The sequence below is a fragment of the Pipistrellus hanaki genome (genome assembly GCF_964339955.1).
Source record: "Pipistrellus hanaki genome assembly, chromosome: 13".
In the NCBI taxonomy this organism is placed as follows: domain Eukaryota; kingdom Metazoa; phylum Chordata; class Mammalia; order Chiroptera; family Vespertilionidae; genus Pipistrellus; species Pipistrellus hanaki.
Window position 1 is genome coordinate 23,864,556 of NC_140515.1, and position 288,358 is coordinate 24,152,913.

The 288,358-nt window shown below is 40.1% G+C and overlaps 1 long non-coding RNA gene across 1 annotated transcript; it reads left to right on the top strand.

The window, feature by feature from the left end:
• The first annotated feature begins 61,057 nt into the window (after positions 1-61,057).
• LOC311631614 lies at positions 61,058-205,077 on the top strand. Its single transcript, XR_014796610.1, has 5 exons — positions 61,058-61,145; positions 187,438-187,634; positions 195,305-195,425; positions 198,712-198,855; positions 204,555-205,077. It is a non-coding gene; the product is annotated as an uncharacterized lncRNA (long non-coding RNA).
• The last annotated feature ends 83,281 nt before the right edge of the window (positions 205,078-288,358 follow it).

Genomic DNA, 288,358 nt, shown 5'->3' on the forward strand with positions numbered 1-288,358 from the left:
TGGACTTTCCTATTTAATGACATAGAAAAAATTCAAATGATTATCCAATGTTGTGATAAGCCCTATAGCAGAGACTGAATGGGACAAAGTGTGCTGTCAGCTCTGGGGATGGAAAAGCTATATTTGATATGGAAGGGGTAAAAGAGAGTTGTGGGAGTTATATTTTATTTTAATTATTATTTTTTCATGGTTTGTTATTTTTATTTTTTATTGTTTGAAGCATTACAAATAGTAGTACATATGTCTCCTTCACCCCCCACCTCCCTCCAGCCTCCCCTACCCCCCCCCCCCCCCCCCGCATATGCCTTCACCTGCCCCCATGTCTTGTATCCATTGGTTATGTTTGCATACAAGTCCTTCTGTTGATCTCTTAAAGGCCGCGCCCCCCCCCCCCCCCCACCTCCCTTGCCTTCCAGCTATAGTTTGACAGTCTGTTCGGTGGTTCTTTATTTCTATAACTATTTCCCCCCATTTCTTTTCTTTAAAAAATCTTGCAACTACAGACTAGAAATAAACATATAATAACAAAAAACATTTGAGTTCCAATTTCAATGTCCAACAGTTCTGAGACCCAGTTTCAGTGTCAAATAGTTCCTTATGTGTACATGTCAGCAATGATATCTGGATGATGGACAGATGGTGGCAATGCAGGTCCGACCCTCTCTGGTTTGGTCCTGGGCAACCTGCAGCAACGCACAGCTGCTGACTGCTAGTGTGGCCAGGCGTCGTCAGCGTCTTCCATCTCTGGACTGTTTCTCCTCTTGTCTTCGTGGTTGGAGCAGATCTGACAGGGCATTATGTTTTAGACAAAAGAATTGCTCATGAAGATTTATAGCTCTGGAGTTGTCAGGGAAATTGGATGTGGTTGGCTCAGAGGAGTATAGGTGATGGGACTGAGCTGATAGGTGTGGAACTTCAAAAACTCCCACAGGTCATGGAGGGCCTTGCATTTGTGTGTTGACACTGGTTGCTCTGTATGCATCTTACAGAGCTAGTCAATCAGCATTTGTTCCTGAATGTATCTTGGGGTGTGTTAGACTCATTGTTTACAAGGTCTTACCTTGAACTTTGAGTTTGAAAGGGGCATTTCATTTATTTATTTATTTATTTATTTATTTATTTATTTATTTATTTTTTATGAGAACTGAGATATATTTGAGATCTAGCTAAATTCTACCATTGCTTTTGTTATAAGTTGACTGGTCCAACTCCATCATAACCTTTGGCATCATCTGAGACCATCTTTCATGCTCTCAAAAAGCATTTTTCTGTCCTCACAATAAGAACTGTTTAAAAGTACTTGCTATGGCCTTGGCTGATGTTGCTCAGTGGTCTGCATACCAAAGGTCATGGGTTTGATTCCTGGTCAAGGACACATACCTGGGTTGCAGGTTCAATCCCTGGCCCCTGTTGGAGTGTGTACAGGAGGCAACTAATCGATGTATCTCTCTCACATTGATGTTTTTCTTCTCCTCTCTGTCTCCCTCACCTCCTCCTTTCCTCCCTTTTACTCTCTCTTAAAAGTCAATGAAAAAAAAAATATACTTGCTACATGCAAGGAGGTGAGAGCATTGACATTAAAAACATCATTGTCTTTTTTTTTTTTAAGTCTGTTCTCTCTCTCATCTTTACTGTTTTCTCTTCCACTTAAATTTTGTTTTTATTTTAAGTGCTCTTTTCATATTTTATTTCTTCCTCTGCCACTATCTCTACCCCAAACTCATCCCTTCTCTAGCTTCTATGACATAGTGGTTTCAAATTGTGTTTCTCACTTTTGGGGTTCTGTGGAATTAACTCAGGGGCACTGTGGTTAACTTCAAAATTAGCACTCTGACTTCCACCTGACTTGCTTTGCGTGTTGAGTTTCTAAGTAAGATTTTGTTTGGAGAAATGGTTTTGAGGTTATAGAAAGTTTAATGTTATTTACGGTTTTAGGATACTGAGTTATAATTAATTTTCCATTTCCTTTAACGACTTTATAAATGGAAAACCAGATTTGAGTAGAACCTCTGTCAGATATGTTTGTGTCTGTGTATTTTTTTTTTCCGTAGGTGCTCTCTTGAACTATTTATTTTCTTTATTATTGATATTTTGCTTATAAATGGTGGTATTTGATGTGGTTTATGTGGGGAAATGTGCATTTTTATGTTTGGTTTGAGTTATAAAGTCTGTATGACATTCTTGAGTCTTGCTTTGATTTTTTATAGAGAGCAAAAGATAGGGAGAGTGTTAGAAACACTGATGAGAGAGAAACTTCGATCAGCTGCCTCCTGCAAACCTCCTACTGGGGATGTGCCCGCAGCCAAGGTACATGCCCTTGACCGAAATTGAACCTGAGATCTTTGAGTCCACAGGCCGAAGCTCTATCCACTGAGCCAAACTGGTTAGGGCTTGATTCTTGCTTTTAAAAAGTTGTCATTGACTAGCATTATGAAACACTATATACCAATGGCATGTAAAGTTCAAATGGGAGAATAAAATGTATATTTGATATGTTGTATGAAAAGCACATTCCACGAGGCAGGCACATTCATGTGCCCACCTTCTGCTGAGAATGAGGCCACCACCTGTCCCATAGTCCACATCACAGGAAGTAAGGAGAGTCAGAAAGAAGAGGATGAAGCAGTAATTTGGTATTTACTAGGTTGTAAAACTCTGTAGCCTAATGATAACTCTGTCTTACAGTTTCAGTAGTTTGGCAGGGAAGGAAGGAATCATTGGAAAGAGTAAGTGTGATCCATTCATTCATGACCGAGAAGGTGACTGCTCTTCCTCTTCTTTCTTTTGCCTAATAATTACGCCTAATATTAATGGAACAAGATGGGGGTGAATAGGAGAAATGTATTATAGGACCTTAAGTTGTTTCCTTGTTGTCTGAGGTTTACTTCTCTCAAGCTTAGAGGCTGCCTGAGTTAATCCATTGACTTATAACTATACATATGTATTACCTTGAGATCTTTCCCTGGAAATCCAATTCTCAGACATTTTGTTCCTTTTCTGAGCCATATTGCATTTGTCTGTATTATTCTCACTCTTAATGTGAAGTTATCAAATTCCATATAAACCCTATTTTTTCCTTGTGCTCTAATATACCTATAAAAATAGTTTTGATCTAAATGTATTCTATCATTGTTCCCAAGAGGTTTGTATTTTATTTCTTAGTGTGTGTGTATTTGGAGAAATAATTCTGAATCTGATAAACCCATCTGTATGTATATATGTATATGTGACTTTGTGGTGACTTAGATATATTATTGTTGAAAGTATTACATATGTCCCTTTTTTTCTTCCATGGACCCTTTATATTTATTATTTTTTTGATTTTAATAAATTTTATTGATATTTTACAGAGAGGAAGGGAGAGAGATAGAGAGCTAGAAATGCCGATGAGAGAGAAACATCGACCAGCTGCCTCTTGCACACCCCCTACCGGGGATGTGCCCGCAACCAATGTACATGCCCGTGACCGGAATCGAACCTGGGACCTTTCAGTCTGCAGACCGACGCTCTACCACTGAGCCAAACCGGTTTCAGCTCACGGACCCTTTGTAGCTGCCCCTGTCCCTTGCTCCAGGCCTCTACTACCATATTGTTTGTGGTAAATATTTCTTATATTGAAATATAATTTCAGAGAGTTTTAAAATATTAATTATCTCTTTTGTTTTGTGAATTTAGCTTGAGGAACTCACTCAAAATGTGGGTAAAACCAAGTACATAAAGAACTTTGTTGCAGTGAAATTTCTAAGAGCAAAATGGGAAACAATCTAACAACAGACTAAGGGTGCTTTCAATTAGGGTACATGTGTCAAACACAAGGCCCGGGGGCCAAATCCAGCCCGCCAGGCCTTGCAATGTGGCCTGCACCGCGCTGTCATCACTGCACTCCGCTGTCAGTTTATGACATTGTCAGTTTATGACTGTTCAGTAAACCATTCGGCCCGCGATTTAGGCTGGATTTTAGATTTTGGCCCCTTCTCTGATTGAGTTCGACACCCCTAAATTAGGGTGTAATCCACTCAGTGAAATATATTGAATCCTTTTAAATGAGGACTATGAAGATTGTACAGCACCAGGAATAAAACAGTGCCAGTAAATTGTGATTATGTGAGTAAAGTTGTACCAGGGAAAAAATACTGCAGGGAATATGCCAAGATAGTACTATCTTATGTGGCAGGAAAGGAAAGTAATAATAAAACTTTCTGCCCGTTTGCTGATGGCCTTTTATATAACAGGAATTACCCAAAGTGGTTCCCTGTACTAACTCTCACACTGCTTTAATAAAGCTGTAATGATCCCTATTTGCCAGGGAGGAGATCTGAGACTCAAATAGGTTAGGCCAGTGTTGGCAAATGGTGGCTCGAGAGCCACAGATTGCTGACCACTGGGTTAGGTGACTTACTAAAGTCATAGTTTTTGTGAGTGGCAGAGCTGGGCTTCAGAGACAATTCCGTTTCTATTTGGGTCAGAGAATACTGGAAAAGGAACTAAAGTAGTGATTATGCATCCTGGATTTGAATGTTAGTCTTTCTTCCACTAGATGGCTTGACCTGAATCCACCAGTTCTCATTTTATAAAATGATGGGGGATTGAAATAGAGCATCCATAGGGGGCCTTCTAGTGTGGGGATTCTATAGACCTAGGTTTCCAGTTTGTTGGTGTGCCTCTCTTACTCAAAGAACAGGGTTGTTCCTTGAGATTGGGTTGATTGTTTTTACTATAATTTCTCATTTCAGACACTGCCTGCATCAACTAGGAAGTGCATATCTTATAGAGAGAGAAGCAGTATTATCAGGACATATTATGGTTGGTATGAAAATTGGAGGGGAAAGGACTCAGTGAAGTTCAGACCCTTTTGCTTTTGTTTGTCTAAATCAAGGAAAAGAAATATGTGAGGGGTGACATGATTGACATGGAGCTTCAGGACTCTGGCTGTTGCCTGAGTATGGCTCACCATTCAAGAAAAGATTTCCCAGTTATCTGGGTGAATAGCCTCCTGGTAGACAGCTGCCTGCACAGCTGGGACACCAACCCTCACTCATCATGTGGGAGGCAGTAGGCATGGCTCTTAGATGGTAATATTCATGCCCATCTGTTTAGATAGCACGTGCCCTCGTGAACACTGGTCAGCTCCATCCTCCTGTACCTCCCTCCAACCTCTTCCCCTGACCTCCCATCCATGCTTGTTTCCATCTACTTTGCAGGTGTCCTTTGCATCTGGATATACCATGATAGTCTCTTCACAGTCTAAGGTAGGGGTGTCGAACTCAATCAGAGAAGGGGCCAAAAATCTAAAATCCAGCCTAAATCGTGGGCCGAATGGTTTACTGAACAGTCATAAACTGACAATGTCATAAACTGACAGCGGAGTGCAGTGATGACAACACGGTGCGGGCCACATTGCAAGGCCTGGCGGGCTGGATTTGGCCCGCGGGCCTTGTGTTTGACACATGTGGAAGGAAATTGCCAGGTGTGCATCACAGTTAAAATCACAAAATCCTGAAGCCAGAAAAGATCTGAAGACAATTTATGGCCCAGTCTGCTCATCTCATAGACTAAGAGGCTAAGATTAAGAGAGGTCAACACAGTTAGTCTGCAATAGAGAAACTGATTGGTGTTTCTCCTAATATATTTCTGGAATTTCCTCCCAGGTGGCCTAAAACTAGTGTTAGTGAGAGTTATTCTCCCAGACATTTTCTAGAGTGTTCTCATGAACGGACAATACTGAAGTCATTCTTGAACAGAACTGATAAGGACAATATCGCTGCTGCAAATCTGTATGAGTAGACAAATTACTTGCAAGAGAGAGATGCTGTCAAGAGAGTCACTAGATCATCTAAATACCTAGATAAAAGTAGTTTATTTATGGAGCCAAAGTCACTGCTGGAGTGAGTGAGTGAGTGAGTACATTCTGGAACCTAGAGGGGCCAGGATCTATTGATTCCTTCATCCCTCCTCTTCTTTCTCACTCTTCTCATCTTTTACATTCTCCTCTCCTTTATTATCATAGCCTTGTTCTTCCACATCTCATTTATCTTCTTTTTCATGTTAGAGTCTCTTTTGGAGAAGGGGTCACTTCTTGTTTGGAGGTTGAAAGTGGATCCCACATTGCAGAGTCAGGACACTTCCTGGGTAACACCATTAAACACCCTCCAAAGCCTCTGAGACCCAGAGCATCATCCTGTGTCATCACTTCATGCCCTTTACCCTATAGGCTCCACTTTCATTCTGACATCTCATTTAATTTCTATTGATATAACAAGATGGGGATAAGCACCCACATTTGGCAGGTAAGCAGAATGAGTCACACAGAGGTAAAGTTGTGGTTTATGATTGTGAGATTTGTAAATGCCTGAGATGGCTTTTAGACTCTAAGCCTGGGGCTCTGTATCTAACTTGAATGTACACATCACTTGTAATCTTGTTTCTCACGATTTACTAGATCTGGAGCAGGGCTGAAGACTCCACACTTCTTCTTTTAAAAAAAATATATATTTTATTGATTTTTTACAGAGAGGAAGAGAGAGGGATAGAGAGTTAGAAACATCGATGAGAGAGAATCATCGATCAGCTGCCTCTTGCACACCCCTTACTGGGGATGTGCCCGCAACTAAGGTACATGCCCTTGACCGGAATCGAACCTGGGACCTTTCAGTCCGCAGGCTGATGCTCTATCCACTGAGCCAAACTGGTTTCAGCGACTCTGTACTTCTTTACAAGCTCTGAGATGATGCTGGGTTGCAGACTCTCCTTTGCATATATAATTTTATACCACACTATATAGTCTTTTATCTTGGAACCTTAGATCCTGTGTGTGTGTGTGTGTGTGTGTGTGTGTGTGTGTGTAATTGGATTTCCCATGTAGTTCTGGATGTTGAATCTTAACTTTCTCTTGAGTAACTTGGTCAATATATGTACTTTCACTAAAGAGCATGTGGTAAAATCATAGGGCATAGCCAGAACACAATTGGACTTGCTGACTCATGATCATTGAAGGAGGCAGCTGATTCTTGGACCTGAGGACTCCTCTCAAGGGTAAAGGACATAGGAGGTGTTACGATGAGTAAGAATGGGCCTGCTATTTCTCATCTAGTAAGACAGCTGTTCTCAAATAAGAAGCACCCCAAACTCATTATCTTATTCAGTCCCATCCACAGAGGAAGAGGTATAGAGGCAGCTGCATGACAAATAGCAAGGCTCTCAGACTATCATTCCTGCCTGTAAGAAAAAGTACAGAGTGAAAACTCTGGAGGAAATGGCAGTGACTCAGCATGTGGTGCTCATGTTTACAAAAGAAGAGAAGGGAGAAAAGGTCATGTCCTACCAAGTCCCAAGAAGCAGCTCAGTCCTCCTGCCTGAGTCAACACGTTCTAAAGAAAGCTCGATGGAAGCAAGGAATGAGAAGAGAAACTAGCATATATCAACATGAACTCAGCCTGCCAAACACCTTGAGGACTGGTACTGCACTTGCCTCTATAAGGCCTTTTGATTTTCCAGAGATTGAGCATGCACGTGCCTGTGTGTGTAAACACACACACGCACGCATGCACATGCACACGCGTGCCAAGGAGGCCTGAGAAATACTTTTAGAGGAAGAAAAAGGACTTCGAATTTTCTTTGATTTTAAAACCACAGTCACAGAGGCAAGGTAGATATGTAAGAACAGGGAGCAATTCTGAACTTTCTATTTTATTTTTAATAAACAGATGAGTCATGATGGGTTCTTGCATCCTTCTGGCTGGACCTTTGAGACTGGAGCCCTTCAAGGTCCCATTATAAACACTTTTCATTCCCGTGTTCCATAATTCTAGCTGAGCAACAAGATTAGAGTTGGCATATAGGCAGACTCCTTCCTCCACTCTTGGAGAATTGGTGTTTTCCCAGTTAACTTAGGTGATGGAATGAAAATTGCAAGATGAAAATAACCTGACGATCTTTGAATCCACAAACCTGATCACTCTAAACTTCCAAGCAAACTCACAAAAATGAGGAGTGGAAGTCAGTGCAGAAATCCTCACCCAGTGTGCTTCCCCATCATCATCTCAACTTTTATCCCTACTGAAATGTTTCTCATTCCTTGAACCATTCATGCTTTTCCACATTTCATTATCTTTGTTTATCTGCTGAACTACTTGTCATTTAAAAAGCCTAGTCATCAACTGCAAACCTCATACAGTCACTTCGGAAAAGGCTCTGCCAATTCCTTAGGAAGTTAAACATATACTTACAGATGACCCCAAAATTCCATTCCTAGGTATGTACCTAAGATAAAGGAAAACCAGGGCCACACAAAGACGTGTATACGAATGTTCATAGCAGCTTTATTCATTATAGCTTAAACCAGAAACATTCCAAATGCTCATCTGTTGAATGGCTCAACAAACTGTGATTCATCCACACAATTGAATACTACTTAGCAATAGGAAGAAACAAACCATTGATACAACAAAATGGTGAATCTCAAAAGCATTATGCCAAGTAACAGAAGCTAGACAACAAAAGTTTGTATACCAAATAGTCCCATGTATGTGGCATTCAGAAAGAGGCAAAACTATAAGGACAGAAAGCAGATCAGTGATTGCCAGGGACTGGGGTGAGGGGAGTGTATAGACAGCATTTGGGGGTGACCACTTTTATATTTTGATTGTGGTGGTGGTTATATGATGATACATATTTGCCAAAATCATCAACCCAAACATTTAAAAAGGATGACTTTTACTAAATAAAAATGGTTGTTCAGTAATCCCAACTTAAAAAAAAAAAGGCTGGCTCACAGATCAGTCTCTTTTAGATACTTTCAGTTGCAACCATAAATCTCCAGTATAGTTCTCCAGTATAGCATTCACCACCTTAAACTATACTATAAACACATCGCATGAGGACTTTGTTAAAATGTGGATTGCAGTTCACAGGATCTGGAGTAGGTTTAGAGATTCTTCTTGTAGCAAACTCCAGGATGATGCTTGTGCTGCTGGGCTGCAGACCATGCTTTGAGGAGATGGCCTTGTACCACACCTTGCAGTTTCCTGTCTTGGGACCTTAAATACTTGCTAGATGATTGGTCCTGGATGTTGAATATTGCTTTTCTCTTTGAGGAGCCTGGTCATGTCCCACACGTCTATTTGTGGGTACATATGAAAATCACAGGGTATGCTGACATTTTCTGTACCTATTTCCCCCAGTCCACGGTGAGCCTTTCAAAAGCAAAGTCTGTTGTGCTATTCATTTGCTTTTTAACAGAAGACCATTGGCTCCTGATAGGCACTCTGAAAAGCTCTGAGGAGTGGAGAAATGAGTGCAGTAACAACACAAATTAAAAAGTGAGGTCCTTTTCTTAACCAGTAGTAACTGGAAGAATGTCAGGCTTTCAAACAGAATGAGTCCATTGAATGTAGTAACCAAGTCAGGAGCCAGTCAGACAGTATAATCAGTACACATCCAAAGTTAGCTGGCACTTGTCTATCAGTAGGCCCACATGTTCCCTAAAGCCCTCTCCTTTCTTTAACAAAAGCTGCCCCATAGTCTTCTCTTCCACCCCCTGACCCATTGCCTGGCATTCTGTCACTAATCTCATAGGCCTGTCAATTACTGAGATTGATGTTCTAATGATCCATATTTAAGCTGGATCTCCAGGGTCTTAGGGATAGTTGAACTTACTATGACTGGAGCTCTTAGCTGGACAAGTCTAACGTAAGCTGACTAGGTGTGGACAGCTAAGGGACAGTCCATAATCAACAAACCTAAGTTCTAGAACTTGTTTCATTAGTAACTATATTTGTGATTTGCCCAAGTCATGTACCCTCTCTAAGCTTCCATTTTCTCCTCTGAAAAATAGGGACTGGGGTGTACCAAGTGATGGCAAAACTAGTCTTCATCCTTAAAAATCTGAGATTTATGAGTCATGAAACCTTACCCATCCTGCTGAAAGTAGTATGAAGGTTTAAAGATAGATTAAATTCTCCTCATTTAACTGGATAAGATCCCAGTCCAGATGGTTGGTGTCTCCAGAATGACATACTCTTTACACATGAGGACTCAATTTGCCAAGTTACCCCACTATTTGCATCTCACATTCTATCCCAACAGATTTACTCAAGAGGGAAAGGCTTGTATGAAAATAATCTTGAAATAAGACTTCTTGGGGGAACTTTCCTGGCCATGCTAATTATCGACTTCAGCCTTGTGTGGTTTCAGATGGACAGCTGTGTATGAATATTAATTTTTCTTTGAGGGCTCTTAAAAAGATTTCTTTGTTTTCATAACACAATCAAGAGAATTGGTGATTCTGACAAAACAGCAATTAAATGTGTGCCACATCTCAACTTGTAAAATGACATGAAGTTTCTGGAAACAGGTCATCTTAAATGGAATTTATTTCCTTTATCATGTTATTGATTGAAACAGTTATAATCTTAGCTCTTCACTCTTTTCAAACAATTTTACCTTAGAATCTTTCTCATCTTCTTTTGAGGTTACCTTTCTAAGTGCCAACATGTTATTTTTTTTTTTTGCCTATTGCTCTGCCTTATTTAATTTAACAGATCCTAATTTTTCCATCGTTTATTCTGATTTTTGCTCTTCTCTCTCACATGGTGGATTGTTTATAGATCTTCCCGCTATAATTTTCCATACCATCTGGTTCAATTGTGTGGCCAACATATCATCTGATCTCCAAAGATTCATGCTCCTTTTCAGCTGGTAAGTGGTTTCCTAGCCAGCACTGCATTTCCCAGTGCCCTTTGCGTTAGGCAGGGCTATAAGACTAATTCTGGCCAATGACATGAGTGGAAGTGGTGTGTCACTTATTGAAGAGATTAAGAAGCAGGCTCACCTTCTTTATGGTCTTTCCTCATTTGTCATCTCAATGAGGAACCCTTAAAGGACTAGAGGAGGGTTAGGCCACCAGTAAAAATGAGGCAGTCTTGCCTTAGCTGGTTTGGTTCAGTGGTTAGAACATCAGCCCACAGACTAAAGGTTTGACTCTGGTCAAGGGGGCATACGTGGGTTGTGGGACATGTGTGGGAAGCCACCAGTTGATGTGTCTCTCTGACATTTATTTTTTTTCCTCTCACTGTGTCTCCTCTTCCTTATACTCTCTAAAAACCAATGGGAAAAATATCCCGGGGAGAGGATTAACAAAAAATAAAACTAAGAAAATGAGGCAGTCTTAATGCATAGTTGGCCATGTGGAAGGCCATCAGACACACCATTGGGCTATCCATAAGAGGGAAATATCACTTCTTTTATGTTCTGTCACTGAAGTTTTAGGATGTATTGGCTCTGGCAGCTAATACTGCCTTAACTAACATGAGATATTATCAGATCTGCATCTTTAATCCAAAGTTTTGTCTCCTGTTTTCAGCATGATATCTTTGAGGACTTAATGATTTTTCTGAAGGTCGTGAAAATCTGATCCTTACTATACTAGTGAGTCTTGGATCACTGGGGCTTTGGGGCCTTTGTTTGGGGAAAGTGGTGGGCACAAGAGAAGCACAGCAAGAGAACTCTGAGGAAGTGCCACTGAGGTGATTTGTTAGTTTAATTTACTGAAGAAAGATATAGAGCAGTGGTTCTTAATATGGGGCACATGCTCCACAGGGAGGCAATTTGATTTTAAGGGGGGAAATTCTAGAATGAATTAACAGTGACTTTTTTTTTTTTTTTTTTTTGCATTTCTTATGGTCCTAGCGGCTTCATATACAGTATATATATTGTGACACTTATGCATTTCAGTTCTCTATGATATGTTTTCAAACATTATTTGCTATTTTTTCATATAACTTCATATTATTTTTAAAAACAATTTCTTAGTGATTTCTTCCTCAGTACTTCAACTGTCCTTTCATTCTTTTATTTTTCTCTTTCATGGATGCCATGTTCTTGGAAGCTTGTTTAGACTACGTTAATGGCCTTTTAGGGTGCAGGATGGGCTGAGGGATGCACCTCCCCACCCCCCCTCAACCCCCCGTGTACATGAATTTCATGCACCGGGCCACTAGTTATGAATAAAGCTGCTATGAACATTCATGTACATGTCTTTGCATAGACTTGGTTTTCCTTAATCTTAGGTACATACCTAGGAATGGAATTTGGGGGTCATTGTAAGCATATGTTTAACTTCCTAAGGAATTTGCAAAACCTTTTCCAAAGTGACAGTATGAGGTTTGCAGTTGATGAACTAGGTTTTTTTAATGACAAGTAGTTCAGCAGAGGAACAAAGAAAATGAAATGTGGAAGCACATTTCACAAGTTAATGGCCTTTTAGGAGTTCACTTTTTGAATAATAAGAATTATATGTCATGCGAGGGTGCGGGCATTAGGATTTTAGAGATGCTTAGTAGGGCATGGGCCAAAAAATGGTTTGGAACCACTGGTCTAGAGGATTCAACACTGATATAAATTTTAGGAGACAGGTTAGGATCTTGCTGTGTTCAGATGTCCCCTTTTGCTCAGGTGTAATAGGCTGCTGGATTATTTTGAATTTGTGAGGAGTGGGAGTAGGAGATTAGAGTTGATTGAAGGGAACAGTGTATCAATGTGAAGAATAGAGTCAAGTAAGAGGGAAAAGACCTAGATTTCAGGTCAGACTGTGCTCCTCTGCCTCTATTACATTGGTCTGGTTACTTAATTGATCTGTGCTTCAATTTCTTGTCAGTAGCATTGGTATAATAGCACTTCCTTTATAGTCCTGTAATAGACCAAATGATAAATTGCTTAACAGAACCTGGAATATTTAGCCAAATATCAGTTATTCATCAACCTTTCTTTGTTTTTAAGCAAAATTAATAAATTACTATAAACTTGTTCATTGAATCTTCAGCATATAGAACAATGCCTGGCACATAGAGGTTCAATAAATAATGCTTTTCTGAGAGAACAAAGATCCAGTTTTTACCCTGTTTTTCTTTTCATGTACTACTGGATGCATTTTCCTATAAGTTATTTGTAAAAACCTGATTTTAGAATGGTTGCTCTGGTCATCTTCTATAATAATAAAGGGTAATATGCTAGTCATTCCAGATGTCCTTCCTGACGAAGCTGGGGCCAGAGGGAAGCCAGCCTAGGCCTCGGGTGCCTGCCTAGTAGTAGTGGGGAAGAGGGGGGAGAGAGAAGGAATGCCTATTTTTGCACAAATTTCCATGCATTGGGTCTCTAGTATTTAATAAACACATTTAGAGCTCATATATCTAGTAGTGAATTCCCTTCAGTGTTGTCAGCAGGAAGTCACTTTCTCTAAAGATGCTGAGGTTGAGCAATATATATTTTGCAGTTTTCCAGAAGCTGTTCTAATTGGGCATTTTTTTCCATCTTGTCTTCTAGCTCACTAATGTGGTCCTCTGCTTCTTCTAGTCTACTCTTGATGCTTTCTATTGAGTTCTTTACAGTAGCGATGTCATTTTTCATTTCTTCTTGGTTCTTCTTCATTTCCTCTTGGTTCTTATTCATATTGTCAAATTTGTCTTCCATTCTTTTTAGCCATCTTATGATCATTACCCTGAATTCTTGCTCTGGTAGGTTGCTTGCCTCTAACTCGTTTATTTCCTTTTCTGGTGATGCCTGCTTTTCTTTCATATGCGGGCTGTTTCTTTGTCTCCCCATGATCTCTCTTTTTAGGATGTCTGGTTGTGTAGTTCTCTCCCTCTCCCTGCGAAGTCTGACCTTTTCTCCTTGCGGTGGGACACTCCTGTGAGTCCAAGTGTTCGAGCCACCTGGGATCAGTGTTCTGGGGGTCACAGCTGCTTGGTGGTCACTGCGGCTATGGATATTCAGGCCTCTGACACGATCCAATTTCCCTTCAAGATGGCGAGATTTCCCCGTCCAATCCTGTAGGTAGCTCCAGGAAGGGACCTAGCCCCGCCGTGGGTGCTTCCCTGTCAGGGGTACCCTGGTCAGCAGCCCCCCAGTTTCTTCTGGTGTTCGGCTGTCTCTTGGCTTGCTAATAAACACTCACAGCACGACCCTCAGCTGCTCTCTCTTTCTGCTTCGGGACAAGGCCAGAATCCGCCTATCTATTCTTCTGCCATTTTGTCTCTCTATTTTGAAGTTTTCCTTAGTGTAATATATCTAGAGTCCACAGCATATTTTTTGAACACTGGCTGGGGTAGCAAATTGTCAGTTATTGCAGGTGAATTAGATTATTGGAAATAGTCACCAGTCTCTTCTGACCAAGATGTTGAATGTGAGGGATGACTTGGCTTAAAGAAAGGAGCCTAATGCATAAATTAGAAAAAAAAAAAAAAGGCTCTGATTTCATAAAGAAAAACTCCAAAGTTACACCGAGCAAAAGAATTTATGTTGGAATAAATGGATAGGCATACAAGGTGGCTGCTTTGGGGGGGGGAAAAAAAAAAGACTAACTCAAATCTGTATCTTCCACAGTTTTAAATCATACATCAGGTCAGTGGAAAACACTCCATTTCCAAGGGATACTCTTGATTAAACTTTCACAAAGTTTTCCTCTAAAAATAAAAATTCTTGGTTTGACATTTTGATTAAAGAGCCTAAAGGGAATTCTGTTGAGAGTTGAATATAGAAAGTCTTTAATTTCTGGTTTTCAGAAGACTAGATGATTGAAAAATTCAAATACTGCCAAGTGGTAATATATCTTGGATAGATTTTTGGGTTCCTACTAAATAATTGGGTTCCCTCTAAATATTTGATCCTGCAGTGATATCAAAGAGATGGTAAGACCTTTACTTTCTGGGAAATAAGAACTTAAAGAGAGAAAGGCAATATCATTATCAGTATGTAATGCCCTATAATACATTTTAAGAGTTTGGTGAGAGAGCCAGGCAGGGTTCTCTCATTGCCTGATACTCATTGCCACCTTCAGAGAGTAATAAAGTTATTTACATACCTATAACATCTTTACAGTTTACAAAGAAATTTCATATACTGCATCTCATTTGATTTCCCAACAGGCCAAGTAAATGTGATTACCTCTAATCACGTGATTATTTCAGATGGAATTAAAAACCAGAGGCTGAAAGGGTATGTGATTTGCCTCAGGTCACTCATTAGTTAGTGCTTGATCTGAGACACTACATACACACCGACCTGGGACACTGAAAAGTTCACAGTGTACTTTCCTTTCATCTCTTTGAAATGGTGCAACATTTTGATTCATTGGTTTTATTAACTGGCTACAAAACATACAACATGATATCGTCTCTCAGCTCTGTAGTCCTCTCAAGCTGAGCCACATGTGAGAAAAAAGGCACATTCTTACAAGCCATTCTCTATGGAGAAGCTCAAGCCACACTTAAAAAATGTGTCAGATCATGTCCCTCCCCTGATTAGCCCCCCAGTGGTTTTCCATCTCACCTGAAACAGCACCCATGTCCTCACTAGTTTCTAGAAGCTGATGTTCTGTTCTCATTCTCATCTCTGACCTTCTTTTCTCTGCATCAGCCCACAAGCCTTGCTTCTGTTTCTTGAACCAAAAACTCATCACTGCCTTATAGTTCTTGTATCTTCTGTTATTTTACATGCCACCAGGATGCCACTGGAATGTTTTAAGCAAGAGAACATGATTTGTTTCATGAATGGAGGGAGGAATTGACAGTGATCTGTGGTGCCTGGGAGTAGGGGAGAGGCTTTGCCCTTCCAGCCCTTTTGCAGCCTTTTCACTTGAAACAGTGGTCGGCAAACTCATTAGTCAACAGAGCCAAATATCAACAGCACAATGATTGAAATTTCTTTTGAGAGCCAAATTTTTTAAACTTCTTCTAACGCCACTTCTTCAAAATAGACTTGCCTAGGTTGTGGTATTTTGTGGAAGACCCACACTCAAGGGGCCAAAGAGCCGCACGTGGCTCGAGAGCCATAGTTTGCTGACCATGGAACTAAACCAATCCAAAGTCATCTTTTGTTTAACCGATTTCTTCAAAGCCACTTGCATTGTATGCCCAAATTGTCCCAGGAACATTGTACTCACATAGGTTGAGATCACAGGCTTTTTGATGGAGGCTGGACTCATTGTCATTAGATGGGATTTCTGAGGCATGCTTTCTCAGTGCGGAAGCAGGTCTCTTCGGGGACTGTTCTCTTACCACCTGTGTTGTATCAAGATGCTCCTTCAGGTAGAGGCACCAACATTTAAAGGCTTGAGAGGGGAGAAATTTGAGGGATGTCGAGGAGCTCAGTGCCAAGGGAATCACACCACTGAAATGCATTCAGTGTATTGCCACCCAGCAGCTACATCAGTGTTAAACGCAGGAGTAGTCCAGACAAGCTATGCCTCAGGAAAAAGTGAAAGATTTTGCCATTTACCTGGGGGGGGGGAGGGATTGAATTGCTATAACTCTGACTGTGGATCAGAAATAGCTGTTCATAATACAGCAGGCTTTGTATTGAACTGGTCATTCCTCAGCTGTCAGAGGTAGCTGCATATGGAGCCAGATCCGGTGTTCCACACTAACTGAACCACGGTTTCAGGTATTGGAAAGGGCCTTCTCTTGCTGACCCAGTGAAATACTTTGCCTGTCTGCTCAGTGGTTCAGAAAATTATTTTAAGGGCAGACAGATTCATGATAGACTCGTACAATGAAATTCTGTAGATTGAGAATAATTTAGACTTATGTGTAGTGGCATGAAAATCTATCCAAGATATATTATCAAATGAAAATCAATACTACAAGTTCATATCGTTTTATAAAAATTGCAAATAAACATCCATTTTTTTTTACAGCTTTATGAAATACAATGGGCATATAACATCGTGTACGATTAAGGTGTGATGGTTGATAGGGGTATATATTGCAGAATGGTTACCACAATGATGTTACTTAGCACATCCTTCACCTTACACAATTGCCATTTCATTGTTACGATGAGCACATTAAAACTCCGCTCTCATTGCGTATACATTTCACATATGTAGTAGAGCAGCGGACCTTGTGGACCACCAGCTGGCGACAGCTATAATCGAGGATCAGTAGTTAATTATTATCACTGGGCTATCCCTTTGGTCCCCAGAACTTGTTTATCTTACAACTGCAAGTTCGTAGCCCTTTGGCCAGCATCTCCTCATTTCCCTCCCTCCTAGCGACTGGCAACCACTCTGTCTCTGAGTTTGAGGTTTTTAGACTCCACACATAAGTGGTTTCATTCAGTACTTATGTTTCTGTGTCTGACTTTTTTCACTTAGCACAATCCTTTCAAGGCCTATTTATATATGTTTTAAAGGAGACAAAGGAGATAAGGGTGACTATTATACACCTGAGTGTCATCAGGAGTCATTTACGGGTCGTAGGATTTCCTATGCTTCCTGCAGGGGCAAGTCCTGGTGGACAGGAATGCGTAGAGATGGACACCTTGTAAGGTAGTCATTTTCAAATCCAAGGTTTATCGTTCGGAACTGCTTGCTAATAAGTAAGACAGGTAAGAGTGGAATTCTCTCACTCAAATGCAAGAGAGGAAGCAGATCTTTTTGTATCCCTGCTCCCCTGTCCCTCCAGCCCCCTGCATTTGTTCCCAGGCATCTCCTGGGAACAAGGAAAACAGGGAAATGCAGTTTGGATAATGGTCCTGGGGTGTGGAGAGCAAGCCCTGGAGTTGGGTTTTACAACAAAGACCTTAAAACCAGCCATCTGTCTAATGAAAAACCCAACGAGCCAGGACTGCATTCCTTCAAGCATGCTGTGGTCACAGCAGCCAAGGTATTACGTTAAATATTAAACAAATGCTAAGGAATCCTTTATGGTCTAAGACTTAGTATCTTTATGTCCTTTGATGCCATGACACTTGACTGGTAGAGTGGACAGATCTGAGGAGGCTATGATTGCAAACCCAACAGGATATTGTGCCGCCGTTATGCATGAGAGCAGATCCCGTCACTCAGGGAGAGCCGGAGTACGAATGACTGTTTATTGCTTGTGGGCTGGAGAGGGCCTTAGTCGGAGCTTTGAGAAATGCTGTGCAATGGTTTTTATTTGCAGAGCTTCCAGTATGAAGGCTGCTGAGTTGTTTCCCAAGACCTCAGAACCCAAGAATGCATTTTGCATGAGTTATATTGTAAATCAGAAGACGCCTTAATCAATAAGCCAAATTAATTTGGAGACTTTTATTATTATGCTAGCACTAGCGGGCTCGGAGTAGAATGTCTCTGTCAAATTCTGGGCCCCAACATGGTGGAAGTCTTCCCTATTTATACTTTTTTTCAACTCTTTGTTTTCCGAACTTGGAACTAGACTTCCGGACCTGCTGAGGAAAAGTCCTGTGTGCTGGGACAGGGCTGTGAGACCATGTCTCAAGGCCTGGCTTGGTGCCAATACTGACAACTTTGGCTGGGGAATAGTTTATGGCCTCTCTGGAATGGGAGTAGTCTTGTTCCCTATTATTTAAGCAAGCAAGCATTTACAGAAGTAAAAATAGCAGGGTTAAAATTTCAAACAGCATTTTTTTTACACAAGATGGAGGTTACTATGCTTCACATGGACAGAGAAGATGGGTGGCCTCCACACACTGGGTGCCACCCCAACTTACAATGATGAGTTATGTTTCTCTTTTAGGCATTGCTATACCAGTTAAGGCTTTATTTGGAAAAAAAAAATCTGCTGTAGCATAGCACAAGTTTGAGCCCTGCTGCCTGACCTGTCTACCGGTGTGCTGGAAGTGGAAGTGCATTTGAATCGGGTCAAGTGCTGATTTCTGTAAGCTCAGAGTTCATATTCAAAAACAGAAATATTTTTGTCCATGAGAAGGGATGGGAAAGCTTTATGCATTAACCTTTTGCCTTAGCTTTGATCATTTATTTGCTGCAGTGAACTAAGATAAAACTTTAAGTCTAATTAAAAAATGAATTACTGTTAATTGCAGAAAGAAAAATGCTACTCTGCATAAACACAAAAACAACGCATCACATCCCCACAGCCAGGAAAAACTACCAGGAATATTTCCTGTAAGCTTGTTTTCCGTGCACCCACCTGTGCGCTGTGTATCGGACGTGGTACCTGTGCGCTGTGTATCGGACGTGGTAGCGCAGGTAAAGCTTTATTTCCTGTTCCTGCTGTTTTACGTTACATTGTGAGCCTTTCGCCCACTGAGAAAAGTTCCATTGTGTGGAAGTATAATTTACTTTGCTACTATGTTCTTTTTGGATATTTAGGTGGTTTTAAATATTTTACTTGTATGAATAATGCAGGGTACTGCTTTGTAAATGAATATTTAATAGTATCTTATATTTTTTATCAGATAGAGGTCTAGAATTATGATTACCGAGTAAAGAATAGAGAGGATTATCTTTAAAGCTAACTGTATAGGTATGCGTGCACACACACACAGGCGCTCAGCTACAGGACGGTGTATCCACCTTGCAGGGTGTGTGGTCGCTGCTTCTGCTCCCTGCTCAGCAGTTTGCATTAGCATTACTATTGCTTTTTTCTTCTTGGGTGGGATAGGAGGGAGAATTTGACCCATACATTTAAGAAATATTAAGCACCTATTGTGTTATAGGCCCTATTCTATAAAAGGGGGGAGTATAGTAGAAATAAAACAAAAGTCCTTGCTCTCATTAAACTTAAATCTAGCAAGGAAACTGGTAATAAGCAAGTGCATAAGTGTACAATGTACATCATTATACGGTTGCAATGAGCTGTTACTACAAAAAGCATCGGCGAGTGGGGGGTGGCGGTGGTGAAATCTGCCACCAATGGTCTCCGAGGCCCCCTTCGGATTCCTGGGCAAGATGTACTCTTCATTTGGGCCCCTTTATTTTGTAGTTAATTATATTCATTTATTAGTTCATTACTCTGTTCTACATAATCCCTCCAGGATTTGCAGTCCTTTATTACATGGCCATCCCCAAATTAGTGCGGTGTTTTTATTCTTTTAATAGATTTATTGTAATAATTTGTATACCACACAATTTACTTGAACAAAAGATTCAGTATGGAGAGCCGTGATTACTTGAGATTTTTGCATGTTTTCCTTCTGGTTTTTTTTTTTTTTTTTTTTTTTTTGGTTGGTGTTTTCTCTCAATGGGGTTAAGGAATAGTAAAGGAGCAATAGTACCTTCTTGCCATCTTTAGTGTTTGTCATGGTGTGGTTAGAGGAGAAAAAGGAGGTTTCTGAAAATCCTAACTGCTTCACATATTCAGAGTACATGTTGAACATGACAGATATAATTATGAGGATTGTGCAAAGTTCTCAGAACTGTGCCTGGCCCATAAAAAAGGCTCGGTAAGTTTTAGACGTCATTGTTGCGATTATTTTATGGTGATGTATCACTTGTATCTCTGAGAATTGCTCACAGACTCTTGGGCCAGATGAACTACATCCTAGGGTCACTTTCTTACTCAACTTTGCATCAGCACATTCATCAAACAGTTCTGTTCTCAAACATCCTAGCAGACCTGATTTTTGTCTCCTCTCTCCTTTCTTAAAACCTCAGGTAAAGCCTTTTGATTTCTGGCTACAACCGTTCCCCCTCCCTTTTCCAAGACAGAGACTTGTTATACTCAGACACGACTTCTACTCTGCCCAGCTCTCCTGGTTCAGGGCCTTTCTGGTGACCTCTGTTGTGTGAGACCTGCTGAGATGATCGATCTTCTTTTATGACAGTCCATCCCCCAGGATTGTCATATTTTGTGCACCCCACCAGCAGTAGCACCCTTCACTAGCTCTCCAATTACTGGGAGACTGGAAACATTTTAAAAAAATACATATTTTATTGATTTTTTTACAGAGAGGAAGGGAGAGTGATAGAAAGTCAGAAACATCAACGAAAGAGAATCATCGATCAGCTGCCTCCTGCACACTCCCTACCGGGGATGTGCCCGCAACCAAGGTACATGCCCTTGATTGGAATCGAACTCAGGACCCCTGAGTCCGCAGGATGATGCTCTATCCACTGAGCCAAACTGGTTTTGGCTGGAAATATTTTGAAACATGGATTCTTACTTTGGTTTGTGAACTTTGGCCTTTCTTGGGAGTATCTTTTCCATCTCATGCTCACAAATAAGTTCCCTTGGCGTTTCTTCTTCTTTCCCTTCCTTTTTTCTCCCACATTCCATGCTGGAAGATTCTCCGTGGGCATGTGGGCAGGTTGATTTCTACTTTGGCTTCACACTGGGATTTTCTTTCACAGTTTAGAAAATAACTGTTTTGGGTTCCCAGTCCTAAAGATTCTTTCTTAATCCCTCTGGGGCAGTGGTTATTAAGTGAGCTTTTGTGTGTCCTCACAAGCCTTCTGGTTGATTCTGATGCATGCCCAAATGTAAGAACCACTGGTCTTGGGCCTTTAATGAGAGAACTGTCAGGGGCAGCTGCTGTGGAGAATCCTCTAGATCAGGTCATCTTAAGAAGTATTGGCATTTCAAAAGTAATCAAACTTTTAATGACAAGGGTTCTGTACACACAGAAGTAAGATGTTTATTCATTTGTCAGCTCCCACTTGCGGGCACATGGCAGGCTGAATTACCACACTGTCTCTGAATGAAGCTCAGCTTTCAGCTTTCTAGTGCGAGACAGCTTTATTATTGATCCCTTGTGCCTTCTTCTGGAAAATTGTATATCATCGATAAAGCTTTGGCATGGGATATTGAGTTAGGCTGATTCTTGCATTTCGCTGCGTCCCTAATTAAGCCAGTTTGTATGAAAGACTTGACAGACGAGACTTGGAATCAAATGTATTGATTTGCATATTGATTTTCTTTGAAACTTGTGGTTGCCACTGTATATCACACCCGAACAGTGTCTGCTTTGTTTTGATAAGAAAGATAGTTCAGGTGGTTGGGCTTATTGCTTAGGCTGTTAAATTGCAAAATAAAATAAAATTCACCATTTTCTTTTACAGCAGGTGGAGGAAAGGTTCAGATTCAAGTTCAAGTGACTAGACTGAGGGTTGACAGGATGCATTTATTTCCCCTGGATTTCACAGTTCTGTTTATCTCTAAAACATCCTCAGGCAATTCTGTGGTGGTGCTTCTCTACTTTAACATGCTTAGAATCCTCTGGAAGGCCGTGGAATGCAGGTCCCTGCGCTCCATCTAGAGTCTCTGATTAAATAGGGCTAGGGTCGGACAGCTGACTAGTTCCTAGGTGACTTGGCTTCTCCTGCTCCTGGTGGTGGTGGGGCACACACATTTTTTGAATCACTGTTCTGAAGCATTTTAGATTATGTCTCATAGTATAATAGTACATTATTACATGGGGTATATCTGAAAGTGCTAAAAATGATCTTCAAAGGTTACTCAAGAATGTGTTTTAGCACAGGGTGTAGAAATGTGCTAGAATGATTCCAAAACGTTTGCTCTAAATACAAATTTCATACTCTCCTTATTCCATTTGTAGCGAAGGGGCCCCATAATAATATACAACAGCTATCCAGCTCAGAGATTTGACCTTACCACGTCCCCTCACATCATGGGAATATTGTCTGCAGTGCTGAACTAACATCATTTTCCAGTTCATATCCCACAAGGATTTGTATCAACTAGCAGTGACTAGCCACATCTGTTTTCTGGGCCCGTGGCATCTACAGCGAAAGCACCCAAAATTAGATTGTGAAAATTTCCGTTGCTACAGAATGCTCTCCACTTTAGCATGTCCAGATCTATCATGATAAGCCCACACACCACCGAAAAGGCAGCCTTTGTACATAAAAACTGTTAAGTTACACAAATCCTTTAAGAGGAAAAAGGAGATTCCTACATCCTACCTCCTAACTGCGAGGAATTTACCATGGAAGCTGGCGAATGCTATGAACCAGGGCTCCTCCTCAACCAGAACTGGTGGTTGATCATTTCCTAAGCCCCCTCTGCCTGGCACAAGGTGGCGGTCAATCAATGTAGGCTGAACTTAGGAGGAAAGGGATTTTGGAAAAGTTCATTAACGTGGGTCTGAGAATGGGCAGCTGTGGAAGCCCCCATGAAGGTGTGAGGAAGCCTGGGTGGGTGGATCTGGGGCAGTTAACGCATGGCTCCTAGGATGAGAGGGCTTCCTTGGTCATTATGGTTACTGTCCCCATCCTACCTACAATCTCGCCTTGCAGTAAGCAATGTGTGGGACCAGGCTTGTTTTAAAAACACAGTCTTCAGGGGTTGTCCCTTGATAGCCAGTTCCTTACTTCAAGAAGCTGGTAATACCGGGTGATACCAGTGGAATGTTACTGAGGGGAAGAGAGATTGAATTTTCTTATATTTATTTTTAGCTGAGACCTCAAGACATGGGCCCTGAGAGACTGCCTATTTCAATTGCAAATATAATTATATAGATTGTCATGTGGCTATATCATGATATACACTTACTTCTTCTGAACTGCTTGGTGTGACTCTTCTAAGGTGACAGGTGAGTGGTGCTGCTGTGTAGGTCACTGGTAGGGCATGTGTTCCTAGCTCTGCAGAGCCACATAGACTGGGGAATTGCAGCAATTATTTGTGATTCTGCCCCAAATGTTGGCCTGAGGAGGAGGGGCTGGTGCGTGAGGCTGAAGTGGTGGCTGAGTCTCTGTTTCATTTAAAGATGGGTTCCTCCATCCTCCCTACATTGGGCCAAAGGAGACATTATTTTTAAAATTTTATTTTCTTACTGTAACATAAATTCATACTCCTTGTAAAATAAGATAAAAAAGATGCCTGGCCTGTGTGACTCAGTGGCTGAATGTTGACTTATGAACCAGGAGGTTATGATTCATTTCCTGGTCAGGGCACATGGCCAGGTTTCAGGTTCGATCCCCAGGATGGGCATGCAGGAGGCACTAGGGGAATATGTCAGTAGATCCCTGTCTCTCTCCCTCCCTTGCTTTTTCTATAATCAATAAAACATATTTAAAAAAAAGACAATACAGAAAGGAATAAAGAAGAAAGTAAAAAATAAATCACCTGACACCCAATCACTTTGAGATGACTCTTTAAAAATGTTGGTTTTGCCGAAACCGGTTTGGCCCAGTGGATAGAGTCTTGGTCTGCGGACTGAAAGGTCCCAGGTTCGATTCCGGTCAAGGGCATGTACATTGGTTGCAGGCGCGTCCCCGGTGTGGGGTGAGCAGGAGGCAGCTGGTCGATGATGTCTCTCTTTCATCGATGTTTCTAGCTCTCTATCTCTCTCCTCTCCTTTCCCCTCTGTAAAAAATCAATAAAATATTTAAAAAAAATGTTGGTTTTTAGCTTTCTAGATTTTAAATATATCCTTGGCCCTACTAGTCAAAGATTAGATTGAGCTTCGCCCCCATTTATATTTAAAAACAATAAATTTCCTTGTAGTTCCTACATATTAAATTCATATTTTAATAATATGTTTCTTAACCTAAAGCCCCATGGAGATGCTGAAGTGGTGCCTAACTCTGCTGAAACATACAGTTCATGATTTGAAAGACTTAAAAACTAGCAGGGAACTATCACTTCCTTTGGCTTCATTGGAAATGATGAGAGCAGATTGATTGAAAAAGTTAGGAAAATGTGAGCCCATTGGCCCTTGAACGTCCCAGAGTTCTGAGAAATTCACAAAAACCAAAATCCTGCCCCTTCGAAAATTTAGCAATTCAAATGGTGTCATTAAACTATGCCTCTTGTTTTCCTTGTCTTGACTATTTCTTCCTCTGTAAAGGCTCTATTTTTTTGAAAGCTCTTTCCATGTGATGGAGGAATATGGTCTGCTATTTCCCCTATCCTATAGCCGCAGGATGACTTTATCAGATTATTTTGTCCAGGCCTCTTTCCTAGCAGTGGGGAGGAGTTCTAGGGAGAAGGTGTTCTGGACCAGCTGGTATCACCTGTCCATCTTTGAACCAGTCCCCGTGCCCAGCATTTTCATTGGCTAGGTTTAGGTCACATGACCTTTCCTAATGCCTCCTTTGAAAGCTATGTGCTGAAAATGGGGAAGGGTTGTGTCCTAAGCCTGCAGAAATGGATGCTAGTAGCTGTCCACTATTGGAAGGGCTTCCCTGGAGGTGACACTTGGCTTGCACTTTGCAGGATGAGTGGCCCTTCTTACCACGGAAAGGCTTTAAGTGTCAGGGGAATGATTTAGGTGGCTGAATTAGAGTATGCGAAAGAGAAGGCAGATGGGGTGAGGCCACAAACAGAGGAGACATGAATCCAAACTGTGAAAGGCCTTTGAGACTACACCAAGGAATTGGTATGAAGGGGCCAATGGAAGCTTTTAATGGCTAAAGGATGTGTTAGTTTTGACTCTTAGGAAGGCAGCTCTGGTGAACAGGATGAAGATGGTTTTGAATAGGAAGAATCTGGTTTTGTCAGAAAGGGATATAATTCTATTGAGTGTGGCATACTCCATTTGCCAGCTCCAGAATGGAGGCCTGAGGCACCTGGCTGAGGCGTGGAGGAACAAATGCCAATGGGTTAGCAATGTCTGTCATCTGAATGGGACAGAGGATGGTGAGGTACAGCCTATGCATTCAGTGACTCTGATCAAACTATTGCAAATGAGGGATTATTACAGTTTTAACCTCCTACCTTTTTTTTCCCCAAAAAGAAAAAGAAATTTTTAATAACTTGCACGTCTCTTATGTACTTGTTTACTTAGTACCATCATCATTTTATTATTTGTTGACAGTAGACTAGGATAGTCATATTTCAATATGGCTCCCCTTATATATCAGTGAAACAACAAAACATTGCCATTTGATCCAATATAAGTGGAACATACACATATTTTTTAAAGTAAGAAATTCCTGCTTAAAAGTGTCTTCCTGAGAGTGTTCTGGGAACTGAACAGTGACTGGTATTTCCTGTGGTAGCGGCTGTCACATGGCCCCTATGCTTTGGTCTTGAGATATAAATTTTCATCTAATTTCTCTTGGCTCGAGTCTTAAGGCATAATAAGAAATGTATTTGATTGAACTAATTTTTTTAGGTTTTGTACTCTTGGTATATGGATGACTAGATTAATTTATAGTGCTATTAATCTGTTGCCCTTCATCAGCCATAAATTCAATTTCCTGCATTAAGGTATAATTCTAGAGGGGATAGGATAAGGACAGATTTCAGGCCATGAATATCAAGTTGGTAAAGTTAAAGATGAATGTGCGAATGACTGTGAGGAACAAAATGAACTAATGGACTTTTCAAAAGTAAATATTTTAAGATGGACAGCCACTTAGTACCCTCTTTAAATGTATGAATATAAGTGGTGAAACCAGACTCTTCGAGATCTGATTCCTCCCTACCTTTTTCAGCTGTTTCTGTCTACATTGGCCTGCTTCTATTTTATTTCTCTACCTGGCACTTTTTTTTTTTTGCCCACTTACCATTTTCCAAAGGCCAATTCATTGGCCATTGCTAGGAGGCATTTATTGATGGCCCCTCCCTTCAGCGTATGCAAATTAACTGACATCTTTGTTGGGTTAATTTGCATACTCACTCTGATTGGCTGTGGGCATAGCGAAGGTATGGTCAATTAGGTCAATTAGCATTTTTCTCTTATATTAGTGTAGATTCTTAACCAACCAGTGCAAGTTTCCTGTATGCAAACACTTGTTAACTTCAGTTCAGTGTCTGTTAATGTAAGATTTTGGTGTATGACAAACCAAATTGATTTATGTGGGTGAAGAAGTAGGCTGGGATTTTTTAAAAATTGAGAGCATCCTAATTGCCCATTTTATTCCCTTCTTTTACATAAGGACTTGTACCTAATACATTGTGGTGAATTAATCAGAATTAAGGTAAATTATTTGCAATGTTGTTATTTTCTCAAAATCCCAAAGTCCCTGTTTTCTTAGTATTATTTATGGATTGTTTACTTAGATGTTCTCCTTGAAGTATATTTGAATACAATATTTGAAAATATTACCGAGTGCTGTTTAAAAGAGGCTATACTGTTGCTAATTATTTCCAATAATGAAATTATTATAGGAGCATGTCTGTTTAAAAGAAGATTAAATTACCCATTATCTGATAATCAGTTGGAAGGGAGAAAGTGTATCAGACAAATGGTAATAGTAAGTTAGTTTTCTGGGGAAATTTCAGAATATATTTCTTTTCCTACTCCGTGGGTACCCAATGTAGAAAATTTAAAAATGTTTAGCTGGAACTGTGGTTTGTAATGACAAATTCATATCAGGCAAGATTTGCACTAGATAAGTTACCTATCTGTGAATCCAGATGATTTAAAAGTGAATTAATTGCCGTTAGGATTGCAATGCCAAAGGAGAAAGTCTTGGTGATATGGATCAGCACTGGCCCCAGGCAAGCCATTGGCTCTCTAGTAAACAACTCCTGTCCCCTGTACAGGTAGTTCATTCCAGCAAGAGACTTCCGAGTCCAATGTGAGTTAATGACCTGTATAGACCTGTCCCCAGGCACTTCTTTAAATTTAGCTCTATCTGAGAGTAACTGGGTCCTGTTATCTAAGTGCCATTGAGTAGCCTACGTGAAATGGCGTGCGACGTGAGAGCATTAGCCCATGACAAACTGTATATATCAACCAACCTTCTATTTTTACCTCCTTTTCCACCTAAGGTTTAGCGACTGGGACTGAGAGGTGAAATTAAACTGACCTTTCACCCCAAGACTTCTCTTTGCAGTAAAGTTAAGGCATATTGATGGGCAAGATGATCTATCATTAGGATAATAATCAAGGGACATGAAGGAGTTATGCAATTTTTCTTCTTTAAAAATATTTTTATTGACTTTAGAGAGAGTGGAAGGGAGAGAGAGAGATAGAGAAACATTGCTGTGAGAGAGAAAAATCCATTAGTTGCTTCCTGTACATGTACCGAACCCACAGCCTGCACATGTGCCCTGACTGAAATTGAACCAGTGACCTTTTGGTTCACAGGATGAAGCTCAACTGAGCCACACTGGCAGAGAAATGTATGTTTCAATAAGCTAGTCCCTCATGCAGAGTGCTGTCTAATGAGGCACACTTTTCTGAGCCCTGGCTTCACTGCCAGTCCTTCACCATCTGCATTAGAATCAGCCTGGGAGCATGTAGACTGTGTAGACTCTGGAGTCCTGGGTCAGACCCACTGGGTGAGAATCACCAGGGGGAGGGCTCAGGGGTCTGCATGGTAACAGATATGCATATGGGGAACAAGCTAGTCTTCCTCCACTAAATTCTCATTTATCTCCTTAATTTGTGCATGACTCACGTGGGCGAAGGTTTTATTCCTCTTTTTAAAAAAATATATTTTATTGATTTTTCACAGAGAGGAAGAGAGAGGGATAGAGAGTCAGATACATCAATGAGAGAGAAACATCCATCAACTGCCTCTTACACACCCCCCACTGGGGATGTGCCCACAACCAAGGTACATGCCCTTGACCGGAATCGAACCTGGGACCTTTCAGTCCACAGGCTGATGCTCTATCCACTGAGCCACACATGTTTCGACAAGTTTTTTATTCCGTTTCCATTTCCAGTGAGTCCTACAGAGCTGGGCCTAAGGATGCTGTTGACTGAATGAATGCATGAGTGCATTGCCACTTCATTTGCTTCTTTCACTGACCAGGGATGTGATATAATGAGATTATGCTTTTTGGTTTTAAACAGCAACGTAACATAGGGAAAAAGAGTAAAACTAGCCCATTTTAGGAAAGACACTTCAATTTTGAAAATATGACATGTTAAATAGGCTGGCCTTTTTATTTTTTATTTATTTATTTATTTTTTAAGTGCAGTTAGGTGAAATAGCACAGTCTGGCACAAAATACATCTTCGATAAATAGTTGAATAAACAAGTGAATTAGCACATTATGCCTGTTACTAAGTGGTAGTTTTCTGGGGTTTTGAGCACTTTTATAGGGGGCATGGTACTTAGGTTGAATGTCTGTGTTCTCTTAAGATTCATATGTTGAACCCCCGAAACCCAGTGCAATAGAATTTAGAGGCGGGTCTTTGGGAGGTGATTAGGTTTAGACCAGGTCATGGGGGCGGGGAGCCATGATGGGATTGGTGACTTTATAGGAAGAGAGATGATCTCTCTCTGCCACGTGAGAAGAGAACAAGCAAACCAGGAAGAGAGCCCTCACAAGCAACCCAATCAGCCAGCACCTGATCAGACCGTGCCTCCAGAATCAAAGCATTAGCCTCCAGAAGCATAAACAATAGATACCTGTTCCTTAAGCCACCCAGTCGATGGTGTTTTGTTATAGCAGCCTGGCTGACACGTGGCCATGGGTAAGAAAGGGCTTTCTGGAAAGATAACATCACCACATGGGTCAAGGTATGGGTCTGCTTTCTTCCTTAATCTTCAGAGCCCTGTCCTATAGCAGGGCTAAATAGATGGCTATTGAGAGAATGACTGCATTAAGGCTTCCGCCCCAAGGAGCAACTGCACTCAGCAGCTTTCTACATCCGATGACAGGGCACACTATGCAGAGCAGGTCAACTCTGAGCCCTCAGAACTGACCTGCTTGCTCAGAGCTCTGACCCAGCCCTGCTTCCAGGGGTGAGTCTTGGGACAGACTCTGTCCAGGTTCCCTTGAAGGTGAGAGAGGACTTGGAAGAGAGAGGGATGTGGTGTGAAGGATGCCACAGTCCAGGTGGACTTCATAGCCACTCTCCTGTGTGTGAGCCTCGGGGGCGTGTGGCTCCAGCAGTCACAGAGCTCTTTGTAGCCTTTCTCCTGGGACTTGTGTGTGTGGGGAAGCTATTGTCTCTGACGATACGGGGCCAGCCTCCTCAAGAAGCAGGTTCATTGAGGTGGGTGGACAGACAAGGAGCATAGACAAGGAAATAGTTTGGAGAAAAACGTAAGCAGATCTGTTTTGGAGATATACCACCTTCGGCAAATTCTCAAGTCATCCCAGCGAGTCAGTGTTGGTCTGTCCGTCTACAAAATGGGGCTGATCATGGGGTGACATCTGTCACCTGCGATTGTGGAATACTTGGGATAATGCACAGGGAAACACTGTATATTGATGTCCTCTATCAGTGCTAACTTATTCTGTTTACTTTCTGGCTGTGTTCCATTCAGTGCAACAACGGCCTACTGTATGGTAGACACTGTATGTAGGGAAAAGTTGGATGTGCTATTATTTAATTACTTAATATGAAGTAGATAAATGAGTGTTTTAAGAAAAGAATCAGCAGATAATGATGGGTGTTCAAAGGTAGGGAAAAAACAGTCTTTCTGTTTTTGAGAGGAGTTGAAATGCTTCATCGAAGAAAAGACTGGATGGGATTCTTATGGGCCGAGATATGGAAGAAGAAATTTCAGGGGAAGCGACCACCAACAGATAAGACCAGGCAATCAAGAGATGATGCAGTAAAACGTGAGAGTGGCAAGAATCCATGTAGGATATTGATGTGGGGGCAGCAGGGGATGAGATGGGAAAGATAGCCAGAGTCATAGGCTGTGCAGGTGGAGACCTGATCTGGCAGGTAAAGGGACCATTACAGGAAGTTGGGGAAGGATGTTGGGATATGTAAGAACAGGGTATTGGGGAGGTGGGAGGTAATGGGGGAATAAGTGCATATATGTAATATCTTAATCAATAAAGAAATAAATAAAAAATTTATCAATTTAAAATAAATAAAAAATAAAAAAAGAAGAGTCAAAAGAACAAGTATAACTATCATTGTGACTAACATTATTACTAGACACGGAAAGACCATCAAACAGTTTTTCTTTTAAGTTTAACATCCATTTGTGGGAGAGCTGTCCGCCTTTGATGCTGCAGGCATCTCATCCTTGCAGAGTCTTTGTGAAGTGCAGTAGGAGGGGGCAAGCATCAAAGGCAGGAGTAGATGCCCATGTGCACTTAAGTGCCTGAGTTCTTTCTTTTTCTCCAGCAAACACAATTGTATTTGAGACTCTAATAAAGATAACAGAAGAAACTTCACTCAAGGAAGGACTATGCACAGTTGTTACCTCCCTTCTGGGAGGGCTCATTTCTTCCCTCCAGAGGTAAAGGAGCATTTGACTCTGAGAGTATCTATACCATTTTTGTTAGGATTTTTGCCAAAACTGAAAGCTATATTGTTTATAGGTTTTGCATGGCAGAGGATCAAACTCTTTTGGGGGCATTTTATTTTTCCTGACTTAAGATTTTGCTCCAACTCCTGGGTGTGTTGCTGACACTCCTGGTGAAAATTCCAAAGTGGAGGCAGCTTCACTGCCTCGTTAATCAGGGCGTTTAACGCAAGGGCTAAGGATGTGATATGTGACCACACTGCAACTGTTAAGCCATATGGCACCTGCTTGCTGTTATTTACGGTGAAGGTGTTTATGCTTTTAGGTTCCTGCAGCACCGAGCTGCCTCTGGAATGATGCCCCAAAGCACTTTCAGAGGCAAGGGGTGGTATTCATGCCCTAAGCCAACATCCTTGGGCCCAGTCTGTGCCTGGGGAAAATCGCCACCCGGGACATGTGTGAAGTGGGATGCAATGGCACAGAGCATGAGAGAAATGTAAGGACTCACCTAGAGGCAAAGTGAGACCGTGAGGCTGTCACTCAGAGCTCTTACGTGGAAAAGAGATTGAAAATGATATTTTCTTGGCTTCTCTTTATATGGATGGATTTGGCTTAAACAAACAAACTTGAGAATTGAGAGCGCCAGGTTAAAAAATATATATGGGGTACATTTTTGTGTTAGTAATAAAAACGAAAGGTGTTATGCATCCAACTTTTTATGTGCCAGACACAGCAACTTTACCGGCAGGCAAATATGTGCCCATGTGCCCTTCCATGAGAGACATGGAAACATCCCTGTAAGTGAGATATGAGAAGAGACGTCTTTACCAGACTCCCCCTCCCCCACAGTGAGTGTCATATATGCTGCATCCTTTGGATCATTTATATACATCTGTCCTGCCATATGCATCGCTTCCCCAGGATGGGAGGTGGTGCCCAGAGTGGCTTGTTCGTCTCCCTAGGCTGAAAGCAGAGCTATTGGACAGCTGATAGGCATGGATGCAGAACGAAGGGTTCAGCTGTCAGTGGACACCAGGATGATCTTGTTAGTGCTTATCAGATGGTAAAAACCTTCCTGGTTCTCGGGAGCAGTGATTCTCAACTAGAGGAGCTATTAAACTTCACCCCAGGGGACTGGTGGCATGTCTGGGAGCATTTTGGATTGTTCCAGCTGGTGAGGGATGCTACTGGTCTCCAGTGGGTAGAGGCCAGGGACAACACTGTACATTCTACAGTGGACGAGACAGCCCCTTCTCTCCCCCACAATCCTTCCCCAAATGTCAACGGTGCTGCTGTTGACTAGCCCAGCTCTAGAGAGAGCCTGATGCTGGATTCCTTGCAAGAGGAAGGATTGGCCAGCAGGGTCCTCTTTCCCATCCTTCTCCAATGCAGCATTTAGCATCTCCTCTAAATAAACGTCACACAATAGTTAAAGAAATTATTTGAAGAAATATCAATTAACTAGCCTATACAGGATGCCATTGTATCTTGGGCCAGTACTGGCCAGGCACTGTGTATGTGGCAATTGCTCAGAACATTTTTTTAAACTGAATTTATTGTGGTGACATTGGTTAATAGAAGTATATAGTTTCCAAATGTACAATTCTGTAATACATCATCTGTGTATTGTATTGTGTGTTTACCAGCCCAAATCAAGTCTCCTTCTATCACCAGTTATCCTCCCTTTGCCTTCTTCTAGTCCCCTCCCCCCACCACCTCCCTTCCTCTCTGATAATCTGTTTCTGTGAACTTTTTTGCTTTGTTTTGTTTAATCTTTTCACCTTTTTCATCAAGTCTCCCAACCCCCCTCCCCTCTGACAGCTGTAAGTCTGTTTCTATTTTATTAGTTTATGTTGTTCATTAGATTCCACACATAAGTAAAATCACATGGTACTTGTCTTTTTATGCCTGGCTAATTCCACTTAGCATAATACTGAGCAGGTCCATGTATGCTGTTGCAAAAAGTAAGATTTCCTTATTTTTTTTTTAATAGCCTAGTATTAGTCTACTGTGTATATGTACTGCAGCTTTTTTTTTTTAAAAAAAATATATTTGTATTGATTTCAGAGAGGAAGAGGGAGAGAAAGAAACATCAATGATGAGAGAGAATCATTGATCAGCTGCTTTCTGCATGCCCCCCACGGAGGATGGAGCTCACAACCCGAGCATATGCCCTTGACAGGAATCAAACCCGGGACCCTTCAGTCTGCAGGCCGATGCTCTATCCACTGATTGTCCAGGGCACCACAGCTTTTTAATCCACTCATCTACCGGTTTTACCTGCTTTCTTTATTTCAGGGTGTGAGTAGATTGCCAAGAGGCGGAATGCATTGGATATGGGGGTAGTATATGGTAGAATGAGAGAAGATGGGAAGGCTAAATTCATCCTCCACCTCTCCCTGCATCAAAGGGGTCCATTGTCTTAGCTATTGCTCCTCGAAGTCTGATCTCCAAATCAGCATGCAGTGTCAACATTACCTAGGAACTTGTTAGAAATGAAAATTGTCTTCCCCGTTCCCCAGAATCAGAAACTCTGTGGATGGGTTCAAAGTCTGCTGGGACCCCTGCAGCAAGCTGAGGCTGAGAACGCAGCTCTGATTAAACCCGTTCTCAAGTTACTGAAGTTTGATCACTGAGGGCTTCTCAGACTGCCAACCCCTGTGAGGCAAGCCGGTACTTTTTTGTGATGGTTACAACTGGCAGGAGTTTTTCTGGGATTGTCTGGGGACCTAATCCTTTTGTTAAAAAACAACATCAGCCCCCTGTTTGGTTTATGATAATTCCTGAAACTTCTTTATTAGGGCTCAGCTTCTTACTTAATGACTGATGGCAGTGCTTCTTTCTCATTGTGAATTTATTTTTATGCAAATGCCTCCAGCCTCCAGAAAGATACAGCCCAAGAATGGATTTGTCTTCAGAGTTCTAAGGCAAAGGGATTGACAAGGTTTTTTGTTTTTTTTCTTTTTTTCTTTTTTTTCTTTTTTCCATTTGCAGAAAGTTTAGCCATTTCATGTTTCTTTCCCCCCCACCTGTCCTCTAACAGGCATTATTCCATAACCAGGCTTTTCAGGTTAATGATATTGTGACTATTTTGAAAATCATCACTTTTGTCAAGTTATTCATTTATTCATTTATTTCACAAATATTTATGAAACCGAACTCTATGTGGGGCACTCAGCTGGATGCCGGGATCCACTGCTGAGTGTAACGGAGATGGTGCTTGCCCTCATGGAGCACGCCAGCTGGTGGGGACAGATGCTCGAGACTCAGACAAGTAATTGGGACTTTGGGAAATGCTATGAAAGAAGCACAGGAAGCTTCTGTGCTTTGAGAGAGGACACAATATAAATAAAACCTGGTCAGGAGATGTGTCCGTGTGCTTGACATTTGAATAGACATTTTAGCAGCTGAGTACGAATTAGCAAGGCAAAGGTGGTGGGACAGGGGAGGTATGAATGTGTGCTCAGGTCTTCAAGAGTAATTCTGATATTTTGGCTTGAAGGTACCAATGGAGTATTCAAAACTATATACCCTATAGGCAACTGGAACCCTATCTGATGTTCCGGGATAGAGCTGGTCTGGTAATATTGATTGGGAAGATTTCAGCATATGGATAATATAGAAAGTTTAGAGAGGTGATGAGAACATTGAGAAAGAATGAGTCAATTGAGATAAAAAACAATGGTATGAATGAAGGCATGCATAAGGCTGGCATTTAAAGGAGGGGAAAAAGAAGAGACGTGGGAAGGTGACTGAGAAGCAGCAGCTAGAGAGGCAGAAGGGGAACAGGAGAGGGTGTGGGTGCCTTAACCAGTGCTCTGCTGCTTCCTCCTACCTCTGACTGGTCCTGGGTCATGTATTTTGATCAAGGAAACAGCTGTCAAGGAAAATGGCGACAGAGTTGTATTCATTATGTTAGCAACAAGGACCTACCTCATTGATAATCTTGGCAAGAATATTCCCAGTAGAATAGTTTTATTTAATACTTTCTATTATGGGAGTTTTTATATGTACATAAAACTGATAGGATAGCATAATAAACTAGAGGCACGAGATACATGCAAGAGTGGGCCTTCCTTCCCCCTGGCTGCAGGCACTGGCTTTCCTTTGGCACCCAGGACCTGGGCTGGCTCCCCCCCACCCCCTGCTGCCGGCTGGCACCTGGGACCCAGGTTTCCCTCTGGCCCTGGCTTTGTCTGGAATGACATCTGGAAGGATGTCCAACCTAATTAGCATATTACCCTTTTATTATCATAGATGCCCACAAACCTATAATCTAGCCACAACAATGATCATCGTTTTTGCATTCTTTTGAGTCCTATTATTGTATCTTTAAAATACGTTTTTATTAATTTTAGAGAGAAAGGGAGAAAGATAGAGAGATAGAAACATTGATGAGAGAGAAACATCACCGATCTGCTACCTCCTACATGCCCCCTACCGTGGATCAAGTTCACAACCCGGGCATGTGCCTTGACAGGAATTGAACTAGTGACCTCTTGGTTCACAGGTCAACACTCAATCCCTGAGCCACATGGGTTATTTTATCTTTTTCACATTAGTGTCTAGCATAGGGCCTGGCATACTGGAAGCAGTCAGTAAATATTTGTGGAATAAGTAAATGAATAAATATGAGTCAAAAGATTTAGTGTACTGTGTAGAGATTCATTGCTCTCCTCAAAGAGGTTATAGTCTGGTGGATTGGAGCAGACATTAAGGCCATGGAGTTAGGTCCAAACAAGCAAAAGATGTGGATTTCTGTGCTGTTGTAACAGATCCAAGGAACCTTTGTATGTCCAATTCACTTTTCACTCCTGTAAGTGAGGGACAATGGGACCAGCACAGTTTGAGTTGGATTTCAGTTCTGACTCCACTGTTACCTTGCTGTGAGATTTTGGGTTAACCGTTTAACTTCTCTGAGTCTCATTATCATCTTAAAATTTCCATGGAAAAATGAAAAATAATCCTTTAGAATTCATTTAATCAACTTTTAAAGGAAAACCTTTTCAGTCAGTTTGGGATATAATGAAATATTTGAAATATTGTTCAGGTTTATATATTGTTTTGCCATCTTGGATGAGTAGTTTGAGGCAATGTCTTTAGCTCCATTCATCTTTTCATTGCTTATTAAATAGAGGAGATGGATGGGTAATTAGAAGTGGAGTTACAGCACCCAGCACAGAGTCTGAAATATGGAAGTGCTTATTGACTGGTAGCTCTCATCGTCATGTATCAGTCTATCCTCCAGGAAGAATTCTGTTTTTCTAGTCCAGGCTTATTGCTCCCTCCTTTTACCAAACACACTTTCTTTCATGTACATTCACATCACGCACTCATTTTCCCTTCTCACCGTTCCATGTTTATTCTTCTTGCTTTGGAATGCTGCTGGAATAAGCAGGTAAACTTAGCTTCAGTTTGCTTAAGGACTTTCCCACGCAGATCTACCAAATCAAACCTGGCTTTCTGTCCTGGCATTCAGGGCTTTCAAAAGCAACAGCCAACATCCCCTCCCCCAGTCTTCCCAGTCTGATCTCTCACTACTTCTGAACATGCCTGTGAATGCACTTTTGTGGGTCCTTTGTAATAATCATCTTCCCACTCAAAATCATCTTTCTGCTCACTAACAGTCTTTACCATGGAAACCCTACCTCCTCCATGAATATTTGCCATCTTCCCCACAACTGAATATAGTACTTCCCACCGCTAATCAACCTGTGGCACTCTTGTCAGCTCTTCTTGAATTTGTCGTATTTCCCCTTAAATGTATTTATCATCCTATCTTATGTAAATGTTCTCAGCATTAAATACTGAGATGGAAATGATGTGCCTGGAAGTACTTAATAAAGAGTAAAGACACACAAATAAAAGGTATAACAACATATATTCAGCAGTAATCATGTGTCTCATCAATAAATGCTAGGCATGCACTTTTCTCATTAAATCTTTATAACATATGAGATGTGTACAAATAGCGCTTGTATTTTTTTTATAGGCAAGGAGACAGAAATTGGGAGATATTAGGCATTTTGTCTGAGCTCACACAATTAGTAAAAAGCAAAACTAGGATTCAAATTTGGGCTTTGACTCCAAGGTCTCAGTACTTAAAACCATTATATTGGTTTTAGAAATCATAGTATGTACAATTTTGCCTCAGATGAGCTAAATGACCTTTCTGTTAAAAGAAATATATATACCCTCCTATAATTATAGTGAGATTAGGCTCCTTTTTATCTTAAATACCTTTTCATCTGCTGTAATTATCTACTTTTCATTGCTAGTGAAGACCTGGCTAAATGAAGACATTTGTTGCTACTGAAATGGAAATGAACCTGTGTTAAAATTATGGCCAAGCACCTAGCCCCGGTCTGGGGACGACTCCTTTAATATAAACATCTTAGATTACTTCTCTTCAGAGAATTTTCAGCTTGAATTTCACTATTGAAGTTTATAAAACAGCTGATCAGTGCTCCAGCCATTAAAAGCAAAACACTGTATCTGCATGTGGGCTTTCTTTCTTTTTTTGTTCACAGCCTATTTATGACTTTTTGGGGGTTGGGGAAAAGGGATGGTAATTGGGGACATATATAGTTACCTCAGGAGTGGTTCTCTCAGTCTTGGTTAGTGTTATCTCCTTGGGTGAAAATGTCTACCCATTTATTAACAGAGATATTTCCTTAGACTAGGTTCCCAGCAATGGAATTACCAGGTCAAAATCTATGGACCTTTGAAATGGCATTTATTTTTCAAGCACTTTGTAAAGTTGTTCTCCAAATGGTCATGAGTTGCTGACCACCAATGGATGGTCCTACACCCTCTTTGAAGCCCCCTCTTGCTTTGTGTGGGGCCATGTGATGAGTTCTAGTCAATGGGTTGTGAGCCGAAGTGAGATGTATCATTTCTGCGAAGAAACATTTAATGGCCAGTGAGAGATCTTCCAAGACACGTTTTTCTCTGCCTGGGACTGGCCATGTTGCTCTATCAAACTAGATGCTGGAGGAAGAATTATGTAGAAAAGAGACCCCAAGTAGCTGACTCATAATGGTCATGGAATATGAGGGAAGGAATGAACTTGTTAGGAGAAGCCACTGAAATACAGGTTAGGTACTATGACATACCTAGTTTATCTTGATCATTATCATGGTTGTATAATTTATAATACTGCTACTTACATTCAAAAATATAATTTTAAAAAACTAGATATTAAGTTGGTATAATTCAAGTACAATCTGCATAGACTCTTCTCCAACCTTAACCCCTGCTCAGCTGCCTTCCCTCTACGAATCTGTTGGTTTGTTTTATTTTTAAAGAACAACCTTTTGGAATGGTTTGGAATGCATTTATTGATTTTGTTGTTTTCTGTTTATATAATTAATTTGGCTTTTAATGTTATTTCCTTCTTTATATATTAAATTTTTTAGTCATTTGTTTGATGTATAATTTTGCATTCTCTATTTCTTAATGATAAATATACTTAAGGCTTTGAACTTTCCTCTGTGTACTCCTTTAGCTGTATTCTTTTATTTTTTTTTTGGAGAAATTGAGTAGCCTTAGTTTACATCTCCACTTTGACAAAGAGTTGTTTAAGAGCAATATATTTAATTTTTAAGTGAATGAAAAGTATTATTTCCTGTTATTAATTTTTAATTTTACTATATAGTGAGTTAAAATATTGCTTGCTTTATTGTCATTTAGAATTTAATAAGGTATCTTCTATGACAAATATAGTCAGTTTTAATGTTTATTATATTAGTATTTGAATATAAAGGCAATTTTCTATTTTTAGGATTTAGCACTAAATATTTATCAAGTATATCTACTTTATTAGTTTTTGATTAAAGTGTTCTATCCTCATATTTTGACTACTTGATATCATCCATTGACTATAAAGGGTAATTAAATTCTATTTCTGGTATGTGTTTTATTTATTATGTTTGATATTATACAATATCTACCTTAGGAATGTTGCTGCTAGGTAGTCCATATTTGTGTGTTTATGTGTTATATTTCCCCTTTTTGGTATTACGTCCAGAAACTTTGCTTTCTACTTGTTTGCATTCTTCTGGTATATTTCTCCCCCCCCTTTTATTTTTTAACCAGGATCACTTTTTTTGGGGGGGGGTGATTATGTCTCTTGTATAGATACTATTTCCTGTAGATTATATCTAATTCCCACCATCCAACTCTATACTTTTTTGGGAAAAAGATCTTAGGGAAAGTCTCTAAGGAATATTACTACTACTGCTGCTGCTACCACCACCACCACCACCACCACCACTATTGTTATTTTGTTAATAGTATTATTGAGACCCTTGCTCTATAAAAGCATCTCTAACTTTTCTCTTAATTCCCTATTTATCCCTCTGAAATCTCCTATATTTGTTGTTGTGTGTGTGTATGTTGCCGAGTTCTTCTCAATGGGCCATCCAACAACAAGCTAGAAAATGTTAGAGTTATTTTATAGCAATTAGTTGGAACAAGTAGAAAATCCAACTAAAACCCTTTATGTCAGTGTTGGACTGGTCAAGATGCTTCCTTTGTAGAGGATAATTTCAGAACTTTGATTTGTAAGCGGACGGTGCAAAAAATTTTCTGTCTCCTTGGTTCATTCCACTTCTGCTTGAATTTCATGTCACTTCATGATTGATGCTTGGTCTCTGTGCTATTAGGCCTCTATAAATTTAACTCATTAGCACTCCTCAGCAGTTGGCAGCATAAACTTGCTTTGGTGATGATTGGCAAAATTGTCCTCTGTAGACATTTATTCATCTAGTGTGAGAAACTGGGATTTTATTGTGCTAAAATTGTAGTTGAGAATATAGAACCTGTCGTTCAAGAGCATGAGATCTCAAAAATGCAAAAAAGATGGAACTTTTATGGGAAAAATATAAACCAAGAATATCTTCCTTGGTTCATATTATAGATATTTTCTTGATTTGTCTTGTAAAATGTTTAACAAAAACTATGGGGAACACATCATTTTCCCATTTCGGCTACTTAAAAAAGATTTTCTGACTCTTCCATAGCTAGAGTGCTTGCAGCAGCACATTTTTATTCTTTGTGAGAATTCCATCAATTTAAATATTTGCATCTATAATCACATTATTCTTTTGACATGTTAATGTCAACAGCATGTTAATTTCTGCTGTTTTTATCTTTTTGTCATTTAATTGTTCCTCCCTAATTTAATTAAATGCATATTATCATAAGACTAATTATATCATGTCTCTGAGTGATTTGATCTGTAGGATGACTTTAAAATGTGTTGTACTTGCTTCATTTTGCCTGGGGGAAAATCATGATAGAAAAAGATGCATTACTCTCTCAGCACATATAAGTTATACTAAGAATTCTACTGTCAGCTGAATGGTTTTGGTGGAGATTTATTTGTAAACTAATACATTAATATACTGAGTGTTTGGGAGCTAATAAATATTGCTAACTAGGCTGTTTTGGATCCCTGACATTTTGACCCTTCCTCAGAAAATGCTGGCAAGCTGTGCTTTGTTTCATTCTTCCCATTTTCAGCTGGCTGTCAATGGAAATTAGATCTACTTTGCATTTGACTTTGAACCTTTTCACTCACGTTGTTAAACACATACACACATGTGCTCATGCACACACACGCACACACATACACAGTATTAGAGCACAGTTTTGGGAAGTAATGAGCAGCTGTGAAATCATCTAGACTTAGAATCTAATAATGGTTCTATGGTTTTGAAGTTGCATCATTCTGGCAATTTGTTTGAGTTGCCCAAATCTTGAGTTCTCAACTGTAAATGGCAATTTTAATACTAATCTTACAGAATTGCTAAGGATTATATTAACTCATTTATGTAGAACACACAGTATAGTACCTGGTTCAAAGGGGTTGTTATAACTTTTACTGATATTAATAAAATTTTGTAACAAACAGAAACATTATCCTTTAATTCCATTCTCTTAACAAAACAATGTCTATTTTATATTATAATAGAAATATTTTATATTTATATATTTTATGAATTCATATTTTATTTTTAAAAATTACAAAGCATTTTATTTTCAAAAGTATATGAAGTGGCTTATATGGTTGGTCGTTGTTAACTGAAAACAAAAGTGAGACACAAAATTATGCTTTTTACCAAAAGCATTGTCTTTGTCTTGATTATGGTCATTTAAAAAATATTTTATTGATTTTTTACAGAGAGGAAGGGAGAGGGATAAAGAGCTAGAAATATCGATGAGAGAGAGACGTCTCGATCAGCTGCCTTCTGCACACCTCCCACTGGGGATGTGCCCCCAACCAAGGTACTTGCCCTTGACCAGAATCGAACCTGGGACCTTACAGTCCATAGGGCAAAGCTCTATCCACTGAGCCAAACCCGTTAGGGCTTGATTATGGTAAATTTTAATGACTGTATAGTATTCCATTTAAAATCAACATTTCATAATTTAATGATTCTCTATGGTTTGAGATTTACTAAGCCTCATTTGTTTTCAGTAAGGAAACATTAGAGAAGCATCTGCCTATTTGTTTTCCTCTCAATGAATTATTTCCTTATACTAAATTTTCTTGACAAAAATTACTGATTCAAATGATATAATACTACAATATTATGACTTACTATTACATTGTTACATACTAGCTCTGATTTTAAAATAGTTATTTATAGGCCTTAGCCAGTTTGGCTCAGTGGATAGGGTGTTGGCCTGTGGACGCAAGGATCCCAGGTTCAATTTTTGGTCAGGTCATGTGCCAGGTTGCAGGGGACATGCAGGAGGCAGCCAGTCCATGATTCTCTCTCATCATTGATGTTTCTATCTCTCTCTCCCTCTCCCTTTCTCTCTCAAATCAATAACAATATATTTTTAAAAGTTAAAAAATATATAGTTACTTATAGAAACCTGACTATGGCAAAGGCAACAAGAACTCTTGAACAATAAGATACCTATGTTGGTGATTTTGAGACTGCCTAAATTATAGTAGAAACCTGCACTCTCCTAACAGCACTTTACCCCACAGTGTGGGTTGTCTTGCAGCCATTGGCACACAATCTCTTCCTATTGCATGCAATTAATTCAACCCATTGGGGCCAACACTCAAGCTGAGTTAATCAGAATCCTTCCCTGGAAATTTGGATTTGAAACAAGGGGAAAGGTTGAGTTTCTCTGAGTGATTGAACCAATAAAGTGTATACCAAGTCTGGAGAAAAAGAAGTTTGACTTCTGAGAAAGAGAGAGAGAAAAGGAAGCAGGTGTGCAGAGATCAGGTTTTGAGAGAGTGTGTGAATGTCTTCCTGGCCATGGGTGCAGCTCCTTCTTGAGGCCCTCATCATTCTTTTCATAAACTCCTTTGTTTTGTTTTAGTTAACTTGGGTTCTTCCCTACTATTTGGGACCAGGAGCCCTAATTCCTACAGTGGAGCATCTGGTGCTTCTCAGATGTAGCTAGAATGAGCAACTTCCCACATGGTGTGTGGGTGTCTAGTTAATACTATATTCTCCTCTGATTAAAATCCTACTGTTACAAAAGAGAGAGGAGACATTTATTATTCACATGTAACGTAGCAGATATTTTCAAGAAAATAGTATTTTACCCATGCAGTAATCCCCTTGTGGTGTTAGCCCATCTTTACGGATGAAAGTATTGATGTCTAGAGAGGTTATGAACTTTTCCAAGGTTGTACAGCATTTGAGGGGAACAGCATGTAAGATCTTCGGAAGTTGTCACAATACTAGAACTTTATAGCGTTTTGCATTTAATCTTTGGAGGCTTCAGGAATAGTTATTATCTGGAGCTCCTGGTTACCTGCATTTCAGAACTCCAGCCTCCATGTAAACTTGGCTTTCTCCTTTGCTGAATTCTGAGGCATTAGCATCACCAAACCTGATGATTAAACCTCTTTTCTTTATTCCAAATGGAGTTTTATTTTTTGAAAGATAATTATTGTAAGTATTTGTGCCTTTCACCCCTGCTTCCAAACTTCAGTCTCTTTACCACATCTCCTCATCCTTGCTTTAGTACTTACATTTTCTTCAATACATATCCCAATTCTTAAAAACCAAACATATTTTCAAAATGCTTTGCATCATGATATACATAGAAATTCATGGTCACTTGCCCATCTTGTGCAAATTCATGTTGGGGTTCCCTCATAGTACTTGAGTAAGGTTTGGGAAAACTTGGCCCATCCACATAGTTTAATTTTTTTCCCTTCTGATACTATATATTTTTATTGATATCTGAGAGGAAGAGAGAGGAAGAGAGAGAGAGAGAGAAACATCAATGATGAAAGAGAATAATTGAACCGGCTGCCTCTTGCACGGCCCCTACCAGGGATCAATCCCAAAACCCAAGCACATGCCTTCACTGGGAATCAAAGCATGGCCTCCTGGTTCATAGGTCGACACTCAAGCACTGAGTGACACTGGCCGGGCTTTTATCTCTTTCTTGCAGGCAGGAATCTTAGGGGAAGTCTCAGGGGAGGGTTTCAGCAGAATATTCATCAGTTTTCTAGGTGTTCTCCTTGGTCTTCACTGATTGGTCAGTGTCAGGGCAGGGGGTCATCTGTCATCGCAGCTGGTCCTGGTGTTGCCCACGTGGTTTTGCTGCTTTCCTGGGCCTGAGCCTAGATGTTATTTCTAGGGGCGTGACCTTCTGTATCTGCTGAAAATTGTTCTGCCAGTTTGTTGTCTGTCTCAGTTTCCCTGTTCCACTTGTCCTGGCTTACTGGCTTGTCTCAATCCTTCCTTCACCTTGTGTGATTGCCCTGTCTCCACCAGTCTTCCTGTTGGTCCTCAAATGTCCGTTTCGCCATCTTGAATGCCCTGGGCTTCACAAAACCTCTTAGATCTTAACCTTTTAGATCTTAAAGTGACCCCTCCCTCCTCTTGACCATGCGTGTCTTTGCTCTTCCTTCATGGCAGCTGTTGGAGTTGCATGGAAACTTTTCTTTGACCAGATTGGGGAGGTTGGGAAGGGAGGAATGGTGGCAGGAGGAAACAGATGGCAGGCTCAGATAGGGATAGTTTGATGAGTTTATCTACAGAGAAACCTAATTGCAAAGTTTTGGGGAGAGTGTAAGGAAACCACAAGAGATCCCAAGGGAACTTGGGGCTCAACAGTGAAGCTGTCACAGTCGCTGGGATGGAGAATGGAGGGACTAGAGAGATGCCCGGAACCAGAGAGAAGAGAGCTGTGCTAGCAGCAGCCTCAAGAGGGCCAGCGACCCTAACGCAACCTCCAGGCCAGGCAGCACTGAGCCAGAGCTGAGTGATGAAATGCAGACATGTCAGCCTCTCTGGATGGGGAGCGGCTAAGGACAGCAAGTGTTTTGGGAGGAGAGAGCAGAGCGAACAGGAGACAGCTGGCCCAGTGTGGTGCTCATCTTTCAAACTTCTCCATGCCTCGCTGGAGCCTGGCATATTGTTGGCACCAGTAAATAAAAGTTTTTGGTGCTGCATAGTGTCAGGGTGAGTTAAACCACTTTGGAAGTTTTCTTTCTTTTAAAAAAAACAATTATGTATAGTCACATCGTTCTTCCTAACGTGGTTGATTCAAAGACTGGTGTGATGCATCAATGACCAATCCAGCTGTTTGTTTTGATTTTGAATGTATGAAATATGTACATGTCTACATCTACATGTTTATATATTTGAACATTTCCATCCATCTCTCTCTCTCTCTACATAGTGATTTAATCCAGGGAGAAATGGATGATATTAATGTTGCGGGTGGATCACGAGAATTCTTGCCTCATATAACACAGTGTTTTACAAAGTATCATACTCTAAAACGATATTAGCTTGTAAGGACACGTAATAAATAACTTCAAAATGCAATGAGTATTTAATTTTAAAGTGCGCCTTTAACATTTATGTAAAACGTTTTTTGTACTCGTTCAGTAGAAACTTATCTGGCCACTGGGTAAAGCTAGCAATAAAACCACTGGTCCACAATATGTTAAAGAAAAAGAGAGGGGGGATATAAGTCATATCTATCAAGAGGAGACTTAATAGATCTTGAGTTAAAGAGCAGTGCTAGCAGAGGGCCCATTTGAAAGATTTTTGCATTTATACCAGAATACATGCACGTCATGCATTTTGTAGACTAGAAGAATTGTGATGGTGCCCACGCAAGGAGGGGGCAAACCAATTTGGATAATTAATAATTTAAGAAAATATGTTGTCAGAGTGCATCCCATTCTGCCATTTGCCTTGAATGCATAAGCAGCCTCGCCACCATGGCCTGTAGGTTAACCGTGAGGAGGAAAAGGAATAGCAGAAACGTTTTTATGGGTGCTGCATGGGAGTCGACCCCAAACATCTTCAAGCAGTCGCTGTGGTGCGGAGGGGGATGAGAGGGCCGCGCAGAGACTCATGGTTCTGGCTCCATGTCCTAACCACGTTCCCAGGCTCCCATGAGCGTGGGAGAGGTTTGATGTCACCCCCCTCAGTCCTGAGCTGAGAACTGAACCCTTCACGCCACAAGTGAAAGCAGGCAAGGAGCCTCACAGCCCCCAAATCTCTAGGGCTTTCATTTCGAATCCTAATTAGTTTTACTTGGAAAATTCATTCCAAGCACAGCTTTTGGCACTTACAATTGTGAGCTGACATTGAACTTGCTTTATTTCAGATTTAAAAAAAAAGATTTAACTTGTGTTAAATTGTTTTTTTTCTTCTTCTTCTTCTCTCCTGTTGCTGTTTGAACACAGATCTTTAACCAGTCTGTCTGTCTTTCTGTCAGTCCGTCCGTCAGCACTGCCTCTCAGGCTTCTGGGAGGAGAGTCCATTCTCTCACGCCAGTGACCAACGACTGGTTTTCGTGAGCCTCCCAGTTTTCCACTGATGAAAACTAAGGCAGCTCCAGTCTTTCCTACAAATTACCAGGTCATTTAAAAATTAATTGGGCTCATTTTAATCTAATTTCTAATGCACAACTGCCTGGGGAGCTATTTTCAGCTTCGTTTGTTGCAGTTTGCAATTATCATGCTTCTTTTAAAGAAAAGAAAAATAACAAGACTATATTTTATGTGAATTACCAGTGATCTCCCAGAACAACTCATATTTAAGCAGAGCAGCAGAGGGAGTGAAAGACGGCGTGAGTAACGATGCAGGCCTGACAAGATCCGGCCGTCAGGGGAAGCGGGGAGGGGATACGGCCCGGGTGCTAATATTTTACTTTGAGTCATGGACATCCAAGGCCTGCCAATGATGACAATGCAGATCGTTGAGAAGACGGTGATGTTTCTAAGCCCGCCGAGCCGCTGGTTCCACGCCTCTGATGCTGCCAGCAACATTTGACTTGGACTGTGTCTGACTTTGGAGCAGACGGGGCGTGTGTACGTGGTTTCTGAAATGAGCAGTGTAATTCGACCATTGATTCAACCAGAGGGAATTGCTCAGATGCCCAGCCCCAGATGACCAACTGAGAATCGATTTTGGGTGCTTCCCCGCTCTGTACGTCACCGCAGGAACCACTTCCCAGCTCACAGGGAGATGTCTGTCTCCAATGTCCTGGGCAGTGGCATTAGGTTCCCTGGTTTGGAGGCACCTTCGAGGTGTGAACCAAAGATGAAGGGATTCAGAGGAGGAGAAGATGCTGTTGGAGATGCTGAAGGAGGAGAAGAGGGCTCTGAGTCTCCTTCAGGGCATCGGGGGCATTTGCCAGGGAGGCCGGTCAAACTTAAGGTGGGGAGAGGGGTGCCTTGGGCCTGTGGGCCAACAATGGTGGCAGAGAGAGGGTCAGCGGGCTGGTCAGGGTTGGCAGGAAGCTGTGCTGCAGGTCGGCTGGGCCAGATGACGGCACGTTTGGCGAAGGTGTCTGGATGTTCTGTCGCTGCAAGGAGCGATGAAAACAGACTGAAGAATTCACTCCTGAGTCAGTTAAGACAAGCTTGGGAGACCCTTTTAGTTCCCCCAACCTTTCTGAACAAACACCATTGTGTTGTGTTGCCACTTTGGCATTTTAATGGAAACTTTTAATTTCCGTCTCCCCCTAATTTAGAGTGAACAGCGGGAGCAGTGCTTCTAAAATAATATTGACATATGAGCTCGCTCTCTGCAAACACAAGAGAGGATAATGAGCAAACATATGTTGGATTCAAATTTAAAAACACATGTACTTAAAAGTGGGTATCTTGCAGTTTGGATGGCACATAGCTAATAAAAAAGCTTATTCTATCTTAGGCAAGTTCTAAATCTCACATTCTTCTTACATACAGGAGATGATGATGATGGTGACAGCCAATGGTCCCAGCACAATGTAAGCACTTTACGTGTAATATTTCTTTAATTCTCAGAGCTCCGTGAAGTAGGGGACATTATTCCCGTTTCACAGATGGAGAGACCGAGGCCCAGAGAAGCTGAACAAAGCAATAGAGGGCACACAGTTAGCGAGTGGCAGACGTGGCGTTTGAGCCATCATTCTGGCTCCTGAGTCCAGGCTCCCTACCTCTTTTCCAGGCAAACTCTCCTAGTGTGGTAGAGATTATGACTCAAGCGATGGAAATGGAAACTGAGGCATGAGGAAGTACAATGACTTATACAAGGTCTCCCAGAGCTGGGAAAATGTAGGGTTGCTACATGTGCTTTTGCTTGAACATGATATTTTTTGGAAAGGAGAGACCTTTCTTGTGAGTTGCAGCAAGTGGAAACTTTTTGGCCATCACTCCCTTTGGTAGTTTGGCTAAAACTGGATTAGGTAGGGGTTTGGCAGGATGAGCGAATGGTTAGAGCTCGGCGTATGGAAGTCGGTGGCACATGCCACGCTGGAGAGCCTCCAAGGACGGCAGTCACCGGAGATGAGTTTGTAAGAGCCCACCCAGGCCTGGCGTCAGTGCTCCCTTCGGTGGCCTCACCACACTCCAGGGAGAGTCCAGCGTGACTTTCAGCACCCACTGCTGGGCACCTGTTTTGCTGCCTTTCTCTTTCCTTCCTGTATGATGGGGCTTGTCAGCCTGAGCACGGTTGTTATTTTGTGGCTGACAGTTCCTTATCCTTGGGGCCTCTCCTTGTAACGGTGGATTTTCGTTGCATCCCTGATCTCTCCCACTAGGTGGCAGTAGCATCACCCAAGTCCTGACAATCTGGCACATCTCAAAGATGGCCAAATGTGACCCAAGATGTAACTACCTCTGGCTGAGATGACCCCTATCCCCGCTTTCTTCCTCTGTCTTTAAGCAGAGGCAGGGACTGGTTCTGCCCTGTCATGACTCTTAGCTCCTTAGGGCACTTGCTCCTGGGCTGGAACACAGGTTTTAACCTGGTCCAGGATCCCTGGGTTCGGTTCCACAAACACCTGGAAATGACGTAAAACTGTTTTGTGTTTGTGGCTTCTCAGAAGAGTCCTTAGCTTTCAAAACATCTCAAAGAGCCTGGCTGGTGTGGCTCAGTGGTTGAGTGTCGACCTATGAACCAGGAGGTCACAATTTAATTTCTGGTCAGAACACATGCCTGGGTTATGGGCTCAATCCCCAGTGTGGGGCCTGCAGGAGGCAGCCAATCAATGATTCTCCCTCATCATTGATGTTTCCATCTCTCTCTCCATCTTTCTTCTTCTCTGAAATCAATAAAAATATATATATTAATAAAACAAAAACTTCTCTAAGAAGTTTGTGGCATATTAAATAATTGAGAATATTTCCCCTGAAGCAGTGCTGTGGGCTACACATCAGGTAATTTTATCTTTCGAGTAGCCTAAACTCACTCTCTCTCTCTCTCTCTCTCTCACTCACTCTCTCTCTCTCTCTCTCTCTCTCTCTCACACACACACACACACACACACACACACACCCTTATACTGGATAGGATACTAATATTAGGCAGGGACAGATTCCTAAGGATTGAATCTTGTCCCCAAGGTGAGCCAGGCCTGCTTAAATGAGGACACTGTTGGTGAAAGAACAATTTGTATGAGGGCATGTTCTCTGTGCCAGGAGAGGGTGCAGGCAGGTGAGCAGGCTGTTGCCACACATCATGGCGTGAGCATCAGGGACCTTATCTTGGGTGTTCTTCTCTTGTAGTCTTGGAGATTATCATAGGGGCTAGCATTCGTTCCAGGGCAGAATTCTGAGCAGTGTGAAGAAGTGGCTATTGCAAATATTTTACTCTCTCCTTCCCATCACTTGTCTCAAGTCTAGACCAAACCCTAGAATTTGCAAAATTAGAGGTGGTGGATTTTATATAAATGGGCGCTAGAACAGGTGGTATGGGTACAATAAAATGAGATAAAACTCCAGTAATTGAAAAATGGCAGGAGGTTATAGAAACCTGTAGCTACCTACTCAGTCTCAGAAGGGTCCTTTCCCTCAGAACTTAAGAATGTCTGTGCTCTCATACATCAGCTCCATGTTGCATTATTTTTCTTCTGGAAAGGGCAAAGGAAGGGTGTTCCCATGTATTTGAAACCCTCTGGAGGAAGAGCTCAAAGGGAAAGGTTATTCCATATAAAGATTCTGTTGATATTAAGTGGGGAGAAAGAACAAGAGAACTCCGTCATTTTTCCTTCCCTTGAGAAGGACTGCTTTTAATTCTATTTGTGTGAGGAGATGCGTGAAAGCCCCAGGTGGGATGCAGGCTCTGTGGCGTCCAGCTCACAGTCTATCAGGGTCTGTGGGTTACCAGCAGCTCATGCTGTTTGTGTTTTCTTTCTCCCTCCCTCCCATTCCACAGATGTCAGCTACTCTGTAGGTTTCTGGAAAAACGCCCGGCAGGTAGATGCAATGTTCTGTATGGGTTGTAAAGATCCCATTTTTTCTGTAGGACTTTGCCACTATCAAATTTTCGAGGATAGACTTCCAGCTCTGTTGTGTAATGCGAGAAAAGACATACAGACAGAATTGTCTGTTACAGCAGAGATAGACATCCTGGGATGCTAGGTGGGCAGTTTCCCTGGCAACATTATTCACCTGGAAGTCTAGTCCTCCAGTCATGTCAGCAGTCATGCACGATGCCATTAGGAGACCTAGACATGCAGAGTAGTCAAGTCCAGAATAAAACGGGAAGCACTATTTCCAGGACTCTAAAATAGAGACTGAGAAATCCAAGCAAATCCACAACACTCTACTCACTCATATTGGCACCTTCTCCTTCATTTCTTATTCTTTTTTTCAGAAAACCATGATGTCACATTGGAGAGTGTGAATCCATAAATAGCAAAGATTCCAAGGGCAGACACACACTTTACAATATTTTAAAAATCAATGTGCTTTACTCACACACATTGAGCATTCTCATTTTTCCTAGCAAAATCTCTGCAGCTCGGGCTGAGGGAGGCAAATTGCCAACGATTTCTGCAGCAAACTATCACCTCAGCTTGATATTCAAGTTAGCAGGAGATCAGTTCCATCTTGCGGGGCTGATCATCTCAAGGATTTGAAAGTCTGAAAACAGGAGTCCCCCACCTCTCCTTTTTCTTCCAGTTCGGTGACTTTGACATTCTATTTCTTGTTGTCGTACACTGAGGGCTGTTTTTTAATTCTGATCCGAATTTGTATTTGAGGAATACCTTATAAATTTGCAGGCAACTTTACTGGCCATGTAATTACCAGGTCATGGTGGTATGTTTTGATTTGTATGACTTAATATTTACTACTTTGCAAATAGAGGCTAATCATGGGTTCCAAGGCCTTACATGGACCTATTTTATTCAGCTTATAGAAGCTTGTCAAGTTTAAGAAAAATACTCTGTATCCTTGATGGCTAACTTTTTGGAAGGGGAAGTTGGCATTCATGTGTTTTCTGGAAAGGCTGTGCTGAAAGTCATTTTGGGAAGACCATGGACCACACAGCCTAGACATCAAGGATCTAAGCATGTTGTTTCCTTGGTAACTGACAAATCCAGGGCCAGAAAGAACCAGAGTTTTTATAGACAGTTTTCCTCTGCTGGCTTGTGTCTGACTCTGAGATGTGATGTGGGCACCAGTCCTGGGATCTGCCTATAGCATGTCTACATTCCATTTAGTTGAGTGAAAAAGTTAGAACACCAGATAGGAGGCAGACTCAGCAGCTTCCAGATCACAGAATTTGGGGGTTTCTTTGAAGTTGCCAGACTTTGCTGTTCATGTTACTTTTTCCCTCCCTCCTACTCCACAAATACAAACTACTCCACAGGATTCTGAAAGGTTGGATATACTATTTTGTGTGGATTGTAAAGAGCCTCTTTTCTCTACAGGACTTTGCAAGCATAAAATTTCTGAGGGCAGCATTTGTCTGAATAATGATGGCATTGTCAGATTTGATCCAAAACTCCTGTGGAGGGAATTGATGTATATGTCATTGTGCAGGACTTGGTTTTTGACATCATAAAGTATTATAAAACACTATCCTTATGTTTAGTGCATACTGGCCATCAGGTGCTGGCAGTCGGGACTGCCAGAGCTGGGGTCAGTGCTAGCCACTGGTGAGTTCGATGACGGTGAGTTGTATGGGACAAAAGGACATGGAGGGAATATGGCTGGTGAGTTAGGTTGGGGCCGAGTTTCAGAAGGCCTTGAATGAAGGATATGAGGTTAGGTGCTCATTTCTGTAGGGAATGGGCAGCTGTGAGTGGTTTGATATAAGACAAAATTTCCAATTGGTATTTAAGGAAGCTACATGAAGGCAAGGGGACTATCTCCTTTTGTGCTCACCTTGCATAGCGCCTGGCATATAGTAGAAATATGAAAATTAGGCGAACACATGAATAAATGAATGAAACTATTGTGCTCTTCTAACTGTCCAGGATGAGATGGAGGCTGGGGTTGGTGTGGAGGAAACTGGAATGGAATTTCCTGGGACACATATAAGAAGCAGGGATTGGTGATTGGAAGTGGCAGGGAAAGGAAGGGAGGGACAAGGGGATGAATGAATGGAGTCTGAGGTCGAGAACCAGATTAGGAGATTGTATTGTTCCATGTGACAGAAATGAGGACGTTTGGGAGGAGAGCATATTTGGGCTTAGGTCTGTGACCTTTAGTTGATGACTCAGTTGGAGGCTGGCTAGACAGGACTGGTAGTTAGGCAATGGCCTTACCTGACTGTGGAGTTCTCTGAGGGGTGGTATTGGTTGAAGAAAGGAAGTTGCATCTACACAGTTACCTTCAATTGATGGTCTTGTGGCAACACTCAGCCCTTAATAGGAACGAGCTAAAAGTGTAAAAGCAATAAGGCCAATGTGGGTTTAAGAGGTGTCCATATATGCATAGACCATGGAGACGAACATGTATCAAAGCCCCTTCCTCCCCACGGACCTTATAGGCACTGGTTTTTCAAGGCAAAATGAGGGGCAGAAAGTCCAATCCAGTACATCTGACTTTTAACCCCAATGCTCCCATTTTCTGTGCTTTCTGAGAAGCAGTGTAGCCTGGTTGTTAAAGGCTTGGACTCCAGAACTGGAAACATCTGATGCACACCCCAGCTCTATCACTTACTAGCTGTGGGACTTTGGGCAAATTCTGTGCCTCCATTTTCTAATTTGTTAAGTTGAGGTAATAGTCTTCACATGGGGTAGTTTCAAAGATCAACTGAGTTACTATAAATAAAAGAGAATTGTACATACTGGTTAGTAGTAGTGTTTCTCTCTATTTGGGAGAGTCAACGATGGAATGATGTTTAAAACCTAGAGACTCAGTATTGGGATCAGTAAAGATGGAGTTGGTAAACCGAAAACAAATCCACTTCCCTCCCTTTCGAGAGTGATAGATGCTTTCTAAGTAGGCTCTGTGTTTACTGTGACTCTTCAGGTCTCATCAGACTCTACCAGTTGATAATCCCTCTCTTTTCCCCAGACTCACTGCTGAAAGCCAGTATCCAGATGAGATAGATCTTTTGACACCTGCAATATGAACGCAGTCCGTAGTGTGTTAGATTGTTCAGTTTGTAACCAACTGAAAAAAAAAAATTCAAGCATACATTAAAAAGTGAATTTGGGAATATGCAGCTGAGAAGGTGGTGTGTGTGAGTGTGTGTGTGTGTGTGTTTATTTTTGCCCCTGGCATAGTAGATCTGGAGCTCAGATGCTGCTATGGGGCTCCATCTCCCTTGCTCTCTATTTCCTGCCTCTTTCCCCTCTATGTGGGCATCAGATAAAATATACCTCCTAGACTGTAGGTTCATCAGTCTGAACTGGCTCTGCTTTAGTGATAAGTTCACTCCTTGCTCATTCATTTTATCCAAAGTAATGGTATGCTGTGATTGGCCAGACCTGAGTCATGTGCCCCTTTTGTGTCCAGGGGCGGGGTCCCTAAGCAGAAACAGTCAAAGGAGGGTTTCTGGGCAGCCAGGGAGGATATCTCCTCTAATACCTCACACCACCCAGGCATCTGCGATAAAGGCTGGGAATGTCCAGCTCCCCATAACTGGCTGCAGAAACCATAGCAACATTGTCCTTTTTGCTCTTCCTGGTTTGGTTTCTTGTCAGTTAAAAAAAAAAAAAAAGGTGCAATATCTTCTAAAATTCAGTGCACCAACAATAGTGAAAGGAACATCAGGCTGTGGTTTGAGCTGGGCCTTGGGGCGGGAGTGTCCTGGCACATTTGAAGAATCGGGCTGGTTGCATGTGGTGGAGGCCATTTTAACTGCCCTCTGCCCTTTTCCCGTAAGCTGGCTGTAGATTGCTGTCCCTAACTCCTGAGGGCACCGTGAGGATCAACCAATTAATAGTCTCAACTATATATCCTTATGTCTAAGGGATTAAACACTTCCCAGCAATACATTATTCCTTTGCATCCTTTCATGCATAATTCCCAAACAGAGATAGTTCCTGTTTTAATTTTAAGAAATCAAAGCTGTTCTCTCCATACCATTTTTCATTTCCTTCTACTTTTTAAAATGCACCACGCATTTAGGCAGTGTGAATGTTAGTAATATTGCATAACTTTGAGCACATGGTTCGGGTCACTCAAAATTCTCTCCAGTTCCATTCTTTGTTCTAGATTTCAGATCTCCTGAGTCTGATGTATTATTCACTATATGATTCACAAGATGCATTATTTACCAGGTTGTGGGATAGCTAAAATTGCAAGCTTTCTTGTAAATTGTAAATAGCACGCTGGCCTAGACTGGGTTGCTGTGTCAGGCTTGCACTGACATCATGGTACATGCACTTTATTCTCTGGATGATATTTTGTTTCCAGTCCTTGCATATTCTGGCAAGATAAATTTTGATGCTTTGTATATTCATATGGCCCATAGATTCTCTCTCTCTGCAATTTAAAGAATATATAGAATCAATGGGGTTCAGCAACAGGTAATGTAAACTAAACCAAGGACTATGTGTGTGGTGCCTGGAATTTGTTGGGTTGAACCCAATTTCTGGAAGAGCATGCAAGAGTTTATGTACCACTAGAGGGCAGTAGAGTGATGCATCCCGGAGCTGAGAGTGTTGGCGCTTTTGTATTTCTTATCTTGTGGGAAGATTGGTTATAGAACTTTTTTTTTTTTAAGCTTGCATTTTATTTTTATTTATTTATTTTTTGTCCCTGGGCTGTGATGGGACTAAGATATGCAGAGATGTTGGTGCTCATGCTAATTCCAGTAATACTTTAGGCTCTGAAGCTAATAGTGTGCTGGTGTTTATCAAGAAACTTGCTGGAGGAAAGCCCTGATTTGTAGCATTTCTGTGATGTAAATATCCTCATCATGGCTGATTGCAAGCTACTGACCTGACTGTGCGGAGTTAGGAAGACATGTGCATGATCAGGACATAAAAACCCCGTTGAGCTTTGGTCATTTGTTATTCACAGTCTAGACTGTTGGTTTTATTTTCAGATGTGCATAGCCTAGGTCTTCTCTAACAGTCTAAAAGCCAGAGAGGACCTGCCTGATACTTTTTGTCTCTCCACACTGCACCCAGCACAATGCCTTAGACATTGTAACTTTTTAAATCAGAACTTTTCATTGAAGAATAATGCACCTACAAAATGTACAAATTATCAGTCAATTATCAATCAAATAATGAATTTTCAGAATTACGGTGTAGTGAGCCCCTAGATCAAGAGGCAAGAATATTACCAGCATCCTAGAAGCCCCCATGTACCCCCTTCAGGCATTAACATCCTGATGTCCCGAGTTTTAACTCCATACATTAGCTTCCTGTGTTTTTGAAATTTCGCATAAATGAAACCATGCAGTATGCAGTCCTTTATGTCTGGCTTCTTTCCATCTTGTCACGTGATTCATTCATTTGGTTGCAGATAGCTGTACTTTAGTCTCGTTGCTCTGTACTATATTCTATTGCATGAATGTGCCACAGTTTATTTCACATTCTACTGTGCTTGGTCATTTGAATTGTTTCCAGTTTTGGGCTATTAAGAATAGGGCTACTATGTTCATTCAACTGTGTGTCTCTGATGAATAAAAGAACAAAGTTCTGTTGGGAACGGGCAAAGGTAACGGTAGGTAATCTGGTAGGCAGGTATCATGATGTTTTAGATCTTGAAGACACCCTGATTAGGGGGACCGGCATGGATAAATTGCTGTGGGACCACAGTTAGACTGAGGTGGGAGAGGTTCGCTTTGTAGAGGGTATCCAGCTGTACGTTTGGAAAGGAAAATCAGTAGGCAGGCTGAACATGGGTGGGGACTGCGGGGATGAGCTGGTGATTGTCCAGGGTGACAACTACTACCCAGAAAGTTCAAGATGGTGAATCCATCCAGCCCCTGCCCCACCCCAGGCCTTTACCACACTATTATCCATGTCCATGGGTTATACATGCTAGTATGCATTTAAGTTCTTTGGTTAATCTCTTTCCGTCCCTCACTCCTACTCCCTGAGATCATTCTTTGAGTTTTTAATATCAAGTATTATATTTTTATTACCAGTTTAGTTTTTAGAAAAACCTGCTGATGATTAAAAAATAATTTCTTCTGTATATTTGCAATTCGTTTTCTTTCTTTAAATGGTATGAATATTTTATTTCAGTGTCTGATATTTCAGCAACTGAAATCGTTGTGACTCTGTATTATTTTTGGTATATTTTAAATGAATCTCTATTTTAAGAATACATTTCTTAAAATATCGCCCATGGGGATTCTTCAAAGCCTGGGATGAGAGTGGATTATCCCAAGAACGATTTTCTTTGCTTCTGCCAAATACTTGGGTCTGCTACCAGAAGGGGACTAATTTAAGCTCACTTCTTGGCATGAGTTTTTGTGGGCTTCCCGTGTAGTGTGAGTTCAGGCAGTGAGCTTGCAAGAAGGTGGCTTGTGGGTTACAGATTCTGGGATGGGTTTTTCCTTTTTCTCAGAGTCAAGATTCCAGCAAGTTAACCTTTCTTTAGTCCCCTGAAGAGAGCACAATTTTGCCAATACAACCCATTTTCTGAAAGCATAGTCTTTGGGTTTCTAGCTTTATGGGGCAGGTTCAACACAAGACTTTGGGTGTCCTTGACCTTGGCAAACATGCACACCAATGGCCAATTTCAGCAGATTTAATAGTTACCTAAAGGCAAAAGCTGACTTCAGAGTTCTACCTCTTCGCTAGCTTTTGGCCTCAGTATTCCTTTTCTTGTTCAATCGTCTTAGTGCATTGGTCGGCAAACTGCAGCTCTCTAGCTACTTGCGGCTCTTTGGCCCCTTGAGTGTGGCTCTTCCACAAAATACTACATGCGGGCGCACATATACAGTGCAATTGAAACTTCGTGGCCCATGGGCAGAAGTCGGATTTTGGCTCTCAAAAGAAATTTCAATGGTTGTACCGTTGATATTTGGCTCTGTTTACTAAGGAGTTTGCCGACCACTGTCTTAGTGTTTAAGATTTTGAAAGATTTACCACCATTTGTTATTTTCAGTGGAAGAGTCATATAGATGATTTGTTCACCAGGCTCCTAGCAATGGGATATTCTCTTTACTAGACCAGGCTCTACAATTCAATTAGCTCTCAATTAGAATACCGTATTTTCCGGCGTATAAGACGAACCCCTAATTTTACAGTTAAAACATAGGTTTAGGCCTATATTCACTGTATAAGACTACCCCCCACTTCCGAGGCAACACCAGTTCTTTTACTAATAGACCGCCTCTCTGACTCTGGCCAATCTGAGCAGGCTTTTTACTAGAACACAGTGTACATGTTCTGTACCCGAAGCTACACTGTGTTTTTGGAACATAATGGAACATAATGTTCTGTACCCGAAGCTACACTGTGTTCTAGTAAAAAGCCTGCTCAGATTGGCCAGAGTCAGAGAGGCGGTCTATTAGTAAAAAGAACTGGTGTTGCCTCGGAAGTGGGGGGTAGTCTTATACAGCGAATATAGGCCTAAACCTATGTTTTAACTGTAAAATTAGGGGGTCGCCTTATACGCCGGAAAATACGGTAGGTATATTGAATATCTATATACTAGAGACTCAGTACACAAATCCTTGTATAGGTGGGGTCCTGCCAGCCCTTCCCCTGATGGGGGGCGCAATAGGGAGTGGGGCTTTCAGGAGGAGGGGCCATTGTCGGTTGGCTGGCTGGCCAGCCCCCTGGTCTAACTCCCAGTCCAGGGGATAATTTGCATATTGGCCTTTTATTATATAGGATGTAAAAGCCAAGTGATGTAAATGACGGAATGACTGGAAGGACTGGTCACTAGGACATGCACTGCAGCTGCCAACCGGCCTGATAGGGGCCCCGATTGGCCCCCAACCTCCATCGTCCCCTCCCTCCTGCCAGCCTGGCCCCTTTTAGCCCCCATCAGGGCAGGCTGGCTGGGCCCCACTTGTGCATGAGTTCGTGCACTGGGCCTCTAGTATAGAGTATCATAGAAAGGGCTGGGAGACTAAGGCTACATTTAGTATTTTTACTACATTACCTGTTGAAACCATGTCCTTCCTCTGAGCCTGTTTCCTTATCACCTGACAAGATTGGCTGAGATCACTGCTGAGACTTTGAAACTCTGCGATGTTTGCTTATTAAGCCATGTTTTGGAGGTGATTATCAAAGTTTCTTCCAATCTAATCTGTTATCACAACCACCCCTTAAACCGTCTGTGTTTAGGATGTTGCAGTGTCTCATCTGGTGTAGCCATGACCTTGTTGATTTCCCCCCCAGGGCAGTTCTGATTGCTAGAATAAAAGGATTCTGTAAAAGTGGATAGTGTTATTTAGGCAGGAGAGAGTACAACACCTCCAGGGCTTGTTCTAGTGCATCTAAAAGTAATACCCTCAGCAGTGCAAGTGCGGTCACTGCACTCGGCCTCAGGAGGCTGGTGGCAGTCCCATTGTGTTGTTGGCTCTGGTGTTTGAGTGTCTTGGCTATTGTGGGTAATACAAGATAGTGCCATTCGCTCTAAAGTGGAAGCATTTTTGTTTGCCTGAAGAGGTGGTTTCAGGCAAACAATTCACATGTTTAAAAGTCATCAATTGTCTGCCCAGGTATCTGTTGAAAAGATACAGGCTATTGAGTGACTTTCCTTTAATCATAAGTGTTTGGGATCTTCCGAGGTCTATTATAAACACCCTGGCCCCAAATCAGAAGACAGGCAGAGGTGATTTTTATAATTGTATAAAAATTTAGAGCTATGACTTATTAAAAGTATGTTTTTATTGATTTTAGAGAGAGGAAAACAGAGGGAGAAACATTGACGGGCTGCCTCCCACATGCCCCTACTGAGGATTGAGTCTGCAACCTGGGCATGCACCACAATCAAGAACTGAACCAATGAATTTTTCTTGAATGGCATGGATGCCCAACCAACTGAGCCACACTAGCCAAGGCTAGTGCTATGACGTTTATAGCTTCAGAGCCTTTATTTTTCTACAAAAAATACTTGTTGATGCTCAACAAAAACATTTGTTTGGTCTTTTCTCTGGTTGTGAGGGTAGGTAGCACTTAGCATCATGTCTCCCACTGGGTTTCTTGAACACAGACTCGGATGGGGAGTTGCATGTAGAAAGTTGACTGCGGAGTGTGCTGTAGAGGTGCACCTGGCAAGGATGTGAGGAGGCAGGATTGGGCGGAAGAAGGAGCTATTTCTGATGGAAACTTTAGCAGACAAACATCAGAGAGAGCCAGAGCCGAGCATTGACCCTGGGCCAGAGACCTGCTGAACACCTGCCTGACTCCTTTGCCTGGAGTTGTCTACAAGAAGTCAAGGCAGTTACTTACGTGCGTGTGGAAAGGGAGGCCGACAAGGATTTGTTGATCGAGCCTGGCATGGTTTAGGTCAGGAATGACTTGTTGCTGAGATAAAAATTCCGGGATGTCAGGTTTATGACAGTTAGCAAATATAATGATATGGAACCAGACTGAATTGTACCATAATAGCAATAAAAACCAACCTGCAAGGAGAGCGGCCACCATCTGTTTTGCTGGTGCCCAGGCAGCCTGATTGTGGGCGGTCCAGGCGGTGCTATGACTGGAGAGTCAGATGTCATGATTTCCCCAAAGGGAAAGCTAAGGCACGTGGACTGCAACGTGGACTGTCGTAGTCACCAGGCACCTGGGCGTGATGGCTGTTCTTGGCCAAATATCAGCTGTCACTTTCACAGTCAACACTGATGGTTGTCTTCTGAGAGCTCAGCTGAGAGGGGAGGGGAGGCTTGAGCTGGCTGGGTGTGACTTGGAGACAGGAAAATAGGAAATAGATATGCTGTTGTGCACACCACGGTGACCATGGCCCCCCATGATCATCAATGAAGGCTTCCTTGCTTGGGTAGCTAGTTACAGAATGACTCCTTACCTTTCTCACAAGGTCTTTTGTGAACTCTTTCAAGACAGGTTTTAGGCATCTAAAACAACAAACAAACAAAAACCCACGGTTAAATGGAGTTTGGAAAACACTGCATATGATGTCTTTCCTTCTTACATCAGCCTTGCACATGGCTTATTAGAGAACACAAGTCCTCTGTTCACCTGAAAACTGGACACACTTATTTGACCTCGAAGGATCTTTCCCTGACCATGCCCCATGGAGCTCATGTTTTAGGGAGACACTTTTCTAAGTACACTTGGAAGACGGTGCCCCATTAGCAGATGGTGTATAGTGATTGCTTTGTTTCTGCAGGATAGGAACAGCGCTGGGCATTCCCTGAGTTTGGAAGCTGATCCCTCATTAGAGCTTTGAGGATCCCAGCCCATGCTCAAAGGTGGCCCAAATTCTGGGGACATGTTGCTTATATTGAGATGAGAAGAGGCTTGCCGAGCTGAATATAGTGTCCCCAAAGCAAGGGACCTCTAGTTCTGACACCTATTTTTAGAGTCTTATTTTATGGGGAAGGAGGCTGCATGGCCTAGAGCAGTGGTCGGCAAGCTCACTAGTCAACAGAGTCAAATATCAACAGTACAATGATTGAAATTTCTTTTCAGAGCCAAATTTTTTAAACTTAAACTTCTTCTAATGCCACTTCTTCAAAACAGACTTACCCAGGCCATGGTATTTTGTGGAAGAGCCACACTTAAGGGGCCAAAGAGCTGTATGTAGCTCGTGAGCTGCAGTTTGCCAACCACGAGCCTAGAGGAGAGTGTGAGTGAAAAATGGAAGTTTGTGCTCCATCTCCAGGGATAAATCAGGGCAGCCAGAAGGACACGAAGGGACAATTGCTGGGGTTCTTGTTCTGGCATTAAGAAGGGTTCAGCAATCTGGAGAAAGGCTGTGTGTAACTTAACTAAGAGTCCAGAGACAAAAGAATTTTGAAAGGCATTGGGGGTCAGAGGAGCCTGGCTAAAGAAACCAAGTTCTCCTCGACTCAGGACCCCTTGCTTTTTATTAACACAAATTGTCCTAAGGCAAGGTGGAGATATATACTTCTAAGGGGAATAGCCTATGGCTGTTCAGGTGTTTGGTCAATAGAAGGCAATAACATGTAGATTAAGATGTCCTGAGCTGCCTGGCAGCAAACAATCAATTTAATTCATCCTTTTCAGGTTTGGGGAAATGCCTTTAGCCATTCCCCCAAAAAAGGCGACAACATCTGTGACTCAGACCTTGTTGAGTCCCCAAGTTCCATCAACCTTTTGATGAAACTTGCAATTATGACATGCTAGAATTGGCTTCTGGCAGACGCTGTCTAGGAATTCACTGAAACTCTGGAACCTCTGCCATGGTGTTTGTTAGCCAAGGCTCTCTCAGGTCCTGGAGTGAGTTGAGAGAACAGAGACGTCTTGGGCTGCCAATAGCACTGATGACCTTGTCCTCTCACAGCCGTACTAACTCACTTAGGGATAGTCTTTGGTTGCTTCTGTGCGAAAGCTGCCATGTTCAGGAGTGGGACAGAGCCCTGATGGCCTGCAAAGCTGACAATATTTACTGTCTCGCTCTTTACAGGAAAAGTTTTGCAGATGCCTGAATAAGTGACCCAGCCAGGATTCGAACCTGAGACTCAGAGCCAGAAGTGGCCTTCTGTAGGCAAAGATCAGCTAGGACCTGGAAATGCTGGTGCGAAAGACGGTGAGTGAAAAGCCATCTGGTATCCCAGTGGCTGGGTAACAGTGGGCGAAAGGTGCAGCGGGGTCTTAGGAGCTGAGAATGGAAAGGAGACAGGAAGCTCATGACAAGACAAAGCCATGTGGCTGGTGGTGTCCTGGCAAAATGCTTTCCCCGCAGCTCATTTCTACCTCTTTCCACACGGTCCTTGCTTCTTGGGTGCAGAGGGAGCCAGAAGGTTCTGGAAGAGCATCAGGTATGAAGAAACAGACTGAACTGCCCGAGAGGGTTGATGTGTTCTTGGGGGAAGCAGATGCTCTTGTTGAAACTCGAACAAAAGCAGTTGCTGGGCGCTTCACCAGCTCTGCGGGGTAATAGACCTGACGGTAAAACAATCTGGGCTGTTGTGAGCAGCTTGACTCCAGAAACGCTTCTCCTCCCAGTACCTTGATCAGATCCATTTGCCTCCCGCTGGGAGGAGGCTGAGTTGCCCAGGTGTCCTGGTGAGAGCACACGCAGTTGATCATCTCGGCAGGTGCTCTTTGTCATCCCGAGGGCTCCTCGAACGGGTGGCAGGTGATTAGCATGCGGGATGCTGTCATTACATCCGGTAGGGTGCCTTCCGGCAGCCTTGGACGGTCGGGGTGCCTTTTCTGGCAGGGTAACATTTGCTCATCTAGGAAATTAGGCTCAGAGTGAAAGGAGATGAGAGGAAGCTGGCATGCAGCATTGACATGAGCCTTTTGTGTCCCCGACACAGGGAGACCGCTAGTGCCACAGTCTGCGCAGCCAGGGCTGTGGGAAATGGAGCTTCGGAGGGTTGGACGTGGCCTCTGGGAGTCGGTGTCCTACTCGTTGGCTGCTGTTCTGTCAGCTGGACCTTTGGTTCACCTATGTCATAAGAACGCCCTGGTGCTTGCTTCACTTGTCCAGGTAGCAGCCACACAGTGGTGTCCCGCATGCAGTGTGCTCCTTGCCGCTGGGGCTGCCGGGGGGAGGGGAGGGAGCATGCAGTCTTAAGGGGGCAGACATGTCAATCATGTAGTCTCAGTATCGTACATAAAACCTCGACTGCAGTAAGTTCTACATAGGAGAGGCTCCTGGGCTACAAGAGAGTCTAACTAGCGAATTTGACCTTGTCAGGGAGGGCAGGACCTTGTGGAAGTGGGGTCTCCCTGAGACTGTGAGATGAGCAGTGGTTACCCAGATGAAGGGAAGGAAGAGGGTTTCACAGGTCTACCTTTATTCTGTCACGTGCCTGGTGTGAATTTATCGGTGGTCTAATTGACTTATTTTGCTCATTGAGCCAGCGGTCTTTATTGAGAGCTGTGTGCTGGACTGGAATGCTGAGATGGAAGCACACCATTAGGATTAACATCCCAGAGCCACCATTTACTGAGCTCCAACTTGGACCGCAGGCAAATCTGCAGGTGCACTCCAAATGTGCCTTTGATGAGGCAGGTGGCCTGGGCGGGATACTTAGTTTCTCTGAGACCTGGGTCCTACTCGGTTAAAATGAAAAAGGCTGGTGTTGTTTATCTCACCTGATCATTGGGAGCATTCCATGACACCCTGCAACACGTAGCACAGGCCCTAGAGTGAAATAGCAATTGGATGTGTATTTGTTGATGGGCTTTGGAGTCCAGCCTGATTCATCTCAGTTTGTGCATGGGCCACAACATTCTTCAACTGTCTGCCTGCCCGTTATCCTCCCTTATAACTGTATTCTCTTATACACTGTAGCCATTCCTTTTTCTGTTCCAAGCATGAATGAATTATTAAAGAACCATTTGTTTATATATTTCTAGCAAATGCATCATGATTGCTCCAGCTAGGTACTGGGGGGAAAACAAAAAACAAAACAAAAAATTCACACCGTTACCATCTATGAGTATTAAAATAGATGGGTGGTTTGGGAGCTGTGTGCTGGACCCCCAGCATGATGGGGGTCATGATTACCCTTTTTTATGACACCTGGCCAAAGCAATGCATGTCTGGCTCTTTCAATCCTGGATGCTCAAACTTCATTCTTTTAGTGTCTGCAGTGACATCAGCCTTGCTCACAAGAAGCCCGTGATGTTTCATTTTATTAGGAAATATGTTTGTGTCAGGGATGGAGCCAGGTGTTTTGTTGATGCCTCCTGAACCTAAAATTAGACGATCGAGGTGCTTGCCTCTGTTGTGTTTCAAAGAACTGCAGCAAATGAAAAGATACAGACAGGTCTAAGGGCCTGGAGAGGAAGTGGGCAGGGAAACTGCTCCAAGAGATTTCTGGAACTCAAAGGCCCATCTTCTTGATGTCAGATCCCAAGAGCTGCAGGGAAGGGAACCAATGATGGCTAGTCTCCTGTGAGATCAGCCATTTACTCCCCAAAACCCCTACTTCTGGTCATAAATTGCTAGTTGATGATAAGAAACCATTATTATTATTTCTTAAATTATTTCTGGAATCCATAGACATGGAAATGATCTTATGAGCTATCTCTAAAACCCAAATAGCTGGGTCATTTCCCCCTGTGCTTACCCTAAAATCTCACTTTCTCTATGTGAAGCCCTTTGATTATTAGGAGAAATAATGTTTTTTGATTCTATCCAAACAAATGAAAGCAAACATTTGTTGCTTCCCTTTGAGTTGTCCATGAGAAGCAGAGCGGGAGTGGCTGCCTCATAAACCCTGCTTGGGTTCGAATCCTGCCTTCTTTACTGAGTAGCTGTGGACCTTGTTGAAGTCACTTGATCTCTCTGTGCCTGTTTTTTGTTATTTTGTGGGGAATTAATAGCGTTTACTTCATGCTGGTATTATGTGACCTAGTACATCAGCAGGAACCAGCTTCTTATAACTTCATGGCACACAGCAATGCAAGAAAGCGTTACGTTAAACAGAGAAAAGACCTCTAGCTTTCTCCTATCCAGCACAATCATTGCAATGGTACTTGCCCTTCTTCATAAATTCTCTTACAACATTTTGGCTTTTAGGAAATATGACATACAAGAAAGAAAATCTGTGAAGTAGCACTACTGACAAACTTTGTTTAGGTAGAAGGGGTATTTATTAAGCCCCAGCCCTCTCACAGGGAGGATTGGAAAGGTCTCTTTTGAAACCACAAGCTCTGGAGCATCGTCTGGTTTGGGGACTCAGAGAAAAGATGAGACTTCTTGCTTCTAGTCACATGTCCTATAATTACCTGTCAGAAATTTATCCGGGAGCAAAGCTCACTTTCTTGGGATAACCTGCTGCTTTGCCACCTGTGCTGCTCTGCCCCCTTCCACCTGTTCATCTATGGCTTTAAAAAAAAAAAAAAAAAAAAAAAAAATATATATATATATATATATATATATATATATATATATATATATATATATATATATATTGATTTCAGAGAGGAAGGGAGAGGGAGAGAGAGATAGAAATGTCAATGCTGAGAGAGAATCATTGATCGGCTGCCTCCTGCATGCCCCCTACTGGGGATCAAGCCCACAACACGGGCATGTGCCTTTGACCAAAATTGAACCCAGTACCCTTCAGTCTGCAGGCTGATGCTCTATCCACTGAGCCAAATCAGCTAGGGCTGTCTATGACTTCCAATGGGTTATTTAGGGGCATGCTGTTGCAACCCATCTTCCCCAGACTTATCTGGTGACTAAACAGGTATTTAATAAAAGTGATCCTGTTTCATAGGCAAAGAAGCAAAATGGATGAGAAAATAGGTAGAAATACGTGCATTGAATCCCAGATTCCTTATTTGCGCATTCATTTCTTTCTCGAGGTACCTTCTTTAACCTCCACCCTCAAGAACCCATTATGATTAAAGTCTTGGTGCAGTCACTTCTCTTTGTTTCTGAGATATTTTTCTTCAGAGTAACCCAGGCGTCAGTTGACTGACAAACAGGAAGGCAGAGCCCCTGGAGAAAGGCGGGGGGAGCCCAGTGACGTGGCTTGGGGTGACTGAGGGAGTACCAAGGGCTGTGAGCATGCTGAGGATGGACACAGGCAGCGGGGCAAGCACCTGGGGTGTTTCCTGGTTCCCCAGGATAGCGAGAGCCCTTGGTTTGTCAGACTGAACTTCCTATATTCGTCAGTGTGAACTTCCCATGAGGCCCTGCGGTGTGCCAGGGAGCAAGGATGTCTGAGTCCTGAGGCCTGGACTGGGGCTGCCTGGGTGACTTAGCTCTGGCTTACTCCTGTTCCTTTGCTGTAGATTTCTTTCTTCCCCTTGCTCCAGCCACGTGGCCTAGTTCTTTTCCTCTAGCGCAGGGGTCGGCACACTCAGTCAACAGAGCCAAATATCAACAGTACAACGATTCAAAATTTCTTTTGAGAGCCAAATTTTTTAAGTTTCTTCTAATGCCACTTCTTCAAAATAGGCTTGCCCAGGCCGTGGCATTTTGTGGAAGAGCCACACTCAAGAGGCCAAAGAGCTGCATGTGGCTTGTGAGCTGCAGTTTGCTGACTATGGCTCTAGCGCTGTGATTCTCAAGCTGTGGGAGATGTCCCCTCCCCCCAGGGGACATTGGCAGTGCCCGGAGACCTGTGGGCTGTCACCATGGCAGCGGAGTAACTATTGGCATCTAGTGAGTTGAGGCCAGGGATGCTGCTGAACGTCCCACAATGCACAGAATGACACCCAATAACAGAATTAGAGACCCCAAATAGTACACAGTTAAGAAACTGCCCCATGTGACAGGTTTGTTCCTGCCCCCGGGTCTTAGTGCTGGGTGTTCCTGCTTGTACCATCTTCCCCCCAGACCTCCTTCTGGCTGGCTTTTGGTGGCACACAGATTTCAACTCCATAGCCATCTCCTTGGAGGAGATCCGGCTAAGTGCAGCCGTCCTCTCCCACATTCAGTTCTCTTTACCATCCCCTCACTCTTACCTTTCCCATAGCGCTTAGCCTTGTGAATTACGAGTAGTTCCATAAAGATGCCCACTTTTATGAACTTCGCATTTTGCTTTTCACAATGCAAGGAATGTACAAATGCACTTGAATGTTTGATATGTCTTCTGTTTTGCCTTTTCCTGTGCAGAGAAGCTTTCCAACATCGACAAGACCCCTTTCCCTGGTTGAAAATGCAAAAATCACTGTGCGGCAGTAATTAATTATTATTATTATTATTTGGTTTTCACCTAATTAAATTTGTGCAAAGAATGAGGAAAGAGCTTTATCATCCACGGGGGGAAACGGGTTTCTCACACCTGACTTCAATCACTCTGAGTAACTACTTCATTAAGACAGAGGCAAGCCTAGTGACAGATCATTAATTTTCATGGATATAATCTGGGAAGCCAAATGTTTATAGAAGGGGAGTCTGGCAGGAAGGACATAAATGTATTAGCACTTATTAAAAATAAGCTGTAAGTCTGTTTGCATGCTGCCTCTGTCATGTTGTGAATTAATCGCTGAAATGTAACCATCATAAAATATGCGTAGCACAACGTGTCGAGGAAGGAAAAGAAGGTAGTATCTTCCTTCTCTCACAGTCGGAGTCTTCTGTATTCTTGAATTTACATTTTTTTTTTTTAAAAGGCTAGTGGACAGAAATAAAATGGCCAGGAACATTTGTACTCTCTCTTGCTGTCATGTGACCCTTGCTATTTCGAATAGGACGAAATGGAAGTCAGTGTTTAGAGTGGCTGCGTTCTGTCTATGGTGGAGGATGAAATTCACTCTCTTCTTACATACACTCAGGCTCTCTGGTCCCAAGCTAAGACATTTAGCGAATTGGGGATGACCAAAGAGCCTGCCTCTATGATAGTTAAGCTTTATCAGTATGCTAATTTCACCATCTCTCTGCCCAAATCATCAAACATAACTGTCTCCGTACTTCAAAGGGAGCTTTGAAAATCAGAAAAAAGGTCTAGTTATTGGCAAATTCTACATTTCTTTGAACTGATCAGTTTTGAGGGAGGGATCTTGCTGTCTCTGAAAATTTCTATTCTTTTTGAGGAGTTGAGATCCGAGGAGACTAACACCTCCTTGCGAATGTACTAATCCATTTCTCTCACAAGACTGTTGCATCAGATTAGATAATGATCTCACCAACTGTGAAGTCCTTCTCGGACATCAGCTCAAACCCATAGAGAGGAACCCCCCCTTCTTCAAGGCTGGAGCCTGTCTTTTGCCTCTTTCCCGCTCTGAGACTGGGATCTGCCACTGCAGGCTTGATTCTTTGTTGCAAAGATCTTGCTTTGTAACCTACATGCTCTGTGGACATGAAAACTGGATTAGGCTTAAAATCAACTCAATGGATAGATGACAACTGTTAACATCAAAACCCTGTCCAAATATTAGCTCTGCCAGTTACTAGCTGGATTGGGCAATTTAAATAGTTTCTTTGAGCATCAGTTTTTTCCCCCCCATCTGAAATAAAAAGAACAATTATTATTAATTTTTACAAAACTTTATTATTGAAAATATTACATTACATATGTCCCCTGTTTTCTCGCATTGACCTCTTCTAGCCTGCCCTCACCCCTCACCTTAGGCCTTCACCCACCCTACTATCTGTGTCCATGGGTTATGCATATATGCATACAAATTCTTTGGTTGATCTCTTCCCTCCCACCCTCCCCAAACCCGCATCCCCACCTTCCCTCTGAGATTTGACAGTCTGTTCCATGTTTCTACCGTATGTCTCTGGATCTGTTTTGTTAATCAGTTTATTTTGTTCATTAGATTCCACATATGAGTGAGATCATGTGATACTTGTCTTTCTCTGACTTATTTCACTTAGCAAAATATTCTCCAGGTGCTATTATTAAGTGAGAGTTTATGTAATGTTCTGGCACATAGAAGATCCTCAATAAACAGTGGTTTCTATTCTTGTAACAATTTTCATGTTAGATTTTGAGGTTTACTTTGGTGTCAGTCTCATTGGTCCTTGGTTTTTGTTTTGTTTGGTTTTGGGTTATTATGTTTATGGTAATGTAAAAGGGGCTTTTGGTCATTCCTAAAGTTGGTTTATCTTTCACTCAAGCTTTTTAAATTTTGTTCAGAGACTAGTAGCCTGAGGGTCCAACTTTGCTTAATATATGTCTGGCTTTCATCCATCTTTGAGGGTAACTACATTTTCTGCCCTCCAAGTAGAAATAAGTGGCCTAATATTTAAAACTGGGACTGCCCTCTCAAAAAATCTGGAATGTTTGATAACTATAGATAAATTTATGTAGCAAAGGTTATATTCATTTTTTTCTTTTTAATCATAGCAAACAGCAGCTTGTAGTGCTCTATCTAGACAAATTTTCCGAGTAAATGAATGAGTGAAGTAATAACTTCTAGAACTAGAGATGGTGGCTTCCTGGTTCAGCTTTATGTCCCAAACAAGTTCGTCATGGTAAAGGGTGGAAGGTGGGTAACAGGAAGTAACAGGTGGGTAACAGGAAGTAGTATACATTAGAAGGAGGCCTCACAGAGAGAATACATGGGAGTCAAAGGATGTAGGTTCAAGTACTGGCTCTGTCCCTTAATAGTCAAGTGAACTTGGGCAAGGGACTTGGCCTGTTTGAGTCCCACCTTCTTTATTTATAAGAGAACCATAATAATTTCTCTTTCTAGAAGTAGAATAAATATTTGATGGGTCTTCATTATGATTTAATAAGATAATGTAAGAAAAACCCTCAGTATAGTTCATAGCACAGTGTAAGTAGGCAGCAAATGTTAACAATAACAATAAGTATTATTTTGGGGTTCAAGAAAATTTGTACTCATAAGAGCAAATTTTAGGGTAGAATTCTACTTAAGTCCGATCCTCAGATCTTCCATTTCTCACTGAAGCCACCAGCCTGGGTTTTCTTTTAGGAGGACATGCATAAGCTACTCCTGGGAGCAGAGCTGAGAGCTGTCCATGAAATGCTGATTTGGTGTTGGAAAGCTATATGGTCAGCCCATATTAGCTAAATGCCTTAGCTTTTGACCAAAGAGCCTGCCTGCATGGTAAAGTTTCACCAGTATGCTAATTTTACCTTCTGTTGTTGTTGTTGTTGAACATGCTGGAATATAATATTTATCTAAAAATTATTCATGCAGATTGCTTTGTAGGTACTTAGAAATGAGCTAACACAGTGAGGTAGTTTTGAAATGCCTGGGGGTAACTTTATCTGATGGCATTCAACCAGAGAGTATATTGCCTTTGTGCCTTCAGCACTCTAAACATGTTGTTAGCCTGAGTCTCAAGTGAAAAAATCTTAACAAGATTAATAATAATCTTCTTCTTCACTTAAAATTTTCTCCAGGTACTCTAGAGCAGTGGTCGGCAAACGCGGTTCGCAAGCCACATTCGGTTCTTTAGCCCCTTGAATGTGGCTCTTCCACAAAATATCACGTGCGGGCACGCACATACAGTGCAATTGAAACTTCATGGCCCCTGTGCAGAAGTCTGTTTTCGGTTCTCAAAAGAAATTTCAATGATTTTACTGTTGATATTTGTCTCTGTTGATTAATGAGTTTGCCGACCACTGCCCTAGAGATATTATACCAAACTCAGAAACTCTTTTGAGGGGAAGAAAGTGAACTCTGGAAATGAAGGGGCTCTCCTCCCTATTTAAAAAGTGGGAAACCCAGGACCTAAGACAGATAAATGACTTGTCCAGAAAAAAAATATCTAAACTCTTCCTCTGCTATAGTTTTTTAGTTGAATATATCGAGAGGAACATTCTTTTCTATTTGTTTTGCCAGTTAATAGAGCAAAATTCTCAGTACTGAAATCTGGAGGATAATAAAAGATATCCTTGTAGTTTGTTTATAAAAGCTCAGTCATTTGATAAGATGCTTATACCTTAGTGCCCAAACCCACCTTTGGTTGACTGTTGCTTTCTTTCACATGATAGTTTTTTTGTTTGTTTGTTTTTTTTTTAACTTGAACTCTAGTAGTAACTTCATTTCTGGCAGGTTTCATCTATTGCCTTTTACTCATTATACTACATTTTATTCCTGACAGGTTAATAATTGTACATAAAACTTATGTCTTTCCAAGAGTTCATCTCAAATAATAAATGATAATCATTGTTTTCATCTCTTTTACTTTGGGTGACACAGATGGGATGTGCTGACTGACTTGTAAGCACAAGAATATTCCCACTCGTTTGGGCTACATTATCTTTTATGATTTCATGTTTTTTTGCTGCTAACCAGAGGCTAAATACATACATGTCCTCAATTACAAAATTAGGAAAGTGGTGTTTATTTTTAAACTCCAAAGCCAGTGAGGAAACTGTACCATATAATCAGTGGGGATCACACTCACCTTCCTTTGCTCTGCAGACCTGCAAAGCCAATACACCCACATCCTTTTGTGTCTCCTCCTGTCCTTATCCAAAGTGAGACTTCGGGCCAAGGACACATTCAACTCTTATTGAGTCTGCAGGTGCATTCTGACTTGAATCAAGACAACAAGAATTCCGCCTCAGATCTTAATGTTTAAACGTCTTTAGAGCTTATGTTTTTGGAAAAATCGATGGCAGTTCAGAGGAAGAATGCACAGCTGTGTAGCCAACTGTGTTGTTGGTGTTGAATCACAATGCCTCTTCAGGTTCCATCTGGGGCTGACATTTAACTTGACCTTCTCAGGACAAGAGGTTAATTTCTGAAGTATTAGAATTATGAAGATTAATTTGTGAAGCTGCTTATAATTAAGATGCCTCTGGCTTTTGCATCTGGACTGGAGACAGCAGAAGCTAATGACGATAATCCATTTTCTCCCAGGGATAACTGAGGTCTGCCGCTTCAAGCTCACCAATTTGTTTGTAGATTGTCCTCCTTTTTTTTTTTGTTTTTGTTTTTTTGTTTCTGTTTTTTCACTCTCCTGGAGAAAAGATTGGTGACCCCTATAAACACAATGTTCCCTCTCACCTGAGAAGGAAAAGTCAACTCCAGATCTTACTGAAGTGTATAATGAACCCATTCCTTGCTCTGAAGTTAGCTGTCATAGTTATGACAAGAACTTATTGTTGAGCCAGGCTCTATGCTAAGCCTGTGACAAATCGTTTCATTTAATCTCCCTGACAACCATTTAAGATAGGCACTATTACTACCTCTATTTTATGGATAACCAGGGAGATTAAATAACTTTTTCAGAATCACACAGTTGTTACACTGGCAGAACCAGGATCTGAAAATGAGTCTGTTATTTTTCAGCCATTATGCTCTCTTGTCTCCTGCATAGGTTGGGAAATAATGATAGTAGTTACTATATAACAGGCACTGTTGTAGGTGATTTAATCTCACAACAACCCTATGTCCTAAGCAAAAGCGTTATCTTCCTCTAGAGCAGGAAAATGAAGTACAGAGAGATGGAGCGACTTGTCTGAGATCAGTCAGCTAATGAGTAAATGGTAGGCGAGGGGATTTAAACCCAGGCTGGCTGGGTATGTTCTTAACCCCTCAACAATTATTCCTTCTGAGCAGAAAATACTATTGAGTTTTTCTATGGAAAATATATCTTGATGTTACATAGGAAGGAAGAATAGAACTGGACCCTGTGAACTCTTAAAGAGATGGTCCTAGAAAAGGCTTTCTCACACCAGGCTGCACATCAGAGACAACTGAGGAGTCCCCATTTACAGAAAATTTTATTTAATTTGAGTTGGGACTTGGACATCTCTTGTTTTCTAAAATTTCCCAGGTAATTCTAATGGGAAGCTGGCCTCGAGATTCACAGTTCTGGATAAGGAGTCGGCCTTAAAAAAGTCCAGTAGGAAAAGGAAGATAAAATAACGTACTTTTGGCTAATGGTTGCTGTCCTCTTAAGGGTCTCAATCAACACTCACTTCCCCTCTAAAAAAACAAAAAAACAAAAACAACAACATTGAAAAAGGAAGAAACTGGACTAAGCTTCAGAATTGTTCAGAAGGTGTTGATGTTGATTTAATTATTCTACTTCCTAGAACCCTATTGATCTGGACCAGTGCCTCTGACATGCAGTTACCAAGCTCCACCTTTCCCATGACTTGTGATTGATTGCTCTGCTAGATCACAAGTGACCGAGAAAAGCCCAATGAATAGCCTGTCATTTGGACTGACCTCAGAGTTTTTTCATTTCTTAGGGCTTGCCCAAACTCACTGAGTTCTGTCAGTTTTATCAGGGTCTGATGGTCTGAGGAGTAGCTTTGTCTTCCTTCCTCTACATTTCTTCTGCAAGCTTGTTTCACCTAAGAGGCTCAGCTGGAGGGAAGAAGTGGTGAAATAGAATGGAATGAACAACAGCTCCATTGAGCTTCTCTGTTTTATAGCAGGCACCAAAAACCACATGGTAGAAAGAATACAGATCTTTTCATATTCATACAACAGTTTGTATCTTAAGACACATTCATATTATGCAGTACTAAGGTTTTTTTTTTAATCTCCTTTGCTTACAGGATAGGTAGTATTCTTGATAGTTTTGCCATTTGCAAAAAAATTCCTTTATATTTAATTTTAAATGTTACAGCATTATGTAAAGTGGCTTTTGTTATTTTAGCTTATACTTCTAATAATTGAATGACTACATGTATACCTTAGAGTTATTACAGGTTCAGCTCCAGACCTCTGAAGTAAAGAGAGTCATAGTCCTTTTCCTGGTAGAGGGTCTTGCCTTCCATTTGAAAAAAAAAAAAAAAAAAAGAAGCTACTGCTGTAAAAAAGAAGGATTTCTTACCATTTGCAATAGTATGGATGGAACTGGAGACCATTATGCTAAGAGAAATAAGCCAGTCAGAGAAAGATAAATATCACATGATCTCACTCATTTGTGGAATATAATGAACAACATAAACTGATGAACAAAAATAGAATAAGAGTCATAGAAGCATTGGACAGACTGTGAGGGAAGGTGGGGGGTTAGAGGATAAGAGACTAACCAAAGGTCTTGTATGCATGCATGTGAGCATAACCATTGGACATAGTCAGTAGGGGGGCCAGGGCATGTGCTGGGAGGTGGGGGTTGCCAAGGAGAGGTCAATGGGTGGGGGGAAAGGAGACTCATGTTATACTTTAAACAATAAAGAATAAAAAAAGAAAAAGTATAAATCAGGAAGATTAAAAAAAAAAGCAACATCTATGAAGTGCAATAAAGCGAAGTGCAATAAAAGGAGGTATGCCTGTATCAGCATTTCTAAAAACAAAAAACAAAAATATTAGGTTAAAGTTAAAAGTACTGATACCAAGTTATTGATGAGATTAAAGGGCAGTTAACATGTAACTTACCTGGATTTTTAATTTCTTATGTTATGAGCCTTCCGTTATGGTGTGTGCACTCTACTGTGTCCTTAATCACATTGAGATCCAGAGAAACACATTAGCAACATCCTTCAGGATATGTTTCCAAATGTTCTGGAAAAATGAGGACATGGGAGATGGTGTAGAAACAGTACAAAGGTTTGATGACCAATAGAACTGGCTCTGGGACAGGCTTATTGTATGATGTTAGACAGATGCTATTTCTTCTCTATCCCTCTTTCCATGAATCTGTGGGACATTTGAGGAGAAGAAAGCAATGGATTGGGCCAAATCAATTCTTCATGTCTGATCGTAGGGCCTACAGCATCAGCATCAGCATCACCTGGGAATCTGTTAGAAATTTAGATTCTCAGGACTCACCCAGACCTGCTGACTCAGGATATTCTGCTGTGGGGCCCAGCAATCTGTGTTTTCACAAGCCATCCGGGGGATTCTCACTATATTTTGAAAACCACTGGGGAAAATTATCTTTGTGTCTTATCTATCATTAACATTCTAGAAGGCTTTCACTGATTTTCAAGTAATTAGAAGCTACTAAATATTTTTAAAATATATTTTATTGATTTTTTACAGAGAGGAAGGGAGAGAGATAGAGAGCTAGAAATGTCGATGAGAGAGAAACATCGACCAGCTGCCTCTTGCACACCCCCACCGGGGATGTGCCCGCAACCAAGGTACATGCCCTTGACTGGAATTGAACCTGGGACCTTTCAGTCCGCAGACGGACGCTCTACTACTGAGCCAAACTGGTTTCAGCAGAAGCTACTAAATATTTTAATTATACAGAAATCTCTGTCTAATTTTCATTTGTATGGCTTGATACCATTTTGAACCTGGTTTGTCATTGTACAGGATGAGGACAAACATACCAATTAATAAGTATTTCTACTTGATACAATGCCAGTTAAACTTAAAAATAGAATTCTAAAAAACTGGGATTGGGAAGAAATCTTAAATGCACTTAGGTCAATTATTATATTTCCAGATGCCATTTTATAGTTTAGTAAACTGAGGCCCAGATGGCTGTATGATCTTGACATTATCTTTTAGATGAAAAAGAAAGGCTTGGGTGAGCTTGATCCACAGGCTAGGAATAATCATCGCACTTTACTATTTTGTGGCAGATAGGCAGTGCCAGAGAAATACCCAGGCAATTAAATTGATTTTAAACCAATGAGTACACACAAAACAGCAGTTAGGAAACAGAATATTGCAGATTTTGACACGTATAAAACTTTACAACCAGTTACTTTTTACAAGTCAACTTGTGTCAGTCATTTCAAGCAAAGCAGACCCTTGAATCTGTTTGTTAAGGGCATGGTCGAAAGAAGGTCAGTGTATTTAAACCTCATTTCATATTGTGGAGGTCAGATTTGAGAGAGTGAGCTGGAAGAATAGATTAAAGATGTTAATTTATATTAAGGATTTATTATTTAATAAAAACAAATTAAGGATTTATTATTTTAAAGATTGCTGTCTTGAAAAAAAAGTACAATCAGTTAAATAACTAGTGTTCTCCAGTAGGTTGTAATGGAAGAAATGCTATCCTAGATATTCTGATATAAGTGCCAATCTTATCTCCTTACTTCCCCTTGTTGTTTAATATTTGCAGCAGCTTGAGAAAAATCAGACAGCCCACTGGACCTCAGTTGACTGTTCTTATTAAATTGGCTCATTAATATTTAGAGTTTCTTAATGCAGAGGCTAAAGACCAAATAATACCTTGGGGAATGGGAATTAAAGGAGGAAACTGAGTTCCACAGGACTCATCCAGAAATCCCTGTAAATAACATACTGCTTTTTGAATTATAAAATGTACTGAACTAAGAGGCTGGAAGATCTAGGTTCAAACCAATAAGTTATTGCCCTTACTACCTTTGGACCCTCGATGTTTGAGAAGAATAATAGCCTCACACTTCAGTTGCAGTCAACTGATTTATCACAAGGAAGTAGCATATTTTCCCGGCGTTTAAGACCCGAAGCTACACTGTGTTCTAGTAAAAAGTCTGCTCAGATTGGCCAGAGTCAGAGAGGCGGTCTATTAAAAAAAGAACTGGTGTTGCCTCGGAAGTGGGTGGTAGTCTTATACAGCGAATATAGGCCTAAACCTATGTTTTAACTGTAAAATTAGGGGGTCGTCTTATACGCCAGAAAATACGGCACCTGGTCTGGCACCTAGCACACTTGCCAGGCCATCAGTAAAATTAGTAGAGGCAGACAGCCCCTTCAGAAACCTACATGGAGACTTCCTTTTGTGTCCACAAATGAATATCGGTGCCAGGGCTTGTCTTCTTGCTGTAAATGTCTAGAAAACTGGCTATCCCAGTGGTCGGCAAACTCATTAGTCAACAAAACCAAATATCAACAATTGAAATTTCTTTTGCGAGCCAATTTTTTCAAACTTCTTCTAACGCCACTTCTTTAAAATAGACTCGCCCCAGATTATGGCATTTTGTGGAAGAGCCACACTCAAGGGGCCAAAGAGCCGCATGTGGCTTGAGAACTGCAGTTTGCTGGCCATGGGGCTAACCTACTGAAAACAGAGGGCTTTTGAACATTGGAAAACATGCAAAATGACTGAATTAAAAGGAGATTAGACACTGCAGGAGAAAGGACAAGTGGCTTTGAAGACACAGAAATGGGAGCTCTCGAAGTGAAGCACAGAGAGAAAAAGACTTCAAGTAGCACAGTGACCTGTGGAACAATACCGAGCTAACACTCTAACATTAAGTCACAAAAGAGAGAAGAAATGAGAGTAGAGTTTACACATTATTTGATTTTCAGCACAATTTTTAGTTTAAACAATAGTGTTAAACACTGTAAAGCACATATCCAAGTTCAACAAAACCTGAGCAACATTAGCGCACCCACAAAACCCACACTGACATTTATCTTAATCAAACTCTGACAATCAATGATAGAAAACCTTAAAGCAGCCAGAAGAAGAGATATGCATAGAGGAACAAATTAAGAGTGACTGCAGACTTCTTTGAAAATTTATGTAAACCAAAAGACCAGAGAACAATATAGATTTTGTAAACTTTGTTTTTCAATTACTATTTACATTCAATATTACTTTGTATTAGTTTGCAAGGAAACAATATTTTTCAGGTATTGAAAGTGATACAAAAACAAAAACTGTCAAACATGGCATTCTAAAAGCAGGACATAAGAACAAAAATCAGTAAAGATATTGAAAATCTGATCATTATAAATAAACTTGACCAAATAGATGTTTATGGACCATTCCAACTAACAACAGCAGAGTACACATTCATTTAAAGTACATGTAGAATAGTCATCAAAAACCCCATATCCTGGGCCATAAAACAACTCAATACATTTATAAGTTTAAATTATGCAGAGTATTTTCTCTTGCCAGAAATAATTAAATTAAAAATTACTATAAAAATATCTGGAGAATCCCCAAACATTTGGAGTTTAAGCACACTTCTTAGTAACCTATGGGTTAATTAAAACTCACAAAATAAAATAAAAAGTATTTTGAGTCATAAAAAATGAAAACAAAATACATAATTTTATGCATCCATATCAGTACTTACAGGTGTGTTTATAGCTTTAAATTGTATTGAAATCTCAAATTATTTGTTTCCATATTAAGAAATTAGAAAAAGGCCAAGTTAAACCCAAAGTAGAAGGAAGAAAATAGTAAATATCTGAGGAAAAATCACTAAAATAGAAAATAGACCAGTAGAGTAAATATGTGAAACTAAATGCTTATTCTTTGGTTTGTTGTTTATTTTATTAATCTTTTCAATCAACTTAGTCATAATGATCAAACAAAGTGAGTTACCAGTATCAAAATGAACATGGGTATCACTACACATTCTACAGACAATAGAAGGAAAATAAATATTACAAACAACAGAGTTTATGTCAATAAATTTGACAACTTAGACGAAATGGACAAAGTCTTTGAGATATATATATCTCATTAGGCAATGTGTGGCTGATGGACACAAGTTATGGTTCTGTTGCCTAAACTATATATATATATATATATATATATATATATATATATATATATATATATATATCAAAGACTTTGTATATATGTGTATAGTGGCCCCAGAAGAAATAGACTGAGTAACCTTATATCAATTAAAATTGATTTATAATTTTAGTGCTTCTTTTGTTAAATGCAATATGATATCTTAGATCTTCAGACAGAAAAAGGGTCTGAATAGAAAAATTGGGGAGATCTGAATAGTCTATAGTTCAGTTGATAGTGGTGTACTAATGTTAATTTTTAGTTTTTACAAATTACCATGGTTATATGAGATGTTAGCATTAGGGCAATGGTTCTTCACCAGGGATAATTTTGACCCCCAGGCGACATTGGGCAATGGCTGGAAACATTCTGGCTGTCACACTGGGGGGATAGTGTGACCAGCATCTAGTGGGTAGAAAGCTCAGCATGCCAGTTAACATCCTGCAATGCAGGGACAGTCATTACAACAAAGAATTACCTGGTCTGAAATACCAATTGTGCTAAGGTGTGGGACACCCCACACACAGAAAAATTAAGTGAAGGATAAATTGGGACTTTAAGACAATTAATGGGCTTCCTCTTAATCACATCTTTCCCACTTATCTCATTTCATTTCTCTGAGTTTAACTAGTTAGATAGCCTCACCTCATTGATGATGGAGTCTTGTTCCTGGCATGTGGGGCATGGGTTAGGGGCTAGTGATATGTAGATATCTCTGATCATGTATGTCCAGGCATGTTCACAGAGGCAAGCACAATCACTGTTCAGCAAGGTCATTAACCCAGAATAGGACATCATGTGTCACCATGCTTCTCTTTGCCATGCTTGGCCTCTCTGCAACCCAATATAGAGAAATTTACTAGTAGAGAAATAGAGTTACTTGGCATATATTTTTGTAAACAGCATAATCATAAAAATGTCGATGTGTCCGTTCCCCTGGAAAATTTCCTGAATGTCTGTGAGTCATGAATTATTGGTAGCCCCCTCCACCCACTCACCCACCAGAAAAGCCTGTAATTGCATGTAAACATTTCTCTCTCCTGCATCAACTCACCCATCAGAGAAACAGACCCGTGAAAGCTTTGGCATCTTCACTAACCTGGAAACTAGCAGTTTTCTCTGGGGACTTGAAAGGAGCATGGGTTAATGGGAGCTTTTCATTATCTGGTGAAATCTTGGCATGCTTGGGGACCAATTAGGGAACGCTTGAAGTCATCCCGCTCACAACCTAACAATAACTTCAATTATAGTAATTGAGAAAAACTGCACACTTTAGATATCAGCTCCCTAACTTTTTATAAAATGTTTGGCTTCTTTTCATCAAAAGTCTGCATTTTACTGAAACATAGATATATTAGGAATTAGATGTGTAAACACGTCTACAAAGTGTTGCTTAATGTAATGGCTTAGCCTGATTCCTGTGATTTTCTGCTCTTCTCATTATACTCATTGCCAATGTTACTGGTTTAAGCCTTTAACTCGGGTAGGAAATATCCCACAAAATCATTTGCTCAGACTCTGCTAAGGCATTATGGGTGAGATAATGAAATGTTTGACCAGATACTAGTATAGCAGGCTAATTTTTTAAGTTGATAATTGTGTGTGGCCTCCACAAATAAATATCCAAATAGCTTTTGGCAGGAAAAAAGATTCCCCACCCCTGCTCTAAATGAAGTATTCTAATGCTACCCCAGCTCACTCATGCTCTCTTCTTATGGGACCTTGGGAAGTTAATGTTTTGTTTTATTTATTTATTTTTTAAAATATATTTTATTGATTTTTCACAGAGAGGAAGGGAGAGGGATAGATAGCTAGAAACATCGATGAGAGAATCATCGACCAGCTGCCTCCTGCAACCAATGTACATGCCCTTGACCGGAATCGAACCTGGGACCCTTCAGTCCGCAGACCGACGCTCTACCACTGAGCCAAACCAGTTTCGGCTAATGTTTTGTTTTAAAGGGATGGAAATATTTGAGGATTATCCAAAGTAGCACTCCCTGCCCCCAACTCTAGAGAAAGCATAAACTTATTCTTGGGGTGGAAAATAGTTCTGAGTTTGTCAAAATATTAGAAATATTGCACAAGGCAAGATAAAGGTTGAGAAGACAGGCAAAAGCATGCTAATGAAAATGAATGAAGAGAGCTTATAATCTGGAAAATTAAAAAAAATATTATTAAAGATAGATATTCAAGAAGATCCTGAAAATGTTGGTGAAAGAATAGATGTACTCTATCAGTTTTAGTCCACTCACCAAGAGTCATGTGCTCTTCAGGGATATGACAAACTTGTGTATGAAAACAGGATATGCTAGCGCTCCGTTGTGAAGTTCACACTTGAAAGATGGAGGTGCTATTTTACTTGTTAAGTGAAAGTGGATTTTGAGTAGATGAGTTGCTTCTCCCGTTCAACCAAAGACCATTAAATAAATAAGCTGAGCAAAGAAGAAAATATTTCTTTACCATTGGGGAAATCATATTTTTTTTGTAATCTAAACACTTTACTAAAATTATTTTCAGATTTTTCAGATTTAAGAATTAGATGAATGGCCCTGACTGGTGTGGCTCAGCTGGTTGGGGGTAGTCCTGTACACGAAAAGGTTGCTGGTCTGATTCCCAGTCAGGGCGCATGCCCAGATTGTGGGCTCGATCCCCGGTAGGGGTGTGTGCTGGAGGCAGCCGATCATTGTTTCCCCTTCATATCTCTCTCTCTCTCTCTCTCTCGCTCTCTCTCTCTCAAAAGCAATAAAAAAACAACAAACAAAAAGGAGTTAGATGAATGGAATACAGCCACTTTTATACATTGCTCCACACTAATTTGAATATAAACTATGCCCACTATAGGGGACCCTGTTGGTACCCACCCGCATCCACTCTCACCCCTCTCCCAGCCTCTGCACATTTTGCTGCTAAAAGCAACCACCCATGGCATTCTTCAGAGGATGCTTCTTGAGTACTGGAGCCCCATTGGCCCTTAGGGAGAGTCAGAGAGGCTGGATCCTCTACCTCCCTCTTCCCCCAGCCTACCTATGGCTGAATGACTTTCTGATGTTTTAACACAAAAGCGCAGCTACACTGACACCAGAGAAACAGGCTCCAAGGCGTAAATGAACACTCCAGAGCCCCCAGCAGGATCAAAAGCCGAGTCTACACTTTTCCCTGAAGTCACACCCTTCTTGGCTGCTGCTCCTTTGTCATCCCCTGACTGGTTTCTTCTGAGAGCATTTTAACCTCAAGTCATTGGCTCAGGTGGTACTTCTGGAAGAACTTGTTCCTAAGAAACCCCCACAATTAGTTGGGAATCATGGTGAACTCACACAGAGAATCTTCTTCAATAACAAACATGTTGGTCAAGAAGGGGGAACTATCTCCTGCTCCAGTGTCCTGAGGCCCCCTGCCCTATTTTTGGTTCATAAAACCAGCAGCGGATTTGCATAACGGACTTTAACAGATTCCCTACCAGTTTGCTTACCTGTCAGGAAGACATTGTAGTGTCTGTTTTAAAAACGTTCAAATGGAATTTTTTTCCACTCAGGCACTGCAGTTGAATCAACAGCATGCATTTTTTAAGAATTTCATAATGTATGTACATCATACACAACTCTGAGGAATTCAATAAGTATCTCATACAATATTATGTCTACTCACTCTAGGGAGTTCTTAATATGCACTTTATGGGGACTTGAATCATTTCTCTTCTTTAATAAAAGCGAAAGCAACAGTAATAGTGTATATAAAATGTGTACATTGAAATGTCTGGTTTTTATACAAACGCAGGTTGAGAAATGTGAGGACTGGCAGTTCATATAAAAATTCACTTTGATCACGGCTGTCCTGGAGCATGAATTTGCTTATGAGGCTCTGAAGTTATTTATCTAGTTCTGTGTTCAATGGAATTAAAGAGATTTGCAGCAGTAACATCCTTAGGACTCTTACAAGTTAGAATAAGGCGTAGTGATACAGAAAGGTGGAGTTTACTTTTGCTATCCTTAAGAGAGATCCTAACTTAGTGAGATAGATGTAATAAAATAGATGCATGGGAAAGAGCTTCTGATCCAGCCAACCTTGATTGAGACTTATTTCCTAGGAACCAGGTGAGTCACTTGGGTGTATATTATCTTACTTGTTCTTAATTACAACCTTTGAGATAGGTTCTATTTTCTCCATTTTTGCCGTCAAGGAAATACGTTTGAATAGGTAAAATTGCCCCAAATCACACAGCAAATAACTAGCAAAGACGGGATTCTAATCTAGGTCTACGAGGCCCAGTTTCTGTGGTGGTTCCAGTCTCTTTTATGGCTTAAAAAATGGGAAAATACGATTGCCTACACGTCTGGGTAGTGAGATAGACAATGCTTCTACGAAACTGAATCGGCCATGATCATTTTAAGCTGGATGTATTCTGGGCAATTTATATTGATGTTTAGGAGACTTTATCGTCTGGCATTTTTATGCCAGGATTCTGGGAGAGAGCTGCTCCAGCTCCCTCGCTCTGAGTAATACCTGGTAGAGAAAAATAAATCACGGGCTAGGAGGTATTCATGTATAACATTCGACTACTTATTTGTAGGAGAAGGAGACAATACCTTTCAGCCACTAACAAGCATCAGGCTTCTCTCTCCATGTTGATGCTGGCTTCACATCACTCAGGTAAGAAAAGTGCTCGCCTTTGATTTATGTTCGCCGACAGTGAAATGTCCACGATGATTAATTACGCTGCTCAGAGAGTTTGCTGTGGTGCTTACCTCCGTAGCCCCAAACCTGAAGCAAATAAATGTCTGTGTCTTGCCAAAGAACAGCAGTTAAACCTGCTTTCTTTTAACCAAGTGATACATAGCTTGTATTGGATACAGTATTTTAAAGATTAATTTGTAATCTACATTTCTATTTTTTTAAGGGGCTGAGAGTTCCTATTAGTAAAAGTAGCATTTGTAACTTTAGATTTTTTTTTTTTTTTTTTTAGGAATTTAGAAAAATATATTGCAAGCCTCAAAAGTGTTCATACTCAGTAATATTTTTGTGAGACTGTTCTAAAAAATGGGACTCGAAAAAGGATTTCAGTACAAAGATGGTCATTTAAGCATTATATTATAGGGATAAAGTGGAATGAATATTCCAATAACCAACTATAAGGAATGTATAAATCTTGAAATAACGGCACGATGGAATTTAACACATGTGCTAAAAACCATCATGTTTACAACAGTTTTAATTGTATAAGAATTATTTATGATATGCTAAGTGTAAAAATCAGGATGTAAAATTGTTAATAGAGTATTCTTTGAAAAACTAAGCATATGAAAAAAGGGAAGTATATTTATGTCAGATATCCTCTATTTTTGGATAGTGGAAATACATATAAATTCTCCTTTCAAAATATTTTATTTTTTCTGAGTTATCAACAATGTGCACATAGTGTAACAATAAACATATGTCACAAAATGTAGACAAAAGGTTAGAGTTCTTTTTAGAAAATTTTCAAATTTAGCTTTTTTTTTTTTTTTTTTTTTGCATGATGTGCACCGAATTGTGATTCTGGAACAAGGACACTTAAAGCACCACCCTTGGGCTCAGTGCTGCCTGCAGCCTGCCTCAGTGGGTGAGATGTTACTGTCACACAGCTCCCAGGCCTGCTCATGCACTTATCATTCCAACAGCAGAGTTGAGTAGTCGTGACTGCAAAGAGGAAAATATTTACTGCCTGGTCCTTTTTCAGGTTAGCTAGCCCATATGCTAGAGTAATACATCTCAGCAACTAATCAATGAATTGATATTTATATGATTCCCGTTTATTTTCTTAGAAAATAGGCATAGTGTCATATGCGTATTCTGGAAGCAAATGCTTTAACTCAAAGCAATAGATAGGACAGGGTAGAGAGAATCCTTAATTTGTAACACACACACACACACACAAAACTAAACTGTGGCACTTGGATTCAATTCCTGGGAGATTTTTAAAAAGTATTTTTAATTGATTTTAGAGAGAGAGGAAGGGAAATGGAGAGAGAAACATTGACGAGAGACAAACATTGATTGGCTGCCTCCCGTAGGCCCCTACTGGAAGTCGAGCCCTCGGCCCAGGCATGTGTCCTGATCAGGAATTAAACTAGCAACCTTTGGGTGCATGGGATGATATGCTCAACCAACTGAGCAATACTGGTCAGGGCAACAACAATAACTTTCAACTGAGATTCTTTGTTGGTCTTCCTTATGGATTAGCTGGTATCTAAATGCTCTAATATTGTGGCCTTTAAAAAATATATTTGCTTTTGTTGTGTTTGTTACTAAGCTTTTCCTATTAATTAAAAATGCACTTTTCAGTTATCTCTTTTATGATCCATTTTTGTTTCTAATTGGTTTATTAGACCAGTATTGATAATGCTTATTGTGTTCAATTTGTTCCTTTCAGTCTCCTTTTTCCCCCCATTGTTTTCTGTAGTATCCTATTGAAGTCTTGCGTTTGTGTTCTTACAGTATTCTGTAAAACACTTGTAGGAATTTTCTTTACTCCTATAGAGGTAAAGAGCCATTTTCTTTATGTCCAGGGTGCTGAACCCGTCATAACTAATCACTGTTGATGTTGATCTTAATCATCAGGGTGAGGAAGTGCTTGCCAGGTTTCTCCACTGAGTCATATTCCATTGTATGGATGTACCACAGTTTGTTTACTCATCTATTAAAGATTTTAGTTTTGGGTGAGTGTGAAGGAAACTGCTGTAAATATTGCATAAATATTTGGTAGAATTCATTTTATTTAGCTTTTAAAAAAAATTAAGGAGTTTTAAAAATTAATTATTTGGGGTTTTCTATATAGGCAGTAATGTAATATGTGAAAAAGGTGTTCATATTTCTTCCTTTTCTTATATTTTATATCTTTTATTTACCTTTCTTGTCTTTTTATTATCTAGGGATTCAAACATTATTTGGAATAGCAGTTGTTAGAAGGGCATCCTTGTCTTGTTCCTTAAGAAAAAGTAATTTAGTTTCTCACCATCTATATGTATAAAAGGCTAATATGCAAAGTGTCCTCTCAAAGTTCGACTGGAGACCAGGAGTTTGATTGCTTGCTATGACATGTGATGACCATGGGGTGACCATGGGGGTGGGGGAGGGGAAGGGGAGGGCACAGAATGAAGGAAAGCCCTGGCTGGCAGCCAGAAGACCCCAATTGGCTCTGATTGCCGGCCAGGCCTAGGGACCCTACCCAAGCACAAATTTTGTGGACCAGGCCTCTAGTCCTATATAATAAAGAGGTAATATGCAAATTGACCATCACTTTAACACACAATATGGCCACTCCCATGTGGTCAAAGATGGCCACCCCCATGAGGACAAAAGATGGCCAACACAAGATGGTTAGCAAGGGAGGACAGTTGTGGGTGACCAGGCCAGCAGGAGAGGGTGGTTAGGAGCAACCAGGCATGCAGGGGAGGGCAGTTGGAGGAGAGCAGGCCAGCAGGGGAGGATAATTAGGAGTGACCAGACTGGCAGGGAGGGCAGTTGGGGGGGTCCCAGGCCTGCAGAGGAGGGCAGTTGGGGGTGACCAGGCTGGCAGGGGAGGGCAGTGAGGGGCAATCGGGCTGGCAGGGGAGCAGTTAGGTGCCTATCAGGTTGGCAAGGGAATGGTTAGGAGGTGATAAGGCTGGCAGGTAGAAGTGGTTAGGGGCAATCAGGCAGGCAGGCGAGTGGTTGGGAGCCAGCAGTCCTTGATTGTGAGTGGGATCACAGATTGGAGAGGGTGCAGGCTGGGCTGAGGGACACCTCCCCTCCCACCCCCTTGCACTAATTTCATGCACCGGGCCACTAGTTAAGTGTAATGTTAGCTGCTCATTTTCTGTGTGGATAGTCTTTATCAAGTTGAGGAGGTTTCCCCCTGTTTATACTTTTCTGAGTTTTTATAATTAATGGGTGTTGAATTTTATCAAATGCTATTTCTGTATCAATTGATATAATCACATGACATTTCTTCTTTAGTATTTTGATGTAGTGGGTTACATTGATTGGTCTTTTTAATGTTGATCTTGCATTTCATACCTGGAATAAATCCCATCACTTGGCATGGTTTGTAATTCCTTTTATACATTGTTGCATTCAATTTGCTGATATTTTGCTAAAGGTTTCTATATCAATGTTTATGAGGGAGATTGATCTGTAGGTTTTTTTCTTATAATGTCTTCCTCTTTTTTTGATATTAGAGTAGCGCTCTTCTAGAATGAGTTAGGAAGTCTACCTTCTACTTTGGTTTTCTGGAAGAGATTGTGGAGAAATATCAGTTTCTCCCTTAAATATTTGGTGGAATTCACTAGTGAAAACTTCTGGGCTTGGTGCTTTCATTTTGGTAATGGTGTTGATTAATTTGTTTAATAAATTTAGGCTTTATCAGACTTTCTATTACTCCTTGTTTGGTAGCTCTGTCAAGTAATTGGTCTATTTCAAGTTTGTAACCGCTGAGTTGTTTATAGTATCCCTTTGTTATCATTTTAGTGTCAATAGAACCAGCAGTGATAACTCCCCTTTTGTTTTTGTTATTTGTAACTTGTCTCCTTTCCTCCTCTTCCCTCCTTCACCTTCTCTCTCCTTTTCCTCCTTAGCTTGAGCAGAGGTTCGTTAATTAATTTTATTGATTCTTTCAAAGAATCAGTTACTTTGGTCACTAATTATTTTCCTGTTTTCAATTTTATTATTTTTGTTTTAATTATTATTTCTTCTGCTTGCTTAAATTGTTATTCTTTCTTAGCTTTCCAATTGGAAGAGATTACTGATTTTATTCTTTATTATTTTATAATATGTGAACTTAATGGCATACACTTCCCTATGAGCACCACTTTCACTGCATTCTACAGATGTGGTAAGTTATATTTCCATTTTCATTGAGTTAAAATATTTTAAAAATTTCTCTTGAGATTTCTTTGACCCATATTCTATGTATAAACATGTATATTTGGGGATTTTCCATCTACCTTTCTGTTCTGATTTCTAGTTTAGTTATTAATTGAGACCATACTTTGCTTATTTTAAATTTGTTAAGGTATGTATTACAGTCCAGTATCTCTTGTGAATATTCAATGTGAGTCTGAGAAGAATGTGTATTCTGTGTTGTTAGATGTAGTATTCTGTAAATGTCATGTCAAGTTGAATGATAGTGTTGTTCAGGTCTTTTTTATTATAACTGATTTTCTGTCTGCTTGAACTATGAATTACTTAAAGAGAGGTGTTTGACATCCCCAACTATAATACTGGACTCGTTTATTTCACCTTCAAGTTCTATTAATTCTGGTCTCACATATTTTAATGCTCTGTTGTTAGGAGCATACATGTTAAACATTATTATATCTTCTTGGGGTATTGACCACTTTATCATTATGTCATTTCCTTCTTTATCCCTGAAAAGTTTCCTTGGTCTGAATGCTATCGTGTCTGAAATTAATATATATATGAATGCTATTGTGTCTGAAAATAATATATATATATATATATATATATATATATATATATATATGACAGCTTTCTTTTGACTAGTACTAGCATAGTGTATCTTTATCTTAAGTATTTTCACTGTAGCATATAAAATATTTTAACTTATAAGTTTTTTTACAGTTTATAAAATGATGTTTTATATATATATATATATATATATATATATATATATATATATATATATATATAAAAAGTTAGGAAAATACAGGAGAACCCCCCCCAGAATTATTAATAATCCCACCTCACAGAAATAACTACAGTTAACATTTTGGTGCTTTGGTCTCCAATTCTCTCCCTCATGAATATATGTAAATTGGATCTCTGTTGGGATTCACATGTAACTAGGAATGTCCTTGTGAAAAATAGGGGGAGTCCACAAGAAGTTTGTATATAATACATTAGAGGACAAAGAAAATTCAAATCTTGTTTGCTTTTCTGAATAGGCAACACACATACACAGTACCGTGACCCCGAACTTATTTCTCTCCCCTAAAAATAACAATTTAACACTTTATTGTGTATTTGTATTTAGAACAGAATGTATTCTGTGCACATTTAGGATTAAGCATTTTTTATATAACTGTATATGCTCTAAACATAGTCCTGTCTAGTTCTTAAAATGTAATTACATATCTCAGAGAATTTTCCATTTCAATAGCTAGGGATAATGCCTTTTAGCAACTGACAATTATTTCATTATATGTATGAAATATAATTTATTTAACTGATCACCCATTGAAGAACAGTTAGGCTATTTGCATGGCTTTGCTGTTATAAATACTGCTGTAAGGAATCTCTGGTACATAGGATTTTATACACTGAGTGGCCAGATTATTATGATCTCTAAATGCATAATAATCAGGATTCTCAGTGTGTGTGTGTGTGTGTGTGTGTGTGTGTGTGTGTATTAGAGGCCCAGTGCATGAATTCGTGCATGAGTGGGGTCCAGCCAGCCTGGCCACGGGGAGGGGACATGGGCAGTTGGCCAGCCCACTTGCTGGTCAAATCCCTGGTTGAAGTGACAATTTGCATATTAGCCTTTTATTATATAGGATATACACTGAATGGCCAAATTATTATGCGTTCAGGGGCCATAATAATGTGGCCACTCAGTGTATATATACTAGTGTCCTGGTGCACAGATTCGTGCACATTGGAAGGAAATGAATTAGAAGAAATATTTTAATATTGCTGTTTTCCCTTTCTCCATAATAAAAGTATAAACCAAGTTTACAATCAACAATAACAGATCGAAACACACATGAACTATTGGTGCCAGTGAGAGTTTTATATGTATCATGCATGTGTGAATCAACTTAGCCTTTTATATATATAGAACAAACTTGCTTAATTAGACCTACTTTCTGGCTTAACTAAACTTTTTCCAGCCCAGTGAAGCACTCCAACTTCTCTTATGGGTAATTGTCAGCAACTCAGCAGGAAATATCAACATGAAGCAGATTATTATTGTAGGTCATGCAGGGAGAACCAAGGGTAAAATATTTAACTGTAGCAGTGTTTGAGTATATTCTGTGCAGTGAGAAAGCCTGAAGACATTTTCAAGTTCCATCATTTCTTTTCAGTTGGGTCAAGTTTCTAAGTTTTTTATATATAGCCTTTTTAATTTTTCTATCTATCTATCTATCTATCTATCTATCTATCTATCTATCTAAAGATGTATTTACTACATTGCAAAACATAAGATTCTTTGGTGAGTGGGTATGTGCTTAAAGTTTGGTAGATAAAGATGTCAATAACTTTTTAGCCATTAAGAGTTCTCCATACTACTTTCCCAAGAACCGCATAAAAAATACACTTTTCCACATCCTTGACAACATATTTACCAAATTATCTATATTAACATTCCACCTGACAGTTTTGCTAGCTCATTATAGTTTTATTTCTCTGCAAGAATAGTTTAAGAACCATTTCATGTGTGTAACAGCTGTGTTTTTCTCTGAAGCAGATGTTCATTTTGTTTACCCATATTTCAGTTCTATTCTTGGTTTTACCTTGTGACTTGTAAAAATTATTTGTATAAATTAGTCTTCTGTGATATGAGTTGGGATAATTATTTTTTTTGCTATGTACATATTTAAAATTTTTGTGTAGTTGAACTGAATTCCTTTCTTGTATGTCTCTGGGCTCTCTGTCATACTTAGGAATGCATTTTCCATTCTGGTGTTATCCAAGTAATTCCCCTGTGGTTTCTACTTATGATTTATTTTTTGTTTTCATATTTTACTCATTATGTCTTTAATCTTGTTATAAAGTAAGAAAAGGGAACCCAACTTTACTTTTTTTTCAGATTGCTATTAAGTTTTTCTAGCATACTATTTGAAAATTAATATTTTTCTTTTTTTATTTGAAATGCTATCTTTACTATATATTAAACTCCCATATGTAATTAAGTCTATTTCTGGATATGGCATCTTGTTCTTTGGGTCTGTGCAAATGTCAAAAAATTTTATAAATAAAAATATGTGTATCATATGCTTACTATTCGTTTGGGGTGCTTCTCTGCTTAGGCTTTGGGTTGAGACAAATTTTGTATACTTAGACCTTCAGCATTTCTTTCTTTGTTCTCTCTTTGGTTGTCATCCTACCTGAGCTTGTTTTCCTTGATTTTTGGACATGAATGAAACATCAGGCCTTCTTCAGTGGTCCTAAGGGGCTGGATGAAGCAGCCTGCAGTGCAGGAAAGTTATCTGTCCCTGAAACCAATGCAAGGTGGGAGAGAGTCAGACAGATAAATTCCCTCTCCTTGCAAACTGTCCAGAGAAGCCCTCCACATGGATTTCGTGGCTTGGAGTGAAGTGTAGCCAGTGTGACAGTATCAGGTTGGTGGCCGTGTATGTTGAATTTGTTTCAAAAAGATTAGGAGGGTTCAACATTTTTATTTTTTGGCAGCATTATGACATTCCTTGTTTTATTATGATGTTGGTGATATGCAATGAAGTCTAAATCTGTGCTTTAAAAAAAACAAACACAAACAAAACAAAAATCAAAACAAAACAGGGTTAGATAATCTTGTACAGGTTATCTGAATGTCTGGGTTTTTTACTATTTCATGGAGGGAGTATTTCACTTGCATATGTATGGATTTCCCAGTGCTTTAGCAAAAATATTCGCTCTTCCTTAAGACTTATAATTATCATGGGTAGGACTTTCTTAGTCCCCCATTTATTAGAAAGATCTGTCATAGATTGGATCATGTTCATTGATTTTTTTTTTTCTTTTGGGCTTGTCGTCATGTCAGATCCTGTGTATGTGAATAGGGAGTATAAGATATTGCCCTCTTTTTCAAGAGCACAGGGGAGTGTGCTATGGATGCTGACTATAAAGGCAGCGCTTGAGATTTTAATATGCCAGTGGCTTCTGTCTCATAAAACCCCTTGTTACATGTAGCCACTTAGGATATTTTGGCCTGTCCTCAGCTCAACAGTGAGGCTGATTTTATCAATTATTCCTTTCATCATGAAAAAAGTAAGCATTTTTTTCACTATAGCTGATTAGCTACATCCCATAATATAAAGCAAGTGATTTTTAAAAAATGCTTCTGTCTTTGCATGTTTAACTCTGTGGATTTAAATCTTTGGAGGAAAACTTATTAAGACCTACTTAAATGTTTATTTTTTAAGAAAAACCAGTAGCTAGGCCATGACATGCCTGAGAGGGTACATTTTGCTAGGTGAATCAGCTTAGCCATGCATGCACTTTTATAACAGTAACAAGAAGGAAAATGAAATTTTATGTTCTGAGGCAGCTAAGACTTGCATTTTTTATGGGCTTTGGCTGTGTAAGAGAGCTTGACAAGGCGACTTTTGCACAAAAGGTGGTCCTTAGGTGTTTAGAACGATGGTGGCAGTAGCTGATCACTGTAGGCACTGGGTGTATTAGATTTCTAGCATTATTATGACAAAGTACCACTGATTGGATGGCTTCAACAGCAGAACTTTATTTCCTCACAATACTGGAGGCTAGAGTCCAAGATCAAGGTGTCACTGGGGTTGGTTTCTCTTGAGGGTCTCTCTCCTTGGCTTGTTGATGGCTGGCTTCTCCCTGTGTTTTCACTCAGTCTTTCCTCTACGCACATCTGTGTCTTAATCTCTGCTTCTTATAAGGACACTATTCACGTCACATCAGGGACCATCCCAATGACCTCATTTAACCTGAAATACCTCCTGAAAGACCCTGTCTCCAAATATGTCCTGATGAAATGGGGGTTAGGACTTCAACATATGAATTATGGAGGGATACGATTCAGCTCATGACACTGGCGGTAAGGATTGAGGCTGACTCTTGCTAATTAAGTTTTACTTGCTATGACAGCTCTGAGTTTAGGGACAATATGAATTCGTGTGAAATACACTTCGTCCCATCACATCCTGAGATGGAGAAACCCTCATCGTCTGGTTTTAGAGCTGTATTACTCACCCCCTCTTCAGTATTGCTTCTGTGTTTTGCATCTCTCTTTAGCATTACTGTGCTATCTATTTGCCGTACAATTTCACAACGACAAGTTGCATTGTCAGGCTCACTCTGCTAACAAGCTACTCCTATTTGCAGTTGAATGCCAACATGCCTGAAATCCAGCATATGCACATCTTTAGTCTTTCCTAAGTTTTCAGTTAACTGTCAGGCCCTTTTCCCTTGGGTATGAAAGTCCCTCTTCTTTGCTCTTTCTCTGGAGCCCATCACTTTATCTTGCCCCTCCCCCTATGTTAAAGCCTGCATTATTCTTTTCATAGCATTGTCCTTGAATGAGTATGAGGGGCCCGTTTGATCCATGAGTACTCAGTGATTATTCCCCTTCATAGCATAGTGTTGATATCTTATTATACCCCTTTGTTACGAGGGGCAAAGATAAAAAAGGACCCAGGGGTAAAGGGATCATAAAACTCAGTCCTTCTATTCACATATAACATTTTACTTATTTATTTTTAAAATTTGTGTACATGATGCAAAAGGCAGGGACTGTGTCTCACTGTCGAGTTACTAGCATGTGGCCTACTTCATGACACATAGTAAAAGCTCATTCATGTTTGGTTGAACTGAACAGTGTTTATATTTCAGTGTTGAAGGAAGTCTTGTTATGCTTATGACTTACATCAACTTGCTCTAGGTTTCCTTGAACAACATATTTAGCAAGCGAGGGATTGATAGATAGTTGACAATTCTCGGCTACAGAACCAAGCCAAGATCTAGATGATTTAGATTCCTGATATTTCCTATTTTGGTCCTTCATTGTCTTATCAGAATCAAGGATCATTGGGTATGAGGAGGCCCAGGGAAAACATAAATAGTAAAATATCTTACCCCTCCTCTCAAGAGTTTAAATCTGCTTGAGAAGGGAAGAAATGGAGAGTCCACTGCATGGTGGCTGGGGAGCTAAGAAGAGCAGTTGTTAGTTTGACCTAAGGGCTGAATGAAGATCTTGTTAGATCTCTCTAGAGGAATTTGGGGGAAATCCCAGCACTGATTAAGGTCATTGGCCTGGGAAATCAGGAGATTTATGAGGTGATCCATTGTCATCATTATGCCATAAAATAACAGGATAACAACACATCAGCTGGTGAAGAATGATGGTCTTTATTAAATATTATAATTATTTATAATTTTAAATAAATCATGTATAATATTAATATAGTGCTATAATATAAAATTACAACATAATTTATAAATAATATACATAATCCCATTAAAAAAGAAGTTGAGAGTCTGTGAAAATGCTTCAGACAAAACTACACTAATATTGGTTGTTTGGTTCATATTATTGTTGATGTTGGCCTACAAAGTGATTCCAAATGGTATCAGCTTCCTAACTGAGAGAAGGAAAATTGTTCTAGAGAGTCTGGTCCTTGGGAAGATGATCAGTTTTCATGTATTTTATTAAAAGTAAGAATAATTTTGTGGTAATTGGGAACATCCTGTTATGCAATTGACTGTAATAAATTTCTATGTAGATCCTATAAAGCCTCAGTTTCCTCATCTGTAGAATGAGAGGAATCAAAGTACATACTTCAGAAGTTAGTTGTAAGGACCGAATGTTTTAATACAGAGAGAGCCCTTGGTGCAATGCCTCCTGCAGAGCAAGAAGGTGTTAGGGATGAATGCTATTAGTTTCAATTCGAAGGCCGCTTTATCACATCTCCTTTGGTGCTTGTCAAATTCCAAAAAGTGACAGCAGATTCAAGCTGGACATCCATAGGTGTTGGAAAAGAAATTTGAAAGTTAAAATTGCAAAAATAGTTCTCTAAAGAAATACTAGTCCTTCTCAAGAAGACGAGGAAGGAAAGAAGAATAACTTGAGAGCATACAGCTCATGTGAAACACATACCTATAGTAAGTGACAAAATGTGAGATTCATTCCAGCTCATTAATAATTTAAACATCAGCCTGGCTGATATGACTCAGTGGTTGAGTGACGACCTATGAACCTGGCAGTCATGGATCAATTACTGGTCAGGGCATATGCCCAGGTTGTGGGCTCATTCCCCAGTAGGGAGCATGTGAGGCAGCTGATCAGTGATTTTTATTATTGATGTTTCCATCTCTCTCTTCCTCCTTTCCTCTCTAAAATCAATAAAAACATATTAAAAATAATTTAAACATCATAATAATTTTGACATTTCAGATAGTAGATCCACTTTCTCTTTTCTGCTCTGCTAACAACTCTTTAGGTAAAACTATTGCTACTGTGAGCTAGGCATTGTGATAAGTGCTTTTACATATTCCATCTTCTTATAAACATACAACTTGGTAGACACAATTTGTCCTGTTTTACCGGTAAGCAAACTATGGAGTTCATCTTGCTGCTGTCACAGAGGAAAAGGAAAAGTGGAATATAACCAGTATATCTGTAAAATGATGAAAAACTATATTCCAAACCACCCTTTTAGCACCTGCGTTGCTAGAATTTTAGCCATTTTCCCCATGACTACTGCTAGGTTGCCTCGTCTGCCACCTAGTGGACACTAAAGTAATTACCATATTAACATTTCAAAATTGAACCATGGCTCTCTTACTATTATTATATTTACTATTTTACTTCTGATAATACCTCACTGCCAAGAGGTGTCAGACAGTATGTATAGAGTGTACATAATTTGTTCTACATGAAATGAGAATTTTTGATTTGTGCCAGGATTGCTGGTACAGATTTGAAATAAGATAATTTCTTAAAAGTTAATTATAAACACTGCATGGCAACATACAACTTATGACTTGAGAAATTACTTTTTATTCAATATTGTAAATTATTTTTATGGGTCTTGGTACGCGATAATAAGCATTTTATATTTGAAAGGAAATAGTGGCAATTTCTTATACTTCTTTTGCCCAAGAAGCTATGTAAAGATTACCTTCCAATTGCTGCTGCAGCTAGAATTACTGAGAGTTAAGCTTCTTCAATGAAAGTCATCTCATTCCTTTTTCTTAGCATGGGAAATCTAAATATCCCATTAAAATGGCCAGGAAAAAGAACTAGGAGAGCAGGCTTAGAGCAGCTATAGGACATTGTAATACCCTTTGGGTCATAACCCCTTGTCTCCTATCAAGAGAGATATCATGAATCATAGCTGATGGAGGGAATGTTCTATGGATAGGAGATGCCTAGTTTAGACTCAGGAACAGATTTGCTGTGTGGCCTTAGCCGAGTTATTTAACCTCTTTAAGCCTGTTTCCTCAGGTGTGTTTGAAATAGTTCTTATTCTGCCTTATTTTATAGGACTGTGGTGAGGCTTATATCAAATGATTCATAGGATCTATATATTTAAACCCTAATATGCAAATAGACTGAACAGTGGAACAACCAACTGAATAACTGAACAACCGGTCGCTATGATGTACACTGACCACTGGGGGTGGAGGGGTGTGTGGAACATGGTGGGTGTCAGCAGCAGGTGGCAGTGTGGAACACGGGGGGCATTGCCATGGTGGGATGGTGGGACAGGTGAGCCGGGGCACCAGACCAAGGTGGGGCCCTGGTCACAGTTATTGGGGCAAGCCTCTGGTGGTTATTGAAAATTCTTGTTCTGCATGCCTCGGTCCCACTGGGTGCTCACACCTACTGTGGGCACTGGCCCTGCTCATACCCGCTGCCAGCACCAGAGCCACCACTTGCACCCGCTGCTGGTGCTCGGTGCCGGCTCCAGTTGCTTGGAGCTGTCAGCAGGTGCAAGTGGTGGCTGTAGGGCCCGATTGACTTTCAAGGCTTCTCCACCTCTCCCTGCTCCTGAGGGGTGATCAGGGCTGGCAGCCACCTCTTGCAGCCCTGTTCGCACCTGCTGCTGGGTGGCACCAGAGCCACCACTTGCACCTGTAGCTGGTGCCCGGTGCTGATCCCGATTGCTCAGTGCCATCAGCACGTGGGAGTAGTGGTGGTAGGAGCAGGGCTGCTGGTAGACAGAGGACCTGGGGCTGTGGTGGGAAGGGCCAGGTGGGCGTGGAGGATGGCCGAGACCTGCCCCTGTGCCCACAGTTCCTTTCAGGGTGCATGAATTTGTGCCCCTAGTTTTGCTATAAAAAATAGCAATACACAAGTCTCAGAAATTTTATCACTAGATTGAAAAGCAGCAAGTCAGGTGTTCCTACTTTACCAAAGAATACTAGAAAAGTAAATGTAATATCCTGTCATTGGGTCATTTAAGAAGCTTATGCTCATTAACATTTCAAATAAAACTGTAAGATAGAGAGTGGTGGGAGGTAGGGGCACTAGGGAAAGTATTAGTGAGAAGTTGGCTTTGAAACCTAAGGACTTTATATACAAGGTTTTATAAAATTTTATCTGGGGCCCAGACAGATATTCAGATCTCGTTGGTGAGTTGTTGGACAGCCCCTTGAGAGGTTTTGTTTTAGGGTTTTGGTTTTGGTTGAAAATACTGGGGAAGAATGACCCTTGAGGACATTATGCCAAGTGTAATAAGCCAGTAACAAAAAGACAGGTACTCTATGAGTCCACTTATATGAGATACTTAGAATCTTCAAAATCATAGTGAGAGGAAGTGGAAGGGTGGTTGCCAGGGGCTGGGGTTGGGGGGAAATGGGGAGTAAGTCTTTAATGGGTACAGAGTTTCAGTTTTGCAAGATGCAAAGAGCTATGAAGATGATGGTTGACCAACACTATGGATGTATAAAATATCACAGACTGTGCATTAAATATGGTTAAGATGGTAAAATGTGTGTATATTTTGCCACAATAAAAAGTACATGGGAAAAAGAGAGGTACTTGTGTGAACAAATAAATGATTAAAATAAAAAGCTAGGGAGAGGCGGCGAGGGACTGGGTTGGAGGCAGGGCTTTGGGCTGAAAGTGGCATTTGTCTGTGCCAGCTTTGCCCAGCGGAGAGATCTCAGGGGGAAGGAGAGGAGCTGTTGTTATCACGAGGGACTTAGACATGGTACGAATCGGAGTGGGGTGGAGTCCTGGTTGGAGAGCACCATCTGGTGCAGGAGAGCTGGTGGCTTAGGGAGCCTTGGGGGGTTCGTCACTGTTGGCACAGGGTTTGGGGGCTCGGGGTGGGTCCCACCACCAGTGGCAGTGATGAGGTTCTCTCCAGGCGCTTCATGGGCAGAGGACAGGGCTGGATCAGGGGAAAGGACACAGGGGATGCCTTCTAGTGACAGGGAGGGAGAGAGGGAGGATGAGTGTGGTTCTAGCTATTACTCTTTGAAATGTACTTAGTCATGTATTTGCATAGTTGGAAAACTCACACTTTTTGGTGTGTGGTGTTTTGAGTTGTGATACATGCAGAGCCTGTATCTACCACCACAACCAACAAACACCCCTCGGCGACAGTCTGGACTTGGTAAACTCGTACAATCAACTGTGAGGGCCCTAGATCCCTGGGTGAACCATTACAGGCGACCAGAGATCCCATAAGAGCACGTGTGGGCAAGGGCCCATACAGTATGGATTATTACTGGTAACTTAACTCCATCTCCACACTCCTGCTGGGGAGACGGGGGACACCGGAGTCAGTTGTAAATAAATAGAGGGTCCTATTCCTGAGCAGCCTGAGCAGAGAATGGAATATTTACTCAAATCTGACATCCGCTAACGAATAGCACATGGGCCCAATCACATGAATGGGGATTTGATTTATAATCATGGCATCACGGACCTGCTCCTTGAAACTATCCCATGAGGAGATGGCACTTGAACGAAATCTTTGCTGAGTGATTTATTGCAAGCTTACTACTTTATGAATCGAGAAAGAGAGGGACTACCCCCTTTATAATCTCTATATAAGTCATCTGGAATTATGACGGATGAAGTACTCTTTCTTCTAGTGATAGTAGTAAGTGTTATGAGCAGCTTTTAATAGAGAAACAGAAGAGATAAATAACAATTACTGCGAGAGGAAGTTCGTGTTTTTTTTTTTTTTTCTTCAAACCAGCTTTCCCACTTTTTCCCATGATGAGGTTAATTATTTATGGCAAAGGCCCATTAATGTTGTTTTAGCTCTTTATCCAAGCAGTAAATGAAAGGGATTTAGGGAGATTTGGACCATCGATATAATGAGAATGTATTCAGAGTATTTAAAAGTTTTGTATTCCCCTCAAAACTGACTCTGTCTCAGCCTGCGAAGAGGGCTTCCATTATTCATACCTTGTTTCCCCGAAAATAAGACAGTGTCTTATATTTCTTTTTTCTCCCAAAGTTGCGCTAGGTCTTATTTTCAGGGGATGTCTTATCTTTCCATGAGCTAGGTCTTATTTTTGGAGGATGTCTTATTTTCGGGGAAACACGGTATGTATCTAACCTTTCCATTGGGGTCCTTTGTCTTACTTTTCCTTGAACATTCTCCCTTCCTGATAGGCAGGCGGTGTGCATGTGGCGGATGTGTGTCAAGTGCTGCAGGCCTGCTGAGTTCAGGGGGGAGAGAGAGAGAGAGAGAGAGAGAGAGAGAGAGAGAGAGAGAGAGAAGGAGGGAGAGAGAGGGAGGGGAGGGGAGGGGAGGGGAGGGGAGGGGAGGGAGGGAGGGAGGGAGAGAGAGAGAGAGAGAGAGAGAGAGAGAGAGAGAGAGAGAGAGAGAGATTGAAGAAGGGAAGGAGGGAGGGAGGGAGAGAGGGAGGATGAGTGTGGTTCTAGCTATTACTATTTGGAATGTACTTAGTCATGTATTTGCATAGTTGGAAAACTCACACTTTTTGGTGTGTGGTGTTTTGAGTTGTGAGACATGCAGAGCCTGTATCTACCACCACAACCAAGAAACACCCCTCCTGCTGCTCTTGGAGCCAACACCTCCCACCCGGCTCCCACCCCAGTGCCTGGCAACCCCTGGCCTGTCCTCCACCCCGGCCTCTGCTTCCCCTCAGAGAGCGCTTCTCCCTGCTCTTTTCTTTCTATCTCTACAGTAGATTTTTATTATTATTTTTTTATGTTTTATGTTTAAAATATTGATTTCTTTTTAATGGTAATTTTTATCCCCCCCCTTTTTCTTTATTGATTAAGGTATTTCAAATATGTCCTTATCCCCCCGTTACTCCCATCCCCATCTCCCCCGCCCCCCACTCATGCCCTCACACCCCTGGTGTCTGCATTCATTGGTTAAGCTTATATGCATGCATACAAGTCCTTTGGTTGACCTCTCCCTCTTGCCCCACTGCCCAACACACACAGTAGGAAGAGCTGTGTCGCGGGGCAGGGGCCAGGCTGGGGAGATGGAAGCAGGAGGCGCAGGGCAGGGAGCAGGACTGGTGGGGAACGGGCAGTGTCTGTAACATAGCAGTGGGTGAGGTTCTCGAGAGTGTAGCCAACCAAGCTGAGAGTCACAAAAACATACCGTTTTGGTTGGTTCATCACCTTTTCTTCTCGAAGGAAGCACATAGCTCAATTATTTTTGCTTACTTTTGAACTGTTTAACGCAGGATAGGAAAGTATGTGGGTTTTAGTACTCACTGGCCATGTGACTTTTGACAAAATCCTCCCTCCACTCCATCCACTTGCTTGACTTGGAGCTAATTGAATGAATGAAGCTTCTAGATTTTAGGAGATAAAATGTGTGGAACATGGCCCAGGGCGTGGCCCACAGGAAGCAGCCACTGTAGGACACAGAGCTACCAGCCGAGCAGCAGCCTCACCACGCCCCTCCATGTCCAACTGGCTTCAAGGGTGATGGTGCAGACTACAGTTATGCGTCCCAGTTTTCTCACCGACTTGCTGTGTGACCCTGTTCAGGCGACTCACCCTCTCTGGATCTCAGTTTCCTTCTCTGCAGAATAAAGTCATCAAGAGCAAAAATCACTAAGCTTACGTGTCTGAATCTATACCTTGATTGTACTTTCCCACTGTGTGAAGTTTATCTCAATCTTTAATTGGGAAGCCTTAAAATGTCTCCACACCACATTCTAATGTGTCCCAGCTCTGCCTTAACTTATTCGTAGAGACGCTGTGACTACAGTAAGGTATCTGTTGTGTGCATTTGGGCCGACTAATGAAGGATAAATAGGCACCTGTAGGAAGCTCCACCAGTTTATTACTAAATATTATGTATCAAGTGTTCCAGAAATTCTCCCCATTGCTGTCATCGTTGATAATATTATTTTTGCCTATCTTGAGTGAGGAACCTCCCTGGTTTGCAGGAAGGCAGGGAATGAATGCTGAGGAATACGCTTCGGGCTCTAGCTTTGAAAAGAGATATAATTGTTACATGGATTTTGGGCTTGGGCACCCGCTGATAGAGCCCTCAAAATAAAACATATTCCCCTGGATATTGCAGCCCGAGAGAGGGAGAATGGCAAAACACCAAGGCAAAATTACCTCTTGAAAAAGAAAACTGTTGTAAGAGACAGATAATGTGATCGTGCAAATAATCACTTACGTGGATTCCACTGAAGCAAACTCACACTTATAGACACTTACACCTTCACTTTCATGGCTCTCAAAACAGAAATATTAATCGAAAGGGAGGATGGTTCCTATAGAGACTTACATTAAGGTCCTTGATGACTCAGTGAAAGAAATATTGAAAATATAGATTGAAGTTCCAAGAACATCTATACTAATAAAAGGGTAATATGCTATTTAGACTGAACATCTTCTGGACATCCTTCCTGACATAGCCACGGTGGTGGGGGCCAAAGCAGAGGTGATTAGGGGCGATCAGGCTGGTAGGGGAGGGCAGTAAGGGGCAATCAGGCCAGCAGGAGGGAGCAGTTAGGGGTGATCAGGCTGGTAGCAGGGAGCCATTAGAAGGCGAACAGGCAGGCAGGGGAGTAGTTAGGGGATGAGTAGGCCAGCAAGGGAGCAGTTAGGGGCATCAGGTTGGCAGGCAGAGGCAGTTATAGGTCATTAGGGAGGTAGGCAGGCAGGCTAGTGGTTAGGAGGTTCCAGATTGCGAGAGGGATGTCCGACTGCCGGTTTAGGCCCTGCAGGATCAGGCCTAAACCAGCAATTGGACATTTCCTGAGGGGTCTTGGATTGGAGAGGGTGCAGGCCAGGCTGAAGGACCACCTCCCCATGAATGAATTTCATGCACCAGGCCTCTAGTCTATCTATATTATAAAAACCCACTTGCCCTAACACCATAATGACCAAAGACCTATCACCAGGAGGCTGCATGCACGGCGAGGAGTGCATGGGTGGGCAGGGCTGTGTGATTTTGCATGCTGGGCTTCTAATATATATATATAAAAGCCCAAGTGACTAAATGATCAAATGACCATTTGACTGGTTGCTATGACTCACATGACCACCATGGGGAAGATGCTCAATGCAGGAGCTGCTCCTGGTGGTCAGTGCACTCCCACAATGGGAGCACAGCTCAGCTGACTGATGGGCAGGTGCCAAATGCCAGACTCACAGCTGGCTGGCGAGTGCAGTTGTGGTGGTGTGAGCCTCTCCCGCCTCCATGGCAGCATGCTACTGAGTGGCAGCACACTACTGAGCAGCAGTGCGCTACTGAATGGCAGTGGCAGGCTCAGTGGGGCTGTGATGAGTGGGAGTGGCGCTCAGCCTTTCTTTGGCTCCTTTCTGGCTGCCTGCCACTTTGTGCACTATACATCCCTTGGAGGATGTTGGACTGCCAGTTTTGGCCCAATCCCCTCAGGCCTACAGGGATTGGGCTGAAACTGACAGTGCAACATCCCCTAAGCGGTCCTGGATTGCCAGAGGGCGCAGGCCAGGCTGAAGGACCCCACTGGTGCATGAATCTGTGCACCGGGCCTCTAGTGGAAATGATGAGAGGAAAGATAAGGTACTTGGAAGTCAGATCCAGGAGATCCAACAGCGAATAATATCCCTTTCAGAAGAAGGAGAGGGCAATGATAGGGGAGGCATATTAAATATGAGCTAGAGGAACATTTCCTTGAGCTAAAGACAAATGAATCAGATTAGAGAGGTGCTTGGATGTATGGCTAGGCAGGGCTAAGAAGAGAAAGAACATGCCCAGTGATATTTTCCAGCTTTGAACATGAAGAAGAGATCTTAGACTCTTCCAGCCAGAAAGAATATGTTACTTTCATAGAAAAAGAAAGATTGACTGGCATCTGACGTCTCACTTGCTATGCTGGACATGAGGAAAAGGGGAATGCCTGTTAACTACTAAAGAACGTGACTCCTCTATGCAGCCAAAGATCATTTGCCTGCCAAGTGAAAGGTATTTTCAGATAAGAAAGCATTTTGAGCTCTCTCATGTAACTAATATAAGTAATTTGCTCAAAAAAGTACTGTAACCAAACAAATGCATCACGGTCCCGACACTTTGAGATAGAGGACTATGGAGGGAGAACAGGTGAAAATGAACCTAGCAGGCTGTTTGTGTGTGTTTGTTTAAATCTAATTAAGTGGAGATTAATGACAAGACAGGTGTAATACAGATGTTAAACATGAAGTCTCAAAATGCTTATTGCTAGCCTGAGCACAGTCTGGAAGTACAAGTACTCAGCTCCATAGAATCAAGTTGGTGTGGTTTTGAACCTCATTTAGCAGAGGAAATACTTGTCTTGAAAACAGAAACCTGGTTGATACCTCCTTTTCAGCTTGTCTTTTAGCTGAATGCTTTTCTACACGATGTAATACATCTTGTGTTAAAGGAAGAAGGCAAAGATAGGATTTGTGGAGAAATATGATTCTAAAATTTTAAGAAAAACTTTTAGGCAAGAAGGCTATTCCCTAAGCTATTCAATATCCACCCAAAACTTTATTTAAGAAGTTTTAAAATGTTATACATGGCTTCTTGATTACAAATCTCTCACAAGGAAACCGGAACCCTCATACCCGACTTGTGGGAATGTAAAATGGTGCAGCCATTTTGGAAAACTGTCTGGCAATTCCTCAAGATTAGTAACATAGAGTTATCATGTGACTCTGCAGTCCCACTCTGAGGTATGGATATAAGAGAAATGAAAATGTGTACACATAGCTTGTACATAGTTATTCCCAGAAGCATTATTTTTAATAGCCCAAAAGTGGAAATAACTCAAATGTGTATCATTGATGGCGATGAATAGACAAGTGGAATGTGTTATATCTATGCATTAGATGTTATTTAGCAACAAAGAGGAATTAGGTCCTGAGACAGGCTAGAATGTGGAAAAACCCTGTAAACATGATGCTAAGTGAAGGACACCAGTCTATTTGTAGAATAGGCAAATCCAGAGAAATAGATAGAAGAGTGATAGCCAGGGGCTGGGCGAAGAGGGCACTGAGGGTTTAGTGAATGAAATGTCCTAAAGTTGATTGTAGTGAAGATTGCATAACTTCACGAATATAATAAAAGCCATTGAATTTTAAAATATACTTCAAATAGGTGACTTTTATACTTTAAATAGGTATGTGAATTATATATCAATGAAGCTATTAAAAAAACCCTAAGATTTTCTTATATGCTTTTTATGGACCATTTTCCCTCCAGTAACCCCTAGATCTTTTATAACACTTTATTTTATTAAACAAGACATAGTCAAAGAATGGCAGGAAATTTTCACCCTGATAGATAAACTTCATGAATGGATTGGTTATCATTTTATGTGCAATTTTTTTTGTGTGTGTGGAAAGCTACCTCTAGAAATAAAAGGTAATTAAGACTGACATTGTGGTAGGCCGACAGTTATCATTAACAGACCAAAGACACCAAAGTCATCTGTTACGGAACATTTCATGGGAACACTTGTGGATACCATGGAGAAAAATAAAATACAGAAGGAATTTTGTATATTTTTGTCTGTTAATCCCCATTCAAGGATTTTTTTTTTCCCATTGATTATTCTTAGAGTAGAAGGGAAGGGGAGAGATACAAAGAGAGAAACATTGATGTGAGAGAGACACATTGATTGGTTGCCTCCCACAAGCACCCCAACTGAGGGCTGGGTATCGAGCCTGCAACCAAGATACTTCACCTTGCCAGGAATTGAATCTTCGACCCCTGAGTCCATGGACCAATGCTCTAACCACTGAGAAAAACTGGCTCGGGCAATTTTTGTATTTTATAAAATAGGTTTGTGCTGAAGGAAATTCCAAAACAAAGTGTTATGCTGGGTTGGACATCAAGCCTCATGATTCTTTTCAAACCTAAGGGCCTTGGGCTGCTGTCTTTAATGCCCCATTGGTTTGATAGGTGTTTGAATTCATGATGATGTCTTTTCGATCCAAGTGTATTTTTCCCTACATTTTTATTTTCTTATAATCTCACTAATCTTTCACTTTCTGCCTTTTATGACTGCAGCATGTTTAAAAGTCTATTCCTAAAGAATTTGTATCTGGCAGGAAAATAAGATTTGTTCACTGATGGAGAAAAACATAGATAAAAATTTTTACATTAAATGGGATGTTTTCATTAAGTGAACATTCAGTTACCATATTAAAGCAGAAACACTTTTGTTTGCTCTTTAAATCTTGTTGGAAATCTTTCTGAAAAGTGTCAGTTCTCCTTCCTGCCCCTGGAAGTAAAATATGCCGTTAGATGAGCAGGGAAAGCTGAAAGGCTTTTTAGCTCCCAGATTTCTCACTGTCAACAATTATTTACTGGCTGTTGACTACATAAGATTCTCATTGTATAGGGATGGTTGTGCTGAAAATAACCTCTCTATTCCAAAGCCTAAGTGACCATTACAATCGAATGACTGGAACAAAAGTCAACCAGTCACTATGACATGCACAGCTCAATGCAGGAGCTGCCCCTAGTGGTCAGTTTACTCCCACAACCAACCTCCCATGGCCAGCCAACCTCCTCTATTCCCCTCCCACTGGGCTGGCAAACCTCCCGTGGTGTGGTCCCTCCTTCAATCTGGCATGCCCTGGCTAGCCTGGCCCCAACTGGGATTGGGCGAGACTGCCCCGATAGGCCCTGATCTCCAACCAGGCCTAGGGAACCTACCCATGCACAAATTTCATGCACCAGGCCTCTAGTGTAGGATATTGGGTGAGTGTACCCTGATTCCAGAATGTTTTAATTGAAGATTCCAGTAGGTTAGAGTTTAATCTACATGCCATGATATGAAAATGTATCCAAAGTCCCTCCCTCCAGACCTACTTTTTTTTTCATCAGAAACTAAATCATTTGTTTTTAGTCTGGAAAGAGAAAGGTTTTTGACTTGTTTCAATGGAAATACTATAACTACCCTTGTGTACTATTAAAGATTACAGATACTCATGACACTTGTTAAAGAAGGGTAAGGCAAGTTTTATTTAGGGGGACTGTTGGAATAGGTACAGGCACCACAGCAATGGGGTTTTACTGTGGGAGAGGGATTTGGGTTCAACCTCAAATACCACAAGGAATTGTGGGAATTTTTAGCCAAGGAGCAGGATGGGGGTCAGTGCATGGAAAAGTACTAAGAGGAAACACCATTTGAAGAGTGGATTCTGACTAAACTGACCTATTAGGATTCTTGCCAGAGGAAGGTCAGGGTGGTTAGACATGCCTGTGGAGGTGTTGGGTGGATGAGGAATCTGAACAGATATCCAGGGTAATCACATACCTAATGGGGTGGGGGGGGGTGGGGAGATTCTGGTTAAGCTATTTAAGGATTCCTGTTAAAATTGGGCTTTTAAGGGGCATGCCTAAGGGTGGGTTCTATTTGGGCTCATGAGAGCCTACCTAGGGTTTAGTCATGGAGAGAACATTTATCAGCTTAGGCATGGGGCTAACGAGGTGGTGGAAAGAAGGATTCATGTCAGCATATGAAGAGAAAAGACTATTGGGAGGATTATCTTCAAGATATAGGTTCTCCAAAAGAGTGAAAAATCCAGACATGGTTTCAATAATCACTGGCTATCTCACCATGGAAAATCGTTTTATAAAGACCAGGCTTTGGGAATCTGCATGTATTTTATAGTAGGTCTGGTTCCAATAAGAGAAAAACAATTCGGCCCCCTCTCATCCCTTTTGGAGGATTTTGACAAGTAAACAGCTCATCAATTAATTAGTCCAGTTGTATTCAGTCAGGGAGTCACTGCAGAGGTAAAAAATAAGTACTGAGATGAGTTATTGCCTACATAGATCCTTCAGTCAAGGTTGGAAGACCCTCAGAAAAAGTACATTAATTATTTTTTTATATGAGCTTCAAAAAGAAGGGATGACTCACATGCACAAGGCCCTCGACTCTCTCTAATGCATTCTTCCCACTCTGCTAGAATCATCTCTGAAGCTGAGAAGTGGATCATGTCACTGCCCTGCTATAAACCCTTTACTCATTTCTCACCAATTTAGGATGAAGGACAAAAAATTCCTTCACATGGTCTTCAAGTTTCTGAATGAATTGTGCTGTCCTAAACTATCCCAACAATTACTCAGTGAGATACATTGGTTTTATACACTTGTGTTTCAGTGACACGCCTCTGTATCTTTCTAATAAGCATCTTCGTGGATATGTATGGTTCTTGGTGTGAGACTGGCCCTATCCCATCATTTGAAGTCCTTACATAAACCTTATACACTATTGATTTAAACAGATAAACATTTAATATGGACACATCTTTGCTGCCCAAGGGATTCTCCCTTTGGAGAATGCTTGCTTCTTTTGAGAACCATTTTCCAAATCAGACTATTGTGTATCTGTCAGGGGTGAAAGCAGGCAATTATGTGGGGAGCAGACAGAGCACTCAACTTGTATCTTGGCAAATCCCTGGGATCCCCAGGGAGTAGTGGTTGGCGATAACACTGAACCACTAATCTTGACTTAACTGGATAATTTCTTAGGGAATTAAATTCTCAGCTGTCATTACAAGGCCTTCCTATTTCTTGTTGTTATACTCTATATCTGTCTTCCTCTGTGAGGTCTACAATTTCAGGTACTTTTTGCTGAAAGTTGTGATTGTTTTGCTTATGCACGTGTGTTTTCAACCTAGGAGCGAAAGAGCAGAAAACAGATTCTTGCAGCAGAATCCAAATGGCCTTTGTTTATCTGGGTCAGTGGGCTGCCTAGTTATGGAATCTTACAGGTATGTGTGTAAGCACCATCGACCTCAGTGACTACTCTATACCGGTAATGTCTTAGCATTCTTAAAATGACCAGATTTTGGGGCACATGGTATTCAATAAGCTTATTAGTTTGTTTCACTAAAAAAAGTCTAACAAAGACAACACAATGATATTTAGATTTGACTTAATGAATTGATTTTATGGAAAAGAATAAGATATATTGTATTGGTGCCAATCTGGGATATCAGAATGAATTAGTACCTTCAGGATCAAATATTTCTCCAGAAAAAAGAACTGGGAAGCCACACATTGCTTATTACAGGGAAGAGACATATGGAAGGAGCGTAGATATTACTACAGCATGTCTCAGGGAACTTCATTGATGGGACCTTAATAGTTTTCATGAATTCTAATATATGATGCATAGAAAACCACACTTCTTTGGTGCCAAACCCATTAACTGTTACATGATGCTCTTTACCCACATGCCTCATCTTACAGATTCTCTTAGCCTTGACTTAGGGACATAGCAAAATATTAATACCAAGTGCAGGCACACCTCAGAGACACTGTGGGTATTGATTCCAGACCACTGCACTGAAGGGGGCTGTAGTCTTTCTGTGAGTGGAGGGTCTTGCCTTCATGCTCTTAAAAACATCTCTTTGAGTGTAATCAAGCCAAGTGCAAAGGAACAAGGTATTTCATAAAAATAAACACCAATTACGTAAGCCCTAGGGCCCTGGTCGGCAAACTTGCGAGTCACTTGCGGCTCTTTGGCTCCTTGAGTGTGGCTCTTCCACAAAATACCACGGCCTGGGTGAGTCTATTTTGAAGAAGTGGTGTTAGAAGAAGTTTAAGATTAAAAAATTTGGCTCTCAAAAGAAATTTCAATCGTTGTCCTGTTGATATTTGGCTCTGTTGACTAATGAATTTGTCTACCACTGCCTTTGGAAATTGTCAGTGGCAGTCAGTCCACCAGGCTTGCCAGATTCCCTGAAATGTGCCAACCAATTGAAAAGTCTCCTTAGTAGCCACAGGGGCGCTGTTTCTGATCTTTTAAAGTTATTTACTGGCCTCTTGCCATCTCACCCTTGGCTATTCTGGTTCCTCTGAATGCATAAATCACATGCAGAATATGCACAGATTTCATCGAGGATTGACGTCTGTTCTCCCTATGGGCTGTCTGGCAATTATTACTGTTTTAGGGCTTGGTAGCATGGTTGTAGGGAGGGACACAAACAGTCATTTCCAGCTTTTCTTGTCGATGTATATTCTCTGCCTTCCCTGGATGAACATGCCACCTTCTGGCCCCAGGGACTGGTCTTTACCCACAGGTGCCGTAGCCCTCAAACAACTTGATACACAATTGCTCACTGGGTCTGTGGGGCCGGGTTAGACTACATGGAGTTTCTTAACTCCAGTGAGCTACTTGTGAATTGTCCTGTTCCGCTATACTTCCCGGAGCCTGCAGCAGAATTTTGTGCACAATAGATGCACAAAAGGATTTCCCATCAATAAGGGATTTCATTGACGAGCAAGAAAACACTTGAGTTAATGCTGCTAGCCGTACACTAAAATGAGATAGCAGATGTTGTGTTGGTGAGGAGTGTCGATGATGGCTGTGGAGAGGGTTAGCAAAGGACCCTTGTATTCTCACACTTGTAGAAACAATGGCACAGAAGAGGACTTTGAAAATGTCAATTATTAATTGAAATTTAAATCTAGACTAATAGATATATCATAGAGCACTGATGTTATGTTTTGAAAATACCAAACTCCATTTGATATTAGACTTTTGGGAACTATCTTGTTCCCATTGCTCTAAACCCAAAACATTACTCTTTCATGACCTGTTAAGTACCTGCCAACAACTTCTAGAAAAATACTCGATGGCAACAGAGATAACCCCCCCCTTGGTTTAAAAATATATTTTATTGATTTTTTACAGAGAGGAAGGGAGAGAGATAGAGAGCCAGAAACGTCGATGAGAGAAACATCAACCAGCCGCCTCCTGCACACTCCCCACCGGGGATGTGCCCGCAACCCAGGTACATGCGCTTGACCGGAATCGAACCTGGGACCTTTCAGTCTGCAGACCGATGCTCTACCACTGAGCCAAACCGGTTTGGGCTAGAGATACTCTTGAGGGGGAAAAATGTCAGGATTCTTTCCCTATGGAATATATCATTTCTTAGATGCAATGTGAAGTCAGATTTAATTCACTTTTATTGAGTCCTGAGCTTTTATACTATTAACATTTTTAAATTAAATTAACACACCGAGATAGATGTTTTTCTGTCTTCCCTGGTTTGTACCAGACATAGGGGAGAGACACAATTCAAACCCAGATCCTCTACCTCCTGGTCTGGTACAGTCGCCTTTGCATAGTGAATGAAGCCCATTATTCTAGAGTAGGGTGATGCCTCTGCACAGTTGCTCAAGTCTTCATGGTTTTTCTTTTATGTGTTTATTGATTCTTAGAGAGAGAGGGAGAGAGAATTAGAATCACTGATGAGAGAGAAATATCAATAGGCTGCCTCCTGGATACCACCCACTGGGGATTAAACCTGAAACTCAGGCACGTGCCCTGACTGGGAATCAAACTGGTAATCTTTTGGTGCATGGGTCGATGTTCAACCAACTAAGCCACACTGGTGGGGCCAAGTCTTCATATTACTATAATTTGTTTGAATTAGTTTCAACTCTGATAAATTACTACTTGTCATTCCTCCTTGAACATCTTAATTTCATGTTTTAAAGTTGCAGACTAAAAACACTCATTCTGATGGATATACAATTAAAGCCAGTATAAAGTACAATCCTTTGTACAGTAACCCTCTAAGAAGAAGCCCATGCTTACACTCAGGAACTGGTGCACTAAGCAAATTCAGTTTTCGAGCTGATCAGGAACCCATAGCCAATAGGAAGAGCTCTCCTAGTGTGGAGAACACAGAGCTTGGAGTAAAAATTATCTGGGCTTGAGTTAGCTTCTCTGTCTTCCCTGGGCTCAGTATTCCCATCTGTGAAAAGGGAGATAACAATAGAGTCTGCCTCTTAGGGCTATGGTGAGGGGTAATTGATATACAGCATATAATGTCCAGTACCTGACACATAGAACGTGGTCTCTTAAATAATCAGTTACTAGCATCACTACCATCTCTGGTATTATGCTGTTCTTGCTCTACAAGCCATTCACCCTGGCAGATCATTTTGAAAGACCAGCTCTTGAAAGCTACCTCCATGTCTTTAAGGCCACACAGTACCAAGCAGCACATATACTGTAGCTTATCCTATCTAATAAAGAGGGAATATGGTAATTGGTCCTCATGCCATTGCAAAGACGGTGGCACTCACAGCCAATAAGGAGGGAATATGCTAATTGACTGCCATGCCCTCAAAGATTGTGGTGCTCACAGCCACAAGACAATGGCACCTGCCTCTGGAGTCCCCCAGTCCCCTCAGTCCCCCAGCCACCCAGGGCTGGCCTGAGGTGCAGGTAACCAGGGCCAGCTGAGGCTTGCGCTGCCGGCAGTGGCAGCAGCAGAGGTGTGATGGGGCATCACTTTTCCCTGATCTCCAGGTGGCCTCCCACCCCTGAGGGCTCCTGGACTGTGAGAGGGGGCAGGCTGGGCTGAGGGACCCCCCTCCAGTGCATGAATTTTCATGCATCAGGCCTCTAGTACTGGTATAATAGCAGGATTTTTGTGTCCTGGGACATGAGAGAGGGTTTTCCTGCTTCTACTTTCACAGAATGTTTTATATGAATCTTGCTCCTTACTCCCCTAGATCACAGACTGATAGCTAAATGGGGTGGAAAAAACTGTTTCCTTAAGGTCTTAACTCTGGTGAATGAAAGTAGAGTTAGAAGGCGTGTCTCTATCAGTATTTGCTTTAGGAAATAAGACTTCATCCAGGTCTCATCATCAGCTGACGTGACTCCAAGCTCTCAGTACTGATGTAATGTAGCCAGGGTGCAAGCCTAGGAGCCAGTATATGGAATTTCCATGAAAAAAAAAAATAGCCCAATGAAACATGAAGGGAACATTTTTCTTTTAGTGAACGGCTGGAAGCTCTAAGACCCATTTGTTATATAAGTTAATATGTTTACTTTTGTAACAACTACAAGCAGAGATCCTTGCTCCAAAGTGCCTAATCAATATTAAGTTTCTGTATGAAGGCTCTGTCGTATTCTCCCAGCAAATAGTTGTAGACAAGATCCAAGTAACCCTTACCCTCACAGAAATTACATGTTGGGGACAGAGGAAGGGGGCCAGACACAGTTATTAAGCAGTAGTTTCTGAAGTGTGATCTGTACAATAATGGGGGTAGGATAGAATACTATGAAGCTACATACTTCTGGGAATCGAGCTTGGGGAAGGCTTTTTAAAGCAACTCCTGTGTATGCTAAAACCAGAGGGTAAGAAGGAGAATACCAGGCAAAAATGAGGGGAAGGAGGCAGCAGGTATAAAGCTCAGGTAGTAGGAAGCCATGTGGGGGAAGATTTTCATTGTAGTTGGAGAATAGAGGGTGTGTGTGTGTTGGAGGAGGAATGAGGGGGGAGGATGGCATGGCGGAAAGAGGTAGGAGGGGGCTTGTAGTTGGGAATCCCTGAGTAACTCAGATGAAGAGTGATGGGCTTGGAACAGGGGAGATCAGTCTGTGTTTGAACCCTGGTTTTCAACACAACTGACCTCCCTGGTCATAAGTTTATTCCTCTGTAATGTGGGGAGAGGAACATTTGACCCACAGGGCTAGGATGGGTATGAAGGGAAATAGATGAAGGAATAAACCTAAAGGACTAGGTATAACCCAGGTACAAAGCTGGTGATACTGACATGTTAACATGTTTCTACAGAGGCAAAACCCAAACATATAGACAACACAGTGTTATTAGAAGAACATGAATGTTCAACCTGTTATTTCTTTTTCCCCCCTATATATATTTTTGATTTCAGGAAGGGAAAGAGGAAGAGAAAGATAGAGAAACATAAACAATGAGAGAGGATCATTGATTGGCTGCCTCCTTCATGTCCTCTACTGAGGATTGAGCCCAAAATTTGGGCAGGTGCCCTTGACTGGAATAGAATCCGGGACCCTTCAGTGCACAGTTCGATGCTCTACTCACTAAGCCAAACCGGCCAGGGCATCAACCTATTATATCTTCATAAGAGAACCCCCCACCCCCTTTTTTTTTTTTGGAATGCATGCCCATGTGTATTTCTCTGTACATAAACCGTTGTTGGCTCAGTCTGTGGGGCAGAATGTCTATCTTTGTTTACTGAAGGCAGGTATTTTCTCTCTTCCAGAAGTGAGAGAATATCAGGTAATTATGTTTCTGAAGAATGGGGCCTGCATTTTTTTTTTTAAATTGCTCTTTTAACAAATTACCACAAACTTAATGGCTTAAAACAACACAAATGCATTATCTCACAGCTCTGGTCAGCAGTCTGCCATGAGTTTCCCCAGGCTAAAATTAAGGTGTCAGTGCAGCTGTGTTCCTTCTGGAAGTTCTAGGGGCGAATCCATAGTTTGCACCATTAGCTTCCAGAGGCTGCCTGCTTTCTTTGACCGATGGCCCCTTCCTTGTCTTCAAAGTCACCTCCTTTTTATAAAGACCCACCCAGAAATCTAAAATAATGTCCCCATCTCCAAATCCTTCACTGAATTATATCGGCAAAGTTTCTTCGCCATTCAAAGTAACACATGCAGAGTTCCAGGATGAGGACATAGATATTGTAGATATTGTAGGAGTCATTGCTCTACCACAGTCCCCCATGGATGCAGGGTTGGGTGTCTGGGGGGTGCTCATGATGAAAATGAAGAGGTGGGTAGATGTTAAGACCTTAAAATACTATCCCTATGTAATTTTTTTTTCTGGCCTTATCCCCTCAAATAAGACTACTGCTGAATGCTTGGTGCTAACAGCTGGAGTGGAAGATCAGAATCATCTACTTGGGCTGGGTCCTCACATCTCAAACATCTGTCCTCACAGTCGTGGCTCATGATAAAGCAGAGAAATGTTTGGTTCAGAGATAACGCCTGAGGCAGGAACGAGAGAAGGAGAGCTTGTGTTTCTGCCTTCTTTGGGCAATGCTGACAACATCCTTTTCCAGAACCGATTCCTTGGGGGTGGTGGTGTGTCCAGGCCCCCGGGGAAGAGCCTCTGAGTCAGACATGCATTCTGTGCGGTTGTTTCTCAGCCCCCTGCGCCCAGGCCTGCCTCCGCAGCGGTAGCCCTGGAAGCATTGCCCTGTGTGGGCGGCCTGCCTCACCGCGATGGCTCTAATTCGTCGTCTGGACTGCTCCTTGCTGTTCTCCTGCCATTAGTTAGGCATGCCGGGGCTAAATTACAATGCTCGGAGAGGAAAGCTTCCCCCATGTTTTGCCCTATGCTGTGATAACTTCTCTAACTTGAGGTAAAGTAGAAAACTTACTTTGAGGTTTTGATTTTAAATAAATCGCAAGCTTCCAAATGACCTCACCCAGCATTTTCGGCCTGACATTTAAGTTAGTTGCTTCCCCATTTTTTTTTTTTCTCTAAAAGAGTTTAAAACGTTTTTCTCTATGGGCTTTTTATCATCGCCTTGAAGGGCTTCTGTTGAAAGGTGTATGTGATTTTTTTTCAGTTCGTGAAACTTCAAAGTGGATTTGTTAGACTTTTAGGCTCTGGGGTTATAGTAAAGCAGTCTGGTTCCATGACGTTTAAATGGAATTCTTTATTTGCTCTATTCGGTGCAGGCACCAGCAGGCGGTTGTAATCAGAATGGCTTAATCCTATCGTTAGGTATTAGGGGGGAAGGGGGAGGGGGCTTCGTTTCCAAGTAGGAGAGAATTCTGGATTGACTCCTAACTGCATTTCAGTGACATTCTTTCTTTCGGCCGGGGCACCTGGTTTATGAGAGAGAGCAGTGGACTGTGCCACCAATATAAAAAGCTGTCAAGAGGGTGACTTTCCCATTAAGTATGTTCACCCTTCATCTGGACAGCTGGCAGTTAGGCGCTATGATTCTTTCAGGTGCTCTGGGCTTCAAGATGGCCATGCCTTTTCTTTCCTTATAAACCTCCTCTGATTGACTCCTGGAGCCGTGACATGAAGAGCATGGTGGAGCCTCTCCCCAGCAAGCAAACATGTAGCTGCTGAAAAAATTATATATATGATAGGCATATATATATATATCCACATATATATGTATACATATATATGTGTCTATATATAAATATATAGTACACATCTAGTCATAAATATATTGGGTCGGCAGCTAAGTAATTGCGGATTTTTTAAAGAAAACCAAAGACAATTTTTTCATGGAACTAAATAACTTTATTCTGTAATGTATTGCCCATTTTGATCAATGACCTTTTGCCATCTTTCAGGCAGCATCATAATCCCACGTTCAAAAAACTTCTGGTTTTTATTAGCAAAAAACTGAATCAGGTACGATTTGACATCATCATCATTATTGAAATTTTTACCATTCAAGGAGTTTTGTAAAGATCGAAACAAAAAGTAATCAGATGGTGCAAGGTCAGGACTATATGGTGGATGTGGCAAAACATCCCAACCAAGCTCCAGTAATTTTTGCCGAGTGACCAAAGATGTGTGTGGCCTTGCATTGTCATGATGGAATACAACACCTTTTTGATTTGTCAATTCGGGCCGCTTTTCTTCAACTGCATTGTTTAATTTCGTTAGTTGTTCAATGTAGACATCAGAATTGATCGTTCGGTTGGGTGGTAAGAGTTCAAAGTAGACAATTCCTTTGTAATCCCACCAAACTGATAACAAAACCTTCTTTTGATGAATATCAGCTTTTGATGTTGTTTGAGTTGGTTCACCTGGCCTGCTCCACGATCTTTTCCGCTTGATATTGTTGTAAACAACCCATTTTTCATTGCCAGTTATCAGTCATTTTAAAAATGGATCATTTTCATTACGTTTCTTTAGCAAATCGCAGCTGCTAATGCGTTGCGTTAACTGTGATTCTTTCAGTTCGTGAGGAACCCATGTATCGAGTTTTTGAACATAGCCAAGTTGTTTTAAGTGATTTTCAATGCATGTATGTGATACATGAAGCTTCTCTGCAATCTCACGTGTTGTACTGTGACAGTCCGAATTGATTATTGCTTTGATTAGGGCGTCATCAACTTCAACTGGACGACCAGAGCGTCTTTCATCTTTGAGTGAAAAATCACCAGAACGAAATTTGGCAAACCAATTTTGACACTGCCGTTCTTTTAAGGCTTCGTCACCATAAACAACACATAACTTTTTATGAGCTTGTGATGCGTTTTTCCCTTTGCGGAAATAAAAAAGCAAAATATGACGAAAATGTTCCTTTTGATTTTCCATTTTTCAACGAACGCCAAACAAAAACTACAAAACAGATCAAAAAACTTTTTTTACTGATTAACAGCTGAATAGCCAACTATCAAATACAAAATGTGTTTTACATTTGTACTACGTCTGCAAACCTAAAAATTCAACTGAAGCCATATATGTGTGAAACCCGCAATTACTTAGTTGCCGACCCAATATTTATATTATTATAATTACATATGGTAAATATATAATTATAAACATAAACATTTAAATATTTTATATAATTATATGTCATCTTCAGCAGTTAAATGGCTGAAGGGAATGTTCCTACGGGCATACAGAAAATGGAGAAATATTTAAAAACCTACTAAGCCTTGGTAAGAGCAGTGAGAACCTGGAGCATATGAGCATGACCCTCTCCCTCCATCCTCTCCCCAGCTCAGTGTGATGGAAACTATACTCCAGGCAGGTGCATCCGGGAGGTGCATGTCATGGGCCTCTCAGATTCCTGTTACAGGGGTTCTGTTTCGGCAGGTGCTGCTGAGAGGACTGGTCTCACTGCCCCCATGGGTGCACACTTCCCGGGTAGATGCTCTCCCCTAGGCATGGCAGGCCAAGGATATCGGGCACTGAAGTACCCATTGCAGCTTGCTTATGGGTGTTATTTATTTATTTATTTATTTATTTATTTATTATTAATTTTTATAGCAGGAGGTGTAAGCTGAGAAGACCCAGGGCTCTATCCTTGCTCAAAGCCCTGCTCATAGAACGGGTATTATTCTGGGTGAAGCAGGACATTGACATGTCCCCTGCTACGTTGTGTTTACACAGAGGCACTGCACAGAGGGAAAGTCAGGTTATAAGAACAGAGATCTCCCAGAGGGAACTGGCTTTATTTGGAACAAAGAATGGGCAAAATTCATGCCTGGGTATTGTTAAAACAATGAAGGTATTGGTGGTGACCACTTAGTGGTGGTTTTCTTAGGCTGATAGCCCCATGATACTTATAGAAACGAGCAAAATGGCAGGGCAGCCAGAAGTTGAGCAGAGAGAATCAGAGCAATAAACAACTAAGAAGAGCCCTCCTGAAAGGTGAGCAAACCCAAGGACTGGCAACGCTCTGCTCCTGAAAATGGGCCCTGACTTAATTGGATAAGAATAGAACCATTTATGCCCCAGAGAACTGTCAGACATAATAGAGGAACCAGTTATCAATTCATGGAGACGAACAGCTGGGTGTGATACCAGTTTGGTGCAGAGCAGCTCAGATGCCCAGGAAGACCGTGACTTTACCCTCTGCAGGGCGATTTCAGAGGTTAAACATGGAGGTCAGTGAAACAGACTTCAATAGAACTGTCCACCCAGGTCAGAGGCAAATAAGAAGCAAGCAAGAAAACTATAACAAGCCCTGGGAGGGGTGGTGGTGGTCGTGATGGTGGGTCAATATACAAAGTTGCTATAAAATATTACTTAAAATGTCCAGTTTTGCATGATATGCGAAGAAAATGGGGAAGTGTGACTCATACACACACACACACACACACACACACACACACAAAGAAAGCAAACAGTAAAAATTTGTCCGGGAGGTAACCTAGATTTATCAGACAATTTAAAGCAGAGATTATAAATATGTTTAAAGAAATAAAAGAACACATGTCTATAGACTGAAGCAATGCATGATGGTTATGACTTTTCAAATAGCAAATAGCAATACAAATATAAAAATTACAAAAAATAACCAAATGGAAATTGTGGAATTGCAAAATACAACTACAGAAATGAAAAAAAAATTATTACAGGGCCTCTGGTGTTGATTTGAGCTGGCAGAAGAAAGAATTAGCAACTTGAAGATAATTGATAGTGATTATACAATCTGAAGAATGGAGAAAGAGAGAATGAAAATGAATAGAGCCTCAGAGAAATGTGGGACATGATTAAGAACTACAGCATATGTGCAAACAAGAAAACAAGAGGCCAAAAATGATTCAAAGAAATAATGGCTGAACACTTTCCAGACCTGATGAAAATCATGCATATAAACATCGGAGAAACTCAGGAGTCCTCTGGTAGGATCAATGCAAAGAGATTCATAGCCAGACACATGGTAGGCATATGTTGAAAGCCAACGTCAACAACAAACACTTGGAAAGTAGAAAAGAAGACTCATTACTGACAAGATAACTTAAAAAAGATTAACAGATGACCTATCTGGGAAAACACAGATGGGAAGGCACTGGGATGGTTTTGTCAAGGTGCTAAAGGAAAGCAAGTCAGCCAGGAATCCTATATCCGGTGAAACCAATTTTCAAAAGTGAAAATGAAATAAAAACATTCCCAGGGGGGAAAAAACATGAGGGAATTTACTGCTCGCGGATCTGTACTAAGAGAAATACTAAAGGAAGTTCTTCAGACTGAATGTAGCTGATCCCAGATTCAGATTAAAATCCACACAAATAAGCAAAGAAACCAGTAAAGGCCAGTACAGTAATGAATGGTTTCTTACTGGTATATAGTGATCTCTTCTCCCTTTTAACTGGTTTAAAAAGCAATTGCATAAACAATATACACACACACACACACACACACACACATATATATATATAGTTGTATTGTTCATCCCATAATGTATAGAAATATAATATATTTGAAAATAGCAGCTCAGAGACAGTGGGTGGGAACTAAGTGTTTTGGAGTGAGGGATTGATACAGATAGTAATTGAACAAACAGGAAGAAATGAAGATAACTAGAAATGGCAAGTAAGAAGGTTAATGTTACAAACTATAACTGCATACCTTCCCTCTCAGCTTCTTTAAAAGACATAAAATTACATAAATACTTATAAAAATGTATTGTTGGGGTTGTAACATATATCAATGTGATATGTATAACAACAATAGCACTCAAAGGGAAGTGATGGATAGAGCTATATAAAAGTAAAGTTTCTCTGTCTCACTAAAATTCAGTTAGTGTGTAAGTTATGATACATTTTGTATGCATTAGATCAACCACTAAGAATATAACTCAAAAACTATATAGTTAAATCATCAAAGGGAATTGGAACGCTCACAAATTGCTGGCAGTATTGTAAAACGTACCACACACTTCTCCCGTGAAGGCCTGTGCTTCTCATTGGTACCTTTCTTGATTTGACCCCCCCAAAACCATAAATGATCCCAAAAGATTGATTTTTAATGTCCGTGGAAAATATATAAATTATAAAGGAGAAAATGAATATCACTGCCCAGAAAAAATATTTTACGTAATTATTACCAAATTTTTCTCTAAATATCTATGAATACACATTCATTTTTTTTAACATTTATTATCTCCTGAGTAATTCAGGAACATAATTTAATAACTGCCGAATATTTACTCTATGTACACATGGTAATTTATTGAATGCTTTCATTGTTGGGCATTAATATTGATTCAGGTTTTTTACTTTTAAGAAAAGTGCTGTGTACATAAACCTTTGTCTTGATTTTGACTTTTTACTTATAAGAAATCCCCTGAAACATAAGACTTTTTAAAAGGCTCTTAATAGGTACTGGTAAATTGATTTATCAGAAGGTTACATGACTTTTTTGTGTTAACAAAGCATTTATAGGGAAGCTATAAAGGCTAGTAGTGAAGTATGAAAGTAAAAAATTGGGTTTGAAACCTGGCTTCAGCATTGCTAAGTGTATTAGGGTTCTCCAAAGAAACACCACCAACAGACGCTCGCCCGTGTGTGTGTGTGTGTGTGTGTGTGTGTGTGTGTGTGTGTGTGTGTGTATAGAAAGAGGTTCACACAACAGTGGAGGGTTGGTGACCCCACCATCTGTTAGGGGAGTCTGGCAGGTAGAGGCCAGAGAAGAGCTGTAGTTCAAGTCCAAAGGCCATTTGCTGGCAGAATTCCTTTTTACTTGGGGGAGGTCAATCTTTGTTCTATTAAAGGGATGAAGAGACAGAAGCTCCAGGGAAGGGGGAGAGAGGGAGGTGAATGTATTTACATAAGCCAGATTCTCAACTAATGAGCACTACACCAGAGGCCCGGATCAGAGAGAAGAGCTATCAAGTAGGAGTAATGACAAAGCAGTTACTGTTACCTGGTCTCCAACATGTCACCCATGAGGTGGCTGGCCACCTGCGAGAAGCCATTGGCTGCCACATGTGTAACTTATAATGATGTGCTGCTTAAATCCAGATTTCAGGCTCTAAAAGTTCAAGTCCACATGCCTACAGAGTCCAAATTTTAGCCAGGAGATAGGAATACCAACCCAAAATCCCAGTACAGCATGAAAATGGTCTCCCTTGATAGTTACAAAATGTTATGGGGGCATCAAGCATTAAGAGTCTGGGATTAAAGAATCACAGTGAGGTTTTATAGATGGGGTGCCATGTGAACTGAGTTATTGAAGGATGAACAAAAGTTTATCTGACAGTCGAGGATAGACAATCTATGTAGTTGGAATGTCAATGCAAAAGAAAGATCGGGCACATTTGGGGCATCGTGGTTCAGCATGACCTGGAGCAGAGGGAAGGAGGTATTAGCTCTCACGCCAGCTATTTTAAATGGCAGGCGTCTTCTGGGGCATCATGGTAGATCGAATCTAAGGTTAAAATCACGGAATTGGAAAGAGGGCATTGAATGATGGATTGGTGATGCTGCCAATATATTAATAGGAGTAGAAAAGGTGATATTGGTGCTAAGTTTCTGTCATTGCTTCACTTTGACAGGTACACATAGACCAGGATGTGAAGGAAATTTCTTACCTTGTTATGACGTTTTAATATTGTACAGGCAGTGAAAAAGCATGATTGATTTTTAAACAGGTGTGATATGGTTGGAGTTATTCATTGGAAAATAAACTCTGGCCAAAACCGGTTTGGCTCAGTGGTAGAGTGTCGGTCTGCGGACTGAAGGGTCCAGGGTTCGATTCCGGTCAGGGGCATGTACGTTGGTTGCGGGCACATCCCCAGTAGGGGGTGTGCAAGAGGCAGCTGGTCGATGTTTCTCTCTCATCGACGTTTCTGGCTCTCTGTCTCTCTCCTTTCCTCTCTATAAATATCAATAAAATATATTTTTAAAATAAAAGGAAAATAAACTCTGGAAGAACTGTGGAACATGCCTATCTTTCTACCCCCACCTTGCACACACATCCCTGCTTGCTAGTTAGAGAAATAATATGTAACATGCAGTGAACACTCCCTTCATAGCTCATGGTAAAATCACATCTCAAAGTCACCACTTTGGACATCTTATAAATAAGGTTGCTTTTCAGCTACAATGCACTGGTTCAACCTTGCTGTTGTTTAAATATAAAATCCTCGCCCTAATCTGTTTGGCTCAGTGGATAGAGCATCAGCCTGTGGACTGAAGGGTCCCGGGTTTGATTCTGGTCAAGGGCATGTACCTTGGTTGTGGGCACATCCCCAGTGTGTATGTGTGTGTGTGGGGGAGGGTGCAGGAGGCAGCTGATGGATGTTTCTCTCTCATCTATGTTTCTCTCTATCCCTCTTCTTTCCTCTCTGTAAAAATCAATAAAATATATTAAAAAAAATAAGTATGAAATCCTTCCACATTAGATGGACCATCCAATCCCCAGAAGCAGTGCCCTTTTGTGCTCTTCCTTGGAGAAATCACTCCTCCAACCGAAAAGTCCCCAAATGGCAAAGACCATTTCCTTTGTGCCTCAGCTAAAAATTCACTTCCTTAGAGGGAAGCCTTCCCTGAGTACCGCTCTAGAGTGGTCACTGCTCCTTCCATTTCATTTTCTGCCCTATTAACTTGTTTATATCCTTAAACTCTGTAATTACTCCCTCCCTCATTAGAATATAAACTCCACAGGGGCAGCTGCCTTGTTGAGCTTGTTTAGCTCGGCCCCCAGGAGCTAGCAGGCTGCCCACGCTGTCATAGGTTTCTTGGATGGCTGCATGGAGGAAAGCAGAAGTAAAGGAGGAAAAAAAATGACAGAAATGATCACTATTTAGGTTCTGATGGCTAGATACATGTAGGAGGGATTCTCAGACAGAGGAGAGAACTTCACCACACTCCTACCCCTACCTCAAGGACACGCACTTTCTGGAAGTGGCCCGAGGCTCTGCCACTTGAAGGGGGCGTGGTTTCCTGGCAGGGTCCTGAGACAAAATGGATTGATTCTTTGGTAATGTTACGTTCACATGGAGTCACGGCTGCTTTCTTAAGGAACTTGTTTTCTTCGCAGAGCCTCTGAGAAACATCCCTAGACACAAGCCTCCTCTTCCAAGTTGGATTGGCATTCCATCATGGGTGGGTTTTGGAATGCCAGTGAATGCACCCCAACCACCTCCCCTCCGCACCCCCAGCAACTGGTGTGGCCAGAACACCTGGACAGGTCTTAGAAGGCATATAAAACCCCTGATAGGTATCAGCATCTGGACCCCATTAAAAGTCCCTTTCTCTGTCCACATGTGCTCATGCTGTTGTGGGAGTGAGGCACTAAGCATGTACGTTTTGAGGGAGAAGGGAGCATAGAGAGTTCCTGGGCTCCATGAAGCCAGCCCAGGCTGGGAACTGAGCTTAAAACCTGATGGTCTGTGCCATGTGGGGAACTTCTGGTTGGAAATGAATGATTTCTCTAAGTGGGGGGGAGAGGGGGGGCTCAAAAGGGCACTGCTCCTCAACAGAAGGGCAGGGACAGGCTTCAGTGCCCCCCTCCCTCCCATCAGATAGATGGCAGCTCTGCAGGCTCACCATCTGGATCATCTGTCTGGCATGGCTCCCAATGCTTCTCTCTCTTTGCTCATGAAACAGCGTTCATGCCTACAGTGTGGCTGATGAACACATGTCATGGTTCTGTTGCCTAAACTATGCCAAGTCACACAAAGAGACCCCAGTCAAGACACTGGAATTGGACATAGAACTTACAGCTCATCCCTTAATTAAGGTTTCTCCTAAACATTGAGCTTCTCTGCTCACCGCAGGCTCTGGGTTTATGGACAGGGCTACTGTGCTCTCTCTGGAGGATAATCAGGATTTAATAATGCCTGGTCAGCTATTTATACTTCACTTTCAACTTTATATCTGAACATCTTACCTCCTGGTCCTATTTTTGTCAGGGCTGTAACGATCCCTCTTTTTTACCCAGTGACTAACCTCCTGACCCCTTCCTGGGTCTTTCTGTCTCGTTTGTAGACTGTCATGTGTTTTTTCTCTCTCCTGGCCTCATTTCTGCCTTTTTCATTTTTTCTGTCCCCATCATTTCCTATACTTCTGAGCACACAGTGTACAAAACGTGTCTGGCAGAGAGATTGGACTTTACCTGCAGGAGGTCAGTGTGAACTAGAAATGGTGTTAAATTAAGGAAAATTATGGATATTTAAAGAAATGAATTGTTTCTGCCTTGAAATATCTGCAGTCTTGCTTGTGTCAAAGCTAATTTTTACATATATTTAATTATATCAAAATCATTATACTAGTTAATTGCGTGTTTTTGCATTTTCTCAGCTCCTTGTAGCTTGCAAGCTGACTTTTTTCTTACCAAACTGCAGGATGTGACGTGTTAAAAAATAGATTAGTGTACCAGTGAATATTGACAGCACCTATGAAGGTATTACATTATTTTTTTGAAATTGGTATGTGGTCTGCTCTGATTTTCAAAAGGAAAGTTGACCTTAGTTGCCCAAGAACTTCTACTTTTCTTCCATTAAATTACCCTGAGTTTGGTTATCAGAACAAGGAGGCATGCTACCTTCCTTTGGTTCTCCTCTCACCCGATCTCTTTCTTCTGCTATTGCGTTACCATCCTTTCTCGGGTGGAGAAAAGCCGTACACTGGAGAAGTGTCTTCATACCTAGGTGCCCACAGATACCCCTGGTCCTTCCCCAGCAATTGACTCCCTTCTCCTTTTCTTAGCTCTGTTTTATAAAAAAAATCATTTTTCAATTGTAGTTGACATTCAATATTATTTGTTGATGTTGTAACTTCAGGTGTACAACATAGTGGTTAGACAATTATATAATTTACAAAGTAATCCTCCCTATATTCCATGTACCCATTTGGCATCTACTTTAGTTACTACAGTATTATTGACTATATTCACTGTGACTATTTTGTAACTGCAAGTTACTCGGCTAAACATGTTAAGAGCCCTACAGTCTGCTCTCTATCACAAAATCTGGGGAAAAAAACAAAAACCTATCTCTATATTCATCCAAACATCTTCAAGTTCTTTTCTCCCTATGGCTGCCACTTTCAATGCCATTCACGTGGGAAACAGCTGCCCCACCAAAATGTCGGTCTCTACCTCACCCACTCAAAATTATAAAAGAAACAGCTCTTTCTTCTGATCTTTCTCTGCTCTTCCCTGGAAAATCTCAGCACTTCCTGATGTGATTTATAGTCTCATCCCGGATTCTCCAAGGTCTGTCTCTCCTTATACATCGCTCTGCTTCCCATCATTAAAGTGAAGAAATAGAACTAGGAAATTCACAGTTGTTGTCTGAGGGTAGAAGAAGGTTGTGAAGATAGCAAATACTCATATCTACAGGTTCATACGTTTTTGTTCTCAATTCATATTCAGATATACTTGTATAGGGCGAGGCAGAAGTAGGTTTACATTTTTGAGTACATGAAACACGAAGTCTATTCTTATATTATTATTTGTTAATTGTTGTATTATTTCCCATACGAACAACTACAAAGCTACTTTTGCCCACCTGTGTACTTTGTACCAGGTCTCCAATGCTTCTTCCTTCCGTTCCAACCCTGCCTAAGCCCCTCAGCACTCAGTGCAGTTTGTTGTGAGGGCAGAGTCCCCACAAAAACAAGGTAAAATGAAGTAAAAAATATCAAGAACAATTAAAAACTAGACTCTCTGTCCCATGCAATAGTTGGGACGTGCATACATTAAAAAAATAGTTGTTTACCTGAAGTTCAAATGTAACTAGGCAACTTGTATTTTAATACTATTTCTAAGGGAATGGTAATGTTGAAGGAAATGGGTTCATTTTTTAAAACTTTATTGAGGAGTATATGCACTGTGATGATTTGATGTGCATTTTGGAATGATTTCGAAGGCAAGATAATTAATACATGCAACACCGTGTGTGTGTGTGTGTGTGTGTGTGTGTGTGTGTGTATGTGAGTGTGTGTGTATGTGAGTGTGTGAAGAATACTTAACATATCCTCTTAGCAGCTTTGAAGGATACAATTTCGTGTTATTAACTATGATCACCATGCTGTAATATTAGATCTTAAGAACTGTTCTTCTTATAACTGAAAATTTGTACCCTTTGACCAAAATCACTCCTTTTTCCCCTCCTCCCAGGTCCTGGCAACCACCATCCTATTCTCTGTTCCTATGAAATGTTTGTTTGTTTTTTTCCTTTTACATTGCACAAATAAGTGATGCATGAAGTGTTTGTCTTTCTCTGTCTGGCTCCTATCTCTTAGTGTAATGCCTTCAAGGTCCATCCATATTGTCACGAATGACAGGGCTCCCTTCCCTTTTTATGGGGGAATAATATTTCATTGTGTTATATGTCATGTTTTCTGGATCCTTTCTTTCATCAAAGGACATTAAGGTTGTTTCTGTATGTTGGCTTATTGTGACAAATACCCTGTTTCCCGAAAATAAGACAGTGTCTTATATTATTTTTTTTTCTCCCAAAGTTGTGCTAGGTCTTATTCTCAGGGGATGTTTTATCTTTCCATGTGCTAGGTCTTATTTTCGGAGGATGTCTTATTTTTGGGGAAACACGGTACCACAACAAACATGGGCGTGCAGATATCTCTTCAATATACTAATTTCAATTCCTTTGGCTAAACATCTAGGCGTGAGATTGCTGGATTGTAGGGTTTTTGCAGAGTACATGTAGTTGATAGGTTAAAAGCAAATACAGACATTTTTTAAATCGTATCTACTGCGTTCTGAACCAGGAGGAAATTGAGAAGCCCCAAGGATGGTGAGAAGCTACCGGCAGGGGGTCTTGAGGCCAAATAGCAAACAGGCTTATCCAGTGCTTCATCCAGCTTGCATCCCAGTTGTTAAGATTTGTGGCTTTTCCATGGTGTAGGAAATATGAGTATTTTCTAAACAAAACGATTCAGCAAAAATATATGGGGTAGGACAAATGGAACGTGGAACATAAAAATATGTAAGAAGAGAACCAAGTAACTGTATCTGAGGACAAACTCATATTTATTGCTTTCTGCTTGCCACGTTTATCATCCTCCCCTTCTCTTTTTCTTTACTTCTCAGAGTCCTTTTTGCTTTTCCCTGTGTAACTCACCTTCCCTTACTTCAAAAACATCTTATCCGAAATCATAGGGATGCCCTGAAAGTAGCCTCAAATTCACCTGAATATCAACATCTGCTTTCCAGTATTATGTGTCCTTGTGTCTGTTAATACGTCCCTCCAACGTAATTTAATGGGCACAAGTGCTGCTTGTCTTATAAATTAGACAGCAAGCAGGCTCAGGGCCAAGACCAAGTCTTTGCTTCCTGCCAGTGGCACAAAGATGTTTAACACAGATGCTTAAGACAATGCATTGCTGTCTTCCGCTTGCAGTGGTGATGGGCTCATGCTGTCCTTAATTGCCATGATTAGTTCAATGCATGGCTAATCACACTTCTCTGAAACAGAGCTGCTAGCGGTGAGCGTGGCAGCTGGCCCCTTGAGAAGCACTTCTCTCTGATGTTTTGCTAACCTAACTTCCTGTGCCTGGTCCCAGAATTTAAGGAAACACTGAGCAAATCCAAGAAGTAATGGGAATTCTTCAGCTTTAGCATGATATTTGCTCAGAGCTTAACACCTGCCCCTGCTCTTTAGGGGAAATCACTGAAATTCGCCTGTATGTGATTTGTAGACATTTTCTGGAGAAATCTGCACATCAAAAATGAACAGAAAGTTGTCTTTAAAGCCTTGGTAGTTGAAATCTCAACTAGTCTTTCAACATAACTTCTGCTTCTCTGAAGCGTTTGCCAGCTGATGGGGACCAGTCATTTAGTTTTATTGTAGAACAACTAACCATGGCTGTACATTAATTTACTGAGTTTTTTTTTGTTCCTCTTCCAATGGCATCCAATTCTGCATCTGAGGAGTCATGGATTCCTTCTCATTTTATTCAGCACTTTTCTGGTCCCTGAGCCAGGTTGGTTTGAATGACATCGGTGAGATGGAGGTCTCAGGTTTTATTCCTTCCTGAGTTCATTCATCTCATAAAATGGGGAAACTATAGCCTTAGCTATGTGACTCCTTTATGCAGGAGGTGTTCTGGTGGAGGCTTGGGGTCTGGTGCAGGTAGGGTGGGAGGATGGGTGGGAGTGGGAGGTTAGGTAGGGGTGGGGTCCATTGATGGTGGGATGGGAGTGCGGGTGGGGGTGGGAGGCCAGGGGGTATTGGAGATGAGGTGCAGGACAGATGGCAGTGGTGGTTGCTGGATGAAGAGTTTGGCTTGTGTAGTCTGAAGCGCTGGGACTTCAGCACAGATTCTTCTCAGAGCTGGCAGGTGTACCACTCACAGCATGCTGAGACTCAGATACCATCAACACCTCAGTGGGATAATTTCCAGAGACTTGCTGTACAGCAGTGAGACTATAGTTAACAAATTCTGTATTGTGCTCTTAAAACATTTTGTTAAGTGAAGCATTAACACCGTGGTCAACAGCACAGGCTTCAGGGTTAGACGGAGCGGGTGTGGGTTCTGTCGCAGCACTGTCGAGCGGTGTGATCTTGTTCAATTCACAACATCTCTCTGGAGTTTCCGATTTTTTTTACCTGGGAAACGGGGCTAATGACTTCCACTTCACGGGTTTGCATGAAGCAGTTCACACAAGGCCTGGCACATACATAGGCCGTATGAAACACCTCATAGCCATTAGAAGTCCCATATCTTTGCAAAAGTTAGTGCTTTATTTTAGGGACGGGAAGATAGAGAAATGGAAAAACCCAACACAGAGTTGGGAACAGAACAGATTCTTTGTAACACCCAGTTACCTCTTCCTAACACTATGAGTCCACATCTCCAGCTGCGTTTGTCTTTAAATAGCATTTGTGGTATTCGGGGGACACCCTGGGAATCCAACTATCATGCATTGTCTTATTTTCAATTGACAAAGATATTCAAATACCTAGGTAAGAGGCCTATAAATAAGATGTAAGGTGAAAAAAGCCTGTTTATATTTTAGAAAGTCAATAGCCATTATTTCTCAAGCCACTTAACCTTCTCGTCATCACCTTTGTTGCAAAATGGATGCTGAGAAATATGACAATATGACATTTCCCAGGTGACTGAAAGCTGTCATTCTATATATTCTTACTGGCCTTAATGATGCCATTTGAGGCTATGCTTGTGAAGCTCTGGGTGCAGTGCCTGCTAGAATGCTGTCCACTGGGTGTTAATTGGCTTCCTTTACTCCTGCTCCATCTCCCTGGGATTCTTGGAGAGGGTGTACCCCTGGGTCGCAGGGGCCCTGGTGTTTGTGGTGTAAGATCTGGAGGTAAATTCTGTGGAGACTTCAAAGGGTGTCTTGTATTTCAAAAGCTTAGTACAGGAATACCTTTAAAAAGACAGGATGGTAATCCTTTTAAAATGCCAATAGGGTATTGGAAAATAAGACAGGTCATCACTGTGTCAATCTAAAACCTCCCTAAGCAGCCAACGTCATCTCTGCAGTCACGGAAAAGAGACCATGATGTTACTATTTCTGTGTATAAGCAAAATCACAGCCTTTGACTATTTTCCTCAGCCTCTTAAAACTCTTAAAAAGGATAAAATCTTATGAAAATTATGCATAATTAAAATGACCTCAGTTTCATGCATTATCCATGGAATGAGATTTCTATAGAATAGTAAATCACAAGACTTAGAATATTAAATTATCTTTTGTACACTCAGGGTTTGATTGAACAAATTTGATAGTTATTCTCTTCACTTTTTAGTTCATTAATGTATTTAACAAGGGAAGAAATTCAACAATATACATTCAATATTTTATTTAAAGTAATGGAGAAAATTCTCAGTTAGTGTTCTCAGAAAACAACACATAAATTGTCTTATTTGACAGGCACAGAGCAAGCCATAGGAATGATGACATGCAGATGCTGTTTCACTGTCTGCATCTTCTCAGTCTCTTTTATCAATGCCTTTTCCAAAGAAGAGAGAATGGAACAGCTTGAAAATTTAAGGAGGACAACATGGAAATTTAACAAAAGGAGATGAAAATTTAAACAAAGCAATTGTTTATTTTCATTTTCTTTTAAAATGCCAGTTTACATTCAATGTTATATTGTGTTAGTTTCAGATGTACGGCATGGTGGTTTAGATAATCATACATTTTACAAAGTGTTCCTCTGATATTTGTATCACCTACCTAGCAGTGTACAGTTATTACAATACTAGGTGCCCAATGCAAGGGACTTGGTCCTCTCAGCCATGGCAGCTTGCCTTTGTCCTTGCAGCCCCGGCTTCATCCAGAAGGATGTCCACAAGGTCGTTTGGCTACCTGGTCTAATTAGCATATTATGCTTTTATTATTATAGATTATTGACTCTATTTCCTATGCTGTATTTACATCCCCACGACTATATTATAACTGTGAATTTATACTTAACCCCTTTACCTTTTCCACCCAGTCTCCTCCCCTCTGGCAACTGTCAATCTGTTCTCTGCATCTATGAGTCTGCTTTCTTTTTGTCTATTCCTTTATTTTGTTCTTTTGATTCCACATATAAGTGAAATCAGATGGTATTTGTCTTTTTCTGACTGATTTATTTAACTAGCATAATAGCCTCTAGCTCCATCCATGCTGTTGCAAATGATAACTTTTCATTCTTTTTTATGACCTAGTAATAGTCCATTGTATATACTATGTACCACCACTTTTTTATCCACTTGTCTATTGATGGACACTTAGGTTGCTTCCATATCTTGGCTACTGTAAATAACACTGCAATGAACACAGGGGTACATACATTCTTTCGAATTAGCGTTTTGGGTTTCATGGGTTATATACCCTGAATTGGAATCACTGGGTCATAAGGCATTTTTTTAAGTTTTTGAGGACCCTCCATACGGTTTTCCACAGTGGCTGCACCCATCTGCATTTCCACCAGTAGTGCACTAGGGTTCCCATTTCTCCACATTCTGGCTAACAGTTTTGTTTGCGGATTAGAGCAATTGTTAATGAAATATGGTCTATGCTTAGGGGTCAGCAAACTGATCAACCAGTCCCTTTTTATTTATTTATTTATTTATTTATTTATTTATTTATATTTTTAAAAATATATTTTATTGATTTTTTACAGAGAGGAAGGGAGAGGGATAGAGAGTTAGAAACATCAATGAGAGAGAATCATTGATCAGCTGCCTCTTGTACACACCCTACTGGGGATGTGCCCGCAACCAAGGTACATGCCCTTGACTGGAATCGAACCTGGGACCTTTCAGTCCGCAGGCTGACGCTCTATTCACTGAGCCAAACTAGTTTTGGTAACCAGGACCTTTTTATACATAAAGTTTTATTGGAACCCAGCCATACCCACTTGTGTTCATATTGTCTGTTTTCTGGTTTATGTTTATCTCACACTTTGAAGAAAACAGTTTCCTGTGCCTTAGGTCTGAGAATAGCCTTTGCTGATGGTCTCTGAAGAACTCTTGGATGGGTTAAGATGGAAGGGTGGTACATATCACTTTCAGTCTCCAAGTTCAGGTTAGAACTGTTACTGCTGCAGAGAGTGGGGGCTGGGGAAATGGGTTGCTTAGTCCAAGAGTTTGTGCTGTTCAGAGTTTGACATCAGCAGTCTGAAGAACTGATAGATTTCCTGCATTTTATTCCAGTGCCATATTGTTGGTATAAAAGCATCTGAGAATGCCCATGGAGAGTTCTGGAAGGGATGAATGGAGCCTTTCGTGGTTGTTCTGGGGGATACATGTTTGAAGACCACATTGCAACCTTCTTCCTGTGCAGCAGGTCCAGCAAAGATCTGCATGGGCTGGGCAGAGCTGGGCATTTATAGCCAGGAGTACTAGATTCACAGTTGCTTGGGATCTCTAATTTTATCTAGTCCGGTGTTTCTGTGCAGGCAAAGAAAGTTTGTGTTCTGTGAGTTAAAGTTTCCTCTATTAAATAACGAACAGTTTTAATTTAATTTAATAAGAAAAAAATAATGGGTACATTCATCAACTTCATATTTTTTTCCTTTAAAATCACAGAACTTTCTGGTGCCTGCTAAATTTCCCTTTATTATTAATTCATATATGTGCTTATTTACTCAACAAATGTTTTCAGCAGGCATTTTATATGGATGTGCCAGGAACTGTGTTAGAGGCCTAGAATAGAGAAATGAAGAAGAAAGATGTACCTTAGTCTAGTGGGGTAACCATTTAACAAGTTGTTAATATTTTGGAAGTTAGGATGCCTGGATTCAAATCCCAATACATCCATTAGCTAGTTGAGCAGCCTTCATCAAATTTCAAAACCTCCACATGTGTCTGCTTTCTTATATATAAAACTAGAGGCCCGGTGCACGAAATTTGTACAGGGGTGGGGTGTCCCTCAGCCCAGCCTGCACCCTCTCCAATCTGGGATCCCTCTCACAATCCAGGCTAGCTCCCAACTGCTCACCTGCCTGCCTTCCTGATTGCCTCTAACCACTTCTGCCTGCCAGCCTGATCACTCCCTAACAACTCCACTACCAGCCTGATTTATGCCTAACTGCTCCCCTGTCAGCCTGTTTGCCCTTAACTACCCTCCCCTGCAGGCCTGGTCACCCCCAACTGTTCTTCTCTGCAGGCCTGAGTCCCACCCCAAATACCCTTTCCTGCAGGCCCAGTCACCCCCAAATTCCCTCCTCTGCCAGCTTGGTCACCCCTAACTTCTCTCCCCTGCAGGCTTGATCACTCCAACTGGCCTCCCGTGCATGCCTGGTCCCTCCCAACTGCCCTCCCCTGCTGGCCATCTTGTGGTGGCCATCTTATGTCCACTTGGGGGCAGCCATCTTGTGTGTTGGAGTGATGGTAAATTTGCATATTACTCTGTGAAAAATAACTTGTAAGGATATAATGGTTCTGACTCTTAATTCCGATGAGTGGGGTTTTTCCACACCAAGCAATTCTTTGACACAATTTGGGCATCCTACAGTTCAACTGAATTCTGATCCTATCCACCTGGAGATACCTTCAGATCCCACAGGTTAGGATTCAGTCCCCTGAAGACTTCTCCCTCCCTCCTTCAGATGCCAGTCACAAGTCAGGTAGTTGCCTATTTTTTTGACCAGCTCTAGACTGGAGGTCCCAATGGACCCACCCCCACCTTGGATTTAATTAATTAAGTATTTTATTTACTAGATCCCTGGTCCATTTTATTTAAAATTTTTATTTATTGATTTTAGTGAGGAGAGAGAGAGATTTGTTTTCCACTTACTTCTGCATTCATGGGGGATCGAACCCACAACGTTGGCACGTTGGGATGATGCCCTAACTAACTGAGCCACACAGCCAGGGCAATCACTGGTTTATTTAAAAGAAAAAAAAGATACAACTCAGGAATGACCAGACAGAAGGGATGCCAAGAGCATAGGCAGGGGCAGAGCAGGGCGCTTCCGTGCTCTCTGAGTGTGCCACTTTCCCCTCATCTCTGGGTGCTTATTAACCTAGAAACTCTCCAAGCATTGCTCTTGAGGCTTTCATAGATAGGCATATGCTTAAATCATTGACCATTGATGATTAAACTCAACCTCCCTTTACAAGATTGGGATGGGACTGAAAATTCCAATCTTTTAAATCACGTGATTGGTTACCTGGTAACCAGTTCTCATCCTTAGCTGCTTTCACAGAGTCACTTCATTAACGTAACCTCAGTTGTGTTTGAAAGTATTAAGACATTTTTTAATTGCTCTTATCACTTAGGAAATTCTTAGGGTTTTAGGAGTTTTGTGCCAGAAATGGGACTCCAGACATTTGGAATACACAGTAAGTGTAGGTTAAGTGCTATTGCAGCTTGTTGTTTTAGATAAATGTACAAATATACATAATTTTGGGTTGGGGTAAATGCTATGAAGTAGAGACCTACTTTAGATGGTGTGGAATAAGTACTCTGAGAAGGACTGAGACTTAAAAAAGGAAAAGCATGCAGGCAGAGCTGAGGGAGGACATTCTAGCCAAAGGGAACATGACCCCTCCTCCCCAAGACAGAAAGTGAGCTTGCAGAGTTCCAAGGTTTGAAAGAAAGCCATTGTTGTCTTCAACCTGGTGAGTCTTCTTATGGCTTCCATTTTTACCCTTAGCCTGAACACATTCAATGAGGGAATACATGTAGAAGCATACAGAACAATATCAGGCATATAATAAGCATGGAATAAGTATCAGCCATTATTATTATTGTGGATACTATTTTTTACTGTCATTCTTTTAAAAAAATATATTTTGTTGATTTTTTACAGAGAGGAAGGGAGAGGGATAGAGTTAGAAACATTGATGAGAGAGAAATATCGATCAGCTGCCTCCTGCACACCTCCTACTGGGAATGTGCCCTCAACCGAGGTACATGCCCTTGACCAGAATCGAACCTAGGACCTTTCAGTCCGCAGGCTGATGCTCTATCCACTGAGCCAAACCAGTTAAGGCTCTATTGTCATTCTTATTACAGACAATTTCTAATTCTTCTCTTGGACAACTTTGGCCATTAGTTTTAATCCTCTGGTTTTCCTAGGATTTAAATTGTAATTCTCGTGTAATCAGAAAATATTTTCTCTGACTGTTTACAAGCAGTGATTGAAAGACATCTGAGGACCAAAGAAAAATTGTTCTGATGAGAATTGGTCTGGTGAATGATAAAAAACTTCTTTGCAGAAGAGCTCACATTTAACCAATACACAGATGTTTGCATTCCATCTTAAGCTTTGCATGGGGCCCCTGATGAAATCAGAATAGTCATGATTAGTTATTTCAAGTTTCTGAAAGACCAGAATCATACCCTATATGAGATCCACCATTGCCTGTCTAATTTAGGAGATGCTTTATTTTAATTGATAGTTGGTTTTCTACATTCTTTTAAAACCATATTTAATCAGAGCTAAGATGCATACTTTTCCTACTTGAATGCATCTTACAATAGATGCTATGCCACCAACCAATTGGCAGCATTTTCTTTCTTAGTGACACGTAAGACCATCTTAGGATTAGTGGTGTCTTGGATTTGACAATATATGGTACTCACTTTCTTAAAGCGGTCCAGCAGGGTTCAAGATCCCCCTTATCAGGTGCCAGTGCAATGCTGTTAGTTTTTCAACAACTTACTCTTATCGAGATGTGAAAAGTGGAGTTTCCTTCCCATTCAGAGACAACTTACTTTCCTCTAGAGAGGGACTCCTGGCAGGGCCACCATTCTGATGGCCATTTTGTACACTGCACCAGGTGTCTTGCCAAAGGGATGTTTGACCAGCACTCCCTTTACCAGCCAGGGTCCTGGCCGCTGTGCCTGCCCACAGAGAGGAACATGTGTTTGCCATTCATCTAGGCAGAATTGTGGTTGTTTGTAACATGTCCACCCAGAGCAGGCACCTTTTTATATTTCACACAAGGCACCGTTTATGCCAGCAACAGATCTGATATCTAATTCCACGGTTTTAATTTGTTCTCTTTCCTACCCAATTATCCCCCAGTCATCATGGTAACTAGGTGTTGTCTTATTAGTATCTTCCAATGAGTCTAAGTTTAAAGGAATCATAACTTAGTTTCTTCATCTACTAGTACATGCAGATAAACACTGTCTTTGGTGGACATGAATACTTACTTTGGCCTCTTGGCATTCATTTCTTCTTTGGTCACTGTTCTCTGATTTCCCCAGGAGACTTGGGAGGCTCAGACAGGGGTATGTACATCAGACTAGATCTAAGCCAATCAGCTCCTCACGCTCCCTGACCACAGGGGACCCTGACCCAACCAGGATTAAAAAGATACAGTGGGATTTGTTTCCTGGGAATCCTGGCCAAGATATTCTTGTTGTTTAGCTGGATTTCAACGAGAGAGGGTGTGAGTTCTGAAACTGCTGACATGGCCTTGAGACCAGAGCGGTGGAGCCTCTCTGAGGATGAAGCTAATAGCCTAGAACCGGGGTCGGCAAACTGTGGCTCTCGAGCCACTTGCGGCTCTTTGGCCCCTTGAGTGTGATTCTTCCACAAAATACCACGCCTGTGCGAGTCTATTTTGAAAAAGTGGCATTAGAAGAAGTTTAAGTTTAAAAAATTTGGCTCTCAAAAGAAATTTCAATCGTTGTACTGTTGATATTTGGCTCTGTTGATTAATGAGTTTGCCGACCACTGGCCTAGAAGGCAGAACTGAGTGGATGAGAGAAACTGAGTTTGGATTATATCATTTTGGATTTAAAAAGAGTTGTATCTGAAGCCAACCATATTCCTGAACTTTTAAAGATTCAAAGAGATAAATTCCAATTTTGGCTGAAGTGCTTCTGAGGAGGTACTTTGTGATTTGCAGTTGAAGAGTCCTGGTATAACCCCTTTTAAGCCCATTGGTCCACAAATAGACCCAGTTCCCTGTAGCTTTAGATAGAATGACCTTGGCTTGTTCTACCTCTGTCTGTTATCTCTGTCTCTTTTCCTGTTTCTGTCTTTCTATTTATTGTTCCATTTCTCTATTTCTGTTTTGTTTTTTATTTCTTTGGGAAACTTTGACAAGCTAATGCTGTGACGTTTTGTGATGAAAAAAACTAAGAAGAAGGGCATCATCTATTAGCACAAAAGATAAAGCTCTCCAGACAGACTTGATTTTATTGTTATATCTGTTCTATTTTTTCCAAATATATTTTTATTGATTTCAGAGAGGAATGGAGAAGGAGTGAGAGATAAAATCTACATCAATGATGAGAGAGAATCGCTGATTGGCTGCCTCCTGCACATCTCCCATTGGGGATGGAGCCTGCAACTCCAGCATGTGCCCTGACCAGGAATGGGACTGTGACCCCTTGGTCCATATGTTGATGCTTAACCATTGACATACACTGATTGGATATATATTTTTACTGACTACTGTCAGGTTCAAGCTTTTATAGATAGAAAACTATGGGTCTGAGAAGGAAATGTTTTTGTTAGCTAAGTTTGTAAAATATGAATGAGCTAAATTCGGTAGAAGGATTAGTGATCACTTGCTATCTCTGAATGTGTATTCGCAGAATTGAGGATATTGTAATATTCAGCAATCAGGTATCAGTTATGTTAGCAAAGTTCTGAAAACAAGGAACATTTATTGATTCAAGTCCAAATGCAGTAACTCTGGCTTATCTAGGATGGGTAAGATGATGAAATGTAAGCTCCATGAAGGTAAGAATTTTTATCTTATTCAGTGCTATGCAAGTGCTTAATACATAGAAGGTACTCAATAAATATTGGTTAAAGGAATGAATGAATGAAGAATTAGGATTCATGTGTTTTCAGTTCTTGAGTTACCATGTTTATTATCAATTTTAAGGAATTAAACTATATATTAGAGTTATTTTGTGAACTAAATGTGGGAATTTCTCACTTGAAAAAGTGTTTCAGAATAAAATCTAAACAGAAAGTTTTGGTTTCCCTATTTCCCCCAGGCCTTGTTGCTCTTTCAGAGTTGCCTGCCATTGGATTTGGAGTTTGGCAGCTCCTATGGTGAGCCAACTCCTCACTATTACAAAACATCCTTTCCTGTGCAAATGTCCTAGCTGGAAGAATCAAATAGCTTATCTGAGATTCTGGCTTTCTGTCTCTCTGAATTATGCTTCAGGCCGATTTTATTCACAGTTAAACGGGTAACTAACGACTTGTACATAGAGATACGGCATTTTCTCTGTTGCCCATGAAGGTGTCTGAGGGTTTCTTAATGTGATTGGGAGCTCCACACTTCATTCACTCAATCTTTTTATTTTTATTCTTTTGAAACACCACTTTTCCTTCCAAAATTAAAGATCCATGTTTAGTGATAAGGGCTCATACTTTGAGGCATTAACTTTTGGTGACCCATTTACAGAAGATTCATCTCCTTTCCTGGGGTGTCTACTCATAGGCAAACAAAGTAGACACATAGTACATAAGTGGTACATTATGCTACTCTCCCTCAGAGATGGCACCAGCAAGCATCCTTCTTCTAGAGCACTCACTATTGGCCACTTCTCCTAAGTCATGGAATATTATGAGGCCTCTGTGACCCCATTAGGTTCTAAAATCACTTGACGTGATACATTAACACACATAGACTCTCACAGAGTGACACTTCTTCACATAATCTTTTCCTGTATTTCTATTTGCATTGAGGGAAGTCTGTGACTAGCTGACAGTTTGCTTACACAATGCTTCTTAGGGCCAAAGCACAGGACAAATCTTTGTATGATTTTCTTTAACTGAAAACTATTCTTTACAAGGAAGGCAAAGGTAGCACATTTACAGACTGTATCTTTCATCTGCTTGAATGATGTATAAAGTTTTCAGAGGGAGTCCTCGCACTGTAGAGAAACAATGAGTTATTGCCCACGGGGGATTTCAAGTCACAGCCCTTTACAGTTAGTGATAAAGGACAGATTATTCTTTTCATTGTGTTTAATACAGGAAGCCAAGTGATCCGGACACCTAAATTTATATGTTTTATCCCCACCCCTGACCAAAATTACTTACTAGAAATATAAAAATGACTACATGTTTAGTGATTATGTATTTTTTCAGTCTTACTGAATTCCTCCATTTTTCATTTTAGGCTGGATTCTTTTAAAAGCATTTTTATTGATTTCAGAGAAGAAGGAAGAGGGAGAGAGACACATCAATGATGAGAGAGAATCATTGATTGGCTGCCTCTTGCATGCTCCTCATGGGGGATCGAGCCCACAACCCAGGCATGTCCCTTGATGGAATCAAACCTGTGACTCGTCAGTCCACAGGTCAATGCTCTATTCACTGAGCCAAACCGGCTAGGGTGTAAGGATGAATTCTTAATAATTAAGGAGCTTCTTCATATTATCAGAAAGTATTTGATCTTGCTTAGGCCTTAAATGTTTAATACAGTGTTCATTGCTTTGCATTAGTAATTGAATTAGCTCCACACTCAATCTTTTTATTTTTATTTTTTTTGAAATCCCGCTTTTCCTTCCAAAATTGAAGAGCCACGTTTAGTGATAAGGGCTCATACCTTGAGGCATTAACTTTTGGTGACCCATTTACAGAAGAGTCACCCTAACTCTTTCCTGTTGTGTCTACACATAGGCAAAAAAAAGTAGATACATAAACTGAACTGTCTTGATAATTTGAGCTAAAAACAAACAACATTTTTGTCTTGATGGATGCAGTGTTATTCCCAGTCAAGGTAAACGTATCTTTTGGTGGAATTCTGTGGGCGGTGGTATGTTCCTCTTTGAAAGTCAGCCCACAGTTGTAATATAGTCAGGGGGCCTCGTAGACTTCAGATTGGCATTTCAGTTATTTCTCTGTTGTGATTGATGGTCACCAGATTCACGAAACGTGAAGAAAGCATCATGTGAGGAAAGAGAGACCTCAGCCGGAAATCAAAGAACTTAACTCTCATCAGCTACCATTTGGCAAGTCACTTAACTCTCCTTGGGTTAGCTTAAGGTCTGTAGTGTCTGTGCTGTTGTAATAACATGATGATAAGCTCAGTTGCCTCAAGCAAACAGGGGGAGAGGAACCTCCTACTGACAGGCTAAAAAAATGGGGCATAAAATTAGACAGAATTTAGCAGGAGATAGGTGCCCCTTTGGACCAATTTTATCTCTAATAAATGGAAATACTTTTTAGGGAAAAAAAGCATTTGAAAAAAATGGATATATTTTTGTATTTTAAATTGGTTGTATTCAATTTATATACATATGTGTAATTTTCTAAGTATACAAACATATATTTGTCCTGTTTTAGAACTTGCAACACAAGACACATTTAAATGCAAATTTTTGTGCCCTTCTTTTCCCATGGTCTTTTTTATATAATCATCCTATCCACAGGTAGATATGTAGGAAGCATTTGCAAGCCTCCTGGCAAAACCATTCTTGCTATAGTTTTTTAAAATTCCCTCCAATGGGAAGCCCAGTAAGAGCCATATTGTACTTGGAACTGAATTCAGTTGCAGAGTAAAAGAAAGTGGTAAAAGAAGCTGTAAACGGAAGTAGGGGCAAATCACAAACTTGAAAGTCAAGTGTTGGCTTTAGGGTTTGGGCAATGGAAAACAAAAAGCACTGAACAGGTCTGAGCAGGAATGTGCAACAGACAGTACCTCCACCAGCTGGAAGCCTGAAAGTGAAAGCTAATGAAACATTATATGCGTTCTGGGACCAGGACTAGACTGCTGATGGGAAGGGAGAATAATCAGGATTTGACAACTGATTGGGGGGAAAGTGGGCAAATAGATGACTGAGTGGCTTTTAGCCTCAGAAATTGGGAATATGTCATCGCCACTAAGAGAGAGAGGGACTAGAAGAAAAGGTTTTTGCTAAAGATGAATATAGAATTCAGAATTGATTATAATGGTTTCAAAATCAGATTGGATCCCAACACATACTGTAAATAGTTTCCTCCAACTATTGGTAACTGAGACTGCTATTAGAATTTCACATGCATTTTGAGAGAGACATTCTGAAAATTTTTAGATTATTTGAAAAAAAAATGGACATGTTAGAAGACTAGGATCTTCTGAAGAATTTCTGTAGTTAATTATTATTATTATTTTTTTTGAATAGAAAAACATTTTCATGATGTAGTATGTGTATCTCCGACTTCCCTGTTTTGTGATTTGTGATTTTTACTTATTGGGTTAAAACAGCAGCAGCAACAACATAACATGTCAATTTCTACATTTGGTTTCTGCCTGCCAGGTTCTTCCCCCAGATGATACAACAAATATTAAGTAAGGGGTGAAGGGTCCCTTTCAGATAGGATAAACTAGTGAACTGTGGGAGATCTAGCAACTCATTCTTACAGCTTATCTACAAGCTGCCAGGGCTCAGCACACTCTGTGCCCCCTGAGTTCTCTGGAAGTGCCAGGGCCACCCTCGTCCCCATAGGGAGTGGGAGGAATTAGGAAAGTCTGGCCCATTAATCAGAGGTTTGTGCTCTGCAGGAAACACATGGGGAGGACAGAGATGGATAGGCCTTTGTGAAAACCTGATTAATGCATTTGTTCCCACCAAGTTGCTTCCAATCTCTTTATGGGTCAAGAAACTTTTATATCTTGCTGCTACCTTATCAAATGCATCACCACCTTCCCATTTCCTGAGTTCTTCTGAGCAATCCCCATTTTTCCTCTGCAAGCACCATTAGTATTCCATGACTGGAGGTTGGCTTTTAGATGGTCAATATTTGAGAGCTTTGCCTAGGGAGCGGCGAATAGAGAGGTCTGCCTTGGCGTGTCTAGGGGCAGTGGTCGGCAAACTCGTTAGTCAACAGAGCCAGATATCAACAGTACAATGATTGACATTTCTTTTGAGAGCCAAATTTTTAAAACTTAAACTTCTTCTAATGCCACTTCTTCAAAATAGACTCACCCAGGCCATGGTATTTGGCCACAGCAAGAGGCCAAAGAACCGCTTGTGGCTCTCGAGCCACAGTTTGCTGACCACTGGTCTCTAGGGGAAGGATCAGTGTATCAGAGGCAACTATTTTTTTCCCCTTGGGCTTGGGGAGAGGGTCTGGACAGTCTGAAAAAGAATGATATTATTATAAGACTAGAGCATTGTATTCCATCAACCAGCCTATAATTTCCTTATAATTACAAAGTAAGAATGGTCCCTCTCCCTTATCTTACACTCTTGAGGTCCAGCTTCAATCTATGGTCCCCATTCTGTGTAAATACAGAGATTTTGGACTACACAAGGCATTTGATTAGACCTGTTCTATTTCAGCATGGAGTTTTCTTCTCATGGTTTTAGTCTCTCCTAGATCTGTACACTTTTTCTAAAATACAATTCGAATTATTTTCAAGTTTACTAGTAAAAGTAACTCCAAATGATTTAGCGCTACAAAAATGCTTAAGAAAGAGGGGAAAAAAGTGGACACCTGCTATGAAAATGCTTGGGGCAATGGGAGCACGATGCTTTGTGCAGATGATGTTTTACTGAGTTGTGCTCTTCAAACCTCTATGGTTTTACAAACCAATGTCAACCCAATAAATTTCCTAACTCTTTTCATTCTGGAAAACATCCCAAAAACACACAAAAATAAAACAATTCCAATAGACAGAAGTCTTAAGTAGAAAAAAATAAAACGATAAAATTATTTGAAAAAATATGACAATGTTTTAAACCTCAGGATGAGATGACTTTTTAAATGTGAACTCAAAATTCAGAAGCCATAAAATAATGATAAAATAAGCTACATTAAATATGAAAACAAAATAAACTTGTACTTGTTCCTTTCCCTTCCAAAAGGCAATAAGCAAAGTAAAAAAGAGGACATTTAAACTCAAGTGGTAGAAAAGGAGTGAATATTACTAATATAAAGGAGAAACTTACAGTGAAAAGGCCGAAGTTTGCAAATATACAAGTCAGAGAGAAGGATATAAACATGATTCCTAAATGTTGGAAAAGATGCAAAAACTCACTTGTAATATGACACATGTAAATGAAGTCACAGTGAGATATAAATCTTCACCTGTCAACTTGTCAAAAGTCCAGAAAGGTTGTATATTTTGTGGATGAGGTGCTGAGAAAGGGCTCCACACACTGGCACACACGATTGTTTAGGGTATAAATTGGCACAGCCCTGTTGGGGGCTGTGGTCTATGCAGAAATTTATGATGTGTGTGTATACCCTTTGACCCGACATGCCTACCTCCACAAATTTACCCCATGATCAGACTCAAATACACATAAAATGACCTATGTTAAATCATTGTAATAGCTAAAGATTAGGCAGCCTAGAAGCCCATCACAGCAAACTAAGTTATGCCAGATTCCTGCCTTGGAGGAATATCCAAATGCAAAAGAGCATAAGGGAGCTCAACATGCATTCATATGGAAAGATTTAAAAAATATATTTAAATGAAAAAAAATCAAAGTATAGAACAGCAGGTATAGTAGGCTACGGTTTGTGTAAGAAGAGAAGAAACAAACATCTACCTGCATTGGCCAGTATATGGATAGAAACTTCTGGAATGATAAAGACACGAAGAACACTGATCTCCCGGGGAAGGAGGGAGACTTTTCATTGCATACCTTTTTGTACATTTGGGATATTTAAGCCTTGTTGAATGGACTACTTCTTAAAAACTAAACAAATAATGGAAAGAAAAAAAAAATCCCACCCACATAGAAAAACAACAAGGCATGAACATTTACAGAGAAATGAAAACCAAGCCACTTTACATTTAGAAAGCCTCTCATAAATGAGTGTTATATGATGCAAAATGCAGTATTGTGCATATTATGCAGAAAAATCAATAAGTGAAAGAAGTGGTTATAAAATCAAGATGCTATGGGCCCTTCATTTGCAGAAAGGGGTATGATCGTAGGATGAGTGCCTGGATAGATACTTAAGGAGCACTGTTGCGTGCTTGCGCGTTAATGGTGCCGATGCTAACAGATTGGTCAGTGATTCTCATATGAAATGGACTGATTTTTATGTCCAAGATTAGTTGTGGTGACTGCTCAGAAAGAAGCATCAGCCTGCCCACAAAGGGCCCCTGGCTGCAGAAAGGAAGGGGGCTTGGAGACCCCGGAGAGTGGAGATGTGCTTGCTGACGGTGATGGTGCTCTCCCAAAGCCCGTGTCCACAAGCTCACTCCAGGAATTAGGACGCAACTAAAAGGAAAAGTTCAGAAAGGCAATTCAGCGTGAACATAGAAATCTGATTTTAGTGAACAGTAACTATTGCAGCTACTAGTGTTTTTAATGACCTCTTGCTTCTTACTAGTAATTGACCCGGTCCATGAAAAATATAAGGCTTTGGAGGGAAAGCAATTTACTTTGTATTCTGCTACTGGGGGAGAAATGTAACTTACATCATCAGAATCTGTTTTTATTAATGAAATTTAATAATTGTTACCGTTTAGTCTGCGTTTATTATTTTGCAGGCATTGTGCTAGGCACACACACATTATCTCATGCAGTCTTCTCAATGACGTAATGACACAAGGTTACTCTTAGCAGAAGGTTTGCAGAGTTCCCCAAGGGAAAAAGGCAAATCAGGCTGTGAAGTTCATTTCCTTTTATTCAGCTAAACTGCTAAGAACCATCACTCTATGTTTCTCTTTCCTTCTTGAGAAGCTACTCAATGCATGTATGGGGTGAATCCATATGGTATCTTAGTTCTACCTGTGGACAGGGCGTTCTGGTGAGATGTTCTGGTGGCAGAACTCAGATGAGGTTGGCGAACAGGCAACTCAAGAAGACGTTGTGTGTTGACAATGGAGAAAAGAAAGGTCCCAGCGATACAGTGTGAGCACTGTAGCCCTCCCATGACATGAGAACACAAGGGCTTGCATAGTTCATTGTTTTCTCCTAGAGGGAATTTGTTGGGGCTGATTATTTGGGAAATGACTCCCGATATTTTCGTGGGATCAGAGACACAGGGGATCCAAGCAGTGAGGTGACATAGGCAGGGGCGATTTCCCTTCTTGAAATTGAGAAAAACAGTCAAACATGGACAGCCACCTGTGCTGGCAGTGGGTGTCTGTGGCACTGCTTGCCTTGGTAAGTAAGTGCAGGGTGTGCATCCTGTCCGTCCATTTGTAATCCTGATGTGCGATGAAACATATTTTGGAGGATTTTTTTTTTTTTTGATGAAGGAACAGGAAGAGGAGAAGAACTGAGCTTTCTGTGCAGAGGGAGTGGTTAATGCAGTGGTAGATGTACACTTCTCTTGGGAGAAAGCAGGACAGTTTTGCAGTCTAATAACATTGTAGGAAAATGAGTTAAAATTATTATCTAAAAAAATTCCTTCCATCCATCCATCCATCCATCCATCCACCCATCCACCCACCCATCCATCCATCCTTCCATCCATCCACCATTCCACCCATCCATCCACCCATCCATCCTCCCTTCCATCCATCCATCCATCCATCCATCCATCCATCCATCCATCCATCCATCCTTTTTTTTTCTCAAAGCCATCCTTGATGAAATAAATCTTTTATATTCTTAAATTTAGATCTTGGGAAGGACTAGGCAATCGAGTGATCTGATACATCATCCACAATGTCCAAACCTTCCACTTCCCAGAGTTTCTTTCAAATGAAAAGAGTTTGAGAGTCACTGCTTACATTTACTTGGTACTTTGCGCTTAGATACAGCTTGTTCGCTGCCATTATCACTGTCCACAGCTCCACGAACACCTGTGGGGTCCAGCGATGCCACGCCCATGGCTCCTGCCCTCACCATGCTCTGGTGGTGAGCTGACTTGGTGATTATCTGCTTTCCTCTGCAGCCCCTTAACCGGCCATTTCACTACGGCCCCACCCATATGATGGGGAGGGGGATGCTACCTTTTAAAATTCGCTTTTATTTTCTAAGAAACTGAATACAAAACAACAATTTAGATTACAGTTCAGACACCTCAGAAGGGTTTTAGAAGAAGAAGGCACAGATATAGCATATCCTCTTTTTTTTTCTTTCCTGATCAGTGTAATTTAGTCGATGGTGATAATCATCATTAACAGCAGGAAGTAAGAAGGTGGCTTACAGAATGTAATGAGTAACTGCTGTGTGCTGGGCACTATGCTGGGTGCTTGGCATGGGTTAACTTCTTTAGGCTTTACCAACAAGCCTGTGAGATAGGCACGTCACACCCAGGTTATAAAGTGAGAACCAGAGGTTCCTTATTCAGGAGGACAGAGGTCGTAAAGATGGAGCTGGAATGAAGACCTATGTTCATTCAGCTCCTATGCCTGCATCTTAAAAAAAAAAAAAAAAAATATATATATATATATATATATATATATATATATATATATATATGTATATATATATAAAATCTGATTTTTTTACAGAGAGGAAGGGAGAGGGGTAGAGAGCCAGAAACATCGTTGAGAGAGAAACATCGACCAGCTGCCTCCTGCACACCCCCTATTGGAGATGTGCCTGCAACCAGGCTATATGCCCTTGAGCGGAATCAAACCCGGGATCCTGGAGTCCGTCCTGTGCTTGCACTTCTGACCACTCAGTGTCATTCAGGGTGGTCTCTGGCACAGACCCTCTGGCATCGCCGAGGGAGCTTGTTGAATAGGCAGACACTTGGGCCCTACCCCCAGCACCACATCAGACTTGGTGGTGAAGCCCGGCCTGCATTTTAACAAGCTCTGGTGGTTCTGGTGGAGGCTGAAGTCTGTGAGGCACTTCACCTTGTGGGGAGCAGTAGAAAAGCACGGCTTTGAAGTGATTGTTGAACCACAGGCGTCTGTCAGCGTGGTTACCAGGAATCTAAAAATGGAAGCCCCTCTCAGGACGACCATATTCCTGTGCAAAGTGGCGTGTCCTGGTTTGCCCTCGGGGAACGGGGAACGGCTTGCTCAGAACTACGACCAAACACACAGCTTGCTGGGAAAAGGAGGAGAGCTGCTCAGGGCTTGCTGCCTTTCTTCCCTCATCAGCCACTGTGAGCAGCGCTCTCCTGAGCTGGGCCTTCAGGTTATTGGAAAACAGCAACAGCCAGCACCACAGTGGTCTGGGCCACCTGCTTGCCTGGATTCAAACCCTAGTGTCTTCTCTGATTTAATTTGTGAGCAGTGTTTAGAGGAGAAAATCACAGGGCTGGTTCCCGTCACCATGTTCAGTGTCCAGATCCCCTTCCCTGGATGGAAGAGAGCAGGAAATGGGTGGCATCTTTGTAATCACAGGACTTAGGACAATGTCCCCAAAGCCAGAGATTCTCGGAAACTATACGTGAAACAAGCAAATGAAGAAATGAAAGGGCATTGAAAGCATTTTCTGGAAAAGTATTTTCGTAGAAATGTGTGGTTTTTTTTTGTACTTAAATTGCTTTTCTGTTGTTTTTCCACTTTTTTTTTTTTTTTTTTTTTCAAATTTAGAAAAATGAGAATGGGGGAAAAACATCCAAAAGAAGATAAAATTAACTATAATCCTGCCATCTAGACTTGAAGAAAAAAACAAAACAACTTTCTGGCTCCTTTGATGGGTGTTTTTTCCCCCATCAGCAGTAATTTCTTCCTGGAGCTGGTTCTGTAGTGTTTCTGCACCTTCGCTTGGTCATTGTGACTGACTCTCCGGGACTCCGCTGTGAAGCCCGGATAATGAGCGACCCTTAAAGTTCTCATTCCTGCTTTAATTTACACACCTCTAGAACATCCAGTTTCTTTCACTGCATTTTTGGTTTTGTAATTTACAACAACAGGTCCTTATTCTGAAAGGAGTTTATTTAAAGGGGCCCCATTTACTGCCTTTCTGGGGGTGTTATTGCTGCACAGTTCCTTGGAGCTTATTTTTCCTTGTCATCTTCTGAGATACATGCGCAATGGCTGATATTTCTAGCATGCTGTTAATATTGTTCATCTGCAGTGTGTTTTTAATCCGGTAGATGTGTTGTTACAGTACCTTTCAGATTTACATCTTTAATCTTAGAAATTAGCAAGCATTCATAGTTTTTAAAAACATGCTAACAGAATGTGAACAAGATAATTACAAGTATAAATAAACCAAAGCCAAGTGATTTTTGAAGAACTTTAGGACCTAGTACCTGTTTGGGAAATGGAAAAGAGATGGAGATAAAGCCATTCTGGGAGGAACACATCTAGTTTATCTTAGAATTTATAGGCACCTTCCTTGGTGAGATACTATTACTGGTAGATAAGAAAGTAACCCTACTTATATTTTTAAACTACTTTTTTGCATTGAGATGTAATTGAGATAACATTGTCAATTGAATTTTCATGCACCGGGCCTTTAGTATATATGTAAAAGGCTAATATGCAAAGTGTCCCCTCCGAAGTTTGACCAGGAGAATGGGAGTTCAATTGCTCACTATGATGTGTGCTGACCACTAGGGGGTGGCATGGAACATGGCAGGTGACTAGTGGCAGCAGGGCACCTAGGGAGTGAGGGAAGGAGGAGGCATGGAGCAGGGGAGGTGGGAAACCTGATTGGCCCTGATTGCTGGCCAGGCCTAGGGACCCTACCTGTGTATGAATTTCATGCACTGGTCCTCTAGTACAAATATAGATACCTTCTTGAATACAGACAATTGTTTCGTGATCTTTGCATATTCCTAGACCTAGTACTTTGTGAATGATGACTTTTTAGAAAATTGGCATGCTCTATGCCTATGTGTAGCATCTTGTGGGACTTGGGTTTTCAGAACTTGCTGTGGGTAGCATTAGAGAAAATGTGTACTGAATCAGAAAGTAAATCATTCCCTTTTACATACACTGGGATCTACATATTTTTGAGTCTGGCTAATTCATTGAGGAGGAAAATGTTTTGTTTTGTTTGGATTACTGAAGTTGAGGGGACCTGATAATGAGTCTTTAACCAAAACTTCAATGACATGGTCTTTGTTTTCAAGAGGTTTTCTTAAAGTAGGAGGTATAAGACATACTCAGGAGAGCCAACGACTGTGTGGAAAGTTGTCAAAATGTGTTTTGTAGGTTGTAGAGAAGATAATACCCAAGTTATCTAGAACAGTGCCACTCAAAATGCAGTTGATGACTGGGTCCTGGTCCATGAACTGTGTTTTATTAGTCTACAGCTAGGGGTGTCGAACTCAATCAGAGAAGGGGCCAAAATCTAAAATCCAGCCTAAATCGCGGGCCGAATGGTTTACTGAACAGTCATAAACTGACAATGTCATAAACTGACAGCGGAGTGCAGTGATGACAGCGCGGTGCGGGCCACATTGCAAGGCCTGGCGGGCTGGATTTGGCCCGCGGGCCTTGTGTTTGACACATGTGGTCTACACAGAGATAAGTACTGATATTGAGAGTAAAGCTTGAAGAATTGCAGCAATTGAACAGAACAGGTTTATGCCTGTTGATGTAATTTTGTAAACTGAACATGCATTTTATATGCCCTTTAAAAAAATATAACTTTTCTAGTAGTTGATTTTAATCAGATGCTATAAAAGTATTGGTGGGTGATGAGTTGGAGATTAAAATAATAAAAAAGATACAAAAAGTCTGGCCAATCGCTACAGGTAGTTTGAGAAGCACTGGTCTAGGCCAGTTGAGAAAAGGTTCCTGAGGAAGGATAACTGATCAGAAAATATCAAGGCTAGGAGGAGGAAATGGTACTTTCAGAGGAAGCCAAGGAGATCATCCTTGAAGGCTTCTTGTTAGAGGGCAAAGTACTGGGGAAGGGCTCCCCGGGGAGAGTTGGCCAAATTCTAGTAGCTCCCAAAAGGTCCTTCTAGCTCTTTGCCAATCTCTCCATGAGTTGTCCTGGTCCATTTCTAAATAGGAGTGGCAGTCTCAAGGTTGATTATTCCTCAAAATATCACGTGCAAATATCACTTGTTATCACTTGGCAGAGAAAATTCTATTATGTGCTTACAGTAAGCTAAAGCGAATTCATTGTTGCAAGTTATCACTTCTTTGAAAGATAATACTCCCAGTGCTTTCCCTCCTCACCCCTCCCTTCAAATCTTGGATGGACTTATAAATACTATTTGATTTGATCTTATCTAGGAAATAGAGGATATTAGTCAAGAATGCCTGCCAGATTTGTATTCTTTATGGCATGTCCACCATGATGAGTTATAAAAATGATGATTTTCCTGGAAAGTATATTACCCCAATCTCCCAAGAGATTTTGAAGGTAAGATTATGTTTTTCAAAAGCAAATATTTCCATCTCACTAAGGAGGATGATTATAAAACTAGTACTTGAGGAGCTTGGGACAAACATTTGGAATACCAAGAGGGACAAATGTATTCATGGAAAAGGCAGATATGTATTAGATGAAATAATGTTTTCTTTAAGTGAATGAAGTAGCCATTTAGCTAAGTTGAATAGTACATTTTTTTCTGCTTCCTGGTGAGTGGTGAGAGCATAAAGTTTTTGGCATATTTGAACCAGGTGAATTCTAGTTTGCAAAGTGCAGATGATAATGCAAAGTGAAGGCACATTCCAGTTGGCCTCTTCTGGTTGTTCCTATCTTAAACAGTTTTTCTTTTCTTTTGTGTATGATATAATGTCCTTGCCAGTATTTTTGTTTATTTTATGTAATAATTTGCCTATAAACAGTATTATTCTACTGTTCAACTAAGGCTGTTGAACTGTTGACTATTCTAATAAAAATGAGTCAGTGACTTAGATTGTGGACATGCAAGCATAGTAGTTCTCAACTCTGGTTTCTCTTTAGAATGGCCTGGAGGTAGAAGGTAGATGTATTTATGTACGTATGTACAAATGCGTGTGTGTATTTATGTAAAAATAATTATACCTAAGCTCTACACAACCCTTTAAAATAAATTTTTTTTTGTGGGATGGGACACAGGCATAGATATTTTAAAAATGTGTTTGTGGTGGTTATAATATACATCTTGGGTTGAGAGGTATTGCCTGGGAGCAGGGTCAGCTGGAAGGCTTGTTAACATCACAGATCACTGCCCTTCCCTGGTGCTTCCCACCCTCAAGAGCAGGGGTCCTCAAACTTTTTAAAAGTGGGGGCCAGATCATGGTCCCTCAGAGAGCTGGAGGGCCGGACTATATGAACTACTAATTCCTACTGTAACACCTTGGCTGCGCTCACTGCCCAAAAAACCTGGAGGGCAGGATCAGACTCCCCTGGGAGCTGCATGTGGCCCGGGGGCCGTAGTTTGAAGACCCCTGCTCAAGAGTTTCTCCTTTTTTTTGTTAAATTTATTAGGGTGATGCAGGCTAACAAAATTATAGAGGTTTAAAGTGTACACTTCTTTGATACATTGTCTGCATATTGCATCATGTGCCCACAACCCAAAGTCAACTCTTCCATCACTATGTATTTGACCTCCTTTACCCTTTACTACTACTCCCTAACCCCTGTTCCCTCTAGTAACCACCATATGATGAGTTTCTACTTGGTTTTCTTGTTTGTTCATTTGTTGCTTTCAGTTTTATATCCCACATATGAATGAAATCATGGTTCTTGGCTTTTTCTGTATGACATTTTGCTTAGCATGATATTCCCAATATCCATCCATGTTGTTGCAATGAAAGTATTTCATCTTTTCTTATGGATGAAGAAATGTTCCTTGTATATGCGGACCACATCTTCATTCAGTCAGGCTGGGATTGGGGTCCTGGATAAGGTGATGGCAGTGGTGGTCCTGGGACTCCACTTTGAGAACCATGGTGTTAAAAGATTGGAACAGATGCAGTATGACCTTATTCATTTAAGTTTCAATTAAAAGGCTTGGAAGGATGAGGCTGAGGTGGCTTTGAAGAGTAAGTGGAACTTGGACATAGGAAGGGACAAGGCATTTCAGCAGGAAGCAAAGAGTTACAAACCAGATGGGCAGAGACAGTGCTAATTTCTCCCAAAGCCACAGATTTATATTTAATAATTAATCAGCAAGGTGTGTTCCTGTAAACATGGTACCAGTCCATAATGCTTTGGTTTAAAACTGTTCATACAATCAGTGTTCCTTCAACAAATGATGACCTGAACAGAGAATGTGCTAAAAATGAGAGCTTTTCAATATTTTGTTAGTTATTTACTCATCTGCCTGTGTATCTTACCTATTTTACTCTGTGCCAGGTGCTGATATATAGAAATTTTAAAAGAGGGGTCAACAGGCATTTCTTGAAAAGGACCAGATTGTAAATATGTAAGACTTTGTGAGCCTCATGGAAAATGGAGGATAATATGCAGATACATAACCACTCAAAATGAAATAATTTTAGCTCCCAGGCTGCACAAAAGCAAGGTGTAGGCCAGATTTGGCTATTGGCCAATGAATGTCAATCCTGGTCTAGTGAGAGAGACAAGCATTAATCCAATGCACGTATAAATACACAACAAAAGCCTATTTTGTTAAGTACAATAAAGTTCTTTGAGGCTTGGCCAGAGGCACTATGACAGTTGAGCACCAGTGGTCAATCTGATGCTCAACTGTCATAGTGAAAAAATATCAATAAACAAGGGTAATGCATAGGAGAAAGTATGATTCAGCTTTCTAGAGCAGTGTTTCCCAAACTTTTGACATGTGTACCCCTTCTATAATTTTCCTAACGCTGAGTACCCCTCGTACTCATGAGAATGTAGAATTAGGCTCAGCTAAGCATGGTGCAGTGCATATCCCCACCAAACTCCGGTGCAATGCATACCCCCACCAAACTCTTCCCGTAACCCTGGGGGTATGCATACCACACTTTGGGAAACACTGTTCTAGAAGATATATGTCCCATGTGGCAAGCATCTAGCACAGGGGTGGGAACGTCCGGCCCTTGGGTCGTATCAGGCCCGTGAAATCATTTGGTCTGGCTCTGCCAAGGCATTAAGGGTGAGTTAATTAAAAGTTTGACCAAATATAGAAGGCTAATTTTTAAGTTGATAATTTTGTATGGCCTGCAAATGATGTTATAAAATATCCAATGGCCCTTGGCAGAAAAAAGGTTCCTTGCAAGCATTTCCCTCCCCCCCCCCCCCCTTTTATCTCTGGTGGATAATTAAGCATTTCTTTCTGAATTCCTATGAATTTCGGAATCTTTCTCCACACACAGCTCTGTTAGTCCACAGATGACAAATGTTGCATTCAGCATAAGTGAAATGTCTGAGCATTGTCACGAAGAAGTAAAAAGTTGAACAGTTCTTGGTTGACAGTTAACAAGCTCAGGAAATGCCATTTGCACAGGGCCTGGCCCTGGCAGGAGTTTTCGCCTTTGCACATGCTTTCCCCTCTGTCCCTTCCTGTCTGACTCCTGGAAGACTGTTCTTTTCGGATCAGTGGTTGGCAAACTGCTTTCTATAACGAACTGCGGACAGTGAATATGCTCAGCTTTGCAAACTGGCCTCTGTCGCAACTACTCATGTCTGTTGTAATAGTACAAAAGCAGCCACAGACAACAAGGAAATAAATGAGCCGGTCTGTGAGCTAATACAGTTTCATTTAAAAAACAAAATCCACACACACACACAAACCAACAGGCGGCCAGCCAGATTGGGTCTATGGGCTGTAGTTCTCTGCCCTATTGTTCTAGACCCAGTGTATGTGTTACAGTGTAGGACTATGATGGCATTACTTTATGTAGTTTCCTCTATTTTGTTTATATCTTGGTAATCTGTAATAATAAAAGCATAATATGCTAATTACACTGGATAGCCAAATGACCTTCCAGACTACCTTCCAGATGAAGCCAGGTCTGTGAGGGTTGAGGCCAGTCACGAGGCTGCACAAGCCAAGCTCCTTGCATGAATTTCATGCATTGGGCCCCTAGTATTATATATTGGATTATCTTTGCAAATCTATGACTTTGCAAAACTGCTTTCTCACCCTGTTGTGCTGTTATTTAAGGTAGATACTGCCTTTTATATATAACCAGTATGTATCTCATAAAGATTTGTTGGTCTGTTGAATGAGACCATGGAAAATTGTATTTCCCCCAAATGGTCAGAACAATATTTTCAGTTCCATGTGTCCTTTTAAAAACTCTCCTCTCCTCAGCAAGAAGCAGGGTCTGTCTCCCCTCTTTTGGAACCTGGGTTGGACTTTGAGATGGACTCGGCCTCAGCAAATACAATGAGGCAGCATCATATCACATGATATCTGAGACTAGGTAATAAAAGGTGGTGATAGATATGGGGCACCGATCTCTCTCTCTCTCTCTCTCTCTCTCTCTCTCTCTCTCTCTCTCTCTCTCTCTCTCTCTCTCTCTCCCCTCCTCCTAGTCTTCATGCTGAGAGGAAGCCCAAACAATCCCAAATGGAGCATAACTCCATGGAGTATTCCACATGCAGAAGAACCAAGACACATCCTTCCCCCAGTCTACCCACTCCCCCCCCCCCCCCCCATGTTGACAGCTCTGATTAAACTCCTGAGATCAAGCCAATGAGCCTTTAGTGATCACAGGGAGCCAAATCCAGCCAGTTGCCTGTTTTTGTAAATAAAGTTTTATTGGGACATTGCCACATACATGCATTTATTTATGTACTCTCAATTGCCACTTCTGCACAACAGCAGAACTGAGTAGTCATAACAGGGATGGTATTTATGGCCCACAAAGCCAAAAATACTAACTGGCTCTTTACAGGAAAATGTGCCACCTCCTGCCTCCCATTTGAGGACCCAGCCATGTGGGGCATAGGCAGCCGTCCCCGTTGTACCCTGATCTTCAGAATTCATGAGCATAATAAATGGTTGTTTTACATAACTTGGTGCTTGAGAGTGATTTGTTATACAATCCAAGTGCCTGGAACACAGATAAATATTGTTCTTGGAAAAATAAAAGCTTCTGTTTGTTAAAGTATCAGACGATCAAAGCAACCCTCCCTCTTCCCTGTTTCTCCGTCCACTAACACACATCCTTTCACATCCAGGGACGTGGCCACGTATATTCCTCCCTCCTGTTTTGGAATTCAGATTATATTTTCCTTCCAGAAAGCAAATATTAGTGATCCCGATTATTCTTAAGAATTCAGGAGGTTTTGCACACGTAGAAGAAGTTGAATTTTAACAACTATTTCCAGATCTTGCAAACCAGGAAGACTCTTTTCACCGTTACTCTTTGCTCCTTGATCACCGTAAGATTCTCCAGTGGATGAGCAGCCACCTTCAACCGCAGACACTAATAACTGTAGCTCTCAGCTCATCCAGATAGAGGTGTCCTTCAAACACCCAGAATCGTGCTCTCTATTTTCTCCTTTTGCCATTCATCACCATGAAATTTCTTTCAAAAAAGGATTAAAGGCGATAAAGAAAGATATAGTACTCTCTTTGAAATGTTTTCAGCATTATTAAAAATAGTGCAGTTTGAGGTGAAAGGTCAGCCAGTAATAATCAATTTCTTCAACACTGATGTGATTTTTATTAAACATTTATCATTGGGGTGTCACTTCAGAAGGCTCTAGAAATTATTTCCCACTTTCTGTATATTGTTCTGCAGCTGTCAATTGCCCAGCAGCAACAAACATTGCGTGTCAATTCTTTGGTGCTTTACAATATTTTATGGACTTGTTTTTCTGAAATTTTGTGTTCCAAAAGTTTACACAGTGGATACTTATCACATGCAAATGCTCACACAGTTTTCTGTAAGTTGTGGAGATATAATAGTTCTTTGACTTAAGAGTTTAACAATATATGAAGTTGGTTATTGTTTTCTCATTTTCTTCAGTTTATCTTAGCTTAGAGAACTAGGGACTTAAGAAATGCTTCTGGGAAAGTTGTTTTGAATTTACCTTTCCTACATAATTTTATCTTGTATTTCTATAAGATGAGTATGAAAAGTAGAGTGTGTGTGTGTGTGTGTGTGTGTGAGAGAGAGAGAGAGAGAGAGAGAGAGAGAGAGAGAGAGAGCAGTGCACAACAGTTACGATGTAAGCACACATTTACTAGTATATTTAATAGAAAAGCTCAAATTTGACTTGTCCATTAGGGTTTTCATGAATACCATACAGTGACAATCTTCTGCTTCTTTCATTACCCCTGATATCTGGTTCCTGATCTGTTCTGTGGCTTTGAGTGTAATGGTTCTGTGAAATGGGAGTTATCTTTAAGGGACAGGATAGTATTGTGACTACAACGACTTTGGTTGCATATTTGTCAAGGTTCGAATAAGAAGTCCACTACTTTTTAGCTCCTACTCTTTGATAAGTTCTTTCACCTTTCTAAGCCACAGTTTTCCTCACTCTCTATAAAATGGAAATTGCAAGATTTACCTCAAGGTTGTTGTAAAGATTATATGAGATCCAGTTATCTAAGCATCATGCTTTGATATAGTGAGCCATGGTGAATTTTCCTACAGCTACCAAGGTATTATTTGTGGTAGAAAGGATTTGATCATTTCAAAGATAGCATTAAAAGAGTCTGCTTACTCGCCCCAAGGAATTCTTGCTTCTGGCACCAAGAAATTAAAAAAAGTCTGCCTACTCAAAACTGTTCCCCTTATTTTGAACTAGGTTGTCTATAATTTGACACCATTTTATTGAGTTATTGCCTTAGAATACATTTCTGTAATAGGCATTAATTAATATATGTTACCTGGGGAGTAACGCACCTTTACTTCCAAGTACATATACTTGAAGATGGGGTGAGCTAGCTGTTTCAAGGAACATATCAAGGTTACCTGATACTGGACGGGTAAATTTTTTCTAGAGGAGGAAGTGGTGAGGGGGGGGGGTAATAAAACAGGAAGAATAGGTCTGGTTGGTGTGGTACCTGGGTATGTGTATGGTAGTGTATTGAGAATATGGAGGAAAAATATGCTGAGATATTTTAACTGCTTAAAAATTTCTTAGAAAGCAGGATGCCATGGGCAATGTTAGTGCTCTATCTAGATCCCATGGGATTCCTATTTAATAGTTTTGTTCGTTCTTTCCCTGAATGATTTTGATTCTAACAACCAGCATCCAAGCTTATCTTTGAAGGTCTCCTCTCGGACTACCTGAGCTACTCTGGACTCATAAATGCCCAGGAAGTGGCTGGGTGGCCCTCAGCCAAGGGCTCACAGGTACTCCGTGCTGAGGACTACTCTGTGGCATAGCTAATGATTCAGAGCTCCCAGGCTTCTGAAAGGTTTTGCATGTGATCTCACATTTATTTGGCTCCTTCCCCTTCCCTGTCGTGCCTACCAGTCTCCCCTGGAGACTTTTCCTTAATAAATTACTTGCACGTAAACTATCATCTCAGGATCTGCCTCTGGGGAACCTGATCAAACACAAGGTAGAAATAAATACATTTTCTGTTACTTATATAGTTGGCACCAGTAGGGAACTTAAACTGTTTAAAGAGAGATAAGTGATAGAATGATCTGTTGTCCCCCTCCTTCCCGGTGGGGCTTGAAGGAGTAGCACATGGTCTGTAAGAAGATCTTGACCCAATGAAGTAGTTCACCTCTCCTGTGTAATAAATGTCTGGGAGCTTTCATGATGGGGCATACAGCAAGAGAGAAGAGTTCAGGAAAATGGAGAGATGGGACCAAACACACAAAGATCAATCAGAATTCCCGTTGGAATGTTGTCCCATAGTCCTTCAAATAGGCATGTCTCTCATTCAGTCCTGTTATCTGATGTAATGGAAAATTTTCCTTCTTTCTGCTGCATACCCTTCCACCCTACCCCCTACCCCCACCCCCCACTTGTCTACTATACACATAAGCCAAGTGCTAGTGGAATTGGGGTGTGTGTAAAAAATAGGGGGTGGTATTTATTATGGAGAGTCTTGGAGCAAAAGTACTGCAATTAATTCAGGAATTTTCAGTCAGAGTTGATTAAGAGAAATCTACACATCACTACCCAAATTCCCAGAGCATTCTGGGCAGCAGACAAGTGTCCCATTAGTCTTTAGATGGAGCTCTAACCAACTTCATTTCAATTGGAGAAGACCGGGTGAACCCAGCTGACATTGGGCTCTGCTTACTTCTCTACTGGTCTGTAGTTAGCTCTGCAGGAAGCAAATATTTCTCATCCTGGAACCTCAAAGTGTTTCCGTCCACCTATGTTTCTCATTGGCACAACCTTAGAATAGTGCTAAAAATAAGGTGAAAAAGAAAACTCATTTATTGATAGCCTGTGTGGGGCAGAGGAGGAGGTTTGCCTGGAAACACCTCCTTTCACATGAAAAGGAAAATGTGTGGATTTAATTACCATGATTAGAACCAATTAACTACCTGATTCTGCTCTTGAGAACAAAAGGCCATTTGCAGGGTTTCTAACTCCGCTTTCAAACCAAGGTAGAAAGGATAACGTCCCAGAGGCAAACAGAGACTGTAATAGAAGTGTTGGTGGAATCTACTGGAAAGAATGTCCCCAAAGGTCATGAAAACTCTTACATTGGGAATACCAATCACTTTGCATTTTACAGCATCTTCGTTTGGCCATTGGAAAATTTCTCCTCTCCCATCTACTTTATAAAATTGTCATGAGAATTAGAGAATGGATGGGGCCCACTTCATAACTTCTCAAGAAGGTAATCAGAAGAGCGTTTCAGTGGTATTGCTGATCCTTATTAGCACAAAAACTTGCCCTATAACTATTTTATTCCTTTCAAAATTCTGTTCTCGTTCAAAACATAAATGAGCTTACCCCCCTTCTAGAGAAGATATATATATTTATATCCATATCCATATCTGTATCCATATTGATATACTTAATCATGTTGCATAGTCTACAAATTTCTTAGAGACCATAGAAATCAAAGCATAGGTCAATAATTGCTTAGTGCACATGCCTGAAATTTCTTCACTGAAGACTACTTTTTTGGGTTATTTAAGAGACATCAGATAATTTATAAATGTAGCTCATATGTTATCCACCCAACTAATTACCAATGGACAACATGACTAATAAATCATAACATTCCTTCCCACTAAGTCCAAAGTGCTGCCTTAGAACCTTCCTCAACACTGGAAATGACAAGATATAATGGTCAGAGTTGATATTTGAATAGGAGATTGCTTGCAATTCTTACTCTAAAACTTTTCAATTGTTAGCACTAAAGCATGAATGGATTTTTAAATTCTTGTCGACAGGAAAGCTAAATAGGAGCATTTCACAGCAGGAAGGTGAAAGACAGTAAGATCATTTTAAAAATATATATACTGTATATATATATTTTATTGATTTTTTTTTTATAGAGAGGAAGAGAGAGTTAGAAACATCGATGAGAGAGAAACATCAGCCAGCTGCCTCTTGCACACTCCCTACTGGGGATGTGTCCGCAACCAAGATACATGCCCTTGACCGGAATTGAACCTGGGACCCTTCAGTCTGCAGGCTGACAATCTTTCCACTGAGCCAAACTGGTTTCAGCAACAGTAAGATCATTTTTGACTTGAGACGCGTGAGAATTGCAGAATATTCCATGGTGAGATGATGCTCTTAGGGCAGAAAGGCTGTGTGAATGGAGAAGAGGAAGGTTGGGAAAACAGACTTTACTACTTGTTGCTTTAGAACTGCGCTGTCCAATATTGTAGCCACCAGACATATGTGGTTATTACCAAGTACTTGAAATTGGCTTGTCTGAATTAGGATGTGCATAAGTGTCAAATACACATTAGCATTTGAAGACAACAAATAAAAAGCCTGTAAAAATAGTTTATTAATATTTTTATATTGATTACATATTATTGTAAAATGGTAGTTTAGATGAATTGGGTTAAATTATGAAATACAGTGTTATGCCTAATTCATCTGTTTTTTGTTTCTTTAAACTGTGACCATTAGAAAAGATCACTTAAGGTTACATATGTGTCACGCATTGTATTTCCATTGGACAGCCCTGGTCCTGAGCACGGATTTCTGTCCGGGCCCAGAGATCTCTAAAGGGTTTTAGAAGAGTGGGCGATCTCTGAAAGTATATGTACCGTGCTGTGTGCAGATGCATATGTATATTTTTCTGAAAGGATGTCATTAGGTTTTTATCAGAGTTTGTGATACCAAAAACTGTCACCACTGGTCTGGAGTCTTTCATGGAAGGACAGGAGACCTTGCAGTGGAATTGAGAAGGCAAAATGCAGGACCTTCCCCCATTTCTGAAATCCACAGAGAAAAAGCCTGAGGTTTGTTGTCATGGAGGTTGAGACTGTGATCTTGATGAAAGCCGCGGCGGGGTCCCTTTATCTTTTTTTACCCAGGACCTGCCATGCATTGTTGGCATCCAAAACGGTTTTGCCATTTCATGCTTTTGAACACATCACCCATGAAAACATAAAGGTCATTGTTTCCTGCATAGGTCCTAAGCATCGTTTCGAAGTAAAAATGACACATTCGAACTTTTTTGGAAAATGTCTTTGCCTCAAGTGGACTTTCCAGAATCTAAGGATTGAAACAATGACACAAAAGCAGTTAAACTGTGAGAGGTAACCCAGGAAGCATCAGTAGCAGGGTGGGGAAGTGAGGTGTGGAGGGAAAGGAAGCCAGTTCAAGGAAGGTTAACGAGCAGGTTATTGCTGTGGGTCCTCTGAGACTTCACCTAGATCATGTCTCAGAACCGTCCCTTGCAAAGGGTCCTGGGGTCATTGGTTGAAGGTGTTTCCTGAGGTCATAACTCCTCAGATCTTCTGTCTTCCCCTAGGTGAGGGCTGAGCAGCCTTCTGCAGGCAAGGAAAGCCCTCAGACTTAGAGTTATGGCCAAATGCATTTAGAGGCTGTCCACAAGTTCAGGAAGAGTACACATCAAGGGGATGTGGGCAATATTTCACCACCTTCCCTGAGTGTTACACGGGGGAGTGAGGTTGGGTGAAGTTGCTCTTTAGTTATAGCAGAGTAGACAGGGAGGACACGTTTATTATAGGATAATGATTCCAATTTAGATGGCTTGCAAAGCTGTGCACATAGGAGTTTTATGAAGATGTTTGTCTGCCTCCTGGGGATTAAAGAAAATTAATACAGTGTCTATACCATGGGTTTGTTTGTATAGACCCATCCAACCTAATGTTGTTTTTTCAACAATTGTAATACAAATACTTATAGGAAAATGCATCTTGGAGGGTTGTTGAAAAACCATTTGAAAAGCTGCAATTATTGTAAAAACAATTTGGCATGAGTAAGTTTTGTCGGTGGAAATGAAAAGCAGTTTTGAGGCCAAGAGTTTGCTATTTTTCCACAAACAAGCTTAATGGAAAATAAAATGATTTCCTCTCCTTGGCCACCTTGAAATGTTTAGATGTTCTCTAAGAGAAGTAAGTGCAGATTCTGTCCATTAGCATAGAGAAGGAGGTCCATTCCTCACACTGACAACCCAAACATTTAACATATTTTCCGAAGGACTGAAATACATATCAAACTGGAGAAGAAAAGAAAGATGCCTGAGAGATCACAGTGTTTTCTCTTCCCAAGTCTGTCCCCCAGTAGAGAAGCCTAATGATTAGGATGAACATGGTTTCTAAGTAGAGTTGTTTTTACTCTGCCCATCGGAAGTGTGAAGGGAATCACTCCTCGACTTCCTTTAAAACCTAGAGAGAAGCATAGCTGTCCTTTATCAAGCTGTTTGACTCATTTTCAGGAACACGCTGGTCCATCTTTCAAAGGCAGAAACATGACATAGACGGGCTTGCAGTCTTTGCCACAGACAGGCTGTTCCAACTTGTGACCTGACCTCCAGCACTGCCTTCGTAGGAGGCAATGGGGCAGGACAATAGAAAGAAAATCGGATTAGGTTTTTTTCAGATCAAGCAACGGATATTCTACCTCGTTTGTCATCTAGTTTCTATTTGCAGCCTTTCTTGGCTGCCTTAGAGTCCCTGCTTTGATAATCTCCCCCTTATCTCACGATCTCAGCATGGAGAAGCTGCCCCAAGGTCAAGAGCCCACTGTGGGTCCCCACACCTGAGCCCAGTGACTGGATTCCTGCTGTCTATTGTAGGAACATCCTTTCTTGACCACCTTTTCTGTTACCCTTTGCTAGACTGTCCATTCACTAATCACAGCTGGAAGTGTCACCTGCTGCACTCTCAGGATGTCACACCAATCCCATTAGCTACACTTCCTGTGGTGTCCATCTCCAGAGTGGAGGGTTTGAAATGCAGGGTCCATGCTGGAAACAAATCCCTTCTCCAATCCTGGGCTGTCGAGGATTGCCTGGTTTGCTGTCAGCTCAGCTCCACGGCAGTCAAACATGCTTCACGTTCTTCAGTTGTATCATGTTTTAACGATGTCTCTGCAGGCCAACATGACACCCATTCGGACGCATCCCCAAAAGAGCAGCATGTGCTCTTTGATGCTGGCATTGTCCAGAATCAATGACTTGCTCTCCCTGAATTTCTCCATTTGGGACCTTAACGAGCATTGAGTTTTAGAGGCAGCGACCATATTGTCAAGAATAGAACTCAATTACTTTAAAATGTCACTGTTAAAGGAATTTCAACACTCTCTTCTTGCTCATAAGTTACCATTAACCAATGTAAGACAAAATATATCAGTTCCTGCTGATGAAATGTCCTACCTGTGTATGTGCAGAGGATGGTTCAGGGCGATCCTGAGATAATTGCATCAGAATCACTTCGGGGAAGAGGGGAGGCGTGCAATTCTTAAAAACCCGCATTCTCGGGCCTCATTGCAGACCCAGTGAACTAGACTATACAGAGACCACAGAATCTACTTTGTAAAAAGGCATTGCAGTGAATCTTAAAGAAATTAAAACTTACAAAGCAATTCTGTTTTCATCAAGCACTGCTGTCTGGCAAAAAAATAAAAAATAAAAAAATCCTGTCACCTGTTATATATATGTTTGTTATAGGGACTATGCAGATATAATAAGTACACTGTACATGGCACATTACAAAGAGACATGCTTAAAGGATGAGGATTAAAGATCAGTCTAAACAGAAGCTATAGTTGCTGCCATCTCCCAGAGTGGGTCACTCTGCATGCCCGCAGGACAGAGTACTTCTCTAGAAGCTGTTGTTTTATAGTTGTCAGGAAATCAAGTTTATTCTGGGATTGCCTTGTGTTCTGTTTTAGCAGAGCAAGAGGGGCCTTTTTGTAGAGGGATTATAGGGAGATTCAGCCCTTTTAGGAAGGACTTCTGAGCATGCAAGAAACCACTTAAGGGCTCAGTTGGGATGGGGGCTCGGATGTGGCACCGGGGGTGCTGACAGAGGGGTTATATTTGAGGAAAGGAGAGGGGCAGCTCCTTCCCCATTTCCTGCAATGCTGAGCCTGTATGTTGTCTTATGTGTAGCCCCTGTCTTTCCTGCCGGGGGACTGTGCTGCTCACAGTGGATGTGGTAGGAGAATCGGTGCCGAACCACAAGCGTTCTTGGCCCGTGACAAGTATAGAAACAGAGTGTTTAGAAATGTCTAGACCATTGTTGGATGTTGCTGTGGCATCTAGTATTTTACAGAAGTTTTCATCTGTAATGGATTGGAAAATAACTAGATAAAACCCACACTGTCCTTCCCTCTGGACAGTTTGAGAAACGCTGCCCAAGAGCAGCACATGAGGCTGGTTCCCCATCTCCTTGCCTACATTTCAGCCACAAAAGGCTTACTGGTAGGCGCTGGTGTCCGCCTTTCTCCCTGGAAGGAGCTGCCTGCCGTGGCTTGTTAGAGGAGACTGGGACAGAGAACAATGGGAAACTTCGGCAAATCACCTGACCTCTCTGATGCCTCTTTGACATCCATAAACTGAGATCAAGGGTTTTATACCCCCACACCTCCCATCATGTTAAGGAATGAGTATCCCCTTTCCCTGTAGTTGCTTCTCCCAGGGAAGTTAGGATTATAAGCAATGAAGCACATATTCTGATGGTTAGAGTCCAGGAAGTGTTTGAAGACACTTAGTAGCCACATAGGCTCAGTTCCTGGTGGCACAAAGGCAGATTTCTCATCTTGCATTTCTCCCTGATTACAACCTGCTTAGCTGGCTACAGGGAAGAAAAGGCGGGATGGTAGAGCCATTGAGGGCACAAAATGTGGAATCTGACAGCACTGCGTTCAACCCCAGCTCAGCAATCTAGCAAACCATGATACAATTTCTCTGAGCCTCAGTCTCTTAATCTGCTCAGTGGGCACAGTGATTCCTGTCTAATAGGGTTTCAGTGAGGATTTCAATAAGATGATTTTTGTAGAGCACTCATGAAGACTTATAGAACATCTCCTCTCTGAATCCATAGTGGGAGGCCTAGTGTAGACCCAGAGAAAGTGCTTAAGATCTGGGCTGAATGGAACTCCATCACCTGCCAGGCTTGGTTTGACTTGATGCAAGGGTTCCAGTGGAAGTCGTTTATTTAGTAATTCCCATAGAGGAGTAGAGAAGGTGGTTAGAGCAGGGAAGGGCGCGGACCAAGGCAGTTTTCTTCTACTCCACACTCATCACTATGGCAATTGGAACCTAACCCCGCTCAGGACAACTCGGGAGGGAGAGGGTGAAGGAGCTGGGATATTTATTCATCACCTTCCATATGGTGAGAACTTCGGGGGTGAATATGAATTTCCCACCACTGGGGGCTGCGCTGGCAGCCACAGGAAGCCTGTAGGCACAGGGCCACATGGGATGGCAGGTGAAGGGCAGCTCACTGGTAAGTGCCGCAGGACATGGGTGAGACACCGTCTTCACCTCGTTTCTCCATAGGGTCCTGGAAACGTGCCATGCTCTACCAGGCCCCTCTTCTTCACCTTGAGCATGTCTGCCGTCCATTCACGGTGGACGCATGGCTGCCCTCTTCCCTGTGTCTTGTCTAGGCACTCTGGCTCACAGCAGTTCCTTCTTCCTCACAGCTCCTTGCTCACTCATTGTTACTGTAGAGCACCCCCTTTGGCACCCACATGGAAGTATTTCAGGGCTTTGTGTGGGTGTCTCACCTTCCCCCTCCAGAGTGAACACCAGCACTGACTCATCCTCAGTGTTTGCCACAGTCCCCAGCACAAATGAGGAGGTTGCAGGTATTGTGCTACTCAACTTCAGCTTTTTAAACCATGTCTTCTGCTCTGACTTGACTAAACTGACTAGTTTGAAATGGTGTTGATTCCAAAGTATTTGTTTGTTAATCCTCACCCAAAGATATTTCCCCCCCATTAATTTTTAGAGAGTGGGAGGAAGGAAGGAAGGAAAAAAGGAAAGAAGGAAGGAAGAAAGGAAAGGAGGGAGAAAGGAAAGGAGGGAAAGAGATGTGAGAGACACATTGATTGGGTACCTCCCGTACATGCTTCTGCACACACCCTGGCTAGGGCCTGGGATGGAGCCTGCAACCCAGGTATATGCACTTGACTGGAAATCAAAGCTGTGACCCTTCAGTGCATGGGCAGATGTTCTACCCACTGGGGAACACTGACCAGGGCGATTAAATGTTTTGATGAGAATAACTAGTCACCATAGTGGTGGCACCATTTACTATTAATCACTTATGTGTCTGGCACAGTGCACTTATCATACCTTCTCATGTAATCCTCAAAGCAAAAGTATCCTCACCATTTACAGAGGAGGAGACAATCTAAATAACTAAATGTCTTTACTAAGATCATATAATTAGATAGCAGATTACCAATTTAATCTTAGATTAACCCGGGACTCCAGACTTTTAACCATTGTCTTTCAAATATAAGAAACAGAAAGAAATACTGACAATATCTAATTTATTGATTTATTCATCTATCTGTCCAACAACTAAAGAATGACTCAATTCCATTGAGCTTATGTTATTGTTAGACTGGGCTGGTCATAGACAAATGAAATCTTTCTTTCTTTCTTTCTTTTTTCCTTTTTTTTAAAAAAATTGTTGGAAGGATTACAAATAGTAGTACATATGTCTCCTTTTTTCCCCCTTGACCTCCCCCGAATCTCCCCTACCCTGCCCACCCTGCATATGCCTTCACCTCCCCCTCCCCCCGCCCCCATGTTGTGTATCCATTGGTTATGTTTATATGCATGCATACAAGTCCTTTGGTTGATCTCTTACAGCCCCCTGCCCCCAAACATGAAATCATTCTTGGAAGACAAAGTATAGGAGTTGTCCGTCCTGGGGGTCCCTCAGTGTCTTCGTCACCTTCCGCTTGTCTCTGTCTCTCAGTACCTCCAAATCCAGGGACACTGCATCTAGTTTGAGGGCTACAAAAAATCATGTCTGGCATCACATATTCTCCAAGATGGTGTTGGCTTTCATAAGCACAGAACAATATATTGTTATAACATATACAAACATTCCCTTGGGCATTTCCCCCGTTTGGTTCTCAGCTCGCCTCTCTCCCTTTTACAGCCTCTCCCCCTCTCACCCAGAGAATCATAATTTGTCTGTGGGAGGCTGGAAGCTTTGCTCTGACTCACTACATGTGTCCCAAATCCGCAGTCTTTGCCAGGGCTGCTCTCTTTCCCTGCAGGACCGAAACCTCTAAAAGGCAAAGCTAGGAGGAGATATTTGGTTGCTTTGCTTGTCTTCCTCTTGCTTGAAGCAAGGAGCCAAGCTAGTCTAAAATGGATGAATGGGGAAGGGCTCCTGGGAATAAGATAATACAAGATTAAAAAAACAAAAAAACAAAAACAAAAACAAAAAACAAAAAAACAAAACAGAAAACTGCCCTGGCCAGTGTTTCCCAGTGGTGAGAGCATCGGCCCACATAATGAAGGTTCAATTCCTGGTTAAGGGCATGTACCTGCATTGTGGATTCCATCCCCAGCCCTGGTCAGGGTATGGGAGGCAACCAAAGTGTCTCTCTCACATTGATGTCTATGTCTTTGTCTTTGTCTATGTCTATGTCTATGTCTATGTCTATGTCGATGTCTGTCTCTCTCCCCTCCCCTCCCCTCCCCTCCCCTCCCCTCCCCTCCCCTCCCCTCCCCTCCCCTCCCCTCCCCTCCCCTCTCCTCCCCTCTCCTCTCCTCTCCTCTCCTCTCCTCTCCTCTCTCCTCTCTTCTCCTCTCCTTTCTCCCACTCTCAAAAAATAAATGGAAAAAATATCCTTGGGTGAGGATTCACAACAAAAATGTTTTTTAAAATGCTGTACCAGTTAATATTTCAGAATAGCCCATGATTTTATTTATATGTTTGTATGTGTATGGACATGGGTATGTATTTTAATCTTAGAAATTTATGATCACTTATTGTTTTCCCCATGCTGACAGATCAGATTATTGAGCCTCCTTATACTGAGCTGAGAATAAAAGGCAAACATGATTCAACCGAGTCAGAAGCTGTTTGGTTTCAGGGTGTGGGGCCTGTGGAGCTGCTGTAGAGCCAGCTGCCTCCCCCACAGGCCTCGTTTATGCGCCAGCACTCGAGGCCCTGACCCCAGATGCTCTCCGAGGATGGAATGTGGAGTTTAATCTTATCTGAAATTTCATTAGGAGACTGTCTGATTAGCCAGAGTCAGAAATTGCCTTCTAAACAGTGTATTGGAAAACATTAATGAATTGTTTAGAATTTTCTGAAAGAAAACATGATTTATTGATCGTCTTTTGAGTATTTTTCTTGTTGGAATAAATAGAGAATTGCGGTGGCTTTGTTTGAATAACTGTAATTAAGATTGCTTCGTTGCTTTGGTGACAGATGCCAATTTACCAGATTTTTGAAGGAGAAAAAAAGGCCTGCCTTGGCAAACCCTCCAGTGTAAGGAGCCAGAGGAAGAAATCCCAAGGCGATTTAGAAAAAAGCAACGCATGGTTTGTTGATCCCTTTTTAGCAGTTAGTATGTGGTAAAATTCTGGTTTCAGATACTCGGCGAATGTTTTGTGTATATAAGTCAAGCATTTGAAGTGGGCATTTTTCAGCCCATTAATCTGAATTATTGTCAGGAACAATTTAAAAATGACTGACAGCTTAGGTTGAACCTCCCTGAATTGTTCTCCAGGAGTAATCAGAATGCCCACCACCGCACACCCCCACTCTCCCCGGCCCCCACACACTCCATTACCTGGATTGCTTCAGCACAGGCCCTGTGGGCATTTCTCCTGAGAGGATGGCCAGTCCTAGCTCCGTCTCATCCATTATAGGCTACCCCGGGCATATATTTACACTGAGAAGTGTTCTCCACTCAGCGGTGATTAATGGCTGTTTTCAGAACCATTGTCGTTTACCTGGTCAGGGCTACCTTAATTGAATGCTCACTGGAGTGTCAGCTACAGTGTTTAACATGGAGGGTTTATTTTTTTTATTCAGTGATCACATGTATCTCACGCTAGCAGCATGATAATCTGATTTGTAGACGAGAAAACTGAAGACCTGAGCACTCAAGTGACTTGTTCAGGGCCACACAACTGATGAGAACCAGAGTTGGGAGCCCTGGGCTCTTAGACCCTCTGCCATTCTGTCCTGGTGTAATTACCTAAAGTAGGAAGACTGGTCCCCAAGTTCCTTGATCCCCTGCCTCTAACTCTCTCCCTTACTGACCTGGCAAAGCAAACTGATCTCTCTGCTGCAATTTGTGAAGTAACTGAGTTTGTGTACGTAGGGACGTACTCTTACTTAGGTATGTTTTGGTGAAGCAAGAGTACGTGGGATTGAGTCGTTTTAGCAAGATAATTTTCCAGTGGAAGAAGAGGAGTTGGGGACATGGTGGTTACTGTGGGTTAGTATTCCTAGAACCAATGATATCCCACCTCTTTTCTACCAGAACGCTCATTTTACTTCCCTCCTCTCATTGGCTAGGCCCTTCAGGGACTCTGTCCTCTGTTCTAACTTCCAGGGTAAAGCTTGTGAATAACTGATTAAGTAAGGGGAAGTATAAAAATTCAGGGTAATGGAATATGAAAATCGCTGAGTAGGGTTTTCTTACTCTTAAAAGGAATGTGCTAAATTATTCGTGTGATAAATTACATGAAAATGCATCAATATGGAAAAGTATTATGGGCTTGTGTCTATGTGTAACATGACTTTAAGCCCCACCTTAACATACCCCTAAATGAAATCCCGCTATAAAGGGGGCTTTGTAATTAAATTGATATATTGTTACTAAAATGTATACAAGAAGGTTTGTTAGTTAGTAAAGAGATATTGGAAATAACTTTTGCCTGGTGATTGACATGTGTGGTTGACTAGAGAGAGTACATAGGCCCCTTCACTATTGCATGAACAAAGTAAAGAATACAGCTAGTCTGGACATCTAATCTTGTAATAGCACTCAGGGTCTAGGTCATGTTCATTCTGTATCCCATCCTCAACAATCGTAGGACACTCTGTCATCTGAGTTGACTATTTGTTTGGTTGGTCATGTCTTCAAAATATTGTTGTATCTACCATGTTGGAGAAAAATGTTTACATAAGGTTCTTATTGGAATATCTGAAAACAGAACATAGGGACATTAAAGTTTTTATAACTGATTTTGTGCCTGGTCGATGATATTGTTGAATTATATTAAAGTATTTGCACACATTGGAAATAAGGTGCATATAAGTGAAAAACTTGGTATTCATTCGTCGAGCTACCAGAAGTTTATAGATCTCATGCCCAGCTGGCTTCAGGTAGCCCTATGGTCAAGGCTGAGGGTGAAAAGCTTGTTCACAGGGGGAATGTTCCCCTGGGAATTAGATGTGATAAGGGCAGCGAGTATCAAAGGAGGAGGCAAGACTCTTGAATTTACTTTCTAGCCAACACTTTCAAGTTAGGAAAGTTTTCCCTACTCAAATTTGAATAATTTTATGCTCTACACCCACCCCCATTAAACACGGCTCAGTCCCATATAGAGCCAAATCAATTCATTTATTTTTCCCAAATGCATCTTGGGTGTTTTTTCCCCCCTTCTTATATTTATCATGCTATTCTCCTTCCTAGAAATTCTTTAGATATCCCTTCTTGACTAACCCTATTCTAACCATTATGAAGATCAAGGTCATATGCTACCCTCTCTGGGCACCCTTCCTCTGAATTAGCATTTATTTTGTTTGTGACCTGCATTTTCTTGCTTAAATGTAACTGTTCCTCTTTTTTCCTGTGTTCCATGTTGAGGATTCTCATCTTGTGCTCCTCAGTAGACTCTTTTTTGCAGAACGAAATTCCCTCTTATGATTTGTTGTGTGACCATGAACTCTTACATTGCTGCTTCTTGGTGTGTGTGGGGGGTACTCCATAATAATTTATTGATTTTTATGTCATGCTTACACACTAATGTGCATTATTGGGCTGTTAATATCAGGTTATAAAAATTAGACTAGTACAAAGACATTAAGTTCTAGGTGGGAGGATCTTATTTGTAATGCTTAGGAAGGAAATGTTTGAAGAGTATAGTTAGATATATAGTGATTTATTGATGACAGCCATTCTGACTCATGTGAGGTGATTTCTCATTGTGGTTTTAATTTGCATTTCTCTGATGATTATAGATGTTGAGCATCTTTTCATGTCTGTTGGATATCTATATGACTTTTTGGAGAAATGTCTATCCAGGTCCTCTGCCAATTTTTTAATTGGATTGCTCTTTTGGTGTTAAGTTGTGTGAATTCCTTATATATCTTGGATATTAACCTTTTAACGGATGTATCATTTGAGTACATCTCCAGTTCAGTAGATCTTTTCATTTTGTTGATGGTTTTCTTCAGTAAAACGTTTTAGTTTGATGTAGTACCATTTTTTCCTTTTGTTTCCCTTGCCTGAGGAGACATACCCAAAACAATATTACTAAGAATGATGCAAAAAAGTTTACTGCCTATATTTTCTTCTAGGAGTTTCATGGTTTCATGTCTTACATTTAAGTCTAATCCACTTTGAATTTATTTTTCTATCTGATGTAAGAAAGTTGTCGTTTCATTTTTTTTTGTCTGTCCAGTTTTCCCAACAACAGTTATTGAAGAAACTGCCTTTACAACATTATGTATCTTTGCCTCCTTTGTCATAATTAGTTGATTATGTAAATGAGGATTTATTTATGCTCTTTATTCTACTCCACTAATCTATATATCTATTTTTATGCCAGCACCATACTATTTTAATTAGCTTTGTAGTATAGTTTGATATCAGGGTGAATGATACCTCCAACTTTGTTCTTTTTTTCCTCAAGATTGCTGTGGCTATTCAGGGTTTTTGTGGTTCTGTATAAATTTTAGAATTAGTTGTTCTTTTCTGAGATGAATGCCGTTGGTTTTTAATAGGGATTGCATTGAATCTGTATAGGTAGAAAGGCCATTTTTAACAATATTAATCCTTTTAACCCATGAACAAAGTATATTATTCCATTCATTGTATCTTCTTCAGAGTCTTAGAGTTTTCAGAGACAGGTCTTTCACCTCTTTGGTTACATTTATTTCAGGTCAAGATTCAGTAATGGAAGCTGGTGAAAATCTCAGCTGTTAAGTCTCTATTTAACTCTGCCTAAAAGAAATAATCGAATTTTTGTTCAAACTAAAATCCATTGTTGAAAATTCTGTAAGAGATGCTGGTCTACTCATTCTTTAGTTTAGAATGGAATCACATTTACTGGAGGTTAGGTTTTAAGGTAAAATTTTATTAGACAATTACCCTTTAATGTTCTTTAGCAAGGTGCTCTGTTAGAGAACAATGTGGGCAACATGTAGTCTGGGACAGCCAGCTTTTCCATAGTATTGGAAGGAATCCCACTTTTTTTTTTTTTTAAATATATCTTATTGATTTTTTACAGAGAGGAAGAGAGAAGGATAGAGAGTTAGAAACATCGATGAGAGAATCATCGATCAGCTGCCTCTTGCACACCCCCTACTGGGGATGTGCCCACAACCAATGTACATGCTCTTCACTGGAATTGAACCTGGGACCCTTCAGTCTGCAAGCCAACGCTCTATCCACTGAGCCAATCCGGTTTCGGCAGGAATCCCACTTTCTGTAACTCACTGACCACTAATGGAGTTAGCTTGCATTTAAGGGCTATTCTTTCCCCTCTGAAAAATATCTTTTGCTAAATGCTAGGATTATACTTCTACATCACACTCCATGTAACAAGCTGCTCATACTATGAGAGTTACCTGGGACCCGAGATTCACTGGAGAGCATTGGACTCCAGTTCCCTCTGGAGTAAGTGCTCATTGAGTGGAATGCTGGTGTTACAAGACCACTTGTAGAAATTGTTCTTTTTCTCTGTCTTTATCTCCATCTCATGTTTCTCTCTCCCAACCTCTCTTGTCCCCTAGCTTCTCTCTCTCCCCACCATAGCTTGTATAATGAAATAACTAAATTGGCAAAAGGAAGTGGGCAGAGGATGCAGCCCCACTGAATTTGCTTATTTATTCACTAGAGGCCCGGAGCATAGGATTCATGCATTGGTGAGGTCCCTTGGCCGGGCCTGCGGGGATCTGGCTGAAACCGGCTCTCTGACTTCCCCCAAGGGGTCTCGATTGCAAGAGGGTGCAGGCCAGGCCAAGGGACCCCACCAATAAACGATTAGGGCTGGCGAGGAACCTCAAGAGGGCTCTAGGGTGTGTCGGGCTTGTCTCACCCAGTCCCTATCCAATCGGTTGGACCCAGCAGCAAGCTAACCTACTGGTAGGAGTGTCTGCCCCATGATATCAGTGAGCATTGTAGTGACCACAAAAGTAGGACACTTAGCATATTAGGCTTTTATTATCTAGGAATGTCATACTTTTCTAAACATCACAGAGTGTCTTTTATCAAAAATCTGCCTCTTATAGACCATGGGTTAGATTTCTATTGCTGCCATAACACATTACTACAAATTTAGGGGCTTAAGACAACACAAACTTCTCATCTTACAGTTCTGTAGGTCAGAAGTCCAACAGGGGTCTCAAAGGGCTAAAATCAAAGTGTCACCAGGGCTGCGCTTCTTTTTGGAGGCTCCAGGGGAGAATCTCTTTCCTGCTCATTCAGGTTGTTGGCAGCATTTGATTCCTCAAGATTGTGGGATTGAAGTCCTTGATTCTTTGCTAACTACCAGTTGTGGGTTGATCTCAGCTTCTAGAGGCCGCCTGGCTGCATTGGCTCATGGCCCTTTTCCTTGGAGTCCCTCTTAAGCATCCGTGTATCTATTCCTCCTGCCTCTCTAGCTGACTTCTCTACCTTTGTCTTCTACTTTAAAGGTTCTATGTGATTACAATTTCAACTGAATAATCCAGGATAATCTTCCTAAAGTCTATAACCTTAACTCCATCTACAAAGTCCCTTTTGCCATGTAATGCAACGTATGTTCAGGTTCCAGAGATTAGAACCTGGGAATCTTGGGAGAAAGGTGGGGAGGGGGAGTAGGGCATTATCCTACTCTATGGTGTACTGTAGGCCATCCAAAAGGAGCTGATCATTTCCCTTTCTCCTAAAATACAGGGAAGCGTTATATTGTTAGCTTCTCCAAAGATAGATTTTTATGGTTAGTTATTTCCAGGAGATGGGGACTAGGAGAGGTAAGGACTGGAAATGGCTCTGTATTTCTCAGTGACTGCACTTATCAGAGATATTGGATAAATGTGATGGTTCCCTGGCAGGTAAGTAGTCATGGTACAGTTCCATAAGGAGTATGGTTACTGCTGGTTAGCTGAAGGGTGAGAATGGAAATAGAGCCAGATGAAGAAGTGCTAAGGTTTATTTTGTTTTCAGGTGCAGCAAACCAGTCCAATTTCCTTTATTTGGAGCTCAAAGAACTAAACATTGAATAAAAAATGCAGTCGGTCGTACTTCTGGAGCAATGAGCTTCCCAAAATAGTTCATTAAGATGTCATAGCTCCTTTGGTGGGCTGCTGTTTTGACATTTTTAAGCTCACAATTTGCCTTTTGTGTATTATACAGTGTCTCATCAAGGGACCAACAAAATCCTGTTACAATAAAGTTGATGTATTAGTGCATCGTAAGTACATTCCCTTGGTTATTCAGTCACTTCTTGTAAGTAATTAACTCCATTTCTCTCGATGGCAGGCTAGTTTCCAAAGCCCAAGATGCACAATGTTGGTTTCAAATGCAGTTCCTTGCTAACAAAGCAGATAGCAATAAGATGCAGGGATAATGTCATTGGAAGAGGCAGAGAATTCGATCCAGGTGACATTTGGATGCCAGGGATTTGAGCTGGTTTAATTCTTTTTCAGTTTCTTAGGCAGACTAGTCTATGCACCTGCAAGCAAGCTTTGAAATATGACATCCTGTTCAGGGTCCTGTGCCCCCTGAGTACACAGAAGAGTCTCCCTTTAATATGAACTTTCAGGAAGAGATGGTGATAGAATGGAGACACTTTTTCTTTGAATCTCAGGAACCCACATCTTTGAAATGAAAGTGAAAAATTTAAGACATAATTTTGATCATATCTCTCTTCTGTCCAAAATTCTGCGATTATTTTTGTAAAACTGAAAAACTACTTGGACCTCCAATGCCTTAAGTCAATGCTACTTGAAGTGTGTTTAGTGCCAGTCCACAAACTCTTACTGTTATCTACCTGTCCCAGAATAAAATCAACAGTTCCACTAGGTACTGTTTAATTAAGCTGATATAGAAATATATACTTATAGTAGCAACACATTTTCAACAAAGAAGGTGATGAATTGACACACACACACACACACACACACACACGTGTGTCAATTGATATATACTAATATATATATTCATACACACACATACATATATGTATGTATACACAAATATACTTGGTGACCCCCCCAAAATGTATATGCACTTTGAATGATTATAAAGTCATTGTTTATGAACATACAGTTCATTTTTAAAACTTAAAAGACATAAATGAATAGTTTTTTGTGTTTTCAGACTGATGACCCTTCTGGTCCAGGCACTGCTGATAATGCAAAGCAATGGAATCACAAACATCAAGAATCATTTTGTTTAGTATTTGTGTGCCCTCAATTTGTTGATTGTTGCCAGTGTTGTACTGTAAACTTTATCCTTTATGTATCCCTATAAAAAAGTCTAGTGACACTTTAGGATAAGTTTCCTTTGTTCAAAGCTAAGTCTGGCTTCAATTAAACCTGAAAAGGAGTGAAAATTGAGTTGTCAGCTGTTAAAGCTTGTATACATTTTTAAAATAATATATATATGTATATATATATATATATATATATATATATATATATATATATATGTGTGTGTGTGTGTGTGTGTGTGTGTGTGTGTGTGTGTGTACATGTATGCACATGTATTTTTAATTTGCTCCCCTTGGCCCTTTTGTCTTTTATTTAAAAGTCACTTAAAAAATCACCTATTCAGTGAGGTTTCTCTGGCTTTGTAGCTAAACTGTTAGCATCACCATTCTACCTGGCATTTGCTACTCTGCTTCCCTATTTTTGTTCTCCTTGGCACTAATCACTAATTACTTTTTAATACAGTTTACATATTTTTGTTTTTGTTGTATATTTTCTTGAGGTAAGCTCCACAAAGGCAGACGTAAATATCTGTTTTGTTTAATTTTGTATTCTAGCTTCTAGAAATATCCCTGGTACATAGTAAGGATTCAGTAACTATTTCCAGACTGAAAGATTGAAGGAATGATTGGAGGAATTAACGCACTATTGAATAAATAAATGTGAATAAATAAATGGATGAATGAATAAAAATACACATATTTGTAAAAGTCAATAAATGAATGTGTAGGTGGGTGTGTGAATGAATGAAGATTTTGAAACCTAATGTTGTCTATTTGTATAAACCTGAAGATGGAACATCTAATCTCTGGTTTCAGCTAAGTCAGCTAAAACTCTCACCCCACTACTAGAGCAGTTAAGTGACTTTTTGCAGATCAATCACCATACATGTGAATTGCTGTTTCCTCTTCTTCTATGGAGCACATTTCTATTACTTGTAAGAGAATAATCTATGATATGAAAGATGAAAATTTAAGTGTGTAGTTTTAGAGACTGGCTGCTACCCATAAGATTGACGTATTGTGGGTGAATAAAATCAAAAGGCATTGCATTAACTGTCCCTGATGTGGCTAGCAGGAGCTTCCTCAGGCACTTCTGTATCCCTTTGACACTTCCCCTGCCTTAACCTTGGTGATAAAACAAGAGGTCTGTGCTTCCCTGCCCTAGCCCTGCAATCAAGTGCTTCTTTATATAGTTTCATCCAACGGAGAAATATTCTGAAATGAAGACATGAGTTCTAGGTGGCATTGCTATTGGTCTGTCATTGCTTCTACGTGCTTTCTGTAGAAAGGACTCGGAAATATATATGTATGTCTGTGGGTATCCATTTATAATCATACACATATATTAGTACATATCAATCTACTTATCTGTCTATATTAAATGTACAAGTTAATGCCATTTTTTCAAAGTCCAACCCAATATCACAGAGTACATATACATACTCATTTGTTCAAGTTTAGAAGATAGCGAAAGAAGATTCAGGATTGCTGCATACCATATTACTATGAAAAGAAAATCTACTGACTTGAGTTTAATATTTGTTTATATCAATAGTTCCTTTCCTAAGATAAAATGTATATGCTGGGACATTGCTAATGTTTAGTATCCAATTCAATGCATTTTGACAAAAGTGAGATTTTTATAAAACTCCTAACATGTAACTGGAATTCACTAGCTATGCATTACCTAACATGGCTCCATCAGTTTTAACTTGAGGTCAACATGGTGAGAGATTTTGCAGGTTTCAGGTTTTTTCTCAGTTTCTGGTGTTCCAGATAAAGTTGCTGATGAAGTGAGTTCAGACCACTGACTTAGTAGCTGTTCTCCCTAAGTATTCCCCCTTCCCCAATTAATAGCTATTTCTTCTTTTAAGAGGTATTTTAGAAGCTTTTTAATTTTTTAAAAATTAATCTTACCATTAATGAAATGGCCCCTTTGACACCCATGCTCTCAGGAGTTTGAGGAGGAGAGAAGCTGAAATGCCCACTCTGATTTCACACCATTATTTACCACTTTTGAGAAAATAGTCTTCTCTCCATATTTCCATTGAAGGCTTCAAGAATTCTAAACATGTTGCTCTCAAATATTGCTGCAAAGTCATTTCAGCTCCCAAGGCTTGAGCTACTGTCTTTGGTCTCCTTGAGGAAGGAAAAAAAAATCACCTGAGATTACTGATTTACAGTGCCAGTGGACACCGGTGTTCCACATGATGTGACTTGGTGTCTTACTGAGAGTCTTTTCTAAGAGAGTTAACTTAGGGGCTATCTTCATTTGTAGGAACTTGCATGGGAGGAAAGTAACATCAGTCGCTTGGGTAAAGGGACAGGGGTTTTGTTGTAAGATCAACTGTGAAACCTGCCCTTGAATCTGACCTCTGTCAAGCTGCATACAGGGCATGAACAGGTGAATTCTAATTTTAGCCTAGAGTAGTTACATTATTTATAAAGTTAGCCAGGACTAGTTGCAATATTTATAAAGTTTTTGATGCTCTTTAGAGGGTAAAATTTATGGTTATGTGATAGTAAAGTGTTATTTTGACATTTTTGCCCTCACTATTGAATAATTTAAGAGTGGACTGATTTCAGGACTGGTCCAAGTAACCAAATAGTATTGGTAGATTATTTGACGTATAGTGGTTATTCAAATATGGAACTTGGCCATATTTATGCTTTATTCTCAATTAGATTTTTGTTTCTCAACAACATATGCAATTTTAAACAAGTGTCAATTGTTTTGTGTCTGGTTGTTTTATTTTTAAAATAAACATTAGTGTTTAGAGCAGTTACAAATTTAGTTATAGAAAAATTGTGAAGATGGTACAGAGTTCCCATAAACTCCTAACCCAGTTCCTCCTATTATTAGTACTTTACATTAATAAGGTGTGATTGTTATCATTCATGGACCAAATTTATTTATTTATATATATATCTATCTATCTATCTATCTATCTATCTATCTATCTATATATATATATATATATATATATTTCCATCCATATTGATCATTTCTCCAGCTGTGCGCTCCTTCATACCACTTCTATCCTCTTTTCTGTTTACCATCAAATGTTTCTCTTATCTTTAAATTCCCGTTTCAGGAACTCTGCCTCAACTCTCCTCATCCTGCAAATGAAAGACTTTTGGAAAGTCTATTTCTGTCTTCTTTCAGAATTAATATAATCAAAGTAAGATGACAAAGATGAGAAGAACATGAGCTTTGCATGATATTCATTCTAGTGGAAGCACGGGATTGCAAGAAATCATAAAATAATAGGAAATCAGGAGCTCTTTAACCCAGCCCTCGTATGATAAGAGATGTCTGTTGAAAAGACTGCTTTTTATCTTTCCCAGTTAAATGTCTCCAGTGATGAGAAACTCAATATTCCATGTATTTTTTTTGGATATCTCTGACTATTATAGAGCCCTAATTATATTGAGCTGAAGTATATCTCATTATTAATAAGGAAAAACTAGGCCATGTTGTTGTAATAGGCAATCCTTAAATCCTTTTGGTTTAACATGTGAAAGTTCCTTTCTTGCTTATTCAAAAGTTGAATACTTGGGTGATTTGCTAGGACAGCCTTTCTCCATGTAGTGACTCAGGAATTGATTCTCTCTCTATTCCTCCACAAGTGCCTTGACAGGGGAGGGAAGAGCTGAAGGAGTACATACAGGTTCTTAAATGCGTCAACCCCAAAGTGAGGCAGGTCACATCTACACCCAGAACTATTCACATTGTTCCTCTTAATTGCAAGGCAGCTGGGAAACTGGGGAACCACTGGGATGTTCAGAGAGCAGTCACTATCTCCATCACAGTTTGAGTTTCTGATTCTCTTTGTTCCTTATAACCACTCAGCAAGTCACTCTTCCTCACGGAGGTAATTTAACTCCCACACAGTCATTGCACCGGGTTCAATGCCTAGGATCTAAGGTGACATGGCAAGGTATTCCCCCTGTCATGTCCAATCATGGACACTTGTTAATAAGAACTAAAAGCAAGCGTGCCCTCTTGCAGACTGGAAATTGTACTCACTAGTTTCCTGCCTATATGGAGTGGTGGGGGCCCAAGGTTGTTTTAATTTGTAAAAAGTCTTAAGTTTAAAATTAGCAGTTTATATAGAATGGAAAGATCTTTAAATTTCAGAACTAATTAAGAAAACCTAGTCATTGAATGTGGGAAGGAATGTCTTATACATCTTTACATACTTGTAAAACTGTGCAGGCAATACTTTGAGGAATTAAGTTAAAAAGCTTATGATTTGAGTCTTTCATAGAGAATAAGAATGTTTAGAAGTCGTAGGCATCCAGGAGAACAACAGAGGCCAAATTTGCCCTTTGACAAATGACAGAATTGAGGCATGATATAATTGAGCCTAATCTTGCAGCTCTGCACACACAGTCTCTGTCAGGAATGTGTTCATTTGCATGTCTAAATTAGCTTCTACTCCAAACAAGCCTCCGTCAGCCTATGGGAAGGCCAGGATGTGGTCATGGCAACTCCACGCCACTGCAGTGATGACTTCTCAGCATTGTGTCAAAATGGTAGATTAAACATATTAAAAACCAGGCAGGCAGCGTCGCCTCAATGATTAGCCATAGCAACTGTCAGGAATGAGACTGAAATCTGGTTGCGGGGAAGGTGAAATATTTATGTATTTCAATGCGAGGGAAAGTGGAGCTCACCATGTATGGGCTGAAGTGAAAGCATACTAATGGGAGTGACAGTAATGAGATTATATGTATTATAAGCACTGACAATTATGCGCTCATTATGAAAATACACAAAGGGAATGAACACAATTATGTAGCAGACACTACGGGACAATGAACTTATTATACCATTTGCACTGTAGTCTATAAAAGTTTGCTGCTAGATTTTATGCTTTATGAGAGCAAAATTAAGCTTCTCCCCTCCTACACATCCATAAAATGTCGGAAACTAAAACTTGAAGAAATTAGACTAGACATGGCCTTAGTCATCAGTTTTGCAGTTTTTCTATTGTGCTCCCTGGGAATTTCGAGGGAGGCGTGAAGGGAAAAGTAACAGGCCTTCCAGGCCCCTTCAGCCTTCTGCAGCCCCAGCAAAGCATTCTTATTCTGCTTCATAAGTTGCTTGTCCCTATGGTGCTTTATATAACAACACGCTTCTACTGAAACAAGAAGGTTGGAACTCAGAAGTCTTTTCAGCTTGCTTACTTTTGAGATGAGGAGGCTGGGGCCCTAAGGGTATATAAGTTGTGCCCGTACCAGCACAGCCAAGGGTTCAGCAAGCCTGAGCAGGGGCAAGGAAGGATGGAGAAATGATACACAGAGAGAGAAAGCTGGGTCCAGGTGATCTTTCTGGCCTGGCTGAGGCCACAGAACAGACCCAGACTGCCAAGTTGAGGCTTTATTTATAGTCAGGGATAAACAAAGTCATCTACAATGTTGTTGTAAGTTTCACTTCTTTTGGCAGCACGTGCTGCCCCTCCCAGTCCTCTAGCTACCTAGGAAAGATAGGGAGCAGTTACAGGATCAAGCTTAATTATGCTAAGAGGACTGTGCCCTCCAAGCTGGGACCTGTTTGCGGCTTTGCCAGCAGGTCAGTCAGGGGCTTAACCCTGTAACCGCTCCCTAAAATAAGTGAGCTGCCTGAGATGAGACTGAGCTAGAATGAGAACTTATCCCCCACATCTGGGTCCTTCCATGGTACTCCATTCTAAATGGGTTGTGGCCATAGATGCTTGTCCTTGATGACCAGCCCTGGGAGGACTTCCTGGTACACCTCCCAGCACTGCTGAAGCTGCCCATGTGGATCCATACCCAGACCCTAGACCAGCACCCCTGACCTCCCACAGATGGGCTGGGAAGGACCGTACATACCAACGTGCCGATTCATTTTGTTTGAGATAATTTACTTCATATACAGGGACCTGCAGTACAAACCACAAGCACCAAAGCACTTCCATTATGTGCAAGTGCTTTATGTACAGTACTTATGGTTAATGCATGTAGAACTAGAAAATTTAACCCTTTATTTGAAATTGTGACCACTGGTCTACAGATTTTCATTCAGTTCATGTATGATATGGCTTACCATACACGAGGAATTAAAATACAACACAACTACATGTAGGGCCATTTCCTCCCTGCAAACTGGAGTGGGTTTGGTTTTTGGAAGAGGTGGTAACTTCAGAGCACAGAAAAGGTGGATAACCAACTCATGTTGATTCAGAAATGATTTGCATCCCGGTCGCATGCTGTCTGTCCCAGTAGAGCCAATCTCTCTGCCTTGATGTGGGGCCCAGTGGGTGAGACCACCTGGACTTCCGTGCCAGTGGGCTTCCCATGGAGGCACCAGCACATCTGTATCAGTAGCTACCACCTCCCAAGACTATATATCCCTGAGGGGACAAAGTCTCCGTGGTGGCATCTCTCACTGGGTTTTAAGGACATGACTTCCTCCCTGTGCTGTCACCCAATGGCTTTGTGATCTCAGCACAGGGAACTTCTCTGGTCTCGGGCACCTCATCGCCCCAACCCTGTCCTCACCGCTCCAGGTTATCTCATCCTCCAGATCTTTTCATGCGAGCCATCGGGGTGAATGTTTTTCCTGATGGGACTGACAGATGCAACGCAGGAGGTTAAGGCAATGAGAGCGGTTTTCTTGCGTGGCCCAATACCGACTTTGATTGACAATGGTTAGTGTAAAATCCCCAAATGTGGAGAACCATAGCAACCCCATTGGCTTCCTGGAATGACCATTTAAAGAGCAGGCCTCTTTGGATGTTTTAGATCTAAAAATTATGGTTCATCTGTTAAAGCTTTAAAAAAAAATTTTTTTTGGCATGATTCTTCACATACAGTAAGCAAGCTTAAGGAACTCCGGGAGACTTCATATGATTTTTTGACTTAGAAAATGCCTTTCAATGTCTGAGCACAGAATGACTTGCCAGTCCTTGTAATGGAACTGTATTAGACGAAGGGCAGAGGACTGGGACTCGTTTCTTGCTGCCTGGCTTCAGCCCAGCCTTGTGCTCCCTGTCTACTCTGTTCTCTTTTTAAAGTCAGGGATGGGAATCATGGCTCTGTCTCTCTCAGCCCTATAGTGTTTGTAATACTGCACCTTGGATGCGAGAATGTTCATATTCACATATATGCATGCTATTTTTTTTTACTTCGTTTTATATTCACAAACTGATTTCTGGGTCGAGATCAGAAGTTCCTCAAGCAAGGAAGAAAAGGAGCAGCTGAGCAGCGCAGGCAGCCTAGGATCACACACGGGGAATTCTCTGGAGAGCAGTGGCAGGGCTAATGGCATAAACGCTCATTCCCTCGTTTTCCAGGTCTGCGGGGCAGCGTTTAAATCAGAGCAGTCAGGGCCCCTGGCAGCTGCAGGTGAGATACCCAAACAGGCTCCCCTGAAGAGTTCCGTGGGGCCCAGCGTGCAAGGCCATCTGTTCCCTTCCTTGCCCACCTTCTCCCCTCCGGGCTCTGGCTGCCCTCCCCACTCTGCAGTCATTTCCCAGGCAGGATTGGAGGGAGCTGCAGACTAAATTGCTTTCTCCTCGAGCATCTTTGTACATGTCATAAGAGATCAGATTCGAAGCGGGCTCTGTGCTCTGCAGTGCTGATCCAAATCAAGTCAAAATATCTATTACGTGGGATCTGCGTCCCCTAATGGTCCTGTCCCCCGGTGCCTGAGGCAGGGTTACCGGGGAGCTGATGAGTCAGAATTGCCTTCCTCGTTCCATTGGTCCCTGGGCTCTGCTTCCAGGTTGGTCTCCACAAATGCTGGACCCTTATTAGCGGAAGGGACATGGGATGCACTTGAAATCTTTCTCCAAGCTTTGCTTTCAAATTACATAAACCAGGAGGGTTCCCTCACCTTCTCCCCCGGTTCTGCCGCACAATAAGGGAAAACAATCCCTGAGGGATTTCTGCTCAACACCACGAAGCTACAGATATTTGTTATCTGTGCTGGTCAGTTCAATTTCCTCTTTGTCTGTTGTTGTGCTTTGTTTTGCTACCAGTTTGTTAAACAATACTATTTTTCTCTTTATAGAATAGTAAGCTGTTAGGCTCTCTCTCAAATCCACAGGGTGTCTCTCTTTCTCTGGAAGAATAAAAAAGGTTTACGTGAACCGTGTGATTTTCCCTTTAGTCTGTTTCCACACAAACACTATTTTTTTTAAAAAATGTAACCTAAAAAATAAACATCTTTTTAGGTACTAGGGAACCGTGTGGAATCTCCTGTAATTATAGTCAGGCTGAGACAGAGCCTCGGCTTCCTCGGGAGGTGGGACACGGCGGTGACTGTGCCTGGGGCTCCAAAGCTGTCGTTCTAAGACCAGGGAAAGGACGGTGACCACATCTGAGAACTTGGCTCTCTCCTGTCATCAGGGGTTTAGGGGTCTCTCCCCTAAATGAGTACACAGGGTGCTTTTGGCACTTCCCTGGTCCCTACACACCGTTCGGTTTTTGGGAAAAGCAGAATCAAGCAACAGTTCTGCAGCCTCTGCCTTCCTGGGCACCAGGCGGGCTTGTTGCTAGCAGGACACGGTACTCACAGTGACTCCCACCACCGGGAGGAGCTAAGGGAGAAAGGCAGAGTGACAGCTGAGAGCAGCAGACACCCCACCACAGTGCTTCCCAACGCGGGGCACACGCCCAATGGGGAGGGGGGCAGTTTAATGTTTAAGGGGGCAATTCAAGAATGAGTTATTAACAGTGAATGTTTTGCATTTCTTATGGTTCTAGGGGCCTCATATACAGCATATAAATATATATTGTGACATTTATGCATTTCAGTTCTCTATTATATGTTTTGAAACTTTATTGGCTATTTTTTTCATGTCACTTCATATTATTTTTAAAAAACAATTTCTTAGTGATTTCTTCCTCAGTACTTCGGTGGTCCTCTTGTTTTTATATTTTTCTGTTTCATGGATGCCATGTTCTTTGGAAGCTTGTTTAGGCCAAGTTAATGGCCTTTAGGCTTCCCCATGTGGTTAGGAGTTCACTTTTTAGAATAAGAATTCTATGTAACGGGGGGAGGCATCAGGGTTTTAAAGATGCTTAGGTGGGTGTGGCCAAAAACAGGTTGGGGAACACAGGCTGGCACCAACAAGAGGGCCTCGGTGCAGGTGAGTCCGCTGTGCAGGGGACTGTAACCCAAGCTCAGGAAGTGGGATTCAGGAGCACAGGAGGCACTTTCCTGCCACCAGTGCTGAGAACAGTCCTTCCATAGAATCGGCATTCAAACTCAGGAGGAAGACAGGAGGAAGCATGCTGGCCAGTAACCCTGGGCGGGTCCCTCCCCTCAGTCATTTCAATGAATGACTTAGAACTACAGCTATCTTATGTCCTCACGAGAGCAGCCATTTGGTTGTCTGCCCAGTATCCTTTGTAACTGTAAAAAGACCTGATCCAACCTCCTTCGTAAAGTTAAGGGGAAACACGTCATGTCTTGAAGGGACTGTGAGTCAGGATGCTCTCCCTCTCCTGGCCAAAGACCCAATATTCAAACCATGATTTTGGAAGAGGGAGGCAAAGACCAAAAACAATTGATCATATTCTTCCTCCGGCTCGGCCTTGAAGAATGTGCCTATGAACCTCCACTCACCTGACTTTCCAGAGCTGCTATGGACCTCAGCCTGTCCTGTGCTTGGTCCTTCACTTCCTCTTGGATGCTATGATCCAGAAAACATCCTTTCGATACGTCACCCAACTCCTTTTACTTCAAGTTGCCCAAATCAGTTTTTGTTGCTTATTGTCCTCCTCCTAACCCTACCTGCTCTAATCTTCCTCTTTACTCTGTTTTTAAGTCCAATTTATTGCTTTCAGAATAATCTCCAGACCCCACAGCGGATTCCTTCCTGCTAATATCCTCAGTATTTCTAGTCCCTCACTGGTCTGTGTCTGAATACCTCAGCCTGGCATTTACTCTTCCCATCTGGCATCCACCTTCCCTCAGAGGAACACCTTCTAAGAGTCAGATAATATGGGGAATAATCAGAAAGGGACAAGAGAAGTAACACAGGGGAATTGGTGTCTCAGTATTTCCCCCTCTAAAAATGTGAGTTTTAAAAATAGATGTAAGATCCTTTTCCTCTAACAGTCTATGCTTCAAATCTTGTCCCAGCTTGATTTTTTTTTAAATATTATTGGCATGCAGTGAGCATATAGCAACTTGGAGCAGAGAAGAACATATGTATGTGTATATCCGGTTGCCAGTCTTTGGCCTCCCCGCAATGAAGATCTGAGTGTTAAATCAGTGTGTGAGCAGACAGAGGACAAATATCTTACACTACCTATGTGGGCCATGCATTCTGTCATTTGGCATCTTCAAGCGTGCGGACCCAGTCCTGCTTTCATTATCTCTCGGGGATTCTGCTTTGATATTTCCAACCTCAAGTTTTAGACCCCTTCTTTTTTTTTTTTTTTAATATGTGTTATAAGCTTCATGATACATTGATCTGAAACATATTCAGGGAGTTAGATAGTACAATAGAGGAGGCCAGAAGAGACCTGTTTGCCTAGGTGAAAAGCTGGTTTAAGTGGTTGGGAACTGGTAATGTTATCAGAGAAATGCATGGATAGTCTTCGTTGCTAGTGGGAGTGGATTCTTGGGGGTACCGATGGAATAAGCATCTCTGGAGACCCCCACGGGAGGATGAGATGTGGTAGAAAGCTTTATTTCTGTGGAATTACAACCCATGGTTTTTAAAGTTTCATTTCCCTTAATCCAGTCTGGGAAGGTGTGCAGCCGGGGCTTCAGTAGAGCCAGAAGCAAGCCAGCATCCAGAGTCCCTGTTCCATGTTGGGATTGGGTCTGTTTGGGACAGCATCAGGCTAGTTGCTGTGTGGGGTCCAAATGGCTATGAGACATGCGGGCACTTGCAAGGGAGTGCACCCCATGCAATCAAGAGAATCAACATTTTTGTTGAGGAGATTCAATATCTCAAATCTTCCTGTGCTCTCAGTGACCACGCCTACTTTGGCCAATGACCTGTTCTCAGGTGTGACTGACAAACAAGTACCTTCCCTATTTCACCCAGACTTTACTGGGCATGTCTATTTCCCCCTGCCCAGCCCCTTTCCCCAGCGATCTGTGGGAACAGATCCCTGGCTCATTGAGAGTGTTAAACTGCAACTTCCTGGCCAAGTTGCACAAATGACATGCCTATAAAATCTGGCCTTCCCTTTGCTCCTTCCTGTTAGTAGGTTAATTACAATGGAATCAGTAACATCATTTTTTAAGGGAAATAGATGCTGATATTTTGGTTTGTAACTTTGCCTTCTTTTCTAATGGCTCAATACCAAAGTTTCACGCTAAAGCAGTTGCTTTTCAGGTATTATTTTAGTCACATTTCCCCCTTCTTTTTTTCTTTATCATCTCTGGATTTGGATAATTATTTAAACAGCGTCTTTTCATTAAGGGAGTAAAAAAAATGCATCCATGAGATTTGAGCTATTGTCATGAGAAACCTGTCTGTCACAATGATAGACATGGAGTACATTTCTCCCAAATAAGTTTCCGCTTCACCCTGTCCTTTTCATTTCTCCCAGCCTCTGATGACTGGCAGGGTTGTCAGTTTCTATAAAGGAATGGTTCTGTGTTATTTGCAGTCGTCACTCTTTCCCATTCCCCATTCCATCTAAAACATCTGAGTTTACTTTTTTTCAGGTTAAGTTGCAAGGTCTATTAACTAAAAAATATGAGAACTGCTTTTCCTTCTCTTTAATGCTTGTGAATGAAGGATGGTTTACATGTAAAGTTATGTTAACAACCTTGCTGCTGAATGACCCACGCTATTCCATGCAATGTAAGACATATAAACTTCCTACTTTCTTTTCAGTAGATGTGTGGTGAGGACCTTGGAGTTTGTTCATTCATGTATTCATTAAATAAGTATCTGTTGAGTGTCTATGTGCCAAACACTGTAGTAGGCTTTGGGTATATATCTAGTAAGCACAGTTAGCCTTTTTTGAATGTGATAGGATAATATTCATCAAATAATTGTGTATCAGTTATTTCTATATCTAGAATTTTAAAACAGCATATATTAAGTCTCTTAAGACTCAGGAACCTGGGAGTGGTTTACCTGCATGAATCTGGCTCAGAATCTTTTATGAACTTGTAGTCAAGCTGTTGGCCAGGGTTGTAGTCTCTGATGATGAGACTATGCATGCAGGTGGCTGTGAGCAGGAGGCTTCATTCCTCACCATGTGAGACCCTACAGATGACTAACAGCTTACATTAATATAGCTCCCCCCAGAGTGTGTGATACCAGAGGGTATGAGCAAGGGTGAGGGTGAGAGAAGCCAAGATGGGAGTGACAGTCTTAGGACCAAAACATAAAAGCCACTTCTGCCATATAAATCAGTCATGGAACAAAGTGGCGATTCTCTGGTAGCCTCAGCTGCTATCGTAGGCCTTGGCCTTGTTGTAAGTAAGAATATGGCTTATACTAATTCACCTTGGTCATTAGGAGCCTGTCATTGGAAATGTGAATGGCTTGGTAGAAATTTAACCTCCTAGAAAATGAACTTAAGCCCTCAGACTCTTGATGCTTAAGTTCAAAAGTTTTATGTGATCACATGTGGCTCATAAGATTTTTATGTTGTTACTGCATATTTCATTGTATTGGAAGCATTTGAATTTAAAGGAAAGTTCAGGAGTTTCTTTTGGGGGAAAACATATACTTTTGCACTGCTATCTTTTAAAAATTTTGTCTGTCATATGACAGGAGACTGAAGTCATTTTAGAAAATCTCTTTGTAAAGGGTGAGCTAATTGTTGTCTTTGTGTCTTATTCAGTGTCTCATACTTAGAAGGAATCTGGTAAATATTTGTTGACTATTTTGATGAATATGATCGTGCTGAAAATGCCCGAGGTCCTACTGCTAATTTGGGAAGTTTCAGCCTTCCTTTGTAAACTTGGCATGGGAACAAATATGATAGTTTTGCAATTAAATTTTTAAATTTTTGGAGAGCTTTGCTAGGAGTATTTTAGGAATTACTTGGAGTGCAGATAGGTCTTCTATCTCTCTCCCACCTAGAAGATGTCAATAACAATGTGTGACTTAGCTATCATGTAAACGGGCCGCCTTAAAGGAGTTGTATGTATTTTTATTTAATGAGGTTGAGGTCATAGACCACCTTAAACTTCTTGTTTTGTTTTTTTGTTTTTCTTTCCAATTTGGACAAACATGTAAATAAGCTTAGCATTTTATGAATTGATTTATGTTCAGAAGGGTTATGCTAGTTCAGAATTGGGTGTTCGATAACTAGGAGTATACAATTTCAAACTTTTGCTCTGAATTTGGTCACTGAGCTAGCTGAGACACCAAAACCACGGTCTTGCCTTCACTTACTCTGTTTTGTAGCCAGTCCCTGGGGCTGAGGATGGGGAGGCAATGACGAGTTTTAGAGAAATACTTCCATAGGAACCCCTTCGTACCTCTCAGAGGGTTAGCCATAAGAGTTTTCACCTTCCCCAGGCCTGGGTGCATTGTCCCAGGGATTTTGGAAATAGGGTTCTAAATTGACTGTTTGAAAACCTATACCTCCATAGCTCCCTCCTTTTACTTGCTGTTGTAAGCCAGAGGAGGAAGGGATTTCACCTTAGGAAAGAAACCATATTGTGAAGTGAAGCCACTTTGTCAGAACATTTGGGCATTTCTGAAGCAGTGGAGCCCGATACCCGATTCTTTGTGGGGATGTTGATGACGTAGATGCTGATGTGGGCCCTCACTGATGCCTGTCATGAGTTCACAGGGTGGCTGGCTAGGCTGTGCCTGTGTGGTGCCTGCTCAGAGCTCCTGACAGCATTGCCAGCGCTGTTTCAGAGTCCATGAAATGTGTAATCTATGTGTATATAGAAAATTTCTATAATACCTCTATACAGATATTTTTGGTAAAGATTTACTATCTGCTTTCTGAATTACTAAAAACCTATCATTTTTTATAATTAAAATGTCATGTTATACTAATATATATGTATGTGACTATATTTTCTGAATTAAAACCATGCATGCATGATGTGACTGGTGAGAATATATTAGTAGATATGGGTCCATAAGAGCAAATATTTGAGATTGTCTGAGATCTCCAGGGCATTTGAGCCCTGCCAATTATGTATCTGAATGTTTTGTTAGTCTTGGTTTAAATTTCAGGGATAAAGGTTGATTTAGTTTTTTTTTTGTCCACTGGTTAAACTGCATGTTGAGAAAAACATTGTTAACTATTGCTGGAAATGAACCCTTCAAGCTCATAAGTGGGTCTTTAAAGCCTGCAGGTGGCCAAGGGGCATTGTGACCTGTGCCTCCCAGAGCAGCCTTCCCACATCTCGGTTGTTACATATCTGCACCCTGGATTTGACCTTCAGGCTGGTTGTGTGAATCATAACAGGGTCAGGGGACTAACTAGCTTCAAGCAGGAGGCAAATCCTGTAGGGCAGTGGTTCTCAACCTTCCTAATGCCACGACCCTTTAATACAGTTCCTCAAGTTGTGGTGACCCCCAACCATAAAATTATTTTTGTTGCTACTTCATAACTGTAATTTTGCTGCTGTTATGAATCGTAATGTAAATGTCTGTGTTTTCCGATGACCTTAGGTTCTATAGCATGGTGACCCACAGGTTGAGAACCACTAGCAGAGTCCCCTAAGACTGTCAGAAAACACTGCTGTAGGGGGATCCCATCAGGCAATCCACAGTCCAGGAGAACAGAAGTCAATGTGATTCACATGGAATCAAGTTTTGTGACCAAACAACCAAGAATTCTGTGAAGCACACAGAAAGTAAAGCACCAAACCTGTTGCCAAAGGCACAGCGGGCTCGGAGTGAACAGAGTGCAAAGCAGTCAATGGTCAGTGACGTGAGGTCAGGAGTCACAGTCTATGCAGCCAAGGCCTCTTTTCCCTCCAGGATAATGATGCTCTAAAGCCCTGATTAGAATTTATTTCAGTTTGTCTCATTTTGCAACTAACAGTCGGGTGTTTGTGGCATTAATGTGATTGCTATTCTGTTTTGCCAACAAGTTCACATTTATAAATTAGAAATCTCATCCAGATGAAGAAAATCTCCTATGTACCGAACCATATCATTGTGGAGATTACTGAACAAGCTGATTTTTACCATATTTGAATATATTTAAATGCAATACAAAACATAAAAAGAAACATTAAGGTTTCTTTATACTTTTGTACTTGTGACAGAAATTGGTATCTTTGTTATTCAGAACCAAAATTTTTTTTAAAGAAGATTTTCATCAGTGAATAGAAATCAGCCAACATATTATGAGCATATATCCTTTAAGAAGTAGAGAAGACTTTCACAAGTCTATCATTTAATTTGAAATACATTTTTTTCTTTTATTATCTTTACCTTCTTTATGAAGGGGCTGGGCTTGTGCTTAATTTTCATCTCCACTCAGCTCAGGTGTGTATCTATCTCTGTGTGTGTGGGTCGGGATGGGTTCAACAGGTTGAAGGAGACCTTGAGTTGAAGAAAGGAAAGAGGCATCAGGAGAGCTGAAAGGAGCCTGTTTTTGCAAAGATTGTTCCGGTTATTTATTGCTGTGTAACCAATCCTTCAACACTTAGTGACTTAATACAAACAAGTTTAGATGGAGCTCAGAGAGAAGGAATTATTTCTGCACATACGGGATGATTCCAGTTGCTAGAGGCATCTCTCTTCATGTTGTCTCAGGCGTTCTGCCCATCATCTCTCCATGTGGACCCTGAGCACGGTGGCTTCAAGGTAGCTGGACTTGGTGGCTCAGATCTCCAAGGGTGAATGTCCTGGAGACTAAGGTGAAAGTTGCACCTTCCATCATCCCACCTTGGAAGTCGCTCTGTGTCTCTTCTGTTGAATCCAACAAGTTGTCAGAGCTGGACCCTACAGAGGTAATAACTACTGTACTAGGGAAGAGAGTCCAGTGTGAACTGAACTCAACTTCAAATGGTACATAGGTAAGAGAGAGAGTGGGTGAACAGGGTCTTAATAGTCAGGGAAGTGAAAAATTACCTAAAGGCGGAAGCGGGGGTCGGTCCATGTGATACCCAGCTGGGTTTGCTAACTGCTTATGGAATTAGACTCCTCTCCCACTGAGGCAGGGGCACAAGGACCGTGTGTTTAGGTGTTGGCTGGATTACACAGTAAATTTGTTTCTGGTAGCTTTGAGTTTTTTTCAGGTAAACACTTTAAAGGGATGAGGGTCACCCTAGGGATGAGACCTTGAGATGCTAGAAACTCAGTGTTTTCTTCAAGACTTCATAGGCCAAGTTGAAGCCCAGTGGAGAAGGGACTCAGAGGAGTCCGACTAGAGAATCTTGGCATTATTCTTTGATTTCTGCAGAAGGGTGTGACTACCAGAGGTGCAGATTACTGGGGGACTGTGTTCATTGTTACCACAGTAGTTAAAACAAGACTTCTGGAGCCAGACAGCCTGGGTTCCAAGATGGCTCAGATCTTTCAGGCCATGAGACTTTAGGCCAGGGGTGGGGGGCCTTTTTTCTGCCGAGGGCCATTTGAATATTTATACATCATTCATGGGCCATAAAAAATTATCAACTTAAAAATTCGCCTGCTATATTTGGTCAAACATTTAATTAACTCACCAAATGATTTTGTGAGCAGGACGTTCCCCATCCCTGCTTTAGGGGAATCACTTCTCTTGCTGAAGCTTGATTTCCTTGTCAGAAAAATGAGATAGTGTTTAGTAAGTAAAGTCTCATTATTGTTATAAGCACTGATAATTTACAGAAACACGTGAATTCTTAGGGACTAAAGGTTCTCCTTTGTCACAGAAGACCATTGAAAAATTGTAAGCCTCCTTGTTTTCTGTGAGTAGAATCCAGGTTCCTGTCACTACGCATTTCCATTTCCATTAAGGAGAATATTATTTATGCTAAGGGTGTCGAACTCAATCGGAGAAGGGGCCAAAATCTAAAATCCAGCCTAAATCGCGGGCTGAATGGTTTACTGAACAGTCATAAACTGACAATGTCATAAACTGACAGCGGAGTGCAATGATGACAGCACGGTGCGGGCCACATTGCAAGGCCTGGCGGGCTGGATTTGGCCCGCGGGCCTTGTGTTTGACACATGTGATTTATGCCATAAAGTAAATTAGGATGAGGTCACCTGCTGTGCAGAGCTCAGGCTAGATCACAGTGGACACCCGCCTGGTCACATGAAATGATCTTTGTGTGATCAGGCATGGAAGTATGAAATTCACACCTATGCACTTCACAGAAACCGTTAGCATAAATGTGCACATGTTTTTCTGCTCTCAGAGACTGATACTGCATTTTAGATGTTTAATCTGTAGAATCCATTATTTAGAACAATTTATAACATCACACATGGTCATTGTTACTTCATAGCAAGAGATCTCAGTGCAGTTTGTACTCTTGTCAACACCTACTTGACATTGAGAACAATCAGATCTTCAGTGGACTCTCTTCATCAGACCTCAGTAATACTCAGCAGAAATGAGGGTTCCTTGATAGCACCAGTTCTGAGATCCCAGCAACTAAACCAAACAGCTGCTGATGGGAAATTTTAAAGCAACATATAATATCCCTTTAAAATAGGAATACAGGTCTATGATCAGCAACATAATATACACACACTCACTGAAAAGTCAAGCAGGGAAAAATGTGCTAAGAACAGAAAAAGAACTAATTTAGGTTCAAATAGATGACTTTTGTAAAACTGACCTGTGTTATGAATGATTTCACCTACAATCTTGTGGATCCCAGGTCACTTCCAAAATGAAGATTTAGGAAATCCTGTCGTTAATATCAAATAACCTATGGAGAAACATTTTTTCTCTCTCTTACCTTGTAAAAACCCCAGTATATAATACATTCCAAGATTTTACATTTATCCAAGGACATGTGATAAAACTGAGCTTCTAAAGAATAGTCTTATCAATATATAATAGTTTATTATATTTGTTGACTTTGCCAAGATACCACCTTTTCTTTTATAGGAATGGTAAACTTGGTTTGGCACTAATACCCATTATCTAAATGTAAGTGCACATTTTCCCTACAGTTGAGGTGCAGAAGACATATCAATGTTGTTAATGAAGTACCTAAGCCCCAGAGGCTTCCTGGATTATAAAACACTTAGAAATAAAAAGCCTATGAATAATTCAATGCTGTGGGTCCTCTAGTGGTGGGAATATTTTCCTCAGCATTACGCAGTAAGAACATTTAGTGTCCCTTATCTTAGAGGTAGGCAGACCGATGGACTTGGAACCAAATAGGGGCCTTTGGATTTGTTTTAAGGCTTTTAACAGCTTAAACAGAGAGAGATGAAAGGTCATGTTTCCTGTAGTTTGGTCAGAATATGCAATCATGTTGTTACTACTGCTTTAACAATTAAGAAATACTCAATCTGGTGGCTGTAATTAAAGCTTTCCTAATACCTAAACTAAATGATTGGTAGGGCCACTCGATGGGGAGGAATCTGAATAATTGCTCTGTGAGAACAGGGGGATTATGGTCTTTGTTGTGCATGGTGATGCGATTTTCACAAGCCAGCATTCCTGCTTGGAATATTTTTTTTTCTTACAGTTGTTTGTTTGAGCTGCTCTTCCCTAGTCTGTTAGCTGGTTAGCATGAGAGTAATTGTGGGCTTGACTTGCATATTAAAGGTCCGAGTTCTTTCCCAAGGCATAAATTGGAAGTAAAGTCCCATTTGGCAGAGCAAGACAGATTCTCTTTAACTTGCCAGAAATAAGCTTTTATGTTTATTTTGAGCTGAGTAGTCTCATCTCAATCATAAGGCTCTGCAGCCACACTGAAGCAGAGTTTTGAAAGGGGATTAATATGGACCTGAGATCAACTTAAAAAACTTATTTTTTACATGATACAAGTATATATAATCCCAATGTGACATCAAAAAAATATGTCATTCCCCTGGTATGCACATATAATGGTGTCTTGGCTCTCCATTCATGTAACTCTGTTTAAAGCGCCACTACCAACATGACTGGGAGGCCGCAAGGGGTTATGCCCTATGTGATCACAAACTAATTTATTTGCAGAGCACTTGGCTATATCTGCTCTGTTTTTCCTCTCTCAATGCAGCTTTCACATAGCTGATCCTTTGCCCAAGAAGTAACTTGACAGGTTTCACTGCTTTAGCACTAGCCCTCTTAACTAGCAAAGTCAAGGATCATGCCTACACATCTCAATACATTCATTCTTAGGCTGTATATTAGTCATGACAGCTACACTGTGCTGTAGAAGCAAACAAATCCCTAAGTCTCAATAACACAACAAATAAGTTTATCTTCTGTACAACAGTCTGATTTATGCTAGGTGGCTTTCCTTAAATGGAGACTCAGGACACCTTTAAGTTCCACTTTTGTCAACAAAGGGACTCTGAAACATGGGTTTACCTTATTTTTAGCTCCGTCACAGGGTTGTGGGAATGTCAACAGAACATGGAACCACTTAGAATATGGAGAGCTTCTTTCAGCACCAAGTGACAACACTTGAGCAATAGTGGCTTAAAATGGTGTTTCTTACTTGTCTCCATATTTTCCTACTTAAAAAAAAAAAGTCTGGAGATAGGTATTTGCTGGCATTGGTTTTGGTCTGTCTTTTATTTTATTGACCTTAGAAAGAGAAGAAGGGAGAGAAACACTGATGGGGGAGTGAAACATCCATTGGTTGCATATCACATGCACCCTGACCATGAATCAAACCTGTGATCTTTCAGTGCATGGGATGCTACCCAACCAACTGAGCCAGGGAAGTTCTGTCTTTAATGATGCTAATTCCAGCATTTATGAAATTTCTTCCCCCCCACTCATCTTTGTCAATCCTACTTGATGTGGGATATTACATCAGATCGAATGCAGAAGCAGATATGAATTATAGAGATTAGCAAAATATAAAACAATAACATTCTACTTTTTTGCTTTAGAAAGAATGTTAATACAAATATTGTTTCTATTAATAGTTAATAAGCTTATTTTTAAATAAATTAAAAATGTTTCCGATATACTTCCAAAATAGTAAATATTTAATTCACATATGCAAAATGGTTTGAGGGGTCCTCAAATGATTACAAATTAAAAGCAGTAGAGGGCTTCTGAGACCAAAAAGTTTAAGAATAGCTGCTTTATAAAATAAGTCTATCAATTCATTGTGTATTATGAGTTTTGCATCTGGTTTTCTCCCTTTATCATTTGGATATCCTTTATTGTGTTTTTAGTTATAGGAGTTTTATTTTTATGGGGTTAAATCTATAAATTTAGTCCTTAGCATGCATATATATATATATATATATATATATATATATATGCTTAAAAATCTAGTTTGTATATATATGCTTAAAAATCTAGTTTGTATATACTGTAACATGGATATAACTCTTTTCTCCAAATATAAAGCCAGTTGTCTCAATATAAAAGGTCATCTTTTTCCATGCTTTTCATTTGATAAATTCAAATGTATATTAAGTTTAAGAAATCACTGATTTTCCCACTCATCTTAGGTATCTCTCAGCAACAACCAGACAGACAGTCCTCATGACCATAATTTTAAAATATGATTTTGACATTCACCATTCACCTATTATAAAAAAAAGTATTCACTTTTCTCTCTATAATTTTGATTATTCTCATTCACTTATTTTTTCAGATGAAATTTGGAGTAACTCTTAAATCAGAAAAAATGCACAGTAATATATTGATGGAAATTATGCATGTCACTGGGGAGAATTGACTTCTTTATACTTCTGAGTCGTTTAGTATTACTGTCCATTAATTTGTCACCTAATGCATATTCTTATAGGATGCACACATTTTTGATAAATTTTTAGAATTTAGTCTGTTCTTAACTTTCTAAGAGTATTGAAATACTCAACATTTTCCCTCATCATAATGCCATTAGCCACACTGTGCTACAGCATCCCCACTTTCATGAGCTTCCAATTTCTCTGTCCAAGCTTACATAATGATAGGTCGTATTTACACGTTTCTGTTGTGCATTAGAAAATCTGAGAGTGAATACCATTTATCTTCCTTTCACAGATTTTCAGATAATATTTCAAAAATGGACCAGTATGCCCTATGTCTCAAGATATCTCTATTTCTGGGACCTGTTTTCTTTTCCTAGTTTCCCAACAGGCTCATGTCTTTTTTGAGACATGTTCTTTTCTTTTTCACTCTTAAGTTAAGGTTGAATTGCTCTAAAGGGAATTGAGCAGCTATATTAGTTGCTATAGATAAGCTGAACTTTATGTACTTTCCTGCAGTAAAGGGGAAGTGAAGATAACAAAACTTTTGCAGAATTTTAAAAATTATTTTCTTTGCTGTCAGCATCATGCAAAAATCATCTGGCCTGGACTAGTGGAGTGATCCAAACCTTGTGGAGAATATATACTAGTAAATTTAGATACTTTAGCAAAAACTTCAACTATTACTTGAGCTTTATATAAGATGCCTTAAAATATTTGCTTAATTTGTTATTTTTATTAAAATATAGTGAATATGCAATCATAGTTTCAGAAGTGATCACCACGGTAAGTCTAGTAACCATCTGTCACTGCACAGTCACGATATGATTGACTGTATTCTGTGCTGTACGTTCTATTTCTGTGACTTGACATTTTATAACAGAAAGTTTACATCTCTTATCCCTTTCACCTTTCCTACCCATCCCTTCTAGCAACCATCAGCTTGTTCTCTAAAAATGAACAAGCAAAGCAGAGTCAAAGATCCCATATATAAGCCCAATCAAAGAATCATTGAGTAAAGCTGATAAAAATCTTTAAAATTTACTCAGTTGATTCCACCCCCCCCCCCCCCAGTTTGATGACATTGATAGGATGAGATGGAGACTACTGATGGCTTTGGGACAAGGAGAAATAAAAGGTTAGTACCCATAAATTCTTTAGTTCTCTGTCTCTCTATTTCTGAGAGTCAATTACTCTAAGAGCGAAGATGATCTCTGTGTTCAGCTCCCAGTATAATTGTATTTCCAGTCCAGGGTTCATGGTCAGACTGTTGGGAGGCTCTAGCAGAGCACCACTTCCTTGGCCCAAGTTAGTCTGTGGTCCCAATCCAGGGTTAAAGGGTCAGTTGGAGTTGACAGGTGGTTCCAGGTGGAACCCAAGTCCCTAACCCTTGGTTAGTTTATAGTCTCCATCTATTGGGGTCTGCTGATGGTGTACACATAAGGCCTTCTCTTAGCCAGTCCATAGTATTCCCTCTTTGTATCCACAGTTACATTTCCTTGGTTTCTACTAATGTGCACAATAAAGTAAAGGAACAGCAGATGATGTTTTATTTTATTTACTTATTTATTTATTTGATTTCAGAGAGGAAGGGAGAGAGAAACACCAATGATGAGAGAGAATCATTGATTGGCTGCCTCTTGCACATCCCTTACTGGGGATTGAGCCCACAACCTGGGCATCTGCCCTGACTGGGAATTAAACTGTGACTTCCTGGTTCATAGGTCAACACTCAACCACTGTGGCCAGGCAGTAGATCTATTGTTTAATGGGAATCTTGGATGCCAAAGTTTCAATATTGGTAGGTACGGGCCCAGAATTTAAAAGCTGCTAGAGCACTTGCTACTTAACTCTAAGACTCCTGTGCTAGGAAAAATTGGTCACAGAATGGGTTAGATTTGACACTAGGCCACCCAACAACCTCAAACAGATTTCCCTGCAATGAGGTTCACTGTAAAACACCACACACCCCTGAACCTACTGGCACATTCCTCTTAAGTATTAATTTGTATCCAAGAGACCTAAGGTTTAGCCAAAGAAATGGAGTCCTCAAATTTCAAATAACTGATTGCTACAACTCCTCTTCATTATGTATCTGAGATCTGTGGTCTTAGAAGCCATAAATATCTACAAAAAAAAAAAAAAAAGGTAAATGACAACCTGTAATCACAGTGGCCATTTGGGAAATGTTCTAATAGACAAGCTGGTTAATTTAAGAAGTACACTTGAAAGCAAGAATTTTTAAATCAAACCAACAGAATGGAATACCTATTTTAATTGGAATGGGTTCCAAAATAGTTTCATTGAGTGATTTATTGTAAAAGACAAAAGAGATACCTCAACAAAAGACTGATAAAACGACTGCTACTCCCCTCTATTCTCCATCTGGATTGCCGTTTCTCTTGTAAGAGGCTGTAAGATCCTAAACAAAAGTAAGTTTGCCAAATTAGTGGTATTTTAGATACCCCATATCAGTTTCTTCAGGGTTGATGGGACTCTGATAAATTACTAGTTTTTCTCTTAAAGAGCCAAGGCAAACATTAAAATTCATGGAAAACCTTGCCAAATTATGGTTCATATTAGGGCTCCACTTTACTCTACAGTAGGGGTGTCGAACTCAATCAGAGAAGGGACCAAAATCTAAAATCCAGCCTAAATCATGGGCCGAATGGTTTACTGAACAGTCATAAACTGACAATGTCATAAACTGACAGCGGAGTGCAGTGATGACAGCGCGGTGCGGGCCACATTGCAAGGCCTGGCGGGCTGGATTTGGCCCGCGGGCCTTGTGTTTGACACATGCGCTCTGCAGCATTCTCGCTCTGGAGCCTGAGATGGGAACCCTGGGAAAATGGGAAGAAACAGCAAAGGGTAAGAATCCTTTCCAGAGTCAACTCTTCTCAATCTTGACAGCGCCCAGTCATGAGAGGAAGGTAACGATTCACATTGTCTCTTTCTTTTCAATGCCAGATCCATTGGTTATTGATCTTATTTCTTTCTGGGATAGCTATTAACATCTTACTTGTATCATTTTGTGTCCTGACAACTTGGCTTGGGTGTCCCCAAAACTATGCTGGACAGAAATGTGGGTTGCACTCCCATTTGTGTCCTACAGACTGTTGCCAACTTTAAGGGAACTTTTCCTTCTTTGGGAGTGACTCTCTGACTCGGAAAGCTAGTATCTTTTACGCCTCTTTGTGAATGCCCTTTCCAATCTGAGGTCACTCAACACTGCTAGGAATTTTACTGTTTTTCCCAACTGCAATCTGACACATACTTAAAAGGATTTCAACTGTAGTTCGGTCACAAGTTGGCCGAATCAGAAGCCGATATTCAGAAGAATTTTATAAGGGCCTGCTCTCCTAAGCTAAAATGAAACTAGGTATATTCTCAGAGGGAAAGAAAACCAGTCCAAAGGCAAACAGCTCTAAATCTAGAACTATTTAAAAAAAAATCTTAGTTGAACATCTCCCCAATAAAACATCTCCCCAATAAAAAGAAGCAAATTGAAAATAATGTACATGGATGGGTGTGTCAGTCTCTTGATTTCATTCAGGCTGCCGCCAATTCTTTATTTTTAAAAATATATTTTTATTGATTTCAGAGTAGAAAGAAGGAGAGATAGAAACATCAATGATGAGAGAGAATCACTGATTGGCTGCCTCTTGCACACTCCAAATAGGGACTGAGCTGCAACCTGGGCATGTGCCCTGACCAGGAATCAAACCATGACCTCCTGGTTCATAGGTTAACACTCAACCATTGAGCCACGCTGGCCATGTGCCACCAATTCTTTGAGGAATTGGAAACAACTGTTCTGCCTAAATTGAGTCTTTACAAGAACAGCAATATAGCTCTAAAAGCAATTCAAAGCCCACCTTTTCTATTTATCTCAAAAGGCCTCTGTAAAAGATCTTGACTTAGGGAACAGAAGTTCTTATTGAAAGTTACATTCTTTCTGTGTGCCTTTTGAGATGTCAATTTTCAACCAGGTATTCTTTAGGAACCAAGAAAATTCTTATCAAGGGGTGGGGGGAGTCTATTTGAAAACCAGGCCTATTAAAAATCTTTGCTACAAATACTAATAAAATGTCTGAGCAGATAACCTGAATTTACTCTATCTTAAAGAAACATAATTTGCATCCAACAGTTATGGCTAAAAATTTAAAACAAAAGCCAGAAGATTTTTTTTTGTATCTGTATGTTTATGTATTTTACAGATGTGATTTTTTTCTAGCTCCAGGTTGTATTGCCAAAATGGATTAGTAAAGACCTCAATTTCATTGACTGAAAAGACAAACTGTGTAATACGCTCAGAGATATAAAAACTAACCCACATGTTTTCCAAATTTCTGTGACCTATGATAATCTTCAGTAAATAATCTAGTTTAAGTTTGTTTTAATTAAAATAGGCATGTCTTCAGAACTATAACTGTTAGATTTGTTAAATCTAGGTAGAATAAAAGCATAAGTCAAATTCATGTTATCTGTTATGGAATATTCTTAAAAAGATGCAGAAACCAGTTTGGCTCAGTGGTAGAGCGTCAGTCTGCGGACTGAAAGGTCCCGGGTTCAATTCCGGTCAAGGGCATGTAAGTTGGCTGTGGGCACATCCCTGGTAGGGGTTGTGCAGGAGGCGGCTGGTCGATGTTCCTCTCTCATCGACGTTTCTGGCTCTCTCTCTCCCTTCCTCTCTGTAAAAAAATCAATAAAATATATTTTAAAAAAAAAGATAACAAGATGATGTTTAGCTATTCAATGTCTCATGAGTAATCTAAATATATGTAATTGATAAGAACAAGTAAATTCAGTAGATGTAATATGGTTGAAAGTTTATAAAGAACTTTTCAACAATACTCTTTTTGATATGACTACTTAGAAATTTCAAAATCTTTCTGAGGTAAGTTAAATGATGGATAATTATTTAATATGTAGATTACTTACAAGTAAGATAGAATTCTGAAACATTAACTATTGAACATAGGTTTATTCACTTTAAAAAAAGACATATTTTGTTGATCTTCCACAGAGAGAAGAGAGGGACAGAGAGAGATAGAAACATCAATATCGATCAGCTGCCTCCTGCACACTCCCCACTGGGGATGTGCCCACAACCAAGGTACATGCCCTTGACCGGAATTGAACCTGGTACCTTTCAGTCTGCAGGCTGATGCTCTATCCACTGAGCCAAACTGGTTTCGGTAGTTTATTCACTTTTGATACCATTTTACAGAGGAATGAAGATATGTAGGCCTATTAGTAATCATGTTTTATGCCACACTGAAAAAGTTACTATGAGAAAGATTGTATATACTTCTAGAGATTATAAATGTGTAAGTTTAGCACTCTGGTGTTGCTTAAGTATTAATTTTCATTAGGAATTAATGACTCTAGGGGTTAATAATTCTAATCAATACATGTAATTAAACTAATTAGAAATGAATGATGAGGGTGACTGGATACAAAGTTTTATAAAGAAAAGTTGTAGAAGGTTTGGAGAAAAAGAATCATGAAAGGAATTTTGTGTGTTGTCAAGCTGGCTAAGATTGGAATTTCTTTAAGTCTTTTTAATATATATATATATATATATATATAAAATATAATTTATTGATTTTTTTACAGAGAGGAAGGGAGAGGGATAGAGAATTAGAAACATCGATGAGAGAGAAACATTGATCAGCTGCATCCTGCTGGGGATGTGCCTGCACCCAAGATACATGCCCTTGACCGAAATAGAACCTAGGACTCTTCAGTCCGCAGGCAGACACTTTTTCCACTGAGCCAAACTGTTAGGGCAAGTCTTTTTATTGATTGATTGATTATGGCATCACATAATTGTCCTTATGCCCCACCCCCCTGTTGTCCATGGCCACTGGTTAGGCTTATATGCATGCACACAGGTCCTTTGGTTGATCTCTCCCTCTTAACCCTCTCCCTCTTAACCCTCACCTTCCCCTACCTTCCTTCTGAGGTCTGACAGTCTGATCGCTGCTTCTCTGTGTCTGTTTTTGCTCATTATTTCTCTTAGCTGCATGAGATCATGTGATCCAAGAAATACCCTTGTAAGAACCAAAACTGAGACAAGCCAGGGAAAGTCTTTTTAATATTTTAAGATCAAAAGTATACTAGTACAAAATTAAAATTTTGGAGGAGGCAGATCCAAGTTGGCATAGGTTGACTGAGCTCACAAGAACGCATTGAATGTACATCTATTTTTAGAGCAAATCCTCCAGAGAGACACTGAACCAATGGAAGAACAACAAACTTCTGTACCACGAGAAAGAGAAGGACCAGATTGAGAAAGTTGGGGAACCACGAGAGCTCTGGGGGAGCTGAGGGAACAACCCAGGACTGGAGAAAATGGTGAGTGCTATTGCTTACATGTCCCTTGAATGTGGATAGCAGGTGGGAGCTCCATCCATATTCTCTGGCCAACCTGCAGGGCACCATAGTGCATCCCTAGCCACCCTTCCTGGAGCTAGATCCAGCCCAAACTGGAGGGTGCTAGAGCAGGCATGCAAGGGGGACCAGAGATTGATCCAGCAGGTGCAGCAGGGCAATGCTTGCAGCACCCACTGGGAGGCATGCAAGCGGGGCTCCCCCATGTGGAGAGTGTGCAGAGCTAGAAAGGCACTGCAGCGCCTGCAGGCAGGACTGTCCTGTCCAGAAAAAGAGCAGAGACAGTGGAGCCCTGCCCCTCCTGGGGAGAGTGTAGAGTTGGCTCAAGCATTGCCATAATTCATGCAGGACTGCCCTGTCCAGGGAGAGCGGAGATAGTGGGGCAATGCTACACCTGTACCTGGGGCTGCCTAATTCAAGGAAAGTTTGGAGTTTTATTTAGACCACATGTGTCAAACACAAGGCCTGCGGGCCAAATCCAGCCCGCCAGGCCTTGCAATGTGGCCCGCACCGCGCTATCATCACTGCACTCCGTCAGTTTATGACATTGTCAGTTTTTGACTGTTCAGTAAACCATTCGGCCCGCAATTTAGGCTGGATTTTAGATTTTGGCCCCTTCTCTGATTGAGTTCGACACCCCTAATTTAGACAGAAAATTAAGGAAACAATGGCCTTCAATGCCACATTAGACCACTTTGACTTGATAGACATTTATAGAGCATTTCATCTAAAAACTGCATATTACACATTTTCTCAAGTGCACATGGAACATTTTTCAGAATATATCACATACTAACCTACAAAACAAGCCTCAGTAAATCAAAGAAGAATGAAATTATAGGGAGCATATTTTATGAACACATTGCATGAAACTAGAAATCAACTATAGGGAGAAAACCCCACAAAATACAAGGAGATTAAACAACAAGCTTCTAAACAACCAATAGATCAAAAAGGAAATAAAAATCTATCTTGAGAAATGAAAGCACAGCCTTGCATAATATATGGGATGCAGCAAAAACGGTTACAAGAGGAGAGTTTACAGCTATACAAGCTTTAAGCAGCAGAAAAATCCTCAAGAAACTAAAAAAATAGGAATAAACAAAACCAAAAGTAAGAAAAAGGAAGAAAATAAAGATCTGAGTAGAAATAGTTTCACTTTTTTTTCTATTTTTCTAAGAACTGCTTCCTTAAAAGAATAAATCAATCTGATAAGATGCTAGCAAGACTCATCAAGCAAAACAGAACACAAAAATAATCACTTTTATTTCTAATTTTAACCAACACCACAGAGATAAGGATCACTAAAGAATACTATGAACAAATATACGCTAACAAATTCAACAATCTAGACGAAATGGATAAATTTCCCAAAACATACAACCTTCCAAGACTTAAACCAGAAAAAAAACCCCAGAAAATCTCAACAGATCAATTACTAGCAATAAAATTGAAGCAATAATAAAGACCTCCCAAGAAATAAAAGCCCAGCACCAGATGGCTTCACAGATGAATTCTATCAAATCTTTAAAGAAGAGTTAGTACCCATCCTTTTCAACTTATTCCAAAAATTGGAGAGGATGGAACATTTCCAAACTCATTCAATGAAGTCAGCATTACCCAGCTATCCAAACCAGACAAAGATACTACAAAAAAGGAGAATTACAGTTCAATACTGCTGATGAACACAGTTGTCAAAATTTTCAACAAAACACTAGCAAACTGAATTCAACAATACATTAAAAGTATTATACATCACAGTCAACCAGGAATTATACCAGGGATACAAGGGTGGTTCCACTTCTGTAAAAAAATTGTGATTCATCAAATCAACTATAAACTAAGGATAACAAAACAAACTGACTCATAGATACAGAGAACAAACTGATAGGTGCCAGATTGGTGAATGGATTAAGTACAAATTGAGAGTTACAAAATAGTCACAGGAGGTAAATTACACCATAGGAAGTATAGTCAATAATAATACTGTAATAAATATGTATGGTACCAGGTGGGTACTAGATTTATCAGGGGATTTACTTTGTAAATTATATAAGTGTCTAACCACTATATTGCACACCTGAAGCTAATATAGAATATTGAATGCCCATTTTAATTGCAAATTTAATAAAATATATATATTTTTAAATATTTCATTTTATTGATTTTTTATAGAGAGGAATGGAGAGAGAGAGAAACATCGACTAGCTACCTCCTGCACACTCCCTACCGGGGATGTGCCCACAGCCAATGTACATGCCCTTGATCAGAATTGAACCTGGGACCGTTCAGTCTGCAGGCCGACACTTTGTCCATTGAGCCAAACCAGTTTCGGCAATAAAATGAAATATAAAAAATCATGATTATCTCAATAATTGCAGAAAAAGTAATTTGAAAAAATTCAACATCTATGATAAAAAATCTAAACAAAGTGGGTTTGAAAGAACTTAACCTGAACTCGATAAAGGCTGCATATGACAAGACTACAGCTAACATCATACTCGGTGGCAAAAAGCTGAAAGCTTTTCCTCTAAGATCAGGGAGAAGGATGCCCACTCTTACCACTATTATTCAATGAAGCATTGGAAGTTTTAGCCATAAAGAAAGAAATAAAAGGAATCCAAATTTGAAAGAAAGAAGTAAATCTTTAGTATATGCAGAAGACATGACACTATACATAGAAAACCCCAAAATAATAAAAGACTTTAGTAAAGTATCAGGATATACAGGTAATATACAAAAATATGCCACAAACTATACACTAATAACAAATAATCAGAAGGAGAAATTAAGAAAACAACCCCATTTATGACTGCATCAAAAAGTATAAGCTACCTAGGAATAAATTTAAACAAGCTGGTAAAAGGCCTGTACTCTGAAAACTGAAAGACATTGAAGAAAGAAATTGAGAACAGGAAAAACAGAAGTATATTTCGTGCTTGGAAGGATTAATTCAAGTGATTATACTACCCAAAGCAATCCACCAATTCAATGTAATTCTTATCAAAATACCCATGACATTGTTCTCTGAACTAGAAGAAATAATCCCCAAATTTATATGGAACCACAGAAGACCACTAATAGCCAAAGTAATCTTGAAAAAAGGGAATAAAGTTGGAGTATCAAGCTCCCTGATCTGACACTATGCTATAAAACTATAATAATCGAAACAGATACCTATCAATGGATCTAATAGGGAGACCAGAAATAAACCCTTGCTTATATGGTCAACTAATGTATGGCAAAGGAGGTAACAATATACAATGGAGTAAGGGCAGTCTTTTCAAAAAGTGGTATTGGGGAAATTGGACAGATATATGCAAAGCAATGAAACTGAACCACTCTTTTATACAATAAATAAAAAAATAAACTCAAATATATGGCCTGAAACCAAAAAACTCCTGAAAGAAGCCATAGTAAACTATTTGACATCAGTTTGCATAATATCTTTTTGAATACATCCCCTTAAGCAAGGGAAACACATGTGACTTTAACGACAAAGCTTCTGCACAATGAAGGAAATCATTAACAAAACAAAAAACAACAACAACCTTCTGAATGGGAGAATATATTTGCAAGTGATATATCCACTAAAGAGTAATATGCAAAATGTATAGAAAATGCATAAATCTCAATACCCCAAAATAAACAAACCAGTCAAAAAATGGGCAGAGGCAGGGCTGGTGTGGCTCCGTGGTTGAGCCTGGAGATCATGTTTCCATTTCTGGTTAGGGCACATGTCTGGGTTGTGCAGGAGGCAGCTGATCACTGATTCTCCCTCTCCCTCCCTGAAATTAATTTTTTTAAATGGGCAGAGGACTTGAAAAAAAATGTTATCCAAACAAGACATACAGATGGCCCAAAGACATATTAAAAGATGTCACTAATCATCAGGAAAATGCAAATCAATACCAAAATGAGATATCACCTCACACCTGTCAGAATGGCTGTTATCAAAAAGCATATTTTGGCGAGGATGTGGAGAAAAGAGAACCCTGTGCACTGTTGATGGGACTGCATATTGGTGCAGTCACTATGGACAACAGTAGAAATATTTCTCAAAAAACTAAAAAAATTATTTATTTATACACACACACACACAATACAACCTAGCAATTCCACTTCTGGTTATTTATCTGAAGAAAATGAAACAGTAATTCTAAAGACAAGCTCCCACCCCCAAAGTGCATTGCTGCATTAGTTACAGTAGCCAAGATATGATATGATGTCTATTGACAGAAGAATGGATAAAGACGATCAGGTATATATACACACACATGTATATATCTACATAACATATATAACAAAGCAGGTGTATACACACACACATTATGAAGCAAAAGAATTAAATTTTACCATTTGTAATAATATGGATGGATTTAAAGCATATTATGCTAAGTGAAATGCCAGACAGAAAGACAAATACCTTATGGCTTCACTTATATGTGGAATCTAAAAAACAAAGAGACCAAAGGAATGGTTGCCAACAGGGAGGGTGTGGGAGGATAGGTGAAGAAGGTGAAAGGGAATTTAATCAATAATATTGTGATAAGTTTGCTCAATGACAGATGATCACATTATAAGGTATAAAAATATTGAGTCAGTATATTGTACCCCCAAAACTAATGTAACAAATATGACAGTGTGCTTACTTTATACTTTAAAAAATTAATTTTTTTTCTGTTAATAAAAGTTTTCTTGGACTATTGGCCTACCTTTGATAAGATATTATAAAAGTTTATTTACACTTAAGTCATATATATGGACAGCAAAGATTTTTTTCTTAAAATAATTTAGTGTGCCTCATGTTGTCTTTATCAGGTCTTTGATTACTTAAGAATATCCAGTCTTTTTAATTGTAAAGAGCTAAGTTTTGTTCACTAATGTATAACTCTGTATTTGCCTTAAAGTATTATTTTAAAATGATCTGTGATCCTATTTAATAAAATATTCAAACCTTTTGACATTTCCCCCCAATTCAATTATAAATGATGCTTCTTTAACCTCTAACTTTTCAATTTCCTAGAGAGCCCCTGTAAAAATCTTAAAGGATTTGTCTTTCAGCTGGTAAAATAAATTAAAATAATTATGTTTATTTGATATATTAAATTACATAAGAAGCATTATTAAATAAGAACTGATGCTAAACCTCCTTCAGTTATATTTGTATAGATGCATGTTATTAAAATGTGTTCTAGAAATTTTATACAAGTCCTGGAAATGTGATATGTCCTGGTATAATGTTATCAGTTATAATTCCGAATTTATGCACTGATGGGATCCTTTGGCCTGGCCTGTGCCCGCTCACAATCTAGGACCCCTCAGTGGATGTCAAATTGCTGGTTTCGGTCCCATCCCCACAGGCCAGGCTGAGGGACCCCATCGGCGCACAAATTTGTGCACTGGGCTTCTAGATCTTTGCTTAATCTCTTCCCATCCTCCCTCCATCCCTCTGAGATTCATCAGACTGTTCCATGCCTGTCCATTGAGCATCCGCCCCTGGTGGCCAGTGCATGTCATAGCAGCACTATTGTTTGGTTGCTTAGGTTTTTATATATATAGATGCTATATGTCACAGAAATAACTAAGTTTCCTTATCAATTCCCTTATAATGATTTCGCATCAGATCTTTAACCAAGGTACTTTTTGTCTTTTACATACAGTTATTCTTTAACTCTGAAGATTTTGCAAAAGTGGGATTCATGGAAAGGACCCTACCAAGTACTCTGGGTCACTGACAGCTGCGCTCCGCCTGACATGTGGTCCTGTGCAAACGCTGGAGACCTCAAAATCAAACTGACTGGGAGGAGAAGTAGCTGACATTGAGGTAGACTGCTTCCTCCCAATAAATCAGATCAAGGAATGGAAGTCACATTTCTTTCCATTCCTCCTTCCCCCTGTGACCCTTTTCCACTCTAATTCTTTGAAGGTCTTTTTAAATGTTTCTGTCCATCTTTTGCCTTGATATGCCCTGGAAATACAATGCTATTGTCCACATATCTCAGGCCACTGCAAAATGGGTTATTCAACTTCCAAATGATTGTTGGATTGCCACAATACTGGTGATCCTGCAGTTTTGCTTGTCACAACTTCTTCCTGATTGCTTAGGCCTCACTTTCTCTGGAACAAACTCAGCCTCCTTGTTTTCATGTCAGACACCCTTACCCTGGGTGTTCATTTTCCTGTCTCTGGTTAACAGCCCAGGGAACCTATTATATATCCAGGTTCTGTACTCCACAAAGTGGGGGAAGGAGGGGGATCGAGGGGGTCATACAAGGCAAGGGCCAATGTCCAGACCCTTAAATTTCCTGGCCTCCATGGCTGTCACCTTTCCAGTCCCAAGGCATAGACTCAAATGGGAAATATCAGGAGGCATTCATGATTCAAAATTAGCTTCCTCTGGCAGATCCCTACTTCCCTGGCCAGCTCTGATCAGGAACCTCTTCCTAACTCTTGAAGATATTGGATAATCTGCTGCTAAAACAAGAGCTGCCCAACAAAAACTCCTTAGACTCTCTGGCCAAAGCTGTTCTTGATGATATGATAGCCCTTGATTGTATTTTAGCTGAGTAGGGAGGTGTTTGTGCTGTGGCCAACGCCATTTGGATCACCATTTCTGAGGAAGGTGTGACTCGACTACCTAAGATCACTAACTAAGCCACGTGGCTTCCAAAAGTGACTTTGATTGGTCTGGGGATCGTGGCTCTGAAGTGCACTCCAGGCATTGGATCATCGTGCTTGGGGCAGTCTCCCTGGCGCACGGTTCTCTCTCAAAAGTTTTTAACGCAGGTTCACAGCCACTGATCACCAAGTGAATTTTCTCCCTGAAACTGGAACATCAGAAAAGAAACGAGACAATGAGCAACTTAAAGAATGTGAGCCCAACATTATGACCAACCGGTGAATAGTACATAAAAAGAGGTTCAGAAAAAAAATAAATAAAAGAGGTCAGAGCAGCGGAGTAGCTGGGAGCAGCACTAGGCCTTAAGTTTTGATTACATCTCACAGTTAAGTCTGAGAGTCTAATCAAAGGGGGTAGGAGGGGCAAATTGTTAAAAAACAAAAAAGACAACAGGGCCAAAATGGAGTCACTTATGTTAAGACTCTTGTCACCAAACCAAGACTTAGTTGCAGTTATTCTCCTAGAAATGGAATCGTAAACCAGCCCATCAAGAACTGCCTGATCAGCACTAAGTAAGGTAATCTGCCTGCTAGACCCCTGCCCTCTTCTAGGAAGGTGACCTTGCAATAACCAACTCACCGTTTGCTACTATAACTTCTTTGTCCCTGTTCCCTTCTGCCTTTATGTCTCCCATTTCAGAGTTTCATGGATCTCCTTTCTATGCTGCCAGACTCATGAATCACTGAATAAAGCCAATAAGATTAAATTTACTCTTTTTAAAACTTAAGAATCCATGATGGGAAGGTGCCGTTTATTGATAAGGGGCCAATATCCAAGAAATTGGACATTGTAAGTTTAATGGACATTTAAAAAAAAATTTTTTTTTTATTTCAGAGAGGAAGGGAGAAGAAGAGGGAGACAGAAACATCCATGATGAGAGAGAACCATGATCAGATGCCTCCTGCACACCCCCTACTGGGAACCGAGCCTGCAACCCGGGTATGTGCCCTTACCGGAATGGAACCCAGGACCCTTCACTCCACAGGTCAACACTCTATCCACCAAGCCACACTGGATAGGGCTTAATGGACATTTTAAAAGTAAAATAATTTTTAAAATAGTCAAATGGGTACAAAATAAATTTAATCCTTTCTAAATTATTGTGACTTGAAGAAACATGCAAAGGATACTCTAAAAATAATAAAGAATATTAAATTTTGTTTGTGATTCTCTACTTTCAAAAGAAAGAATACATATATTATTAATCCTTAGCCAAGGTTATTTTTTTCAGTGATTTTAGAGACAGTAGAAGAGAGAGAGACATCAATGGGTTGCCTCCCACATGTGCCCCAACCAGGGCTGGGTATGGAACATGCAACCCAGGTACATTTCTTGACCAGGATTTGAATCCATGACCCTTCAGTGAAAGGGACAACACTCTAAACACTGGTCAGGGCAAGAATAGTTATATTGTATTTTTAATATTTCTATCAAACAAGTCACTTTTTAAATTAGAGCTTAAAGACTGCTATTTTAAAAGTTTACTTATTTTCTGAATAAATCTTACACATATATATATAAAATATATAAATGTATATATAAATGTATATGTATATATAAATATATATTATATAAATGTATATATAATTAAATGTATATACTAGTACAATGAGGAATTTAATATTCTCAGGGAAGCTTAGGGCTTTAGGTACATTTCTCCCTTTAGAACTTAATTAAAAGAAGTTCATCTCTGAGGTGTATTCATTATACAAAAAATGGATTCATTATTATAAGTGAACTTTGTATTAAACAGTTTTTCCAAAGAGTTGACTACAGTTTTAATAGCTTTGTTTATGTTAACAATAAAATTATCATTTAATAGGAAAGAAAAGTTGTAGGTAATTAAAGACCAAAGCAATACACTGTGCTTTTCAGCAATTAATTGATAACTTGCTTACCATGGGCTGTCTAACAATTAACCAGGGAAACATTTCTAGGAAATAGGAAGCATAAATGCAAATATGTTCTGGATTTATTCTTTTCTAATCCATTTGCCACATTATCTAATCTGGCATAAGCAGAAACCCTCCTGGAAAGATTAATATTCAAAAACACCTCTAAAACTTCTGGTTTAGTGAGCCCTAATTGTTTTGGCAACATAAGTTGTTAGAGCAATGAGTTTCTTGGGATAGTTCTCATCTATCACAGGAGTCTGAGTAAGAAAAGGAGAATAAAGAGTTTTCTAGATATTGCTCTGTGTGTTATGGGTTGACAGCTCTCAATAATGTTCTTGATCAGGGCGAATATTGTACGCATACCCACAACAAGTGCCTGGGGCCATGTGTGGTTACAGATGTCATATCTGAATACCACCACCATGAACTATATTATAGAACAATCAACCTGAATAACCAACTGAAGACTAGTTGAATAGGCATCTTATAACCAAGGTTCTATAGAAAAAGCCACTTCAAGAAGGGCCAAGACTCAGAAAGGGATGGCTCCATACCCACGAGCTTCTGCTAAGAATCCGGAGGGATATCTGAGCTGCAAAAATCTCCCTTGAAGAACCTGGGGTCTCAACCCCATGCTGGGATCCATGGCCCAGAGCACAAGAGCCAGGAAGAGGCACCCACATAATATCTGGTTGTGAAAACCACCTGGGAATCTGTCTGTTAGAAACCCAGGTGCCCTCTTAGAGGGCCAATGCACAAAATCCCATTCATAGCCACTAACACTGTGCTCTGGTGCAGGGAAGGTGAACCAGAGCAGACTGTAGTCTTGTGAGGACAGACTGGGTGTGCCTCTAAGGAAAGAGCTGAAGAAACAACCACCAGAGTCCCTGTGCCCAGTCCCTTGCTTTCACTGCCAACAGATGCCATCTTTCCTGGTACAGCACTCTCTTGCAAGCTTCATGGGCATGGGGGAACTGCACATATCCCACTCTCCCAGCCCTCTGTTGCCCCATCCAGCCAAGCTGATGACCTGCAGAGGAGTCTGATGCCTGAGCCTATGGTATAGACTTCTGTGAAGGGATCTGGAGGGCAAACACAAGAGTCAGACAATTGTGTGGCTCTGGGGCAGGGGCCAATTCCCAGCCCTCCCCACCCCCCACCCCCACCTCCCAGAGTAGCAGTGCCCCACACCCATGGGAGATCTACCAGCCTCACCAGGGGAGAACCACTAGCTCCACGCTCTGACACCTGGTGGCTCTGCCCTGCTCAGCTTGCACTCCACAGTACTGTCAGTGGGCTGTTCCTGCCTGGTTCCATGGGGCAGAAGACTCTCCAGGATATGTGCACTCTGCATACCCACCTCCATGGTGCAGAAGTCTTTCCAGGAGATCTGGGCAGATTCTGAGAAAAACTGGATTGTGTGACCCTTGGGCGGGGCTATTCTTCCCTTGCATACCAGACCCGCTTCTTTGTTCCTGAGCAGAGCCATCCCTTCACATGGCCAAATCTTGGTCTGTTTGGGCATGATGGCCTCATCCTGACAATTCTCTGAGACTCTGTCCCACCACAAAGTTCTGAGGCACACAGAAGGTGGTGGCTGACCTTGGTGCACCCAGTGACTGTTGCTGAGTGGCCTCAGATCCAGCACTGGTGCCAAGCTTGAACCTGTATCAATCTGGTAGACACCACTGGCTCCTACCAGGTCACTCACTGAACCTCCATCATGCAACTCACAAACTATCAGAATCTCTTTTAGTGAATGAGCCTAAGAAGCAGGTGAAGATGGATCTCAAGGAGTCTTGGGCCTTTTGCCAACCTGTGCATGGGCTCAGGGTTGGTGGTAACCAGCATTGGTGTGCAGTTTCAATGCACAGTGAGGCCCAGCAGAGGTAGCCACAAACTAAGGATCACTTTTTTTGCTCCAAAGAGGCAGTCACAGGAAGCACCTGAGAGTGATTTGCACTGGAGTCCCTCCCAAGTGGTCCTAGAACCAACACCCAGTAGTGGGGTTCAGATCACATCAGAACATGACCTAATTAGTTCCACAAGAGAGATCTTGGCAGGCACCAGACCCTTTTGGAGCAAAGTCAGCTTTGTAGAATGAGCCCCTGCACAATAGCTCATACATTATGGACAGGATCAACCCTCATAAGTAGGGGCAACCCCACCCACATATGGGACCAAAGCAATGAAGACTCAACTACAACAGGAGGGCTCGCCCACACAAGGGACATTCCTGGAGCACCCAGCTCAGGAAAACTGAGCCCTGCAAGACACCTGCTATATAACCACCATACCAAGACTGAGATGCATAGCACAGAGACAAGTACAGAGAAGCCAAAATGTAGAGACAAAGAAATATGTGTCAAATGAAAGATCAGAAGAAATCCCCCTCCACCACCCCCCAAATAAGCAAAATGGAGGCAAGCAAGTTACCATATACAGACTTCAAGACAATGGTTGTAAGGATGCTCAAGGAACTTAGTGAGAACTTGAACAAATAGCAAAAATAAAAAATGGCAAATAAATCATATTAAATAACCAGTCAGAAATGGAGAACACCATATCTGAAATGAAGAATTCAGTAGGGAATCAAAAGCTGGCTAAATGAAGAGAATCAAATTAGGGATTTGGAAAACAATTTAGCAGAAAACACCCAATCAGAGTAGCAAAAAGTAATTAAAAAAATGTGGATAGTCTAAGGGACTTCTGGGACACCACCATAACATGTGCTTAATGATGGTACCAGAAGGAGAGAGAGAGCAAGGTTTGAGAACCTATTTAAAGAAATAAAGGCTAAAAAATTCCCCAACCTGGTGAGGGAAAAAGACACACATATCCAGGAAGCACAGAGTTTCTCAAATACGATGACACCAGAGAGGCCATAATTCAAATTGCAAAAGCCAAACACAGAGAGAGAATCTTAGGAGAAGCAAGAGAAAGAAAGCAAAAGGGAGTTCCTAGAAGACTGTGAGCTGGTTTCTCAACAGAAACACTTCAGGCTAGAAGGGATTAACATAAAATATTCAAAGTGATGAAAAGCAAGGACCTACAACCAAGACTACTCTATCCAGCAGAGCTATCATTTGAAATTGTAGGTGAAATAAAGAGCCTCCCAGACAAGAAAAAAACTAAAGGGGTTCATTAATACCAACCCAGTATTATAAGAAATGCTAAAGGGTCTTTAAGAAGAAAAAAGAGAAATACAGTTATAAAGAATAAAATGGCAATAAATACGTACCTATCAATAATCACTTTAAATATAAACTGATTAAATGCTCCTATCAAAAGACATAGGGTGATGCCGAAACCAGTTTGGCTCAGTGGATAGAGCATCAGCCTGTGGACTGAAGGGTCCCAGGTTCGATTCCAGTCAAGGGCATGTACCCTGGTTGCAGGCACATCCCCGGTAGGGGGGTGTGCAAGAGGCAGCTGATTGATGATTCTCTCTCATTTATGTTTCTAACTCTCTATCCCTCTCTCTTCCTCTCTGTAAAAAATCAATTAAAAAAACACAAAAAACAAAAAAACAAAAGACATAGGGTGCTGAATATATAAGAAAACATGACCCATATTTATGTGGTCTATAAGAGACCCAGCTCAGAATAAAATATACACAAAGACTGAAAGTAAAGATATGAAAAATATATTGCATGGAAATGGAAATGGAAAAAAAAAGCTGGAGTAGCAATACTTATAGCAGATAAAATAGACTTTTAAAAAAGGTTATAATAAGAGACAATAAAGGATATTACATAATGATAAAGTGGTCATTCCAACAAGAGGATATAACCTTTGTAAACATTATGGACCCAACATAGGAGTATCTAAATTTATATAGCAAATATTGATGGACATAGAAAGATTAACAGTAATACAATTATAGTAGGGGCTTTTAACACTCCATTGACATAAAAAGATAGATCTTCCAGATAAAAATCAATAAGGTAACAGTGTCCTTAAACGGCACACTAGACCAGATAAATTTAATTGATTATTTGCAGATAAGTTCACACCAAAACAGCAGAATGTACATTATTTTCAAGCGTTCATGAAACATTTTTTAGTGTAGACCACTTGTTAGAACACAAAACAAGTCTAACTTAATTCAATAAGATCAAAATTATATTTCCTGTGAATGGGGTCCATGATCTTTATTTGGTCTCATAAAATGTTAAAGACTCAACCAACTGTACAAGTCTTCAATTAGTTAATCTGACATTTACCCACTTGGGAGGAGGAAAGTATCTTGATCAGGCTTTCTTAACTTCAGCACTAATTATATTTTTTTATAACTGAAGCAGTCTAATTTTTGTTGTGTGTGTGTGTGTGTGTGTGTGTGTGTGTGTGTGTGGAAGGCTCCTTGTGCATTGTAGGGTGCTTAGCATCATCCCTGGTTTCTACTCATCAGTTGCCAGTAGTATGACAATTAAAATGTCTGCAGACATTGTCCAATGGTACCTCTGTGGCGAATCACCCCCGTTGAGAACCACTGTCTCCATCATCAAACAAGTGTGCACACAGCTTATGCTCATCTTAGGGAGCTGAGTAGACAAAACCCTGGGAACTGCTTATTCCGAATGACTTTTCCTTAGTGAAATATTATGTACTTCTAGCATCGATTCTGACTCTACTCAAGTTCTTTGAAAGCAAGAGGAAATCTTCATACAGTTTGAAAATCAAAGGTAATGGGTTATGATAAAATCACCTACTGCAGGCGTGTTTTTCTCTGTTCCGGGGATAGCCAAATGAAATATTTGACAAAGAAGTTTATAGGTTACTAAAAGTTTTTGGTTTATTTTATGGAAACAAATTGAATCTATTTTTCTGAACATAGTGGTATTAATCACCGGAAAATGTTCTTAAATACAGGACCTATTCTCATCCTGGGCTTTTGAAATATAGCAATCACAAATGTTCTGCATGAAATTGAGTCTTATGTTGACTTATAGTTCATCTGTTCTTGATATTATCTTCATCTGGATGGATAGTTGAGAGAAATTACATGAGTTCTATTAAGGCTTAAACACTACCCATCTACCCCGATAGAACAGTCACAGAAAAAGAGAATTTTTCTCAATATCAGCATTACCTTCAGTCTGTATGAAATTATTACCTCCATCCACAGAAAACTGATGGGCCATTTTAACTATTTATTCCACTCAAGTTGTCAAACTAAAACAGAGTGAAAATGCCAGTAATTTATAGCCAGGCCTTAACACACTGCTAGCATATCATAGATGGAAACCTAAACACCTAGTAGACTGCTTCCATCAATAAAAGAAAAATAGCTGGCCAGGCTTGGGTGAACCCGAAATCTGTGTGAACAGGCCCTCACCAAAAAGAATTCATGTTGAAGGTTTCATTAAATATACTTTCCCCTCACCTTTTATACTGTTTAGACTTGACAATATTAATATATATATTTTTTCATCCTGAAAAGTCTAGCACTGGCCCTCGCACTGAGAAAGAATAGGCAAATATATCCAAATGGAGCAATAACTGCTAATTCTGTTTTTATCAGATAAGATTTTAACATTACAACTACACAGCAATTTGACTCAAATGCAGTGAAACAAGAAAACAAAGTACATCTGTCATTTTTTGTGAAAAAATTTAGCAAAAATTGACATTTATTAAAATAAACATCTGCTTAATAGAATTTCATAAGACATAAAGATGTTTATAAGTAGAAACTCAGGTAAGACTGAAACTGGAATGGTTTGATGATGGAGTGTCTTTTTAAAAAAATCTTAAAATACCTTTCTACAAAAATTCAAATATAACATTCTGTAGACCACTTGAAAATATAAAAATAAGTATTGTTAAGAAATTCTCTTAGTTTTCATAATTCCATTTTGGAGGTATAATACAGTGAATATATTTATTTCATGCAGAAACTGTTACAATCAGTTCATATAATCCAAAAAATATACCTAATTCTGTTATTATATTACTAAGATTTCTAATGTGTTGAATATTCAAACACCTTCTTTTTAAAAATTTGACTCTAGATTTTACTATAATGTGCATCCTGAGATTGACATCCTCATATGCCTATTATTGAATATTTTGGGTCAGTATTTCTGAGTTAAAGAATATTGTAAGTGCTAATAGTTATCATATTATTTGTGTGTCCAATACTTGGAATTTGTATCTGAGGCTATGTCTATTGTAAAGCATCTTGTTCCATCTCATCAACTGTTATGGGCTAATTTGTGTCCCTCCAAATTTATATGTTGTAGTCCTAACCCCAGTACCTCAAACTGTGACTTTATTTAGAAACAGGGCTGTTGCAGATGTAGTAACTTAAGTTGAGGCCATACCAGGATAGGGTGGGCTCCCACATAAGTCTGACAGCTATCCTTCTTAAAAGGGAAAACTGGGCACAGTCACACAGAAGAGGAACACTATAGAGAGACATGGGAACACGGTCAGCGACAAGCCCAGAAGGGAGGCCTAGAACAGATCCTTCCCTCTCAGCCTCAGAGGAAACCAGCCCTGCCAATACCTTGATTTTGGACTTTCAGCCTCCAGAACCGAGATGACAATTTTTCTGATGCTCAAGCCATTCAGTTAGTGGTCCTTTTCACAGCAGCCCTAGCATACTCACACCCCAACCAACACTGCAGAAAATTTCTTTATACTCAAAACTCCGTCTCCCTTGTCAAACACACCTTCACTGACACTTAACATAGTTGGTCAAGAATTTTTAACTTTTTATTCTATTTCCAGGTCATTGTATATTTATCTCTGTTTCCTTACTTCCAGCCTATAGTCATTATAGAGGGCATTTTCTTAACTTACTATTCCAATGGTCTTGAAATAATTAAAAGTAATAGCAATAGTTAATATTGAATGCTTTCTATTTCAGGCTTTATGCAAAATTAAACTCTTTATGTTAATTACCTCTTTTATTGCCAGGTTAATGGACTCATGGAAATAAAGTGTCATCTCCACCATCTTTTTTTTTTGTTAATCCACACCTGAGGATATTTTTTTCCTACTGCTTTTTAGAGAGAGTGGAAGGGAGGGAGGAGGGGGAAGAGAGAGAGAGAAACACATCAATTGGTTGCCTCACCAAGGCACTCCAATAGGGCTGGGGATCAAACCTGCAAAGCAGGACATGCCCTTGACCAGGAATCAAACCCAAGACCCTGCAGACTGAGGACGGACACTCCTACCCTGAACTACACCAGCCAGGGCTCTCCATCATCTTCTGTTTGGTTTGCCATCTAGGTGTGGATGTGTTGGGCTTAAGGAAAAACAACTTCCTTGTACAGGTAGTGGCTGAACTTGGGGTTCTTTTTATCCCAAGAATTCTAGCTACTTAAGAAATCTCGAAAAGAGAATGACTCTGCTCATCTCTAAAATGATCACAGTAAAAAGGAAATCACTGTTTCACATCGGTTTTTAGACATCCATTGCATGTTAACAGCTTTACTACTCCAGCAGAAGTCTTTAAAAATGACTGCAGCCTGATGTGGAGTTATAACTAACTGGACTCTCACTATAGTGGTGCTCAGAGAGACAGATTAGAATTGGCATTGGAGTGGCATTTATTCTAGACAGTGTAACTTTCAGTGAATAACATTGGAAATTTCACTAGAACTTTCACAGTATTTCAATTCATTGAATAACCCCTTCCCTTATTCCCAGGAGAAAAGCCATAAAAAAAAAAAAGGACTGTTTTGATGGTCAGAAAGCCAAAATAAATGCAAATGTCACTAAGCTAGTGATCATAAGTGGCAAAGATAATTATGCTAAAATCTGAGGACAGAACAAGAAACAGCTCTGGGAGTGGGGAGCAGACACTGGCCGGTGGAGGCCAGGGCAGCAGGAGTGAGGTGTCAGGGTCAATGGGCAGGGAGTGCAGTGCATGGGACTGGATGGGACAGGCCAGGGTAGGCCCGAGGGACAGGCCAACAGAACCTGGGTAGAGGGGAGTGGAGAAGGGTTTGTGGCAAGGCAAGACGGGTTCCTGTCAGGGGGGAAAGGGAAGTTAACGAGAGGAGAATGGCTGATAGCAGCTGTGGAGTTTTGTCACTTGGGAACAGCAGCTGGCTAAGGCAGCGCTTGTCTGGAAGACAGCTGTCACAGTCCTGTGTTAGCAAACCTCCCGCATAAACCTACGCAAACAGCCAGCGCGGACTTTGATAGGAGAACAAAGTAATTTTTTAAATTTTTTTCTCATAATAATCTATTTTTTAAAATCATTATCTGAGAGATAACTTGGACCTTAGTCTTTGAATGCCTTAAGGGACCATCTAGGAAACCTGTGATCCCAGACTTAAAGGGTGGAGAAGCTGCCAGAGGCCTGAAGAACTCCAGGATTTAAGAATGAGGCCGTGAGAGGCTGGGGACAGGCATCTTAATTCATGCCAACACCTTCTCCAACAAAAGGGTTGGGCCTCAGTTCAGCTAATGCTCTTATTTAAAAAATGTTTTAATATATTTTTATTGATTTCAGAGAGGAAGGAAGAGGGAGAGAGAGAGAGAAATATCAATGAGAGAGAATCATTGATTGGCTGTCTCCTGCACGCCCAGCACGCTCCCACTGAGGATCGAGCCCACAACCCAGGCATGTGACCGGAATCGAACCTGGACCCTTCAGTCCGCAGGCCGACGCTCTATCCACTGAGCCAAACTGGCTAGGGCCAGCTAATGCTCTTTACAGTTCCTGTGCATGGCAGTTTTCCCACACCACCCAGCAATCCTCTCACACTAGCTGGGAATCATACAATTCAACTGAATCTGCCACTGTCAACCTAGTTATAACATCAGATCCCACAGGTTAAGGATGCCATGGCAAAAGACTGCCCCTCCCCCGTTGCAAGTTTAAGTTGTCACCTGAGCTTCGGACTGTGAATCAGGGGGGCCCAGGAGGCAGGCCCTCTTTGGGTTTGGCTAATTGCCTAGAGTGGCTCACAGAACTCCAGCAAAGAAGATTCTATTCCTTCTGGACTTTGGGGCTTGGTTCACCAACCCAGAAGCTCCTGACACTCCTTCCTCCAGTTGTTTATGTTAAGGATGCTTCATTACACAGAAATCATTAACCACTGGTGACTAATTCAAACCCCAGCCTCTCTCACCTCCCCGAAGTGGGCGGAGACTGAAAGTTCTCAAGTTCCAATACTCTAATCACTTGGTTGACTCTTCTGAAACCCAGCCCCCATCTGTAGAGATGATAAAAAAAAAAGTCATCTCATTAGCATAAAATAGACAGCTTTGCTGCTGCTGTCATCACTTAGGAATTCCAAGGGTTTTAGGAGCTCTGTGCCAGAAACAGGCAGGAAGACCAAGTACATATTCCTGTGGGTGAAAAGGGGCTCTAAATACATGTGACCGGTCCAGTGACCAAAAGTAACCTCACAAGATGATGTGGCCATAAATTCCTGACTGGGCAGGTGCTGGTGGGCCAGTGGTTGGCAAATTGTGGCTTGTGAGCCACCTGTGGCTCTTTGGCCCTTTTCTTGTGGCTCGGCATTAGAACCACTTATTCAAAATAGACTCACCCAGGCCAAAAACCGACTTCTGCACATGGGCCACAAAGTTTCAATGACACTGTATGTGAACCCCTGCACGTGGTATTTTGTGGAAGAGCCACACTCAAGGGGCCAAAGAATTGAATGTAGCTTGAGAGCACGGTTTGCTGACCACTGCCCTAGGCTTATAACTTCTTTAGGAAAAGGTCCATCTTAGCCTGTCCGCAAGGCCTGTCCTTTTTTCGAGTGCACCAACATTAACACACTTCTGAATAGCTTCTTTCTCAGATGCCTCAGAATCCTAACAATCCTTAAGAGAGCACAGAATCTTAACTCTCCTGTAATCTAATCTTTGCCTTATAATCTTCTTATAATCACTTTCTTATAATCTTCCTAAATTTCAAATGTGTAAAAGAAACTGTCATTCTCTGGAGCATTTCCTACGTCTAATAAGATCTTGCTTTCAGGCCTGTGTTCTGTTGGGCTCAAATACACTCTAATAAACTCATAAAAATTTTCTACAGATTAGGATGTTCTTATGTCAACATTTCTTACTATAAATCACAACATCACACTCTTTCTGCTTCCTTGCTTCATTTTTTTTTTTTCTTGCCAGGGAAACGACTAATGTGTTTTTCCCAGGGTGTGACATGGATGTTGGATGCCCTCACACAGACATTTTCTGTCTGTCTGTTGCAAAAAGCCTGATGCCCTGCTGCTCCGAGCAATAAAATGCCTGCTTATGCAGGAAGCCAAGTATCAAATTTGGCTAAACTGCAACTGACAGCAACAACCCTAATCCTGTGTGTGTTTCTTCTGGGAGTCCATTAATTATATTCACAACTGTCTGGCAGTGAAAGATGATGTGCTTGGGTTTCTCCAGCTTGAAGTTCACGCATCTTGTGTTCTGGTGGCCTCCCGCATGCTTGCCCCGCCACTGTTCACTACTCATTTCCTCTCCAGGCACGCCCCATCCCAAACCAAACATTTGCAAAACATTTGCCCAATTTACTCATCTGTTAACTATTTAATTTGTATTCCTGTGCCTCATTCAGCAATGATTTTCTGCTAACCCAGGTAAGGAGAGAAAATGATTTCAGACACAGCTGTTTCTGGCTGACCATCTATTCATTCCATCTTTCAATCAAAATAAAAATACGAAGGGGAGTGAGGGTGTGTGTGTGTGTGTGTGTGAGTGTGTGCCCCAGGTGCTATGCTAGGTGCTGGGACCATGGTAGGAAACAAAAACACTGTCTTTGGAGGACACCTTGGGATGGCACTAAGTATAGTGGTAACAGCCATAGACTTGAGGGTCCCCCAGATTCCTGTCTGCTCTGACTAATGCATCACACCTCCAAGGCAGGACTTCCAAATTCATTTGAGTTTTATAAACAGATCTCTGAGGAACCTTGCAATTGCCCAGAGAAATGGCCGCACTGGTATATCAAAAGTCCCGGGCTGGGTTTGCCCAAGCCAATGGCTTGTGTTTGCAATGCTATCTACGGGCATCTTTCATGTAGTCAAATCAATTTCATTGAATTTCCCCTGACTGTGCAGTCTGAGAACTGGGCCACAGCAACCGAATCCTTTTCAAGTCAGAAAGGGGATCTATTCACAAAGGTGTCTTTTCTTCAGAAGGGTACATAGGATCAAGGTGGCAGTTCATAAATTCTCCTTTGGTTTAACACTTGATAATGCTGTTGTCTCCACAGGAAAGCTTTGGTGGTCTTAATAGCACTTGACTATGGCAACCTGTAATCTGGAGGAATTTCCCAGGAGGCTGTGCTCATTGGACCATGCAGTCCCATGTATAGGACTGCCCTTTACCAGGGATTGATGGAGTCTTCCTGCCCATCAGTCCCATGAGGGCCCAGAGTCCTGAATCGGGTCCAAAGACAGAGCACCCTGCTTTCCCTCATCCTCACTCTCACCTCCTCTGACATTTCCTCTGTGTGCAAAACACTCAGGGTACAAAGATCAATGAGGCATGACACTGACTCAGCACATAAGAAGGTACCTCATTTAATATCACATAAAAATAAAAGTAATTACAAATAATAGCAAAGCCTAGAGTTTGGATCAAGGCTTCAGGGCAATATGAAGTTTAGTGATAGAATACTTGGGATGTACAAATGTCTGTACCTATTTCTGATAATAACATCAGGTTATTATACTTACTGTTAAGTATCAAGTCAGATTCTGAAATAGATATTAGACAAAAATAAATGTAGTAAAGGGACAGAGAGCCCTCAAAGGAAGACTGTCACAGCCTGGAACACAAAGCAGGGAGTGAGTTCTCCTAGGGAGACTTTTTAAAGAGGTGACACCTGAGCTGAGTCTTGTGAGACCAGCTGTGAATAAAGGAGCAGTTTCAGTCAAAGGAGAGAACAGGAATGTAGTCTAAGATAAGGCATCCTGGTGCATCTGTACAAGTCCAGGCAGCTGTGTGATATGGCTGGTGGATAGAGGACAGGTTTTGGGGGATATGACAGAAGCAGGACCCAGTCATGGAGGGTTCTGTGTGTATCCTGTGAAAGCACTTTCACACAAACAAGGGGTCCTGCTTAGCACCAAGACTGACTGATCATTTAGAGCAGTGTTTCCCAAACTTCTCTCATGATGAGAATCACCTGGTGGAGTTGTTAAAACGCAGATTCCTGAATCCCAACTAAGAAGTGCTAAACTAGAATTTTTGAGAACATATAGGTAAAATTGCATACCTAACTTAGTGCTCGGTATATAAAATCTGTCTTAGAGCACTAGTTAAGTATACAATTTTACCTATATGTTCCCAAAAATTCTAGTTTAGCACTTCTTAGTTGGGATTCAGGAATCTGCGTTTTAACAACTCCACCAGGTGATTCTCATCATGAGAGAAGTTTGGGAAACACTGATTTAGAGAGTACAATCAATCAGGGCACATGCCCAAAGGAAATCTGTGACCACACACACAACTTGCCAGTCCTTTCTTGCCCAGTCAGGATGCACTCAAGCCTCTAACATCAACAGTAGCTCCTTTGCTAATCTTAATATATGTGGCTACATTTACACAAACTCAGCTGTTTTGTATTTATTTTGATCTCAATTGTTTACTCACATGGTTACCTAGTTTATATGATGCTTTCTAGGGAGCCATGTTTCAGAAACCCGTGGTGTTTTGGGTTTGTTTATCATAAGGAGTTATAAATAGATCAGGCACATCTTGCTAAAACCATTTCATAGACAAGTATTCTCCCCCTAGCAAATAGCATGATTAGAGCTGACAGGAGATCTATGATGTTATTGGCATGTTTCTAAGGAGATTTGGTGTCTCACTTTCTTTCCTCCCTAGGTAATTCTCTGCTTAACTTCTCCATCCAAGAAGGGGAGAGAATGCATTGTAGGCTTGCTACAAACCATTTATGCCTCAGTATGCATTTATACTACCATAAAAGTAGCATGAATTTATAGCGCAATCCTGAGGCTGTCTGAATCACTGAGTTTCTTGGTAAATTGCATATCAAATCAGATCTTTAAAGCTGGGGCCCAGGATTGGATTTTAAAGACTAACAAAGGGCTCAGATGGTGAAGTAGGAATATTCTGTACTCACCTCCTCCTAGGACACACTGAATCTACCACTACTTATAGAACGTTTTCTTATGAACAAAACAAACACCTAACAAAAAAATCTAAAAATGAGCTGAGCAACTCATAACTACACATTGGGCAAGTAAGAAAAAAACCCACACCGAAGTGGGTAGGAGAGGCTGGGACACAGTCTTGCCATAAACCCTGCCCCTGGTACAGCAACTCAGGGAACCCCATACTTCTCACTGTGAAGCAAAGAGTTTAAACCTCACATTAGGCATCCCAGCTTTTAAGACCTGCATTGAGAGTGTCCAAAACATCTATCTTCAAAAACGAATGGGGCTTATGTCCACAAGACCCACAGGCAATATGGTGGAACACAGATATGACCCTTAAAGGGCTCATGTGCTGCAATTAATTTACCAAAGGGCCCAGCACAGGGGCACCCAATTGTACCAAGACTTGTGTGAGAGAGGCTCCCCAGGCCGTGGTATTTTGTGGAAGAGCCACACTCAAGGGGCCAAAGAGCCACATGTGGCTCGCGAGCCACAGTTTGCTGACCACAGCTCTACACCTTTTATTCCCCCCCCCCCCCCCATGGCCACCATCTTTATACTCCCACCTCTACCTGGCTCAAGCTAGAGAGTGCCATCTTCTCCCTCTACCTCTGCTGTGATCCAAAGCGCTAGTATCTCTCACAAGGAAACGTTTATGTGTGTTTGGTGCCCTGGATTTTATAGATGGTGCTCCATTTCTGTGGCCACTAACCAGGGAAAACTCCTGAACACCTGGCTCTGGTGGCCACTGGGCTTGTGGTCCTGAGTCCCATGGAACTGGATGGACAGTTCTGGACAGGCTACCACTCATAGGGTACCACACAGATAGCATTACTGAAAACCACCATCCGTCTCCCTGGCAAAGAGGTCTACTTGCTTGTACTGAGATTTCAGCCTGAGGGAACAGCCTCAGGTCTGGAACACATCTAGAGGGCTAGGAAGGTGCTCTAGGGAATGAATGCAGGCCAGTGGATGCCATCTTTGCATGTTACCTCCTATCAAACTGTACTACACTGACTTAGTAATTAAAACAGGATTGTACTGGTATAAAAAATCAGAGATATAGATCATTGGAATAGAATAGAGCCCAGAAATAAACCCACACCTTTATGGTCAATTAGTACTTAACAAAGGAGATAAAAACATACAATATGAATTTGTGGGGATGAATGAAATGGGTAAAGGTGGTCAGTTAGGAAATAAGCAATTCACAGGATGTAATGCACAGCATGGTGACTACAGTCGATAACACTCATGTAAATTTTAAAGTTGCTGAGAGAATAAATCTTAAAAGTTCTCATCACACACAAAAACAAAACAAAACATTTTGTAACTATGCATGGTGATGCATATTAACTAGACTTCTTGTGGTTCACATTTGGCAATAATACAAATATACAATCATTATGTTATAACATTATATTAGCTTCAACATACATGTCCACTATACATTAATAAAAAATAATGCAGATCACACTGTGTTTTTTTATGCAAGCTAATGTTTGAGATTAGGTAATATATGTAGAGACATTTGAAGTGAGTTTCAATGTTTGAACTGGGGGAAGTTCTGAGATCTCCAGTAGCTTAAGCTAAATGAAACAAAGTTTGTATTAAAAACCTAGAAATCAATTTAGGAGATAAGAAATAAAATGCTCAGGGAATGTGCCTGCCTATGATTATTGGCGTGAAAAGGGGGGGGGGGCGTTATTTCTTATTCCAGTCATATCTCTGACAATCCTATTGCCTTGAAAGATATTAACTCTTCAGGAACAATGAACACCCATTCATCACTAGCATTCTGTGATTCTTCTTTATGACTAATTGAAGTGTGCTATAATAGGAAAGTCTTTCCTTTTATCCCAATAACATAATTAAAATGTGCTTAATACACATTTTTAAAGCTAAATGTTAAATAGTCTAGAGTACTGGTGTCAAAATTATGTTATATGAAACAAACAGATAATTCTACCAAAGCAACCAGCAAGATATTTCAAAGTCAGTATGCTGTGAATGGATTAATACAGCTATTTTCTAAACACACATAGAAATAATAGCTAAAACGTATGGTAATTTGATGTTGGTATGCTCACCATTAATAATAGGGTGCCTGGACACTGGAGTTTTCTCTAATTCACACTAAAATTTACTATTTGGCTTTAGTGGTTCAATCTAAAAATGATCAGGCTCTTTGAAACAATAGTCATAGTTTATGAATTTAAATTAAGAAATTACTCAGAGGTAAGTTCATAAATTCATGAGTAAGAAAGAATTATTACAGTGTCACTCATAATTACTGCAATTCAGAAACAACCTAAGTGTTTCAAAAAATAAGGAAATTTTTAGATAACTTATAGTAAATAGTATCATGAAATTTTTGTAGACATTAAAAAATTGTCTTGGAAGATAAAATCCTCATAATCTAAGCGACCTCTTATAAATGTGGGGTATAAAGTTGCATATTCAAAATAACAGTTATGATGAAAAAATGTGCATAGAAACTAGCATGAAAAAAGGCATAAACTTTAATACTGCTTACCTCAAAGATATAGCATTGTGGATAATATGTGTTTTACATTGTCTGCCAATATTTTCTCTATTTTTTATTGTAAATGGGTAATACCATATTATCAGAAAAAAAAGATGTTAATAAAATATTAGGCGGAAAAGCTAAAAGGAAGGAAGGAAGGAAGGAAGGAAGGAAGAGGTGACAAACACAATAAGCCACTGTGACTGAGGGATCAAATGTAACTCAAGAGAGATTAAATCTTTAACACACCAGCCTAATTTTCATTGACTTCTTTCTATCACCAATGTCAAGGTTAGACTTTGTTAGTAATTTTTCTTCCACTAGAGTGCATTGTAGTAGAGCTAATCAAAGCATCTGTTCCCTGAATTTCCTAGAAGGTGGCCTATCTCAGTTTCTGCACTTTTAGACTCTTAACAGTTGTTTCCGCTTATGTAACAGAAAAGAGGGAATTTTGGACAGAGTTGTTGGTCTCCATGGTGAAGGCTATTCCTCAGGCCCATCTGATGTTGCTGCTACATGCTGAGGTCCTAGTGGGACACAGGTGCATTACATAAGGCCGGAACAAAGCCCATAGGTGCAGTCATCAATACTGCATAAATTTGGTCCTAATTTTTCTTTTACATGAACACTCTACCTTACAAAGGGGCACGCTGCCATCACACTCCCAGTTAGACAGATAGCTAGGAAGAATCAATTGAGCCTATCTGCCTCAATCCATTACTAAATAAGAACTCTATATTTCACCTATGTGAGTATTCTTTGGAAGGTAATTTAAATATTTCTTTACTTTTCTCTTTCAAGTTTGCCTTTTCTCCATGACCTGCCTACCTCTCAGGGCACTCATTTATTCTTGCTCAACCCCCTTTTCTCCTGCTTTTGTTATCCCCTTTCCCATCAGATCTGCCTTCTTAATTCTGCTGCCATCTCTTATAGATGAGCTAGAAAGTTTCATACTTGCAGTTACCACAATAAAATCTATTTGCTGTGCACCTACACATTCTCCAGAGTGAACTTGTAAGACAAAGTGCTCTCTTGGCAAAACTGATCACTTCTTCTAGAATATTTTGTTTTTGAGCACAGACAGGAAAATATACTACTATAGTTGATAACACCACTGTTTTAGAGACTTAAAATAGCATTTCATTGAGCAAACTATCCTAAAATTTGTATGGAACCAACCACAAAAGACCAAAAATCACTAATGAACTAATGAGAAAGAAGAACAGAGCTGGGGGCATCATGCTCCCTGATTTCAAGCTATACTATACTACAAAAGTATCATAATAAAAATAGTATGGTATTGGCATACAAACAAACATATAGATCAATAGAACAAAATAGAAAATGAGAAATAAACCCAAACATATATGGTCAATTAATTTATAACAAAGCAGCCAAGAATACTCATTGAAGAAAGGACAGTCTCTTCAATAAATGCTGTTGGGAAAACTAGACTGTGCTGTACAAAATAATGATACTGAATCACTCTCTTATACCATGCACAAAAATGAACTCAAAGTTGATTAAAGACTAACTGTAAGATCTGAAACCATAAAACTCCTAGAAGAAAACATAAGCGATAAACTCCTTGATATTGGTCTTAGTGATGATTTTTTGGATCTGACACCAAAAACAGACAAACAAACAAATGAGATTATGTCAAACTAAAAAGCTGCTGCACAACAAAGGGAGGAAACCACCCATAAAATGAAAAGTTAACCTACTCTATGGAAGAAAATATTTGCAAACTATATACCTGATAAAGTGTTAGTAGCCAAAATATATAAAGAATTCACACAATTCAAGAGCAAAAACCTCAAACAATCTGATAAAAAACAACAACAAAAACAAAAAAAAACAACACAAAAAAACAGGGGGAATATCTTAACACATTTTTCCAAAGTGGACATACAAGTGGCCAACAGATCATGAGAAGATGCTCAACATCATTAATAATCACAGAAATACTAATCAAAACTACAATGAGGTGTAACATCACTATTAAAACAATAAAAATTAATAACACAGTGTTGGTGAGATTGTGAAGAAAAGGGAACTTTTGTGAACCCTTGGTGGGAAAGTCAACTGGTGTAGCCACTATGAAAATCAGTCTGAAAGTTAAAAAATATTAAAAATATAACTACAATATGATTCAACAATGCCACTTTTGGGTATTTATCTGAAGAAAACAAAAACTCTAACTTGAAAGGATATATCCATCCCCATGTTCATAGCAACATTGTTTACCATAACAAAGACAGGAAAACATCCCCAGTGTTCTATCAAAATGTAATCCTATATAATAAAGAGGTAATATGCAAATTGACCATTCCAACACACAAGATGGCTGCCACAAGATGGCCAGCAGGGGAGGGCAGTTGGAAGGGATAAGGCATGCAAGGGAGAGCAGTTGAGGGCTGTTAGGGGCAATCGGGCCCATAGGGGAGCAGTTAGGTGTTGATCAGGCTGGCAGAGAAGTGGTTAGGGGCAATAAGGCAGGCAAGTAGTTAGGAGCCAGCAGTCTTGGATTGTGAGAGGGATCTCAGATTGGAGAGGGTGCAGGCTTGGCTGAGGGACATCCACCCCTCTTCCCACCCCATGCACTAATTTCATGCCTCTTGTATATATACAATGAAATATTCTACAATTATAAAAAGAGGAAATCTTGCCATTTGAAATAACATAGCTAGAACTTGAGGGCATTATGTTAAGTGAAATAAGTCAGAGAGAAAGGCAAATACTATATAATCTCACATGTAGAAAATAAAAACAACAACCAAAAAACCAGGTTTATAAATATACAGAGAACAGATCGGTGGTTGTGGGGTATAAGGTTTGGGGATGAATGAAGGGGTAAAAAGGTACAAAGTTCCCATTATAAAATATGTATGTCATGGGGATGTCATATTCATCATGGTGACTATAGTTAATAATTTCATATTTCATATGTGAAAGATGCTGAGAGAAAATCATAAATATTCTATAAAAACAACAACAACCAACAAACAGCATTTTACTTAAAATAGGACCTTGACTTCCACAGACCCTTCACTTCTTGATCAAACCATAATTAATGTTGCTGAAAGGATCAATAAGTAGAATTTCTTCTTAATTGGCAAGAATGAACATTTCTTCACTAACAGTGTGGACTGATTTGCTAAATATAACCTTTATATAAAATTTTGGGGATGAAAATTAAAAACATGTAGGCTTCTATGTATAATTTGAGGAAACATATTTAGAAACAAACTTATGAATGAAATCTCATATATACATATAATCTTTACATTCACCAAATAATAAAGATATAAAGGGAAAGCACTATCATTTGAAATTAGCATAATGGTTATTGATGATTTATGCAATGTTAAAAACAAAAGCCTTTGAGAATTTTCAATCTCCAAATATTAAGGATCTTTGTGTAGCAAGCGTAAAAAGTAGAGTTGTCTTTTAGGGGCATATAAACCAGAGTCTGTTTTGTATCATCCAGTTCTCAGTTCTCTCCTAACTGTGAAGGGAACCAACAACACTTAAAGGTTGCTGAAGTAAAAAGACATGGATTAATTGCACCATTAATTCACAATTATGGGACATTTAGGTTGAGGCCTGCCACTTGCACATAATGTCTTCCTCAGAATTTCAGGAGCACGTGTCTGTAAAATTTTTGTAACATTAGCAACCTTATACTTTCTAACATTACTATTGGTTTATGTTATCACATTCGGTAGATAGTCAAGGTGTTTGTAACAGAACCAAAACTAACCTGTTGTATCACAATTAGCCCTGGATTCCCAGTATCCTGAGTGTTAACAGTGTTTCAATGAAGAAGTAAAAGACTGTATGTTCATTAACTAAAAAACTCTCACTATGTGAATATGCTTTTATCTTCAAGATTTTAAAAAAATATATATTTTATTGACTTTGTACAGAGAGGAAGGGAGATCGATGAGAGAGTGTCACCGATCAGCTGCCTTTTGCACAACCCCTACTGGGGATATGCCCGCAACCAAGGTACATGCCCTTGACCGGAATTGAACCCGGGTCCCTTCAGTCCCCAAGCCGACGCTCTATCCATTGAGCCAAACCAGTTTCGGCTCTCTTCAAGATTTTTATAATCTAGACTACTTCCTGTCTAGTCAGCAAAGTAGGTAAACACTATGCTCACCTCCTCCCGTGAGCACATCAAAATTACCATTAAAGTACAAAACAATCATCATTAAAAAGTACCTGATAATGTTTTAAATAAATAAAACCAAAACACTTAATTACACCAAAAAATTCCAACATTGGATCTTTCACATGTGAAGGACAAAGTATTATATACATACACACAGCAAGGAGTGGCAGGACTGTAACAGGGAGTTTATAGTTTCCCCACAATTACAGGTCTAGCATTTAAGAAAAGAAAATGAAATTTAAAAAGAAGCATCAGAAGACTACCTGAACAGAAATCCTATAACTAAGGATGTAAAGAAAATTTACCCAACCTTGTGATGGAAGTAGACACAGAGATTCCCAAACAAGATGAATCCTGAGAGGCCCACATCAAGATACATCATAATGAAAATGCCAAGGTGAAAGTCAGAGATAGAATCTTGAAAGCAGCAAGAGAAAATCAGTTTGTACAGAGGTATTCTGGTAAGACTGTCAAATAAATTCTCCACAAAAATTTTGCAGGGCACAAGGGAGTGGCACAAAATATTCAAAATAATGAAAGACAAAGATCTACCACCAAGATTGTGCTACCCAACTAGGCTATCATTTGGGAGGGATAGTTACCCACATAAGAAAAGCTTAAGGGGACAGCGGCGGCCGCGGCGGCGGCAGAAGCAGCGGCGGCGGTGCTGTGAGAAAGGAGTGGCTTCTCTGAGGCCTGGAAAGCCCACTGCGGAGAGGTCCATCCAGTAGCTGAGACGCCCGAGTTGGCGCTGGCGCGTGGATTCAAAGGAGTTCTTCGGTCACCCACGGAAAGGTCAGAATTTGCGGGGAAAGCCTGAGAGATCGCGGTCCCGCGGTGCTGGCAGCCACAGTAGCCGGGGAGTTCCGGCCCTGCCTCCATGCAGCGCCCGCAAAGCTGAGCCCTAAGAAGGCTGCAGCGACATCTAGTGCTGGGTTTGGCATAAGCTTCCCCAGAAGCGGGAATTTTTTTTTTTTTTTTTTTTTTTTTAAAAGCCAGGGGACACGGGACAGAGTGTTAAGAATCGCGGCTGTCCCGCCAAGGGCGGAACATCTGGACACCTCGGCGCCTGATCCCCTTCACCCCCTAGCTTCGGAATACTAGGGAAGATCAGCCTAGTTGGGCATATCCGGGGAATTTGCAGGGAGAAAGTGCCTCCCTGGAAACAAGGGATCGGAGCCAGAAGAGATAGTCTGGGAGCCAGCTGGCACCCTGCCAGCTAGAGCCATAGAGAAAGAAGGCCGGAGCAACCAAAAAGACTGGGAGGTCAAACCGGAAACACTGACACCTAAGAGCTGAATTACAAACTGCCCTTCTTTTTTTTTTTTTTTTTCTCTTTTTTTTTTCCTTTCTTTTCTTTTGTCTTTTAATTAATCAAAAATAAATGGACACAAATATCTAAGATATAGTCTACTAAAAATTAAGGATTACCTTACAAAACTGAGGTGCAGTGGAAAGCTGGGAACTGCAAGACTGTCTGGTCCGAGAATCAGAAGTGCCAAATACATTAACTGAGGAAGTGAGTGACCAGTACTGGTCATTTTTATGCTAATTTTGCTATACTTTATTTTATTTTCATTTTTTACATCTTTTATTTAATTTTCATTTTTCATATCTTTTACTTAAGAAACAATTTTTTTTTCTTTTTTCCTTACTTGATTTTACCTTTTCAATTACTACATTTTTCAATCTCTATCACTATTACTACTGCTATTTTGCAATTTTTTTTAAAAAAATTTTTATTTATTTATTTTTTCTTTCTTTCTTTGCTTTTTTTTCTCTCTCTAGTACCATTTTATTTTCTCTTTATTTTACATTGGGAGTAACCTTCATTCTATTTTAATCTCTACTATAGCATCATTCAACCCTATCTCAACTCAACCTTTACACTATCACTCTCTTACTAAACTTTACCCTTTAGTCTACAGTTTATCCTATCCCTTTCCGGCTTTAGTTTTTCCTCTATTCTCTCTCTATACCCCCTGCTAAAGCTCTCACTATACTTATAGACCTAAGTTCCAACCCCTGATACAAGTGTATAAATACCAATCTCTGCACTATATTAACTAGTTAAAAAAAAAAAAAAAATCCATTCTCCCCTCTATCCTTTTCGCATTGTATGTGTGAAGGTTGATTATTGTGAATTTTTATGCCTTTTAGTGAAATTGTTATGCTTATTCCTGTATTGTTATTGTTGCTTTGTATTTTTTTTTAAATCCTCTGTTTTTGTTTGTTTATTTTACTTCTGTATATCATAGCCTTACTTAATAATAGTGGATATTGTAGTTTGTATTAATCTCCAAGTATTGTTACTGGCATTGGCTGGGTCCAGAGGTTTTTCTATGGCAATTTTCTCCACATATATATAGTTTGTTTCCCATTTCTCTTTTAGTTTGCTTCTTCTCTCTCTTTCTCTCTCTCTCTCTCCCTCTTCTTTTTTTCCCTGTTTTCCAACTTCATTTTGTCATTACTTTTTTCTTCTTCTTCTTTTTCTATCTCTTTATCCCTCCTTTTTTTTAATTTACTTAATTTTTTTTTAATTTTTTTTTTAATTTTTTTTTAATTTTTCTTTATTTTATTTTTACCTTTATTCCTTCTCTCCTATTCCCTAAGTTGCCTTTCTCTAGTGGTCACCTTTATTAGAGGTTATTAATATTGTAAATACATTCCTGTTAAGTGCCGCTTGTGTTGTACCTGGTAGTGTTGTATTTTGTACCTCAAAATCAACGCAGGAGAAGGAATACCACATAACCAGACATCCTGAAAAGAGAGGCCATGGGGAGACAAAAACATAGTCCGCACTTGAAAGAAAAGCAGGCATCACCAGAAAAGGAAGTAAACGAGCCAGAGGTAAGCAGCCTGCCAGAGCAAGAATTCAGAGTAATGATCATAGCATGGCTAAAAAGAATGGAAGAGAAATTTGACAAAAGCCAAGAAGAAATGAGAAAGAACCATGAGGAAATGAAGGAGAGCCATGAGGAACTGAAGAAGAACCAAGAAGAAATGAAAAGTGACATCGCTACCATGAAGAACTCAATAGAAAGCATCAAGAGTAGACTAGATGAAGCAGAGGACCGCATCAGTGAGCTAGAAGATAAGATGGAAAAAAATACCCAAGTAGAGCAACTTCTAGAAAAAAAGATTAAAAAGCAGGAGGAGAGCCTACGGGAGCTTTGGGACAAAACAAAACAAAATAATATTCGAATAATAGGGGTTCCAGAAGGAAAGGAAACTGAGGTAGACATGGAAAAAGTATTTCAAGAAATAATGACAGAAAACTTTCCTGAAATAGAAAAGAAAAAACCCACACAAATCCAAGATGCCCGCAGAGTCCCAAGCAAAATGAATCCCAGAAGACAGACTCCAAGGCACATTATAATTAAATTGGCAAACAACAACGACAAAGTAAGAATCTTAAAAGCAGCCAGAGAGAGACAGAAAGTTACATACAAAGGAACCCCCATCAGACTAGCAACTGATTTCTCAACAGAAACTTATCAGGCCAGAAGGGAATGGGATGAAATATACAAAGTCATGCAAAGGAAGGGTCTGAATCCAAGAATACTGTACCCAGCAAGGCTATCAATCAAAATTGAAGGGGAAATCAGGAGCTTCACAGACAAAAAAAGACTGAAGGAATTTATCTCCACCAAACCAGCAATGCAAGAAATGCTAAAGGGTCTACTGTAAAAATAAAGAAATAAGAAGTGAAGAAGGAACACGGGTATAGAATAAAAATGGCGTCAAATGAGTACCTATCAATAATAACCTTAAATGTAAATGGATTAAATGCTCCAATCAAAAGACATAGGGTAACAGATTGGATAAGAAAACAAGACCCATACATCTGTTGTCTACAAGAAACCCACCTCAGAAAAAGAGATGCACACAGACTGAGGGTGAAGGGATGGAAAAAAGTTTTCCAGGCAAATGGAAATGAAAAAAAAGCTGGGGTAGCAATACTTATATCTGACAAATTAGATCTCAGAGTGAAGGACATAACAAGAGATAATGAAGGCCACTTCATAATACTAAAGGGAACAATCCAACAAGAAGAAATAACCCTGGTAAATATATATGCACCCAATACAGGAGCAACCAAATACATTAAAAAACTGCTAGAGGACATTAAGGGAGAGATTAATAGCAATACAATCATAGTAGGAGATTTTAATACCCCACTGTCACCCTTCGACAAATCATCTAAACAAAAAATCAGCAAAGAAATATCAATCCTAAATGACTCACTAGACCAGATGGAATTAATTGACATCTTCAGGACACTCCACCCCAAAGCCACAGAATATACATTCTTCTCAAGTGCACATGGGACATTCTCAAAGATAGACCACATTTTGGGACATAGGCAAAGTCTCTTCAAATTCAAGAAGATAGAAATCATATCAAGTATCTTCTCAGACCATAATGGCATAAAACTGGAAATTAACTACAATAAAAATAATCCAAAGAAATCAAACACATGGAGACTAAACAGCTTGCTATTAAACAAGGACTGGGTTACCAGAGAAATCAAGGAAGAAATTAAAAACATCCTGGAAACAAATGACAATGAAAGCACAACAATCCAAAATCTTTGGGACACAGCAAAAGCAGTTTTGAGAGGGAAGTTCATATCCTTACAAGCCTATTGCAAAAAACTAGAAAAAATAGTAACAGATGATCTAACTCTACAACTCAAAGAGTTAGAAAAGGAGCAACAAGAAAAACCCAGTGTAAGCAGAAGGAAGGAAATAACAAAAATCAGAGCAGAGATAAACGACATAGAGACCAAAAAAACAATACATAAGATCAACAAAACCAAGAGCTGGTTCTTTGAAAGAATAAACAAGATAGATGGACCTCTAGCCAGGCTAACCAAGAAACAAAGAGAGAGGACCCAAATAAACAAAATCAGAAATGAAAGAGGTGAAATAACAACAGACCCCACCGAAATACAACGGATTGTTACAAAATACTACGAACAACTCTATTCCAACAAACTGAACAACCTGGAGGAAATGGACATATTCCTAGAAAAATACAAACTTCCAAAACTCAATCAGGAAGAATCTAAAAATCTCAATAGACCAGTGACTTGGGAAGAAATTGAAACAGTCATCAAAAAGCTTCCAGCAAACAAAAGCCCAGGGCCAGATGGCTTCACAGGAGAGTTTTACCAAACATTCAAGGAAGAACTAAAACCTATCCTCCTCAGACTATTCCAAAAAATTCAAGAGGAAGGAACACTTCCAAACTCCTTCTATGAAGCCAGCATCACCCTAATACCAAAACCCGATAAAGACAACTCAATGAAAGAGAATTACAGGCCAATATCCCTCATGAACATAGATGCCAAAATCCTCAACAAAATTCTAGCAAATCGGCTCCAGCAGAGCATCACAAAGATCATACACCATGACCAAGTAGGATTTATACCAGGAATGCAAGGTTGGTACAATATCCGCAAATCAATAAACGTGATACATCACATAAACAAGTTGAAAGATAAAAATCATATAGTCATATCAATTGATGCAGAAAAAGCATTTGATAAAATCCAACACCCTTTCCTGATAAAAACTCTTAACAAGGTGGGAGTACAAGGATCATACCTCAACGTAATAAAAGCTATATATGATAAACCCACAGCAAACATCATACTCAATGGGCAAAAACTAAAACCATTCCCTCTAAGAACAGGAACAAGACAGGGATGCCCACTATCGCCACTCCTCTTTGACATAGTACTGGAAGTACTAGCCATTGCAATTAGACAAGAGGAGGAAATAAAAGGCATCCAAATTGGAAAAGAAGAAGTAAAGTTATCCTTATTTGCAGACGACATGATATTGTATATAAAAAACCCAAAAGACTCCATTAAAAAACTAATTGGCTTAATAAATGAATTTGGCAATGTAGCAGGATACAAAATTAACACCAAGAAATCTATGGCATTTCTATACACCAACAGTGAGTTTATAGAAACAGAGACTAAAAAAGCAATTCCATTTACGATCGCACCAAAAAAATTAAGATACCTAGGAATAAACTTAACTAAGGAAGTAAAGGACCTATATGCGGAAAACTACACGACACTGAAAAAAGAAATAGAGGAAGATATAAACAGATGGAAGAACATACCATGTTCATGGATTGGTAGAATCAACATCATCAAAATGTCCATACTTCCTAAAGCAATCTATAAGTTCAATGCACTCCCCATTAAAATACCAACGGCATATTTCACTGACCTAGAAAGAACTCTCCAAAAGTTCATTTGGAACAATAAAAGACCCCGAATAGCCACAGCAATCCTGAGAAAGAAGAGTAAAGTAGGAGGTATCTCAATACCAGACTTCAAACTGTATTACAAAGCCACTGTTCTCAAAACAGCCTGGTACTGGCACAAAAACAGACATATAGATCAATGGAATCGAATCGAGAACCCAGATATCAACCCAAATCACTATGCTCAATTAATATTTGACAAAGGAGGCACTAATATACAATGGAGTCAAGACAGTCTCTTCAATAAATGGTGTTGGGAAAATTGGACAGATACATGCAAAAGAATGAAACTAGATCACCAACTTACACCATACACAAAAATAAACTCAAAATGGATACAGGACTTAAACATCAGACGGGAAACCATAAAAATACTTGAAGCATCCACAGGCAACAAAATCTCAGACGTATGCCAAAAGAACTTCTTCACTGATACTGCCCCTAGTGCAATGGAAGCTAAAGAGAAAATAAACAAATGGGACTACATCAAAATAAAAAGCTTTTTTACAGCAAAAGAAACCATCAACAAAACAACAAGAAAGCCCACTGTGTGGGAGAACATATTTGCAAATGTTACCACTGATAAAGGTTTAATCTCCAACATCTACAAACAGCTTATACAACTAAATAAAAGGAAGATGAATGATCCAATTAAAAAATGGGCAATGGACCTAAATAGAATATTTTCAAAAGAAGACAGAAGGAAGGCCAAAAAGCACATGAAAACATGCTCAAAGTCACTAATTATCCGAGAGATGCAAATCAAAACAACAATGCGGTACCATCTCACACCTGTCAGAATGGCCAACATCAACAAATCAACAAACGACAAGTGTTGGCGAGGTTGCGGAGAAAAAGGAACCCTCGCGCACTGCTGGTGGGAATGTAGACTGGTGCAACCACTGTGGAGAACAGTGTGGAGTTTCCTCAAAAAACTGAAAATGGAACTCCCATTTGACCCAGTAATCCCACTTCTAGGAATATATCCCAAGAAACTTGAAACACCAATCAGAAAGGATATATGCACCCCTATGTTCATAGCAGCACAATCTACAATAGCCAGAATTTGGAAACAGCCTAAGTGTCCGTCAGCAGATGATTGGATCCAAAAACTATGGTACATCTACACAATGGAATACTATGCTGCCATAAAAAAGAAGGATTTCTCATCATTTGCAGCATCCTGGATGGAATTGGAGAACATCATGCTGAGTGAAATAAGCCAATCAATGAAAGAGAAACACCACATGACCTCACTCATTTGTGGATAATAAAGAACATTATAAACTGGTGAACCATAAGATAGATATAGAGACAGTATATCAACAAGTAGACTGTCAAGTTACAGTGGGGACGGGAGGAAGATCTGGGGGAGATAATAGATCAACCGAAGGACTTGTATACATGCATATAAGTGCAACCAATGGACACAAAACTCTGGGGAGGGAGGGGATGTGTGGGAGGGAGGGAGGGGGTAAAAAAAAAATCAATAAAATATATTAAAAAAAAAAAAAAAAAAAAAAAGAAAAGCTTAAGGAGTTCATCACCACTAAACCATTATATTATTATAAGAAATGTTAAAGGGACTTCTCTAAGAAGAAAAGATGAAAAATATGAATAAGAAAATATAGGAGAGAAAACTTACAAAGGCAAACACTTAGGAAAGGCAGTGGATCAACCAACTCCAAAACAAATACAAAGGTTAAAAGTTAAAAGTAGGAAGGTTATACCTAATTGCAATAATAAATTAAATAATACACATACATACATACACACACACAAAGGAAATAAAAAATGACAAAAACATGTGGAGTGCGTGAGTAAATGTTGTAGTGGTTTTAGAATGTGCTTGAATTTAAGCAACCATAAACTTAAAAAGGTTGGTGTAAACATAGCTTGGTATATATGAAGCACATGGTAAACACAAACCAAAAATCTATAGGAGATATCAGGAAACAAGAAATAAATATATAGAAAATCATCTATATATTTCATCACTATAGAAAATCATCACTATATAAAAGAGAGTAAGAAATAAGAAAGGAACAGAGAGGAACTATAAAAACTATTAGAATACAATTAATAGAAGAACAATAACTATCAAGAATGTAATGTAAATGGATTTAATACACCAATCCATAACACAGGATGAAGTGAATGAAAAACAAACCTATAATATGCTGCCTAACAGAGACTGACCCCTTTCAAATTGAAGGACACACACAGACTGAAAGTAAAGGGACAGAAAAATATATTTTATTCAAATAGAAATTAAAAAAAAAACTGGGGTAGCAATACTTAATCTTTAAAACAAAGGTTGTAACAAGAGACATAGAAGGGCATTTCATAATGATAAAGGGATCAATCTTATAAGAGGATAGAACCCTTATAAACATTCACACAACCAATATAGGAGTACCTACATATATTAAGTGAATAGTGATAAACATAAAGGCAGAGATTGACAGTAACAGCAATAGTATCAGACTTTAACACCCCATTGACATCAGTGGATAGATAATCCAGACAGAAAATCAACAAGAAAACAGGCTTTAAATGACACATTAGAGCAGATGGATTTAATTGATATTTTTAGAACATTTCAACCCAAAGTAGCAGAATATACATTCTTTTTAAGTGCACATGAAACATTTTCTAGAATAGACCAGATGTTAGGCCACAAAACTAGTCTCAATAAATATAAGAAGACTGGAATTATAGCAAGCATCTTCTCTGAGCACAACGGTGTGAAACTAGGAATCAATTACAAGAAGAAAACAGGAAAACAACCAAACACATGGAGGCTAAGTAGCATGCCACTAAGCAATGAATAGGTTAACAATGAGATCAAGGAAGACAGCAAAAGATATCTTGAGATAAGTGAAAATGTAAATACAATGGTCCACAATCTAAGGAAAACACCAAAGAAGTTCTAAAAGGGAAATTTAGAGCAATACAGGTCTACCTTAAGAAACATGGAAAATCTCAAATAAACAATCTAACCCTACACTTGAACTAGAAAAAGAACAACAAACAACTCAAAGGAAGTAGAAGGAAGGAAATAAAAAAATCAGAGGAGAAATAAACAAAGTAGCGTCTAGAGAAATAATACAAAAGACCAATGAAATCAAAAGCTTTTTTTTGAGAAGTTAAATAAAAACTGACAAACCTTTAAGTAGACTCATTAAGATTAAAAAAAAAAAAAAAAAAAGAGGACCCAAATAAATACAATCAGAAATGAGATAACTGATAAATGAAGATAACTGATACCATAACATACAAAAAATTATAAGAAAATAATACAAATAATTATATGCTAACAAACTGGGCAGCCTGAAAGAAATGGATAAGTTGTATCAGGAAGAACAGAAAATCTTAACAGACAACTAACTAAATTAAATCAGTAATCACAAACTTCTAACAAAAATTCTAGATTATCTACATAGGTGAATTTTAGCAAACATTCAAAAAACAATTAATACCTTTCCTCAAATGATATAAAAATTTTTAAGAGTAGAGTAGATCCAAAGCTCATTTTATAAAGCCAGCATTAGATTTATTCCAAAGCCGAGGATATTACAATAAAAGAAAATTAGAGGCCAATATCTCTGATAAACATAGATTTAAAAATTCTCAACAAAATATTAGCAAACTGAATTCAGCATTACAATGAAAAGATCATACACCTTGATTATGTGGGATTTACTCTGGGGATGCAAGGTTGGCACAAAATCTACAAATCAATAAATGCAATACAGTACCTAAACAAAATGAAGGATAAAAGTCACATGATCATATCAACAGATGCAGAAAAAGTATTTGACAAAATGAAGTATCCATTTATCATAAAAATCTCTCAGCAAAGTGGGCATAGAGGGAACATCCCTCAATATAATAAAGGCCATATATGAAAAATCCACATCTAATATCACTCTCATAGTTGAGTATTTTTCTTATGATAAGGTATAAGACAAAGATGTCTACTTTCATCACTGTTATTTAATATAGAATTGGAAGACCTAGACACAGCAATCTACAATAATAAAAAGATAAAGATGGCCCTAGCTGGTTTGGCTCAGTGGATAGAGCATCAGCCTGCTGTCTAAAGGGTCCCAGGTTCGATTCTGGCCTTGGTTGCAGGCACATGCCCAGTGGGGAGTGTGCAGGAGGCAACTGATCGATGTTTATCTCTCATATCTAGCTCTCTATCCCTCTCCCTTCCTCTCTGTAAAAAAATCAATAAAATATATTAAAAAAAGGGATAAATATGCAAATTGACCATACCTCATGACACCCACCAGCTAATCAGGAGTGAGGATGAAAATTAACCCAACACAGGCACCCAGCGGCTGGGGTGGGACACTTATATTGTTGCCATGCCTTCCCATGCTGCCCAGAGCTGGAGCAGCTGGGGTGGTGTAGCATTTTGCACCACCCCAGCCGCTCCAGGCAGCATGGGAAGGCAGAAAGGTAGCTCTGGGCTGGAGCAAAGATGGTGTCGGCAGCTAGCATAAGGAAGGCCCATTCTGCATGAATCTTCAAGTCATACAATAAAAATAGGTATTCAAATTAGAAAGGAAGAAGTGAAACTATCATTTTCAGATAATATGATACAACGCTGTATATAGAGAACCCTAAAGAGACAATGAAAATCTATTAGAACTAATAAATAATTCATTATCAGGCTACAAAATTAATTTACAGAAATGGGTTACATTTTTATACACCAATAACCAACTATCAAAAGGAGAGATTAAGAAAATAATTCATTCACAATTGTATCAAAAAATAAAAATAAAAACCCTAGAAATAAATTTAACCAAAGAGGTATAAGTCCTTTACGTGGAAAATTATAATCTATTGTAGAAGTAATTAAAGGTACAAATTAATGTAAGGATATAGTGAACTCATAATACTCAATGCAATCACAGATTCCATGTAATCCTAATAAAAATACCAAAGGTATTTTTCACAGAATTAGAACCAATAATCCTAAGATTTAATGAAAAGCTTCAAAAGACCCTAAACAGCCAAAACAATGTTGAGAAAGAATAAAGTAGATGTTATGCTAGCTATTATCAAACTATACTACAAGGCTATAGTAATCAAAACAGCATGTAACTAACATTAAAACAGACACATAGATCAATGGAATAGAATAGAGAGCCCAGAAATAAAATCACAATTATATGGTCAATTTATCTATTACAAAGGAGGTAAAGACACTCTACTCCATCAATGGTGTTGGGAAAACTGAACAGATACAGGCAAAAAAAGGAAACCAGATCACTTTCTTATATCACATACAAAAATAAACTCAAAATGGACTTAAATGCAAGACTTAGGCAGTAAACTCTGTGACATTAACTATTAGCAGTATTTTTCTGACTATGTCTCCTTGGGAAATACAAGAAAAAGAGTAACTTGATAAACCTGTTCCACAAGTGACCCCAGATCTGTACATAAGACCTCACCCATTAGCTTTCAAAAGTCTCTTTTCCAATGGAGCTAAGAGGATGCGGGTAGGAAGACAATCTTGTTTCATGTTTAGAACCACATGCTAAATGTCCCCGTTATTTACGTTGCATGCTGGAACAAAGGCCTGAGGATGATGGAGATGATTGAAATTTATGTTCTGAATATGCCTCTCAATTCCTGTGAGGGAGGAGGACTGGGGAGAACTGCTTGATAAGCAGTTGGAAATTCTATTTCCACTCTTTAGGTACTACAATAACAACTTCTCAGTGAGTGTCATACTCATGAGCTATGCTTCTCAGGAGAGCAGATCCTCAGCTCCTTCAAACATCAATGGTAGTGACAGGACAGATCAGAAACTGCCAGCTGCTTTCAGTCCTTTTAAATACAGATGACAGTGACATTCATAACAAATGACTTCAACAAGATTACTGTTATTCAAATCAGCACCTAGAAATTAATCATTTCACCATTATTTTAGTGCTAACAAGACAGGTTAGTGGAATCATTTGACAAAGACGATTAACATTAAGTCGAGAGGAAAGGCACAGATGTCAAAAGTGAATCAGCAGTGGACAAATGCTACAGAGGATCCCAAACAAAGTCTTAGAAACAGACACTCTGCATTTGGAAATCTCTCTTTGGGTTACTTCATCTGATCCTAGCCTCTTCATCTGATTCAGCTAGCTCTCAAAACCCAGCCAGAATATGCCATCCACCTTGAAAATCCTGTTTCAGAGAAGATACTTTCAGAACTCAATTAAAAATCATCATCATCACAAAGTTTATTGAATAATTATCAGGTTACATAAATTGTGCTTAGAATATTATATTGTACAGAAGTACTGTTATTGTCCCCATTTTCAGCTAAAGAAAATAGGTACAGAGAGGTGAAGTACTTTGTTTAAGGTTAATTTGTTGAGGCAAGAGTGAGTGCTTTCTTATAGGTCCAACATTTCACCCTCAAAGCTATTTCAGAACTGTTTCTTTATGACATGTTCCTTCTTCAGAGAAGAACAAACTCAAGTTTTTTATTTTATTTATTAGAGGCCCGGTGCTCGAAATTCATGCATGGGGGTGGGGGAGTTTCCCCCTCAGCTGAGCCTGCATCCTCTTCAATCAGGGCCCCCTCGGGGGACATCCTGGGGATCGGGCCTAAACCGGCAGTTGAACATCCTTCTCACAATCTGGGACTACTGGCTCCTAACTGCTCACCCGCCTGCCTGCTTGATCAACCCTAACTGCACCCCCTGCTGGCTTGGTTACCCCCAACCCCCCCCCCCCCCCCCCCCCCCCCCCCCCCCGCCAGCCTAATTACCCCCCAACTGCCCATCATCACCGCTGACCTGTGGTCATTCAGAAAGTAGTAAAAAGTTTCTGATAACAAGATAAGCACATAAGAAAGCAACAAGACCTATTTACCGCTTGTACTAAATTGGGTAGCCCCAATCTGGTTGTATCTGAGCCTTAATGTTGCCTGAGCACTAGTACAATTAACAGTAAAGTAGAATCTTGTGTCCCACTCAGTTAACTATCCGTCAGGTGGAAACCTTTGGAACCTCCGGCCTCACTGTTTGTCATAATACAACACTGAAGGGGGTCACAACCAGTCAATTGGAATTAGCTTGGAGGAAAATCTGTTTTCTGCATTTTTTTCTGCGGCCATTCTGCCTGGAAACATATATGCTCATTGGGGCTATTGGATATGCACTCATATCACCCACCTGTGGGTTTCCTACTAGGGTGACTTGGAAGCTGTAGAGTCAGCATGGAACATCACTAAACAGCTGTGTGGAAAGACTCACTAGGAAAATTCAAACAGTAAGAAAATGGTCAGGCATCACAGAAGCAAAATGCAAAATGAAACATTTTAAATTTACCAGAAGTGCTTTGAAAAATCACTGGCTGCATTCAAGAGAATACCTTGGTGATCACTTCTTCTCCAGAAGCAGATAAATTTGTATAAAAGACACATTAAAAAAAAAGTCAGAAAGGTTTGGTTTCTTTTTCCCCCATACTTTATTGCCTGGTGTCTAGAAAAGTATGAATATCAGCAAAGACATAAGGAGAAACGAATTGCTTTCTTTTGAATGAGACAACCATGATTTTCATAAAATTTGAGAAAAAAAATCAGCTTGTTATGACCTTAAATCCAAATCTTCTTGAACTTCAAGCTGTTTTAATATTCAGATGGTAGGTGTTTTGTGATATTACATCACAGTTACTGAAGATTGATACTATTAGTCTCCTGACTCAGGCCCATAAATGGTTTATTTTTTTAATTAGTTGCTAAAACCATGGTCCATAAATTCCCTGCACATGAAATACTTGTTTAAATGCTGATATCTATCTACTGTCTTGACATCCTGAACGAAAATCTCAAGCTTGGGGTACAGGGTTTGTTGTTATAACTAATTGTATTCCCCTTAAGTATAGTTTCATTGGATTCAACGTTTGAAAGTGAATACAGCAACAAGAGTAAAGCGGTGTAAAATAAATATTATATTATTATAATGAAAGGTTAAGAAAATGAAAGCTTTTTTCTTTTTTTTTCTTTTTTGCCTAAAGTAGGTCATATTAAAAATCTGTTTTTGTCCTGTTTAAATAAAAAATCGATCTCTTGGATAGTGTGCTTGTTTTAATGTCAGATAACATCAAAATTAAATCCTTAAGCGAGCCAGGCTGAAATGTATAGTACAATCTGCAGGAAGATGACAATTTAAAAAATTTAAATGTCTCACAGGAATGTATGCTTCAATAGCACTGTAGTGATGCCACTGCTCATTGCAATGTCCATGTACATATGTTATAGTGAATACACCTGCAAAGCTCTTGTTTGACTCTGGCTTAGCAAATAAAATGGGATTTTACAATATGTGATAAAAATACATTTAGATTCTGATGATACATTTCCAGTATGACTGTCAAAGAATCCAATCAAGTGCAGAAAGTGACCTTATGGTGGTATCTATAAAGGCAAATCAAAATGGGAGCAGGGGCAATTTTCTGGATAATTCAGGCTTCCTATGTTGACCCAGTGCAAGGTCGTTACTCAATTTCACTTTTCCGGCAGGCAATGGTGTTTTCCTCTAAGGTGATGCTAGTAGATTCACAGTTAGTAGTTTAAATGAGTTTTAGCAATCTTCTCACTGTATGCATTGATAATTAAAGTCATAGTAAACATTTATTGAACATTTATGTGCCAAGCACAGCTCTAATTATTTTACTGTTTATTCATCTTTTATAACAGTTATATAAAGTAGATATTAACATTTCAAATTTATAGATGAAGAAACCAATACCCAGACAGTTTAAATAACTTGTAATGCTAGCAAGCAGCAGATTCAGGACTCAAAATTATGTGTTTAATGCTGACATCTTACTTTTACCACTTACACCAGGCTAAGAGCTTTGAAAACGAGGCTTGATTCAAAGGAAACTTTGGTGTTGTTTTGGGCTTCCAATGTATAGCTTGGTTTATATAAGAGAAGAAGACTGGGAGGAAACACACAGAACTGGGGTGAGGATCTGGCTTCCTGAGAAGCCTCAAAGGAGTTAGTTATGGCATTCTGCCAGATGTGAGGGACGAAGTTTGCTAAGTGAAAAATGGGTGGTGAGAATCAATAGAATTCTGGTCAAGATGGCAGAGTAGGTAGATGCTGTGCTTATTTCCTTCCCTAACCACATCAAAATTACAACAAAATTTTGCAACAGTCATCATGGAGAACTACATACAGACTAGCTAAACAGAATTCCTATAACTAAGAATATACATAAGCCATGTAGAGTATGGTAGGATGGGTGGAAATGCAGAATGGGTGGGTCCCCTGGTGCGGTGATTAAGAATCAAGTGGGATATCTCAGCTGCCATGAAAAGGGGTCCCATAATATCTGCTGTAAAAACCAGGGCAAGAGCTAAAGGGTGAGGCCTTGGGACAGCTTTCTCCAGGGTTGGAAACATGGAACAGAGTGATGAATCACAGAGGAGAAGTGCGTAGGGAGGGCAGGAAGAGATTAAACAAAGATCTTAGTACCTATAGACACAGGCAGTAGGATAGTGAAGGCCAGGTGCAGGGTGGGTACCAGGTGGAGAGAAAAAGGGGAGGCACCTGTAATACTCTCAACAATAAAGACTTTTTTTTTTTTTTTAGAAGACACACAGATTGAAAGTCAAGAAATAGAAAAGGTATTTAATGGAAATGGAACATTAAACGTTTTTTTTTCATTAATCTTCACCGGAAGATATTTTTCCATTGAGTTTTAGAGATAGTGGGAGAGAGGGAGGGAGGGAAGGAGGAAGGAAGGAGAGGAAGAGGGAGGGAGACACAGAGAGAAACATCATGTGAGAGACACATCAATTGGTTGCCTCCCAAGCTCAACCAACCCTAGGACCAGGATCAAATCTGCAACCCAGGTATTTGACCAGGAATCAAAACTGTGACCTTTGGTGGGTAGGCTGATGTTCTGATGTTCTAATGACTTAGCAACACAGGCCAAGATGAAATGAAAATTTTTAAAATGCTGCAACTGCAATATTTATCAAACAAAACAGATTTTAAAACAAGAAATAAGAGAGACAACAAAAGAAATTTCATAATGATAAAAAGTTCAATTCTACAAGTGAATGTAACTCATAAACATCTAATCATCCAGTGTAGGAATACCTAAATATATAAAGCATATATTGATGGACATCAAGGGACGAACTGACAGTAGAACAGTCAGAGTAGGGGACTTTAATACTCCACACTGACATCAATGAATTGATAACTCATAGAGAAAATCAACAAGGAAACAGTCACCTTAAACGATATATTAGTCCAGATAGATTTAATTGATGTTTTTAGAACATTTCACCCCAAAGATGCAGGATGTACATTCTTTTCAAGTGCACATAGAACATTTTACAGGATAGACCAGATGTCAGGCCACAAGACAAGTCTCAACAAATTTTAAGAAGACTGAAATAATATCAAGCATCTTTTCCAACCACAATGGTTATGAAACTAGAAATCAATCACAATGAAAAAACCCTGAAAAAATACAAAAACACCTAGAGGCTAAATAATATGCTACTAAACAATGAATAGGTTAGCGATGAGATTAAGGAATAAGTCAAAAGATAGCTTGAGAAAAATGAAAATAAAAACACATTGTCTCAAATCTCTACGACAAAGACAGCAGTATTAGAAGGAAAATTTAAAGCTATACAGATCTATCGTAAGAAACAAAGTCTCAAATAAAAAACTTAACTTTACACATAAAGACACTGGAAAAAGAACAAATAAAGCCCAAGAGAGGAGAAAGGAGGAAATAATAACCATCAGAGTGTACATAAATGAAATAGAGTCTAACACAATAGAAAAGATCAGTGAAACCAAGACCTAGTCCTACAAAATGATAAATAAAATTGACAGACCTCTTCCCAGACTCATCAAAAACAGAAAAAGAGTGCCTCATTAAAATCAGAAGTGAAATAGGAGTGACAACTAACATGAAATAGATACAAAGGGTTATAAGAAAATATAGAAACAATTATATGTAAACAAGTTGGACAGCCTGGAAAAATAAATTCCTAGAAATATGCAATCTTCCAAGACTTAATCTGGAAGAGGCAGTAAATCTGAACAAACTAGTAAGTACTAACAAATTCAACAGGTAAAAAAAAAAATCACACATGAAACAAACTGTTTCACAGGTGAAATTTATGAAACATTCATAGAAGAATTAATACTTCTGCTTCTCACACTATTTCAAAATATTAAAGAGGTGGGAAGATGCTAAACACATTTTTATGAGGCCAGCATTACTCTGATATCTAAACTAGACAAAGATACTACAGAAAAAAAAATTATTTACCAGCATAGCTAATGAACATAGATGCAAAAGTCCTCAACAAAATATTAGCAAGTAAAATTCAGCAATTAAAAAAAACCATACACCATAATCAAGTGGGATGTAAGGCTGGTTCAATAGCCACAAATTAATTAATATGATACACCACAAACAACATAAAAGATAAAAATCATCTGATCATGTCAACAGATGCAGAAAAATAATTTGATAAAATCCAATCTCCATTTCTGATGAAAAACTCTCAACAAGGTAGAAATAGAGGGAACATACCTCAATATAATAGAAGCCGTGTATATGGCAAACCCATAGCTAATATATTGTAATACTCAATGGGAAAAGCTAAAAGCTTTCTCTTTAAGATCAAGAACAAAAATAGGATGTCCATTCTCACCATTCTTATTTATCGCAGTACTAGAAGTCCTAGCCACAGCAATCAGATAAGAAAAAAGGAAATAAAAGGCATCCAAATTGGAAAGAGAGAAGTAAAACAATCATTCTCTGCAGATGACAGTTGTATTTTATACATCAATTACAAACTATCAGAAAGATAATTTAAGAAAAGCAATCTCACATTTCCATCATAAAAGAATAAAATATCTAGGAATACATTTAAACAAGGTAAAAGACCTGTACCCAGGAACTGTGAGATATTGAAGAAAGAAAAGGAAGAAGGTACAAATATACAAATAAATAGAAGTATACCTTGTATATGGATAGGAAGAATCAACATTGCTATATATATATATATATATAAAAAAGTATTTTTGATGAGTATGCAATTCTCAGTTAAGTACTCTCTAAGCACACTGAAGATACTATTAAACACCCAGATTCCTCTGCCACTTGAGAAATATCAGCTGCCAATCCAATGCCATCATCCATTTGAAGGTAAAATATTCATGTTTTCCCTCTCTAATTGATTTTAGGTTCTTTTCTTTTTTGTTGTGTCCCAATTTTTATAGATGTTTACAGATGTGGATTCAGTTTTTATTATTTCCTTCCTTTAGTTGACATTGTATAATCAATAAATCATCCTTCATTTGTTCTGAAAAGTTCTTTCAAATATTGTTTTCATCATTTCTTCTCCCCGTTCCTTTCGAAGCTCTGATTAAATGTAATATATTTCAAATTCATTTTTGGTCTTATTTTAAATTTTATATTCTCTATAGCTGCAAGTTCTATTTGGTTTCCCCCCCCCCCCCACTCTCCAAAATTACTCAGTCTTTTTGAGTTCTCTTGTTCTGACTCATATGTTCAATTTGTTCCATTTAGCATATTCATTTTCTTTTCTAATCTTTATTTTATAATTATAATACAGATTTTCTTTATCGTTCTTTTTCTGTTGGCACTCTAGCACCACATTTCCTGTGTTTCATTTTTTTTTTTTTAATTTTAGAAAAATGTTTGAGGCCTCATTTGAAAGTGAATTCTCCCAGTAAAAATTTGTATCTGTTTCATTCAGGTACCTAAGTGGCACCAATAGGCAGAGGAAGCATAAAACAAAGTTTAGGTTTGATATTTTTAGGATCAAATAGGAGGCAAAAACTGGGCTCAAACAAATATGGGTCTAACTTGGGCAAATAAACTTTCAGAGTACACTTTTTTTTTTTTTTTACATGTTGTAGTACATTTTATGATGGGCGGTTTCTTTGCAGAGATAGGTACTTTACCCCCAAATTAGGGTTTCAAATTACTGCCAAATGTTCCTATTAGACTCTCCTTTTCTCTAGCTACTTAGATGGGGCATTTTTATCCAGAGAGGTTGTGACAACTGAAGCTCAGGTTCACCAAGTTCAGCAACTACTCTCAAGTTGAAAGCCAATTTTCATCTATGGTATTATTAGCTTTTGGCCTTTTGAATATTGCTTACTTTATTTTAGCTTATTGATATCTTTAGAGAAGTTTATATAAGACATTTTATCCACATATTACACAAAAACTGGAAATAACCGAAATATCTATTAACAGAGGAATGAATAAATACATTATATTATATTCATGCAATACAATATACAACATGAAAAAAGAATTAACTACATACAACCAATTGCACAGAAAATAGATAAATCCCACATTTTGTTGAGTGAAAAAAACACACAAAACACACTAGATATAAAGAGTACATATTGCAAAATTTCACTTACATGACATCTAAAAGTAAGCTAAAACAATCAGTGTTAAGAAAAGCCCCTTTACCGATTACCTTGACTTGAGGGCTGAGGATTAGTTATTGACTAGGGAATTCTATGAAGGAAATTACTGGGGCTCTGGAATTATTCTATATCTTTACCAGGAATACAAACTCTTCTAGTTGTGCACTGAGGATTAGTGCATTCTGCATACTTTTAAAGTACGTATGCTGTACTTCAATACAACAAAAGTAATATCCTCCGATTTTAATTGGTTTGGCCAGCATACCTCATTCTGTCTTACCATTGCAAATAAAAACCCAAAGCCTTTACAAGTACAAGGGATTTATATTCATTACCTACGTTGAAGTTAGAAGATTGGATAATCATTTAGAGAAGGCAACGAGGATATAAAACTGCCATGTCTCCCTCTTTAGGCAATAAGGTTTTAATTCTTTTAATCATAACTTAAACTCCACACTTCATTTTGCTTTTATCGTCAGTATCTAAAGGAGTGGAAACATCTCATAGAGAAAATGTGGAAACATCTCATAGAGAAAATGTATTAAGACAAAGTAGTAAGTAATATGATGGCAGATATAATTTCTAAAAGTATAGCAAAGCTATCATTTTTGTAATACAAGTCTTGAAAAATAAATGTACTTTTAATTCTTCAATAAATGGGGCCATGAAGACCACAGGCAGTTGGACCTGAAGGGATGTGATTAATTTTTCTAGTGTCTCATTTCTCGATACCTATATCATTCCCACACTGCACGCTTCAGGCATGCTTTTCATGTCTACGTGCAGCTTATGAACAAACTACGTTTGTGTAAAGCAGTTTATTAATAGAGAAGATTTATTTTATTAGCAAAAGGAAAGGGGTTGTTAAATGGATATATTTACGGCGTATTTATGTAGTTAATAGCCATTGTTTGCACATTTGCTAACAGGATCATTAATCGTTTATGCAAATGAAGAGCATGAAGTGGGTAACAAATTGTAGATGATGCAAGATGCTTATCCACAACACAAGGAAGCTTGCAGCTAATGTCTTACTTGTAGAATGGCCTGTATGTCTATATACATCTTTGTCTCCCTCAGCAGGTTTAGCAAAGTGCCTAATACGTCATGGGCTCCCAGGAACGATTGCCAAATAAACACATAATCGTAACTTATCCCTCCTTTTAAATCATATTTGTCTTTTAAAAATTATGTCCTCATCCTTTAGTGGCTCTCAAATAAGTTCCGCCGTAATGTGATGGGAAAAGAATAATATTATAGCCATTGTTTTGATGGATCTAATACTAGAGTGTACTGGCACCATTTTTTTTCTAAAGCAAAAAAAAAAAAAAAAATGATTCAAGGTATGAGGGAATAAACCTTAACATTAATGGGAACCAATTGTTAACCACTTGATTCCTAAGTATTAAAAATTAAAATCAACAAATATTTACTGAGGATAGTATGTTTAAGGAATTCAGCTGGATACAGGAATCCTAACACTCATAAGACATTGCCTGAGTCTACTTGGGAGCTGGACCCCATGATTAGAGCTTTGCAATTTGGAAAGAGTGGTACTACTTCTTTTGTGCCTTATTTTATCATGTGATATAATTACATCTGCTAGAGCCCAGGCCCAAACACACTTTTGGTATGACACTCGAAGGGCTTCCTAAGGCCACCAGTCAACACTCAGAAGCACTGGTTTTTCTGTGTAAAGGGATCCACTCTCCTCAATGAGACCACATTGAATGCCCTCTCAGAAGGGGTGGTTTCTAGCACCTTGGTTTTCATCATCTAATCATTGGGGGCAACAACCTCACAGGGTTGCTGTTTTCATTGAACAAGACTATCATCCTATGTCCAGTGCCCTGCGCTTTGCCCACAACATAAAAATGCTCACTACACATCAGCTGTCATCACTACTGCGTTCTTCTTCAACATCTTTTACATTATGTTGTGTCTCAGACCTGAAACCTTGTCCTGAATCTGTCACTTGAAAGCTATATAAGCTTGGAAAATGACTTCATATCATTCATCCTTAGTTTTGCCATCTTCAGATTAAGAATACAAACAAGCCCTTAATCCATTCCATGACAGTAATAATTAACTAAAATGATGGACACCAGTCAAGACTTCATCGGCAGTGCCTGGCACACAGTAAGTGTCCAATCAATTAAGTGATGAGAATGCCTCCTCTCTACAAGATGATAAATGTCTCAAGGGCAGATTATTCATCTTTATTATATGGTTCATCCATGAATTTCCAGGGAGGGAAGATGCAATGTCCCCAGGCTTATTTGTCCTGGGAACAGACACTTTCAGATCAAGGAAACAAGAGGTGAAGACAAGGGAGAGAGTTTGATTTGGAAGAAAAAGACCTTGCAGAGAGCTATTTACTACGACTTTTTCTCTAGTCTTAGGAAGCCCTGCAGGGTCCTTCACAGAGGAATTTTACCAGATCAGCCAGGCTGATGGAGGAAGTAATACTGGTGATGCAGGAAGCTAAATTTAATAACACATTGGTATTATTATAAGGATTAAGACATCTATAAGGCAATTTTAGGTTCCAGATTAACTTGCTTGGATTACCTGGATATTTGTCCCAATATCTCATCTGAAATCTCCCCAATTTTAATGACAGCCTTGTGAACTGGCTGAACATAAGTGTACTTACAGCTACCAAAACAGTGGCACTGAGAACTCTGCTAAAAGGTAACAGAAAATCAGTAGGGACCAATGACTTCAATGTGTGGGTTGGTTTTGTCTTCCTGTCAGACCCTGACTTTCATTATACCAGTAAAATGTAACTTATTAGCTGTCCTTTTTGCTTACATTATTACTTTGGAAATATTTCCAAACAAAAATGCCTCTGGGTTTCTGTCTTGCTAACAAAATGCCTTCTTTTATGGCTGTTATAACTCTCTTGTCCCTTATTTCTCCAAATCTTTTATCTTCCTCTCATGATACTTACATTAGTTGATAGCATATGGCCTGTGGACAACTCCAAAAGGTCATGCATATCAGATTAAGTCCTACCTCCCCTCCCCATCCCCTTACTCAAATATGCCAGAATAAACCCTATAGGATGCTGAGAAATGAGGAGGAGATGTTTGCTGTTGGACTGCTGAATTCTCTTATTCTTGTCAATATCTTACCCTAATTTAACAGTTTTATGCCTCTCCCTCCTGTCACTCCATTTACTCTTGTCACCAAAGTAAACCTGGAAAAAGACACATTAGCTAGGGCTTTTCACTATCCTGTGTTGCTGATCTTATGGAAGCAATTAAATCACTTGGAAAATGAGTGGAGAGGAGCCGTAGTCATTCTGCAACTTCTGAAAGCATTGCACATCCTAGGCATTCTGCGGGGTGGGGGTGGGGGGAGAGTGGTGGGAATAGGTTACACCAATTAAAGAAGTAAAACACGTTTTTTCCTTGTTACTATTTGACTGTAGAATGCTTTAGAGCTTTGTAATTTGGAAAGAGTGGTCCCACTTCTTTTGTGCCTTATTTTATCATGTGATATATATAATAATTACATCTGCTAGAGCCCAGAATCTAGTTCTGCTTTTCATGCATGCATACCGTACATCACGGTGAGTGACATTTCCTTTAGATATTGCTGGTTGCTTAGCACGTTCATTTTGTATTTTTTCTGTCAGTACCAATCCCAGTAATGAGTTTTATAAGACATCTCACTGTGACTTGCCTTGCTGCCATAAAGAAAGATCATTGCAAATTGTGCATTTTAAAGTCTGTATGCAGAGCTTTCAAACATCCATCCTCCCTTCCCTTCCTGCCTTTCTCTAGTCTAAGTGTTAGTATGTTTAATATGTGTTAAATTTGAATTAATGGCCCGCATCTTGAAACTGACCATGTCCGCTGAAACTGAGTGGTGACGGCTCATTAGATGGAGGTAGTTGGGGCAGACGGGACATGCGTACTCCATGTTGCATAGTTTCTATCTTTTCTTACAGGCCCCCTGACTCCTGGGTTTGGTTACTTCACACTGGCTGTCACAACGGTGAGGGCATCTGAGGCTGTGAACCCTAGTCTATGATGAAGTGAGACTTGCTATTCCTCTGTGTTGGCTCCTAGTTGAGAAGTCTTGGAGTTGAGAAGCTCTCATGCACGCTAGCTGCCCTCAAAAGGTTAAATCCATCTGACAGGCTTCATGCTTTCCCTGTGTTTCACTTTTGTGGAAAGCACTGCACTCCTGCACTGTGAACTACCTGGCCCTTGGGAAGATCATACATTATTATAGAGTCACACACTAAGGGTGTTTGATCTTTTTGGTGCAGATAGTCTACTCCTAGGAACTTAAAGCATGATTACAAGAACAGAAATATATAGGTAAGAAAATGTTCATGGAAACATTTTCTGTAACAGTCTGAAAGATTTGAAAATGTTAATTAGGAAGACTGCATTGAACCATATAAAACACATTAAGTGAAAAAGGACAAATGCCAAGTGACACCCACTATTGTAACTAAGACTCTTGGGATATGTGAGAATAGAGAGTGGCCATGTTAACCTTTAGGAAGTGTTGTCTTTTAAATACAAATTCCCTTAATTTTATTAGTTAGTTTATTTAATAAAAAAATATATATATACCTCGGTGAATATATTTCATCAAAAGGGAAACATGCCTCCCAGGGAATTTTCATTTTGGAAAGTTTGGTACAAGCAGCCTTTTTGTGTGTTCAGAGGAATGCAGACCATGGGGAGAATTCATTAACTCAGTGATAGCCCTGAGTGCCTGCTCTCCTGCATCTCCCCTCTCGCCCCCAAGAAAATGTCCAGTCCTGTCTGTAAATAAAACCACTCAAAAATTATAAGCCCACAGATTCTTCTCCCTGACCATGCTTATCTTGTCACATTTGAACATGGAGATGCAATTGGCTTTTGTCAAACCAAACCAAACCAAACCAAACCAAACCAAACCAAACACAACACAACAACAAGACATGTCAGGAGATCCAAATATACCAAATACTTCAGAAGAGAATGGAACATTTCATGGATAAGAAGAAGGCAAAGCTCTCTGAATCTTACCCATCTAATCTAAACCAGCTGATTGTGAATTTAGGTGCTCTCATCCAGTAAATCTGAGAAATTGTGTGGCTTGGTATTTTTGAATTGTGAATGATAAAATCCTTTACACCCTTAAGAAACCAATATAAGAAAAACTATATGACCATCTCCACAGAAGCAGAAAAAAAAGCACTTAATAAAATTCAACATTAGTTCATGATAAAAAATCTCTAACAAAACAGACAGAAGAAACATACCTCAGCAAAATAAAAGTGGGTGGGGAGAGATTAGCCAAGGAATTTGTATGCACATATGCATAGCCCAGAGACACAGACCATATTGTGGTGAAGGCCTGGGAGGGTCAGGTGTGGGGTGAAGGCCTGGGAAGGTCAGGTGTTGGGTGTAGGAGTCAATGTGTGAGAGGGGAGAAGGGACATTTGTAATACTTTCAACAATAAAGATAAATACATTGAAAAAAAGAAAGGCTCACAACTAATACTTACTCAATAGTAAAAGGCTAAAATATTTTCCTCTATGTAAGGAACAAGACAAGGGTGCTCACTCTCACTACTCCTATTCAAACTAGTATTAAGTACTAACTAGAGTAATTGAGTGGGAAGTGAAATAAAAGGCATTAGAATTGGAAAGAAAAAAGTAAAATTGTCTATATTTGCAGTTAATTTTCTAGATAGAAAATACTAATGATTCCATCACCATTAGAACTATTCAATAAATTAAGTAAAGTTTTAGGATACAAAATTTACATACAAAAGTCAATAGCAATTCTATACACTAACAAATCATCTGAACAAAATAAAGAAAATTATCTAATTTACAATAGCATTAAAAACAAAAACCACTGAAGAATAAATTTAACCAAGAAGGTGAAATATAATATTTTATGCTAATAAGACATTCATGAAATAATTGAAGACACACCCCCAAAATGAAAGAGATTTCCATTCCCATAGATTAGAAGAATCAAAATAAATGTCCATATTACTCAAAGCCATCTATAGATTTGATTCAATCTCTATCAAGATTAAATGGGATTTTTTTTTTACAGAAGTTGAAAAAGCAGTACTAAATTTTATACAGAACCACAAAAGACCCCAGATAGCCAAAGAAATCATGAGCAAGAACAAGGCTAGAGGCATCACAATTCCTGCTTTCTATATTATATTATATTATATTATATTATATTATATTATATTATATTATATTAATTATATTAATTATATTAATTATATTAATTATATTAATTATATTAATTATATTATATTATATTATATTATATTATACTATATTATATATATTATTATTGATATAACAATCAAAACAGTGTAATACTGGCACAAAAACAGACACATCGGCCAACAATAGAACTGAATTAAGGGCTCAGAAATAGTTGATTATATGATCAACTAATATTTGACAAAGAAGTCAAGAATACCAGTGGAGGAAAGACAATCTGCAATAAGTGGTGCTGGGGAAATTGGATACTTAAAATGTAAGAGGATGAAACAGAATCCATATCTTACACCAGGCACAAATATTGATATTATCTCAAAGTGAATTAAATACTTAAATGTAAGACAAGAAACCATAAAATTCCTAGAAGAAAAACTGGGTTTGGAAAAAGCTCCTTGACATGAGTCTTGGCAATGATTTTTTGGATATGGTATCTAAAGCACAAGCAACAAAATCCTAGATAAACAAATAGGACTACCTTAAATGAAGAAGCTGCAAAAGAAACCATGAACAAATGAAAGACAACGTATGAGATAGTTAAAAAAGAAAAAAAAGAAAAAAAGAATGCAAACCATGTATCTGATAAGGGGTTAATATCCAAAACTATTTTTAATTTTTTTAATTTTTAAGAGGCTTAAACATATATTCATTTTAGCAAGTTTCCATGAGTTTCTAGAAACTGAATCGTACGACTATCATGGGTTTCTTCACTGATTCTGAGTTGTGTCTTATATACATAGATTCAATATATTTAAAATTTTTATTGAATTTATATATATATATATATATAATGTACCTATATATAAATATATATTTATCTCTCTTTTCAAGCTAGTAAACTGAACTTGAAAAGAGATAAAAGTTGAGGAAAGTCTGATCAGAAGGAAACATGCAATTTTGGTTTATAATTAAAAGCAGTAGACATTTATGCTCTTCCTCTGTAGAGCTGTATTTGAATCAAGAATTGAAATTATCAGAGGAGAGTGTTTGGCCTATTTAGAGAAGTTTTATGAATTGAAGCCACTTTAGTGAAGCAATCTATAATAATAAAAGTGTAATATGCTAATTAGATCTGACAGCCGAATGTCCTCTGGATGTCCTTCCAGATGACCTTCCAAATGAAGCCAGGGCTCTGAGGGCTGAGGCAAGCTGCTATGGCTGCCAGGCCCGAGTCCCTTGCATAAATTTCATGCATCGAGCCTCTAGTCTATAATAACAAAAATGTAATATGCTAATTAGACCGGACAGCCAAACGACCTTCTGAACATCCTTCCGGATGAAGCTGGGATTGTGAGAGTTGAGGCAAGCCACCACAGCTGCGAGGGTTGGGACCCTTGTATGAATTTCATACACTGGGCCTCTAGTAACAATATGAACGTTGATTGTCTCCTATATCCTTGATGTCCATGATAATTTGTCCACAGTAACATATAACCAAGAGAGATTTGGTTTTTCATGGTTCTCTAGTAGAAACCTCTTAAAAATATGTAAAAACTATCCTCAACCCCCTCCCTCTAATTCTTGTAATAAAGTTCCCATTTTCTTTTGAGGATACTATTATTTTCCATTATTAATATGTATTATTATTATTATTAAAATATTTTTTATTTATTTCATAGAGTAAAGAAGAGGGAGAGAGAAATAGAAACATTAATGACGAGAGAGAATCATTGATCAGCTACCTCCTGCATGCCCCCTACTGGGGATCGAGACTGTAACCTGGGCATATGCCCTTGACCAGAATCAAACCTGAGACCCTTCAGTCTACAGTTTGATGCTCTATCCACTGAGCAAAACCAGCTAGGGCAAATATTTCAGGTGGATGGTACATGGTAAGAACTTGGCCCATAAGAAAGTGCAACGTCCTGACCATCATGAAATGGTCCAAAGCCATTGGAACAATGAAAATGCCAGAGGTTTGTTTGAATTTTGAGGAAATAAGGGAGTTCCTTTCACTGAGATTATGAAATTTATAGGAAAATATTACTGGAGAATGAAGATTGCATGGAAGAAAAATAAACCCAGAAACGGATAGAGAGCCTCAAATTTCAGCCAGGCCTAGAGCTAATTAACCTTCCATATTTCAATTCCCCTTTTGGTTTAATCCACTTTGCATTTATTTTTTTATTTTTATTTTGCTCCAAGTAAACTGATTTGTATAGCATTTCAAATCATTGTCAAACTAAAGAGGAGCCATGAAACTAATCTGGGGATCTGTTTTTCTGCTCAGAAATCATTAATCTGATTGTATTTATAAAAAATTACAGGAACATTATTTTCAAAAAGAAAATGACATAAATCATCTTTTATGCATGGTATGGTTTTACTCACCAAGTATGGAGTTAATTAAAGACCAGTTGTTAAGTGTCTTGAAATTTTTAGATACAAAAAATCCCTTAACTTAGTCACAAAAAGTGCCATATTAAGTATTTCTTCTAAAAATCAACTGACATTTTTAGGTGGCATTTTATATTTGCTCATTGTTGGGAATGGTTTTAATTTTCCAAGCCCAAATTACACCAATGGGAGGAGGGTGATCACTCATTAAGCATTGGATAACAAGTAGGAAGCTGCCATCTTTTATAACTCAAATCTCCATGTACAGTGCTTATCAGGAGAGTAAAAATTGACAGCAATCAGTGTGAAAGGAAAAAGGCAACCAAAAATGAAAATGGCTCACAAATGATCTCTGCCAGTGGATTTTGATTTCTAGGGGCAAGAAGAGAAAAGGCTTTGTAATTTATTTTTATGAAGGTTTCCAGAAGTAATGAGATAGGCTAAGTCGGCTGAGATAAAACAGAGTCCTGACAGAGTTATTTGGTTGATTAATTCCAAAAGAAAGTTATTATGGAAAAGGAACATTAATTTTGGAGAGAATTATACTAGTTATGCAAATTTATTAAATTATCTATAAAACTTAGTCATTTCTCTACTGCTTTGCCAGAAAGAGCTCATGGTTTTTGAATTTTTTCAACAGAGCCTGACACAGTAAAGGCCTCATTATTGGTGACTGTTCTTACTATTGTTATGTTGACAAGGTGAGGGGAAAAAGCTATATTTTATTGATATATATTATATATAGATAGCATATATTATCTATAGATATTATTATTTCCAAGTTATATACATATGTGTGTGTGTGTGTGTGTGTGTGTGTATTCCAGATAATATTGATTCCAGATAATATATAATTTTCTGGTTATATATATGTATGTGTATATATATATATATATTAATTACATGTGCATATATAAAGTGATTCCAGGTAAGATTCACCTGGTTGTAATTCAAAGGTTAATAGAGATGACAGTAAAGACTGGAGTTTTGGTAGTAGGGGCAGAGTTGAAGCAGAGATGAAAAGGTCTGGGCCAGCTACTATAGAATGTTTGCTACCTGGGTCTGTATGTACCCGCCCATGTCAGCTACATCTTTCTATGAAGAAATCTTTTTGTCCAGAAATATTTTTCTTGCATGCAGGGTAGGGTGCATTACTCAGGGCTGATCAAACACCAAGGAAAATTATCACTTAACCATCAACGCATTTATTTATCCTTTGAACTCCAATAAACCAGTGTCCTACAACCCCATCCTTTTTCAAGGCCCTTTGGTAGAATCCCCTCCTTTAGGCTAATATAATATTTTATTCATTGTCAAAAGGCATTTTTCTCATCGGACAAGAAGATAATATTCATTTAAGGGGTTTGCAGTAAGGGCTGCAGAGGTTTCTCAATCTTTAGAGTATTTTCATTTACAACAGGGCTGGGAATTTTTTTTTTTTTTTTTTTTTTTTTTTTTTTTTTTTTGCCGAGGGTCATTTGGGTATTTATAACATCATTTGAGAGCCATATAAAATTATCCATTTAAAAATTAGCCTGCTATATTTGGTCCAACAGTTAATTAAGTCACTCCTAAGGCCTCAGCAGGGTCAGACTAACTGATTTCTCAGGCCTTATATGGCTCAAGGGATGGACGTCCCCCGCCCCTGATTTATATAGTTTCAAGGTCACCATACTTCCTGGTTTTTATTTACTTGTTTTGTTTTTGGTTTTGATTCAACCTCACTGGTTATTTTTCTCTATGTCTCATATGCTGGCTCTCTCCTCAGTTTTTAACTTTGGAGTGCTGAGGGCTTGTCACTGAACTTGATTATTCTCTTCCTAAGTGATCGCATGAGGTCTCATAGCTGTAATGCCATCACCATTCAAATTTATTTCCCTAGTCTTGGCTGTTCTCCATCCCCAGGGCTCAGTTGTCAACTTGAGATTGCTACCTGATTCTCAAGGTGCAACTAAAACATATAAAATAGAACCACGACTCCCATCACCCCTACTCCCCAGTTTACTTCTTCCCTCGTTTCCCCATCTTAGAAAAATGGCATCACCTGTGCTCAAAGCCATTTTGATTTTTTTTTATTTCACCTTTTCACACCTTTACTTACCCTCCCCCAACAATAAGTTTTATTAATTCAATTTCCAGAATCACAGTGTCTTCCTTCATATATACTGTTACCATTCTAATTGGAGCCTTTATCTATTAAAGTGATTAATAACTTGAAAGAAACTACCCTTAACTAGTTTCACTTTCTGACTCTTGCCCTAAGCACAATATTCTCAGCAATCAACTGATTTGTTAAAATCCTCATAACATCAAACTATCCCCTTCCTGAAAACCCTCCAATGACTTCATGTCAATCCTGGAATAAAACTATAATTTATTTCCATTCCCAATAACCAAGTTATTTGGCTCAACCTTCACCTCAAGCCTCCCAAATTTCCATTCTCTACTTAGAGTGGTACCCCCTAGCCCCCATATTTCTCTATCTCAGTCTAGTAAATGCTACTAGTCCTAGATCAGTGCCTTTGCACTCGGTATTCCCCCTCCCGAGATGCTCTCTCTGCAGTTTTTCCAATGCTCAGGTCTCACAGTTCAGGTCTCAATGAACTGCCACTTCCTCTGAGAGGCTTTCCCCAGGATTCCACATGAAACAGGAACACAGTGATCTCTATCACATTAGCATTCAATAACAGTTGAACTACAAGAACACACTTTTCTTTAGAAATGATCAATTTATTATTTATCCCGCACTATTGACAATATTCTCATTTATTAGGAGCAGAGACCTTGTCTGCCATGCATCATTGTTCCCCAATGCCTCTTATGTAGGAGTTCAAAAAAATATGTTCCTTGAATGGAGTGAGTGTATGAAAAAGAGATTATGAATCAGCATTAAGGAATTTGGTCTAGTCAGAGAAGTCAGGAAGGCTTCTGTGTAGAAGTGACATTTTCAAAGAGGTTTGATGATTTTGTAGGCATGATGTAGTTCCATTTCTGAGACTGAGTGGGGCCGGGGGAGGGGGAGTTGGGGGACAGGAAGTGCCAGCGTTGAACATTTCTCCCAAGAGTGATGGCATGTGCAAAGACCCAGTGTAAGAAGAACCTCGGGACACTGGAGGAACAAAGGACTCATGTGCCAGGAGCTCAGTGGGCAAGAGGGCTGGTAATACAAGAGGTGACTTGTTTTCAAATTGGTTCTCAGTAAAATCCTTGCTTTGGACACCAAATGTTATGTGGGATTCTAATACATTTCTAAGACCCATCCATATTTCCTACCTCTTTTGTTCTGTGAGGACCCACAGAGATCTGTATAGACCAGTGGTCAGCAAACTCATTAGTCCACAGAGCCAAATATCAACAGTACAACGATTGAAATTTCTTTAGAGAGCCAAATTTTTTAAACTTAAACTTCTTCTAACACCACTTCTTCAAAATAGACTCACCCAGGCCGTGGTATTTTGTGGAAGTGCCACACTCAAGGGGCCAAAGAGTCGCATGTGGCTCACGAGCCCCAGTTTGCTGACCACAGGTATAGACTAATTAAAAACTGCCAAGTTGGGGAATCATAAATCCCTTGTAGATATGTCGGATTTTCTAGGATTTGCTTACGAGGCTATTGAGAATCTACCCATTTTATTATACAGTGCCACACCCAGCCCTGCCAGTGCAGGGATTTGGTTCTTAGATTCTCTTGGGAAGGGGAGGTGGCAGCTCTGGGCTGGGGATGGGAACCTGTGGGTTTTCATCATAGGGTCACTGTGCCTCAGTGTTACAACACATTGAAACCCATTCGTCTAGCCTCCCTCTATTGCTCAAGCACACCCAACCTCTCAGAGCTTCAGCTTTCTAAAAAAAAATAAAAATAATAAATAGAATCAGAATACAGAGCCCCTACATTATTCCAGAAGGGAAAGAGCTCACGTTGGATCCCAGCTGTCAGTTATTACCAATTTTTACCATCAGTGAATGATTTTACCTCTCTGAATTCTGAGAATTAAATGGAACCATGTATTTCCAAACCCTGAGGAGTGCTTGGTACACAGGGATAACCTAATTGAAATGAATATTACTAGTCATGATTATTATTGTGATTATTTATATTAACTTTCTGTAAAATTGTTTCCTAAACTGGTCAAAGACTTAACTCGGTGGTCATATCACAATAGTGAATTCGGTGGTCACTCTAAAACAGTGGTCCTTGACTGGGAGTGATTTTGTTCCCCCAGGGACCTGTGGGAAGTGTGTGGGCATTTTTGTTCTTGTCACACTTGGGGGTAGGGTTTCTATTGGCGTCCAGAGGGTAAAGATCAGAGATGTGGCCAGAAGCTACAATCTGCAGGGACAGCCCACTGCCTCACCCCATGACAGAGATATCTGGCCCAAACTGTCAAGCATGCTGCAAAATCAGTCCTATAAAATCCCCACAGGAGCGTGAAGCTTGAGTATTCGTCTTTGTTTTCACATTTGCTCACCTTCCCTGGCTCCCACTCAAGCAACTGCGCTTTGCCTGGAACACAGCAGGCAGTCAATAATATTTGATTAATTGAATGCATCTAAATGAAAGTTTTCTCTCCCCCTACCACAATGCGGTTAACTTTTGCAAGAAATATTAGCTAAATCAAGAGTACATCTGTAGTTACAATTCAGTTGACAAGATTTGGGGAATGAATTCAATTGGCCCCAGCCTCCTCAATGTGTTAAGTATTAAGAAGCACACATCAATTTTAGTAACTGCAAACCTTAGACAAAAAGTTCATTTCTAGTGTACATCATCCATTTAGCTACACGGCTAAATTGTTTTACTTGTCCTGTATATATCTCTGCAAGAAAGACACATTGGGAAGAGAATTCCTGCTCCAGAGAATGTTACAAACGCGGCCAGTCAGACTCCGGAAGGGCTGACTAAGGGAAGTGACGAGTTCAAGTACCTTAGCTGCTGTTTAGGAAACTCACCTGAAGTCAAGTGAGAACCCTATGTGAAGAGGCAGAGAGAAGCACTCAGGCACTAATGAGGCTAATGGGTGAGACCTGGGCTCTCTTTCCAAGCCTGGCTGCACGGAAAACCACCTGGCGAGATTAATAGCCTACAGATGCCTCGACGCCCAACCCTCACGATTATTAAGCAAAATCTCTGGGTCGCATCCAGGTATCAGGACATCACAAAGCTTCCATGCGATTTGTATACACTGCCAGGGCTGAGAGCCCCTGACTTAGCTGAAGAAAGAAATGACCATGATAACGACGTTTCAGCTGTCTTGGAAAGCGAAATCAGGCAACATTTTAATTTTCAAAATTAATAGATGTCTTGCTAGGCAGGAAACCAACAAATCTTACACAGCATTAAGAAAAATACCTTATATTTGTGTTTTGATTACCAATTTTTAGAACCACATTTATGTTATATTTAATTCTCAAAGCACCATCAAAAATACATAAATATGGTGAAAAAACAAAAAAGTAAAACAAACTGAGCTCAGAAAGCTCACTTGACTTACCCAAATTCGAGTTGGTTCTTTCCCTCTGCCCTCCATCTATTTCTTCAATGTCATGGATTGTGTCTGCCCGCACTAGTCCAGGAATTCCCGGCAGGAGAAGGCCCTGTGGGGATGGAAAGTGGCATCGTCAATCCACGGAAAGGCGAGGTTTCCCTGAGAAGTTCTCCGTCATAGAGCGCTGTGGCAGCCCTATGAATTAATCGGAACTGGGGTTACCTGCTCTGCTGATCTTGGTTCCCTGTCTTCAGCATTTATCCTCTTCTCCTCTCTTCATTCCAGGCAGTTATTCTCTATTTTCTACACACCGTCTTCTTTGTTAGATACGTATCTTTCCCATTGTGGTACTACCCTCTGCGTGTGCTTCCGCAACAACTGTTAATGTGCTCGTCTCCTTCCAGCCATTATATCAAGCATGTGACGAAGGGCTGACCAATCCTGGCACCCGTTTGCTCTGGTTCACGGTGATTGGTCTAAAATGTGGGTGTTTCCAGTATGGCCGCTCCTACGTCTCCCAGGTGATTTCTCTCTAAGATGTGGGAAACAGTGCATCTCTCTTCTAAGTGAGTCATGAATTGTGAGGCCTTATCTTTTGCCTCTTTTTTAAAAAATCCTCACTCAAGAATATATATATTTTTAATTTTAGAGAAAGTGGAACAGAGAGGGAAAGACAGAGAAACATCGATGTGAGAGGTTGCCTTCTGCATGAGCCCTGACCTGGGGAGGAGCCTGCAATCACTGTATATGTCCTTGACCTGAATTGAACCTGGGACCCTTCGGTCCACAAAGGACATTCCTCTAAACATCATGGAGCATAAAGCATGCTTTAGTGCAGTGATTCTCAAGATGCAGTCCTGGAGCAGCAGCAGCACAGGTCCCTTGTTAGAAATGCAAATTCTCAGCTCCCTCCCGCCCCCCCCCCCCCCCCCCCCCGGATTTACTAATCAGAAACTCTAAGTGGGCTTAGCAACCTGTTTTAACGAACCCTCCAGGTGATCCTGATGGACACTAAAGGCAAAGGTCTACGCTGGATGATAAAAACATGCCCTCACATTTATTTATTTTTTAATATCTCACCAAGGATATTGTTTCCATTGATTTCTAGAGAGAGTGGAGGGACGGAGGAGGGGGCGAGAGTCAGACACATAGATGTGAGAGAGACACATCGATTGATTGCCTCCTGCAGGAGCCCCTACCAGGGCTGGGGAACCTGCAACCCAGGTACATGCACTTGACTGGGAATTAACCTGAGACCCTTTGATCTTCAGGGCAACACTAACCACTGAGCAAACTGGCGATGGCACGTCCACTTTTTTTCATGAGAGGAAGTCAAAGCACATTTTGAGTAATATTATGAAATGCTTATCACACACACACACACACACTCACACACACACACACACACACACACACACACACACACTTTCCTGTCACATTATTTGACAGTCCAAGACAACCTGGAAATGTCTTAACCTATTTATGTTGATAATAACAACCAACAGTAAAAATAATAGTAGCTAAACTTCACCGAATGCTTATTACACAACAGGGACCCTGCCACTGACTTTACAGATATGACTTCCCTTTTGAAAGCCGACCCTGTGGAACTTCTTGGTGTCCATGTCTCCCAGAATGAGTCCTCAATACCCTGGAAACCACCCCAGGATTAGTGACTTGGGAGGTACATCTCTTATGTTTGTGGGGTGCATTTTTGTGGGCCCCTCTTATTTTCTCAGAAGAGATCGTTCCATTCTAAAACACCAAGGAGAAATTCTTGATGGTGAAAAGGAGAAGCTTGTGGCAAAGAAGATTGGGAATGGAAAATCCTTGCAAAGAATTCATTATTTGCCTGCTATCAGGTAGGCATGCCTAACGCAGGTGGGACAAGGGCACAATTTACAAGCCATCTGTTTTCAGTATGGGAACCTGAAGCTGATACAAATAGTCTGGTACCGTGGAGAGGGGGCGGTATGTTTTCATTGGGTGGTGATGGTTGTTTTAAACCAGTGTTTCCCAAACTTCTAAGACACTAAGCACTAAGTTAAGTATACAATTTTACCTATATGTTCCCCAAAATTCTAGTTTAGCACTTCTTAGTTGGGATTCAGGAATCTGTATTTTAACAGCTCCACCGGTGATTCTCATCATGAGAGAAATTTGGGAAACACTGTTTAAACACTTGAAAGAATGTAGAGTTTACTTGTAGCGTTTTTCAAATGCTGATCCAGACCGCGCAGCAGGGCATCTTAAGAATTCCCAGGAGTTTGTGGAGAATATTACTAAGACTTGGAGTCAGATGATAGGGGAATGGGTACAGTAATCCGTGGTATATGAAAAGGCTTTTCGGCTAGATTAGGATCTCTCTAAATCAGTGGTCTGCAAATGCATCAGTCAACAGAGCCAAATATCAACAGTACAACGATTGAAATTTCTTTGGAGAGCCGAAAACCGACTTCTGCACATGGGCCATGAAGTTTCCATCGCACTCTATGTGTGCGCCCGCAGGTGGTATTTTGTGGAAGAGCCACACTCAAGGGGCCAAAGAGCTGCATGTGGCTCTCGAGCCGCAGTTTGCCGACCACTATTCTAAATCAAGACCATTGGTTCACAAACTGTGCACTGATGGTTCAGGGGAATCATTATACAAAGTGGTGGGAAACCTGTCAGTTTTTTCTGTTTTATATTCTGAATTTTTGTATACGGCTTCATTCAAAAAAAGAGGTGTACCATGCTTTGAAAAAAAAAAATCACTATTTTGGTTTATTCTTTGTTTACATTTGTAGGGAGGTTGGGACTGGAACTCAGGCCTCCTGCCTCCATTATGATGCTCCATCTGCCAGCACCAGGGGGCCAACAAGGATTATGGGCCATTGAGGGAAGGCCACCAGTTTTCTCAAAACTCCAGCTTTTCAGCTCTAAGGCACATGTAGGGATATGATCATTTGGTCAGGTCCTCTGCAGCTTTTTACTGTGTCACTCACCATTTAAGGTCTGAACCTCTGTGAGCCTGGCTTGTTCCTCCACAGGAGACTGCTGTGGGCTACACTGTGTGGGTTGGCAAATGTCTTTTGAGTGACAGCTGGAGGGAGGGCCGCTGAAGCTGTGGTGGCCTGGGGTCTAGAGCAGAGAAGCCTGCACCTCTCTTCCTCTTTTGGGATCTTCTCTTGGATCCGGTTGTGCACCTTTCTGAGGAGATGCACTAGGATACAGTCTTAAGGTTCCTGTTCTGTTGATAAAATTTTTAAAAATCCTATTTTATGATACACACAACCTCACAGAGAATGTTTCTAAGTTTCCTTTGTAAATACGAGGCAAACAACAGAAAAACAATTTTGTAGTTTGTCTCTGTAAACATGAGGCAAACTACAGAATTGTTTTAGTTCCTCCTACCAAATGGGATACCTCCGGTTGGTGACTACGTATGTCCATTTAGTAATCGAAAAAAGGCTGATTTTGTGCTCAACAGATGACTCCAGGGCAATATAATACCCATTTTATTACGAAGCGTTGCCAGTGTTGTTTTGTTTATTGTTTTGTGAAAAGAAAAAAAAAAAAAAGCTTAACCTAAAGTGAAGGGTTAAGAAGTCCTTTTACCAAAGGAATGTTCAAGTATTTGCCCAAACAGGACACAGTTGGGATGTTAGGAACTGTTCCTCTTATTTTGATAACAGGCTTTATTTTATAATTCAAATGGGGGTGGGGGCACAGTGGGATTCTTCAGAACCAATCGAATGTATATATATAGAAAGAATCTGATTACAAGGAATTGGCTCCCGGGTGATGGAGGTGGGCAAGCCCCCAGGTCTCATGAGTTGGCACGTTGGACAGGTGCATCCGTGGTGGAGTTCCCGGCTGAATCTGAGAAATGGAAACCTGGCCTTACAGACGAGGAAGAGGATCTTTATATGAGCAACGAGCTAAGCAGAAAATGACCAGGCCTTCACATGGAGGCAGCCCCAAAGGTCAAATAAAATTATATAATGTGCCTAAACTACACTGTGTTCTTCAATCCCCCAGTGTTAGGAAAAATGAAAGTCACCAAAGTATTAAAACAATTCTCTGTGCACTTGAATCTTTAGCATTCATCAGTTGGGCTTTTACTAGTATGACACAACAAAAGCAATCACAGTTGTCTGTACACTGTCCTGGAGCAAAGAGATAGGAAGGTGGGGAGAGACTGGTTTCCCTCCCAGAACAGCAAGTCAACTTTCCTTAGACTGTTTCTTCCAATGGCTTCCCAGCCCCAACTCAGGATGTAGTTTGGGTGCCTGGGTCTGACCAAATTCTTTGTTGGCTTCAGAGATATTTCTAAATACCTTTATTCCTTTGTGCCTGTTCCACAAATCTTTCTGCTGGCAGACTCTGAATGTGGTGTAAGTATCAACCCCCAAATATGAAAGTAGATTCTGACAGAGCTCTATAATCAAAAGTAATTTTCCGTTGGCAACCATTCGGCAAGGAAAAATAGAACATTTGAAGTTGTTCTGTTACTTCCATTGTCTTAACCTTAGTATTATTTTTTTGAGAGTTGTCACATAATGCTAGGGCAAAGCTGAAATAATAATATCCTGTATCATTTTATTTTTCATTTCTTTGTATTTTTCGCCTAACTCACTGCCGGTCTCTTTTCAATATTCCCACCACCCTTTTATATTACCTGCTGGGACAATCTTCTCTCAAATCAAATGGTTGAATTTTCTTATTATGTTTCAAGGATCTTAAAGATGCTCTTGTATTCCCAGCACCCCGTGCAGCTAGGCAACAGCCTCCTGAGCTCCAGCCGCGTGGAGGAGAGGAGCGTGTGTGGCTGGGGGACCTGCAGAAGGAAGCCAGTGTTTGAGTGCCAGGATCACCCATCTGCTGACTTTGACTTTGGAGAGGAGTGAACTCAAGGTGAAAACAGACATCTTCAAAGAATATGACACAGATGTGTCCGCCCATGAAACAAATAAAAAATAGAAACGTAAGTTTAAAAAAAAGCGCAAGTTTTTGGAGAGAAAGCTTCTTGCCCAAATCAGAGCACACCAGGTTCAGGGATGGACATGCGACTGTGACGCTTTTCAAAGTCAGCAGAGAGAGGCGGCAAGTCAGAGCCCGGCTCGGAGTGTGGGTGCCAGTGCTCCTGGGAAGTCAGGGGGGAGGCTTAGGACATATTTCATGTGTGGAGTCTAGAGGGCCAGGAGGGAAGATTCCATAGAGCAAAAGTGATTTGCCTTGTGGCATAGATCATATATTCTACATAATGCTGCCCAAATCTTCCACTTGGGAATGATGCAGTGGTAAGTATGGCGGCAACCTGTCTGTGTGACACTCAAGATAGTGCGTGGTAGTCTCCTGTGCTTCACCATCCAACATCACCACAATAATAATGACAAAAGCCAGCGTTCATTGAGTACTTAGTACTTGTCAGGCATGTTGGTGAGTGCTTTGCATACATTATCTCAGTGCTAATGATAATACATAAAGATAATACATTATCTTCCCAGCAATATAGGGAGCTACTGCTAGATCTACTTCATTCATGAGCAGAGGTTCAGCAATATGAAGCACATTATCTTTTCAGTTAGAGAGTGTGGGAAAAGAAATATGATCCCAGAAGAATAGGCTACTATAATTTGTGAGGTCATTTATTAAAAAAAAATTTTTAGTATTATGCTAAAACAGTAAAATAGCCTTATTGTGATATACTTGTTATGCAATTCAGTGAGTTTGGATATACGCATACACTGGCAAAATCATCAGCACAATCAAGGTCACAAGGTCTGTCGCCTCCAAAAATGTCCTTGTGTCTCTTAGTTTTTGTTTCTTTTGGGAACTGATAAGAACACTAAACAGGAGACCTTCCCTCCTAATAAAAATGTAAGTGCCCGGTGCAGTATTGTTAACTATAAGCACCATGTTGTACAGCAGAACTCCAGAACTTACCCATCTTACATAACTGAAACTCTGACACCTTCCCTTTTCCTCCTGCTGGCAATCACCATTCTATTCTCTGCTACTATGAATCTGCCTACGTTCAATTCCTCATCCAAGTGGAATCTTGCAGTAATTTGACCTTCTGTGATTGGCTTATTTTACTTTAGTATAATATCTTCCAGGTCCATCCATATTGTAACAAATGGCATGATTTATTTCACTTTTAAAGCTGAATAACATATATTGTATGAATATACTACATTTTCTTTATATCTGTTCATCTACTAATGTACATTTGGATGGTTTCCATATCTCGGCTATTGTATTGTTAAATAATGCTGCCATGAACAGGGGAGGGCAGATATTGCTTGTACTGATTTGAACTATTTTTGATACATACCTGTAAAAGAATTGCTGGGTCATATAGTAGTTTTATTTTTACTTTTTTGAGAAGCCTTCATACTGTTTTTCATAGCAGCTGGAACTTTTCATATTCCTGTTGATGGTGTACAAAGGTTCCAATTTTGCCACAATCTCTCCAACATTTCTTACTCTCTCTTAATAATAGCTATCCTAACAGGTGAGATACTATCTTATTGTGGTTTGGATTTGCATTTTCCTGATGGTTAGCGGCATTGAGTATCTTTTCATATACCAACTGGCCATTTTTATGTTTTCTTTGGAGAAATGTCTCTTCAAATTCTTTGCCTATTTTTAAAATGGAGTTACTAAGGTGTTTTTTTTGTTGTTGTTTTTTTTTTGCTTTTGTTTTTTCACTCTTGAGTTATAGTTTTGTTTGTTTGTTTGTTTTGTTTTGTTTTTAATATATGTTTTGGATATTAGCCCCTATCAGATATGTGGTTCAAAATATCTGTAGGTTGCCTCTTTATTTTATTGACCATCTCCTTTGTTATGCAGAAGCATTTTAATTAGACATAGTCCTCTTGTGTGTTTTGGCTTTTGTTGCCTTTCCTTGTGGTGTCACATGCAGAAATCCTTGCTAAGACCAAGGTCAAGAAGGTTTCTGTTTCCTGCTATGTGTTTCACAGGCTCAGGTCAACCATTCATGTCTTAATTCATTTTGAGTTGATTTTTGTCTATGAAGTAATACGGTAGGGGTCCAATTTCATTTATTTATTTATTTATTTATTTATTTTTAATATATTTTATTTATTTTACACAGAGAGGAACTGAAAGGGATAGAGAGTTAGAAACGTCGATGAGAGAGAAACATCGACCAGCTGCCTCTTGCACACCTCCTCCCCACTGGGGATGTGCCCGCAACCAAGGTATGTGCCCTTGACCGAAATCGAACCCGGGACCATTCAGTCCACAGGCCAACGCTCTATCCACTGAGCCAAACTGGTTTCGTCTCATTTATTTATTTCTTGCATACAGTTCACCATTTTTCCTATTTATTTATTTATTTATTTATTATTTTAGTTTTCCGACTTATTGTAGATACTATCTCTGCCACATTGTGTACTACTGGCACCGCAGTGGAAAATTAGGTTGACCATATATTTGTGGACTTACTTATGGGATCTCTATTCTGCTTCATTGGTCTAGATGTTTTTCTTTATGCCACTACTTCTCTCTTCTTTTCTCAGTCCAGCTAAAGGTTGGTCAGTTTTATTTATCTTTTCAAAAAACCAACATGTAGTTTCATTGATTTTTCTATTGTTATTATAGCCTCTATTTTATTTGTTTCTACTCTTATCTTATTTCCTTTCCTTGAGAGCTTTAGACTTAGTTTATTCTTTATTTTCTCATTCCTTGAGGTATAAAGTTGGGTTGATTTTTTTGAGAACATTCTTCTTTTTTAATGTAAATAAAGTGGGTATTCAGAGAGAACAAGAGAAACATGAGTAACTAAGTAAAATAGTAAGACCTTCACTTTAAATAGTTACTTAAATATAAATGAATTAAAATCCAAAATCAAAATATATAGAATGGATAAAAGGATTAAAAAAAAAAAGACCCAGATGTATGCTATCTATGAGACTCACTTTAGATTTAAGGACACATACAGATTGAAAGTAAAAGGATGGAAATTTTTTTTCATACAAATAGTAAACAAAAGAGAAGGACTGGCTATACTTACAAAGTCAAAATACACTTTAAGTAAAAAATGTCACAAGAGATAACCACGAAACAAATTTTGACAAATTTGAGAAGAATTGAATTACACTAAATATTTTTCCTACCACACTGGTATGAAACCAGAAATCAATAACAGAAGGAAAATTGGGAAATGCACACATATGTGGAAATTAACACTTCTGAACAACCAACAGATCAAAGAAAAAAATCAAAAGGGAAATTAGAGCCAAAACCAGTTTGGCTCAGTGGATAGAGCATCGCTTGCAGACTGAAAGGTCCCAGGTTCAATTCCGGCCAAGGGCATGTATCTTGGTTGCGGGCACATCCCCAGTGGGGGTGTGCAAGAGGCAGCTGATTGATGATTCTCTCTCATCATTGTTTCTAACTCTCTATCCCTCTCTCTAAAAAAATCAATAAAAATATATTTTTTAAAAAAAGAGAAATAAGAAAATACCTTGAAACAAATGAAAATGAAAAGACAACATACCAACACTTACTATTTCCTGTACAGAAAGTGTTAGTACACTCTTGGGAATAGGGTCTAACAGAGCTGCAACTGGCCCCAAGTACAGTAAAACAGTTACCCGGAAACAGTCAGATAGTAAATACGGAACCATTCATGGCTAGTCCTCATTAAGAGGAAAATGTCAAGGCTGTTTGTAAACAAAGTCATGATGGTATGGGAGATATATACCCTTCAAATTCACACCAATTTAATTGATTAATTTTCCACAAAATAACCTTTTTTCTGATATTTTCCTCTGATTTTTCCCTCCTATTCATGCCCTTGCCAACCCTGTCTTCTCTCTTGCCTAATGATTCTCTACTTCCGTGTGACAACCCATCTCTGATAAAGTTCATTGTCCTCCTCCTTTTTTCTCCTCTTCCTTCTGTTTCCTCCTCCTCTGCCAGTCTGTATTCCTGGGCATTCATTCATTTGCCCTCCTGCCAGCCCCTAGAAAAGACCTTCACCTCTCATCAGAAATCAGTGTTTTACCCGAAGGAAAGTTTTGTTCTGGTAATCATGGAATTTTCCAGTGCAGACATGGTGAGAGAGTTCCGTGAAATATATCAAAACGTGCATGTTCTTTGAGCTGTCTGAAAGGGAGGCAATGAATAAATCTAATCAGGCTTTTCCATGATCACAACTAGGAGCAGCAACCAGCAGCAGTCTGCTGTTTCCGTCCAGACCTGACCATCCATTTATGAGTTTACATTTAAATGCTATGAGGCTTGCTTTTTTACTTTATTTGATAGCAAAGTGGCGGTGGTTTTACCTTTTCACTTCTATTACAGGGGACCATGGATGGTCTCTAGTGTGGCTCTGACATTCATGTTCCTGGATGATGATGGTGCTGTGCTCATAGCTGCGTGTGCTTCCTTACACTGCAAGTGGGGTGAAGGGCTGTCTTCTTAGGTTTTGACTGCATAGTAACTTTCATGTCAGCCGTGGGGATCCAATAAAGCCTGCAGGAAGGTATCAGTGAACAACTGTTCTGGGCAACTTAGCCTTTTTCTTTTCTTTCCTTTCATTTATTTACTTATTTCCAGCCTCTATGGGTCAAAATCTCTCATTGGGGTTAGCTCGGCTCCAAGGAAGGTAAGACTTTGAAAAGAACCCCTCTCATTTCAGAGGGGTAAGGCAAAAGAGGGAGAGAAGAAGGTTAGGGAGAAAAGAAGTATGTGATGATTACAAAATTGAATTAGACAGAAGATGAGGAAGATCTCAGAAGAGACAGGGGATCTATCAATCAACTTTCTCCCTCTTTAAAAAGCACTGCCATGCCATTTTATGTCTTTTCAAATAGATTCTAAATGGTATTCTTTTAAATTAAAAATCTGAAAATCAAAAGAAAAGAAAGCAACAGACTAGCTTTTTGTGTGTGCTAAGTATACCTTAGCAATGAGATAACCCTGAGTAGGAGGAAAGTGGCGGGGGATTTTTAAAAGCAATGTTCTTCGTTGTATTTTATAATGGAGCCACAAATTAACATGTTTGGATTGATTACTGGTTTCTTAAGATTTTGAAAGTGAAAGGAATCTATTATTGACTTTGTTGCCACAATCACATATTGTAGGCATCCTTACGCCTGAGATTTCCATTTTACAGACACTCTCAACTGCAGTTGCTGGTGGAGACGGGCTTATGAGACAGAAGCAAATACAATTTGAAAGAAAATTCGTTGAGCTCTTATTCTGTGCACAGCACTGGGCATCATGACACATGCAACAGAGGAGGAGCATGCAATCAGCACACGAGGAACAAAAACACCAGCACAGGGCAACACAAGCAACATGTGGTAGGGCTCAGGTAAGGTATCACTGTTAGCACCTAGGAGACCACAGGAAGGGGGTGCTGGGTCAGGTGGAGTGCAGCTTAAATAAATTTTAAAAGGGTAAGAAGGGTTTAAATAAATTGCAAGGGGGGAAAAAGAGAACTGTAGGCATGAAGACCCCTCTAATTTCAGACCAACATGGAGGGTAGGTAAGCCCCACCCACGATTGTGAGGCATACGTAGTCGAGTTTGCTCCTGGATGTCTTAGAGTGTATGAGCCAGACAGTTCATGAAAATGACATTGCATATGCAAAGGAAACATTTATTCATTGCCTAGTGTATGCTGGACACCACTTTAAGCATTGGGGTTACAAAAATAAGTAGGATTTGATACCCTAGAATCTCACTGTCTCATGAAAGAACCAAATAAGTAAATCAATAATCACAAAATTAGTGTAATACACACAATAATGGGGGGGGGGGCGGTTAAGATCTTGTAGTGGCAGTTAGAAAAGCTATCATTTCTGCAATAAGAAAGGGTATTATCTGGGTGGGGATTGTTAGAAATAAACATAGTTTCCTTTGCACCGATGTGTTCAGGTCAGAAACTGGATGCAGGCACACGTGTGTAGATGTTGTGGGGGAAATCCTAAATGGCAAAGATGTGAAGAGTTCTCCCTGCAAAGCATGTTCTGGTGGGTTCTGACCCAAAGGCAGCGGCTCTTTTCTGGATTATTGGGGCTCAGTGTTGCTGCTGACAATTTGGGGGGGAGGGGGGCTGACAAACTTAGAAGGAGAAAAGAAGGTCTGGAACCAAAGAATGTTTTCAACTCTTCTGGATGCATTTTTAATAACACATCCACCCATTTACAGCAACATAATAAGCTCTGTGGGTTCAAGCGTCTGCCGTTTAAAAGCCAAATGGATTGTTAGAGGGAATGTGGTTTCTGCTGATAATTGGAACGAGGATAAGAAGGTTCTAATAAACAAACAATGGGCTGAAAACTAAACAACATGTAGAGAATAATTTTATTTGGTATCTCTGTTTCTTATAATTAAGTCTCAGCTCAGTAATTTGTTTGAAACTCAATTTTCTTTTTAAAAAAATATGTTTTTATTGATTTCAGAGAGAGGAAGAGAGAGGGAGATAGAAACATCAATGATGAGAAAGAATCATGGATTGGCTACTCCTGCATACCCTCTCCTGGGGATCAAGACCCCAACCAGTACATGCACCCTGATGGGAAATGGAACTTTGATCTCTTGGTTCATGGGTCCACACTCAACCACTGAGTCACATCGATTAGGCTAAAACTTAATTTTCAATAGTTTTTTGGAAGTCACAGGACACGAGATCTATAGGTAAGCTAACAGTGTTAAGCTGACCTACTGAAGTTAAGGTTGAAGAAATACAGAAAGGTTGTGATGAAGTTTTAAACTATTGCTTACTATCTACATTAAAACATTTTCATATGGAGGAGAAACAGGTGGCTTTATTTGCAGGCATTACAAAAAATTCAACATTATTCATTCATTCAGTCACTCACTCATCCACTAAATATTTATTGAGTACCTCTCATTGACCAGCCATCATGTTAGTCTCTTAAGATTTTAAGATTAGGCAAGTTTTGTCTTTGAAACCTAAACAGTTTGCAATACTTTATAGTAGTAGTAATAATGTTAGCTAACATTATTGTGTTTAGGCACTTTTAACTTACTGTGCTCTAGGCATTTTTCCAAGTATTAATTCGTTTAATAACCTTACATGTTTTATGAGTTATTATTATTATAATATTCCTTTTAAAACTGAGGCAACTGAAGCTGAGAGGGAGTAAAGTATTTGCAAAGGGTATACAGTCAGATATTATTCCAGTGCAGGAAACCTGACTTTAGAACCTAGACTCTTAAATACTTTGATAATTGTAGTAAATGCCACCGAAACCAGTTTGGCTCAGTGGATAGAGCGTCCGCCTGAGGACTGAAAGGTCCCAGGTTGAATTCTGGTCAAGGGCATGTGCCTTGGTTGTGGGCACATCCCCAATAGGGGGCATGCAGGAGGCAGCTGGTCGATGTTTCTCTCTCACCTATATTTCTAACTCTCCCTCTCTATAAAAAATCAATAAAATATATTTTTAAAATGTAGTATATGCCCTTTATCAATCAACAAAATCTAATGAATGTATCCACTTCTCTGCAAACATTTCAAGTGCAGAGACCTTTTCTACATTATCTCCTTACGCTCAGCACCTCGCATGGAAACTCATAATATATACTTAAAAGATGCTATTGTGTTGCCAGTGGAAATTGTGTTCTTTCACGAGATCGTGAGGAAAGCCTCCCATGGACCCACGCATGGCAGATTGTGGTGTGGCAAGGGCAGGCTCCCAATGTCCCATCTGTCTGTCCCGCCATGGAAAATTCTAATCTTGTCTTCATCCAGGCCAAAACTGACAGGCCAGCAGAGGGCACTGGGTGGACTAGAAAGTCTGGAACAAGAAAGTGGCCCCAGCCTCATTTTGTGGAACAGCCTGCGTGAAAGAGAAGTTTCTTTGCTTAAACCACATCTCCTCCACATACACACAAAAACAGAGAAAGGTAAAAAGTGGGAAGAAAACTAAGGCGATCTATATAAAGAACAGCCTGCAGGCACCCTCTCCAGCTCAACAGGAAGAGGGTGAGACAGCAGGCCAATGATAACAACGGCTACTTACAGCCCACAGCCTCAACGGCCAGTGTGAATCAGTCTGAAGGACAACGAACTCCATCTACCCCGACTAGAATACCCATGTCCCATGCTCTCCACCCTTTGCAGTTTTGACACATGAAATTCAACCCCAAGGACAGCAGAGGCTGAGTCCTAACCTTCTTTGGTCGGCTCCATTCCCCCATTCCCTCAATAAACTCCCCTTCTGTTTGCTTGCTGCATCTGCCTATTTCCTCGAGTGACTCCAATGTTATAAAAACAAAGGCCTGTGTCCAAAGTTTCTGCTTCCTATTACAGCTTAGTCCTTGGTGAGTCCACACGGCTGCTAGACCTGCATACTGCGTGTGCGTGTGCCAGCGAGAATGGGCTGAGCCCGGGCCACCCAGGGAGAGAGGGCTCTTCTTTGTTCCCCTGGTCAGTGGTCAGCAAACTGCGGCTTGCGAGCCACATGCGGCTCTTTGGTTCCTTGAGTGTGGCTCTTCCACAAAATACCACGACCTGGGTGAGTCTACTTTGAAGAAGTGGCATTAGAAGTTTAAGTTTAAAAAAATGTGGCTCTCCAAAGAAATTTCAATCGTTGTACTGTTGGTATTTGGCTCTGTTGACTGATGAGTTTGCCGACCACTGCCCTGGGTTATGTGCTCTCACTCAGGCTTGGGAAAGTCCAGAAGTTTTCTCACAATAACCAATCAATTTCCCAAGCTTCCTCTGGCTTCTCATGGATCCCTGCCCTGACCACTGTTTCCTTCCCAAAGTTATACTGACAGATCTTTATGGTCAAGTACCATCCTCTTGCCATTTTATTTTATTTTTTTAAAAATATATATTTTATTGATTTTTTTACAGGGAGGAAGGGAGAGGGAGAGAGAGTTAGAAATGTCGTCAATGAGAGAGAAACATCGACCAGCTGCCTCCTGCACAACCCCCACCGGGGATGTGCCCGCAGCCAATGTACATGCCTTTGACTGGAATCGAACCTGGGACCTTTCAGTCCACAGGCAGACGCTCTACCACTGAGCCAAACTGGCTTCGGCCCTCTTGCCATTTTAATTTCTACCTTGCATGAGCTTACCCCCTTCTCCCCTCCTACTTCCCCGACAATCTGGTTCCGGAGGGGGGAAGGGAGAGTTGTCTTCCCTGGCAAGGCAGTGTTGTAATTCCCTGTGTAAAGACCCCGCTGGATGCGCATTACACGCAGGGTGCTAGGCCCTGCCCTTGAGTTGGAGTCCATAGGGCCATGTGCAATTTCAAACCAAGAGATCTGGGGGATCTATACCAATAACTAGTTCTCCAGGTAATACTGCTTTAGGTGATCTGAAAACCAGATTTTGGAAAGTACTGTCCTGAGGATTAGGGTTCAGAGATGAACTAGAAATGCATTTATTTAATCCAAGAGTGAGGATCTCCAGGCCTTCTCTCCTTGCTCTCTTCTCCATTGGCCTGCCTGGTTCCCTGCATCAGGAGACCAGGTAGACAGGGATGAGACTAGAGAAGAAGGAGAAAAAGAGAAATGTCTTTTCTTAAACCACACCTCCTCCAAATACACACATAAAAACAGAGGAAGGCAAGAAGTAGGAAGAAATCTAAGGCAATCTATATAAAGAAAAGCGACAGAAAAGATCGAAAGAGAACGGCTGAAAAGAGAGAGTATAAAGAAGAGAATAAATTAGGTGGGAGGATATTTTGGAAAGAGAGATTTAAAGAAGTATTACTGTGGGTTATGAAAGGGCCCATTTTGATGGATTTACACCATAAAGAATGAGATTTCTTCCCTGGCTGGTATAACTCACTACTTAAAACATCGGCTCAGGCACCAAAGGGTCATGGGTTCGATTCCCAGTCAAGGGCATTTTTTTTGTGTTGCAAGTTCTCTACTGGCTCAGGTTGGGATGCATGTGCAATTGGGGTGTGTGCAAGAGGCAACAATCAATGGGAGACACATTGATGTTTCTCTCTCTCTTCCCCCCTCCCTCTCTCCCTTCCACTCTATGAAAAAATCAAAGAAAAAATATCTTTGGGTGAGGATTAGCAAAACAACACCAAGAGATTTCTTTTAAATTATATTTTGCTCTTAGACTATTAAGAGTTTCTCAAATGCATTTCTGTATAGAGAGTAAACCACACAAAGGCTGTAAAGTTTATTAAAATTACAGAAAGAAGCTGGATTGTTCTCAAGATCTTCGCTGACAGGTTGTAGAGACAAGACATGAGTGTACCCAAAGGTTCAGGAATTGGCCTCACAGTCGGCCTTGGTGGAACTAGTCAAAAAGTCAGCAGGGGAGGTCGCCAACAGCTAGTCAGTCTTATGAGCCTTTGCTGTTGTCAGGGTGAGGGTTGTCAGATTCATCAAGTTGTACTGTAATTGCTATTGAGGGGCCATGTCTTATTCACCTTTGCATCCCTACAGCCTAGAAGAGTGCATTGATGTCTATGCTTTCCTGAAATGATTCCTGAATCAACATCTCAATTAATGCCAAGTTGAGCTTCCTGTGAAGCCCTCATTTCACTCTTCTATCAAAAAGGGAAGAGCTGGAGAGGCGTGGCTCAGTGTTTGAGCATCTATCCATGAACCAGGAGGACACAGTTCAATTCTGGTTCGGGCACATGCCAGGATTGCAGGCTTGATCCCCAGTAAAGGGAGGCATGTAGGAGTTGGCCAGTCAATGATTCTCTCTCATCATTGCTGTTTCTATCTCTTTCTTCCCCCTCCCTTCCTCTCTGAAATCAATAAAAAATATTTTTTTAAAAAGGGGAAGATATGGAAGCATATTGCATACTGACAAAACTTTTTAACGTCATAATAAAGAATTGAACAGAGATCCTTCTAATATCTGTTAACTAGATTCCAGGTGACTGCAGAGGAAAATATGGTAATGTCAGGTGGACTAGAGATCCCATAACAGTAATAGTTCACTCAAATCTGTGGTATTATTCTCCCATTCACATTTTTTTAAATAATGAAAATGAACATCACAGCCACTGACTAAGATAAATTTAATGACAGCTCCATCATTGCAATTAGAAAAGACAATTCTGACGAGAGAGAGAGAGAGAGAGAGAGAGAGAGAGAGAGAGAGAGAGAACACAGAGAGGAAAAAGAGAGAGAATAGGAAGAGATAAACACATTCTCCAGGAATAATTCTTACCAAGGGCACATATAAGCAGCCTCTGAATCGCCTTCATTCATCTCTGTCTGTTCCTCTAATTTGGATGACAGAGTGGCTCAGTTAAATTGAAAATGTGTTAAGTTGACAACCGAAGAGTGGCACTGTTACTGGCTGAAAATCATTAATTTTGATGTGATCAATTCCTTTGTAATGGGGACATTTTTATTATCTCTGGTGTTTTTGTTTTGGTGACTTTCCCCAATAACACCAATATTTCAAATAAGACAGAGGAGAAACAAAAGAGCCTAACACTTCTTTATTCAATATTATTATATTTTAAAAACTCCTTCTCACCCTAGTCTGTGTTATGCCCAAAGACCACCAGGGAGCCGCATCCGATGCAAAAGCAAGAGTCTTTTTATTCCAGGCTAGCCTGAGCTCACCTCCCACATACCCACGCAGTGGCAAGGTAGAGGAAGAACAAAAGATTTATAGGGGTGGTGAGGTCACTGCTTTGGCTGACCCCGATTGGTTGGATGAGGGCTAAGGTCCAGTTACATGGTGACATAGTTATACAAAATGGATGCAGCATAAGATGGAGTCAGGAGTTAATCTTGTCCTGCCCTTTCAGTCTGCTTAATGGAAGATTAAAAATGAAGAGAATCAAGAACCCAACAAAATTGTGATTGTAGTGTGCTGATGAAGTTTGAGGTCTTATCAGCATATACATATGGAAGCAAGTGTGGAATATTCTACATATGGATATTAGTGGGAAGTTTAAACCAACTGGGAATAAAACCCAGCCATCTGACAATGCTTTCATCAGCAAATGCCTACCTTTGGGAGCCTGCTCTATAATTACTGCCTTTGTTTCCAAAGGATGCATTCTTGCTTAGGGGATGCAATGGGTCACAACCTCACCTACCTACTGTCCTCTCTAGAACTTTAAAGAAATACTGTTGCTCCCTAGAAATTTGCATTTAATTGGCCTGTGGTGCAGCTGGGCAATGGGGTTTTTAAAAGGTCCCCAGGTGATTTGCTAAGGGGACAAATCCACTAATTGAATGGGGACTTGTCTTCAGATGTGTTCAGTTGTCAACTCAGAAGGTTAGGCTCAAAAGTATTAACTGAGAAATGCTGCTGCACACCAACATGCTGGCTGGGAAGTCTCCTCTTGCATGGAAATGTGATAGATTTGTGGTGGCTGCCTGGAGTATATTTAAAGGATATGAAAGCCACTTGTAGCTTCACGAGGAAGTGGTGCTATGATTCAGTAAGGACAGGAAGATTGAGTGGTGCTCTACATATCACGTATTGCCCAGCCCTCAATTTGCAAATACAGGTATTTAAATCATGTTTACTTCAGGTGGGATTCACATTTAATATATGGTCCCAATTCATCAAGGAATCAGCACATTCTTCTAGCCTAGGCTTCTCCAGGAGTCTCTCGGTGCCGATTCTGGTTTGCTTCCTCTATCTCCCTTTCCACGATTTCAGCCTTGAGGCATGGCGATAGGAAATTGGACCCTGAGCTTCTGGGAGCTGGGAATTGTGTTTTACAGTCTTTGTATCCTGAGCACCTAGAATTGGCTTTGACATGCGTGTGCTGATATAAACAGCCTGTGCATGTGAATGGCTTCACACAAGCCCACTTTCTGAAGTACTTCTTCGTACCTATAACAGCCAGCTCTGTTTTTTTAATCTGTCATTCTTCTTTTTCCCTTTGTGTTTGCCTACTTGGGCATTGACGTGGGCCTGCTGAATGGGATGTCTTTGGCCAGGAAAACCTTTATGTTTAGTCTGATAACATTCCCGCACTGTCCCAGTTTCCTGATGTCTGACTCAACATCACCACTAATGGAGCAGGTTGTTATTCTCAAAGATGACACCACATATCCCCCCACTTCTCATGTTCTCCTGCACTGGGGCCTGGCCACTCCTCCTCCTCGAGGCGGGGTCTATTTCACCACCTCCTCCAGTCCTGGCAGCTGCTGTGCCCTCTGACTACTAGATACTGTGGAAGGGATGCTGTGCTTGTTTTGAGCTTATCCCTTTGCTGTCCTGGAAGCTTTGTATTTCTCCCCCTTGGAAGCCAGAAACTCTCCTAAGACTTGTGTCTACCCTGTGGCCCCTTGTTGTGCAAGCCCTGGGCTAGTGTGGGAATGCAATAGAGAGGTGTGTGTGAATGAAGAGATCTTAGTGGTGGCTCCTCTAGCCCAACTACTATTGACCCGATGCATGAAATTCATGCACAGGGTTTGGAGGGATTCCCTCAGCCCAGCCTGCACCCTCTCCAATCTGGTACCACTTGGGGGATGTCGTACTGCTGGTTTAGACAACCAGCAGTCAGATATCCCTCTCACAATATGGGACTGCTGGCTCCTAACCACTCACCTGCCTGCCTGCCTGATCGCAGCTAACTGCCTCTGCCTGCCTGCCTGCCTGATTGCCCCTAATACCTCTGCCTCTCTGCCTGATCACCCCTTACTGCTTTCATCTGCCTGCCTGATCTCCCCTAAATGCCTCTGCCTAGGCCCCCACCACCATGGCTTTGTCCAGAAGGAAGTCAGACTTCTGGAAGATGGCTGGTCGACCTAGTCTAATTAGCATATTACCCTTTTATTAGTATTAGTATAGATATTTAAATTACATTATTTATAATATATATCAAATAACATAAAATAGTTCAAACACACAAAAAGTTTATTTCTTAACACATAACTATTCAGGCATAATTGTGGGTGGCTTTACCCTTTCAAATATTGATTCTTACCATCGCATGATTACACCATCTCTAGGGCCCCAGGAGTCACATATTTTCACTCCTACTACATTGGCAAGAACTGGTACCTATTTTCTAGCTGCTGGTTGGCTGGACACGTGGTCTGGCTCTTTGACCAGGCACCTACAGTGACAAGGATCTGGGCAAAGCAGCAGCTCCTCCATGTCCTCTGTGTTCAAATGAGTCCCTATCCCACTCTGAGTTTCTGACTTCATATTCGATTTGAATGGTAGCAGAATATGATACCCTGAAATATGATCGTAGGAGTTCAGTATATGCCACCCCAAAATATGCCTTTTTTTTTTTACATGGACTATTTTGAGATGCAGGCTCAAAATAGCAAACACAGGCTTTCTCTGAACTCTCCTTATTTGCCTAAAGACAGATCCTCCAAAAGAAACTCAGGTGTCCTAAATCCCCTCTCTGGGACTTTAACAGGGAAGAAACTCTCACTTTAGGAGACAAGACTAGAAGTGGACACCAAACACAAACATTGCCACAAACTATCATATCTACTATTTTTTCTTCTAAGGGCCCAGTCATCTTTCCTAAAAGCCACTTCCTCTCTACTGAGAGGTTCATATCCCCTCTTTGTTTTTTTCTATCAAGATAGCATTTACTCCAGAATTCTAAACCACCTTTGGAGTTAAACATTTTCCTTTGGGCCTCTCCCTTGTATACATGAGGTACACATGTCGGTAAATGTCTGTGTTATTCTTGTTAAACTGTCTTCTATTACAGAGGCCTCACCTAGAACTCGGAAGAGTAGAAGGAAAATTGCTTTTCCTTCCTGACAAACTCAAAATGAAATCTTGTCCTTCCACATCAGTGAATGGCATGATCACCCACTTAATGGTTCAAGCGAGAAACCTAAGAGCCCTTCTGTCGTTTTACCATCCGGTTCATTTATAATTCCTGTCTTCTGTTTGTTCACTTTAAGTACAGCTGAGCAGAGTTAAATGATTAATCATACTCCTTGGTTCATGACACTCTGTCGCTCCCCTCTACTGTCTTCTTGTATCCTCTTAATCTTCTCTTTGCTTTTCCTTATGATATTTTACCACATCTATATGTTTCCAAAAAAACATATTTAGTTATTTTATTTGTTTTTTAATCTTCACCTGAGGATATTTTTTCCATTGATTTTTAGAAAAAGTGAAATGGAAGGAAGTGGAGGGAGGAGAGAGAGAGAGAAAGGCAGAGAGAAAGAGGGAGGGAGGGAAAGAGAGAGAGAGAGAGAGAGAGAAACATCAATGTAAGAGAGACACATTGGCTGGTTGCCTCCTACAGGAGTCCCAACTTGGGCCAGGGAATGAACCTGCAATTGAGATTTATGCTCTTGACCTGGAATTGCATTCATGACCCTTTCGTCCATGGGCCAATGCTTGAACTACTGAGAAAAACTAGCCAGGGTTTGTTTAGTTTTTTAATGTTTATAAAAAGAAGTTAGGATGTTCGCAATCCTCTAGAACTTAACTTTTTACTCAATATTGCAATGAAATATTGAATTTCGCCATATTATTGCATGTACCTATAGTTTATTAGTGTGTGTGTGTATGTGTCTGTGTGTATATATATATATATATATATATATATCCCAGTGAACAAAATTTGTGCATGGAGGGAGGGAAATGTCCCTCAGCCTGCACCCTCTCCAATCTGGGGCCCCTAGAGGAATGTCCTACTGGCAGTGGGATCAAGTCTAAATAGGCAGTTGGACATCCCTCTCACAATTCAGAACTGCTGGCTCCCAACTGCTCGCCTGCCTCTGCCTGATGGCCCCTAACCATTCTGCCTGCCAGCCTGATCACCCCCTAACCACTCCCCTGCCAGCCTGATTGACACCTAGTAAAAATTTCTAATCCTTATGACTTAAATGTCTTTTCCCTGTCATATTTTGCTGGCTAGGATATCCAGTACAATGCTGAATGAAATGGTGTAAATTATTTTTTAATTATGATTTTAAAGGAAGTGCTTGAAACATTTCCCTATTTGTTATTGCTATTGTTAAATATGTCCTTTATCAGATTAAGAACATTTTATTTTGTTTTGAATTTACTAGGATGTTTTAAACCATAAATTTATTTTTAATTTTATCAAATAAGTCTGTATATTTGGAGATGACATTATGGATCCCAAAACATGTAACATACATTTCAGACTATCAGAAAGATAGGAGTTAACTTGGGGAAATACTCAAAAGCACATGTAAATGCATACACACAATATTCCTATAAAACAAATGAGTTCAGTAATTGTTTCTGCTTTCAAGAAAGTTTCTTTGAACCTTTTAGAAAGTGGCATTTAATATGGGCCTTAAAGAATGGCTAATTTTTAAAAGAAGATTATGGGGTGGGATGAGTAGAAAGAAGGAAGATGTATTGGTTAAAATGTCTATTATAAATAAAGGTATAGAACTGGGAAAACAAAGAAATGTTAACTAATCATTTGACTATATCAAAGTATGCAAAGGAAACATCAGATAAACTTGTTACTATTTCATTTTGGAAAGCTATACATTTCATAATGATAATTTTAGAAATAAATTTCACCAAACATTCATTTTAGAAGGTATTTTAGGTAGGTAAATCTAACAAAATCTCCTGTGTTACAAGAAGTATTTGTTTCTCTCAAAAATAGGTTCTTTTATCAATAGATTTCACAAATATTGCAAATGCTATCCACAATCTACACTATGATGTTAAAAGCTGTAAGAATTCCTAAAGTTAAATATATATATTTTTAGGCTATACTTGTCAACACAATTGATACTGGAAATATCTTCTTATGTAACACATATTAACATACATGAAAATAACGACTGATTAGGGTAAAGAGAGTTTGAATGTGGGGAGGTGGGGTAGAAAGCAGGTTTAATTGACCTTAGACAATGCATTAAAGAATTTTCCTTTGAAAATAAGCAGGTCTGCATTATTAGGGAGGAAGGAAACAAAAAAAAAAGAATGTAAAAAAAGATTCATATTTGATACTGGGTGTTGGAATATGATAAATGGGGGGAAATGGAATCATTAAGCAAAATTAAGAAAGTTAGGGTGGAAAGTTTTAGTTTGAGCTATTCCACCTTTGAGGTGCTTATGAGAATATCAGGTGATTTCAGTGGACATTCTCTCTGTACCTCCAGGATAGACTACGGCTTTGGACGTCACTTATATAAAGTTAATGATGATGAAATGAACTTGAGTATGGATTCCCAATGTGAAAATGATGAGAAATGAAACATCAAGTTCAAGAAAAAGTTCTTGGAGGAACAGTCATATTTAGAAAGATGAGAAGAAAAGAGGTGAGTAAAGTAGGGAAAAAAAAAAACACATAACATCAAACGAACAAACAAACAAACTAGCCAAAAAGGAAAATCTAGCATGCAGTATCTTGGAATGTCTCATGGAAGGTGCCAGAAAATGCTGAGGAATAGTTGAGGGCAATGAATATTGTCCTTATCATTTTCTTGGAAGAATTCCACTTCAATTTTCTTTTGAAAACCTGCACTTTTCAGAATCCTCTATTTTTGTTGTGTTTGGGCTTTAAAGTTTGCTTCGTTCTAAAGATCTCTGTTACATTTGGGGTTATGACCTAAGGATAATTATGGTTCCAACAGCTTATTCACTTCTGTGACCCAACCATCTAAAATGTAGAGGAAGAGTTCATTTACAGACAAAAGCTCTTCAGTTTATTGTCACAGGAGAGTTCTAAGCCATCTTAATACACCTTCAGCTAAGCCCTGGGACCTAATTTGAATGGGGAAGTTGAGCAGTAATGATCTCTTGTAGCGCAGGGAGCATGAAAACATTAGTTTATCATCATCCATACCATGTCTCAGAGCTTTCCAAATGAGAGCAGGAATCACGGATGCATCTCAGGTGCAAACAGTATGTTTTATGGATTAGTGTTGGTCCGGGAAGCCTGGGAAACAGTTGAATAACTGAAAATGAACTCATTGCTGCCCAATAAACTCTCCATTCTCATTAGTGACACATCTCATGAATTTCTTGCTGGTATCCAAGTTGAAGCTCATGACCTCACCACTGTGGTGTGCATCGACACAGCCAGCCAATAAGGGATTCTCTGCAATATTGTCAACACCATACGCTGTGTCAAATGATCCATTGGGACTGATTTTATGAGAATGGCTCCCAAATTCAAGCATCATCAGCCGAGCAAGTAATGCGCTGTCAAAACCTTCCAGCTCCCCGGGATCTAGGTGATTTATCTCCTGGGAAACTTTTATAAATGAACATATTTTTTCTATCCAATGAAGAAAAATGAAAGGTACACTGAGACTCATGGCTTCAGAGAATAAACAATGGTAGACGGGCTTACTTATGAGGAAAGATTAAAAGAGCTTAGGGACAAATGCAGCGGGAAATAATGATAGCCTTTGAATATTTGAAAGAAATAAAAACAGAAGACAGTGAAATTACAGTATTTAAAATGGCCCAGGAGGGGATAACTAAGAGTAATGGGATGAAAATAATGGAAACATTTAGGCTTATTCTCAGCGACATCTCGCTGGCTGTGTTCGATGATGGACTCATCTCCCGAGGCAAGTGACTGAATTGCTGTCACCTTGGGAATTTGAATCTGGAGTGGAAAAATACGTAGATGTGGTGGCAGACAGAGCTCTGCAGTGGCAAAGACATGGGGCCAGACTCATTTGTTCTCACTGTTTTGTTTTTTCCCCTCTTGAAATGCTAAGATTCTCAAGACAAATAACACTCAACGGCTGTCCTTGATTACCTCTGCATCTGTGTATGTATCATTTATAAAGCTTCACGTATGTCCTCAGAGAATGTTTTGCCTGATGTATGCTCTGTGGAAGATAATTTTTTTTCTCATCAACGATGCCTCTTTGTTCTAGTTATTGGTTCAATGTGTCATTGTTGACATATGATTCTTATGCTTTTGATTATAATATGTAGCCTCAGACAGGTGCAAAGGTACCCAAGGGTGACACCACCTAAACAAAGGGAAAGGGGTGGCAAAGTACACTTTGGAAACCAAAATGCCTCTACTTGCAGAGAAATGTAGCACACATAGGGAATTGGCATCTGATGTCAGAGTCAACTTCTAAGATCCAATGGACCCCCTCAATAGTATGATGTCCTTTGTGTGAGTAGAGCCTTTTTGGGGGAGTCGGGGGGCGGATACAATATCTGTAGTGTCCTCCAGCTTCTAAAGAGGATTTAGAAACCCCCACATTTATAGAATAAAAGTGAAGGTGAGCATTTGAGCCAGATAATCATTGAATTCCATTTTTCTAAGGTCTGATGATGCCTGGGAGAAAAATTAAATCTATCTTAGCATTTCTTTCTGAGAAGAACTAAATATATTTTCATTATTGTCTAGTTCTCCTTGTAATAATTAGTCTCTGATCACAACTGTAGAAGGAAGAAGTGAGTTATTTGTATGCCTCAGCTCAGGATTTGGGATGCACTCTACCTGATAACATTTTTTAAATGAATTTATTTTTGTGAAACTGACACATGCTCTCATTAAGGAATTAATGAAACGTGGAAAAGCACACGGCAGAAAATTTAAAAATCGCCAAGCATGAATCTTACTCTACAGATATGACTGTTATTGCCATTAGGTGAATGCTCTCCCAAATGTCTCTGTGTATAGAGAGATACATTATTACAAACCAGAAAAACTCTGCAAAACTGATATTATTATATAAATACTAATTATCAGAATGGTTAATTTAATGCAAAATTTAACAAAAATAAAAGGAGGTCAAAGAAACAGATGGAAGTGAATATCAAATAATTATTCACTATACAATGTATTGTTTTTCTCAATGATCCCTCAAAATTAAAAAATAGTATTGTGAAAAACATTAAGAGACTGGTATCATTATTCTTTAAAAAATAATATTACAATTTTATCTTCTACCTTCCTTATTAAAATATTAGAAAACTTGTATTCTCCTATTTTCTTTAACCACTACTTCAAAACTTCCTTATATAGTCTTATTCTTAAATTTACTTAAGCTCTGAAATTCCTTTTTACTTATTTTTAAATTGACTTGGAGCTCTTATTTTATTTAATTTAGTTACTTAAAAAGATACTCTCTAGTGGAAACATTTGTGGGGAATTTTCTTCTGACATTTGAGTTATTTTTTTATTTCATATTCAGCTTACCGGTTATTATTCCCATCTATTGGAAAATGTTCTCAATCTATTACTGTGTTATTTATATTTAATTTGCTTAAGGATCCAATTGATTTAATTGGACACTATTATTCCTCATGGAAAAGATTCTCTTCATCCAAACTCTGTCATATGTCACTTTCCAGCCTACAGGAGTTGCTTCTACTTCTTGTGATTCAAATATTTGTGTTCAGTGTTGGGGTTACAGAATCAAAACTGTGATAGTTTTTGCTTAAGAGACTCCCTTGTGACACATCCTCCAAATATACCAGAGATGAGTACTGTTAGAATGGGGTTAATGGTACAGATGGGAAATTGTCTAATATCATTGGCCTTGTTGAGGGGCAGAAAAGAAATAACTATCTCTCCTTAGCATAGTTTTTATTTTTGTTTTTGAGAAAATGACCTTATGTTGCAACTTCCACGAGAAAGCAGTGTCTGCCCCATTCACAAAGTGATATAAGAAAATATCTGGTTAATTGAGTTCAGACCAATATCCAAATTTCTGTCGTTAAAAACACACACCACGATTCTTTAAACTTTTAAGACATCCAACAACTAGCTTACATGTAGAGAAATCATAACATCCTATAAAATAAAAGGCTAATGTGCAAATTGTCCCTTTGATCAGGAGTTTGACCAGGGGGCGGGGCCAGCTGGCCAACCACCATGGCTCCTCCCCCCAGCTGGCCCAAATTTGTGCACTGGGCCTCTAGTATTGTGATATAAAAATAATGAACATTATTAACTTTGTTGAAGGATAACTGACAGATATAATTGTATATATTTAAAATAAAACTGTGATGATTGGCTGTACACATTCATATGAATACTTTTGACTATCGAAAGGCGCTATGAACTGGTAAAGGCTCAGTTCAGCTGAGAGTTGAAATAAAAAGCTTCCGAGTACCTCAGATAAGCCAGAATAAAATGTGTTTTGTTTTTCATTATTAGGTTATCTAATGAATTACTCAGGAAACTGCTCTAACTCCCAACTCTTTGTTTATACTCAGAGCATGAGGGTGCTCGATATGGTAATCATCAGCCAGCTGAGGAAAACTGACACAAGAACTTCGTTCTTCAATCTAAAAGGAGTCGTGAATCCTCCGGGCTTCAGCCTGGAAGCCATCTTATTCAAATCCTTCTCGTTCCAATGAGGAAACTGAGGCGCAGAGAGAAAGTAACTGGCTCAGGGTGCCATGGGAGGCAGAACCTGGCTGCTTTCACTCCATTCTAGAATCTCTCCTCCTCGGCCACACAGCTTCTAGCTCAGATCAATGTTTTCTCAAATACAGAATACCCGAGAGGCCCCTAGGCCCTTTCAGGGAAATGAGTCTGGGAGTGGGTGATTTATAGCTGCAATAACGCTTAGCCTGAAAGTGCCCAAGGAAAGAAAACAGACTGTGATAGGTACTGCAGGGATGTAACCCGAGGCCTGTTTATACACCTAGACACTGTGGCTCCTTCATCAGAGAGGAGCGGGCAGGGATGGAGAATAACTGAGAGACCACGTAAGAATTTACCGAGGGCATGTTGAAGTATTGGTATTGCATGTTTTTACGCTGTCAGGTACAAATAGAAAGCAAAAGAGATTCCCATGTACGCTTAAAAGGCATTAATTTTAGACACCACGGGGAGCAAATATGTGGCAATTTTTTTTCCAGCAGGTTAAATGTACCTAAGTCAACTTAAATATTCACAGTTAAAGAAAATTATTTCTAAGAGATAATAACAAATAAAAATGAATAAGAACAAAATATTAAAATCTTTGTAATATCTACTCTTAGGTAAAAAGAACCACAATGCAGAATAATGTATATATGTTACATGTAATAAATATACTATATGTATTAGAAGCCTGAAGAAAATACTATAATAACTACCTATATATGTAGTCATATAAAGGTTTTTAACTTTTACAAATAGATTTACCCATCACACACCCATACTTAAATTTGGTTTTCTTTAAAAGGTTAGCTGAATGGTATCCCTCTGCATTATCTTTTCCTTCATTATTATATCAACCCACATGGGCACCAGTAATTCTAATTCATACAGTTGAAATGCTACCTGTATCATACATATGCCATCATATAGATTAGGGGTGTCGAACTCAATCAGAGAAGGGGCCAAAATCTAAAATCCAGCCTAAATTGC